Here is a 288358-nt window from a genome sequence, read left to right as displayed (position 1 = left end):
TTGCATCTCTATGCTGATAAGGGATTTCAATTTCTAATGAGCTAATTTTCAATGCTTCCCAGGTCACAAGTATGGAAAGCCAGGGAGATCAAGGATACAAAGAAGCTGCTATAGTCTACAAGTAATTTGAGGGCCAACACCATTTTCAAATCTTATTTTCTGTCCTCATATAAAATACCTGAAGAGGAAAAGTAAGAGAAAATCTTGGAGAACAGAACAGTACCCTGTTCACAGACAGTCACAACTATTCAGCATTTCCCAGTCCAGCTCCCTAAAGTCATGTCAGGCTAAGCACACAAAACAATGAAGATCACTAGTCCCACGATATAGGTGATGGTGAGAAAAAGACCATAAACTATAGGAAACGTGGATATATTTAGGTTGATAAAAATACACCCAGCAAGTTGTGTGTATCTGTGATAGTTGTGTGTATCTATGGAGTACATATGTAAATAATTTTAACTACAAAAAGGGACATAGAACCTCAAAAAGGTTATGAAGCTCAAGCTGAACTTCTTAATTATGCAACACCTGAAACATTTGCCTGTATTACAATTTTTGCACATACCAGTCTGCTCCATGCAAACATCTCAGTTTGATAAAATCAGTCTTCTTCAAACATTGAGAAGCTAAATAAGTAAATTTCCTTTTCAGTTAACATATGTACCTCATGCTGCAACTTAAATTCTCCTACTATATATACTATATCCTACTATAGATATATTTCATACACTGCAATCTAATCAAACAAATATATGGTTGTTGACAGGAATCAGGCTTCCTATTTACCATGTCAGAGGGAGATAACTTTTAACAGACAAATAACATTCTAGAAGAGGAATGTGGAAACTGAGTTTGGCTTCAATATTTGCTGAAAATAAATGTTTGGGGTTTTTTAAATACTCAGCTTTTTCTATGGCAAGAAATACCTTCCTCTCTAAAAGCTGTATGATGTTTCTTTTTTCTCCACAACAAACAGCAGTCACTGAGTAACTTTCAACACTCTGTTAATCAGATTTATAGAGCTGCACCTGACTCCTAGCTGACAACCTCTGCTGTCTAGAAAAATCTCTGTTTGCAATCTGGGTGTCCAACATCCAGCAGGACACTTAAGGTATCTAAGTGCCACAAACTAGTTGAACAGGGTGAAGTGAAATAATTTAGAAAGGCACCTGTCTCTTCTAACAAACTGAAAAATGAAGCTCCTAAGCAACACTGCTTTGTACTTTGGATGATCTGCTAGACCAGCAGGATAAGGATGAGACATAGCAACAGTTTTACACTTTTTAATGAGTACCAGTGAAGTGCTAAACCACAGATTCATAATGACTACACCATGAGCCTGCAAGAGAACATGGGTTGACTACAGTCCATCTGTAAGATTAAGTTTTTGGCATTTCTTCCTTTGACTCCTATTCAGAAAGATAAAATAATAAAATTCAACTCTAGCTATGTCATTTCTTGAGAGCTAGAAATGCACACAATAAACAGAATATAAATTCATCCTTACCTGCATGTCCAAAATCAGTCCAGTTATCTGATTTTGTTGATTGTCTATAATCTAGAATACAAAATTGAGCAGTTTAGAAGGCTTGAATCGCATCAGATTTTTGTCTAAAAATCAACCTACAGATGTGTAGACATAGACTCTAAATAGCATCTTTAAAAAAAAAACAAATGACAAGACAGTTCAACTCTGACAGAACACAAAATTAATGCAAAATCAATATTCTGAACAGAGAAGCAGGCCTTGAAAAGTCATCTGAATTAGCAACAAATATGTAATTCTTTAGTGAGATAATTATTTCTAAATAAAAATTAAAAGAGAAGTGCAGGACGTAAGGGTAAAGATGCCACCACCAGATAATTTGAAGACTAACCTTACTGGCTTTCTCATTCTTCTCCTTGAGACTTTCATTCTCACTTTGAAGCTGTTTTGTGTCCAACATAGGAAGCCGAATACCATCTTCCAGACATTTTTCTACTTTCTGTTGTAAACTGCCATTCAATATGAAAGAAAGAAGAAAGATTAAGTGGGCTAATAGAAACCAAAGGGTTGTGTGTTCTAGGAAAGAATTAGAAACTAGCACAATCTTCCCAACCAGAACTGTAAAACTGTACCTAGCAGAATCCAGCCTTACGTAATTCATGCACCAACAGTGCATGTATGATGCAAAAATTCTAAACTATTCAAGTTTCCATGACACTGACAAGGCCAGATTCATGCAGATGAATGGAGGTTTTATGTGCCAAACTCTGTGCTGAGTCTCCCAACAGGCACAGCTCCAGCAGTACCATGTAGGAAGAGAGGTCAGAGAGGAGCAAAGCAAAGCTTTGCAGTTGCTCTGTGCTACATGAGGAGGCAAACCATAGATCAGAGGCATCTGTGAAGCTTCACAGCTTTGGGAGCTTTTAAAACAGATTGTCCCACTGGGGCACATACAACTCCAAGTGGAGTCCAGAATCAGACACTGTGCCCAGTGCTGGTGCCCCATCCATCACACCCTCTGTGACTTGTAATGGGGAGCCCAAGGCCATTCCTGCCAGGAATGCTCCCACACAAGGGCATGGCCTTCAGACCCTCCATTGCTCAACTCAACCCATATGTCTAGCTATAGCCTCTGTCTGTTCATCTTCTCTCAGAAAGGAAATGCACTTTATTAGTGCTAATCTTGCTGTCTAATTTAGAAACCAGAGGTCACCCCAACTATTTGTAGGCTTTCAAAAAGACAGAATGATCCCCCTCTAGATCAGGAGATCACGAAGGCCTTCCACTGGTAAGATGGAAACAATGTGTCAACAATTTGGCTGGCAAGGTGTTCCATCTCTCATCATGGAGACCTTTCAGACTCCTGTGGCATGCACCTTTGTCCAATGGAGGGACAACAAACTGCAGGAACACCCACAGATACTTAAAAGCGATTCTCCCCTGCTTCTCTCTTCCTTTGAATAAAAAAAAAAAAAAAATTTGTTTAAGTAGGTCCCCTGATCTAAAATAGAACAGAGTAACAAAGTCTCCATGTCTCACCTGGATATTCTTGGATACCTATCCCATTTTTTTTTTCATACTTAGGCAAGTTCAATGACAACATATTAGCTACAGCTAAATTTTCTTGTAAATACCTACACCCTTGATGAAAAGGTAAGAAATAGCTGGAATTTCTTGAAATCTTTGACCCTTCCCTGATATACCCGTCAGCCAATATCCAGTTTTTCCACAGCTCATGACAGGATCAGTTATTACATAGCCCTACTGACAGCTTCTATACAATGTCCCTTTGACACACCATTTAGATCCATCCTCTATCTGCCAACAGGCTACGACGTCATTGCTGGAATGTCCTACACCCTTAAGGACAGATAGCAAAGAATGCCCTAGGCTCACTTTTCTCCGTGGTATTAATTACAACTTGCCACAAAGCAAGTTGTAAAACTCTTACCATAGAAAGTCATTAGCATCTTAATAGATTAAGACTGCAAACAGCATTATGTCCTGCCATCAGGTGGGGAAGCACACCCATTGCAGGGCACAGCCTGATCAGCTGCTCATACCTCTGCACTGTTGTGACCAGCTCTTTTTCTTTTTTCTTCTGAGACGCCAGCTGTAATTCTCTCTCTCTGCACTGTGACCGGGCCTCTCCAAGCTTCTTTTCCAAATCAGCCATGGTTTCTTGAAGTTGCTTGTTCTTCTCTTCTAGAATTTGCAGCTAACACAAGGTTACATTAGTCAGACACTGCCACACCAGCGGAAGGCCTTGTGTCAGAACACAGCCTTGCAGTGACCTGCTGCATGGTTTCACACCACTGTCGCTTATCTGACTGTGAGAAAAATCCTAATACCTACAGTGCTTTCTAAAATATTGAAGTACTTCTCTTCATAAATGTAAGGGTGAAAAAAAGAGATTTTGAAATAGGAAAATATTTGAGAATAGATATTAGGGAGCTTACTTTTATCTTTTAAATGTAAAAGAAACCCGCCTTTACCTTACCTGTTTAGTCTGCCCTTCTATATCATCCAGTGTTGGAAGGTCAGCCAGGTATTTTTCTAATGTTTCAATTCTTCTTTGTTTTTCTTTGTTTTGCTCAGACTCTTTCTGGCATTTCTTTTTCAGGCTATTAATATATCGGTCTCTAGTTTTAAGCTAGAAGAAAGAAAGAGTACATGCTTTATGATAACAGTAAAAAATAAGTTTGGAAGCAGAGGCTGTTGGCTCTCCAAGAATTGTACTCTCAGCGTTGGCTAAGAGCAGGAAACAAAACCAAAAACTATTAATCTCAACAGCTTCAAGGCCCACATGTGTCCTCAAACCACAGCTGCTTCGCCTCTGCCCAGAACAATCCCTGTGCCTTATGAACAGAAAACACAAAGTTCAACACTTAAAATACTGTTAATTCTTTCACCCACTGAGATGTTCATATGCAACAAATAATCAGGATACATTTTAGTTCCTCTGGACTAGGAAAGCAACTTAAAACATGAGGACCAAGAACTTAACCTACCAAAAATGGAAGCCAACACCCTGATTTTGATGCAGTCTGACAATCACATCAGAGGATACCAGATCAGAATAGCTGCTTTCTTAAATACCTTTTCTGTAGGCAACTTTATTTTCCATAAGCCTGGAAAAGACTTTTTATATTATGTTACATTTGTTTCTATTCCTGGTACTTCTTTTGCTTTATTACCTAGATCAAAAAAGTGAAAAGAAAGGCAGGAAAAAGGAGTATTTTCCACTGTCCCTCCCTGCCCTCTCTTCCCTTGAGAGTTTTTTGTTCAGTGCACAGATGGATGGGTGTTAAGGGGCAAATCAGGACTGTGCAGTGAACCAGGGTCCTACCTACAGACCATGCTGCTAACACAAGCACTGCTGCACAGGTCCTCACCACTGCCACTGCTTGCCAGTTCCTACACAGTGAGCAATCCAGGCAGGAAAGGCTCACAAATGAGGAAGCAGCAGTATCCAATTTCTGCTCTTCCTGCCTCAGTGAAAAGCATACTGAGGGTTCAAAGGAAATAGTAAGGCAGCATTTTGAGATGAATTATGCATTCTTCTTTGTCTTCCCACCTGACACTTCACTGTATCACATTAATTGTATCCCTTGAACCTGATTTAATATAAATTAAGCCCAGTAATTAAAGAAGATGAGGTAACAGTGGCAATGTATCTCTAAAACATTAATTAGCAACCCCTTGGTCAATGGCACATTCCTGCTTGCAATAAAGGAAGGCTGTGAGTAGATTCAGAACTATCCCTGGGAATTCCTTACGCCTGCAAAGAAACCCTTTCTCAAAACAGTTCCAAGAACACAGCTATCTTTGTCTCAGTCTAAAGTCCACTCTGCTCATTCTAAAAAAGCTACAAGAGAATCACTCCTGCTAAATAGGCACAGGCTGGTAAGTGCATCTCAAAGCTTGAGGGCCACATTTACAAACCACACTAAAAATAAGGATTTAATTTTCACAATCTATGTTTTTAAATTATAGTTTATTTACATAATAAACACTACAAACTACAAGAATGAACACTTTTTTTTTTTTCAAAGCTTAACCAATACCTGATTAAAACTGTTACCATGATTACCATTTTACCTAGTATCACTTTGTAGGATATATTCTCTGCAAGTCCAGATTTATCCATTACTAACACCTGAAATCATTAATCTTCTTTTTCTATCACAGATAGATTAGTGATCTTTTGAAAATAATTCAGACACCCATATACCAAGTTGCTTTATAGAAAGCACATGCTGCTGCAACAGTGACAAAAAGAATTCTGGAACAGGGAAGACACTTACTTTCTCCTCCATCTTCTTTTTCTCCTCACTAGATTTGTTTGAAAGTTGTTTCACAATTTCACTGAGTTGCAATTCCTTATTCTCAGCTGCTGCAATCTTTCGCTCAAGCTCCTCGAGGTGGGATGCTGATCTTTCTGAAATGTGAGGTTGCAGTGGTGTGCTCTCATACAGTGGTTGCTTGTGAAAAGAAATAAAATAATCAACAAATGAACACACACACCACTATACACTTGAACTGCAGAGCACAAAACAGTCCTGCATTTTTTTTAGCTGTCAGGAAGGGTGGGGTTTGATTTTTCAAACACTGAAATACATGACAACAGCATGAGTTTCAGGAATCTGAAGAAAAAGACAAAGAAACTCATAATAAATTCACAAGAACATAGTGTGGCTACTTTCCCCCTCAGATTTATGGAAGATATGTGATCCCAAAATAAATCCCTATAAATGCAGATTAAAAAGCATTTTCAAAGCAAATCACTACCACTGCTTTATCATGCCATCTCCTGGGAAGAAAAACACTTTAAAATTGCTATGAATTTACTGAAGAGAAACTTCAATCTCAAGGTGCTCCTAAAGCAGAACAGCAGTACTAGTCAAAGCTCAGGGCTATCCTGGGTGCAGGAACAAGCCTGAGACTAGAGCTACAGTCAGAAGACAGGTCTCCTATCTTCTTCTCTGTATATCAAAACATCCATTTCCACTGCTCAGAGACAGAAAAGCACAAAATGGAAGTTGGCTGCATGTGGGATCAAAAAGGAGATGCATCCCATTAGGCTTTCAATTTTTAAATTCTTTTAATAAAATAAATTGGTTATCTTTAAAAATACTGTCTGTACAATTTCTTTATCTAGTGACATTCCTTCAGAGAAATTAAGCAAAGCATTAAAAGATTAAAACCTTCATTAAACTAGATTTTCTTTTATAAATTTGTCTTATAGAAGGCAAGCAGAAAATCAAATACAAATTAAGCAGAAACCCAAATACATTATAAACTTTCAAACTTCTTTAAATTATGAAAGACAAATATACTTGCTTTATTTGAAGCATAACATACTAAGATATGTGCACTAAAATTAAAGTTTCTGCAATATTGTTTCCTTTGTTTGCTTGTCTGGGCTTTTTGTTTGCATCTTCTCTTCCTCCCTCCCAACACCCCCCCCCCTCAAAAAAAAAAAAAAAATTCTTAACCTACAAATTAGGTAAAGATTAAATTAGATTAAAACCTTAAATTTCAAAGCATTTTGTAAAAGAAGATCTGGAAGCAACAAAAGCCTAGACATCCTAAATGTTTCAAGAAGTCTCTGTATACCTAACTCCAACTGAGGCTCCACTTGAATTCTTCTGCTGTCACACAAACCACAGTCTCACCTAATGTACAGCTGTGTTATTCCAAGTACACAAATAATGTCATGCTGAAGTACCCTAGCTGAGATCCTAGTGCAGTGTTTGTGACAGAAAAAGATAACATAATAAAAGAGGGAGAGAAAAGCTATTTCTCTGCATATCTGCCTTTAACAATCCTTTGCTGCATTGCCTTTTATATATGCTAAGGCCTGGAGATAAAATTTGTATGCTATAAGCAGCCACAGTCCTCACAGTGATCTGCACTTCTTGGTGAACTTTTGCTACCTCATCCTTGTGCTACTTGATACCTGTACTAGGAAGATGAAACGTAGGACAAGTATTCTCAAAATACTACCAGACATTTCCTTTCAGACTAAGTGCTCCCTAGGAGTACTAGCCCATATCCTTTTCAGGTTCTTGTCAAAAGGTATTCCACCAGTTTTCTGCTTGCCTTCTCATATTTCCTCCATCAATTCTCTCTTCTACTCAGGAGGGCAGTACCTCCTCCTCTTCACCAAACCTCTCATTAGTTATTTTCAGATACTCTCCTATCAAACTATTTTTTCTTCTATCTCCCTGTAGGTCTACCATACATGCATGCTGTTAAACTCTTGCTCTTGTAATGTCACAATTCTTCATTGCTCTCTTATTTTTATCAGACTTCAAGTATGTACAGGACTTTAACAAAACTAAGATTTCTGCAAATATAAGGTAAACTACAACACTTAGAGAAGGTTTTCTCTACACAATTTGCAGCTATGCACTTACACAACCATCAATAATCACAAAAGCTCTACACTTTGGCCTGCAGAAAAATGTGAACACGCTTTTAGGTGCCAGGTACCAGGGCAGTGGAAAGCTTTGCTTAAAGAAAAGGGTTAGGTTTTAACTTACAGGTAAAATCCTACCTGTAAGTTAGTCAGGTATGGTTCTTCGCAGTGCACAAGATGGCTCAGTCTTGCATGTTGAGCTCGTATTTCATTCTCCCTTATCTTCTGATGTAAATTGTTAATTTGCTGATTCTGCCTGTAATACACAAATTTAAATTCAGGGAAAAAAAAAGGGAATGGAACAGAGATTAGAAAAACAGAGATCTTAAGACTTCTACTGAAGAACACATGAACAATGGTATTCAACTATCCAGGATCTACACTAGCTGTGGGCTTTCTTCCCACTGCAACCAGACTGCAACTGCAGAAATATGATTTGAAATCTCTTATCAATTTTGTGTGGGTTGAAGGAGGCTTCTGTTGCCATCTGCTGCTAGGGTTGAAAGTATAAGCAGGGAAGAGCTTACAGAAAGCAGAACAAAACCAAGCAAAAATGGCACTTCCATTTCACTTGGACTTCTCCTGCTTGGCCTCTCTCTTTACCAGAGCTGACTTCTGGTAAAAGTTGAAGAGAATTACAAATCAAGGGGAACAGAAAGAACTTAAATAGAAAATGCCATTATATAAGATAGTCAGCACAGCTTCCCTACGAGGTCTTGCTTTTTGCTTTCCTTAAGACTTTCTCAACCAACTGCATTACATAAATGTACCTTCCCCTAGGGTAAAGCACTGCACTGTGCTCTAAAACAAGTACCAGACACTAACTGCTTGGCCAGTGCACAGCAGGAACAGTATCAGCATTGTATCATATTTAATTATAACACAAATCATATCACTGCTTAAATGACTGCATTTGAACTAGGTAGGACTGCAGGTAGGCAAACACCTGCCATGTCCCTCCCCAGACCAGGTCACAGCCCTACAAGGTATGCAGCAACTCTCTATGGAGCAATAGGCACCTCAAAACCTGACTCCAGAGTGGAGTTCTCAGCAGCCACCAGAAAGACACAGAGACCTTCTCAACAATCTTAAAACCAATTTTGTGCTCTCTGTTGATTTTCACTTTTCCTTCTTTTTTATTCTAAGATATATTTGCATGCAAGCATGAATTTTTTTTCTCAGAGTTTTACCTCAGCATGGAGCATGACTGGCTGTTCTGAAAACAATGATGCTGAACCCAGATGACTAAACCAAATATTAAGAAGAGATAAACAGCAAATACAGATTAACTTCAATGGAAAAGAGCTGCCTGTGCACACACTGGAAAAGAAAATCCTGAAAAGTATATAGAAAACATTAAAATCTGTTACTTTTTTTTAAATTTGGAAGGGCTGTGTTTAGGAAGAGCATCTTGGAAACATTAGCAGATGTTCACAAAATATGCATTATGTAATCTATAAACTAATATGAGATATGTATTAGTTGAAAAGATGCCAACTGCAAATTTTATTAGAATGTCAAAACCCAGTCGAAGGGACCATTTTAGCTACTCACATTCTTCTAGCTAGTCATCAGCCAACTGTACCCCTATTATTTGGTTTACAAGAGTAAGATCATATTTTTAAAATATCGAATATAGTAGAAGCTAGATGTGTTAAAGAAGACATGATGAAAACATTGGCTTTTTCTGTTTCTCTATTTTTATATCTATAAAGAACAGCAATGAATGGAAAACCAGTATATGTAATTTACAATTTGTTGGTACCTTAGAACAATTTATTCAACATGAATGAATAAAGAGAGAGCAAGTGAATGTTATTGATGTGACTTCATAGAAAGTCTTAAAATATTTTGTATCAGCAGAGGTGATTTTGAGGCTTCCCTGTCCCCTCTACTACCTAGATTGAACAAGCTTGTACAAATACAAAAGGAATATGTGACATCAGAAGACTGTGTACAATTCTGGTTGTCATCTGTAAGATGGCACTACAAACAAAAAGCTTCCAACTTATTTTGGAAGATTAGGTAGAGGAATATACTCTTAACTTGTAAAAACCTTATATATATACACAATAATGTGTATAATTATATGAGAAAATATGAAGTCTTGATAACTTCTGTGCATGCCTGGTCACAGAGAACAAAATTATTTAGTATGAGTTATCCAAACCTATGAACTGAAGCAAATTTTCAATTTTTATCATCTTATTAGTTCCTAGAAAGATCTATTAAAATTTCATTGTTTTAGAATTATTTATGTGTTTTAAAATTATTTATCCACTTGTCACATACTCCTTGAAAGCACTATATGACTTTCTGTTTATGGCTGATTGTAATGTAGCAGTGCCTTCCTTCCCAGGCAGGATTTTAAGAGTCTGAACACTACAGCCTAGAGGATATGCTTTAAAATATTTTTGAGCTACCAGTGTAGTTTGGACTACATTACCATATTTATTTTCATAATCCCTTCCCTACCCTACCAAATCCTTATTGCACAAAAGGTGAGACAAGTTAATCCAAGATGAGACAGAACATAGAGTTTAACTAGCTTGCTTCTTTTCACTCTACAAAGCATGAAACTCTCCATCATCATACAACCTTGCCAACAAAACACACTCTAGGAATGTTTTAAGGATGTGCAGACCCCACAGCTTCCTCACATAACTAACTACCTCTATGAAAACAACATTAGACTCATGGCACCCAGAAACAAACATTTTGTTGCATAACCAGAGACTCTGAGTTTTATTTAAAGGGAATTTAAAAAGGTCAGTTGCTCTCAAAAACACAGGTTGCCTATTACAGTGGGAACACTGTCCCCAGAAGCCTCCCTATTAGCAATCTAGCAGCCCAGCACTTCAAAAAAACAAAACCAAATATAATCAGCATTTAGCATTTAGATGCCTCCAAGTTTCTGTAAGCTCCTCAACCTTTAGTGCTTCCAGAAGCCATCTGGGAACAAGTGGGCACAGGCTGTGGCCTGAGCTCTGGGCATGGGGGAATCTGACAGGAATCCAGCCTTCAGACTTCCGCGCACAGAAACCAGACCCCACCTCACACCTCAGTGAAAATACTGTACCTAGGCACCATGGAAACTGCTTTCCTTCACAATGTCCTTCTTTTTTTCCCCATAAGTGAGCATTACAATTTTATGCTGACAGCAAAGGAAGAGTTACTGGTGTACTGTGTCAGTGTCATGGCACTTTTCACATGGTTTCATTTAGCCCCTTTGTCCTAATGCAAAAATCACTATTTTACTTGATGTGTCTGTCTTGACACATCCCTTTCTCCTTACACTCAGACTAAGGTAGAAGAGAACAGGAGGCAAGACGCTGATCCAAAGTTGTCAACCAACCAAAGGGACTCAGAGCTAAGAATTTTGTTTAAAATGGAAGTAAATAAAAGTTTAAAAATGATAATAAATCAGAAAAGGCAGTAATAAAAACCATCCTTTTGGAAGGGACATTTTAGTGTTCCTTTCTTAAACTGATCTTCTAGAAGGAAATGCCATTAAAAGATGCATAAACTGTAAATATTCTATCCAATCAATTAATACAAACATGAGACTAATAACATTGTTTTCACAAACACTTCTGACACAAATCTTTCCAGCTGTCTCTCAAGGTGTAATATTATTTCCAGAAACTAGGGGTGGCAATGCAGAAACAAACAGACAAAAAGAGAATCTAAACTCCTCTCAAGGTAGGAAAAGACTGCCTGGAACACAGAAGACTGTCGCAGTTACCCACAGAGGAGTTCTATACTGAGAACTTCTTGTCTTTCTCTTCAAGTTTAATGATTTAAAGTTGTGTTGTTGTTGGTTTTTTTTCCTTCAGAAGCTATCTGGTTACTCCACAGAAGTGACAGGTTATCCAACATACAAGACTCAAGTGGTGGCTATGTGCTGCTCTGTGGTCTCCTGAACCAGCTTTTATATCCCAGTTCCTATGTGTTAGCTATCTAGATACATTATTTAGAGATAAACTTATCATTTTCACAAAGTAATGACTTTGGCTTATTTCCAGATCTTATAAATATTTATTTTGCTTCCTTTTCTTCCATTACCTTCAACATTCTTTATTTTTGTAAATAAAATTTCAAGGCTTCAGTCATGTTTCACTGTTTCAAATCAGTGATATTTTGTTAGGAAGGAAAAGTTAAAAATCTGTCATGGCAGATTGTACCATTCCCTTGCCTTTCCCAAAATTACCAACTACCACCCCTACATGAACTCGTAACACTAGAGATTAGGCTATCAAAGATGCTGATTCTGTAACTATTTTCTTGCCATTTGAGTAGTATTCTTTACTTGTCTTTCTGCCTGCCACAGATACTTCCCCCATCCTGTGACTCTACTTACAAAGCTGTCTAGAATTCAGAGGAAAAATTCTACTGCTACTTGACTCTAACTTCATCTACTGATTAAGCAAAAAGAAAGTTGGAACCATAACCATGAAGTATTAATGGAAAGAGAGGGAGGTCTCTATTTTGATTCAATTGCAGATCTGTCCTTTAGCTCAAACAATCCCCTTTGAAAATTCAAGTCAGCACAGAGGATGTGATAGTACAGAACAGCGCTTAGCTCAATGTGCACAAGCCTGGACTGTCTTCAGAGACCAGCATGAACAAACTGCTTGATATACAAGCTGCCTCTCCTTAAGTCTCAAAAATATTTGTATGACATAACTGACATTCACGTAATTTTCTCACATTCACACAGGACAAGTGCGGACATATGCTTATACAGATACTCACATATGCATTTATCTGGAAATAAACTGTATTTCTCAAATCTGGGACCAGCTCACCCATTTTCCATAAGCCCGTTGTACCCCTTACTTAACTCTAACACAAAAGAGCCTTTAGAAACCCACATGTACCAGAGAAGCACTTCGTCCCCCCAACTCCTAAGTTACTCCTCTTAACTTTAATTCTTAAATTATCATAAATCTAAGTTCCACACTCAAAGTCAAAGTAAGATCAGTATCTTCAAACAATTCAGGGATTTTAGAACAGAGCTTCCTCCACCAAAGAGGGGACACTAGTAACTTCTTAAGAAACCAAATGACAATTGATGCTTACCGTCAAAAGTCACAAGTTAACAAGAATTTGTTGCTTTAGGTGAAAATGTCTGAGCAGATTTCTTCAGAATCAGGATACAAGGTAAAATACAACACGGATCCCTCTGAATTACAGGTATTAAATTTATTCCATACTGCAGCTGGAGGCATGCTGCTTTGTTTTGTTGTTTAAGAAGTTGGATGCAAATTTTTATATCCCTTTGTTTTAGAGGCATGATCTCTTGGGACCAGAAGTCCAAATGTGCAGAGTACTGATAGGGAAAGCGATCCTTAGTACACAAAGTCCTAAAAACAATGTGAATACGTTTTCCGGAATTCGGAAGATAATGCCAAAGAACACCAACATCAGCAAAGCTTATGAGAAAAGATCTCAAATTTCCTATGCAATAAAGTCTCCCTTTTTTGTGAAATTGTTGTAAGTGAACCTTTCTTTCCGTCAAAGCAGAACTTATTTGAAGGGAAGAGGGGAACACTACCTTTGGGAGTCAAGACATGATTCCTGATCTGTATGGATTGGTTTTTCGTGGTATTTTTGAATGACTTTTCTGAATTGCATGAAGTTTGAAATGGGGGTGAGGAACGAGAGGGACACATTCACAATGTCACTTTGGAGAGAGAGGACTGCACTCTCCCTCCTATGGTGGGAGCTCTTCAACTTCTGTAGTCTTCTACCAGGATAAACAGAGAAACTCTTGCACCTCTCCTGTAGTTCTCTGACAAATACTAGAACTTCCTACAAATATTTAAATTCTCAGAGTATGAAATGGTTTAGCACCAGTTCCACAGAGAAGTATCTGGGACTGCAGCTGACCAAAACTCCCCAGTGCTATACTGCAAAAAGCAAACACCACACAACCACAGCCAGTGAGAGACAAGTGCTCAGCCTGAGGGAGGCCTCAATGGCCAGTCTGGACACTTCAGGGAAGATGTGCTCACCAGCTGGACCCATCTCAAAGAATAACAAAAACTACATGACTGCTAAAAAATGTTACCTAGGAGGAAAGACTAAGTCATATCAGGAAAAAATTTCTAACATTTGAACTAATTAATCACCAAACTACCCAACCCAGAAAGGCTATAGAACACCCAGTATTGCACACAGCAAAAGTTCAAGCATCTAGTGACAGCATTACTGCTTGCCTTCCCTAGGGCCTGGCAGTTGGGTTAAACAGGTCCTTTCTAGCCCTACATCTTCCCATTATTGCCAAGATTTAGGTTATTAGATGAAAGCTAATTTCATCAATGTAACTAGCATTCACAGCTGGAAGAGTGACCTTTAAAAACAGCTAAAATAATTATTCTGTAAAAAAACCTTTCAGAACATTTACCAGCTCAAGACATACAGAAGTCTCATCCACAAATTACCTGGGTGATCAGTGATATTGGAAAAAGATAAAGGCATCCTTTTCACACTTTTATTCGGAAACAAAGTGTATTTTACACAGCAAAGCAGTCTGAGGAGCTTCCTTGCAGCTCCACTCCATGCACAGGGCTCCCTGTTATACACAGATGCACTCGCCACATGGGTGGTATAAATCTTCAGGTTCCTCAACAATAGCATCAAATAATCATTCACATGGATATGCTAATGCTGCAGATCTTAACAAGTCAGCCGAAATTAAAAGGGTTACAGCTTAATACTAGCATTAAAACAAGCACTATCAGAGCATATACAGCTTCATATCATCTACTGAAGTCAGGACAATTTGATACAAGGTGAAGAAAATCTACTCCTCTTGTCTCAGTGAAAGCATCTAATCCTAATTCAGATATGGATTCAAAAGTTAATGATTTAGCAAGTGCTTTAAGAATGTACATGTTGTTACACTATGAGGGGTAACAGTTATTCACTAAAATTATACTTCCAAATCTACCTTTCCTTAAAAAGCTGTTCAAATGCTCTTATGCTGTCTGCAAGAGAACACTGCATGCACAAGTGTTATTCTCAGAAGCTTGCATCATATGTCCAGATATTTGGCATTTATTCACGTACCTGCCACATGCAGCTACAGAAACTCTGCCAGGACACACTAGAGACATATACAGTGGCAAGTCAGCCTCAAGAGACATTCATCAAACACTGCAATTTCAGTGGTGTTAATGTACTGAACAGAGGAGCAATGTGAAGAATTAAAATGTGACGCTGTGATTTTCTAAACCAATGCAAACACTGCAGGCTCCCTCTGGTGCTAAACATAATGCAGTGTTACATACTAAACTGCCAGAGAAATAAGGCAATGATATAATCCAATTATTTAGTACAGCAGGTGACAGACATTACAGTAATAAGTGTTGCAGCAGGAAATTTTTCTTACAGACTAAATTCTTAAGTCCTCATTCATGGCCTCTGCAACAGTTCTTATGTGGAAAAAACATGAGACACACCTTAAAGAAGTGCCACAGTGTTCTGGTACACACACACACACACACAGAGCAGGCTTGTTTTCTTGCACCATGTTTTCACTTCCTGGATGAGGGGAAATCTCCCCCTCACTTTCTTAAGAGTAGACTTAAAAAGCATTTCTGTTCTACTTATTAAATTAGCAGAGACTCCTAGAGTAGTTTTAAAAAGCAAGCCAAAACCACTTTTAAACCTATTCATTTATGCTGTGTAATACTTAAATAAATGCTGAACACAAAATACATCAATTTAATTTATCTATTACTAAATTTGCTGTTCAACACAGCATACAGATCAAAATCAAGGTACTTGTTCTATTCTCAGGCTCAAGTGGTTCTTTGGGATTTTAAAAACTTAAAAATGCTTGCATTTCTAGTGACACACCAAAGTATCCAAATTCACATTGTTAAGCATTACTCCTTGAATTGTTTTTGTAACTATTGGAAACTTACTTACTACTATTCCTATCTGGCAGATTTCCAATGCAAAAGAAGGAATTTAATAATCCAATCTGAAAGGGCTGATTTTTTTTTTTTTTTTTTGCCTTTTTATCTTTGTGTGGAAAGAAGGAAAGCAGGCAACATGTTTCACTTTCCTACTGATCTTCCTCCCGTTTTTAACAAGGTAAAAGTACAACAGCCTAAAGATACTACCCTGTAAAGAGCATCCATTTCTTACTTAACAGATTTAAGCACAGCTATGAAGAATATAGGGTGTGATGTTAATCTCCTCCACTTCCTCAAAAAGTGGGACAACAGTACAATTCCCATCAAAAGAGTGTTTAACCTTAAATAAAAAGGTTAATGACCCTGTGGGTGAAAGGGGGGCTGGTGACACAGGCAAGAGGGAGGTGTTCCTGTGTACTCTTTCCATCCAGCTGTTCCTTGTACTTGGCAGCAGCAAACAGCTGGGGCACCATGCCAGCTGCTGTCCCACTCCCCTGGCTACCAGGCAGCAGGAGGCTAACACACCTCTCCTGAGCTTCTGTCCCCTCACCTACCATTGTAAATTCAGCATATGGTTTAAGGAGACTATAGCTTTTAAAACTCCATGAAAACCACATCTACAAAGGGCCCTCTCAGCAACCTCCTACCTAACCTCATTCAAGAAATTACTTTCTTCTCTCTTACCCCAAATCAAAAAATTCAGTGATTTAACTACCACCATGTTGAATTAACTACACTTTAGCAAACTTTATGTTTTTAATTCTAGGTCACTGTTCCCAAAGAAATTCAAACTCTGCAAAGAAATTTAAATTAAGCTCAAGAAAACTAAGACCTGGAATATGTAGGTTTACTCCCAAACACCATTCTGGAGCTCAGTGCAAGAAGGCCCTGTGTTCCCATGTGCTAAATATAGGAATACCACATTTTCACTTAGCGCTGCTTTATGCCTTGAAGAAAGGTAGTTTTCATACTTAAGGTTTATTAACACCCCATCTAATGAGAAATGTAACACTAGAACTTTTTAATGGAGTTCTATTTCAAGGTTTTTGCATAGTAGATACATACCATTTTATTCATGAATGAAACCAAAGTATTTTTATTTATTACAGAAAGCACTACCTCTTAAAAAAATTAAAATACCTGTTGTTAAAGCTTTGTAAATATGCAACATCAATTTATACTAATCCTGAAAATACAAATCCACTGATGTTTCTATTTCATTTCCAGGCAAATATTTTGCTCAAATGGAAATTCAATATTCAAAGATGAGCTTGTTCTGTGATGCATTGTTACACCGCATTATTACAAATTACAATATTTAACATCAAGTATCTGCTTGAATATGTAACATCACTAAGTGCTCTGTTCCATTTCAATAGATTCCAAACTGTATTTTGCCTTTTTGGCTGAATGAAAATAAATTACCTAAACAGACTTCGGGTGAGAAATCCTGAAAAAACTGGATTCATTATCAGAAAGTCACACTAAAGAAATTACTTGTATGAAAAAAGAACCAGCACACTGTCACTGGGTATCAAGAAATAGCTTTTCTTCCTCCACATGGACAGTATCAGTTAACATTAGCAGGCAGCCAGGTTGCAAACAGTCACTTCAGAAACTTCTCCCGTGACTGTAACCACACTTTCAGTGTGAGAAGAGCAACACCAACTGCATTTTTAGCTGCCAATGTGCAACAAGCCTTCATGTAGAGTGCACAGGATGATGAACCCAGCAAAAGGAACTGAAGACCACCCCAGCCATCATGAGCTCACATACATGCACTCACAAACACTGCTGACAGCCTGGGCCCCAGGAGGTGGGCTGCAGGTTTGCTACTGCAGCATTACTACTGACACAGAAAGCCTGAAAAAAACCCACTGTAATTTAGATGGCCTTTAAGCAGCTGATCAAAAGGCTCTGACAGAGGAGATGCAAACAACAGCTAAAGATGTTTCCATTTTAACTTCTTGTTCCCCTGGGAGATCACCACCTCTGCAGGCAGAGAGGGATGGTGAGTTCAGTTCAGTTCTGAACTGTCCCACCTTTGCTGCAGCAGCCAGGTAAACACACACTAACATCCTACACCCATCCAACTGGGGAACCCAATGCCAACTTCCATTGCTGAAAAGCCACCACAGGTACTGGCCAGAGTGCTAAGGGGCAGAAACACCTTCAATCACTGCAATTCCTCATTATATTGCAATAGAGGAATGAACAGATCTTGCAAAAGCACAATCCTCCCAGTACTAGAAACTGTGAGTTTGGGCAGTGAGTTGCTATTAAAGCCCATTCAGATTGACAGGAATTTTAATATGAGGTTATATATTTATTGACATAAAGATTCTGGATTTTATTTTTTTTTTTTTATCAGAACAATTTGTATGAAGATTTGAATAGGCTTTTACTGCTGAATACTACTACAAAGGCCAGTTTATCAAAGCTTTATCAACTGGCTTCAAATATACTGAATTTCTATACTTGTGGTGGAAAAAAAAATCAGCACAATGCAGCTGTGTGAATTTTCATCTTGGAAGTCACTTCCAAGACCTTACAAACAGAAAGATGTCCTATACAAACCTGTTGCCTGGTAAGAAGCTAAGAGGGGAACCTGACAGCAGAAGTGGCTGTTTTACTCACTGTTCCTTTTCCACTCCAGAGGCATTAAACCTCCTAAATACATTTCCAACTTTGTGTAAGACCTTAAGCCAGCTGCCAATCTCTCCTAGCAGGATTAGCTCCTACATACTTGTGCATAAATAGCGGCTGGACTGAAACCTAACAACTTAACTAAGCAAGTAGCTCTCTTGAAAGCCAAACTGTAGCTTTTACTTCATCTTATCTAATTAATGCAGCAGGAGCTGGGTACTTACCTATCAATCACAAACTCTTTCTGTCTTAGCAGCCCTTCTTTAATTTTCATTAGAGATTCCCAGTTGCTGGAGTCCTGATAGCTGGTAGCTGGGTAACTTGAATGAGATGTTCCAGGTGAAACCTGCATAAAGTAATTGTAGGATTAGGCTCCAAAATAGTGAAAATAAATAATTTCCTACATATTACGGCATTTACAAAATGGCTTGCTCTTACAGAAACCTAAGGACTGTTTTTCAGTTTAATTCAGATTTGCTTTGTATAAAACAACTGGATTTATAAACAAATTTCTGGAAACAAACTTCAGCCCAGTCTCACTGATTTTATCATTTCTCTACTAAAAAAATTCACAGCTCTGAAAGCAGTTTGGAACGAAAAGTTCATTTAGAATTAACTACATCATCAAGAGGAAGACCACAGAGTGTTCATATCCTGCTGCGATCCTTGTGGCACTTCAAGTAACAGGGCTGGGTAACTTCAGACCCACTGCTAACAGCAGGTAACAGTTGCCACTGCCCATCCAACTCCCACCTGTAACATTGTTTTACAGAGAAAGAGAAATTTCCCTTGACATGTGTGCACTTAAAATACAGAACAAGGGAATGCAATTCTGACTAAATTTTAAGAGAATAAAACTCTCACAAGTAACAGGTTTCAGGCCTTCTCTTAATTTTCACTAAAGCCAGGCTTCATGGCTCACAACAAACTGAGGGTAACTGCTGAACTAAATATCAACCAACAACATCATGGTTTGGAAGAAAAGTAAAAAAACTGGGACATTTAATCAAGAAAGCATTTATTACAAATTTATTACAAATATTTGTGTCAGGAACTCATGTAAGGGAAGGTTTAACTAAAGCTTCTGAGATCAAACTGAGGGATCCCAGCATCAGCTGCCATGAAGTAACATTTAATCTTTCACCAGGTTTTTTAATCACTGAAGAAAGAAAACTTTTTATTATCTGAGAGGAATCCTGGACAATGCTGTCTTTCTATGTTTTTGGAAAAGAGCATAAGGAAAAAAAGTGAAAACATAGCTATTATAAAAAAAACCACTTTAGGCTATTTTTTCCTTTATAGCTCCACAATGTTTTAAATTTCATCTGAAATTACAACAAACTGTATTAACAGCAAGACAGATGATCAACAAATAAAGTAAGTTAAAAAACTGCCAAGCACTCCACACTTCTGGTCGAAGTTTTACTGTGAATTATAACACTGAATGGAAAGAAATCACCACTTAAACCCCAATACCACGAGGTACTAAAGTCAGAAGCCAATTCCTCCCAACTATAATCACTTCTGTAACTTTAAAAAGTATTTCTCCCATTCAGTCTAGTTCAGTTCAATCCACAGCTTGCCCACTGATGTGTTCCTGTACATTTATTCTCTTTTAATTTATAACCTAAAATGAGACAAGATGACAAGAATTACCATTTCTAAAAATCTTTCAAGACTGAAAGACCCCCACCTCACACCCCATCCCCCAGGTCCAATTTATTTGCTTCAGGGAATATTTATTTTGCTTAACAAACTGGATAGCTTCAACAGTAAGATCAGTTATGAATGATAAAAAAAACAAAGACCAACCACAAAAACCATCAACAGTTCTACACGTTAAATACTGGATGCCAATTAAAAACAAATCTAAACTGATGATAAGATTTTTTTTTTTTTTTGGGCACTGATCTAATAAACTCAGGAAAGATACCTAGTCAGGATTCTTCCTGTAAGTAACACATATGTAGTGTCTTTACGGCTTACGAAATCTGAAGTTTATTTTGCCTGGATAGCTCCATCCAGACCACATCACTTCAAAGTTGTCTTTGGTGCTTATAGAATACCTTGGGATGCTCACATACTGTTCTGTATTAGTTATACATAAGACTGGCTGAGTTGACAGTCACCAGCACAAACCTATTCCAGTGAAAGTCTCTCTTAGTGACCCATGTCACATCATGCAGTACAAAGCAACAACATCAGGAACTATCACTGGACTTCATGTCATGAATTGTTTTCCTTTGCTTTTCCCACTATAGTGCCGATGAATGCTTTCCTACCTCCACCTCAACACCACCACACTACAGTCAAAAGAGAAGAAAAAAACAAGTCCTTATTGTAGCTGGGATTTGATCTTTACATTTCAGAGCCAGAATGTTTTTCTCTACTCAAGAGAAAACACAGAAGCATTTGACATGATGAATAAGAATATGGCTTTACAAAGCCAAATCAATTTACTGAGCTTGATTAATTTTGTCTTTAAAACTGAACTATAAAAATGAAGAGATTAAAGACAGCAATTTAAATACAAACCTATCTTAAGAATGAAAAAAATTCTGGAAGTTACTGGTGGTTTCTTTGGGAGAATTCTTCAATACATACCCCTTATTTAAATCCAGCACCTCTGCAAGCATTAATTTACAATGAGGTTGGAAAAAACCCCTTCAAATTTGGTACAGTAAGTAATTATAAAAGTTAAACACTTTAGCTACTGAAAAGCAATGCAATGAGTTTTGCAAAGTTAAGAACAGATATTTTGTGTAAATTACATGCCAACAATAGTATGTTAGTTTGGGAATTTAAATAAATCTAAAATATAAGGCCTCCATAGATTACTCACTGAGATGCTTTAACTTTGGAATATATCCAATCCTATGGAGTATGTACATGCTGCATACACATATGCAACAACAAATATTACTTTGTATTAATATTGTATGCTTCAATTTTTCACTCTGAACAAATAAAAACAGAAACAAAAATGTTTGATTCTGATATCATGTTTCATCCAATTAAAAAAAAAGAAAAAGAATATACTAAAAATACTTCTTAGCACTTCCCAAAATAACAAGACACTTCACTCATTTATGAGCACATGGTGTTGACTACTACAAACAGTTTTCTAGCTTCTTTGAATTGTGTGGTAACACACAGGCAGTCCCCTTACATTTGAATATCTTGTCTCCTAAGGATATCAAACCAAATAGTGAGACCAGATACAGTTCCAGGAGTCATTTTTAGAAAGCCATCCACAACTTCAAGCCCTTAACTTGAATCGTCCACAACTACAAAACAAAATACCATCTGGAAAGACACAGCATTCTTTTCTATCTGTCCTACAAAATACAACTATTTTTGTCACCTGGCACCTCTTCTGAGAGTACCAGCCTTGTCCTGAGAACATGTGTTCAGTTAGAACAGTATTCTTTGCACAGTGACATCCAAAGTTCCTCACTAGCTTGTTTTGTGACAGAGGCTTGGCAAACCTTCAAGTCACTGTTAAGGCAAAGTCAGCTGCTGGGGAAAAAAAAATAAAATAAATGTTTGCTATACTAACCTAGATACTTACTGCTGGAACAGACATTGCTGACTGATAGTTTAATGCTTTTTATCAGTGGTAAAACAATTTTTCTGTGGACAGAGAATAAAACATTTAGATAACTTAGGTCAAATATGGCTGGGTTTTTACTTGTGCTAATTAAAATTATCTTCGCAAACATGTCCATAGTTTCTGCCTGAAGCAGATCAGGGTCTCAGCACACAGAGCAGCCCAGCATTCCACGTGTAACATGCTGTATCATGTCAAATGATGTCATTTACTACATCACGAAGTAAAGGTGAAGTCTGAAAATGTCAATATAATACTTAATCTCAAAAAAAACCCCAAAAACCAAACAAACCCCCAAAAACCCCAATCAATTTGAAAGAGTTTTTTCATTATAGCTGCAGCTTAATTAATTTAGTGCTGTCCATACTACAACTGCAAATTTTCACAATTTATTACTAACAACTAGCAGAGCACCAAGAATTATGCCAGGTGAGTGATTCCTTCTGGACAACTGCTTGCACTGCCCTACACTATCATAAACTCCTGTCCATTGGGATCATTCTTCTCCTGCTGCATTTAACAGGCTTCAACAGAAAAAGAATTCCTTGCATCCGCAGCTAATCCAAGGCAAAGAATCAACATAAACAAATGTTAGCAGGAGCTAAGGATTCTTTTTGACTGACAGTTGAGGAAACAAATATGGGTGACTGCTCAGACTGTGCCTCAGGGACATCACTGGATGGATAATGTGGGAGAAAGAAGAGGATGTGGTGGCAGCAAGCCCAAATGCACTTTTGTCACAGACATGCCTCCTGCCTATGGGTCACCTGTGATGGGAAAAGGTTAAAATCTGCAAAGGCAGAGCAGCAGTCACTGAGGAGCTCTGTAACTGCTCCTCATCCTGGGTAAGGAAAAATGATTCACCCATCCCTTCCTCCCCGATGCAGGTTTCTTCCAAACATCAGTTTCAGGTCAGAACAGCTCCCATAATTTAGACAATCTCAAATTCATCCTTCTGTAGGTGAAACATGACAGGGATGGTGTCTGTCATGCAGAAAAAGCTACAGAAGGCTGCAACCATGGAATACGGCCCTAATTTTAAAGAAAGATTTATACAGAAAGGCTGTGCCTCTCAGAAATGCACTATAAACACAGCTATAAAATTGAATCCTCCACACTGTAAGAGATTCTGAGCTGGGTAGAAAAAAGACTACAGAATTCATTATTTGTGCTATCTGTATCTCACCACCTACTGCTCTACTCTGCTCCATCTTTGCCTTTTAGGGAAGATAGTGCTTCTGCTCAGCAGGATATAATCACTGCAATTCTTGGCAGCAACACCTAGGCTGTATCACATTTTGCCTATGCTTTCACAAATTTCCAGCAGTCACGGGGGAAAGAACATCTAATCATGCCCTTGCACTTTTATTCTAGCCATGGTATGTGTTGTTCTTTGGGGAATTTATTTAATCTGGAAAACATCATTAAAATCAACACTGAAACACCATCAAATGGTGAGGGACTCAAAAATACAGGTGTATTGTACAGAGGTTAGCACTGCCAACAGCAAAATAAAAATCAATAAGGTTTGGAAAAAAATCCCAAACACATACTTTATATAGACATGTAGCCTGCAAAGTAGTTAATATAAGAGAGACCACAACTAGCAGGGAAAATACACTTGACAAGGGTTGACATTTTAACCTGCCTGAAAATCAGCTTAATGCAAGTCAGGATTGCCTGTATATGGGGATGTCAGGTTACAGAAAAAGGGGGTAAGGAAAAGGATAAAGCAGTAACTTTAAACAGCTCTGGCATAAACCCAGTTGCAAGAGTATGTCTGGTAGTACAATGCGAGGAATCAGAAAGTCACTGGAACAGTAAAACATGTTCAAAGAAGAGAAACTTCCATGGCTAAAAGGCTTAGAATGATTTATGATAAAGAGCTAAATATCACAAAGGCTGAAGAGACATTAAATCAGACAGCAAGTACCTTGTTTCCTAGGTTGATAGTCCATGTAAACTAAGGTTGATGGAATGAAAATTGAGATATGACAATCTGCAATAAGACTATCAGGAGAAAACAAACAAATAAAAACCAGCAAACAACAAAAAAATCTATCAAACCAACTAATGAGATGGAGAAAAGTAGCAAAAGCATACCACAAACAACTGAGAAAAGATCCGAATTTTAAGATTTTAGAATCTGCACTGGATGAAGTTTAGGAATTAAAGGGCAAGCCAGTCATTATTTGATGACACATCAGGACCTCCTTTGAGTTAGGATTAAATTATGCATTCATGTGACCGCCTACACACTGACTACACCATGCCCTGGGCAGAATAATCACAGTTAGGCACCAACCTCATCAACAAAAATTCAAGAATCAAAATTAATTTTAAAAGGCATCAGTCACCTCAAAGATATATACCCAGAGCTGAACTGCATGGATGAAGTGGTGTATGACTGTTGTATGACTTTTTAAAGCTTTTCCAACAAAAACTAAAAAGGCTAATGCTATTTACAGACACCACCACTATCATCATAAACTTTGAGAAAGTGGAAATCTTTCAAAATAGGGAAGAATAACAGCAACAACATTCACACACCTCCTAAAGACAGCACTCCCTTTAGTCATTACACTTTTACTAACACATTTGGTTCAAACTTCCTTCACAAATGAAATCCCCATTTCACGCAGGGCAACACACTTAATTCAGACTTTACTCATATAAGCCTGGGAGCAATCTGATGGTCCTGCAATTTACTGTTATTCGTATATTTACTTCTTTCCCAGCATTGTTTATACTGCAGCTGAGGCTTCTGAACTTCATCAAGGTCAGGTCTGATAATCACAACAAGGGAGGAAGACATGATCCCTTGGCACAACACCTTACAAATTAATTAAGAGCAAAGCATAGCAAGTACACGGTTGCTGGGATACGACAAGAGATGGGAGAAAACAAAAGCTAAGGTCAGGTAGCTATTCACCATGGGGAAAAAAAAATTTAAATACATAAAAAACAAGCAGAGATTTTTTACTGATGGCATAGTTACAGGGTTTTGATAGCAACCACATGGTCACTTAAATGTGGCATAAATGTACACTGCTATCAAAGGGAGGGAGCCTGTTCTCCTGCCTCTTCTTACCACTTCAAACATTCATACCTTTCAGCTCCCTCCCGACAGCCCCAGTCCTACACTCTTCCCCCCCATCCCACACACATGAAGGTTATTTGCATCCTGGTCAGGCTCTTATCAGATTCATTGCACTGAAGGCCATGTGAGATCTAGCACTGGCACACACTCTCTTAAGTGGGAAAGCAGTGTACAAGACAACACATTTTGCAGTGGCACAGCTTTGTGCTGGATTAGTATGAACACGACCACAAGCTGAATTATCTCAACTACAGGCACTGCCAAACCCTTCCAAAGTATCAGTGTATAGACTGAGTATTTTCTAAGCTTCTGAAAAAAAATCATTATGCAGTTGCTATGACATTGTTAAGTTACTGGCCAAGACCTGGAGTTTAGATAAGCAATCAGTTCAAGAAAAGGAACTTGCACATGAAGATGGCATAACAGAATAAAACCAAAAGCCTCCTGTACTTTATTTTCAAAATAATCCTCCCTGTGTTGGCTCTACAAATTATGACAGCACACATAGGACCAGCAGCACACTCCTAGCCTACAGTCAGCGACTGCACGTGTGCTCAGAATCTGCATTCAGCAGGGGATCCTGAATCAAGCAGAAATATAGCAGGAGATTTGCAAGGGAAGGGAACTGGAATTCTTGTTACTGCGTAATTGGCAAGGTTTTGTTCCTTCAAGCATCCCTGATGGTATTATGCAAAAGCCTCCAATGACAAAGAAGTCAATATATTAACTCTGAAAAGAGTTTGCATGATCCCTAGGGATGCACATTGTCAGGGCAAAGACAAGGGCAGTCTATTAGAAGAGGCTGCAGCCACTCAGCAGTCTTCCCTGACTTTCCTGACTCCCCATCTCTGTCCCCTAAGCTACTTCGTTCCCGAAGGGTGAAACCAACCCTCCGAGAGCTGCACACAGGATAATGATGCACCTTCTTCTGCTTATCTTCCCTTGAACAACCACACTTCGCTAGCTTTTATGTGTTGTTATAACATTCCTTCATCCACCATGTAACACCAATATTATTTTTGTCATAAATCCTTTCCATTTATATTCTGGCAAATGTTATGAACACAAAACACTTCTAGGTGCCACTTAATATGACGTTAAAAGCAACAGTGCCTGGAATTTTCCACTGATAACAACTGAGTCTTTCCTAAGTATAGAAGCACTTGTTTTATTAAGTGTACATTTTATCTTCCCACTGCATTGAAATTCAAATGTTCTTTACTATAAAAAAAATTTTAAACATCTGGAGATGAAAGGGAGCTTCCACAAGAACAACTCTCCCCCCCACCCCCCCACCACCGCCCCAACTTTTAGTTGATGTTTCACTGTTAAATTCATTATTTCTTTTTGTTTCTTATTCCGTCCTGGAAAGCAAAGTGACTATAGTTATTCAAAACGACCATTGTTTTATGTGCTTAATAAATACAGGACATGTTATTCACTCCAAAAACTTATGAACTGTGCAAGTAAGACAGAATTAGTTTAGAAAAAACGAATAGTTGGCAAAAAACAGTCATTAAGTACATGTAAAATCGACATCCTCAACCAAGTTCTGATTGTTTATAAAAACCTTTAAGTTAGATGTACACTGCTAATACTTACAAATACCAGTTTACTGAATGCCAGTCTTGGTTGCTCATTGATTACTTACTATGCCTGCTCATGGCTAAAGTGGATGCAAAAAGTGACCTAGAAAGCAATCAAAAAAGCATCTGTTTCTTGTCAGCCTGTACAAACTTTGCAAGGATGAGCAGAGCTGGCCATCAATCTTCCACAGAAACTAACAGGAGTCTTCCCATAACAAGAAGGTAACAAAAAGAGGAAGAGCAACTTGTGTGGATATTAGAAGAAAAAACCAACAACCCATACTTACGCAGTAATTGGAGAAGAAAACTTAGAAAAACCTTATAAGCACAGAGCAACAAATTCTATTAATGAAACATACAAACATAGTGAAAGAGAGGGAAGCCACTATGAATTTAATGTGAAGCTGCAGCATACATTTGGGGAAACTGATGCTCTGCAATTTCTTTATCAAGGGTCTTGATTTTTCAAATGGAAGTTGTGGAGATTCTGTGAAGGGTGTTGGCCCCTAACCAGAAAACTGAGCCTCTCCTTTCCTGCATTCCACTTGTTTTAGATTTCCAGGACTTTGCAAGAAACATGAGCCCTATGTGTAATACTCAGCACAATTAATTGAAGTTTAAAATAAACAAAAAAATCCCACGAAAATAAAGCAGAAACATTCAGAATATTTATATTAGAACAAATCCAAGTATTCCCACAAACACAAGAAAGTACATTTTATTTAAAAATAATAATCCAGAACTGATCTCTATGAGCACTTGCAGAAAGAATGGAGTAAAATGACTGGAACTCGTGCACTTCAAGTTTTGCACATGCAACTTCTGCACATTATAGCTGATGGGGAATGAATAATTAGATAATACACTCTTTTCCACTTCCCTTTAGGTTGATAACCAAAATTATTAGCAGTAACAGACATCCCCTCACACACACACACCTTTGTTATTTTCCAACTCTTATTACCACAAATATAGATTTAAAAAAAAAGGAAAAAAAGACAAGGATACTCTATAAACAGTGGCAAGTGGGGGATTTAGTAAAGCTGCCTTAGTGGGGTTTGGAAGACCAAACTGAGTTCTCTACTAGAACAGTCTCAAGCACAGTTAATAAGATCTGTGGCCATCAGAGCACTGTGCAATGTGATTACAGTATTCATTTACATTTATTAGTGACTACTTTGAAAAACTTCCATGGATGGGAAAATTAGAGGCATACTCATGTTTTCTGTCTCAACTCCAGGAATTCTTCCCAAACAGAACTAGCTGTTTCAGCCAGCAAACCAAGCAGAACAGCACATGGACCTACTGTGAAGATTAAATTGCTTCAAGCAGGGATTCTACCACCATCCCTGTACATGATCACACATACGATATATAATCATGTAGACATTTCAGTCACTTGCCCCAGAATTTTGAAAAATAAAAAAAAGGGAATTTTATATGTATTTTTTTTAACTCACAAGGAGACATCATGTACTTGCATGACTCTCTGAATTTTAGATGCATTTACAGAGGCTCTGCACCTCTGGCAAATCAGATCCTGGAATCTGAAAAGTCAGACATTTGAAAATCCAAGCCTGAAGCTTCTGCATCACTGATAAACAGAAGGAATGTTGTTAATTTAACACCGGACTGTGTGTGAAAGCAGCAACCACACAACCATGGAAGGTAGTCACATAACTTGTGTGTGGAGTAAGTGACGGATATTTGAACTGTTTGGCTTCAATCCAGATTGAACCTTTTCCACTTGAGCTTATGAGGGGTACTTGAAACACACTTGTCTCTAGCAAAAGCAGCAGTATGATGTAAGGGTGCATCCAAACATCCGTGTCAGTGTGTGAAGGTGTTTTCCTTCCTTACAAGATAAACTCAGGGGAGTCCCAGCACCTTCTTTATATAGGCAGAAAAGGTAGAAGTTCACACTAAAAAAATAAATACTACTTTCATCACCAGCAATTAGTACTTGTCACTTGTAGGTCTCCAAGTTTCTTAAAAAGAAACTAGACTTACTCTCCTTCTACACAGAGGAAACTAAGACAAGTACAAAGACAATAGGTCTCTTCAAAGAGCACCAAAACACAGCAGATTCTCTAGTGAGGAAGCCATTTTGTAAGCAAAATACTGGTTTTAACAGACACAAATGAGACTATCTCTGCCTAAAGAAAAACAAATATATGTTGATTGAAGGAGGCTCATTTAGAAGGTGGGAAAATTCATGTTTCAGAATGAACTACCTTTGTTTTAATTTCTAATTCACAGAGATGTCAATAATAATATTATACTAAGTCCTCACATAACCAGTTGATACAGAGGACTGTATTTCAAAACTGCAGAACCAATTAATTTTCAGTAAAGGCCACAAAAGGAGGAAAAAAGCAAATAGTTTCTTCTATAAGAATGGAGTCATAAAAGCAGGAAAAAAAAGCTCTCCTCATCACCTCAGTGGTAAGGAAGCTACAGACAAAACAATCTGTGACACTACACTTTACAAAGCTTCCATGCTCCAGTGACTGACAACAGAACTTCCAAAAGAAAGTAACTGCCTGAAACAGAATACATAATCAGAAGATATCTTCAAGACCAGGAAATTTCTTCTTGCTACTCAGAACTAGTCTGAACCAAAGAGTAAAGTCATGTTTTTATCTGGCATATTCTGCAACAGAATAAAGAAAAATATAAAGTTTTGTACCTCACATTCTCAGGTAATGAAATTCAGGATCCTAATTTTCTGGGGGGCTTTTTTGTAGAATGTTTTTTTTCCCTGTTTTAGCTATGAATTTCATGAAACAAAGGTATGAAGCAACAGACAGCTGACATTCACCATGGAAATTAGTCTTATAGTCACTCAAGAGAGGGAAGGGGAAGAAAAGCCTCAAACTTCAGAGCAATGAACAGAAGAAGTGAAGAAATGACACACACCATTCTGTAACACCAAGCAAGAGAAAGAAAGGTGTCACTGGCTCCCACTTCTCAAAGTAGGGTCATGTGAAAATTAGCCTGAAAACTCTTTAAAAGCCTGATTCATGCCATCTCTGTCACGGAGATGGCAACGAGAGATCCCTGTTGAGGCCACTGGCCTACCTGCTACCCCTCCACACTACCTGAGGGTGATCACTACAATAATTTGCACAACAGATCTTTCAACTTCTAAATGATGCCAAAACATTCATCATTTGGGCAATATTTATGCATTTCTGTAAGGACAACGTTCAGCTGAAGATAGGTAGCAGCAAAAGCTAAAGCCCAATCATTTCTCCTCAATTCTGCAGTTACACTTTCAAGTGGAGATAATCCAGCACCACCACCTGGCAACTGAAACGTGGTCTTTATCTCTCCTTCATGTGCCTTTGTCCCGCTGCTCATCTATCACTCACAACATGTCAAATAACACAACTAATCTCTGTGCTTCCCAGAACAGTTTATCTGAAAGACACTCAACACAGTTTCTTAGCTATAAGGATCTCGACACACCACCTAAAGCACATTGTTCAGCTTAATCAATTGAGGACACCAGTAAGCACTAAAATACAGCTTTCCCAGGCATTTCATAGAAATGAAGAACCTTCCCTGTAACAAAGACCATTGAATTTCCTATCCTGTCTCATGTTGCTATTTTAAAGACATCTGGCATCATTGAAGATAATTGCTACTAGTAAATTATTTGACCTTCATTAACCTAGTAAAAAGGTAAACTTCATCACTGTGAAAACCACCAAGTATTTACAAGAACACAGCTTTTTATGCTGTCAATGTTTTGTTACACAGGTCAAGTCTATGCTAATTGTATTGTTCCGCACAAAATAAGTGCTTCCTAACAGGTTTTGGGAAGAGGAAGGACACAGCCAATTTTCAGAGCAAGAGCCAGGCAAAACTTCTTTTTTCCCTTCTTTTCTAACACTGGGTCAAAGCACCAAAGACAAAAAACAGGCGTGACACACTTGTGAGATCTACTTTAATAGTTTAAGGTTTGTGCCAGTAACAGCAGCTGAAAGGAAAACATTCAAGATGACCTTAAAAAAATGTCTTTGGTCAGTAACAAATAAGATGGCTAGTACTAACAGAGCATTCACCATTCCCAAAAAGAGAAGTATTTCAGACCAAATTTTCTACTAATTTATTTTGTACTTTTTTCTTAATCACTTTGCAGTAGTATGCTTTACAAGCTGCTGCCTCAAAAAGTAATTTCATCTTGTCTGTAAAGAAGGAAAAAATGTGAAAATCAAACTAATTTAATGTCAATCCAATGGTTAGGAAAAGTAAATACGTCTTGTCCCAGAGGAAAATAGCATGATGCAAAGCCTAGATTTCTCAGCAAAGCTGTTTCCTATAACACTAACAAAGACCATAAGTCTTGTTACACAAAAGCAGGAACATCTGCAGCCTCAGAAAAGCAACTTCCTCCACATGAATCCAGAAGATAGATATTGAGACTACAGATGTGAGTGAGATTCACTGAGGTCAGATAATCATTAAAGGAAGCATCAGGTAAAATACAGAAGCAAACAGGTCGTAAGAGTATCAAATTGAAGTAAAAAACCTCAAATGCATTTAGGAAGTTATTATCTCTCAATTGATTAGGCTGTCACCCTATCTGGTGTGATTATGGAATGCTATTCACATCAGCACTGAAAATACTGATATTTCTGTACTTTTGAAGGAGGGAAGAACTCATGTTTCCCTTTAGGGTGTATTAGGCTTGCGGCACAAATGTAACAGAAGGATACATTAGTTGGGTCCTTTCTCTTTAGAGAACAGTAAGAAGGGACCTGTAAGTCACATCTGCTAATACCTGGATGGCTACAAGCAATTACCCATCACAGAATCAGGCCAGAAAACTACTGGTTACAAAAAGGAAAGATCTCATTTTAGGGTTCAGCTTCAATACCAAACTCTGCTACTCTGTCCCACATACACACAAATTAATGCACATTCGTGGGAGCATTCACTTCTTCCTTCTGTGTGTTTTTTGTTACTGTTAAACCAAATGTGCCAACACAAGACCTTCTTCTGTATGATATCAGAGGCACTTTTGCAGTGCGTGAGCAAACTGCAGCAGCAGCATGAAAAATCTCACGAACTGGAGTATTCAGACTTGCTGCTGAATTTATTTACCTGTATATTATAAACAAATGGACTTGGGTTGCAGTCCATTTCTATAAAGAGTCATGATCATCATTATCATATCAGCACACCAGACAGTGACACCTCAAACTCTTTACAGATTATACAGGTGGCCAGTGTCTACAGCTGGAATTTTGAAAACTAGCACAAGAAAGGTAAAAATAATCCAGGAAATTATTACCAATGTGAATAGAAGTTTTACAATTATTATTTCAATAAAGGAGCTCATATGCTGAAGTACAACACATCTCTTTTTAGACATTATCCCAAGTATTAACCAGATCTCTAAATAACTTCTGAGAAGAAACATGTTCTAGTGGTAGATTCCTAATCCTCCTGGAGAAAGTCCAGATCATCTCCATTTAAGGTCAAGCAGGCAACAGCTGCATATTTTTGTTCCCCAGAACAAAACACAGCAGACCAAAACCTTCAACACAGATTGCTTTTTTAAAGCTTTTCCTTTCTCATATCCACGGGTGTCTGGACCTGTTCACCCAAGACTAAACGAAAACAGTACAGTGATGTACTCATATATTGTGTCCGTACTTGTCAGACTTGACATGTCCCATAAGCAGTACTTTGGCATCTCCTCAGAGCTCCACCAAAACATCCATGAGTTACATGAGAGAATACAACTAACCTGAACTAGAAAAATGTTCTTGAGAGAATGTTCTTAAACAAGCTTGTATTTAGAGAAACAACATTAATACAAGATCTACAACACTCATGTGGTCGGAACTTGTAGATGTTATTGTTATTTGGCAAATACATTTCCCATCTTAAGATTTTTATCTGAGTTGACATTTAGAGAAGATATGTATTATGTTTCTCATGAAATACTAGCATTTTTTCAGTGCTATAATTTGCACATTCAACTATCACTCTTTAAAATGGAGACCATGCTATGACTGTGTCAGCAGCTCACAAAAAAACCCGAATTCTCTTAAGGTATCTCAACTCATTTCTAAAAAGCTCCAATTAATTAACAAAAAGAGTCAAGAATTTGGGGTAGTGTAACTAAATAACATGATAACTTTTCACCAATTGGGTAAAAAAAAATGGCACTGCAGCTGTTGCAGTGGTGGGATTGGACTTCATAACAAAATACAGGGGGTGAATTTCAATAGCACAAGTTTCATAAAAAAGCAAACAATCCAATGCTAGCACTTTTCTTGGACAATAAAAACATGAAACTTCCCTCATAAAAAAGCCAAATACAGTTTGCTTGACTGTGAGAAATTTATAACATTAATAATGCTATTATAAGTAAATTATGAAACACTTTGCACCAGTAAAGAATCATCACTCCTCACTGTGAAGATACTCAACTTTCAACTCAAATATGTGACCCTGGACTTCCTGGGTTTGATACTATAGGAAAGGAGGCATATTTTATGATACTAAAACCAAGTTGTTAACCTCAACTTTGATATAACCAATTTGCAGAAGAGCTAAACCATATTTACAAAAATAAAAGCAGGGCTCAATTTGAGACGGGGTTGTACATCATTCCCAAAGTCCTTCTGTCTCTGGTTTGAATGATTTATCACAGCAGGGCTTCCAGGGAACAAAAAACCCAAACTAAACTAAAAAATCCACCCTGTCTGGGCTCCTGCTTAAACTCAAGCACTCATCTATGCTAAACAATTATTGTCAAAACTGAATCTGTAGGTGTTCAGAGTTTGGCTGAGCTTCTGTAATTTTGCCTGCAATTTCCAAATCAGGGAAAGGCACATGCTGTCAGTTGTATCCACACAGAAAGCCTGATGCTGGATGCTCTCACTTGATAGCTTAATCCTTTTGCATCCAGTAAATCCTTCACTTCCCCAACACACAAAACTGCTCTGTGTATGCATTATGTTGTCACTTCTCAACACAGGAAAATATATGTAAGATAACCTGTAAGTAGCATCAAGCTGCTACCCCTATCCAAACAAGAGAAAGGATTCTCAAAAAATGTACTTAAATAGTTTCTAGCCACAGAAAATGGGAGGGGAAGAAAAATTGTGGAAGTGTGCTTTAAAGGAAAGATAAATACTTCAAAATATATAGTAATGATATATTTCAGAGATGAACTTACATATGTCAAATTTGGAAAAAAATAGCCTCTAATCCACACATTAGTGTTTGGAATAGACTTGAAATACAGAAAAGTTATTTCAGTTTAAGCACCATGAGAAGAAAGATTATCTTAGAAAGCATTCATCATACACTATAAACTGAATACCACGTATGTAACAGAATTATCAAAACCATATATATTGAAAGTGTAGTTTAAAAAATACCTTGGACAGAAGAAAACCATTCCAAGTCAAACACCCATAAGAAATGTGTCAGCCCTCACTATTTAGGTTTTTCTATAAAGAAGAAACATTGCTGTAGCAAAAGTAACACATCCAAAGCAGCTCCCTGAGTAAGTTCCCATTTAAAAAAAGGCAGGGTGTCAGGGAGCAGCTCCCTTTGCTACCCTACTGAAGCAGGCAGCCTCCCAGATTCCCTCATCCTGTGATTGAGCAGGTGGTCTCCCGGGCACACAGCTCCTTTCACAAAAGGAAAGGTGCTGCCCATGTACGTTACTGCTGGGAACAAGTTTGGAGCAGTCACTGCCTGTGTCAGAAGGCAAATGGGACCAATCAACTTGTGAGCTGCTGAGTGAAACCGTGAGTCCTGCCTCTGAAACTTTTGTTATTTTTTCCCCTCAGCCTACTTCAATTGTTTCCACAACTTGGTCACAGACTCAGAAAAGTTGCCAGAGATCTACAGGCACGTCCCACAGCCCGGAGCAAGCTCCTCTGTGCTTCACTAAGTCACACCAGGGGTAAGGAACCTCTCTTCTGTGTAATCTTTTAAATCTTGCAGGAAGGCACACTGTAGCTGTACTTTTCTACAAAAAACTCCTCTACTCAAATTAGCAGCTGGTTTTAACTGTTTATCAAAGCTATGGAAATGTAGGTATTATAGCTCTGAGTCAAAGATATACTGCTGTGTGGGGAGCCTTTCAGCAACAGTAAAGGCAACATAATTTCCTATATCTTTATAGGACACTGGTTGTCCTTGGGTAGATGATTTATACAGGTGGTATTGCACAAGAAGGTGAGAAGGTTTCTTCATGTTTCTCACACCTTTGTCTTTCCTTTTAAATTTAATACCTTTTGCATGTTTTTTTTTTCTTTTGTCTGTTTGTTCTTGGTTTTTAATCCAAAAATCTACAAAGAGAATAATTTTCTTAATGTTTTGTAGAGGCATTCTTTTCCCCAAAGCTGCCTATTCACAGACCAACATGGGTAAAGAAGCTCTTTCATCATTAACACTGTAGAACATTTTTCTGATCTAACATACTGAGAGAGCAAACCTTTTTTTGCTGTATGATAAGAAATTACCCTTAATTTAAAAATTTAAGTGATTTATAACACTACTAGAACTGAAATTGTACCATGTTCCTCTAAGTGCAGTTCAAGCTACTGAATCCATGTAGTGCTTTGACATCCATTAAAATTTTATTTTCTCCTGTTGTTCATTGTAACTAACACAACATGTGTCCTAGATTGTTTCTAATAACTGAGAAATAATTCAGGATTTGTAACATCATGAACTGAATTTCAAATGCAGAAAGAACCTACTTATTTCTAAGGGAAGCACAGACATATTATACAATGAAATACAATCCCAGCTATAAAATCACTGAAATAACATGCATCTCAGAGAAACATGTCACGTAGAGAACATTCAATATTTACATATATAAATATTTTAAAAATAAATACGATTCTTGAATATAGATGTCTCTAACATACTTATGCTCCTTACAATCTTGTTCCGCCCTTTCATCAATTGACACCTTGCTACTTATATCTACATATGGTTATAGAAGAGACAAACCTAATATAGACTTGTAATTTTGTGAGGTGTGTTTTCCCTGTTAGTGAACAGATACGCCTAATTCCTTTTCCTATTAGTAACTGGCAGGCATCAGGCAAAGCTACATCCAGGTGCTTGGTTTTGTGCTTGGCAGCCTTGTGCCAGTTTTGAATATTCAAGTGAGAGAAATATCTGGACATGTTGTTACTCCTAAGGCAAACAGTCTGGTACAGAGCTCTCTAGAAGCTGTTTTCAGTAGGCAGAAGCAGCACTTCAGACTGCCCAGTGCCTACAAAGAGCAAGAAAATTCTCAGACAGATTTCTTTCAAGGCTGAAATTATATATAAAATGTATTTTCAAGTGAAGAGAGGAGTTAAAGTATATTCTATCACCCAGAGAATGTTTCTATTCTATCACAAATATTGCATATGCAGACCTTTAAAAACAGAGACAGAGACTGAACATACATACACACAGACACTTAAATGCTGTAGGCAGCTCTTCACTGGAAGCTGGAATGCATCCCATAGCTACGGCAGGTTAGCTGCCTCATCATCTCAATTTTATCCGGTTAGAGTTCAGTAATTTAATGTAGATGAGACAGTGGCTCAGCTGTTAAATTAAATTTTAAAATTTCACACTTATAACATCACATGTCACAGACATCCAAACCCTGAGAAACAACCTACAGTCATGACAAAGGCATGTGCTACAGGACAGGTGATAAGTATTACAAAGCAACATGAAATTAGGCATTTAATTTACAGCAGGCAATTTTCTGCCTTTTGTTTTTGCTACTCATTTGTCAAGACAACAGTGCAACTGTTATTTAAGAGAGATTCAGATTCATGTATTACCACATTTTTATTTTTAAAAGCTGCATTTATTTCTCATCTTCTGAGTAAGTTAGTTCCTCCATACAAAAGGAAACTCACTGAAATAATTAGTTTGTAACTGGCAGCATAAAGGTGATTTTCACTGCTTTTTCAGACCATCAGCAAACAAAATGTATAGGCTACATGTACAGAACTACAACAGCAACTTTTTGTTTGCTTTAAGAATAATTTTATTTAGGAATAGAAAAGTACCCCAGCTGGAGATATAAAAGAATCCCACAGGGAAGTAAGGGTCCGTTCCCTAAAACTACAAGATACTTTAGAACTGAAGATTGCTTTTGCTTTCTGGAGATTGAAAAAAAGACAAAACAGGACCTTCCTGGCATCAAGTAACTTCTCAGAAGTTGAATTTATCTATTATATCCTTCTCAATCAATGCCATATCATTGTTTCCTGATATGTTAGACGGTTAAAAACAAAACTTTGAACAGCCCTTTCCACTTCTACCTTTTATACCTGCTAGACATATTTACATTTTTTTCTTTAATTCAAATTGCATTTAGACTATTTCCTATTAAAGGGACATTATGAACCACCATAGCTAAAACTCAACATGAAACAACTTGTTAGGTAATCAGTGAACACAGCAGAGGATGGAGTTAATTTTCTAAAATAAATTTACTATGTAAAAGGCAGATCACATCAACAGACTGGAACTGGTATACAGTTATTTTATGTCTTATTTTGATGAGGGGAACCCATGAGTATGGAAACTGAAGAACCTGCCCAAGATCCCACTGCATGATCCTGCAGCAGTTGCAGGGAATTTAACCAACTTAAAAACTAGCCCAAAGCACTGGTTCCTAGGCTACTCTAATGGACCAGCCACACATATAAGTCAGTTAGCCACAAAATATGCAGATAAAGTTCAACCCAAAATGATGTTTTTTGAACTTTATCTGCATAAAAAGGTGTGTTGAACTATTCATCAGTGTAATTTCTTGTCACTTACACTGTTCATATTCTCATAGACTGGAAATACAAGTAGAGGCTCTTACTATTGGTCTTGTGTCTTAGAACACCAAAAACATCAAAGCTACGCAGAAGGAAGATGGTAGAAACAATGAATTTGTAAGGGAGGGAAAAATATAATCTCAAGTGTTAGTCTTCCCCTATGCTCTCTGAAACACACATGACACATCAGCACAAAACAAACAAAAGGTAAAGAGAAAGATAAAATGAGTTTGTTTTTCCTGCTACCAGCACTTCTCAAACTACAAGCCGAATTGTTGCTTCTTTCCCCATCCCAAGGAAATGTTGTCTTCGTATGACTAAAAAATGATATTATATGCCACAAGTCAGTGCCTAAATCTTCAATCAATATAACTTTATAGTACTTTTTCAATCACTATGTTCATGCTGAACACAATGATGGAAAGTAGTACTCAACCTTTACATAGTACTCAACCTTTTAGTACTAACCTTACTAAGAGGTTAGTAAAACTTCTTTTTCAGTGGATAGAATAAGTGCATTACTGGGGTTTTGGGACATCTCATTGTAAAAATCTATGCAATAGACTTAAGCAAAAGGGACTTTAACAGCCCCTTAGTGCTTCACTTGGTCATGTAGAACTGCAAGAATTCAAGTAAGCCAAACTTTTTCTATTCCACTGATATCACTGCTGCATTTAGTGAACATATGACGGAAAACAGGCCGTGGCATTTCCAAGGGAGCCAAATTTATCCCGTGTGACTGCAAAGGAGTCAATGCAGTTGCACCAGGAATGACCATAGCCCACAGTTTTCACTTTGGTCACATACCCTCTCTCATTGTGAAGGGCACCTAGGAACAAAGATAAAAATAACCTAATACAAATCAGGGAAACAGTCACATGTAAGTGAGGTGGGAAGCAATATTTGTGATCAGTGACTCATTGTGAAGTATGGGGCATAGGGAATTCCCTGCATAGTAACATACAAGGTCAGCCACCAGACGTCTTCTTGCAGATTCACTCTGCCTAAGACAAGCCTTGCACATCCATTAACAGCACCGATAAAACAAAACTGCACAGCAGTGCAGCCAACTGCTCCTCTTGTGTGATGCTGTCTTGTCACACAAGTCACACTTTGTGACTTCTAAAAAATATCAAATATCATTTGCCCTTTTGTGGCACTTTTTTTTCCAAGATGTAGTGTGTGCATGCACCATTCTTCTTTATATTGGCCTAAAACACCAAGGACTGAACAGAAGAGAACAGCTACTATTTGTGACAATGACCAGTCTTTGTTTTTGTGTAGTTATTTTCCAAGCTGTCCCTTTTGACCTTGATAGCCGTATGCAGCTGTGTTAGTGAATCTGTTTCTCTTCCTGCACACTTTAGGTGGGTGACAGTGCCATGGAGGATTAACACACAAGGTATGTGTTTATTAGTTGAACTACAACACTTGTAAAGACAAACTCGTTGAAATACAGACACAGAATTGGCTTCCTCTGCTTACAAGAAAACTTACACCACAGATAGGAGCAGGAGGTTAAACAACAGATAGATTATGTTGATAGATGATGAATACATGTTTCAAAAACTGCCTAAACCATACCAGCTATTAAATCAAGAAACTCATTCTATTTCGTCCTCTCCTCATCCCTTCTCTACAATGTCTTCTAGCTGTATGATGTATAGAGATTTTAACTTATGCTACATTCCTCTTTTAAAGATTCTTTTGTATCCCCTTCTGGTTACGTATGTCCAAATATCTATTTTGGCCTTGCATCTGTGATGCCTGACCAGATAATACTGCTTTTTATGGAAGCATTTCAGAGCCCCAGGGCCTTGCCCCTTGAGTCATGCAAGGGAAACATACACAGCAACACTGCAGTGCAGGTGCCAGCATGAGTGCAGTTACACCTAATGCAGTAGGGTTGCATTAGCTTCTAATGAAACAGAATATATATTTATTCTGTATGTACACAGGGATACGATGATGTTCCAATCCTTCTGTGGGCCCCAAGGAAAAAAAAAACAAAAACAATTAGGAAAGATAAATGTTGCTGCAGCAGGTCACACACAGCCCAAAGACCAAAAAATGACACTGAAAAAATGACATAAAATTCCGTGATGAAGTCATCCACAGAAAATGCTGTTCTCTGGGCAGTATATATCACAGAAGCTGGTTACACAAACTCCCTTCTATCCATGTAAATCCGTTTGTGGTTCATCTACTGGGACTTGTCTGCAAGAAGATAAACGGTCTAATGCACTCCAGCCTGTACTGGGCTGGGAGAATGAATGTACATTCAGCTAAGAGACTAGAATTCTTGTGCATGTCTTGCTTTTGCACTTGAGACAGACTGTGACTAGCAAAGAGCTAAGCAGAATATACTTGGCAAGCATTTTAACTGCTTAAATAGATGAAAGCAGGCACAGCAAAAAGTCAAACAAAGATGAAAAACTGTAGTCAAGTACAAGAGTATGTTCTGGAGTATGTTTTTTTCGCAATAAAGTTAAGATCAACTACGGTTTAAAAAATCATAACAAAATCTGAAGTTTAGTTTGAGAAGGAGATGTCATCATATGGAATCCTCTAAGGATATTTAAGGGTATTAAAATAACCATGTGCAATCTGATTGCTTTTGAAAGTCTGTCTTAAATACCAACATGACCACTGAAAACACATGCATTCTGTTCATACAGTAACATTTGACTCTACAGCCCAACGTGGGGAGATTAAAAAAAAAAAAAAAGAGTCTGAAAGGCACTTTTGTTTCCTTTTAAGGTTTTTCTATTTTAGCCACATATAAAGACAAACTCATGGGCAAAGTATCTCTGATTCAGTCGGAATCATATGTAATTTGGGTAGCAAACATCTAAGCAATTGTTTTCCTCTATGTGGCATACATAATTATTTCATTTATTTCCAAGACAAAAAAAAAAAAAAAGTAGTGACAAGGAGAGGCCTTTTGTGAAATATATGAACACAATATAAATTTATAACATGTTTAGGGGTAAGTGCAGCTTTAGGAACAAAGTTTGACAGATCATCATTATTTTAAAAACCAAGTTTTCACATTGTGACAGCACCTACATTCAGAATCCAACTCACCGTGAGCTAAACAAGCATATACCAAAGCCAGCTTCTTGCCATGGAAGGTTTGCACAGGTAGGTTTTACATTTCAATTACTTATTTGGAGTTTTAAAGCAACCGATACCCTCTCCTTCCATCTGCCACTAAAAGGGAGGAAAAATACACTTTAAATGCAACACTCAAAAGATGAAGTTGTATAAATTCTGTTTTATTCCTCACAGCAGTCCTCTGCCTTTGCACCCACGTTTGTAATGCATTGTCTGTCCTACATGCACAAAAAAAGAATTAGTCCTTACTTTGTCTTGTCTGTTGAGAACTATGTTACTAAAATTCCCTACAGCAGTGATGCATTAGGTTTTAATTGCTCACATAAAGAATTTTTCTTGGAATGGAAATAATTAAACAATAATTTTTTCCTCTCTTCCAGCAAAAGGTACTGGTAAATCAGATTATCTGCCCTGTCAGTACCAGCCAGCAGGACTATCCAGATCTCCTAGCTGAAAGGTCTGTGACCCTACTCTTATCATCAAGCCTTCACAAGTGCTTGAACAAATAAAGCAGAGAGGTGTGTGTGGAAAGGCAATCAGCCACAGCCTTTAGAGACTGTGTGAGATAGAGAGCTTAGGATCTAAAGCAATAATCTGGGCAAAGCCCAGATACCTATAATTTCCATAGTGCGCTTACTCAACACTGCTAAGAAGCAGGTGCTCAGTAGCCTTCAGGAGAAGCATAATACAGCACAAATCTGAACTTAAAACTCCAAAATTTTAAAATCACATTTTAACCTAAAACCACTGTTTTAAAGCTCTAAAAAATCTGAAACAAACATTGTTTTTACAATCTCTATTTACACTCAAAAACACTTCTGCACTTCTAATTCTCTGCTTTCCTGCTTTCCAGCTCTGCAAACGCTGTCTAAAACAAAGAGAAGATATTAGGCACTTTGCACTGTTCCTGACCACTGCTCTTCTTTCCTGCACTCCTAAAACTGTGATTTGTGCCCTCTGCTTTCTTGTTGCCATGGAGAAGGTCCAACACATGACCCGCTCTGCACTGAGGAGAGCCTCAACTATTGAGGTCAACCCACAAGCACGCCAAAGGCTCCAAGAGCTCTTTGTGAATTTCTGCCTGATTCTAATTTGCCTCTTGCTGATCTGTATCATTGTGATGCTACTCTGAAATTCCAGCACTCCTCTGCCCTGTTCTCTAGCAAAGTCACCCCAGGGGGAAGAGAGACCTACACATGCAGCTCCCAGTGCAAGGATCCTCATGTGACAGGGGCTAGCACTTGGACTAGAGAGTGTGCCAACCAGTGCTCTGTTATCTTACTGCCCACTACATGTATTAAAAACACATTTTCTGTGCAGAACAGTGTTTAGAGCCTATAGTTACCAAGTTGTGCATGACTCGATTTGTCCGTCTGAATCAAGATACGTCTTTACTATGTGGGGTAAAGTATCAGTAAATCAGATTATCTGCTCTGATCAGTAACTGCCAGCAGCTAGCAAATTCAAAGTTTTAGTCATATAAACACCACCATCACTTTCTGGGGGGCTAAGTGTTTTTAAGTTTCTCTGAAAATCTTTAAGCCCTTGGAAGCGTTCCAAATTTGGACCATGCCCACCCAAAGAACAGCTTACAGGTACACAGCCCTCAATACATCCTGGGAAACATTTTTCTGCTCTGCTTAGTTGAAGATGCTGCATACCTGTGAATTCTGTGAATTATCATTTGAAGGCATTCAAACTGATTCTGTGTTTTTCAAAAGAATATGAGAATGAACTAAAAATCTCTTCCAACTCAAAAAGGAAAAACTAGTTAATATGTTTTTCTCCCTATTTAAGTGATCTTATACACGTGACATCTGGAAAGACTTCATTATGTTTTGCAGAAAAAAATTGCCACTACCATAACTGAAATAACAAAATTTTGTTTTCCACACTCATTTGACTGACATGACAACTGGCACAACTCAGATTCTCAGAGGTCTCAACGTTGGCCTTTAGACAACTTAATTAAGGCCTGCTCTAATTTATGTAATGATTTGCTTTGCTTAAAACTACAAAAACCTCATAACTTGCCAATGTCACATGAGGTGGCTTACACCTAATATGGCAAAGAAAAAAGTCTTGGTCACCATTACTGTTGTGACTGAAGTGCACCATAGAAATATAAGTAACATCCCCATCTTCAGCTGTAATTCCTGCTAGAAAACACGCAAGTACTTTCCTAAAATAAATGACAAATAAAAAAGTTCATTGCAAATAATTATTCACAGAGAGGAAAGCACTGCAGAAATATCTTTTCAACATGTAAACCACAGGCTATACACTTAAAAGATAACAATTCTGCTCCAGAAATTGTGAGTAACAAGATGACTTTCAACCCTACTAACCCTATTACATGCTGCTGGTAATAAGCAAAATTCCTAGAAATTCATTGCACTTTTCAGATTTAAAGATAGCTCAAGAATTAACAGACAGAAGTAAAACAGATATCCATTTTTAAAAGATATATTCTTCTATTCCATTCTATGTAAACATTCTTGCTGATGAATACAGAAAATTGAAACAAGTTTATCTTGTATTCTGCCTTTAAGACTTAATATTTCATTAGAAGTTGACAATTAACAGCTGATCAGGAAGGGAAGAAATCTTTGAAAAAACTCTCTATTCAATGGAATGCAAGCAAATCCAGTGGTGAATTTCCTACCTGGTGAGTAGGTACATTAAGACCAGACTCTGAATTAAGGTTACCCACTAGAGGAAATTAAGATAGCTACTTGTATGAGCATTAGGGCAAGCACTGGTGAGACTGGCAACACACCTTCACACTTGCAAGTTAGTATATGAGCAGTACTGATTTGAACTGTCAGTGAAAATCTCAATTTCCATTTCATGAATTCTGACTTCTCTCACAAACACATGAGATTTTAGCAAGTGTATTTCCCCTTTTAATCCTTCTTTTATTCTATTTTCAAATCTGTATTTTTGTGATGGATAGAGTTTCTAGCTTTAGTTTGCTTTGGATGTGTTTCAAGAGACTTCAACTGAAAATAGATAACAGTTTTACAGTACTGAAAACTTGCTGAAGAAAGAAATGTTAAGAGTAAAGCATCAGCACTACATTCTGAGGACATGTTTGGGTTATAGGTTTCACAGGCAATAGTATAAAGGAGTCAGAGACCATCCAACTTCCTCTTATGTACCTGAAAACCCATAACTTATTTTAAAACAATAACCAAACAAGAACAAAACCAAGTTCTCAATAAACTGGAAGCCTTACTGCTATTTTACAGCAATGCAGATGTATTGCATATACTGTATGGTTCATTTGTGTCTTAGGCTTCTGTTGATCAAGAAATCTGTTACTATCCTCGATATCACCAATTGTCAACTGAACCCAGAAGTTTAAAAAAACCCCTTTTGTACATAATACAATCTTCTATGTAGATTTATACAAGCTTTAAAAATAATATCTCCAGTATTTTTATTTAATAAAAAGACTGCTTGAAAAATATTAATGCATAAAACATATCCAATTGTTTGGAAAGAAGCATTCAATCTATTACTTATTAAAGTTATGTGAAAAGAAGCTAGTCATCACACAGCTTTCTAATTCTCTAAATCTCTATTTATTCTGTTTCAGTTTTCAAGAGTAATCTTGACTATTTTGCAATGTCCAGGTCACTTACATATATACCTGATTCCCACTCAGTATCTAGTGCTTTTAACTATTCCTAGTTAATTTTCTGCAAATGTAATCAAAAAGTGTGCCACTTTTATGAGTCATAATAAAAATTGCAAACACATACAGCACATAGCTTGGATTAAGGTTTTATTTCTCTGCTCCACTCCACCCAAGTCTAAATCTTTTTCCTAAGGTCATTTTACACACCAATAGTGAATAAAGACAGATAAACAGGCAACAATCTGGTATTACTCTTCCTCAAAAAAAAAACAAACAACCAACTTCCATGACAATTTCATACTGGGAAAGAGCTGAATCAGGAACCATAATATCCTGGTTTTAAAGATGTGTTTCCTCAGTCAGTTCCTCAGCAAAAAAATGATGTAACAATTGATTTAATAATTGAACAATTTATATTATTCTCTATGTGAAAACATGACACATTTAAAAATTGAAACGTTGCTCTGACCAAAACTAGTTAGAAGGTGTTTTATAAGGCAGCAGATACTTGCATTTCTTTAATAACTGTTCTACATCAATTTAGCAACAACTTCCCTTCCTGGCAGAACTGAACCACTCATTGGACAGACAAGAGTAAAACAGCCTTAAACAAAATTATTCACTACATGCACAAAATGTTTGTCACCCCCCCCCACCCCCCAAAAATTTTTATGCACATTTTGGTACAACTACACCAATGGCTGATGGCATAACTAGGCCAGTGGTATCGTGGGATGCATTAGGAAGAGCATTCCCAGCAGGTCAAGGGAGATGATCCTGCCCCTCTACTCCACCCTAGTGAGGCTGGAGTGTTGTGGCCATTTCTGGGCTCCTCAGTACAAGGGAGACACAGAGCTCCTCTAGCAGGTCCAGCAGAGAATGACAAAGATCAATCATTAAGGCACTGGAGTACTTCTGTTAAGAGGAAAGTCTGAGGGAGCTGGGCCTGTTCAGCCTCCAGAAGAAGTGACTGAGAGAGGGGACCTTATAAATTTCTGTCATAAAGGGGTGCTAAGAGGATGAAGCCAGGCTCTGCTGGGTGGTGCCAAGCAACAGGACAAGAGGCAATGGGCAGAAACTGATGCATAGGAAGTTCCATGTGGATGTGAGGAAGAACTTCTCTACTATACAGGTGACTGTGCACTGGAACAAGTTGCTCAGAGATGCTGTGGAGTCTCCCTCATGGGAGATGTTCAGACACCAGCTGGAGACAATCCTGTGCCATGTGCTCTAGGATGACTCTGCTTGAGCAGCAAGATGGAAGTCCCCTCCAACCTTATCCTTTCTGGGATACACACCAAACACTAATCATAAAAAATGTACACACTTTTTAAATGTATCTTGTAACATACTTTAACTATATTCTCTCTGCCAAAAATAGAGCAGAGTAATTGATAATTGAACACATTCATTTAGAGAGTGTTCGTTCCCATTTATATTTGGAAGCATATAAACACACTATAGATTACAGACCAGATACCTGTATTTGTATGGCTATTAATAAATAGTGCCTAGGAGAATACAACTGGATATTTTTTTTTTGTGAAATCCTGCAAGATCCAGAGATGTCTTATTTAACAACAAATGTAATCCTTTTTTTTTTTAGCTTTGACCTCCATGATAAAAAGCGGAGGAAAAAAGAAGAAAAAAACAAACCAAAACCCAGAACATATTTATAAGGATTCTTTTAAAAATTGATGCTACCCTCAATAAGAACCCTGGTAATTTAAATTAATTAACACAGACCCTATATTTACTGTAGTAATTTCTAATCAATTGCTTTATAAGCTTTTTTTTAAGGCAAAATTATGCCAGAAGTTACACCTTTGTATAAAATGTAAAACTATAAAACACTGCCCTCTTGTGATCTTCCCTGAAAATGTAGCTAATTATTAAAAGTAAGTTTTGGCAACTGTTGGCAGTATTGGGGTTGAGTGGGTTTATATGTTCCTTTCACTTATGCATAGATATATTTCTATAAATAAACCCCAATTTTAAAGTTATTAATGCTATCTTAAAATAAGTAATTGTGTATGTGCTATTAAAAGCACTAAGGACACATCCTCTGCCAGTTCAATCCAGATTCTTGGTAAGGCATTTGCAAGACTGCAACGGACCTTACAAAGCACACTGCCAGCTAAATATGACTGCAGTGTGTGATGCCAAACCCTGGAAGGGTAGGAAATAATTCTATTAACAGATAGACATTTTGCCCAGATAAGAAAGCTGGGGGCAGAAAGGTGTTTCAACCATAGAGGTATTTTAGAAATAAAGTGCCAGTCTATTGCTGAAAGAGACCAAGTCTCGAGACCGTTCACTCTTTTGAAAATTCAATGGGCCTGAGAAGTACCATACACACTAATAAAGTCAATGAAGAGCCAACCTGTATAAGAAAATACAAATCCTTCCTCCAACTATTAGTTTTTCAGAATTTCTTCAGTACTAGAATGAAAATTATCAATAATCTTTATTTTATTTCATTTTATTTTTAAGGTATTTGGGAAAAAAGGCTTGTAGAAGTATCCAGAATACTTTTCCAGAAAAAAAACCCGAACAACTAGCTATTGTAAGCATACATTTTTTTCTTAAGTGGACGAAACTAAAAACCAGGGAAAGAGTTGTGGACACAATGCAATTTATGTGAACCTACGTGGTTTAGTACTGAAGGAGCAACCCTAAGCCACAATTAAGAGTCTGCTGCAGGCACAAGAGGGCAGATTGATACACATTATGGATCTGGCCAACAACAGAGGTCTCAACCTGCTACTTAACTTTCTGCTCATTGTCTTGGTCCTAGTGCTTGCATTTATCCTTGTGAAGCTGATATGAACCTCTGCAAGGCTCTGCTTCCTTCTCAGATTTTGCCCTGTGGATTTTGCAACGATAATGTAGACTACCTGAATGTAAGTATGTGAAGACTGCAGAGGCTGAAATATCCAACAGTTACAGAGAACGTGTTCATACCACAAATTTATCAGAAAGCAATCCTAAGAGCTGTGTACAAGCTATGCAGCTGCAATAGAGTGAAGAAAGCACCTACGGCCTTCGTTGAGTACCTGAAGAAACCCAAGAATGCATCAGCAGCTACTGTAGTTTCTCACTGATACAGCTGACTGTTATTTAAAGACCTACAAATTATTTGCAAGTATTCAAAGAACATAATGTCTGCAGAAAGGGGACAGCAGAAATCAAATTTTTAAAATGGGATTTCTCTGGTATTTCCATATACTTTATGGGAAATGACAGCAGGAGGGCAAACCAAAATGCCAGCTTTGAGCTGACAGCACACATTAAATTACCTGTGGAAAGAAAAGCACAGCTGCTGTAAATGGAAACAAAAATATCCCTGAAAAGCAGCTTGCAGTAGCAGAGATGGGGATAAGTGAAGGTCAAATATGAAAATATTATTATTATTATTTAGACCTTTTTTGACCACCTGTGGTTCACTGTAACATCATAAAAGCAAGAAGCCTTCTGTTATCCATCATATCAAAAGAAGCAGCTGTCAAAACAACTGAAAAACAAAGGACCATTACCCAGGGTTATAACTCTGGCCAGGAAACCCTTAGCAGCAGCACACACACCAACAGTAGGCACAGCTGCACAAACCCAAGATGCACTGCAACCTCAGTAAGAGGATTTACCACTTATGCACAGGTCAAGTGAGCAGTGTGGGAGCCCTCCAGCCGTATTTGACAGACCACTTGCTACTTGCCAGTGCAATCATCAGTCCATAGCCTATCCTCACCTCTCAGCATGCATCAAAAACTTCTTACAGGACCTTCTTTTGTGGCTCTATACAGGGTGATGTACTTTTCCCACAGGGTCCTGGGAAGGACACTGACCAACAAGAGCATGCTTCTGTTAGAATGATTTTCCAGAAGGCAGAGCTAAAAACATAAGAAGTGCTGGGAAACAAGTGGACCAGAAGCAGCTTTCATACATTGCACTGGAGCCAAACAACTTTCTCTTAGCATCTCACTTTCCCAAGTGAAACACAGGAACCAACCACAGGAATCACCAAGTGTGCACCAAAAATATATATTATACAGTAAATTTATTGCCATAGATATTCATATTAACACATTTGCAAAAGAGGCAGATGTTGTTTCAAGGATGGGGGAAGCCCCAGCTCCAGCTTCCTATTGCAAACAGCACATCCCTGATTCAGCACATATATTGCTGAGTGCTAAGTGTATTATAGAGCTGATCTATTTATGTTCATAGAACTTCCATATGATCACTACTGTTATTCAGTTATCTGCAGGAGACTCATCTAAACTGGATCTATGAACAGACTTTCACAGGAAAAGGCAGTATGCCCAGCAAACCCGAAAGGAAGTCCTGCCATTAATAAGCATCCACATTCCACTCTATGCTACCTGCTCCACAGCTTACAGAGCATTAGTGTGCTGGTTTATCTGGAATAAAGTTAATTTTCTTCATGCCATAGTAGTTAGGATGGGTCTATGGATTGGTATAAGTACAAGTGTAGCTACTACAAAGGAAATTGTCTCTGCTCCAGCCAAACCAGCACAATGGCCTAGAGCAGCACAGATAGTTAAAATGAAAGCTTTTTTTCTCACTTGCTCTGAAATATGTGCAACAACCACTTGAAATGGCTTCTGCAAACTACATACCCATAGTTTTTTGAAGTTTATTGTTATAGCAATATGAATTCCAATCTGTTTGCATTTAAAGCAGAAAAATTTGCACAGCTACATCACAATAAGCAGTTCTTTATAATCTTGAAAGATTCTGCTTAAAAAAAAATCTCTAAATTTAAATACCAGATATATGTGGTAATGGTTACATAGTTTTGTATTACTTAGAAGAATTCCTGCTCATGCTTGACAAAGATGGTTCAAAGCACACCAAAAACACTGAAACAAAAAGCAAACCCACTCTAGCCCAAAGCAAAATAAGAACAGTTTTCCCAATAAAATGGTTATTCACTGACATACTGTTTGGGATTATTCAAAATTTATTGTCTATATGACCTTCTCTATATTCAGAAATTTCCAGATCTTAGGGAAACCACTGTGACACCAGTTGGCCCTGACAAAACAGTAAGATCAACTATTCCTTTTTAATAAATTGAGGAAGATGAGCCTGCTGCCAACAACGAGCATGTATTCCCAGATTAAAAATTACATACCAAGGAAGTCTGTGAGAAACTTTGCCATCAGAGTGTGGAGAAACAATCCCCAGATACAATCCCAGTAGCCTCCTCTCAGCCAGCAACGAACTGACAGAATCCTCAACAAATGCTGAAATACACTGCTGAAACTGAAACATGCATTTTCCAGAGATGACATATAAAGCTGGCAAAGTTAGCAGTTAACCAACCAACGCCAAGGCTTTTTTTGCAATCAAGAATAGTCCAAGTTTAGTTTTCCGATCATTTACTAGCACTCCAGACTGAAACCTACAAGTACCTTATAATGAATGGAATCCCATTTGCTGGGCTACCAACTCCACAGCAAAATGAACAGACCATAAAAGCTTAGTTATGGCTCACAGTAAAGGAGTTCACTCTGCTAGCTAAAAGTGATAATCTCTCACGTTAAGTTTTCTATCCCTGAAAAGTTTCATCAAAACGTGATCTAGGAAAAATGCTGATATTAATAATTTTAATTTTCTGATCTGACAGGATTGTAAAAAAACCCTACCTTTAAGTTGACATTTAAGAATAAAATCTTCTGTGGTAACGATGTCATCTCAGAAATCTTATGGCTTTTCTTTCAATTAAGGCTTTACAGCTTTGTTTACCAATGTTTAGATATGCACGCAGCTTACTTACTTCCTTTTCTGCTTTGGAACGAAAATTGTTCTAATAATTCAAAACTTCTCATTGCATTAAAACTTAATTTCCAGCAACTTTTATATACATGGTATGATCAAGCTGTTGTCTTCGTCATTATAAAAAACCACACTAAACCTGGTACATTGAAGGGAAAAGCTTCACTTAAGTAATTTCCACTTATTATCGCTGCAATATTCTGACACAATTTAGCACACCATGAAGAAATCATACATATGTTCTGTACACTGGAATAAAGAGATTCATACTTACTTACAGTAGTATTACTTACAGTGATACTTACAACACTGTACAAAATTAATACGTAGATATGCAATCTTCTGAAGCTTTCCTTATTATTATATAATCTCCAACAACTTTAAATGCATGCTTTCATTTTAAATCTAATTTTTGGACTAGCACACAGCATGTACCCACATGCCTTCAGATAATATGATATATAATAGGATCAGACCTTAAGAAATGCCACTGCTTGAAAACATAGAGCTTTTTAATTTACATTTTATGGCCTCCAAGTTCAGTAAATGGGAAATGCTGTGGTGTGTTTTATAAGCATATTTTTCTCTTAATACAGTCCTTATCACACATTTTGTTATTCAAAGATCAGCTGTATATTGAAAACAATTAAATAATTAAGTGTATAGTGAAATATAAATTCTGTTTTCATTAACGCAATATTTCTTTGTTTCAGTGTATGAACTGAACTCCATAAACTGAAGAACTGTTAAAATCTGTTCCTAAGAAATGCGTAGGAGAATGTTTATTTTTAAAAAGCATACATTCAATAACTCACATTAGCTAAGGGAATGAATTTTCAGATGCAACTCCATGATGTTACACAATAACCAAGGACCAGATTCTCCTTGCAGATTTATTTCTGAAATGTACAAACACCACACCCACAGCTGAAGGATGCACCCTCTCTAAGATGCATTCTGTTGTTCCACAGTACGTTTTCTGCAATTGACACCTTGACCAGATCCTGAAGGACAATCACAATGTAGCTGTAGGTCTTCTACCCAACACTCTGAGCTTCGCTTACAATGCACAGGAAATTTTACTTTACAACCCATGGTTTACAATTGGAATGGAAAAGCCACATGATAGACATTCTAATTTGGGGAGCAAAGTATAAGAACAACCACTGAGTTCAGTCAACTTCAGATTACTAAGGAAGCAGAAAATCTTAAGTTTGAAAGTAATTAACCTTAGAACAGTTTTTTAGCTGTTACATTATACTTTCTGTTAGTCTGTAGAGTAAACAAATAGAAAGCTTGAAAAATCAATTCTGAATTAGTGTTTTCTATGGTCAACTGTCTATATTAGTCTGTGAGGACATAAAAACTTATTTGTAGTGTGTATTATTAAGTCCAACAGCTATTCCTGAACCATCAGTCCTCAAAATCAACTCAAAAAATTGTTGCTGTCTATTCTTACTTCATTAGTGACAGGCTGGTAGAAGGGGAGGCTACAGAGTGCAGCTGTCTTAAAGATGCACAAAGCTGCTCTAGATTAACAGTTAAAAGCAAAGTTTGTTGTATTCTCTGTTCATGGCAGTAGTAGTTTTAAAGAAAAATAACAATAAACTGTTTTTTTTCAGTCCTAGAAAAAACACTACATTTCCATCTGGATATGTACATATTAAAAGCAAAAGAGCAAAAGTAATCCTCACTAAAAAGAAAAGAAAAAAAATTATATAGAGCTCTGGGTTTTGCCCTTTTTATAAATGATCAGCTTCCTCTTATGCCTTCTACCCTATCTCTTAGATATATATTCCATTTGGGATTGCAGTTATCTTGGTTTCTCAGAAATAATAAAATAGCAGTTCCCAGGTACATGTGATCTCTGAAAAAAGGCTGCACCAAAATTATGCTGAGGTTTCTTTAAAAAACAGGTGTCAAGACGGGAAGAACCATTCTTGTTTCTTCATTGCTTGTGGCATCTCTCCTCCTTACAGGTGTAACCTCTGTCAAAGACAGGAGGGCAGAGAGGGGCAGCAGATGATGGATCTAAGAGCCTAAAGGCTCACTGCTCTTGCACATGCTTTAAAACAGATCCCATTTCAAGGCCCAGCAATATGACTCCAGATCATGATGATGGAAGTGCTTGCTAAGACCATCAGGAATTTCCTCCACAAAGATGTAAAAGTTACAGGTGGGGAAAAACGAAACAAAACAAAACAAACAACAAAAAAACCAAAAACAAACAAACAAACCAAAACAAAAAACCCCCAAATAAACAACAACAAAAAAAAAAAAAAAACCACCCAAAAAAAAACCCCCACAACCCAAAACAACAGCCAGTTTTAGGCAAAATGTCAAATCTCAAAAACCTGAAAAGGTGCAGCACTGTTTGTGAATCAAAGTCAAAGATAAATAATGCTTGTGTTCCCCCTGCTGGCTCTATCCTCCAAATACAGCTCGGTAGCATGGATGAAAACTTTTGAGTAACTGTAATAACATATATATCATCTGTTTCAAACATTTAACTTTGCCTTCATACTGCATTTAATGAAGATCAGAGGGAGAAAGCACTTCTGAGACATGAAGGACAAAAGCTGGGAGCTTTTTTGATCTAAACAAAAATAAATTTCTAAAACACCCATCCTAAACAAAGTGTTTTAAAGGTACATATAAGACGATGAAGAGACCTTTGCCTAAATGAAGTAAATAAGTAAATAAAACTTGTGAGACACCATCTGGGGTACTGCATACAGGTTTGGCATCACCATTATAAAGAAGAATGTGGAACTGTTGGAGCAAGGCCAAAGGAGGCCACAAAATTGGAAAGAGGACTGGAGCACTTCCCCAACAAAAACAGGCTGAGGAAGGCAGGGCTCTTCAGCCTGGAGAAGAGAAGGCTGAGTGGAAACCTCATAGCAACCATCCATTATCTGAAGGGGCCCTACTGGAGCTCCTTCACAGAAACTGTAGTGATAGGATATGGAGTAATGGGTATAAACTGAAAAAGGGGAAATTTAAGGTGGAATATTAGGAAGAAATTCTTCACTGTGAGGGTGGTAATACACAGAAACCGGTTGCTCAGCAAAGTTGTGGATGCCCCAACCTTGGCAGTGTCCAAGGCCAGGCTGGAAAAGGCTTTGAGCAACCTGGTCTAGTGGAGGTGTCCCTGACTATGGCAGAGGGGGTTGGAACTAGACAATCTTTGAGGTCCTTTCCAACCCTTAATATTCTGTCATTCTGTACATTAAATCCAAGAAGAGAAGCACCAAGCACAGTAACCTGATCACAAATCTCACAAACTGGATAGCTGCAGCCAGCTACACATCTCAGGTGTTTGGGAAGACCTGAAGGAATGGATAGACCAAGGTCTCTGATGGTACCCTGCTGTCACTTCCCAAACCTTTAATGTGCTCCTCAATGCCACCAGAAGGTACCAAGTGCCCAGAGTCCAGCTGGCAGTACCCTGGACCCAGCCTCAGCACTGAGCCCATCTCTGTCAATTCAGTTCTGAGAGGACCCCACCAGCCTCTGCTCCCTACCTGGGGAATTTATCAGCATCAGAATCTTTGAAGTGCTTAGGGAAAGATGAGAGTTTCTGCAGCAATAAAGGTGTCTACCTGTAACAATGTCAGATTTTCAGACAAACCCTTAGAGATTGCTATTAATTTGACCATATTAATTGGCTTCAATTTTCTTCAGTTAAAAAAAAAAAACAAAAAAAAAACCCAAACAAACAAACAAAAAACTCATAAAAACTGAACACAACAAAAACTGAAAACACCAGCAAAAACCAAAACCAGATCACCATTCAGAGCAAAATTGGATGTTAAGAATCTCTAAACTTGTCATTCTTTCCATCAATATACAACAGAAGGAACAACAAAACTTGAGCACAACTCCTTGTAAATTACCTCATGTACTTCAAGCTGAAGAAAACAAGAAATCTGAACATACTGCTAGATTATCTCTGCTGAGATAATATCCTTGTCTAATCCTAAAATGCCTTTCAGAGAAATTTATAAACTGCAAATTTTTTGTCAAGTCAAGCCAAACTTACTACCCAGGTAAACATGAATGGGGAGATTTTAAATACTGCCTTCCTTCACAAACTGTATTTCCCCATTAGGGGAAGAGCTGGAAACAAAGACTGTGATTTGCAATGTTGGAAAGGGCTACCTATCTCTTAAGCACTATGTGCTTGATAATCTCTATATAAAATTATTTCAAGTATGACACATCAATCACACACTATCTTATTTAAATGAACCAGGTTGTTGGCTACTGTTAGTTGATTTTTATTAGTTAAAAAATAAGCAGTAATATCAAACTGAATTCCATTTTTAAGTGCTAGGCATAAGGAGATTTAATATTCATTCAACCCCTGCACTACACAAAAGTCATTCTTATTTTGCTGAATGCATAAATGCAGCCTCTTTGTAATCTCATGCAGATAAAAATACTTTCACATTTTCCCTACTATACAGTTACTCTTAAAACTACTAAAAAGGCTACTTGGTATATCTGTTCCTGTGCTCAGCTTCACATGAAGACATTAGTTCCATGAAGACAGGCACAATGAATCAGAGTAAAGTGTAAGCAGACAGCAGAAATAAAAGAAAACCCAAACATAATATTGAGAAACAAGCAGCAATAGCCCCAACCAAAGCTTAAAAAAACATCACCTGGTTACAAGACCTGCTCCCTCTCCTATTTCATTTAAAACTGCCTGTTATTCCTCAGGTATAACTCAGGATGCCACATGATGGCAGCAGACACCAAGCTGTGGCCTTACCTGCGTAGGCTGGTCACCTGCTACTCTAAAGTCTCCAAGCTGCTGCATGTGCCATGCAGGCACACTGCAGGGCTCCTCAGCAGGCCTGCAGTCCAGGGGGTTTGCCCGTAGCTGCTCCTTGAGCCACATCTGAGTCCTCACTGCCGGCTGTATGGGAGCTCCGCTCACAGCCTGCGGTCCCAGTGTCGCGTACCTCTGGCCGAAAGCTTCGCAGCCGCCTGCCGGAGGTTTGCTTTCAGGTAAGGCACTGTAGGTCAAGTCTAAGGCATGTCTCCTACTTGGGGAGTCTGAAACAAAGTCGTCTTTGCTGCACGTTTCAAATTTGTATTTGCAGTCCAGTAGAGAAGATCTTCTTTTCCCCACTTCTTTGTCTTCAATTTTTAGCAACTCCATGCTGTCACACAAACAACTTGGCCCATTTGTCCTTAATTGAGGTGGCACAGCTTTGTCCGGACCAGCCCTGTATTCCACTGAATGACTACTTCCATCTTGGCTGAAATTATTTGGTGAGCTGAGTTTAGACAAGGAGGACCATTTTCTTACGGGTCTTGCATCTTTCATGTCAAGAGAATTGTCCAGGGCTCCCTGATTTCTGCCTCCTCCTGACCGTACAAAGCTTGTACTCCATTTTGAGCCATCAGACTTGAAAGCTTCCCTGTGTTTGGAAAGTGAAGAGCTGGCACTAGACAGCATCACATGGGCAGTGGGAATAGAAACCAGTGATCGGCTGGGCTTAAATGATGATGTACCACTTGAAGTTGAATGATCTGTGAAGAGAAATTTATCACGTAAATAAGTGCAACACAGAGCTCATTAACATTAGTTCAGATAGGACAAAATATCAAATTCAAGGTGAAATGCAAAAAATAGAAGCAAAGAGGTTTCTTGACAAAATAGGGCCTTCTAGATCACTCTAAACCATGATAATGGAAACTAATTAAAGTGGGAGATTTTCAAGTTTATTTTGCTCAGGTGTCATGATTACAATAAGGAAAGAGCACTAAGCATTGGCAACAGCAGCTTCAGATAAAATTCTCAGCCTGTGAGCCAAAGAAACCATTGCCAGCCTTAAGGTGACAGGATGGATTCATGTCTCCCCCAACTCCACATATATTAGGGAGCTTCTATATCACAAACAGTAGAGGTGTTTAGGAGCCCCAAGACTGGTTCCTCTTCCATCACCCCTCTTCTCATTTTTTGAAGGCAGAACAATTCAATAAATGCCCTCTGTAAAACAGCACTGCTGTAGACAAGCCAGTATAATAATGGTCACTTGGACAGAGTTTTTCATCCATTCTGGATCTCATCAATTTTCAAGTATGCTTCCTGTGCTGTGTTTGGCTGGGAAGGAGTTAATTTCCTCCACATTACCTGGTATGGAGCTATGTTTTGGATTTGTTCTGGAGACTGTGTTGGTGATTTAGGGATATTTTAGTGCCTGCTAAGCAGTCCTTACACATAGTCAAGGCCTTTCCTGCTTCTCACCCCACCAGTGAGGAGGCTGGTGGTGCACAAAGAGCTGGGAGAAGACACAGCTGGAAGAGCTGATCCCATATATCCTATGGCACCATGCTCAGCAATAAAACTAAAGAGAAAGTTGGTCTGGGGGGCTGTTACAGAGGCAGCAGTCAGCTGGTGGTGACCAATTGCTTTCATTTGCAGCATTCTTATTTCTAGTTACTCTTCTCACAATGTTTTTCTTCAGGAAAAGACTCTCAGGTAAAGCAGGGATGGAAATGCACAGAAAAAAGAAATGCATCTCCTCCTGTACAGGTAACTCCTTAGCTTGAAGCTGCTGGCTTTGTAACATTCATGAAAACTAACCTTTGTACTGAACCTTACCTAGAAGCTGAATCTGACACAGCACTAAGTCAGTCCAGCAAAGGCAGCAGTCCCAGGACTTTTTACATCCAAAGAAAGTAAGAGTGTACTAGGATTCAAAAATAACTGGCCTATGTTTTAGGCTATGCAGATTTCTAGGAGTAGAAATGTTATATCTGCAAAAGGAAGGTACAATAAATCCTGGATACACGCATCAGTAAAACTTAATATAGTAAAAAATATATAATAGTATTTAATATAGTATTTTTCATTTAAAATACTGCCTTAATGTTACCCATACATGGTTTTCAAACTAAAATTAAAACCAGTAATAATTAAAAATATATTATCTCCTTCATTTATTAGATTAAATGACTTATTAATATGTGGTAGATTTTTATCTTTCTTTTAAATTTAATTAAACTAAAAATTAATTAATTTTGAGTTCAGATTTAAACTTCTTTGCTTCACTTCCAATTCTAAACTCTTCAAGCAGATTTGAACTCAGAATGCCACTCATATCCAAGTACAGATGATGGAAGTCTCCAATAATTTGTCTCAAAGAGAAACACAGCAATTTTGGCTTCAAGTTGTCCTAATTAGTCTTCCCATTAATGCTCACTGAAACATATGAGAAAATTCACACTTTTTCTTAGAGCATATTGCTCAAGTCTGTGTTGCCTGCAGGCTCAGCTGGAAAGAGAACCAGTCTGCCTTTGGAAACATCTCACAAAAGAAAAAGCAGGAAATTTGTAGGTTTCATTGAAAATAGGAGAGAATACACAAAGCATCATGAAACTTAAGAGACATTATTTCTTCTGTAGACACAGAATAAGTGCCATCTGGCCAAATCCAGCCAAAGACAACTTTATCCAAGCAGCAGGTTTTTCCCTTGCAGACAGGCGGGGGTACGCAAATGCCAGCTCAGAACTGAAAATGCTCTCTCCTTGGGATTACTTGGGGTTTACTTCTTTGATCTGGTATTTATTTGAAAATTACAGACACTCTCACACATGGCTTGTGTGTCTCCAGAGTCTTTCAAAGCTCAAAACTGCTCTCTTTAACGAAAGCCAAAAGAGACATGAGGATAAAAAAGCAGCTAGATGCTACTTGAAAGGTTTTCCTTTCAACAGAAGTAAGATTATATGACAATTTTTTCTTTTCAATTATCCTAATAACTTTTTCTGTGTCCCCACCACAAAACTCCCTGGAGTACTTTTCTAATAGGCATAGTAGTTTAATACCTGATCCAGAACTCCCAAAGCCACATAAACAAGAGAATTGATAGAATGCTATTTTAAAAACACATTATAAGACTTCTACTATATAATAACAGCAGATGGGAAAAAAAATGAAGAACATTTCATATGGCTTTCTTACCATCTTGTGTTACACTTCTGAAATATTTAATTACTGCTTATCTGGCAAAGAAAATTATGTAACAGAATCAATTTTGGTCTTATTAAAAAATTAATCACGAAGAGAGAGCACAGGAGGCATTTTTTTCTGAAAGAGGGGTAGAAAACTCTTCAATATAAAGTTAATGAACACCTCCTACTCATTTGCATTTTCCTGTGCTATGTTTTTTTTAATTACTGGAAGAAGAACCTCTGAAATAATTTCTTAGGCCAAACACACCATCCTTATGTAGCTACTTAAATTCCTTATCTGTTGCCCAAAAGTTAGTCAAAACACACGAGTCAGAAAAAAGGTTCACTGTAACCCTCAACAACTTCTTAAGCTGCAAAATTATACCAGTAGTATGAGAACTCCCATATAAGATACACCTCTGACAAATTCTTCACTATTCTAGATAAGATATTATCAAACAATAGCAGAGTAATCAACTAACACAGTTACTCAGTATTAATCAAAATCAAAATGTATTTGATACAGGTGTTTATGGGATGCATATATATCTAATGCCACTGAAAAGCAGTGAACCTTCCTTGTGTGAAGGACTTTGAAATTTGATATTTTATCCAGGGTATAATTAGAGTGCCCTGATCATGGAGAAAGACAATACTACTTAAAACAGCTGACCTTCTCTTCCTGTCCTCCCTTTCCACCCACCCCCCAAAACACTGACATAGTTTACCCCCATCCAGGAAAATAAATGGAACTATTCTTATTCTATACTAACTGAGCAGAAGATAAACAGGGGAAGTCAAGCCTCCATTATACAATTAAAGGTCTTGATTCTGGCTGTGGTTTAGTGAACTAAAGCTCTGGCATTCATTACAGGACCTCAGTTCCTCTGAACTGCTTGCTCTCTAGCTCTTAACTGCAAGGTCCCAGCAACAGGCTACAAACAATTCCAGCATCCAGCATAGGACTGAGGAAGGAGCCATGGGTCTTCCATCTACCATGCAAGCATGTGAGTACTTCCTATAATCTCCAAAACAGCTGTTTTCAACAACAGAAGTGTCTAACTCTCCTGGGAGTTGGTTGAAAAGACAAAGATATTGGGATGATGTGCCATGACAGTAGTATTGATGCTACACGTGTGCTCCTCCCTGCTTACCTACTCACAAACTGGACAGGCCTTAATGCAACAGAGATGATCAGATCAGCCATATGAGACATTTCAAAGTGTCCAGGCAGGAGGCCAGTTCTTGTAAAAAGTCCTAAGCAGACTGACTCATCATCCTCTGGAAGCAAAAGCATACCTTTCCAGGGTGCAGCAGCACTCACAGGAATGGTTTGGGCTTGGTGGGTTTGTTGGGTTTTTGAGGTTTTTTTGCATTGTCTAGAATTCTTCATCATTCTTTTTACAAGACTTTTTCATATTACTTCATGTTTACTATGTCAAAATATCAGATGACTGAAGGAAGGAATCTCTGCAAATAATTCTCTTCCAAAGAATAAATAAGAATATGCATCACAGAAAGCTGTGGCAGAAAAGGAAGCACTGCAGACAAAGCAGGGAACTGTGCAGACACTTAACAAGTTTTGTATGAGAAAGAATTCCTAAACATTATCTGTTTATAATGTTCTGTGTTTGAACAGCAAGGAACTAATATAAAAGAATAACTAACAAAAAACTTACTAGAGGAAAAACATAATACCAACTAAAGTTAATTTTGAATAAGATTAAATGCTAAAATACTTACTGCCAGTAAAACATCTATGCCTTCAAAGCAGAAACAGTCATGTGGAGCTTAGAAACAAGTTCAATTAATGTCAATTGGAAAAAAGAAGGAAGTTCACTGCCTTCCACCATCACTATCACTGTACTGCCAGTATCAATCAGAATTCTTTTACATAAGATGTGGGTTGCAAACTCCAAGTCAGTTCTACTTTGTTTCACAATAATTGTATGGGATTTTCTGTAATCTACTGTGTTGCATACCAAAGGAATGCAAGTTGTACCTAAAAACTTGCTAGTTTTAAAAGGTGAAGGAATTTTAAAGCTATGTAATTCACAAATAATTTGAACAGTACAATGCTGAATAATATTAATGTGAACTTAGAAAGTTGAAGTTGAGATGGGATTTTCAAAAACTGAAGCAATTTTGTTGCTTTTAGGACCTTTTTTCAGTTGAAATACTGGTAAAGCTGCTATCCTTGAGCAATGTTATTATAGAGAGATGGAAGAAGGAATAAATGATATTACAGCCTCACAGGCTTCCTACAATGTACAAATATCAAAAAATATTACAAGGCAATTTTAGAGAATTTTTAGTAAGTAGAACAGAAAGCCATGATGGAAAGCATAAAAGCTGCACTCGTAAGTACATCCAGGATGTCACACTTGTGCAAGGAAAGAAATGCAGAGGTAACACTGAGTTCCAACAAATGGCAAACAGCTTCTCAGACATCCTTACAAACAAAGGGAATGCTGTGTACATATGAACATACTTGAACAGAAATATACCATCTAATTTATTAAGACCTGGCCATTTGGTATCCATCTTCCTTATTCTCCTCCTCTATGGTTAATGAATTTGCTTCTCCCCCTCTTGTGACTTCTCATTCTTTTCCACGCTCTTCAGGCAAAAAACACTTTCTCCCTTGTTCCACAGAGAGGTGATAGGGTAGCAACAATCATACTCAGAGTAAGCAATGAGGACAACACTCTCAACTTGCAAATAATACAAAAAAAGGGCAGTGAAAAACAAGTATGTTCTAAAATTTATTAAAGCTTAACAAAAACTGTCACTGAGCAAGAGAAAATTATACCATCTCATTGAGCAAATGAAAAATATTTACTCAAAGAAAATAACTCGTGTTTCCCTATTTTCGCATTATTCATATCCTGTTTTCAGCTTACTATGTAAAGGGTTGCCTTGCTTCACTTAGATTTACCTGAAAACACAGTATTTTCCCTAGAAAACATTACTGACAAGGAACGTGCCTTACAGGAGCTACTACTTTGTAATAAGTTGTAGTATTTCTGGTACTGAAATACACTTTCACAGATCCGCTCTTCGATGAAATCTCATTAGGGAACAGCCAACACTCAGCAGCTTTGATTTATTTAAAGAGTGTTTTCCCATGCTTCAGAGGCCATCACTGTACCTTAAGATCAGGCTCCCACCACACCTTCTGAGATAGCAGACCTGGCAAAAACCTCATTAGCAAAGTTCTTAAGATTCTAGCAGAACACACAACTAAATAACTCAGAAGGACCACACCTTCATATGATCTCATCACTACAAATCAATCTCTGCATTCGACATCCCATTTCAAGAGCCAAGGTTCTTAATTCCATCACTTAATTTAGATGACAACAGGCAATCTGAGCATCTTCCCAAAGAATTTCACAGGGGCGATCAAAACAAAATCACTACCAAAAGGTAGCACACAGAGATGTAACATTTGCTTTTCTGATCCTACATGATCAGTTAAAAAAACACTACACAGGAGACAAACTCTGTAGAAAGTGTTAGTTTACTCCTATGTGCCACTGCAGTCAGATTTGAGGTCAAAGTTCTCAGTAGTAACTGACATTAAAATACATTTGATAGAATGACCTGTCATCCAAAACACTCCTCATTAAAGTTAATATACATTCCCCTGACTTATATAGCTGGTTTGGGTTTTGAAATGTTTTTTGTGCAAGACACTAGATAAAATGTTCCACATGCCACTTTAAAATAAACTTCTTTAAACTAGCTGTTTGGTAGTACAATTTATAAGACTCAAATAATAAAATTTTATATGTGTTTCAATACACGAAGCTTAACAAGAACTTTTGACATCAGTTTGTGTTTTGCGAAAGTTGACTTCAGGGAGACTGCACCAAGGCAGTGCAACAGTTTTTGATAGGGGAAAACAAATACAGAAATAAGGCAAGTGCATGTGAGTGGTATAGTAAACCTGTGATCTTAACACTCTGACAGCCCTTTAATTAGGTATATATATGCAGAGAGTAAAAAGAAAACCCCTAAGCCCCCAACATACCAGATACACACCAGGTATATCTGTCCTGCCCAAGGGATCTAGCATAACCGGTATTTCAGGACACAAAAGAGTACTGCCTATTAATGTTTCTGTGAAGTGCCAATTTACCCAGCAATATCCAGGCTAATAATACTCAGATGGGGAATCCACAACTCCAAAAGAGAAGCAGCTTCAAAAAAATTAGTAATTTAGTTCTACTCTTGAACCAGATCTGGGTCAACTTAGCTCACTTAACTGAAACCCAGATTCAGAAGATGATATAACAGGGGACTGTAAAGGAAAGTAGTGGTATATAGAGGTGAGATGCTGCCACTCCAAAATGAAGGGAGGCATTGGTTCTGTGCAACAAGGGCAGCTCTGACAAACAGGCACACATTTCAAAAAGCAGCAGGCAAAACTTGTTTTACAGGAAAAGATTATTCAGTAGAGAAAAATAAATTACAGCGAAGTCAACTACTGCAAGATTCTATTCTTGTTTTCCCTACTCTACTCAGTTATTCCAGATGCCAACGGTAGAGAAATGTGCAAGTACAGATTAATCAAAAGAACAAGTGACAAATACAATACCATGGGATATTTAACTGAAGCAGAAAATATTTCACAGATTTTATCTGAGCAAATAGTCTAAAGCAAACAACAGGTAAGCCCAAGAGCAAATTTTTACTCCATATCAGTCACTGAAAAGAAGTTATTCATTACTTCTATTGGTCCAAGATTGCAATGGCCATCTGCTAAATTAATCTGTAAAGAGAAAGACTAACCTAACTTACATAAAAATCTCTTTAGATGAGAAAACTGAGCATGTTAAGATAGAATTGTCTTAAAAGAATGAGCATGTTTTACCAGAATACAATAAACCTTTTGATTTATGTACTTTGCCTCTTCAATCAAGAACATCATAAACCCACAGTCAAATATAATAGTGATTTCTAGAAATACAACAGAATAAAGGATGATTTGAACAAACATTTCCAAAAAGCTAAACTTTCTCAGGAGTAAGTGACACATAAAAAAAACAATTCCATCCTCAGTGCATTCTCTTGATGTGCCTCTCTAGACTCAGCTTCAGCTTTGGTACTATTTTGCTGCCATACATGTATAGCACCTGAGAGAGAGCACTGTGCTCCAGGATGTTCACAGGCTGCCACAGAGTGGGGCAACACTCTTTAAATAAACCACATGTGAGTCCATGTGAGTTACATGCAGCTGGCCACCACAAAATAGTAAAAAATATTATGCATGCAAAGTGAATGCTCTATGCAAAAGAGCACAAACCAAGCGAAATTTGAATCCCACAGCATCTATCTTCTCCAGACATCTAAGAGCTATTTTTAAGAAACAGTTATATAACTAAGTAGAACAATTTTTAGATTAACAGGTTCTATTTTCACCCCCCCAGATAAGAGGATAAAGCAATATTCCAGAACAGCAGTCACGTAAACAGGCAACTTGATTTCACTGAAGCAAAAGCATGAGTGAAAACCTATACTGCCACAGGGAGTTTCTTTTGTAGTTAGCTGTCTCATTTTTTAGAAGTCTAGATCTTAACTTGCATTTGCCCTTTTATGAAGGCCATCTACAGCTTCCGATTGCATTTTCTAACAAGAAGCACTTAACAGTGAAGACATGAAGAAATCAAATATCCCCCTAGGACCTTCTTTAAAAGTAATGGCTAAAGGGGAAAAAATACTGTGGATGCCACAATATATCTGTTCTCTTTTTCTGTATCTGCAAGATACCCATGCCACAAATACCATCTACTTCAACAGCCATTAGATACCACTTCTTGATGGCATTATTTTTTCATCCCCAGCTAGGGATGACTCAAAAAACTAGAGTAACTTAGCCCATCAGAACAGAAATCCACCCCTGCCCTCCATAGGGGGATAATTCTAGGTATTTTTGTTCTCTGAAAGAGAACACTCAGTGCCAGGTACATACCTACCCTTTCCTATTCCAAGACAGATGCAAGTTATGCTTTCTCAGTCTCGACAGGCAACTTATTTATATTATCCCAACTCTCTAACTTGCCTCTTATACCATCCCCTACAACAACATTCCCAGATTAGCTAGGCTGATATCTTTCAGCAGCAAAACTACCTCACCTAAGAAATCAATGGCAAAGGATATGCAAGTGAAGACAAACTCACATGAGCAGAGTTAAGAAATGCTCTCTAACACAAAGGATCAGAGCAAAACCTGAGGGGTCCCAGAGAGTACTGTCAGTCCAGAAAGTTAAAACTATGTGGTTGACCAAGGTATGTACGATTGCCTCACATTTTCTTCATAACTACATGTACAAGCAGAGCCCTCAATTCAGTGTCAAGTAACTTTAGAAGGTTAAATCCCACTTTCAAGGAGACTGGCATTTCTGTTTATGTTTTTGAGCTAATTATCCACTAATGACAGTTTAATCCCTCTTTCTACTAAGACAGTCTTTCTATTGAAATAATTAAAAATAATTAAATATTAAAATATTTATATTCAGCTGGTACCTGTTCTCCTCACCACAGAGCAGTGGATCTCTTGGTTCACAGCCCACCAGGAAAAGCTCTAAACAGGACCAGCACCCTTCAGTTTTATGCCAGGCCACACAAGTGGGGGAGAACACACCTTTGTTTTTTCTCCCAATCTCACACTTCAGCTTCATTTCCTCCACTGATCTCCCTCAGCTGAGCCTTGCACAGCAGTCATCTTCCTAGCTTACCTCTGTAGTCTCACTTCGGGAACCCCAGCCCAACTCATAATCATAGAATAGAATAATTTAGGTTGAAAAAGACCTTCAAGATCATTAAGTCCAACTATTAACTCAGCACTACCAAGTCACATGCTAAAGCCATGGCCTCAAGCACCATATCTACATGTTATCTTTTCAAAACCTCCAGGGATGGTGATTCAACCACTTCCCTGGGCAGCCTGTTCTAATATCTGACAGCCCTTTAATTGGTAACTCTTTCAAGTACCACACAGACTTCTGTACAATGGGAACACATGTGCATTACTCAGATGGAAAAAGAAGTCCTCTAACGGGCAGAAGCAGGTGCTGTGAGCAGGCACAGCAGCGAGGCTGCCCTGGGTGCAGGGAGCAGGAGGACACTGCTTGCTGGCCTTCAGTGCCCCATTGCAGGCCTGTCCCTGCCTGACTCCTTCCCGCTGCTGCGGACCCGGGTCAGCCCAGGTCACTAAGCACAGCCAGCCCGCCTCGCTGCAGCACTGCTGCTGCTGGGCACCTCTTGGAAGCACCTCATGGGCCACAAGCCATTTACTTAATACACTTTGGGAATGCCTGTATCAAGCAGTAATCCCTTCCAAGGGCCAGAAATCATCCCCAGCAAGCCCAGAAGTTCAACAGTTACCTCAAGAGTAACTTAACTCACAGGGGAAGTCTCTCTCCTTCAGATGCTGATCCCCAAATGGTAAAAGAGATGGTAATATGTTAACAGTAGCAAATATTCAGCTGGAGTAGGTCTGTTGCAGACCTAGCAGTCTACTTAATTACTTACTAAGATTTGGGGAAAACCCCAATGAGAAACTGGGGAAATTTAAATAACAAAATGGGGAAATTTAAATAAGATACTGGGAAAAAAAAAAAAAAAGAAAAAGAAAAAAAGTTAGTAAAACCCTGTAAATACAGAAAGAAGTAAAATACAATGTTGCAGAAGTAGCTTAAGCACTCTATTTTCTAGCCTTCATATTCCTAGCTTTGCTACTCTACCCTTCATTTACCATACACTAATTTCACCTTCCCTTAAAGTTTCTTAGACACATCAGGGCTTTGATAACAAATTAACAGCCTACTCCACATGTAGGTCACCATCTGGAACTCGGATCAGGTCACAGAGGATTAACTTTAAATTGGATTTTAGCACAGCTCTATATCCTACAGAAGAAGTCACATTTTATACTTCAAAAATTAAATATCATTATTGTATTTTCCAAGTGAAGAAGAGGAGACAAACTCTTACAACAATTAGACTAACGTCACTCATAAACTTTTACCTGCTTCCTCCCACTGTTCTTTACACTGAGTGGTACTAGCTACCCTGTTACCTTTACAAATGTCACGAATTCAAGCAAAACAAAGTAGCAAAAAACTTAGGGGAAAGGAGTGCAAGATCTACCTGGAACTTCCAACATTTTCCTATAGCAAGATTCCTATTACTAACAGAAGCATTTTTTAAAGCAACAGTGGCAACAAGAAAATATGGAAGAGTTTCTCCATTCCATCCCACAAAACTGATTAACATATAATAAACAGATGTGGAAAATCCTTTGCTTTCATGCATCACTTGGCTTTCACTGTTTTGATTCCAGGTTTTAACATTCCATTTTTCAGGCATACCTCTGGAGCCATGGTACTACAACTATTAGTAACAGAGAGTTGTTCCAATTCTAATTTAGAATAAGACAGAATTTAGACAGAATTTACCTACAGCAGAAAACAAAGGAGAGGGATTCACAATTCTGTACTGCCCATAAAAAACTTTTCCTCCAGAATCCCCAGGCTTTGCACACCCTGAGGACTTAATTTTTAGGTGTTTTTTAGAGGACAGCTTGAGCAAAAGTAAATGTTATAAAGGTGAAATTAGGAGAATTAATTCTGAAGGTGTATTTAGAACCAAATCTCGCAGTCTTTGGAGGACTTCTGCACTGTAAAAAAACAAGCCTCCACTCCATAAGGGAACTATTACTTCCTTATATGTCCATCCACAAAGAAGCCATGAAGGATAATTTTAAAGGCTGGAGGGAAAAAAAACCCCAAACTTCATGCATGCATTAATGCTTAAGAGTGTGTTTACACTGCTAGTAGCCTGTCTGTAACATAAAGACAGTTCTATACTATTAAAATGAATCTGTATGTCACATTTTTTAGAAGTATCCTGAAAATTAAAGGCCATTTGTACTCTTTGACAAGACTGGCTGAAAGATCTGATTTTAACTATAATCAATGCTTAAATAAATTGATAGTGAATCAGAAGAGAAACACATAATGACTAGTAGAGTCTTTTATCACAGCTTTTCCTACTGAAGGGATTTAGCTTTGTAAAATTAACAGCAATTTAGAGCTTGCCCATTCTTTCACTGGCAATTAATTTCTAAAGTTGTTTTTTCCCTACTTCCTATGCCAAAAGATTTTAGTGCCCTGACATCACAACGACTTGGAAAATTTTATGATTAGCACACTAATTAAAAGAAAGCAATAAATTCAATTACATCATAAAAGTAAGAAAATATAAGTAACTAATTATGAAAAATTCTTTAACAGAATGTTTCTCATCCTGAAAGACCAGAAATTCTTTTGCCAAATTGTATGTATGTCAGGCACCATTTGGTCCACTGAATTCATCCTCCCTGGAATGAAAACACTTGCTATAAATTATATCAGCAGTCTCAGATTAAAAGACTTGATCTACTGTAGATAATAGAGCTCTAACCCAACTATAACTTGCATATTTGAGATGATTTTTGTAGTAATTTAGGATAAAACACGCTAAAGCATTCAAAACAAAAAGAAGACGCTATACACACACAGACAAAAAAGAAGTCCTTTCTTGGTGCAGTTTGGGATTTGACTGCCATAATTTTAGAAATCAATCTGGCAGCTCAATTCCTAACAGCAAAATTTACCTAGCACCTGAATAGGGATGCTGGTTCACTGCCAACATGCCTCCGAGTACCCATGGAATCTCCAGCACTACTGAAGATAGCCAATCATGCCATCACATGACAAAAACTGCAGCTATTTTAAGTGCTACTACCTGTACTGCTACCCAGTTTTAGACTTTATTTAAACAGAAGAGCGGTTCACTGTTGACAGACAACTAACAAACTTCAACACAAACAATCTGAATTATATTTTCCTTCAATGGGTTTAGTGATCACTTCTCTCTGCTCCCCAGGATAATTGAAAACAGAGGTTTCATGCCCTTTTTGTCTTCCATGATGTGATGTCCACAATTAAAAGTACACAGCAAGAGGTGGGAGAGCAGAAAATGTTTCAATTGCTGCCTTTGATAATGGAAAGAATTTAGTGTTTACAAATTTATTTCCAGTTGTTGGCTCATACATTTGGATATTTATAGTACTTATCACTGTGGCATCCAATCACATTAGCAGTGCTCTGATCCCCACAAAGAAAACAAAACAAAACTGTTTCTTCTCTGCTCTCCAGCCTATTAAGAAACACCTCAGTTAAAGTATTACTAGCACAGCACATTCCAGAAATTAGAAAGAGAACTCTTTTCAAAAGGTACACTCAGTTTCAGATCTTATTTTTTGACCAGAACAAGCAGAGACAAAAGTCTATCATAAAAGTTGGTGTGGTAGATGTGACACCTGATCTCTGGTTCTGAAATAAAGTCAGTTCCATAACCACTAGCTAAGAAAGTCTGAATTGTATACTTACAGAAAGCATTTAAATTTAAAAAAAAAATTAAAATAAAATCTAATTATGTTAATAACTGAAGTCATCTTCCACCCCAGAGAAATGCAAGACAGTAATTTTGCGCAATGCAGTATCCACAGTGTTCATCAGAGCTACCCAATAGCACCAGTAAATCCCTAACACAGCAAACTGAAATGGCATTCAGCCCACATCCCAGCCACCAGGATGAAATCTGAAACTCTGCAAAGGGTAGCAATTTTAGAAGCTACACACAGATCTTCAATCCCCACTCAAGTGGTGCAAGGTTATTGATGCACTTCAGCTTCAGAAGAGAGGTCAACACAAATGATTTTTGATAATCAAAACTACCCTGCTTCACCTTGCACAGAGTATTTTTATAATTGCACACTGCTTAATTCCCTTTTGCATCTTGGGCTAACACTTATAGGCAAATTAGACACAATTACAATGTTGAAATAATGAAGTAGCAGAAATAACTATATCAATCATGATCATAAACTCTGAATACAAGAACAGCTTCCTAACAGATCCTCCAAATATCTTTATTTACCCTGTCTTTTAGTAATGCACTTTAAGATTTTCATTTATATCTTTAGTAATTATAGGTCAAAAACATTAATGATGTTGGAAAAATAAGCATGGTAACTTATGTATATATATGCAAACAGAAACTCTTGTATAAAGTGTACTAATAGATGTGCTTATATATACACTTGTAATAAAATAAACTTACTTAACCAGCCTTACAAGTCAGTAAGCTTCAGAAGATACCAGGAAAAAAAAAAAAGAATTCATACTTCTTCAAGTCTGGTATCAGACTTCTGAAATACAGAACTCTACCAAGCATATCCTGCTCCATCAAGTTCCACACTTACTCTCAACAGCTGGAATAACACCAACCCATGTAAGCATCAGTCTAATTAATGTTCTTTAACTTTTACAGTAAATTTAGGGTATACTACTCTTATGGGAGTACCGTATTCCCAGAACCACACAAACATGAACTTTTGGCCATAAATCACATATTTTATTAATTCTACTAGACTATGCTACCTGCCAGAACTAACTAAAGTAAATATTCATATATAGTCATAATATTCCCACCTACTTTTGAATTCCTATTTCATTCCAAAACTTCAGAAGTATATAATTGACTATGAATTTTTCACATTCCTCACCTCCTTCCAAAATAACCCATTACAATTTCCATTAAAGATTAAATAAATGTTATTTTCCATTAAAAATTAAATTCCACTCATGGGTAAACACAAAACCTTCAATTTTTGTTGTTTACTCATCATGTCTACATATAGACCACTTCTTCATATTCCACAAGAAGAAGGTTTGGTTACATCACTTACTGATATCATTCTTAATACGTAGAAAAACAATGCAACTATCCCAGACCTTATTTCACAAAGGAAAATAAGGAAAAAAAAAAAAAAAAAACAGCAAGAACAGAAGGAAGAAAGTACTACTGCACCATCTCATAAAGATATTCTAAATGCTGAAATACTACCAGTATAAATCATGGACTGTTCCTTCTTTTATTTACATAACATACCATTCTTTTTAAGTGAAGATTCCAAGTGTTATAAGAATTGAGCCATTTGGAATAGCAGAAATTATAGATTTTAAAACACAAATTTGGCCAGAACAATCTTTTAGTACTTAACTTTTTTTAAACTTTTTTTTCTTTTTTTGGGGACTGAAACTGAAAGCACAGAAGAACAACAAACTGGAGCAGTTGTATACATAAAACTGAAGCATATGGGCCTCCTGTACTGAAGTCCTGTGTCATAGCCTCCTCAGTGTGAACTAGCAAGATCATCTGAATACCTGATCAAGGTGAGAAAGATGTCAAGTAAAGACCTGAACATGGAAAGCATATCTATCCTGTGGGCTGCCTGAAGTCAGATTTGTTTTCTCCCTCTTCTTCCTGAACTCCACTAGGAGAGAGGAGATGGGGGAATAATGAGTCCTGAAAAGGAATACCAAACTGGGGGACATTGATAGGAATTGAGGAGAGAGAAAGCAACCTAAGATCCCCTTCAGACATGTCCCAGGGAGAGCACGCTTCCCGTTTTACAGAAGCCATGAATCACTTCACTCAATTCCCTTCAGAAGCTGTATTAGACAACAGCTTCCAAGCAACCACCACAAAAATTTGTGTTTTCACAGAATCTGAGAATATCTTGGTCTGAAAGGGCCTCAAAGATTATCTTGTTCCAACCTCTCTGAAGTGTGTTTTCTTCACAAGATTTTTTTTTTTTATCATGAGCATGTTTTCTCCTAATCTAAATAGAGTATAATAGTAAAAAACCAAAAATTCTGCACATCTTATTTGAATTCTCATTAGTCTAAAATTTTTTCAACTGAACTTCTTTTGTCTAGAAACATTTTTCTAACATATGAGGAGAACCACAACCCCATTATGGATGCCCCAGTGAATCCAATTCCCTTTCTATGCACTCAGAACATATTTTTAGTTCAGTTTTCTAGCTGAGCTAATTAGAATTAAAACCTTGCCATCATTCTCAACAGCAAAGTATGACTGCATGCAGATGGCTGATGCAATGAGAAAGAAGTACTTTTAATCATATCACCTCTGTAAAGAAAAGCTTACAGCAGAAACACTTCTCACCCAGTTAAAAAGTGTCTATTTCTTTAGAATTTTTATGTAAGACAGAACAATAAACTATAATCCTGCCCTGAATCTCTAGGTACTCCTACAGAATAAAATGTACAAACAGGAAAACTGAAAACCTCCTGCCAGCTCATACAATAAATGCCATTGTTGAAATCAACAGTTTTATTTTTGAAAATACAAAATATTTTTAGCCTTTGACAGGGACAGACTAATTCCTGATAGAAAAGGATGTGCCACTAAGAGTTTATGATAGTTATAAAAATGAAGAAAAATGCACATAATACAGTCTTCTGATTCACAGGCCAACATCATGACTAAAATCATCCTGTAAACTTAAGAATAGCAGCCTGAACACAGGGACACACTCAATTCAAGATGTATCAAAAATATATACATGTATTTAAACTCTGGTTTATAGTCTTTAGACTTGCTAAAAACAACAGGAGACAATATGAACTGGTATACAGTTTTGGCCAGAAAAAAAAAAAAAACACCAAAAAACAGTAACAACCCACTCTCACATCTTACCCCCCTTAAAAAATACGTAAATGTCAAATAGTTATATTAGTTACATTTATTTGACACACTATTCCTGGTCGTAGCAGACAAAATAAGGGCCAACAACAGAAAAACTACGTCTTGGTATGTTCTGGCTGGACATCAGGGGAAAATTCTTCACAAGGACATCTTATAGCACTGGGACAAGGTTATTCAAAGATGTTGAGGTACCTGGGAAGGTTTTCAAGAATCAGAAAGACAAAGTCAGGGCTGACCTGGTCTATTTTTGTAATGATCCTCCTCTGAGCATAGGGCTGGAAACAGAAACCTCCTGCAGTCTTTTCCAAACCACATTTCTACAATTCAATAGTGTGAAAACATGCAGCACTAATTCTTTCCCAAGGAGGCTAAAATTCTTATTAATTTTGCATTAAAAATATCTGAACTAAACTATTTGCTTCCTATTTTCATGTGAGGTAAGCAGTGGCATTTAAATTATCAAATACCAGCTGAGTTGCAAGGAGTAAACCTACAACCAGGTAGAATTTGACACTGGCATTCAGGACTAGGTGTGTCATTTATTTAAGAGATGACTGCCATGTCATACTTGTATTATTATCTGGCAAGATGAAAGCAAATTTTTTTCCACTTCTATCCCTTTTTCAGGGCCATACTATCAAAGGCATTATGTTGTGATCTCAAAACGAGAATGACACCTCTTCTGGGACACTAAGCTCATGGAAAAAAACCCCATGAACCTCTGCAATTCATTCAATTTGTTAGCAACATCCTTACAAACTTTCTATTCAATGCCAAAAGAGTTAAAAAAAAATCCAGTCATGTTGAAGAAAAAGGCATAAATTGTAATGTAGTAACAGTTAACATCGAGGAAGATGCTAATTTATGTTTCTGTCATTCATAAATGTAACTAATTCTTTCCAAATATGTTTCATTTCATTTCACCACTTTTTCTATTACAAGGATTAAGCGCTGGAAAGAACAGCAGCACGGAGAACAGGAAACAGAAGAGGGTGCAATTCCTGAACATCACAGCAATTCTGGAAACCAACCAGGAAGACACTGACATAGAAAGGTTACTCCAGTATGTTTTCCGGTTTTCACTGTTATTACAAAAGACTTAGAAAAAGCTGCAAAGAGGACTACATTAGAGGGAATAGAACACTGCCTTTATTCCTGCCAATCGCCTTTCTGCCTTTAAGGACAGACTTCACTTTATTCCTACAAAAACACCTAAGTTGCCTTCTAGTTTTTTCTGGTCTTGCTACTTAATAGACATTTAAAAACAATACACCCATACACAGAAAATACTGTTAGGTGTATACAACCAACATTTCCTACTTGGGATGCCTCAGAAGTGTTTTTCTGCAGACAAAGCTTGAGCATTCACTACAAAGCTATTTGTTGTGTAAGTTGTATTTACTTATATAAGCGGAATAAGGCATAATCTTTTTAACCTATTGTACAGGATAACTATACTACAACATGCTCCAGGGGCACAGAAGTGACCTCTGTGTAGCTGACAACGCTTCTACAGTGCTGACTTTCATGACAGCCGCTGACACAAACACAGGCATTGTCAAAGCAAAATCTTATCTTTGAGCCCTCTAAGAGGAAGAAAAAACCCACAGAGATTTCTTTCACCATGTTTTGCATTGCGGAAAAACCCACACCAGTTTTCTTTCTAAATTTGTTGCGAAAAGAAGCATTTAAGATGGCAAAAACGAAAAAAAAAAAAAATGCACTGCTGTAATAGTAACAATAATTGCTTTTAAAACAAACCAATCACAGTTCTCAAAGGAATTTAACATATCAAAAGCAACAAACTTGCACATATTCTGCCTGAAAAAAACAGGGCAGCTGTTAACAACTACCTCTCAAGCGAGGTTATTGGAAACAAATGCCCCAAGAGCAGACAGGCAAGCATTCTTGAGGCTTTACCCCTGCCCCCTCCACTACCAGTCCTCATTATTCAAACTGCTTCATTCTTCCCCAAACCTGGGCTAATTCATCAGACTTGTAATTTGCTGCGTATTTCTCACTTCCTCTTACAGACCCCTAATTTTCATAATGTGAAGAAAGTCAGAGATTAAGGAAGTGAGATGGAGTAACCATGCTTCATGCACAAGTGGTCTCTGTACATTGTTCTTCCTCACTGCTGCTTTTATGCTGCCAAAACTGATGTAAAAACTCCATTTGACTTATCACAGGAACACAAGCAAGGCCCTGAAAAAGGTTTTCTGTAACAGTGAGCTTTTATGTTCTACTTCAAAGGGAACTTTTACAGAAATTACTTATTGTCAGTACACTGAAATCATGGCTAAAATAAAGGATGACATTAAATACATTAACTGGACTTTACACTAAGAAAAAAAGTTTAAATTGTGCATACATTATAGTAGAAACAGGTCTGCTCAATAAAAACTAAGAAAGAGCAAAGTATAAGCCCTCTGGAAACAGGTAGTCTTGTTAAACTTTTAAAAACAGAGATTTACAAACTTTTCTATGGGGGATACAAATAATCTGCTCTGTCAAGCCCCAGGCTAGAACTCCAGGCAGCAGCAATGGGTTTTTCCTGGCTACAAGAAACTTGTGGCCTACATCCCAAATGCCTACAGTCTCTCACTAAGTGCACTATTCTGTCTACAATGGAAAGGATTAAAAATTAATGTTGTGATTTCTTCAGATAAGGCTGCAAAGGCTACTTGAATATGAACATTAAATACTGACTAGCTACAGAATGTTTCCAGTGTTCACAGAAAAATAGTCTAAGGCTACAACTGTTCCTCTCTGTGGCTTTTCTGAAACTGATCTCACTCCTGCTGCCCTTTGAGAGATCCTGAGCTACAGAACTGCTGAACACAGGCCAGAAAGTCTTCTTTGACATTATAGTAGCAAGGAAAAGTGAAAAGTCCCCTCTGAAATCTCTCAGCAAAGATGCATAATGATTGGCATGCCCAGGTGTCATGATATTAACCTAAGTATTAACCTAAGTACAGGTGAGAGAATTGTACAATGCTCCTTGTTTTTCTCATCAGAATGCCACATATCCACCATGCTCAAAAAATACAGATTACAGGACATTAAAAATGTCTCCCTGATATTGCACCTGAGCATGATGCAAATGACATGCAGTAAGAGGAAGAAATTGTAGTGTTTAGCTGTGAGAGAGGTAATTTCCTTCACAGTAGCCCCTATGGTGCCTGTTTTGGTAACACAGCACTGTCTCTGCTTTTGCTGAGAAGCACTTACACAGCACCATGGCCTCTGCCACCCCAGTGAGGGGTGCACAAGAGGCTGGGAGAGGACACAGCTGGGACAGCTGACCTGAAATACCAAACACATTCCATACTATATAATGTCATGCTCAGCAATGAAACTGAGGGGCAGGTTTCTTCCAAAGTAGTTTTTGCTCAGAGACTGACTGGGCATCAGTCTTCTGGTGATGCTTTTACATAACAATGTTCACTCATTTTTTTCTTTCATTATTAAACTGTCTTTATCTCAACCTTGAAGTTTGGGAATTTTTTTTTGTTTTTTTGCCCTTCTGATCATCCCCCCAATCTCACCTTTTAAACATTCTGGTACAACTCAGTGACATAGCTCTAAAATAATTATATGAGAGAAGTTACTTTTTGCACAGTAACCAAGAGAATGCCACTAAATTCTAAGTAGAACTTATTCTCACTGAGTTATTTCCAATTAGAATAACAGAAGTAATTTTTCTCAAAAATTACTACTGATGTTAGCTGAAGGCAAAATACACCAAGTTCACTGTGTAGAACACTCCCACTAGCTGGAGAAAAGTCCTGTTGGTATTTTTTATGTGAGGAAAATGGAGCATACTGTGAGAGCTTGATCCTAAGGAGAAATTGTCACAAAAGAAGGCAAAGTATGAAGTTAAAGCAGCAACTATTTCTCTCTCAGAACATTCATGTATGAAACTGGTAAGTGCCTTTAGTTTAGTTCAAGCCAGTTTCAAATTCAGAGTACACCAGTTCACATGGAGTATGTCACTGTTGCTTGAAGCAATTTCTCCATCTTATTTTAGTGTGAAATTATTAGCATAATTTTTTCCTATTTGTTAAATCCTGGGAGTAGGCTACTAGAATCTAAAACAACCCTCATTATTATTTTTTTTTAATCCTAAAACCCCCCAAAATAAGTGGCCAAATTCTGAGCATTAATCTTTATATTCCCATCAGCTATACAGACATTTCATTCCAGCAAGCTGTGGCAATACCACTTACAAGGACTAGAGACTAATACAGGCTTAAGTGCAGTGCGCATTTCTGATTGTCAGGGTAGATAATATCCAAGTAACACAATAACTCTGACTCACAGAGGGCTGGACACCGCTTCATAACGTGAGACTTGGCAAGCAGAAAGGAAGGAAACAAGGAAAAATGCTTCAAACATGATTATTTTCTACCCTCCAAATATTCAAGCTGCTTCACCAAACATATGCCAGTCCTTGCCAGGATCCAAGGGCACAGAGATTAACCTCAGCTCAACTAAAATCAGGAACTTCTCTGAAAAGACATCATCTTCCAAAATCACAGAACACAGTAGACAGTGAGCACTGCCAGCAATCAAGATCTAGGATCCTTGTGTTATTGCACTTTTGTGATACCCAAACTGATAGCACAATCTAGAAGTTTGACCTATGCTTTGTCAATTCCATTATCTTTAGCAGCAGAAGAAAACCCCACTCAAGATACTTCATAATTAAATTTTGCCTCATGAAATTCAGTTCTGCCTTTCACTATATTGAATAGTTATCTTTCACTATATTGAATAGTTATAGTTATTAACTTTTTTTTTCTCCCTAATGATAAAAAAAAAAAAAAACAGGAAGTACTAGAATACCATGCTTGGGACCTGCTGGAAGAAAGAATACTTGAAAGAGCAAAACCAAGTTCCTTTGATTCTGGTTTTCCATGTTCCTTGGCATATAAAGAAATGCTACAATTCAATTGAAGTAATTTTTAACTCCTTATAAAGATAATATATTCCCTTAAAAATGATATATTCCCTTAAAAATGGTCTCGTAACATTCAAAACATTAAAACAAGTTCCTATTCTATCAGCTAAGCATTCCAGAGAAGTTGTTGGAGGGTTGTTAGAGAAGAGGGTTTATTAAAGTTAAACTGGCAGAAAATCAACTCCTAAAAAAGCGGTAACTCTGACTCTCTACATCCAACCTCTTTCTTCCAGGAAAGTAATATTCTATGTATTTTCACACTATTAAGTTTGCAACCAGAAATATTAAATCATGACTTGCATGTAACAATAAGGGAGAAAGAACTGGGGACTTTCCACAGCACAACAAGCTTATCTGATGAAGGAAAATGTTCTGGTCTGCAAGAATCATGGGCCCTGTATCTTACCACACTAATATCTAGTTCTTATCCCTCCTGTTCCAAAAGGCAAAACTCAGAACATTTAACAGGAAAGAGCTCTGCTAGGGTTTAGAGACCATTTAATTTCTGCCAAGTCCCTGATTCTCTAATTAGGTAACCCAAATAAAAACAGTCTCAAAAACACTTAAAATAAAAACTTAGTGTTTCTTCTGTAAGTGCTACTGAAAGAATGGTTATACACAGGTATCACAACAGTTGTTAGAAATGAAGTGCAAAAGCTCATGTCAATCCAGAACAGGACACAAACTGACAGGAAACAAGTAAAAAACCCCGAACACATTAACTGTAGCTTAAACAGATATAAAATGCCTTTTAATCTTTAAATTAAGAGCACTCTGAATTAAGTGTGTCAGATCTACCCAAACTAACATCCCCACTTTTAAGGTTTATAAATTTCTATCCTTAGCTCCCACAGGGCACATCAACATCATGCAATTTCAGTTCCATTGCCTATTTCACTTCCTAATTTTCCTGCCTTTGCACAACATAATATACAGTCAACTGAATAAATTTTAACATTAAAGGTTTCTTTCTCCTGTCCTTTTCAAAACCCATCTCCACTCCAGATCACACAGGTTTGAGCCAAACACAAAAGGTACTTGTCTGTTTTTTTAAACCCTGCATTTTCAAAGAGAATGAATGTTCCCAAAATAAGTATGAGTAAGAAGATTAATTTGAAAGAACATTTAAGACGTTACGAAAAAATCCCATTAAAAATCTATTTTAAATGCACCTGCAGTCCATTCCCTGCATGAGCGTATTTATTAGCCACTATATATCTGTACAAAAAAACTCAGGTGCAACCTTCAGAATTAAAGGAGATGTTAATTCTATTTCTCAAATTATGTTTCTTTATTTTTAGTGGGCATAACAGAAAGGAAATAGCAAGGCTATAATTCATTATCTGAGCATTGTTAAAAAGTGTACTAATCTGCCAACTTGTGAAAAAAATTCCCCTCTGAAAAATCCCCAGGAGCTTTTGCCCAAGCATCACATTGATAGCAGATGGCCAGCATCAAGTCTGCAATTACCAGTCTGGCCTGACAGTTCCACAGATGACAATGATACTCTTTTCTTGCTGTGGATGTGTGCAGGGGGCAGCTTGAGAGATGCAGAAAACTAGGTATCATAGCCAACAACGCATTCCACTAAAAATACACACATACAATCTATTTCCAAGCCTGTCATATGATTCTTCCATTAATCTTCATTTCACCATTAGGTTTCCCTCCTTTTTTCTTTACCACTTTCTTTTCTGCTACTTAGAAGTTTTTCAAATGAGATGGTGGGAAATGTGTAACATTAAGGATGCAGTAGAACTGACCATTGTAAAGCACTGCCAAAGACAAAACTCATGAACTGTTTTTGCAACCTTGCAACCTTTCCCCTCTTTATTTTACTCTCCCTGCTAGCACAGTCTCCCCCCACCCAGCCCTGAACAGATTATTCTCTTGCCGACAGAGAACAGAACATCTGATGAGGAGCTGCTGTTTCATTTCCTCTCCTTCATCCCACCCCTCAAATGGGGAAGCCCTCAAAATGGGGGAGGGGAGGGCATGGTTTTAATTCAAGTGCTGCATCTTAAAATACTATTGTGCAGCATTTGGCTGGGAGTGATTAAAGCTATATATAAATACACACCATGAGAGTGCTTTATCTCTGTGGAGAAAAAAAATACCAAAAACTTCTGCATTAGTAACCATTTACTATTTCAGTTTTACATCCAAGAATTTATATATCTGAGCAAAACCTTTATTTTCCCAAAGCCAACAACTGTTTATAAATGAAAGGAAGCAGAAAGCAAATTATGAACTAACAGATGCGACAGAAAGAGGGTGGAAAGGATTTTCTCATGTGCAGAAGAGGCCTGACAGACTTAACTGAGACATTTGGACCTCTCCTCAGGAATGTTCAGCCCTCCACAGAGCCTTCTGTCTTACACCGATTCAGCATTCCTTACTACATTTCTACTAATTCCTCCTGTTCTTCTTCATTGCAGCTACCCCTTTTGCAAAATTTATCAGGCATAGAAAGCTCCTGGAAGAAAGTATATCACAGTCCTGCTGTCATTCATTATCTGCCTTTAAAATTTTACTGGAAAATAAGCCAATGCAAGAAGGAAATCTCAAGTCTTACTACAGTTTAGTTTTCTCTCATTCCAGCTTAATTCCAGGGACAGGTTGCATAGGGAGGGTGACAATTTTATGGAAACATTGCCACTGCAGAGACTGTACCCCTCCCTGATAAGATCACCTTTGACTAATCATGATGTAATCCAAACTAAGTTCTGACAATCTTTAGACACTGTTGATTCTTCTCAAAGATTGTTAACTATGTGTCAAATGCCATACAATAAAATGTGAATTGCTTCCCACCAGAAGTGGAGATGACAAGAGACAATATGCTTCCCTCATGGCAAGATGAGCAAACTTTGCTGACGCACACTATGTGACACACACAATGTCACATAGCATTGTCCTTTTATCAACTCCCTCAAAAGTTTCTGCTTTTTCCCCACTTATTTATCAAGTGCTGTAGTACAGGACATTACTCCTCTGTATAAATCTGGCACTTCTTGCAACTGCAATTATCAAAACATGTAACACAAGCACCCTCTTTGTGGCAGAGATGCAAGTTAATGCACACAACTCATGTAGAACTAAACTAATCAACCCTCACCAAAACAATTACTTGGCTCCAGCAAGGAAAAAACTGCATGTGCTCAACAGCTTTCCAAAAGTACAATTAGCTTGAGAAAAACATCTTTAAAATGTTTTGGATTGCTTCTCCCTCAGAAACACAAAAATTAGCAGTGTCAACTCACCTTCCACACTGTCAGAACAGGAGGTACCAATCCCAGTGTCCCCGCTGTCAGAAGCTATGCTGTGTCTTCTCACAGGATTATTCTGACTGCTTGATGAAATCGTTGAGGACTGCCACAGGGATTCAGTACCAGGTAACCATCCCACTGAGGAATAATCTGAGCCTATGAAAAACAAAGCCAGAAGTCTGTCATTGGAGATACAATACAAAAGTCAGCAACAAAATACCTGTCAAGATGAAAACTGAATCTTAGGTTTCATACATAAAACTTGAGCCAGACTGTGTATGTGTCTTGGAAGTTTTTGGGGGGTTTTTTGTTAAGTAAAATCCTTTTGCTAAATGAAAGTTTCCCCAAAATTCCAACACATGTATTTTTACTATATTAAACTTTTCTTTCACTTTTTAACAAGACATTTATCATATGATTCCTATCCTAGAACTGACTCTCAATTCACAGCAGAATTTTGCATTACAAGCCTTCAAATACAAAGCAATGAATTAATTTTAGGACAGAAACCAGTGGAAGATTTGGATACTGAACTACAGTCCTTTTCTACTGTGCATAAACCACATGACCTAGTTGATAAAGCCAGCAATGAAATTGTCTAAACTATATCTAAAGTAATTCCTTATGTAGCTGCACACAAGCTGCCTTTCTGAGACATGTATCCATCTAGTGGTTTGTTTCATTTTGGTTATTTTTAAAATTTAAATAATGTTAAAATATTACATTTTAAAACACAATTCAGAGCAGCAATTAGTTCCTCTGTTCAAGGAGTTTTTAAAGTAGGTCACATATTCTCACAGCCAACCTCAAGGGAAAATTTATCAGAGTACAATCCCAGAAGACTATTACAATTTCCAATAGCCAGTATCTAAATCTGAGCATTGTTTAAAAGCAGAATACTGATCACCACATTCATACTCTGAACCAGCACAGGCACATAAAAAACCATGGAAAAAAGCATGGCTGCTCTTCATTTATACATAATCACATACATACACCCCCCTCTAGCACCTAGCTTTGTATAGCACTTTCAGCAGGAAATCATTCATGAAGAAGAATCAGCTCACATATAATGTCTCTTACACTACATGAAGTTATTTTTAGATCATTTAAACACTTTCAATAATATCCATCTGAAGTCATAAAAGCAATTTGCCTCTGCAAGGACATCTCCTATTCCCAAGCTGTACTTGTTTTCCAGTAAATAGCTCAGAAAACGATGCAAAAATTAAATATGTGGGTACATATATAACCCCACCCCTCCATCATAAATATATACATGGTTCCCATACAGCAGCCAAATCACTAGACCTAGTAGCTCGAGTGGTGACAGCTGCTTGCCAAGACACTTGAAAACTGAGGAGCACAGTAAATACACACTAAGTTCCTTATGGCATGTACTATTGAACTGTAACATGACATCTAAAACAGTATTTTTTGCAGGTAGGTTCTTGAAGGCCTTAAATATGCCTGTCCATCTCATTCGCCTCAATTTCATTCTCAGTTGAGACTACTGCCTCTTTTTCCCTTTAGCACATTTGCCTACCTTTTCTCTTCCTAATTCAAAAATAACCCAATTCTCCTTCCCCTTCATTCTACTTCAGCCATACCTTGTGCAATATATTTCCTTCTCTTCCTTAAACTGAGTTTTGCCTCACCAGAAGTCTCTTGAACTATTCCTGTGAGTATCTTTCAAGTCCAAGTGTGAGGGGGAAGAGCAGAGCCAGACTTGAACACACCTGCCCATGACTCACCAGTCCCACCCTATATGGGGGTCCCAGCCAAGATTCTAATGGAATACCACTCCAGGTGTCATCCTACATACCACCCTCTCTGTGTCATCATCTGATGTACTCAAGTGTGACAGTTTTGCATACAGCTAGTGGGGAAACTGGGACATTCCTTCTTCTCTTACCATCAAGCACATTTTTCACTAATGCTCTGGCTGCTTTGGGAATAGTAGTTTTACCACACCTCCCTCTGAACAGGGCTACTTTCAAGAAAAATTCTACTTCATCCCTCTCAAACTGCATCTAGATATTCCAGCAAGAGTAAAACTGACTTATGGAACGCCAAGCTAATTAAATCAGAGAGTGTTCTGATTTAGAAGACATTTAAAATACATTTATAGAAGAGAAATTTAGATTGATTCACCTTTATTATGCCATTTTCCACTATACAACTCTTTGGTGACATTTCAGCTTTTATGGTGTTACACAGGTGTTAAAAGAAATGCACCAGATAATTTAATACAGAGTAGTGGTAGCATTAAGACAGTATTAAGAGTCAAACCCTTCATATCACTTAGAGAAATGCTCAGCATGTGAAACTACAACCATCCACACACAAACACCCAAAAGAGAGAGCTATTTTTCACTCTGGCGGAACTTTGAGGAATAAAAGCTAAAAATAGCATTGAATGAGAGTAACTTCAGAAAGGACTTTCAGAAGCTATGTCACTCTAACCTTCAGCTGAAAGCAACATAATTAGATTAGACTACTCAGGCCCCCATCCAGCTGAGTCTTGAACACCTCCAAGGACACAGATTTCACAACCTCTCTGGTCCCTTCAGCATTTTACCACCCTCCACTCCAAGAAAATTTTCCAAACATCTCAATAGTCTCTCATGTTCCAAATATATTGTTGTAATATACCCCAAAATATGCAACAACCCAGTGCAACTAAACTCGGTTAACAAAAAGGGTTAACATACTAGAGGGGGAAGACAGTCATTCCCATCGGGATCTCTGCAGGTACTGCAAGTAGAGAAAGGAACAGGCACCACAAAATGCCCTGCTATAATCTATTCTCAGCTTTACATCTACACACAGACAGCCTGGGGACACACCAAGCCCCAGGTGTGTCATTCAAGAAATGTTTTCTCTTTGTCCCGACATTAAGCATATTCCTTTTTTTTTTTTCCTAAAAAGGATAGCCAACGACATAACCCAGGAGTCTACAGTTTTTAATGTTTCACGGCACATTCACACAATTGTGTTACCTTGCAGACCTAATGGAGATTCTATTTCAACGACGGCCATTACAAATATGCAAGTGTCTGCAGGAGAAAGTGATTTCAATCAGCTTTGAAAAGCTGTATCATAAACAGCCAAACACAAGCACCAAGACAGTAGAAACAAACCCAAATATTAAGCCTGAACAGTAAGCAACCCATAAATTAGGACCTTGTAGACCTCATTAGTCCAAGACATTATTAAAAAATGAATATATTACTTTCTTTATTTGAAACTCACCTTCTGAGCCAAGTCCTGAGGAATCCCCAATTGTTATGCACCCCCTTCTATGCTCCCCATCTCCTTTTTGGATAGCTCTCTTCAAATGCATGATTTTTCACACAGCAGACAGCCTACACTAAAAGAACCAAGTTTAAAAGGGGAAGATACACAGGAGTCCCCACACTGTTCAGCCAACACACCTGCCTCACCCTGCTGCTCTGATCTCAAACCTGCCAATCAGCAGCCAGCATCCATCTGCCCAAAGTACAGTGGGGGAAAAAAAAGCAAGCACAAATTTCTAATCCATATTTGTGCTGCTGAATTGTATATTAGCATCTGCCTATGATCATTTGTCACTGTGTTAGAAAAATCTACCTTTCATAGGATTCACTAGGAGAAAAAAAAGTAGTGTCATCCTACCAGGCTGTCATTTCCACCAACAAACATGACAAAATACACATAAGGTCACAAAAAAATCTCAAAAGAAGCCTTGTTTATATGAATGGTTGAATGCCTCCTTAAATTTGGTCAGTTAAATATACCAACATAGTCCTCTGTTTCCAGCCTAGGCATTTAAAACAGATCCCCTTACAACTAAGTATATAAAGGGCAGGAAGTAGATTATTTATTAAAAGGGAACAGTTGTTGCAATTTCACTCCACAAAAACATCTATCTTTTTCTGTGTGTTACAGAATGCTGTCATCTATTGCTGACAGAAAGACTCAGTTAATTCTGGATCATTACCATGCCTAATTTCAGTGGCATGCACAGATCCCCTATGATGTACATACACAAAATAATAACATTACTTTCTTCATACTCGGTTCCTAAAATACCTCTAACATGCTTGAATGTAAAGATTATTAAGTGACAGCTATGATACTGTTATTTTACCTAGACACTGAAAGGAAAGCAACAGGAAAAGACTTAACTGGATCTCACAGCAGATACATCCTGAACTAAGAATACTGCTTTTTCTATTCCACACTATGACTGACATGGATTGTGACCAGAAGTGAATCACCCATGACAGCCAGTGCAAATTTATACAGTCAAAGGATTCTGAAGAAGATCTCTCTCTATAGTAACATCAAAACTAACTATGCGAAGCTCATTCTGGTCATCATGGATGTGACCAGGCTGTACAATCGTATTTCACGCCAGGATAGCCCTGAAGTCTGCCTGAAGCCTTTCAAGGAAAGAGAGTCAGCATTCAGCCCAAAGACACTGCCACAGTTAATTAGTTTACCCTCACCATCTGTACCTTTACCCAAAACACTGCTAATTACGCACAAAGATCACATGACAGTATTTTAAAAGAAGTCACCCCACCTTCAACCCAGTTCTCCCCCTGACATTACTGAATTTACTCCAGTTGCATCTTCTACACACACCTCCTTTCTCAGTAAGTTCTATAAGGTGTCATAGCCTCTCTTTTGCTCTCTCTCCTGTCCCATTGGGCTGCATAACCACATATCCCTTCAAAAGGAAGAATCTACAAACAAACCCACAAATGGTCTCTCAAAGACACAGTTGCTGTATTGTGGGAAAAAACTTACTTTAGCTGGAAAACGTTTGTTTACTCATCATACCTGCAAGATCATTACTGACACAAGATTAAAGAAAATCTCACTCTGGGGTGTGCTTCATGCACAACAAGCCTTCATGGATAATCTTTTTTTTTTTTTTTTTACTGCTGGAAAGACAACACAGTAAGAAAAGGCGATGGAGGCAGGGAAACCCAAAATGCTGAAAAGCCTTTCCAAAAGTAGACACACGAGAGCAGATGTCATACTTTAACACATTTATGTAGGGCTTTTAAAAAGCTGAGCGTGAGCAATAGAATGGTGCGACAGCAGCCTCCTTCAGTCTAAGGTGAAGTGAAAATGATAAGGTGCAGGCATTCAATATGATATTCTGACAAAATAAAAAGATCCTGGCATGTCGGTGCTCCTTCCAGACACAGGCAAAAAAAAATTACTTTGGTAAGTAACTACTTCATAAATTCTTTCAAAAATAGTGTATAAAAAATGTCATCCCAACCCTAACCTCCTAGACACACACTTCCTAGGTGCACTTCATCTCCATGGTCCTTTGTGGGAACTCAAAATGTTTCTCAAACATTTTTAGAGGTTCCAGGCCGTGGTCAGACGCAGTCTGGACTCCAGCAGGCAGCTGGATTTAGCTGTGATTTCGAGTTTGAACCATGGAATGAATTACCAACTTTGAAGGTAGAACAAGCAGTCATGAAGTGCTAGATAGTATAGTAAATGTAGTCACAAAGTAGAGGGAAATATTTTTTGCTAGTGTACAGGGGGGTTTTTACTTTGTACATGGGGGTCAGAAGTTCTAAGATGGAGGAAAGTGGGCTGAACCCATCCTTCTTCTTTCTTCTTCCTTACCTCCATGTTCTTGGTGATGTTGGCACTCACAGATTGGTTTAGAATAGAAAAACACTTGGTAACGTAGGTAATAGGTATTGGGGAATAATTGTAAACATGTTATACGTAATATATCTTATAAAAGATAGCAGCAGCCCTGGGCGGGGAGAGAGGAGAAGAAGACACCGGACAGTCAGGGTGTCAGGAGTGTGTGCCTCTCTGCCTGGGCCGCTGACCAAAGGGCCGCAGCCCGAGAACTTAATCTGTTAGATAACTAGCAATAAAACATCTTGAGACCAAACAAGAAGAGACTGCGGAGTTTTCTTTTGGGAACACGGGTTGGAGGAGAAGCTCTACCACCACACGAGAACCCCAACCAAACCCGGGGTTCCCACAGTCCTTTTGCAAAACAAATTGCAAGTTTTATTTATATAAATGTCCAAAACAAGTTCCAGGTCTTCAATGCAGGCTCTTCTCTTCCAGGGTGAGCAGAATATTGGAAATAGGGGTTTCTAATGCTTTCAGGGAAGGTGGCCAGATGACAGTTTCAGGATCCTTTTTTTACAAATGCTCTGGAGGTGGTGGAAACTCACAGCTCTACCAGCTGCCATGAACTAAGATACCAGAAGGTCCCAGTCCCTCCTCTCACACAAATGCAGCTGAGAGTAGGTGGATGATGCAGTTTAATCAAAGTGCAATACGAAGCAGGTTAAAGTGGGATGAAATGACAGCCTGAACTATTTAATTTTTACATTTCAGTTTCTCAAAAGTACTTTCAGTGTCAGATAGCTGAAGTATGATTCATCCCAAGAACTCATATACTTTATTAGTGTGCTTTCTTGACAAAGCCTGCAAGCTATTTAACTAAATTCTCATAGCTTTCCAGTTACAGACAGATTAGAACAATTCTAACCATGGAGAAAAATAAAAATGTACAGATATAGAGGGAAACGGAAAGAAAAATAGGAATATGAGAGTTCAAGCAGAAGAACATTGAGAGAGACCTTTTCATCTACACTTTTTCTTATAGAGGCTGATAACACTGCCTGGTATACAAAGGCTTATGTCTGTCCTCCATATTACTAATGTGCAAAAGAATTCACCTACTAGACAGAGAGAAAAACGTAAAATATTAGAGGAAAAAAAATAAAGTAGAAGAAGGAAACCTTAAGAAGCAAATACTCAAAATACAATCCTCAAAGTACACTTGACTGGCAGTATCAAAACTGCTTTTACAAAAAAAAGGCTATGGTCATATTTTAAGGAACATAAACTTGTGCTTCAGCTTAGCTCTCTCCTGAGAGCTAAACTTTAAGTAGATTATGTCACCAATTTTGCCTCTAAAATTCCTTAATAAAGATTAAACAATTTTGATTAGCCACTTCTGGAGGGGGGGGGGGGGGGGGAAATGTACCATCTCTCATCACAGATAATTACAACTATAAAACATTTGTCTTCTACACAAAACAGTTTTTCAAACTGAACCATCACAAGGTCTGATTTTTATTACTTTAAAAACATGCATGGGACTGAACAACAATTTACAAGGTATGCCGTGAAGGAAAGTATGCAATTTAAAGGAATATTGGCAACGAAAAATAATAAGTAAGTCAATTGGACGGATGAGCTTCTGAGAACCATGCCATGGCAGTTTATAGACACAATCAGGTAGATCACTCTCTATAACCCCTTACCAGAGCCTACAGAAAGTAAGATGAGAACAGCTCTGTCTTTCCATCAAAGAGTCCAGCTGGCCAGCCTGTGCCACTGGCTAAAATGGGTCAGAGCTGGGAACACTGTCTGACATCAGAGCTAATTGGACCTACTGGTCAGCTGCTATGCAAAGGCTGCTCACCCTGCCCAGACACACACTCATCCCGCTTCCCCAGCATAAGCCCTGCCACTCCAGAGCCTACAGCAAGTGGTTCAGGAACAAACTGTCCTCACTCACAGAAAAGGTTATCTGCTAATTTGACTTTATAAGCTTGCTCAGCCAGAGGTCAGGCAAGAAGCAGTGCCAGGGAGGGAGTAGGAACATACAGGTCTGATACCAAACTGCACACTGAGGCAGATTCTAAACTGGAGCAAGATACGCATAAATCTCAGGCTGCCTTCACTGAGAAGGACAAAATCCATTCCATCCATGTTCAACTGTTAACTATAAAGGTGGCAAAACCCTTAAACTGACATAAGTATGTAATACTGGGCTTTGCTTTCCCTGACTTCAACTCTAGAAAGTATGTAAACCAAACACAAATTCATAACACACCTTAATTCACACACAGACGGCATTTAGCTGTAGCTATTTAGCATCAAACTAAATATTAAATTCCAATCTTGACAGGAAAGAAAAAGTTTGCTTTCATTTCATCACTGACAGAAGCAAGACCAAAAACTCCATCCAATTGTTGATGGCTCTCCTGTGAGTTTTCTGCTTCCAGATAGAATATTTGCATAAAACAGAACTTCAAAATACAAACTGCAGATGTTTCTTATTTCATGTTTGGCACACAGACCACAACTATTACCTCATGCCTGCTATGCTGGCTTGCCTCTTTGTTTTTGAATTCAATGCACTATTCACCCCATGGAAACACAAAATTATATTCCTAGTTTCTATTCACTTCCATATAGCAACTACAGAGGAGAAGGAGACCTTTTAAACTTGCAAAGTTTATCAGCTGAAGTATGAAGAGGGGAACATCTAGGAAAATAAACACGTGAAGTTATACTTAAAGTTAATATAAACTTTAAACAGCAAGCCCCGAGGACATGCAGTCAGTTCCCAGAGTATGGTAAAAAAACTGTGCACATGTAGTTGATCAGCTGAATCCTCCTACAAAAGAAAATTAATGCTCATAGGTTATCATTTGTTTTACCCTTTCTACCAGTTTACCTTTATTGGTATAAATACCAGGTAAGTTGTTCTCCAAGCTGTTTGTCATGCTAACATTTTTGTCCTCTCTGTCACTGTTTAAAGGCTTAACACAATATCCTCTGTGCAGGGGGAAAAGTGAAGTAATCCTAACTGCTAAAATAAGTCAAAAAATACTAAATGATTTTAAGTAGCTCCCACACTTTGCAAAGTGGAACAAATAAGAGTCTAACAGTCTTACTTTAGAAAAGTGCATAATTTCTCTCCCCTTTGTAGTCAAATATCAGTTCTAAAGATATACTTGACACTAAAATAAATGGAGAAGACAGAGACTCCCCCAAAATAAAAGTTCACTCAAATATTCTGCTCAAGTATGAAAAATGAAGGAAAAAACCTTAGCACTGTTAAATATGTCTAATGTGCATTATAAACGCAACAGGACCTACTTTAATGTGCAAGTATCAGAAAACTGAGCCTCCAGCTATGGGTTTAGTGCATGCTAACAGAAGTATGCACACAATAACACAACTAAGTAAGGGAGTTCCCACATTGTTACATTTCAGTGGAAAGGATTAAATTCTGTCTTTATGTAAAACATGAAGACATTTTCCTTACAAACATCCTGTGCCCGTATCACAGAGCACAACTTCCCCACACTTACCTTTACAGCTCCCTCTCACACCTATTCAATATAAGGAAGGACAATACCCTGGAAATTGAGAAGTAGTAGTTAAAAAAAAAAAAGCCTTCACTCAATACATCATCATCTCTATTTTGGTCACTTTCAGTCAAAACCAGCACTTCTTGTGTTTCTATCTTCACAACTCCAATCACTTTCAATATAAAGCTTTGCATTACAATAATTCTACCAACCAAACAAAAGCCTTTACTCAGTTTGGCAATTTTATATGATGAACAGAACAGAAAGGATTTAAGACTGCAACTGTTAGCTTCAGTTTTGCTAAGTAGCAAAAATGATGAAGTTTTGAGCAATGCTATTTCCAATATCTTTTTGGGCTTTTAGTTAGATCACTACATTTCATACTTTGTTTTCTTACTACCTGCAGAACCACCAGGTTTTTGATCAGTGTTAGCCACTGAACTTTTATACAAAGCACTAATTCTCAATTAGAAGAATACCTCCAGAGGCATTGAGAATTGCCAAAACATAGGCATTTGGGAGAGAATACACTATCTTACAAGAAAGACAGGCTTGAGGAAAAAAAAAAAAAGTTAATTTATTTTGAAACATTCAAAAAAGTTGCAGCTTTCCACACCATCTGGAAACTATGCTAGGAAAGGAGTAAAACAAACATTAAAAACATAAGGATACCTTATAAGGAATCTCAGATCTGTCTCCAGGATCGTCCAAGAATGTTTCTCGTCTGAATACCACACGACTGGTCTCTAACGTATCAGAAAGTTGAAAGCATCCTTTTGTTTTTTAATTGCATTTGCTAGGTCTATTTCATATAATTTAAGAAACGAAGTTAAGACCTTTACTGGACACTATTTGCACTGCCCTTCCTCAGCAAGACTGAGAGACTCTCCTATCACCTCTTCAGTCATTATCCATTATTCTGGACATGCTTAAACCTGTGAGTCCACTAATTGGTGGAAGTTACACTGTCCAATGGAATTAATGTCACTTTTTCCTGATCCTCACTTAACCTTCCTTGACCTTCCTGGTAAGTCTGGGGATTAACTATATACTTCCTGATGTCATCTGCAGCAGCAAACCAAGACTGTGCTGGGAGACTTTTCCACTGTCCACCAGCTGATTGAAGAGCTAGTCTATTTGTCTCTAAATATCCCACACCTGCCAGACAACAGGATAGATGTTTCCTGCAGTGAAACAGACAGATTCCTATCAGGTGCCTGACACCAGGCAACTGTAAATCCTTCACTCAGTATTTAACTTCAGTATTTTCCTGGTCCAGCTTCCCCAATTAGTTTGCTGTAAGGCTGAGCAAGTGCTAGAGTGGGTACATGGGAGACATATGAGTGGAGGTACACAGAAAGGTGGAAGCAACTACCCACTAGATTATTTTAGCTGCAAAATGAAATCATGCCCTGCAATCCACCTGCATACACCACATCAGGCAAAAAGAGGATTTACCTGACATATTTTCCCATATTTCAAAGACTATTACACCTTTAAAGAAAAATAATTAAAAATTCTCAAAAGTCAGCCTTCTTTTCTTTGTGTTACTGACTCCTTTTACAGATGGGCCTTTTCAATCTCAAAAAGCAGCAGAGCTCCCTGGGGAAAGAGGAACAGAAAGATGCAGTGTCATTTAGGGCACAGCCGGCTGCAGAGAAATAGGTCACTTGAGCATGGCTGTGCAATCAATAGGATGTTCGCACTCAGGCAACACAGCCAGATGCTGTGGAGCACAGTGCCCAGGGAAAGCTAGCATCTTCAGTGGCAACTCCACGGGGCTCAGCAGTTTCTGGGAATATGAGGGATGATGTGTCAGGACTAACACACTTGTGAGCATATTTACATGAGTTATTCCCTGCTGCAAGGTCTTCTCTTCTCCTCCAGCCATCCACCTTTAGGCCTCTGCAGCTGATCTGCAATAACCCACAGGCCACATTTAGTGCCTCCTCAACTTGCTCAAGACAGCAAGAAACTTCATGTAAGAGCCTAAAGCAGAACCCAGAACTTATACTTCAGTATACCTTCCCTCAGTGCTGGCAAGAATAAATTTCAGGACGCTATATTTAGTATTATTCCAGAAAACAAATATCAAAATATAAGGCTTCCTCCTGAAGAAGTTTTACGGAGTGCAGCTGCCCAGATGCTGGGGGGGCTGCAGGGCGGCCTGTGTGAGGAGTGTCTGGGGCTGCCAGGCAATGGACACAGCTGGTTCCAGACGGCTCCAAGGCAGCCACAGCAGGGTCCAGCTGAGCCCCGCTGCCATGATGGCAGTGCCTCAGGGAAAGCATTTATTCAGAAAGAGCAATAATCCCCATAAGCAATGAGTGAGGGAGACCAAGAGTGTGAGGAACAGCCCTGCAAACCCAGAGGAAAGAGCAGGAGCAGAGGAGAAGCCGCAGGAGCTCTGCTCCCGTAAGGCCCTAGAGAGACCAGAATGGAGCAGGGTAACAGCACAAAGAAGGAGTGTGAAGAGAAGTCGACATGGACTGACACCACAGCCAAGTCTGTTCTGTCTGTGACAGTGGCTGGCAAGCAATCTCTCCGTCTTCATCTCAACATGAGCTTTTCCATCCTATTTTCTCTCCTGTCTCACTGAGGATTGGAAGCAGTAAGCAACTGAGTAGTGAGCCAAGGCAAAAGCCAGTAAGAAAGCCACTTTTTGAATCACACGTCTGAACGTGTTTTAAGGCTAATCACAACCACAATCAGACTATTTCATTGTCAGTGTAGAATTCTAAGACACATTTGGCTACCCAAGAGATTACTGACAACTACAAGCAAGTCAGCACTTTTTCAGCCAAAGAACCACCAGCACAGGAAATGACAATTAGTTTAACTCTCTAACTATTAAACCACAGGCAAGCTGCATGTAAAAAACAAGCATCCAAAGAGTACAGAAGAAAAGTACTGTTCTTGTTCAATATCAAGTGTTCTATCTCTTTTCTCCTTAACTAACTTGTCTACAACAAACAAGCTTTGCTTTTAGTAATGGTAGATGATCACCTCTGGCTACAACCTCAAGTCATGCAATTTAGGAGGCCTTCAGCTATTCTTACTACCGTGCATCATATTTTGAAATACATAGGTTGTTTAACAGGTATTAAATGCCTGGCTAAAATCTTAGCATAAATATTTTTGCACTTTAAGAAACAATATTTGATTGACATAAATTCTAGACATTATTTGAAGAATCTACAGGTGCTATTTTCCTATTAGCATTTCCTTCACCACCTCCCACTAGGACAGACAGAATGGCTTAGGCTACTTTTTACTACATATTTATTCTGTAAAACTCTTTAAAACATATGCATTCTTCCCAAAATGATTAAAGTAGTAACTACTTCCTTGAATTAAAATTTTAAAAGCACAGAATTACTGCAACCACAAGACAGTTGATGTGTAACATACAGGAGAATAACTGCTAACCTCCAAGCCCAACACTATAATACACCCTTACATCCATCATTCTTCTCTTGCCAAGCAGTAAAGACATAAGTGTTCTGCACACATTAAAAGAGTGGATGCTATATCCATAAAAGTGAGTTGCCTGGAGGGAGGAAAAAATAAAGGTGTTGTTTTTGAATGGAAGTAAGTAGCTCCTGTTCACCATCACTCAAACACAGAATGTCATTTGACCCCATAGTGATCTGTGAAAGACAGCAGAGGCCATTCTAGCAGCCAGTCTTGCAGCTGGAACATTACATTTTTAAGTAAAAGCTTTATAATGCACCACACACAAACACATTTATACACTTATAACTGGTAACCAATTTGAAATCTATGCTTGGACTAACTCACCATTTATTGCTTTGCATAGCCTGTAAAGATAAACCTGCCTTTTCAAGATACTTCCAAAGCTGTACCATCCCTGGCTGCACATCTCCAATAGCAAAGCAAGAAAACTTGTTATAAAAACAAAACCACCGGACTTCTGTCTTTTCCTCCACCTCAAAGGATGAAAATGAGTGTCATTAGCCTCATTCTCCCCACCCTGGGTGAGTTAGGAAGCTGCCTGAGAAGCCCACATGCACCCCAGGAAGGCAGTGCCCTATGGGCCTTACAATGTGTTGGAACCTTATTGCTGCTGCCACTTTGCTTGTGACATCATTAAATAATCTTTCAGACCCACATGTGTCATGCTGCTGGTCAGGCTCACGTACAAAGAAAGCAGGGCAAATCACACACTGCCAGGGATCCAGGAGCAGAGGGGTCCCACAGGCTAGTATTTTTAGGGAGTGTCAATAAAATCGTTCTGATGTCCAATATTACCAACAGGCAATAATGGACAATGGAAAGAAGCTTGACTAGAGGTGGCACAGTTTACTAAAAGTAATAAATAGCGTTACTTCATTTCCAAGAGTGCTTCTTTCACTTTCCACAGGCATCTGTTAGACACACATGGCCTAACCACATCTAGATGAGCACTTTCATAGTCTTAAAAGTTATTAACCAAGTGTGCATTTCAAAGGCTTGTCTCGATAAATAAGCAAAGGGATTAAAATGCCGTATGCCCTTCACTGCAGTTACATTCCTACAGCACATGAGTAACTGCTGTCTTTACAGAGGTACAAATTATGCTGCAAGGGTTTCATATACAGTCACGTGTACAAGCAGACTGAAAGACTTAAGTCAATAATATACATTTCAAATTTAATTTTTCAGCAATTTAATTTTTCAGGACAGGCACTGAGACTGTAAGGAGCTGAAATTATTTTGCATGAGCAGCAAACTTAGTCATTAAATTCACTGATTATACAAGAAGCCTGTACCGGATTCAAACAATTTTTTTTTTTTTTCAGAGAAGGCACTCCTATTGAACCAAAAAGCAAGTACCATGTAGAAATGAGAAGAAAGAGGAAAACTGAAGGTCACAAATTAAATATGCTCCATAAGTGTCCTTGCCTGTTACATTTTAAGATAACCAGAATAAATCTGCATCTATTACTAAAAACTGGCAATTCCCCTGTGTAAATAGAATAGCTCAGTAAGCACCTAGCTTTGGAAGGGAATTGTGTGATTTTCAGTGATTTTCAAAAGTAAGACTTTTAAATACCTATATGCATAGATAACTAAAGTACAACTAACAAAATAGAAGGCTTTTCAGTATAAAAATATGGTTTACCAAGAATTATCAAGTCATTAACTCCCCTACCAATTGGACTCTGCATCAAGTACCTGGCATTGAAGTATTAAAACATACCTTAGCAGAAGAAAGGTTCCTTCAGCTTAAATAAGTGCCTAAACTCCTGCTTCCTAGGAGGACACTGCTGTTCTGCTACAAAATACTTTTCCTATGAACAGCTTCCTTACAACAAAAATAAAAACACCTAACATGGCAGTAGCATTAGCACAGGAACTTACTAGCTGTCATTCCTCTAATAGAAATACCTGTATGGAACTAATTAACTTGCACATCTTCAGACAGACTACAAGCCACACAAAACAGCTTCTCAACTGTTTCCCAGTAGCACAGATGAAGGAGGGCAGTCCTTAGCTGGAAATTATAAGGCACACATCATTCCTCAAGGTTAAACCTCTACCTACTTGCCTTCTAATTAACCACCACTTTCTGTTAGTTTATCTTATCTCAAATTAGATCTTTTTTCTACCAATTTTGCTACCTTACACTTCTACTGCTTACAGAGACATATATTTAAACACTCAGGGTTAATACAAGTTCAAAAGAAAAGAACAGATGGGGAGGAACTAGAAGCAATACACATAATTTGTTCTCAAGCCTTACAGTTCTGACAAACAAGCAAAACAAAACATTAATCCAATAATTCACTAGAATTGCTGATAAATTCAACACAATACTAAAACACTTCATTTGACCCCAAACAAAAGGAAAAACAATGTATCAAATGTCACAACCTAGTTTTCAGAAACAAGTGAAAAATTAAAACCAACAACTTTTGTAATGGTCTGAAGTTAGTGTCAGAGTATACGGTGATGATATAACCTTTTAGTATTCCTGTCCCAAACAAATAATCAAGAACTTAAACACACTAAATTCCTGCAGTTTCCATCACATTAACTGAAATCTCCACACCTACTGTTCAGAATACCTACTATCATTGCAAGCTGTAGCACAAAGCTAATGTAACTCCATTCTTCTGCAGGAAGCACTAATTTAAAAAAATGCTTCAACAAGGCAAATGTATTATACATAGAAATTAATAACTTAATCACAGTACAGAAAAAAAAAAAACAATGCCTTCTTTCACCTTATAGGGATGAACATTAGCCTACTTATAGAGATTCAGGCAGCTGCTGAGAATGTCTTAGCAGCTCTTGTATTTGCAAGAAAAACCCAGTCAGTCGTAAGCAAAACAATCTTGCCATTTAAATATGTCAGCTAACTGTGTACACATTATCCAGTCATCTTTTGCGAACTCAAAATTAAACATAAATCCAAATTTCTAGAGGAGAGAAATTACTCCAACAGCACCACTTTGCACTTGCAACGGCACAGCCAAACCGCAGACTTCCACTTGTGATCAATTGCTTCAATAAATCAAAACGTGACAAAATATTTGCAGAAGCCCTGCCAGAGTAAGACAGGTGATACAGTCGGTAGTATTTTCAATCCTAAAAAAGGCATTGCATCCTACAGAGCCGGTACTTTGCCTTACCTGCCCAAAAGCAACACTCACACGGCTTTGCAGCCGATGCACCGGTTTTGCTCTGCCAGTTTGACAGCCGTGACGGGGAAGTCAGCCCATCGCTTGCACAGAGGTGTTTCCCCTGGAACAATCTAAACTCCAGGCATTACCATTTCAACGCATCCCTGCCAGCCTGCAGGAGCTAGGCTCTAATTAATCCAGAGACAGAAAAGTGGTGATGAAAAAAGAAAAGGGAAAAAAAAAAAAAACGGACTCGACCCATTTTTTCCGGTCTAAATTTACAACGAAAAAGCACCAAGAGCAGCACGCTTCCACTCTGCTTAAGGGCGTACTAACATAAATCGGGGATGGAAGAGAAAGCTCAAAACATGGAAACGGATTATGTAGGTTAAGCTCAGCTTTTGTCATCCGCTTCAAGGTCCAGCTAAGGCAACGCGGAGCCCCCGGCTGGGGCCGATCGGGCGGCAGCGGCACCGGGCCGGCCCCGCGCCCCCTCGGGGCGCCACGTCCGCTCCGGGCGCCGGGCGCGGGGAAGGGGCCGAGCTCGGCGGGGCCAGAGCCGCTTCCTCCGGCGGGGACCCGGGCCGGGCCGCGGGAGGGGATGGGAAGCGGCGCGGGCCCCTGTGCCTCCTCCCCCGCCCTAGCCCCTTCCTTCCTTAGCGCTCCTTACCCGCCTTGTAGCCGCGCAAGCCGGGCTGGGGGTGCAGCCCGCCCCACATGGTGCCGCGCCGGGCCGGGCCGGGGATCGCCGCTCTCCGGCGGGCGGGCCGGCGGCCCGGATGGGCGGCGGAGGCGCCGCTGCCGCTGCCCGGGAGCTCAGCGGAGCGCGGCGGCGGCGGGGGCTGCTGCCCGCCCCAGAGGCGCCGCGGCCATGCTGCCGAGCGCGGTGGGACCCCGCCGCCCCTCGCCGCAGACAAAACTTGCTCTATTGCGCTGCCGCCTCCTGCCTCCCCGGCGCTGGCAGCGGGGCGGGGATAGGGGCGGGAGCGCCGCAGATGCGGCGGCTGCTGCTCGGGGACGGAGCGCTTACATAACCCGGCCCCGGGCGAGCTGCAGCTCGGGGCTGCGGCGGGGGCGAGTCCGCCCGGCCCAGCACGGCCCGGCCCAGCTCGGCCCGGCCCAGCTCATCCCGCCCCAGCTCATCCCGCCCCGCCGAGGCCCCGCCGGGCCGCGGAGGTGGTTTTGGGCTCGCGTTTGCACTTGTGTTGGCCGCCCGCTCACCCTGGGCTCGGGGCAGGGGCTGGTGGGCAGCGGTGTGTGCCTGTCCCCGGGGAAAGCGCTGCTCTGACAGCACTTAGCGTGGTGTAAAGGTAATCGGAAAAGGAAAGCGAAATGTCTGACTCTAGAGTTGCTGCGCGGGAAATACCCAAGGCCAGTATGCGCTGACCTTAGCAAGTAGAGTTCATAATAAAATCACTGTTTTCCCCTACTTATGTTTGTTTTAGCAAGAAAACGATGTGGAAATAAAGAAGAATCACGATATGCGTTTGAACGATCAGTTCCACCAAAAGATCCACAGTAACATCAAAAAGTTTAAGCCACAGGACTGTGAATAAAATGCTCCCGTCAGCAATAACTAAAACACAGTAAGAGGCGCATCCCCTCTCCACGCTGCTCCGAGTCTGCTCCAAATACTTCATAATTCTGCAATTGTAAACTACTGTAAAGTAGTTTACAGTGGTCCCCATGTAAACTACTTTCTGAACAAGGCCCTGACTCAATCAGCAATCCACATTGTCAGACAAAAACAAAGAGAAGGAGAAAGCACTTGGACAGCTTTTAACTTCAGTATAGCCATACCAAGATTACAAAATGCACACCTACCAAAAGAAGAAAAGCAATGCTTCAGACAGCATCGTAGATTATGATGGACATGATAGTTTAGGGAGGTGAGGTGAAACAGGATTGGTTCTGGTTTTGTGTGGAGACATCCACAATCAATAAATAAAATTGTATTCAAACATTTCCTGCTGACCCAATGCATTTTTAATTAGTAGCTGGTGATCACAGAACAGCTTTTATCTCTTCAGAAAATTATATATTTTGTTTCAGCACAAGACATATTTTATTTATGCCTAGCTTGGTATTCATAATGTACTCAGTAAAACTGGCCTCAGAAGTACTGGCAATGAGCATGTAGAAATGCTGCATGTTGTTATTTCATCCTCTTTCTTACCTATATAAAGCCCTTGCACACTCACTGAAGACCTGACATGATGTGCATTCCTCACCAGCTTGTTTTATCTTCAGAGTGTCAGTGGGTGTTCTGTAGGCAGAGTTGTAGAAACACAGATTTTAAATGTTACCAAATACTGAATAAAAAAACCCAAACAGTAAAACTGCAGGAGATCCTGTCAAAATCTTCATACTGTTGCTAGAAGTCCTTGAATGGTAAAAGGTCAGAAGCATTTTCAAGAAGCCACAAATACTGGTTTACAGCAGAACACCAAAGCAGGAACTAAATTTTCATTGATACCACCTCAGCGAAAGTGTTCAGCCTTCAACCCTGAAGCCAGCATCAATATCGAAGATTATTTGCGAGAGAGATGCATGGTAGGTAAATATGAATATTAGAAGAGATGATAAAGGCTAAAGTATGTTGCAAAACTTTGAAGACAAAGAAACATATAACAGCTTAGTTCAAGACCTTTTTAAAGGACTTGACTATGTGTAACATTTGTAGCATACTATTTTGTTGGATTAGTTTGAGTACTTAGCATATTTACAGGAGGATATGGTGAGCTGTAAGGAAGCTGAATTTTAAGATGGGGAAGGTATCTAGCTGCAGGTGAGAAGAAAAATAGACTCATGACTGCTAAGCTCTGGGGTTTATGGTGCTGTCCTGAAATGCAGCTGCAAGAATCCAGAGGCATATCATGCCTGCAAGGAAGCTACATGCGTGAAAAAGGTGTGGTAACTGTTCTTCTATCTTCTAATAAATGTCACTGTGGTGGTTTTATGTAATTTGTATTGCCGTCCATGGAAGCTTTACAGTTTCTTAGGAATCTCCTGTCTAGCCATGAACAATACCACAGATGAAAAAAAGATAAAAAGGCCAAGATGAGGGTGGCAGAACACAGTCAGATAGCCTGGCTGAATCCCCTCCAGCCACAGGGCTGTGTCTTCCAAGGTGTCCCCACTGGGACATCTGTGCTTTGACAGTGCTACTGCTCAGAGCAGAAAGAAAAAAACAACTGTGCTTAAGTATAAGCAGTCAGATAGCAAAACCTGACACACTTTCATTGTTGTGATTGGATTTTAAGTTATTTTTATATAAACTGAGTGTAATTAGTAAAGCTTTTTCACTACAAATTACCACAGTGTATCTGTCTGGAAACCATGCCAAACTGAAGCCACTAGTTTTACTCTATAAATAAATTTTAGCTTGTTAATGCTTTATTCTTTATCCAGCAATGTTTTACAGCTGCAGTCTGCTTCTGTGTACAGTTCTAGACCCAGAACAGTATTTGTTTCAGATTTTCAAAAATCTCTTGAAAAATTATGATGCCTGGTCTGGACCTCCCACAAAAAACCAAAACAAAACAAAACACCAAAACACCAGCTTGTGCCATTTAATGCTGCTGAAGCAATCCCCTATTTTCATGTAGATCTCAGCTTGACAATGCAGTGTTCCCTGAGGACACCCCAAGTCCATCTTCTTAACAAGTGTCTGTTGTGCTACCTGCAAGGCCCAACCATGCAGAGGGGTGGGATGTAGTGGCTCTGGTCCAGTTCCCGTGCCTTTGCTCCCCTGTCCCAAGGGAGCGTACCTACACTAAGGTGACTTGCATGAGAGTAGAAACATGGAGTCATTAAGGTTGGAAAAACCTCTGAGATGCTAAGCTTGTCACCTCTTACATCTCTTGGGTTGGGATAGGAATTAGGAGCTTGACAATCTGTGTTCCAGTGCTGCCTCAGTCAAGAGGGGTATCATGGTCCTGATACTCTAGGAAAGCAGCAGCAGAGTATGAGGGGAAATTCATGTAACCTTACACATAAATAAAACTGTAAGTGGAAACATCCTACATCCCCAGGTAATTATTGTGAAATGTGATACTCCAGACAGTGAATGGACTCAATTTCTCAGTGACCTTCTCCCCACCTCTTTTTTTCTGACACAAACTCCACCTTCTTGGCAGACTGAACAGAGGAAAATGACAATAGAAAGTAACAGCTTAAGCACTAGTGCTGGGCAATGCTGTCTCACTAAAGTCAGCTAGAGTATGTTTTATCCAATGGTCTGTGGATCCAGTTCAGAAATCACATCCCTTTTTCTCCCCCCTCATTAAAACATAATGTTTGAAGTAGAATTAAGCAGAAGCATAACCTGTGAAAGCAGCATTTTCCTTTGATTAAAGCCAAAAATAAGTTCAATGTTTCTTCTACACACTTGCTTTCACATTTAATAAAATTAAAATATTATTTAAAAACCCAAATGCAAATACCTAAACATTGTTCTAAGAGAATGCACACCATTTCCACTATCTAATTAAGACGTTAGGCATGTGTGCATTCTATCAAAAAACAACAGCGGTATTTCTGCAAGCACATCTACATTGTAAATTGCTTTGAAATTAAAATAACAAATTTTCAGTTATTGACTTGCTTCACTAAGTACAGCAATTCTTTCCCTCCACCCACAACTTTTTCAGTTGAACACTGTGTCCTAGCAAAGTCTTAGCAGCCTTTAATAATCCTTAAAACAATTCCTCCTGTTTTCCAAAAAAATAACTGTGTATGTTACAAAGCAAGATGTTAACTGTATTGAGAGTCACTATTATTAAGAACAGATTAGCTTACCTATGGAACTGCACACCTGCTGGTAGGGGCATGCTGGCCTATAAAAGACTGAAGTGTTTTGTTCAAAGTACACAGAGTGCACTGCACAGCATTAGCAATAAATTGTGTCACCTAATATCTGCAAAGTAGACATTGTGAAATAACACTATGTATACAATGTTCTTATTTTTTCCTTTTCTACAAGCAAATGAGAGTGCACATGTCTCACAGAGGAGCACCAGTTGATACCAGTTTGAATCTGCTTTGCACTGCACTTTTACTAACAGCTTACACCGTGACAGAGAGTCAAACCAAGCAGTTCACTGTTACCATACCTATAAACATAGCTGTGGTTTATTACAACATCTTGAAATTGCAGATTCTTATTAATGTTCCAGCTTTCAGAATCAGATTTTCACCTAAAACATTATTTACATGATTGCTAAAAGACCCTTTGTTGTCAGGAATTTTTCACCTTTTTTTTTTGTGTGTGTGCGTGTGTGTGTGTGTGCATATATCACATTAATTTAAAATAAATAACAGATAATTAAATCAACATTGTGTTATCAACTCAGATATTGCAGGAAGAACAAGTGCAGGAGTGGCATCCAGTGATGGCTAACCAATGGAGTGGCTAACCAGTAACTTATGAAGATAAACAGGATTTTCCAGGTATATTTTTCTCAAGGGGAATTTTTTTGAGTTCTACTTTCTGTCTTCCATTTCCTCCATCCTTCCTTTTCCCAAAGGCAATAGAAAAGAAGAGGAAATATAAATGGTTTTGGAGCAGATGAAGAGAATATGTAAAAACCAACAGGCTTTTCCCAGGCTTCCAAGTTTGGCTCCTATAAAGTTTAATTGCCTGTACCAGATCAGCCAGGGAACCTCTTCCCCTGGACTCACTAACATATCCAGCTTTCTTCCAAGACATTATCTCTCACAAAAATATTTTTTTAAATTGTTTCTTTTACTTTACTTCATGACTTTCACAGAATCTCACAAGTTGTCTTGTTCTTGAGCCCCCTTGAGTCACTCTCACTTTCTGTGAACACACTATCTGATTTTAGGAGCACCAATGCTTTTTGTATTTGTTTCTCTGTGCTAAAACTTATGCTAAAGCCCAGGAAGCCCCAGCAGTGCTGCAGTTCAGGGTTTTGATCCCACTGCCAGTGACAGTGCTCAAATTTTTATAGCCAGCATTTTTCTTCAATGCAGACTTTTTTTACTCCATGTTACACACAGACAAATGAGTGCAGAGGATGATGCATCCTACGCAATAACTTGTAGGGTTTCTTAAGCTTCTTTATATATGTTAAATACCACCTCAAATATGAAGTAACTGCCATATTAGAAGCACAAAACCAGCATTTAGCCTGACCTGTTTAAACCTACCTGCTTTCAAGTTTAATCAAAAACCAACCACTTTTATGTAGTCATTGAAACAAAGGATCAGACCATGTAGTTCAGGTTCCTGGCCTTTTTCCACCTCAGCATTCAAAGGAGTAAGTCCTGTTTTCCTTTTGCAATAAACATCCCTGCTGAATTATATAACTTTGCAGTAAATCAGAATTTTAAATTTTAAGTAACTGGTACAGGAAGGCCAAACATTCTACAGCACAACTAGCCAGCAATGCAATGTTGTTTGAATATTTGAAAATGGAAATTTCTACCAAGAGGCCGTCATTATCTGCTTATAGCCTGAAATATGTTGTTTGTTTATTCCGAGTCAGAAATACAAGCTATGAGCATTACCAGTCAGAAAATTATCTGGTCTCTTGTGTTTGAGCCAAACCCAATATTGCTGCAAAGGGATGAAATTTCAGCAAAGTTAATGGAGTTATGCCAGTGCTTAGTTTAGTTAGCTCAGTACTGTCATATGCCCATACGTAAAAGTCGGATGGAAAAATTTATTTCATGCTGTAACTATAAATACTATAACTTAATGAGGCTCCCTACCCTGTTTTTTCTCCATTGACTTTTATTCTATAAAAATCACTGACACTGATTCTAGAATAATTAATTATGTACTATATGCTACAATAATGTATCATTATTATAATATATTTTTTTTCTCTCAGTAGTGAGAATTCCATAAGTAAAATAACGAGGTATTCTATGCTGGTGGAATAAAATCCAGTTTAATTGGGCACTTCTATACCCACCCATCACCCAACCAGATGTCTCAGATGTCTCAGAAGATGTCACAGATGTCTCAGAACCAGCCTGTTTCCTGTACAACATGCAAGGACCAGCAGCCATCAGCCAAGGCACTGCTGGAAACTGCCTGGTGTGCAGGACAGGCAGTCTTAGAAAACACTCTGGTTTGGATATGCCTGGCTCTGTAAAGCATAATTTGTTTATGTTGTGTTCCCACAATAAACTAATAAACATATAGAACACGCATTTTTAGATAAATCCTTTTTAACCAGGAAGGTAGTAAATCACTAAAACACACAAATTGGGCTGTACTGACCAGCAGTGCCTATCAGATTTGTTTTATGGGACCTCAGTATATGTTATGAGTATGAATCCATCACAGTATCCTTAGACTGTTTTGCTTTTGACTTAAAATTAACACAGACAAGAGTGCTTATTAAAAGTAACTTTGCAGCTCTGGCTTGGCTGTAAGATCATTCTATTTTAACACATTACTTGAGTGACCAAATTGATCTGGGAGGAGTAAACATGTAACCTGATCTTTGGTCTCTTAGAAAACAACAAGAAATCAAGCTCCTAAGTGAGCATGTAACTTTCAATATACATGAGTAAAAGAAGCATAGAAGTATAAGTATTGCTGCTGGAATTGTTGGAGACACTCCCACTCATTTAGGAATCCCATGGTTTAAGAATTGCACATCATGTAGTGCATTGCTGTACCATTCTAATATTGTGAGTAAGAATATCTGGTTAAATCAATTAAAATGAAACTGAAGAATAACAGTTGCAATTTTCTGGTTAGTGCAGGACAGTATGATGCAAATATGCTCTATACTTTGACCATTTAATTCTTGGTCTTGCTATCTTCTGAGCATCAGAAGGTCAACCCAGAACATGAGAATGTCTCCAGGGCTTCTGAAGGAAAAGTAATTCCCATCTGTTCACAAAGTAAGAAACTTGAAACACCCAAACAAAACGCATTAATAGGAAAAGATAAATAGCTTAACTAAAAATCTGGATCTGCCTGCATCCTTCCAAAACAACATTATGCACAAGCTTCCAGTGTGAAAATTACAAAAGAAAAAAAAAAAGATACTGAAACAGGAGATGACAATCAGTCAGGAAGCCAAAATGGAGAGCGACAAAAATGCATTAAGGAAGTGCAAGAGGCAGTCATACACACGACTCCCATCTGCACGCTACCCCAGCGAATGCTCCATGAAGTCAGTTCATTCATGGAAGTCCTTGCTCAGTGACACCACTGACAATATGTTAACTGAGCCTTTCATGGTGTTGGCCCTGCTGGAACACAGACCCAGCAGTCAAAATCTTTACTTAGCACAGCCACTACAATTAACAGATAGAACAGGAAAATTAAGAAAGAAATAAGAAGATAGCTATAATTAAGTATCTTGAAATACATTAAAATACTCCTTGTCCTTCACCAAGATGGTTGCAGCAAGGATAAACTCTCAAAATTTGGATTCGAAACACGAAAAAACCCATGCATGTTGCATCATATTAAGGTAGAAATCAGGAGCTAATTTTAAAAATGATAAATTGAATCAGTATTTCCAAAACACATTTGCTGCATTTTTATGTTACTGTTTTCAGATGTTACTAGTAGGCTGGAACACCTAACCTCTGAAAGCTGACTCTAACAGACCTCTAGAGTAAACTGAAATATCTAAAGCCTAGAAGTACGTTACAAACTCAAAAGGCTCTACAACATAACCATATGTACTCAGTGCTGTATATCTTTGAGCTTATACATTCCAATCTAAGTAAACCAGTCTCCCTTGCACAGAGATAAGGAAACTGAGCTGTGTAAAACAAAAACTACCAAGCATTCCACTCAAATCTATATTTAGTATTTGCTGTGTTGTGCTTTAATTGCTGAAACTGCCTCTACAAAAGCATTAAAAATCTCCAGGAAAAATGCCATTATGAGGCACATTGAATGTTTAGAATAAAACTTCACCTTGAAAAATGTACACCTCAGTTCTGAAGCACAAAGAAGTTCTAAAATACTGATGAATTATCAACATTTTGTTTCCATCAGGTACATGCTCCGTGCATGTAAAAAATACAAATAAATAAATATACTGAAACTATCTTGGAGCTCACCATCATGAATGAAACAGAACCTTTTAGGGGTTCAAATTTGTATGAACAGAGAAGAAAATAAAATTTTGCAAGACTAGTTCCATCTTTAGAAAGAGCAGATAAGTTGTAAATACAGTAACTTCCATGGAGCTGGCAAGTGAGCCAAATTGGATAAGCAGATCCAGATACCTAATTTGAGAGGCTGTGAATTCTGTTTCCTTATCTAATGAGTCCCTTATTTTCCCTGGGTTTTTTTTTAGCATAATTTTTCATATGACTTTCAAATATAATTTGCATGAAGTATATATAGGTACTCAAACTGGACCATATGGTAAGACTCTTTGCTAAAGACTCATTTATTTAAAATACAAGTGAACAGTCACTGAAATTGATGGTTTTTGTAGAGTCCTGACCAACCATACCTCCAGCTACAAGCTACAAGGATTTCTCATAGAAATTCTTTTTGCTGTCCCAGGTAGTACTGCAATATAGGGTTTTACAGCCCCTGAAACTCAGCGACATCAAACATTTCCACAGCACAGGCCTCAGGCTGCATACTGCAGGTCCTCACTGCCCGGTGGCGATTCCATACAGAGCAGCACAATATGGACTTACAAGTTCTGTGGTTGGATTTACCAGAGAAAAAGGGTCAGAGAGAAGAGTTACTTGTTCTGTGTTGAAGAGGACAAGGGCTCAAGGCACTGCTCTGTTTGCAAAACCACTTGCAAAGGCTTGAAAAGTGATTTCATAGAACCATAGAATCACAGAATGGTTTGGGTTGGAAGGGGCCTTAAAGATCACCTAGTTCCAACCCTCCTGCCACCTTGCACTAGACTGGATTGCTCAATGCCCGGTCCAACCTGGCCTCAAACACTGCCAGGGATAGGGCATCCACCACTTCCTAACTTCTAATCTAAACCTGTCCTCTGTCTGTTTAAAGCCATCACCCTTTGTCCTATCAATTTGACTGACTGGACCTCAGTAATGACTCCAATGATTGTATGAAGGATGAATAAGCATATTAGGACTATAGAACAAATTATCCACTCAGCTGTGCAGCTTAAATCATATAGGAAGCTACCCTAGCAGAGGACAGTTTTGAAGGAATTCCGGGTAAGGTTTTCTCAAGCCTTCATCCCCCATATGGTGGGCTCTTTGCAAAATCTGTCAGAGAGAGAGCGAGAGAGAGTGTTCTCACGAAGAACAAAAAGCCAGATTTCTGAATGTGCTCTTCCCTCACCCACACTCTTATCAGCTCTATTTTTAAATACAAAGCTAGCTTCATAGAATCTCCTGAGATTTGACAGTTGGTCACACAGTCACAGATTAAACAGAAGAGGAGCAGACTTGGCTGGACTAACTGCTCGGCACAGCAAAGAGGGAGACCTGCCCCTGTGAGCATGTCACAGTGTCAGGAAATAGCATTTGCTGGACAGCAAATCAGCATGATGCAGGCCTGCCCCTGTTCAGGATACACAACACAAATCCTGCCATCATATTTCAGCTTTGATGCAGGCACTGCCAACAGCTTTAACCCTGTGCAACCACTGCAAATGAGTAGGCAACTCATTTACTGGCTTGCTTGTTCCTGCAGAATAGCTGGCAAATGCATCATTGGAGTTATTCATGACAATCCATGTGTGGGTGTGTGCTGAGGCTTTCAAAGAGATGGTGTAAAATATCTGTTCCTTCAGGCCTTCATGGTATAGAGCCTCTCCTCAAAATCTTTCATTCTTATTCTGCCTTGAAGTTGCAGACATCACTTCCAAACTTGTGGGAGTGAGTCCTGCTGTGGCCATTTCAAAGATGATGAAAACTGAGCACACAGCAGTCCACTATGGAGTTAGGGAGGGAGTCCAGAGCTCTCCAGTTTTAATGTTTTCCTGTTAGACAGTGCTAAATGTGCTTGCTAGCCATAGATCTGTTTATTCATAGCTCAGTAAAGTGACATTTTGACTAAAATTGTTTTTGTTGTAACAGTGCTGTCACTATTATTAACCAGTTTCAATTCCTTTAAAAAATAAACAGGGAGAATCCAAGCAGTTCAGATACCTCTTCACTGTGCATGGCTGTTAGAAAAAGTATCAAAGAACAGATAAAACTAAAAAATAATGCACTTTTTAGAAAATTGCTGTTTTCTTAATACAATTAAATACTATTGTTGGAACCCTTTAATACTACCCAGATGGCTAAGAGAGAAAGAATGGTTATATTAGACTGAAGATTTTTTTTAAAGACAGCTCTAGTTTTTCAAACAGTACAAGTTTCTCTGGCTGGCAGAGTATCAGCTTGCCTAGTGAAAACTGTTTTCCCTTGGAAAGAAGAGATGGGTATAGGATGTACCCAAGAAAAGACAATTCCTTTTGGCTGACCTAAGCAGAAGTATTGGCTTGGGTCTCTGAAAGCTGTTCTTTCTTACTGCTGGTAAGTTGTTCAGCAGCTCTACAGATGGACTGGTTTTTGTTTGGGTTGTTTTTTGGGGTTGTTTTTTTTGGGTCTTGGTAGTGGGGATTTGGTGTTTGGTTTTGGTTTTGTTTTTCTTGAAAGAAAAAAAAGGGGGTTTGAAATTAGCAGCAAGCTCATAACAGATTTTGGATCCTTAGCAGATGGTAATGAAGAGAGTCATGGGAGATATAGTAAAGGTGATTTTCCACATCTGCAGAATAGGAATGATGGAAATTAAGAAGACAATTCTGAAATAACATTAACTCCCAGACTAAAATTAAGGCATAGTTAGTTTTTCAGAAATAAGGAACAGGCTCCTGGTAGGAGGTCTGAATTTTCATCTTCCTCTTGAACAGCATGAAGTGCACTGTCAGTTCTCACTAAATAGCAACAGTCAAATGTAATGTTCTGGATGCTACACAGAAACACATATATGTACCATGAAGTAGTAGGAATGTGACAGTATCAGGTTTTGAAGTTTTCATGTTCTCTTCAAAAACTCTTCAGAAACTATTCCGACTTTCTTTGATGCAAAAGTTTTAGGCAGAAAAATAAGTAGCTTGGTAAGTCTTTTCTTGCCTGCTTCCATGAAGTTGGGGCAGTCAGTAGAAAAAAAGGAGAAAAGGAATAACAGAAAAAGGGTGAGAAGAAAACTCTGAAAACCTGCAGATTTGCTTCATCTTGGAGAGGGTAGGAGGAAAGTTTGGAGAGTAACATTATACTAATTCGTCTTTGGAATCATTTATAAAATTGGATATGCAGATAATTCACATACTGTAAGCAAAATTGGCCTGGAGACCACACAACCCAGCAGAGCTTCCAGAAGGACCAGCTGTTCCTGTCCTTCAGGACACATCCTTGCTCAGTGCTTTGCTTACAAGCTGAGGTCTTTTTTGTCACCATAAACAAAGAGAAATTCAAACCAAGCAGCCAACCCTGCTCACTGTGTATACACCAGGACTTCTGAGAAAGATTAAGATCAATCCCAGCTAGTCCAAAAGCAAAAGGACAGTTATTTCCTTCCTTCAATTTGCATTGTCCTTACTCTTACTTGAATATGGATCATTGTTAAATGAGAGAAAGATAAAATAGAAAGCCATGGAGAAAAACTAATAGACATATTCCCTTCTGGGCATTAATATCAACAACCAAGCTGTTGCTTTGGTTACCTTGTTTGTGATCTGTCCTTATTCCTGTTAGGAAGGCTTGCAACTCCATTTACAGAGTCCCCCTCCATTGTGAAACAGCGTTTAAGCACAACTATTCATTTCCAAGTGGCAAGATAGCAACCACATGTTAACAATTTCCTTCTCAAGACCTAGATGCTGCAAGTGAAAAATCATGCCTTGGCTTTCTGCCTGCTTCTGTCTGGCTTAATTAGCTGATCACACCAACAATCTCAGCTAAAATGATTCTCAGTAAAAGGGTAGGGGGGAGCTGCTTGAGCAGAACTGGCTGAAGCTTTACACTGAGCTACTACCCTTACAAGATCTGAGAAGAAAGGATCAAGGGCTTTGGCTCAGCACCTTCCTTATCCAGACAGAATTTGAATTTTTGGACACTGAAAGCAGGATTCTGAATAAAGCCTGATGCCTTCTAAAACTGCAATAACTGCAGCTACACAAGTTCAGATGTTAGTTTTGGGTGATTGTTTGGGTCACTGTAGCGAAAGAGATCTACTCTAAAACTCAGAGCAAATCTTTATCACAATTCCCAAAGTGCTTTGTGTTTAGAATCACTTTGTAGCAGTGAAAATTACATTGATAAGAAAATCATAAACATTTGCTCCATTGTTTTAACTTTATTTTTTTTCCAGTGACTGAGAGTCATCAGCTCAGTCATAAAAGATCATATTTTTCCCTACTGCTTTATGGCTTGGTGGTGGCACTACACAGCATGGTAGCCCCACTTGTGTAGTATAATCACCAGCACAGAACTCATATTTCTGTGCTCTTCCTGGATGACTGTACAAAATAAAGTTTTCCATGATAATCAAGTCAAAATAATGTGTCCTCATTTCCTAATGCAACCCTGAAAGTGCTGAACAGCAATAAAACAAGCACTTAATAGCATTTATGGTTTAAACACACTTAAAGATCCTAAAGCCTTTACAAAAACAAACTGCACTTCTCAACAATCTTGCTGGAACAGTGTCCATCATAAAGATTTTCCATCTACAGATTACTTTTAGTTCAAGTTTCAACTTAGTAAGTTAAGGCATACAGACTGAAAGTGCATCCAATTAGCATAGTCAGTTTAAACTGTTTGATTTTTTTTCACAATTTAAGATATGATGCATAGATCTCCAGTGAAGACATGATGGTTTATTCACATCATCCCACAGATGAAGAGAGTTCCATGTGTTTATTCAGTGCAGGGCTGGTTTACTTCAGCAGACGAGTGCATATTAGCAAACTGGAAAGGAATGCAGCAGCCCATCTCCTATAAACACCATTTGGCTATTTAAGCCTACACTGCACTAGAAATAGAATTATATCTCACAAACACCACCAAATGCCGGAGCATATAATTTATTCACTGCACGCTATATTATGTTCAAATCAGATTTTATCTGTCTCTGACTATATAAAGCTGGGGAAATAGTCTCATACACATGGAACACTTCTGCACTGAGAAATTATACTACTTTGGAATCAATTTACAGGCTATGCATTGAAGATCAATCTACAAGGCAGATTCAGATTTTGATTTGGGTCTTGCTTCTGGTTCAGTGACTACTTCAGATGTTTTCCCCAGCATTTGTTTTTCACTGAGACTTTGCTGGCTCTGCTTTCCTTTGTCCTATACCATCTTCTGTTGCCATCCCTCATATATCCTGCTTGCCTAAACACAGCCTCTGGGATGCTGTCTTCTCCAAGCTAAGAACAAGGATCTCCAGCGTCTCTTAACATTCCCACAAACACGGTTTACCCACATGAAGACCATGCAGTCAGGTCTGTAGTCTGCAAACCTTTCTACAAATGCTCCCTTCTTTTGGCTAGGTAAGGACCATAATCAATTTTAGTGCCTCAACATGTAAAGATTATTCAAATTAAAAAAAAAAAAAAAAAGGTTGCATCTGATGCAGGAAGATAATGAAGCCTTAGGACACAACCCTATCTAATCCATCTATTTCAAATTGGGAGTTTGAAACGTACTTTGGACTGTACAGTTTTGCACACAGAGGATATGCTCTGATGTTTTATGCCTCCTCCTTTAGTTAAGCTAGGTTTTCACACCGACAGCAGAGCTATTGTGTGCATGACGTTTGCTGCTGGAAATGGATGCTGTGTCTTGGCAATGAATGGAAAATCTGAGCATTAGCAATGAAAAGATATCTTCAGAGTGTTCCTTGGTCTCTTGTTAGCCATTCAACGTAGAGGAATTCAACACAGAGGAAACACGCTGGGTGAATGTCAGTGTTCCCAGCTCTGCCTGAAGAAAGAAAAATCCTGCTATAAAACAGAGTATGGGCACTGAGCACGACAGGATCCAGATTTTCAGTGCACACCAGTGAAAACCTTCCTGACAGCAGAGTTCCAGCAACCCAGCTGGATTTTATTTGGGAAACATGCAGTTTTCCATATAGATGGAAATATAAATTGGGATGCTTTTTTTCAGGTTGTATGGAAAAATCTAATTGTTCTGATTAATTTGTATTTAGATCAAGCTTTACAGTCTGCAGCAAGAAGATACAGTCAACAGGCTGGAAAGTATAGTGTTATCTGAACCAGAAGTTCCCCATATTTTTTATAACCTCCCTTGAGAATGGTGTCCATGGTCTGTGTTTGCATTCCCAGGAAACAGCACAAGCTCTTTGCACAGGTAGGGCTCTAAGGCTTTGCATTCACTTACCCTTTCACCAGGTGTCTATCACTTCCCAACTTCACCTGAGTGTGCTTTTCTGTCTATCTGGATCAGTGTCCTCTGCTGAGACAGCAAACCCTTTCCCAGCTGAAGACAATTGCCACCATGCAACCTTACAAAAAGGAATTCACAGCCTGGGTCACACCCCAAATGCTGTGTGCCTGCCTGGCTGCTGTGTGCACAGACTGGCACAACGAGGGGACTGGAGCCAGCTCCAAGCTCTGCCTGCCACAGACTCGCTCTGGATCTGATGCATGTGCAGGGCTCCACAGCTTTATTCCTTGCAGAGGCTTTGTAGGTGACGCTCTGAGGATGCACAGAACAAGCCACAGAACCTATGCAATTTAAAACTAACCTGGGTTACTCACAAAAGCATGTAGTACACTGGATTTCTAATCTAGAATTTTTATGTCTTTCAAGCCAGAGCCAAATAAAAAATAAAGAGCATAGACAAGGCACGAGATGGTTGTTGTAATCTCCCTGCCCTTAGCAATGCCATAAGGATGACGTTCTTCAGAATGATATGTTGTGTAATGATCTTTTACATATAATTCTTCACGCAATTAGACTGAAAGTTGCTGTCTAAAAGATCTGTTGAGCATTAATACCCTGTATTTTCTCATTTTATTCATATTGAAAAATAGGAAATATATCCAGCCAGTCAAGGTGAAACTCAAAGCTACTCTTTTTGCAGTACCATCTATTATAAATGTTAGTTATAGCAGCTGTATTTAATTTCATGCTGGCAACATAGATTAAAAAAGAACCCAATTTCATTTGTTTACAGTTTCTAAACAAAAGATAATTATTTGGCTACGGAAAAATTATTTAACTACTTATCTAAAACCTGCTTCCTTTAGAGTTTCGAGAATTCAGGGAAGGAGAGGGAGGAATTTACTGAAAAATTTTTGCTGTTCTTAAAGAAGACTAAATTTGAGCAGAAGCAATCAAGGATTTGACTTTCAGAAATTGTTATTTTAATTTATGTTAAGAAAGAATAAATGTTTCTGTTATTCCTTTATGTAATTATTAAAGTATAATATTACATATGGGCTTTTTGTTAGACAAAACTTTGCTGGTTGACCATGATGAGGTATAGCTTTGGCTCTTAAATGCTATATAATTGTTTCATATTTACATTTTTTCACACTTTTTTGCTAAATAAATTCTCATACTCAGTGAACAGTGTGTTTACTGCAGGGTGAAGCTTTAAAACATGCACAAAACCAATTCTGCACACAAATATTTCTGTGGGAGAGTTAAAGCTGTAGTAATTTGGCACCAGAGCAACAGCGTGTGAGGCAAGCTTTTATATTGGGCAAGCAAGAAAATGTGGCTATTTGGAAGATGTAATTTAGGATAAAATGCACAAACCAAAATCTAATCAAGGTGCTTGCTTCACGAAGTGTATTTACATGGGTGCTAGTATACTAGGAAAACCTTCAAAGGAGACACATGAACATAAAACGAGACAAATGGATTTACAAATCATGTTACAGGTCAGTGAACAAAAGATGCTGCCCTTGACACATAGCGACTGGTCTGTAAAGAGAGTTGTGTGTTTAATCTTAGCCTGTTTTCCAGTGGACAGATGGCATTATTTTGCAAAGCCACAAGGCCTTACATCAACATTGCCACATCTGTAAAGTAACGATTTCCAGGCTTGGTAGGTAACAAGTTCCAGACTTGGTGATTTTTACCCCTAGAACTCCCCTAAAGGATACATAGGAATATTAATTGGAAGGCAGCACTGCTGCCTTTTTGGATGGTGCACTCCTGTTCACTTTGCTATCCATCAAGTGCAGCATGAATGGGCAATGCCGTGCAGCTCCCCAGGATACTGCAGAGAGGAGAGAGAACCATCAGAGGAAATTACATCAGCTGAGCTGCAGAGCATGAATGATAGAGCCAGCAGGGCCCAGTGCACCCTCCTTTATGCCATCACGATGCCATTTGACAGAAACCAGCTGCTCTGGTCATGTTCTTCACACTACACTCAGCCCTGCCACCAGAACACGCAGACAAGACCCAAGTGTCTGATGCTCTTATGCTTTGTTTTGTTTTCAGTAATTTCATATACTTATGCAGATTGATGTTCCAGTAATTAAAACAAAGAATCACTATCAACAAATCTCTCAGACCTTTAACGAAATTCAAACTGATTTCCATAAGCTATGTCAGCATTGAAAATACAGTATTAAGCCTAGTAAAAAAAGACTTTTTAAAATATCTCTGCCCATTTCACAAGGAAATAATCTGAATACATCTTTAGTGGCACTCCATCTCTAGATATTCAGAAACTTCCTGTCAGAAATGAATTCTCTTGGCTTTCTTTACCAGAGGAATCACTGCATACATGCCAAATCAACAAATCACTGGGTAATTCATAATGATGGCCTATCAAGTAACTGATAGAAAGTGTTGTATGCGTAGGAGGACTAGACTAATCTTAGAGAAGACAGGGATAAATGTTCAACCCCCCATTCCTAGATTTGCATTATTATTGCCCTTATTGATGCCTAGCATCAGTGGGATAACACTTTTTTATGTTGTTTTTTTTTTTTTTTCCTAAAGAAAATAAATCAAGATCAGTTTGGATGTGGCCTTGTTCTCAGTTGAGATAGGTGGATCCCTAGGTGTTCCAACAGATAACCTGTTCCCTGAGCTGCACAGGGTCCTGGGGAGTCTGGCTAATGGCAAAGTCTCTGGCCCCAAAGCTTCCCCACAGCTGTCTCCCAGACTTATCTTCCAGGGGAAGAGTTCCCCCTGTGCTGCCTGGATGCCCACTGGAGCATGGGTGGCCTGGCAGCAGACTGAGCCAGCAGGCAGAGAGCCCCATCACGAGTAAAGTCAGCCCGAGCCAGGCTGTTTCCTCACTTGCTTCTTTGCTGAACTTGAAAGCAAAATGGGCATCTTGATGTGGGAAACCTCGATGCCAGTGCATCAAGTGTTCTCCTGCTGGAGAGGCCTGCCAGGGAGCACCCCAGCACTGCTCCTGCTGCCTGGCAGAGCCACTGTGGCATAGAAAAGTGTCCAGCCAAGAGAGGGACAAGCTCTTCCCTTGGAGCAGAGGGCTATTTGATGGGAGTCATAGTGCTCCCGGGCCAGGAAATACCTGGGAACAGTGTTCTTTCCTCCTTAGGGTACACAGCTGCACCTTGTATTCCAAATTGGCCTGTCTCAAAAAGTGGTTGTCACACTAAATTCTCCCAGAAGGAAGAGAATTTTTTTTTATTTGTAGTGAGATAACAAAACATACAAACAAAACAGATTTCACAAAAATACTTCTATGATTATTTTCTGAAGCATGCACAAAAGCTGTTGTGTTTGGCAATGAATTTAACAGTCACTTGTGTTGTTCAACTCTTTACCTTTAAATAACACTCCTAAATACTCCTGTGCTGTTTTATCTGCCTGTTCCATGATGCTTCTGCAGGAAAAATTACCTCATATATTTGCACCTCCCATATTTGCACACTGTAAAGTTCACAATTAGAAAATAAACAGGAAAAACCACTCCTTGGAATTTTGCACAGCCGAAAGCATCTCTCAAAACAAGACCACTGAACAAAACCTTCCTGTCATTTTATTTTTAACTTCCAGGGCCAGGTTTGGAGCATTTTTTCTACACAAATCAGTGAAAAGTACAGGAAGCTCAGAGAGGCAGGAGCTGCAGTTTGCTCAGCAGTGGTAAGACTCTATAGGTCCAATCTAGAGAAAGCCATGCAGGAATCCAAAGAAAGAGATGTTGTTTTACATGGACTACATGTCTATTGCACCACTAGCTTTCTGGTTTCTTTCCCCTCTTCTACATTTTACATCATTCCTCTTAGTACTGAAAAAGCAGGCTTAGGATCTAAGTTCCAAGACTCCTGTGAAAGTTTTGACGCAGACCTGCATATAAGTCTTGTGAAGCCAAATGTGATTTCTGTGATTCTGTGATTTTTATTCTTTGTTCAATTCTTACCTTTTACTGTGTTCTTCATAAGCAGTTATACAGAAGTGCAAGATTTGTTTTACACCTCAAATCATATTTCATTTTCAGCTGCTCCAGAAAAGGAACAGACCACTTGTGTTGCAAGTAGTCTCCTCCTGCTGACTTTGCTTCCCCAGCATGATTTATGGCATATTTATATCCTGAAGCAAACGGCCCTGCCTTTTCTTCTGCTTGATCTGAGGTGGTGAAAGTGCTTTGTTATCTGATTACCAAAAACACACAAACCAGCAAACCCAGGGATCTAAACTAGCTCAAAAGGAACTTAAACCAGGCTCCTGTGGAGAGCTGCTCCTCCTCCAAAGGATTTATGTCTTTCTTTACAGCTCACAAAAATACATAATGGATCAAGAAGATAACCACAACTATAAAGTTGTGTTATGGATTCTTATGTCCTATTCCAAAATCTCCTACATACAAAACTATTTACTGTAATCCCTACATAAAACATTCACTAGTTGTAGGAACACTACATTCGCTGTTGTAGGAACACTAGAAAACATTTTTATATATTAAATAATGTGAAAGTTTTCATTTTTTGTCCTATAGCTAGTATTTTATGGGTTTGTATGCTGAGTCTCTTCTTTACAATTATTCAGTGCAAGTTGTTAACAAGTGTATAATAGCTGCACAGTGGATAAAGTATTTAAAATCATGGAGCCATATTCTGCACACACTTACTCTACTGTAAATCTCAAGTAACTCTGCTGACTTCACTGCATTTAGATTTATAATGAAATTCAGAAATTGTCCTGTACTTCCACTGATTAAGCTTCAAAGTGATTTACTTACGACCTTTTCTGAGTACAAACACATTTTAGACAGTGTTACATAAGCATCTTGCTAGATACAGTATGACTTTAGTTAACAAACAATGATGGCAACAATTAGTTTAGCCTTCAATCTTCTTTAGCACTGCTGAAATTAGAAAAAGAAACTACCTTTTTTTGAAAGCTCTATAATATTTTCACTTATGATCCAATTCTCTGGCTCAAAGAAACACAAAAGGTACATCTAGAAGCAACTTACTTGGTGACATAGTAAATCCCCCACAAAAAAAAAAAAAAAAAAAAAGAAGTGATTTCATAAAATTTGACATTATTGTCTTCAGCATTCTCTCAAATACCTGAAGAATACAGCTTCTAGCACTTCTCAAGGAACTCCAGAATCTTAGTATGGTGACCTGGGGACTGTGAAATAACAGCCCAGTACAGGGCTTACTACTAGGCTTTCTCCTAGTAGTAAAAAAAGTAGGAATGAAGTAAGACAAAGCCCAAACCCTAAACCAAGATCAAGCCCTTGAGATCTACCTGAGACAATACTCAATGCTACCTCTGGAATATTGCTTTGTACTACCCCAAATGTTTTCCCTCTGGAAAGCATGCTCCATAGCCTCTGTCATGGAACACTGAATCCATCTCATAACTTCACTAGGTGATGTTAGACCCACCAAACATTCCTAATAGGATAGACAGGTCCTAAAACCTGGCATGTTTTTGCCAGGACACCTGCACAACTCATTCACAGTTGGAGCAGTTCTGATGTGGAGTTTTGAAGTATCAGTATAATTGTGTTGGTGTGGTGCATTCAACCAGAGGTTGCACAGCACAAGGTTTGCAAGACAAATATAGGGAGTGGAGACCAGAAAGATCCTTAATTCAGACATACATATTGCATTCTCTGACTCTCTTCTTTTTCTTCTGGTCAGTTATTGGTAGCAATTTTTCAATTTGCATAGAAGATATTTGAACTTGGGAAGTCCCTTTGGCTACACAGAAAAGAAATTAATCCCTGTGTTACACTTCCATTCATACTGCTGATCAAGTTGGACTCATCAGAATCACAGAATAAGCTGTGTTGGAAGGGACCCTCAAAAAACATTGAGTCCCACTCCAGCCCTGCATAGCATCATCCCAAGCCTTTTCAGTCATTTTCCATGGCAAAATAAATTCCTGCTACCAGAAGCCCATTTCCATTACATACTGTGTGTTTTTACCACTTCACCTCAGCATTTACTTTTACCACACTATTTAATTTGGTCTCAGCATTTACACACTGCAGGAAATTATTAACAGGTGAAACTTCCCTTTTGACAGATATGATCTCAAATTAAATACAGAGTTAATTATCTCAGCCTTTATAACTGTGATTAATTCCAACAAGTTAACCTTTATTTTCCATCTAAGTTCAGTACAGGGAACTGCTTTGGGTGCTTGCTTATCCCACTAAAACCCTCCCCCTGAACACTGCCTCCAAGCAATGGCTCTCCATAAGTTTGAGGAAGGGGGGACTGGTTGTCTCCACAGAAGCTTTCTTGCTCTCTAGCTCTGCAAGTCCTCCAAATCCAGGAGCTTGGGCCAAACAGAGAATAGGCTGAAGAAAGATGCCTCCTCCCTCAGCTTCACAGTTACCTCTTCAAGTCCTGACAATGTGAGCCAAAAGTTCCCTGACAAAAAAGTAAGAAGAGCTTAGGAAACAAAAATGTCAGATTGCTCCAGCCAAAACTCAAAATACTGCTTGAACATTGGTGGAAGAATTGTATCTCACGTGTGACAGGTATTCTGAATGTGAGTTAAGAAAGGCTTGGAACTTGGCCTTTGTGTGTCTCCATTCAAGAGCTGCCAAAGTTCATCTGACAGGACACCTACAATGACACAACTAATTCAAAACCACAGAATCAATTAGGTCACAAAAGACCTTTAAGATTATCAGCTACAACCATAAACCTAACGTTGCCAAGACCACCAATGGAAATGGATTCAGTTTCAACAAGTTGTTTTTCTATTTTGAAACCACTTAGAGCTACCCACTGCAGCTGAGCCTGATCACAGCAGAACTACAAGCTCAAGCAAATTAACTTAATCTATGCAAAGGAGTGCTGATGCTTTAAGCTGAGGTCTGTCTGCAGTGAGTAACTTAGTGTGCAGTAGCCAGAGTGTGAATTTGCAGCCCAAAAACTCATCTGCACAAGGCTTTTGCATAGTCATTGGGAAAGCAGAGTAAGTTACTATAATATATATTGTGTACTAAGAACACCCATAAAAAATATTGTTCAAAATAGCTAATGAACTGTACATTCACCTCTTGGCTACTGTAAATGCAGGTGAACCCAGTGGGAAGAAATGGTGATGTCTGACTCCAGTTCAGAAGGCTGAAGGATTTATTATAACTATACTATAATACATTAATATACTATTTAAAGGGGATACTAAAATTACATACCTGCATTTTCTAACTACCATATCTATCTCACAACTTGTTGAGAGTCTGTCGAGAGTCCAGACACAGGTGGAGCTGACTGGCCATCAGGCTCAAGCAATCCTCACCAGAATCCAATCAAGCAATCACCCCAGGTAAACAATTCTCCAAACACATTCCACATGGGAAAAACAAGGAGCAGAAACAGAAACTGTTTTCTCTTTCTTTCCTCTGTGCTCCTGTATGAAAAAATCCTGAGAGAGAAGAATGTGCCTGCCACGATTGGCTAAGTAGCCACTTACTTGCTCCGTGTATTAATGTGCAACCTAAATTAGAAACCCTCTGAGTTGGTGAACCCTGTGTTTCCTTTTGTGCCACAGCAAAAATAAAACCAGAAGCACTAACAGGTTAAGGTAGCAACAGGAGAGGAGGGACTTGTACTCCAGTAATCCACACAAGCACCACACTCAGTTCATCTCCCACCCAGCTTCTCCCTCTGCTCTCCCCTGCACCACAGCTCAGTGTCCTGCCCCATGGCTCAGCTTGTGCCTGTTCCCTGCTTTGGCCACTCACTTCCCTGCTTCCTCAGGGCTTACTGCAGCCCAGTGATGGCCCCAGCCTGGCCCAGCAGAGCAGCCTGTTTCCTGCATGCCTCCTGACTTTCCACTGAACTGCCCTATGATCATCACAGCTAAACAAATAAAAAGAATTTCCAGTTTACAGGGTTTAATTATCTTTGATTTAATGCTTGTCAAAAGCTTTTTCCTCCTGATGTAACTGATGTGAAATTCCAGGAAATGGTCAGTTAAACCCAAGGAGAGTCTGAGTGGACACTTGTGCTGCCTGAACACACAGATAGAACATCCAGCCAGGACAGTGCCAGAATACACTGCCATGCTACAGCATGCTGCTTGAAGGTCTCAGAATACTATTTCCTGCCATATTCTAACTCATAATATGCATTTTTCCCTGTCTCCCCAAGCCACAGCCATGGGATCTCACTGGTTCCTGGCCCTGTGGAAGAAGGGAGAGATGGGTGTTCCACACCAAGTCTCAGAACCCCATGGAGGTGTTACACACCACTTGGCCTCCAGCCAAATGCGCCTCTCCAGGTGCCAGTGCCAGGCCATGAGTCCCGATGCAGGACGTGTGGCTCTTATGGCATCTGCTCTGCTTCCAGGCTTAAAAGCAGGGAATGAAAGGAGAATAAAAGCCCTTCTCCAAAAGCAGACTCTTTCTAACACCCTGTGTCTGTATAATCTCAGTCTCTTGGCTGGGGCCTCAGGAGTACTGCCAGCAGGAATACCAACACAGGGTTTCTCTTCCTAGCCACCTCCAGCAATACTGCTCACCAGAGATGTGTTTCTTTCACATGTGTAAGATAATTTCCAAAACAAAGGATTTAAATACACATGACTAATCTCATCTGGATTTTGTCCAGAAGAACTAAACAAAAGCCTTTAAAGTAATACGATAATAATAGCAAAATCATACAATTGGATTTCAGAAATATTTATTCAAAACTGTAAGAAATAACTGCTCAAAATATTCAGGCACATACCAGAAGTTCTATCATTTGGGCACATATTTCATGGGGGTTTCTTGAGACTAACTCTTTCAATTATATTTTTTCTGTTCCATTTCTCATAAGCCTGGCTGTTTTTTCACCATTCCTTGCCCCTCTGTGGGTAATCACATTCTCTGTGCAGCTTCCTCCTCACTCTACTTGGATGTTCTCCTCTGGGGTCATGCCTTCACCTTCTCACCATCTGCCTTGCTTGGGTGTTTGCTCAGACAAACTTTTTGTGCTATGGGACCTCTGAACTGATGGCCCTCTCTGCTCCCCTCCAGCTCTGCCCCAGGAGCTTTGGAAAACTGAATTAATGAGTGTGTACAGCATCATTTTGAAAAGTGCCAAGCAGTTTATGTAAGATGGAAAGGCACACTTTTACAGCATCAAAGCTCCTGCAGGAGTAAAGACACCTCTTGGCCTGAAAACAGAGTTTTTACAAGAGTTTTTGTGCTTAACCTTTTATAATGTTCTGTTCTTTAAATTACAACAAAACTGAATTCTGTTTTTATGAAACACTGAGTGAAGAGGTTGCTATGTAAAAGGGGGTTTGAAAAGATCAGGGGTTAGAAAAAGTCAACCTCTTTCCCTGAATGTCCAGCAGAAGGACAGGGCTGTGTCCCACAAAAATCAGGCCAGTCCTATGTCCAGGAGACTTTTGTTTCCTGCCTTTATTCTTGCACATGACGTGTACTTTACAAGCAGGGTAGCTGTCCAAACACCATTTTTACTGATTTATGCTGCTATTTCATAGGAAATGGTGACTGTTGTGCAGAGTCTTTCCAGCAGATTAATGATTGGATGGAAGCAAATGGTGGTCCATAAGTAAGGTAAAGGATATTAACTCCAAACAGTCACTAAATCTTTAGGAAATGCCCTGACCTCTGTTGGTTATTGCTATAAAAACTGGGAAAAAAAATCCCAGGCATTTTTTCTCTATGACATAACCACCACTGGTATGCATAGAATATATATTAGTAGATCCTTTGGCTCTCTCTCTGTACTCTAGTCATCATAATTTGCTATTTTGGGGAAAATACATGCTAATGTGCTGGGAAGAGTGAGGGAAGGAAACCATTATTGCTTTGAAAACCACAGTCAGAAACAAAGGCTGAGTTTCTCATTTTCTAAAGTGTCTTTACTTCCCTTAGCATCACTTTTTAAAATTCTTATTGTTGTTTGGAACTTTAGGCTTAATTCCTTCCCCACGGCAGCTCCTGTTATTTTTATATTGGAGGATTCACCAGAATACAACCATAGGGTGTTTGTGTGTGATAGATGTGTGTGCAGAGGAGGAAATGAGAGCAGAAATGCATCATCAGCATTTGAAAGGGATGCTATGGCACAGACAACCAGCAAGCAGCTCTGGATGTAGTTGGTGATGGACAAAGTCAGCAAAACTACACCTCTGCTTGAAGAGGGAGTTTTAAAAGTGAGAAGCTTAAAAGGAAGGTAGCTACTTCCACTTAATTCTTAGCACTTCACTGAGGTTTTTTTGTTGTGCAATTTCTTCTCCTCCGTGCATTTCATCCAGTGTGTGCTCCTCCTACCAATCTGCTTTATGGACATTTTATTGCTTTTAAGAACCTCTCAGAAGACACTTCAGCTTATGCGAGGATTAACAAGATTTCAGTACCCTGTGTCCTTGTTCCTCACAAGACATCACTGCAAAAACTATTCCAAGGAATGCTTTCAAAAGGGACACCATACTGTTGCCCATAAATCTAAGGGCAGCAGATGGCAAAATTAAAACTATGATAACACTAAATGATACAAGTTAATTAAATAAGGCAGAGTATTTTAACAAATGCTATCCCGCCACACAAGTCAGCAGTATTTTAGATATTACTACTGTATTTCTATCAGAGTCAGCAGTAAATGCAACAGTCTTTGGATAAGGTCCTTGGCCTCCTGTCAGGCTGTTGAGAAGGAGATGGAGGCAAGACCGATGCCTGAAATGACTTGGAGAATGATGAAAGCATTGTTTTAGTCTATCCCCAATTTAGGTACTGGTGATACACATTGAAAAATACCTTCTCTTTAAAAGCTTTGGTAGCAACATTTTTGATTGAAGGCAAACACTAGGTCTGTATTATTAGAGCAACTTTTGTTACAGGATCCAGGGATAGTTGCAAGATCTAACAGATCTGCTTAAGTCATTTATAGGTGGAACTAAACTGCAACACATGTCACTCTTTCAATCCTTTTTTTGTTAATCCTCTTCTCTGCTTTCTCAAGACCATTCACAAATGCTAAGTTCACTGACAGTGAAACTTACTTTTTTACTGGTGCTGCATGGATTTAGAATCATAGAACTGTAGAATAAGCTGAGCTGGAAATTACCCATCAGAATCATCAAATCCAACTCCTGGCCCTGCACAAGACACCCCAAGAGTCATACCATGTGCCTGAGAGTGTTGTCCAAATGTTTCTTGGATTCTGCCAGGCTGGTGCTGAAACCACTTCCCTGTTCCAGTGCCCATTAGTCCATGCATTCCCAGGGGTTTGTAAACCACAGGTTGAAAGTTGGTAATCTCTCCCCCTGTGGAGACCTTGCATAAGACAAGAACACCTCCCCTGTACAATCCCTCATTTTTTCCTTAAACAATTTCTGTTCGCTGTGATCAAGCTGCCTTTGCACAAAAGATGATACACCTCAGCCACAGCACTGCCTGTTACTATCCACGTAATTCTCATTTCCCCATTGACACTGTTTTTGCCAGGTTTCTACACACTGATCAGTACTTCAACTCACCAGTCTGCAGAAGTTGTTGCCTTTACTCTTCAAACCTCTTCTCTCTGCATTCACCAGTCTTCCTCTCTCACCTTGAAAAATCCGCAGATAATTCTGCAATTTCAAAGTTCCTAAAAAACTGATTATTTCCACTTTATTTGCTTGCTTGCATTTTCTGCAAAGTTTGGGGGTTTTCCCATTCATAGTGTGTATGCCCCTTCACCATGTTCCCCACCTCTGCCTTTTCACAAGCCAGGATATCTTTTATTATTAATCACTTTAATGGCATATTCAAGACTGAACCTTTTAAGGAACACCAGATATTCCTCTGCATTTTGTTCTGGCTTTGTGTCAAAAGCTTGTGGCTTACCATCTTCTCACAATCCATTTTTGTCATAGGTATCTCTGTCATGTTCTACTAATGTCTTGATTTCCCCCCACTGCTATTGCTGCTGTGAAGCCCCAGGAGACTTGGTGGAACCTTTGTCACTGAGATAAACAAGAATCAAATGAGTTTTAGGGAAGAATCACTCATGATACTGTCAATACCAGATGGATTTTTTAGGTCCATTTTCTATTTAGTTTGAGCATAATAATGCACATGTAGATGATGTAGTAGAAGCTTTTGAAGAGAAACAATCATTCACTTTGGCTGCAGCTACCCCTGCAAGCTCTCAGCACCTGGATAGTTCAAACAGCAGGTGGTACAAAAACATTTCTCTCAAACTGCTTTCTAGACCCCTTGCAGCAGAGCTATTTGGTCTCCTGAAGCACACAGATATTATGGGTGGATTTCACATAGATGAGGCACACAACAGACACAGAATGGCTGAACTCTGAGCTCCTCTAACACTTTTGCAAGTTCTTTCAAAACAGAATCTGTACATGACAGAGCCAGGGGGCTTACCAACTCCAAACGTCATTATCTCGTAAGAAAAGAAAAAAAAAAACAAAACCAAAAACAACCACATCACATAACTAAAACTTCAGAGAGACTTTGTAAAACAAATAAAGATATTTTTGTTGTTGTTGTTCTGTATGATACTGCTCTGTATAAACTCTTAGCAGGCATGAGTTTTATGAAAGGTACAGCAAAGAATCTAAACTTACATGCACTATGATACAAAATCTATTTTGTGAATTAGAGGAGCACTGGGCAAAGAGACAAGCAGAGAATCATGTGGCAGACCAAATGCATTATTTATTATTTAGTAGGGCTTCTGTAATACAATCCCTTACATTGACTTATTTATGAAGAAAGAAAGAAATTAAATTATTGTGTGAAGAAAATAAGGTTTTATATTCAGCTACTATGACAGCAGAAATTGAAACTAACAAACATGAGCTGAAAAGATGGCACTACTCAGGAAATATTGACTGCAGCACATCAAAGCAAATGAAGGAAGTTGCATATAGTAATGGTGAAAGGTGACACCCAGCTTCTGGTTTCTCAGGCTGCCAAAGAGCTTATGCATTAAAGGCAGCAGGAATGAGAGATCCCTTTTGCATGAAACTCATCCTTCTCCTGAGCATTCATGGCAAACCATTCACACCACTGCCAGGCTTGGCACTGACCGAGATTTGGGCTGGCACCACCAGTGCTAAGCTACGATAATCCTTTAAAATAAAGCTTGCCACCAGGCAGCAGGATCTTGCACTCTTGACTCAGGGTGCAAGATCCTCTTCTCCACACTTTTCTGACCATGAGACCCTGCTGGCACTGTCAGCAGTGATGCCCATGAGCACCAAACCTAGTGGTAGTTTCTCTTTCATGAACCCTTCTAGAGACTCACAGGAGACAGGTGAGAGAAGATGAACAGTGGAATTGGAATTCTCTCTTCTTCACATCAGACTCAGAGTGTCCATATAGTGTCTGTGACTCTCCTGAAGAGCAGCTTTCTTGCTTCCCACTGTCTGGCATTGTATGCCTAATTCTGCAGCTGAAGTACCTCTCACAGTTCACTGAAATAGAGTATGATGTCCAAGGGCTGTACACTTCTCTCTACTTGGTCTCAGAAATGGATATTAGTGCCTATTACTAAGGTTAGTAAGTCTCACCATTATAAGTCTCTACATTTAGCAATTATTCACATAAACTACAGGGATTGTCTTGGACCTTCACATGTCATTTAAATTAGTGTATTTAGGGGAGTATTTTACTTTACTTAACCTTAAGCAGAATGAATCCTTAAAGTTACATGCAGCAAAACCTGAAGTATCACTGATGAGCATACAACTAGAGAATTTATTTTCTCTATTATTTATTTCACACACTAGATCATAATAACTTTTACTCTCTTTTTTTTTTTTTTTTTTTTGCATTTGCCACTTTTCAAGTTAATGGCTTATTTTCCTTTTCCAAATCTCGCTTTTCCTAGAAGTAACAACAGAAGTTTTGCTTGAATAAACTGAAACGTGAAAACAGATCAGACACATGTTAAAGAAATTAAAACTTTCTGTGTGAGTGGAAAGAAGAGGGCCACAATTGATTTATCAGTTTTAGAAGTGGTGATACATGGCATTCAGGGCTTCCAGACATTCAGACACAGAGGAAAGCTGGGAGTGCAAAGAACACTGAGGCTCTGCTCTTCTGCAGCCTGAGAAGAACGGCCCCTCTGTGGCTTGTTCTGTGTTGGCTTCATTCCCGCATTACCAGCAAAACAACTGCCTAGCAACTCAGTTCTTCCCACAACATTTCCTGTGTGCCCAGAAAAAAAAGGATAGCACCTAATATTCTCTCTGGATAATCCCTGTGCTTGAGAGCTGTGTCCATCCCCCTGTAAACATGGGGAGCTGTAACCAGCAAAACAACTGCTGTCGTGACACAGAGGGCAGGCAAAGTCAAACCAGTCCCCTGATCCTGCTGCAAGTTGTGCAGGTTATCTGCTCATCAGGCAGACAGCAAACTTGCTGCTTCCCTCCACTGCACCATCTCCCCAAACAAAGGCAGGAAGCCATGGCTGTCAGCAAAAAGGTACAGACATCCTTCCTAGTGAGAACCCTGTTTTGTGAACTGCGAGGGAGCACTCTAGCACACACTGCACAACTGTTGGGAGCGCCCATCTGAAGGCGTAAATAATTAAGCACTTTAAAAAAAAATAGTGCTGGCTTGAACATGTGAAATTGCTTTTTGCCGGTTTTTTCAGTTGCTGCCTTTAAGAAGCATTTCCAGTCATAGAGCAGACTTACTAATAGTTACATTTTCTTATCTGACATCACAGCTGCAACAGCGTCTTGCAACTCAATATTTAAGTCACTTCCCTCACAGTTTCAGCACCAGTGAAAAAGGAGCTGCCTTGAATCTTCTGCAGCTGTTTCTGAGCAACATGCTGAGGGGACTGCAGAATACACAGTTTTGCCCATATGTCCTCTGGAAGCAAAAGCTTCTTATCCCTCCAAATGTTTGAGAAGCACCGTAAATAAGCTCTAACCAGCATAAATAAGAAAGCACTCTTAACCAAACACATAGAAATTAGGGCAGCAACTTACTTGCTGTCTTCATAACTTCCTCAGGAACATTGTCTTTTCAAATGAGTGCAACAGGAAATCGTGGTGGCTACGGGAGAGCTGCACGGCTGCAGCTCAAACCACACACTGCGAAGTGCAGAGGCAGTCAGCACTGGGTTGGTAACAACAACAGGCAGCCGCCTCCCCTCCTTCTTCTACTTTGCATGTAAATCTTAAACTGACGCCGTGTGGAGAGAAGTGACTTTAACAAAGATCCACTAGAAATATGTCTGTGAAAAGGCTTTATTACTCAGAGCTCTGTGCTCAGAGTTGCAGTGCTTATCTCTGTGTAGTGCTCCGAGACCTACAGATGAAAAGCATCCTAGGACTGCTGCTGTTTAATGCTGATTTTATCTAGACAGGAGTTCATGGTCTTTCTTACAGGCAATACTGACCTTTAGTTCCTCTTTGTCACATGGGGATGAACCTGGACCTCTCTTGCCCTGCCTTTTGCTGCAGTCTAGTAGAGATGTGCATGCTCAAGGGTTGAATATGTCCAGATGCCCTTGCATTCTCTGCTGAGGCAGAAGGTTGTCCATAAGTTAATCAGGACCCTGCTTCTACCTTCTTAAACAGGGTTTCATAGTGGGGCAGACAGCTCCCCGAATCCTTGCCAGTGTCCCACAGCCTTTTAGACAGGAATGACAATCTCTATTTTTGTTTCTGAATTAGCATCTGACAGATGCAGAAAGCTGGCACTAATATCCAGCTCACAGAAATATGCATGTAATACTGGGAACTCATGGAAAAGCTCTGATAGCATCCCATACTGCAGGCATGTGGCATGTCTTTGGTAACTGGATTGCCTCACCAGAGTTTACAAGTTCAGCTCTGCATTTTTGTCACTCAGTTCAGTACCCACTGAATAGTTAGATAAGGTGGACATTGGCAGCAGAGCAACAAACTATTCATGCAAGTGGGTGAAATGTTGGCAACTAAGCTATAACTGCAAGAACAGTTGAAAAATCTTGCAGAGATGTGGTTGCAAAAGACATCAACATTACAGAAAGGAGCAGGGGTACAGGACTGCTGAAGGGCAATCTAGCCCACAGAACCTGTGTTTCTGGGCATGGGTCAAGAAATTTGCAGAATTCCTCCAGGAACTCCTTCTGACTCTGCAGGGTTGGTGAAAAGGGAAAAGTGTTTGCCTGCAAGCTGAGTCAGCTCTGTGACACAGACTCCAGGAGGTCCTGCTAACACAGCTACATGTCAGACTAAAAACCACTGGAGACACACACGTAAAAGGAAACATCTGTGCCAGCAAGTTCGCAATGCTCTCTTGCACAACACAAGTCAAAAAATGCATGGAAGGAGAAGTTTTACCTAGCTTTGGTGGAATCCATCTGGTTTCTTTGCATTTTTCCCATTAAATATAGACAGTCTTTCATTGCTGCATCTGCAGATAGTCTAAACAGCAGTGGCTGAAAAAACATGGTTTGAACTTACACAGACTCCCTGCCTGCACCAAGCACACCTGATGTGTGGGTCATTTGGCACCCTTGGTAATTTTGCCACTTTCTGAAGAAGTTGCAAATGCAAATAAAAACTAGCGATTTTCCCCCACCTCTAGTAGAATCTTATCAGCAGATAAGGGTAGCAGATGATTTGACAGGAATGGTGGATATTTACTCACTGACTGAAGAGGCTGGCCCCTGAGGAGTCAGACACCTCTGTAATTGATGCAGAATTAAAGGTCCTTTTGTCCTTGAGTTTCATCTTTCATTTCCTGTCTGTGTTCTTCTTATTGCCTTAACCCTCTCCTTCCTTTTCAAGTGACTCTTCACTTTCCAGCTTCCTCACTTCTCTCTTATTCCTAGAATCGCACAATAATTTTTGTTGGAATACTCCTTTAAATGTCATGTAGTCCAAACTCCCTGAAGTGAGCAGGTTGTTCAGAGCTCTGTCCAACCTGACTGTGACTATTTCCAGGGATGGTGCATCCACCACCTTCTGAGCAATCTGTGCCAGTGTTTCACCATAAAAAAATTGTTCCTTATATGCAATCTAAATCTGCCCTCTTCCAGTTTAAAACCATTGCCCCTTGTCCTATTGCTACAGGCCCTGTTAAAAAGTTTGACTGCATGACCTCCTCTTACTAAGTAGGTTTTAAGTAAGTAAATATACAATAATTTTTAAAAATTAAAAGACTTTATATATTTTGATTGTTTCTCATATTCTTCCCATCAGAATGGACTGTATAATGCAGTCCTTGTGATTGCTCTCTCCCCTCTCTCCTTGTGCCCCAGATTTTTCATGTATAACCATAATTTCTCTTTCTTAAGTTTAACACTGCTGACCCTCTGTGGAAGTTCATCCAGCTGTCCTATTCTCTCTCTCAGCCCATCACTCTGGCCAAGCATTACCAATTATTTTGAGCTGTACTGCAGGAATGTAGCTGACCTGCAGTGTGAGAGGGGAAAGAGGATCCAGCTGCAACATGCTAGGGACCAGCTTCCCAGAATAACCCTGCTTTTTAAATGACTGACTTTCTATTTAACACCAGAGACCTAATCCTTGCATGAAACCCTCAACAGCTAAAGGAAAAGGCACCTGAATTGTTACAAGCAGTACAGTTCACAGGGAAGAGATGCCAACACAGCTGCAGAAGAGGTACCAGCCTCAGCATGGGTTGGGGTTCTCTTAATTCCTTGTGTTGGAAATGTTGCTCTTTGCATTGAATATTTACACATTTACACTGTGTCTCTTCTTGCTCTTGATATTTAAGCATTCACTGGGCTTGGGGAAACCAATTTATTGTTTGGATATTTAATGATTCACAAGAGTAGATGGAAAACCCTAAGTCTTCTTTTCCTTCCCCCAGTCTAGACAAATCATCTAGTCCTAAAGTTATTGCCTCTCTCTAATTACTACAGAAATTACTACTTTCATTTTGCAATTAAAAGGTTAAAACTACATCTTATAGCATTATGTAGCTAATTATGCATTCATAATAGAAGTGAGTTCAAGAAAACTCATGACCAGAAAATGAACTTGAACTTACACAGGTGTTTCAGCTATTGTTAAAAGGGCAAATTATCTTGTACATTGAACCAGATTCATTGAATACAAAATGTACCTGGTCTTACCACTGAGTTCAGTAGATATTTGCTTAAAATGGAGATCTCAGTGTAGCTTAGATACATGCACTAGGTAGCAACAGACTGTACACAAAACATACACTTAACTCCTGAGGGAACTTCACTGCTGGAAAACTGGCATGGAGGAACTCCCTTTTGTGCTGTATAAAAGTACTGCAGGGGTTTTGAAGATATAAATTTTTAACTCTGATACAAAAGTCTTTGTTTTTCTGATGCAATACTCTTGAGGCTAAAACTCTGAATCATGTTTCCTTGCTAGGAGGTATGTCTCCTCATGGGATTAATGGGGATAATTCACTGCTACTTTCTCTTGAGATCCAGACAACTGTTCAGATAATTATTGTTAAGATAAATATTGATCTAGCTACCACTGATTGCATTTGGGTAATGTTAGGATATTACCTGACTGTGGATCCCTCCACTGCATTTATACAACTCCTTTCACTTGGTGAAACACCTTGTCTTCACCCAAATAAAGATTATTGCAAATACAACTGGAACAATGGAACAAATTCTTGGAGCAGATTTTTATTTGGAACAAATTCCAACAGTTCTCTGAATGATCAGATCAGCTAAACCAGATCTGGAGCTCAGGTCCAGATCAGGTTCCATTTATCTCTGGAAGTGGAGACTCTAAAGGTTCACTGGATGCAAAAATCTGTGGACTAAATAATTACTTGGAACAGTCTGTTTTGATAAACACTGCCTGAAATAAAAACAAACCACAGGATTTCAAATTAAAATCTTGGTTCTCTGGAGCTGATAGTACTATCCATAGTAAATAGGTGCTTATATAAGTTTACTTTTTGAATGGATAAGGAATTGTTTTGGAGTTCAGCCTTTTTGTTATGTGAAGCTTTTTCTTTACATTAGCTATTCTCATTAATAGACATATTCCTGAACGACATTTAAAAAATACTGTTATTGCTTTGTAATTTGTTTCTTTAATTCAAATCATGTGGCTTCACTGTGGGGGAAGAGACAAGGATAAGTTTAAAACCAAATATGGCATAAAGTCCTGCACTTTTTTAAAAAGGGAAGGATTTTCATTAGAAGTGCCCTTCTTAAGGAAAGACTCCTGAAAAATACATGAATCACAGAAATGTTTCAGGGCTGCTCCTTCCCATTCTTTCCCATTCCTATTTGTTTCCCACAGTATAATTGCTACTTCTTTGCAACCAATAATAGACAACTCTAAAAAATTAAAATTGAGTTTTGGACAGTTAAAACACAACATCTAAGCAATTCCTTGTCATCTTTTCAGAAAAAATATTAACACAGCTGGAAATAATCACTCATTCAGCAGGAATCCCCATAGTCCATTTTACAGAAAAAGAAAAAAAAAGAGAAAAAAAAAGAGAAAAAAAAGCAGAAAGGCTTGTCTCACTAGAATAGTTCAGAGCATTGTAAAGAAATTGTTAAAAAATTACAGTGACTTTTAGAAATGTGGCCACACTAACATTGTTATGCAAAAATATGTACAATACAAAGAAAATCCACTTCTTTTGTCAACCTTGGCAAGAGCACAAAATGTGGAATGTTATATTTCTGTTATTTCACTTTGCTGGTTATATATCTGTTTATTTTGACCTTTTCCAGTCTAAGCACAAGTTCAAATTCCATTGTTTTAAAACATGTCTTTATACAGAAAGGTTTCAGGAAGGGCCACACTTCTGTGGTTTTGCTCTTCACAGACTTGCTGTTAATCACATGCTTTCACTGACAACTTAAGTTTCTGTGCTTTTCTAAATTTCTTGAGACCTGTGGAGACTACATGAGAGAGAAGGAACCTTTGATCCTACCCCACTTTGTCTGTGATGAAAAAAATGGTTAATTTGGTGCTTTTCAATTGCAATTTAGACACCATTGAAACTCACAATATTCCCCAGGTTTCTTTTGAGTATGATTTCACTTGAAAGACATATTTGATTGTTATGGGCACTTTGTGAAAACTTATTGAAAATTCAGGTACCAAAGTGTCTTGGCAGCCCATACTTGTGTTTCTTTCTATAATATTTGATTCAGTAGAATAAACTCCTTTCTAGTGAGAGGCAAACACAGACCTTAAAATTGTAGAGTAATGATTCAGAGAAGACATGTATATTAATTAGCACTCTTTTATTCATATATGTGAGGGGGTTTTATGTATGGATCTTCTTAAGGACTTAACAAATGGTATTGAATTGATGGGGTAACATCAGACATGGACATCAAATTTATTTCAACATGCATATCCACTTCAACTGATGACAAAAGGTTAGGACATATTTAGGTGCTGGAATTTTTCTATGGTGCAGGAGATCCAGCAAAAATATAGGTAGGATCTATTACCATATATTTAAAAGTTTTTTTCTAGGAATGCAGAACTTAATGTGAAGTGTGAATTTAATATGAAAACCCCCCTTTTTCTCTCAACCCACTACTTTTGTCAGAACTTGGGTCTCTGAAAAGACATAGGAAAAATATTTACAGGCATAGAGAATCTCAACATTAAAAAATACATTTTGTATTTCTAAATCCAGACTTATTCTGTATTTCTCTTCTCTCTTGAAGGACTACAGGGCTTTTGCAGAATCAGGGCTTCCGATACCTTTTTATCAGTTAAAAATATCCTCCCCAAAGTCATATGCTCATAAAATATTATGATGTTTCTCTTGTTATCTTTCATCCAATTTTTCAGTCACATTCTCTTTATCATTTTTTCCCGAGATTCTTAGCATTGGACAATATTGCCTCAAAGTGAGATACTTTAATTAACAAGTCATCATACCAAGGATTTAAAGCATAGATTATTGGAATTTTGGCATCACTAGCTTACCTCCCTCATTCACTAACTCCCAGTGACAGTAATTTCTGTTTTTTAGATACACTTTGCATTTCAAGCTCATCGCATATGCTTCAAATTAAATGGAAGTTATTCCAGTGGCAAAAGGTTTTAGTTCTAATAACCAACACATAATGATGGCATAAATTGCTGTGCATGATCCTGTAGTGGCAAAGAAGAAGCAATTAACTTAAAAAGCAGTCTTACTGCAGCCTGAAGCAGCTCCTCTCTGCCAACACCCCAGCACATGGTATGCCAGCATTGTCTGCTGCAGTAGTTTTGCCTAAGTAAGAGGCTGACTTTTGAGATCATGATTTCTCTGGTATCAGTAGAAATGAATACAGGAACACCTATCCAGGCCAATTGACTCTGGGCCTGCCAGTTGATATTTTAAGGTAGAAGTAATCCAGAAAGGAAGATAGACAGGATGCTGTGACAATCACTGCTATCTCTCACTGCTCACTCTTGGCTGCAGGGTCTTTTTGCAACTGTAAGTTATTGATTGAGTGAATAAATAGAGAATCACAAGAACTGACCATTTATGTTAAAATGTTATTGCCCACCTTTTATTTATGGATAATTCACAGTGTGAAGTAAAATCAATTGCTAAGCAATGGGCCATGAAAAGAAACTAGGAAGTGCAGGATGTGGGAACAGTAAGAATGTGCATGTTGGAGTCAGTCAGACTTGGTTAATGCCTAGACTTGATGCTCTTAAAGGTCCTTTCCAACCTAAATGGTTCTGTGATTCTTTGTGCAACTGCTAGAGACAGGCACTCTGCCCGAGGGCAATAAAGTCCTCAGAGCTTAATTATAGATACAAAGGAAGACAGGAAAATTAACTACTTTTAACTACTGGACATTTATTTTTGTGGTTTTACTGGTCAGTGTTCACTGCAATGTTAAGCCCTGTAACGTGGTCCAAGGGGACCAGGAATGGAGCTTGTAATGGCTATCTCTTTAAATTGTTGTCATAGGAATTACTGTATCCAATCCACCTGAACAATGGAGGAGAAGCCTTACAAGGAAGAGTGCAAGTGCAGCAGTGACCACAACCCATGCTGACTTTTGCTCAGTGACTTCACACAACAAACCCACAACACTTCCCCCACCCTGAGTGATCACTGCAAACAAGGGAGTCCAAAGCCATGGACTAAATTAACTCAGTGGGAATTGTGGACATTTTATGGACATTTTGCAGGGGTTATCCATAAACTAAAGGAATGATACCTGTGTTTTACACCAAAGGATGGGAAGGGGCGTGGTGGCTAATGACAATGTATTAGATAGTGTGGGATCTGACCACGATGTAAATGGTATGGAATAAGGGGTGGAGAATGTTATGGTTTTGGCTGGGGTAGAGTTACTTTTCTCCATAGTACCTAGTATGAGGCTGTGTTTTGGATTTCTGCTGTAATCACTGCTGATGATAGGAGGAAAGTTTTTGTTACTTGCTGAGCTGGGCTTACACAGAATAAAGACCTTTCTGCCTTTCTCTCCACCAGTGAGTAGGCTGGGGATGGGCAAGCAGCGGGGATGAGACACAGCTGGGACAGCTGACCCCGAATGACCACAGGGTTATTCCATCCAACATGGCATCATGGCCAGCACATAAATAAAAGGTAAAGAAGAAAGAAAGGGCAGGGGACACATTCAGAGTGATGGCATTTGTCTTCCCAGGTAACCATTATGCATGACAGGGCTCTGTTTTCCTGGGGATGTCTGAACACCTTCCTGCCTATAGGAAGTGGTGAATGAATTCCTTGTTTTGCTTTCCTTGTGTGTGCACAGCTTTTCTTTTATCTATTAAACTTTATCTCAACTCACAAGCTGTGCTCATTTTTACTCCTCTGATTCTCTTTCCTATCCCCCTGGAGATTTGTAGGGTTCAGTTGGTGGTGGGGGGGTTAAACCACATCAAATATATTCACCTGATGTTTCAAACATACCCATTTGCATGTAATGAGCAGCCATTATTTCTATGTATGACCAAGGAAGACCATCAAACTGAAATGCAAGTTACTTATAAAGAGAGTCTCACATTGGTGAACTCCTTTCATCATCTGGTTTAATGGGCAAATGACAAAAAAGCCTGTACCCTGTACCCTGTAAAAGCCGCATTTATTGCTTAATGAATCCCCTGGGTCTGATGACCTTCTCTGTAAACAATTTTACTAGCACTATTGTAAGTAAAATTGTGCCATTTGGGAATTCTTATTCTACACTGACAAAAATCAGAAAAGCTGGTCCTTTTCCTTCTCTAGAGCACATGGATGGAAAGATTTATTATCAAAGTTATTTGCTTGTAGAGCAATTATTAGTGCTGACTCCTTTAGAAAATGCAGCAGCTATTTAAAATGTACCAACTCTGTGCTACTGAAAATAGTTACATCTGTATGGCACAAAATGAAAAAGGTAATTGTCTCTAGAGGCTCTGGTAGCAATGGCCCAGTTCTGCTCTCAAGGTCTGTGTTGTTACTGTGTGGTGTGAAAGGGCTCTGCAGGACATTGTCTGCTGTCCCAGGGATTTCAGAGTGGGAGCTGCTGGGATAGCCACAGCTCTCTCCTCTCATACAGATGAGAATCCTATTAAACTTGCTGGAATCAAAGACATGCTTCAAATTGGAATTTAGCTTCGGCAGTAAATTGGGCTGATGTGTGGGGCAGTGGTGTGGTTTAACCTAATCATTGTAAGCAAAATTGGTTGCAGTCACACACAGCCTGAACAGAAAAACTGAAAAAAGAGAGAGAGGAAGGAGAAAAGAAGGAAGCAGATATACCTCAAAGAAAAGTGGTCATCATAACACATATATCTGTAAGTAGAAAACACCGGAGCCAGACAAGAAAGGAACCAAAAAGCCAAATCCTCTGCAAAAATGGCAGCATTGAACTTGTGTGTCCATGTCTTCCAGCTGCTGGGCTCTGCCCAGGAGGAGCTCACGACTCCACTGCAGATGGGACGGCAGTAGTGCTTAAATATGAAGTGAGGGATTTTGCTGAAACTATTGCAACTAATTACAAGCATGAAGATAGCAGGATTTTCCGTGAACACCCTGGAAAGACCAAAGCAACATTTGTTTTATTTAATTTAAAAAGCTGTTATTTTTCTCAGTTCCGAGAAAAATAAAGTGATGGCAAGAAATGTGATGTGCAGATTGCCTGGTGTTAATTATTTTTTAATCACTGAAAATTAAATTAGGTTTTAAATAGACATTATTAATTCTTGTCTGAGTTGTCCAAAGACAGTGTAACAAGCTAACAGATATTGAATTATAATTACAAGAATATATAATTATATCAATTTTAGAGACTATAAGGATATACTGGCTGTTCAATACAGAACTTTTTCAATTTACAGCACAGCTTATTTAACCAAAACAATAAAGAAATTATGTAAAATATTATCTTTCATCCTAAATTATTATGTTTATTGCTTTTCATTTTGAACTACCTTGGAGGCCTGTTTCGCTGCACTGCTGTCATGGTTTAACCCCAACCATCAACTAAAGATTTATTTTTCTACCAGTTTTACAAATCTGATAGTCTTTGGTCATGACCATCAGGAAAAAGGCATTGTTAGGTCTCTGGATACCGATAAGTGCAGCCTTGGAAGGTTTAGGCAGCACAGCTTGTGTGGACCCATTCTGCTCCATAGCACTTCCATGGTCATAGAACTTTTTGGAGTACATGGATGTCTGGTTTAGAAAATTGATCCCATTTTAATTAAAATAATAGCTATCTTTTTAATGGCATTGTACTATTGTATTTTGAGGGAGATCAACAGCAGTCTGCATCTGGTTCTACAAAAGTCAGTGTCAGTATTAGTATCAGGTACAGAAAACAGACTGGTCAGACTCAAGTAATTCTTAAATCTCTGATTGTAGTACACAAAGATCAGAACAAATGAGATATTCAGGAGATTCAGTTTTCAGTGTTTTTTCTTCTTCAGACATTGAGAAAATGGAAAGAGAACAAGGCACTGTAACTGCTCCCAAGAACAGCACCCTCTGACAGTGCCTTTCATCAGCTGTATGCAAAAAAGATCAATCAGAATTTGAAAGCTGATCTCCTTGGTGAGCCTGGTATCAGCTGGCAGCCATCAAGGACCATGCTAGAGACCCTGTTTCATACCTGGATCTAAGGTTAAATTAACAGTAAACACTTGATGGTCTTCCATAGCATGTTTGGGATGGTTTTTTGCTTGTGAAGTGTTATTGTGATATGCCTACTGATTCCCTTCTGAGCTCCTGGAGAATGCCTCCACAGATTTCATTCTCTATAATGGTATTAAGAAGGACCCATCTAGATTTCTCTAGATTCCTACCTATACCCTCCTATATCACACAAGCCATGATTCAGTGTGCTTTGGCAACTGCTGACAAATCCAGGTAGACTCTCTGTGAAGATTTCTGTAGTATCTGGGAAATATAAGTAAGAGGACAAAAAAAAAGAGGGAAGGAGAAAGAAACCTTCTTCCCTCCCAGCACCAATCACATATCACTACTGATCACCCTTAAGACCTGGAGAGAAATCAGCAGTGAACTGGGCATTTTGTGGAATGACACTCGATCTACAACAGGGAAGAAATGCCCATTGTCTTCTGGAGAGTCAAGATGCCAGAGGCGCTCTGTGTGACAGACTAAAGCACTAATTTTCTCTGACAAATCCCTCTGCAATGACTGCAAAGCCCAGCAGAGACCAGATTAATATCTAGGATTTCTGCAAATTTGCTGGTCATTTTTGGTCTAGCACGTATTTAACAAAATACAAAGCCTTCTGAATTCCTCATTAAAGGGTACAAGGGAATTCTCAGAGGATGAATAGGAAATACAGCCTATGTAATAGATACAATATTGAAAGTAGTCCAGCATTAAATTTCATCTGAAAAAAAAAAAAAAAAAAACATTTCTACAAGCAGAAAGAAAGTAGAAAAGAAACGGTTTTTTTTTTCTTCTTTTTAAAAAATCCTCTAACTGCTGACCTTGAGCTTCATTGAAGATGTGTGAAAGACAAGAGAAGAAACTTCATTTAAACAAATATGAAGCTGATTTGCAGTCGATTTGCTGACAGCCCTGTAACACTGTCTGGCAAACAGATAGCAATCTGGATAAGAAATCTGTTCCATTAGCATGGAAAGATGGCTACAGATGGAAGTGGCTGTGTGGAGGAGCCCAGCCAGCCAGTGACAGGGCTGCTTTCCGTAGGAGGTCCAAAGTTGGAAACAAAACAATGGGGCCAAAAATTTTATTTTGCATCAAACCATGTCGTGATTTTCAGCCATCTGCACCCCACTATTCTCGTGAGAGACACCAACCTTTGACATGCCAGCTTTTGCTAAAAGAAGAGGAGTGGGTAATTGGATTCCTAATCCATTAATACTAATCTTTTCACTGAAGTGCCAGCAAGTGTGATTTGTCATCTTTGCTTCCCCTGCTGCTTTATGTGGCTCTGTGAAACTGGAGCACAGAATTGGTTGCTGCTGCTCACACTCCACTGGTGTGGTCTCCTAAGGCTCTGCATAACCTGGACTAATGACCTAAGAGATGCTGCAGAAGTCTCTGGCCAAATTCAGCATGGACTGTAGGTAAATCCATGCTCTGGTACTTTGGAGAAGTAATGCACATTTACATGGGAGCTGAATTTGGTGTACAGTTTTAAAATTCCTGCCCGAGTATTATTTATTGTAATCCACAGAAATGAGAAGTAGTTTGAGGTATTTTTTTCCTATGTAGGGATGAGAAGATTTTATAAATGAGATTGTATAATTAGACTTTGTTTCTAAGATGAAAAGATGCAAATGATGCAAAGTATATTGCAGCTTTACTCCTTTAATGCTTCAACCACATATTGGTAATTACATTATGAAGTTGCATTTTGTTCAATTTAGTGGGACAGAGCAAGAAGGAGTACATTGGAAGCATCCACAAGCCTAGATTATTCAAGGCATGTGCACATAGACAATCCGAAGCCCTCAGAATTACTCCCATTCTGCTCTTTCATTCTCTCTCACAACTCACTAACCAAGCACAGTTTGCCTTCAGTTTTCATTCTAAGCATAGGGGAAAAGTGTTGGAGGAGAGAAAAGTAGCTATAATAGTTCAGGATCTACAGGTGAAATGCACAAAACTGAGCTAAATGCTTTAAAACACCATACATTTAGAGAAGTCCCAGATGTCTCACTGAAAAATCCATGTTGAAGCAAAACTATCCAGCATTCATGTCTGAGGGTTTATGGATTTAAGAACAGACTTTTAGGAGGATGTATCACTAACAGTTGTCACATTTGGGGTGCTCACAGTCTGAGAATTCTTTTTATGTAGAGCATTACTGCACTGGCTTACCTGAAACAAGTAAAAAAGTGTGAACGGTGAAGGGAGAATATGAACAAATGGGAAAAAAAGGAGATGAGGGTTCTCAAGCCAGCACAAGAATCCATATGCCAGTGATGCAGATAAATGCTACTGTTCACATCTGTTGGGGGAAGCTGAGGCAGAAGCACTGACTAACTGGCCTTGGAACATGGTCCTGTCTGTCACAGACCAGCAGCTGTCTGCAGCGTCTCCACTGTGGTTTCCCCTGTGCTATGACCTGAGCTGTAACTGGTGACAGAACTACGAGGAATTCTCCAACCAGGACAAGAATTGAGGTCATTCAGAGAAGCCTGAGATAAGATGAGGACAGCAGCAAGGTCAGCTGGATGGAATCAGACTACAAGAAAAGCTTGGTTTCCTGGCTTGGAGCAAAAATAGTAACTTCTACAGCACCAGCCCCCACTCTCCTTTTTTGTAAGGAAACTGAAGTCCTCAAACTACAGTCTCTGCAGCAGTTTAGGGGATTAGAAACTTGAAAAGTAGGTATCCTTATCTGAAACTAGAAATGTACAACCTGCACATCCCTGAAGTTGTTTTTATGACTTTTAGAAATGACACGAGGCCCAACAGCAGACTCACTGAGCTGGAAGAGCAGAAACAGTGGCACTGGAGATACTCAGAAATGCTGCAGCCTGGGCCACCCTCAGACTGGATTCTCTGAGCATCTGCACAAAGGAAGCTGTGTCTCACTGTCATGAGTGACTGACACAGGACCTCTGAACCAGGCCTAGAGTCATGATTGAAATAAAGGATGAAAGGATGAAATACCAGCACTGTGTACCATGAGTGTAGAGGTGGCTGTGAAGTTCTGTGACTTTGGCAAAGTACATCATGGGGACTTTCCTTCTTCAAAACACATAGCAATGCTAAGAAAGGAAGAATTACTCCATCTGGTATGGAACTCCCACTTTCAGTGGGACCAGGAAGTGCTCACAAATGTGTGTGTGGACTAGAATCTCTTTCTGCCCTGACACCCAAGCTAGTTTTGAAGGTTTAAAGGGTCATTTTAGTTGTCTGTTTGTACTGTTTGTACTCCAAGTTTAAATCCCATGGCCATGATAGACCTGGTTTTACACTAGAGAGTTGCATGATGTTAGCAGGACAGCTGTGGAAATGCAGAAACCAATGTGTGCTGCAATGTCTACCTGAGAAGCTCAGAAAGTTCTCAAGATGTTAGTTTTAAGATGGCTTTGGCATGCCTGCATCAACTGCAATAACAACATATTTTGTCACAGTCCTGCTTATTCCTGCTTATTCACCTTTTGATAGTATCCTGCTTGTTTACACAGAACATGGTAAGTCTTGCTGCCCTTTACCTCAGGAATCAGTGCAATATTAGACATATTCATCAGCCAGCATTGGATAGCCCAGCACATACCTTAAACTTTGTTGCAAGTCTGGGATATTCAATTACTGAAAAGAGCTTGATTGCTTTTTATGCTTGTCTCTTATGGCCACCAGTCTCAGTTACAATTTAGCTATTTCCCCAGCTGAACAATGCTAATGATTTTGAAAGGCAGTTATGGGAAAGATAAACTTCAATTAGCAGGTAGAAACCTTAAAGTAAGCTGTGGTAAGCCTTTTTTTTTTTTTTTTTTTTTTTTAACTCTTATAGCTGTGCTGCACCCTCCTCCCCCAATTTCTAGCCAACTTCTACCAAAATTCAATTAGCTCCCACATCTTCCCAGGGCATTAGTATAGAGCTGGGGGAAAAAATACTAATCACAGAATCATTAAGGTTGAAAAAGACTTGCAAGATCATCTAGTCCAAGCTTTGACAGAACACCACCATATCAACTAAACCATAGCACTAAGTGCCACATCCAGTAGTTTCTTGAACAGGAAGGGTGAAAATACATTCTTCCATAGTGCTCCCATTCCTAACTGGGCTGCCAAACTCTAGATGGGCTTCCAGCTCTCAATGCTTGAGAGGGTACCAGAATCCGTGCTAGTTATTATATGTAATGGGTACGGTTTCATGTAATAGTCACTGAAAAAATTGTTCAAAATCCAGATTGAGGTTTTAGCCACAGAAATTCCTTTGGACAGGCACAAGACATTGCTACTCTCCAACAGGAGCAAACTGCTGACATTCCCTGTGCAGTTCTAGGCAGACCCTAATTCATAGCAGTATCAGAATAACTTGAAGATTATATGTCTGCCTCCCCATGCTTCAGAACACAGCCCAGACTCTAATTCTGGGGATGGAGGGAATTTCATTACAGATCAGAGTGAGTTTTGCCTTGGATATTGGCTAATGCCTTTTCTTTTTTCAGTCTTGTTTTCCTCATGCTGGCCACAGAGCTGAGCAGTGAGCACATGTATGACACTGATTCCTGCTTTCTCACTTAAAAAAAACCCCAGAAATTAGGATATAATTCAATGGGAGGTGAGGCAGATAAAAGCATTTGCAAAGAGAGGCCCAAAATGGATGAAAGGGCATATACAAAATTCCAGAACATTAGAGTGCAGCCTGTGCTGTACTGCAGGAAGTAACTCCAGGAAGGACTCCATGGAGAAAAAATTTCAGTGTGCTGAAGAGGGTGAATTCATAGAGTTGTTACTCCCCCTTTTCCTCCTGTCAGATAAATGACTAGCAGAGAATGTAGGAAACTGTATTTGTGTGAAGGATTCTATATCCTGGCCCATGGAGTGATCAGATAAGTAGCAGGAGCTCTAAAAAAAGCATATTCTTAGAAACTGCGTCATCTGAACAGATGCAGTGCTGGTAAAGTTCACTGGATAAACTAGGTTTTATTTTCTACAGCATGTCTTTAAATACAGTAACAAGAAGTCAGCAGGTTCATGGGTGCATACCCACTGGAATGTTTTGCTGCACATTAATAACTCCACAGCACAAGGTTCCAGCTACATCAGCCAAAACAAACATAAAACAGTTTTTGGTTTCAATCCCACACATCACCTCTGGGAATTACATTGAAACTTCCTGTTTTCCCCACTACCTGCCATGCATTTCACAGCCTACAAATGCGAGCTAGTGAAGAGCTTTCAGAGGTCATACTTGGAAGGAAACCAAAAAGTGAGAAAACAGCTTCAGACTAACACAAATGGCTGTGTTAGTCAAACCTGCCTGTGAAATATGGGTGGGAAAAGGGGCTCATGAAAAGGACACCATTCATCCAGGATTCCTTTTCAAAGTGACTGTAGCAAAGCAGCAAGGTCCTTGCGCTGAACTTCAACACAGAACTGCAGGCCAGCAGTCTCCTGGCTCTTCACAGACATCTCCACCTTACTCTGTGCCTGCAGGCACTGAGAGGAACAGCAATGTTGTCCCTGCTCGGATTTTAAAGGAAGGTGTAAACAAACATTTGTTTTACTGAACAGTGATGCTTCTCCATATGCAAATACCTTGACTGGGCTCCAGGTACTGCATGTTGCCTGTTCTTTCCTTGCCTCTGCATCAGCACAGGAGAAGGAGAGTCTGAAATTCTGGGGTGGCCTCATATCAGAGAATCACAGAACCAGAGAATCATAGAATCACAGAATCATGGAATCAGAGAATGACCTGGGTTGGAAGGGACGTAGAAGATCACCTGGTTCCAACCCCCCTTTTGTGAGCAGGAACACCTTCATCTAGCCCACCTTGCCCAGAGCTCCATTCAACCTGGCCTTGAGCACTTCCACAGATGGGGCATCCACAAGTTCTCTGAGTCACCTCTTTCAGTGCCTCACTGCCTTCATCCTAATATCTAATCTAAACCTGCCCTCTTTCAGTCTGAAGCTATTCTCCCTTGTCTTGTTACTACATGCTCTTGTAAATACTCTCTTTCCCCTTGACAATTACCATTACTGATTTCCTAAAGACTAAATTTCCACTTTATCAAAAAAATACGATAATGTTCAACAAACCTTTGGTGAGCAGTGGGCTCCACATCAATTCAGTCAGTAGTGAGGGACAGTAAAATCTCAATTCAGTATTTCTTCATGTACTAAACTTCAGTTTGGCTGGGCTTCAGAGGCTGCTACTTTGCTGTGTGACATTTAGTTTCTGATGTCTTAAACAAGTAAAACCTTGTGCACAACCTGGTGTCCACCACTATATAACCAGCCTAAAAGTTGGACAACTTTTTGAATCATAGAATCACAGAACATGGTGAATTGGAAGGGACCCACAAGGATCATTGAAGTCCAACTCCTGACCCTGCGCAGGACACCATAAGAATCACACCATGTGCCTTTTAAACACTTCTTGAACTCTGTCAAGTTTGGTGCTGTTAGCACTTCCCTGGGGAGCCTGTTCCAGTGCTCAACCACCCTCTGGGTGAAGAACCTTTTTCTAATATTTAATCTAAACCTCTTTATTTCCTTACTTCAAACAAGTGAAAACAGATTTTTAGCCATTTTTTATTAGTAGCAGTGAAAAATTTCACATGCTCACAAGCATTTCAAGGCAGCTTTGGCCCAAAAAGAAATCCTCACCATCTTTCCCTGTAGGATATAAATCTCGAGCATTTTTAAATCTGTTCCACTTTTTTGGTCCCCAATTCAGAAAAAAATTAGGGCATTCATTTATGACCTATTTTCTATTGTTAGGAACCAATCAGTTTGCAGTAGTAATAGATAATAGAGTCCAATGCCATAATAACAGGGAAGAAAACATATTGACATTCATTGCAATAAAAATGCATCCAGAAAGAAAACTTTTTTACAGCTTCAGGGAAGCAGATGGTTGTTGCACCATAACAAACACACACCAAAAAGTTTCAGGTAGAATTTTTTTTTCTGCACATCAGGTTTTTTATTTGTGGTGCAAAGTTGATTTTAAACCCAAGAACTTCTGTGGTGAGTTGACCCTGTGTGGGTGTCAGGTGTACACCAAAGCTGCTCTGTTTTGCCTATGATGGTAACTGGTGAGTGATCTGCCCCTGTCCTTATCCCACCCCGTGAGCTTTTCTTTATGTTGGTCTTGGGTATGTTCAGCATCTGATGCAGCCCATGTCCAGTCCATTGTTTGTGAACTTCTGAGTCTCCCATCTGCTTCTCTCCAGAGGAGTACTTCCAATTCATTCACTTCCTGCCACAGCAGGACTCTCTCCTGACCTAAGCAGATCCATTTTTGGGTCCTCCCCATGCTGGTCCTCCCACAACATGTCAGCCTCTGTCTCTGCCTGCTGGGGCAAGCACTTGCACTGAGACCTCCCACTATAATCTCAGGACATCTTGTTGACATCTTGCAACTATTTCCATTCTCAGAGTTTCCCATTTTCCTGCAGCATCTTCTGCTTCTGTAATGGCCTTGTTCAGCTCACTGACACACAAAACCTCGGCTATATAGGTCTTTGGTCACGTCCTTCATTGCTGCTTTAGTGCATGTCTGTCCCTGATCCTTCCAGGTCCCTTCGTTCCGTCCCTGCATACCCGCAAGCAGTTACAACAAGAAAAGAAGAAGTACAGAAATTTTAGCCTTTCTTTTCTTCCGTCTCTCCCAGCACGTCTGGGAAAATCTGTCCTTCTCTTTGGCACTCCTATAAACCACTCTGGAAGTGGTGCCTTTGTTGGGGATCCAGTTGGCTGCCCTTCCCCAGGAGGAAGGGGTGTGTGCCAAGGAGCGTGGCCAGGCAAGGCTGAAAACCTCCCTCTAAAACCTCTTTTATCACTGCTGAGGACTCCAACAAGGGAATATCCATGTGACCGGCAGCCCCGAGAGCAGGGCCATTGCAGGAGGTGGGGAATGCTCTGCCAGGGCTGTACACACACAAATCTCTCCCAGGGAAGGAGCCACCAGGCAACAGGGATTAAGTAATCCATGCCTTGCTTGCATATTTCAAAAATCCGCCATCTTTGCCTCTCTTGAGGCATAAAATAAAATGTTAGTCACAATAACATCTTATTTGATATAATGGTTTCTAAAAACCTTCCCTTTAAGGTACTGAAGGGAAAATAATGCCGAGTGTTAACACTGACATGTTTCACAAACCTGAAATCTCCATATTGTAGCCCAGGGAGCCTCTGATGTGAGTACCCTTCTCTCTGCAGCACCTTAGTTAGTAGAGGTATTTTTTCTTCACTACTAGATAAGTGAGTAGTTAACAATGTTTTACCACTGTTTTACTAATATAAACTCTTTAACAGATTTCCCTGATTTTTGGTAAAACTACCAAACAAGGGCAAACCGACTGATTCCTGGCACGTCTGTCTGGAACAAATGGCAGAGGCGGCTCTGTTGTCTGCAGACTTGCTGTGTTCCTACATGGGGAGTCTCTTTACCAGCCTGATTGAATTACAGTAGAGTGCTACCAAGGAATTTACAGTTACAAGGAGGTTTATAATAAAGAGGATAATGCAGGGGGAAAAAAAAGTAAAGTGATTTTTTTGAAGATTACCAGCAAGCTAAGTCCACAACACAGGTATTGCTGTGGTTATATATTTTGCACATGCATCTAACCTAGCATTAAGAGTTGCCAGCAGCCTAATAACAGCATGACAGGTGTTCAGAGCCCCACACTGATGCTATTCTGTAAAATCAGTGGCAGCACTAAGGGTAAAACTCTAAGGCTACATCTCCAGTAGTAAATATAAAGGTTAGACACTTTTCCATAACCTGAAGCAATGCAGCATGGCCTGGCACACATACACAAATCTACACCATTCGCTTTTGCCTCCAGACATGATGGTCATATCTGAACACACATTAGGAAAGGTCTGAGGCATCCAAGCCTTTTTGTTTCCAGCAATATTGCTTACTGGCATGGACCAAATCTGTGCCACAGAGCATTGTAATAATTAAACAAGACACATGATTGCAGACCAGTCCTGTTCTACTTTCTAGTATAGAGACATAGCCTATGGGTATCCTATGGCCTTCTAAAGCCTTTTAAAAGGCTCTCTGGGGCTCTCTCATACTTTATCAGCTTTTGTTGCTTACACCAATGGGTCCTCAGACCTTGCTTGAGAACACAGCAGTGCTCTACATCTCACTCATAAATAGATAAAGGGCTTCATTCATTTGAAAACATCGCACCATGAACAATTCTTAGAGTCTCACACATCAGCCATGTCAAACGACCAAAGGGGAAGCTATGCTAGAAAACAGAACTAATAACCATGGCTGCCTAGTCTGTGCAAGGTTTGGGAATGAGAAGGAACTGGAAGAAGTAAATGGGATCATTTTGGTGAACAGTCCCCACTGGATCCTGAGGTTAGGATGTTAACGTATCAGTAACAGCATAGACTTGTCATAATGATGAGCTCCAGCTGAGACTTTCCCCCCATTTACCATTCACCTTCCAAGGATATTACAGGTATGCCCCAAGCTGGTTTTGCTAAACCCAGCCATGCTGTTGGAAAAACACATCAAAGTTGGTGTGCATGCGCCTGGTTTGGGGCTCTTTTATCACCATTTTGCATATTCCTGTAAGCTCTAAAAAGTTATATAGAAACCAAGTAGAAAACCTGAAATATTTCTGAACTTTCAGTTTTCCATATTTCTTTAGACCAGGAATAAGTATGGATAAAATACAATTCTCTCATTCTCCTGGGGTTCTTGTTAACACGCAAATTGCTGACTGGATTCAAAGCTTGCTGAATTTAAGAAGTGCATTAGTACCAAGAAAATGGCCTCAGCTTCCTGACTATTGATGTGCTCATTTTAAAAACCTCATCATCTGTGAATCTGCAGGCTTCTTGGACTTAGTGCTTAAAACTAGAGAGAACAATAAGAGAAAAACTATGTGCCTAATTGCATTTATTAAGGATCAGTTCAGTTTTGAATCTACCTTTTGAATTCTGTTGGAAAAAGAAACATACAATTCCATTAGGATTCAATGATACCAGTGCTGATGCCACAGGCACAGCCCATATCCCCTCAGGAAGGGCAGGAGCTTCTCCACTGAAAGGCCTGATGTGCATTAGTGCAATGGTTTGTGGGTTGCTGAAAGCTTTTAAATTGCACATTTCCAGAGTAAGAGGGTATGCATGGAGAAAGAGAAATTGAAATTTAAAAAAAAAATCAGAAAATACTCCATGTGGGGCTGCCTGCAGAGACACAGTGGCATTTGGAGACACCTACAGGGATCCTATTCCAGCTGTGCCCTGTGTGGGGTCACAGGCTCAGGTCAGGCCGTGGGAATGGAAGAGAAGAGGAGCCAGATCCAAAGCAGGGTCTCTTCTATGTGTTTCTCCCTCAAATCCCATGCTCAGAGGGCAGGCTTGTTGGAGTGTGTATTTCAGATACAGTGAGCTAGAAAATTACAGTACTGGAGGTTGCACAGCTGCAAATTAGCACAAAGCTCTAAGCTGACAAAAAAGAGGAGCAAGAAGAGCAAATAGATACCAAATGAAGTGAACATTTACCTTTTTAACACTGATCTTGGACTGATGGGAAGGTGGAAGCAGGAGAGAGGGAAAAGTTATAGAGAAAAATGATCTTGAGAACACCATGATTTTTAAGAAAGAATATTCCTTTGGGCAGGCATAAGTAAGAGTGAACTTGAGCAACTAATTCCTGAAATTAGCCCCATTGAAAAGCACTTGAAGAGGGAATTCAGCTGTGGTTTGAGAGCACAAGGTCTTCCAGGAATTAATCTGATCTCCCAGCTCTGTCTGGCACCATGTCAGAGGGAGAGGAGCTGGGACATGAGCAGGCATTGAGCTGAAAGTATCACATGGACGTTTTTGCTTCTCCATTCTCTGTAAGAAAGGCTGACTTTGGAAAGCACATATTTAAAATAAATAGTTTGTGACACAATTTTAACACATCTAAAATGCACAAAAAATCAGATCCTAACTGTTTAGTAATTATTCTTTGCAGTGTGACAAATAATGTTTCAATATTTGCATGCCCAGGCATCAGTAAACATCTTGAAAAATAAGCCTAAAGCACTAAATTTACACCTAAATTAGTGGCTTGTTTTTGAGATATCCAAGGTGCCTAGGCATTATCTTGACTCCAGAGGAAACTCTTGGAAGCCAATCAGAAAGGGTGGGGGAAGAAGGGAATAAAACAGATTGCTGAAGGCAGATCCTGCTTTCTGATTATTTGGGCCCGACACAGTCACCACGCAATCGGGAGATGGTGATGGGAAACTGCACAAATGGCTTCCAGCTCTCTTTTGTATTTATTTTTTCTCATAGAGCAGAGCGTGCAGCAGTCGAGCAGCCGGCAGCAAAGCAAACATTTACTGCCTCCTTGTCTGCAAAAGGAGCGCTGACACACTCTCCTGCACCTGGGGCTGCCTCAGCACGAGCAGAGCCGTGAAGGAGGCACCCTGACATCGATTCTTTGGCAGAGCAAGGAGGTACATCAAGGAGAATGTCAATTCTTTGGCAGAGCAAAGCACTGCCACCACACTGCTTCAGAAGGATGCAGGATGTTCATCACCCCCAAAACTGCCCAGGCCCCTTGTGCACAGGAGCAGCTGATGGAGGAATGCACAGCCAGTCCTCAGGAGCTTGCTCCCGTTATGAAAAGAAGAATCCCCATCAGACTGGATGTTTTAGTGGTACGACATGACCAGAAGCAAAGTGCCATATGTCTTCTGTCTTCATTGTGATAAAAGTTGAGGGCAGCAGACATGGTTTTTTACAAGTTCCTGATGCTCAAAAAGCCTTGGGAAATTTAAGAATATTAAAATGAAGCCAAAAGGAAGAGCCAAGTGTGGTTTTCTGTCCACACTTCACTTACTCAGCATTTCTGTCACTGGGCCATTGTGGGCTGGGATCTGCTTCCCCACAGAGACAAAGGTTTAAGCACTGTGAAGAAGGTTCTGATTTTTTCTTTTTTCCACATTAACTGAAACAAAATATATTTACTTGAGGACATTTGTAAGGGCTATAGCATATGAATGGCGCCTTCCATGCCCCAGAGGAGATGAATACCTGCAGTGTCAGAAGCAAGAAAGATCTGCAGCCATTGTTCAATGAATTTGAACAATGAGGAAGAGAGTTTAAACTTATATAATCTGCTTCATCTGGGACTAGCTGACTTGACTAACTAGAAGATGAAACACATGAAATGGAATTCATATCATGTAATAAGCTTTGCTCATTTGCTGAGCTGGAAGACATTTCACATGGAAATTTAGGAAAATGCACAGAAGTAATTCTTATGATTTAAAATTTTTCCCTAGAAAAGTTGAATAGAAATACTTTAAATAAATGGTGTGCAAAAAACCATGCAAACTTCTGCCTTAAAATTTAAGTTGAAATGAACTTAAATATATAAAAATTGCTTTAGAAGATAAGGACAGTCTAGCAGTGACAAATTCTGATATCATTTTAGTGTTCAGGATTGTTAAGAGAGAAAGAGAGGAATTCCTAGCAGAAGGGAACGAAAATCATCAAAGGATTTATATGTTAACAAATAGGATTCTACCAAAGATCATCTATTTCAGAGAAAAGCACCATCTGTCACCCTCATACACAAAAAGGGAAAAAAAAAATAAAAACAGATTTTGGAGCTCCCTCTGCTGGAAGCAGTTACTTTTCTTTGGCTTCCTTCGGTGTACCTACCATGAACACTCAAAAAACCCCACCACCTTTTCATCAATAAACTGCACGTTTCACTTTATATGTGATATCAAGGAAGAAGAGATTTCTTTCCTCTTTCCACAAGAAGATCAAATACATGTAAACCAGTACTGCTCACTCCACAACTGTAAAAAAACCACAAACAGGATTTAAAGATTGACTGCACTACCAGTGGGATTTCTTTAGCTGTTTTTCCTCTTTATTGAACATAGGGATTCATACTTACAAAGCTTCTCCCACCACAACCGTGGTCCTCTATTTTCTCTCTACCAAATCATCAGGGAATCAGTAAATTACTGTTTAAAAATACAAAAGGACATTCTCAATAACATCGCTGCAGGAATAAGCCTTAAAAATATCATGCCAAACACTGTAATTATTACACATGAGTAATAACTCGTGAGTAACAATTATTATTATTACACATGAGCAATAACTCATGGCAGCCATGCTGCAGAGCTGACACATTTGGGGTAAGTTCACACCTAAAATTGTATCTGTAAATGTAATTGGGCAGTGCCCCAAATGCCTGGTTTAGCTGTGGGTGTCCTGCAAGACTAACATTTTGGGATGAGAACCTGGAGCGTGTTGGAAGTGCATAATCTCGGGCAGGGTGCCGTTTTAAACAGCCTCTTAAAATGGGATGAAGCACACAGTGGAAGAAGATTTCTTCTTTACCAATCACAAAATGCATTAAAATTAAAATTAAAAATGCATTAAAATTAAAATTAAATTAAAGACTCCCTCAATGGGGTCTTTTGTCAGTTTTTATCACCTTTGTCCTTTTTTGTTCCAGCCTTTTGTCTGCAGACAGGCAAGGCCTCTGCCTTCAGCTACCCAGTGTATCAGCTGCTGTGCTCAAAGCATCACCATTGAGCTCAGTGGCTGCCTAATCAGGCTGGTGTGCCACACACTTGCCACAGCTCATTGGCAGGCCTGGGGACGCTCAGCTTCACAGGGATTTCTAAAACAACTCAGTATGTTCATCACCTGAGATCCAGCATTTACACATATATATGTGCGTGCATTCCATGCAGAATGGAAACAAATCCATGGTGGAAGAGATAGAAGTGAAAGAGCAGTCTTGGGGATGTGCACAGGTACATGGTGTCAGGAGACAGATCCAGGGTGAAAAGCTATGTAAAAATAAGAGCCAAAAAAGCACAGAATCATAGATTGAGGTTACGAGGGCAACACTAAAGGGTGAAAAAATATGTGAAAAGAGACAAATGGGGTCACTGAAAAAGAATTAAAGGTGGGATAGCAAAGGCAGGAAGGAGGGACAAAGGAAGAATGCCACCACATCTCACAGTCCCTTTTCTGAGAACTTCCCCCTCTCCCCCAGCACCAGCCTACACAGGAAAGAACATGAGAAGTCACTTTTTTCCTTTTCTAGACAAGAAAACGAGATGTCTTATGCTTTCTAGTTTCTTGTTACTTTTCATCATTTATTCCCACAAGTACAAGTCCTCCCGTTTAATGTTGGGTTTAAATAGTCTGCTGCAAATCTGAAAAGTCTGTGTGATACATTTTGGTTATTAACATTATTCACTGCTACGTTGTAGATACTTTCCAAGATGTAATGATACCAACAGGTCTAACCTACTGCCAGCCAAGGCACTGCTGCTACAAATTAAGAGAGAGTGGCTTAAATCAATATGCTACTAAACAGACCACATTTAACTTTAATTATTAAAGTCTCATTACATTAGACTGCTGAATTTATATTACTTTAGTGACACTGGTTCTTTGACTATAAGATCATGTCTGATAACTTCATTTAACTTTATTTAGTTTATTCTGTTCAAGATGAATAACAATAGGGATGCAATCTCCAGGACAGCTGTTAAAGACTATATTTATTTCTTGGGTACAGTTACTTATAGAGGACAGACTTTCAGAAGAGTCATACCACTGCTTAAGGTTAGGGGTCAAAGTGCATTAATTCTAGGAGTTTCATCCTTTCAACCTTCTTCTCTCTTTAAGTATCAAGTGCAAAAGAAATATACAACTATTAAAAGTATCACCTTGACACTTAATCACAGGAGAAGAATGAACTCAAATAGTGAGAACAGGATACATAAAAGGCAAAAGAGTCAAAAGAGCACATTTTTCCCTTCAGTCAGTACGATTCTCCCTAGCATGCAGACTTAACAATTGCTTCATGTCTTTAGGGTACTATTTTCATGGCTGCTGAGCTGGGTCCATTCCTGGGATCCCCTTGGATACAGCTGGTGGCTGCAGCTGCCAGCAGCTGCTTGGGCAGACTGCAGCTCGGAGCACCACAGCACAGCTGCTAGAAAGCTCCATGGAACAAAAGGCTGCTGTTCCCAAACAGGTGTTTTTCCCTAACTTTCTGTCCCCATGTTCTATTTCCAACCTACAAGCACGACTCAGAGAGTTATATTTTGTTACATGGATTTTCCATTACATCTGGCATTCGGAGTTAATTTGCCCTAATCAATAAAATCTGCAGGTGGGATAGCACAGGAAACTGATCTGCCTGAGAGAGCCTGAATGCTAATTGATGAATTGACCTTTAAATCCATGGAATCATAGGATTTTTAGGGTTGAAAGGGACTTTAAAGATCATATAGTTTCAAGCATCCTGCCATGGGCAGGAACACCTTTCACTAGACCAAGCTGCTAAAAGTCCCATCCAACCTGATCTTGAATCCAGATTCCTGTATGTGCAACTGTATTCCACTTTGCTGCCCCCAAAATACTGTGGATATTCTTCAGAGAGGGCATGGCATGGGGAGGATGCCTTATTTTCAGATTCTGCTGGGAATGACAGTTGTGCAAACTCCTAACAGATCAGCTGAGGCCTACACTGGTTATTTTTGAAAAGCCAGAAGAGGTCAAACAGATATTGCCAGTTCAATGGTAGATATTGGTGGTGGTGGTGGTGGTGATGTTGTTGTTGCCATGTCCAGAGGGTAAATTCCTGGTTATCAACAGCTAAATTGGATTTATTTCTTGTCAATAATTCCCCTTCTGTTTCATAGACACCAAAAGAAAAGGATACCTACTTGCATACTAGATATTGACTGACAAAAATAAAGATTATACATAAAGAGTGTGACAATATGTGTGACAATAGGTGACAAGAATTCTTTAAGGAAGTTGGTATCACATGCTGATATATCAGCAGCTTCTGTCTGATTACAAGTCTTGGAAGACTATACTGTGTAGATCATACTTTGGAAGAAAACAATGAGAGTCCACATTGGGCAAGCTATCAGCTCATATGAAAGAGAGATGCTGTCTGCTGGCCTTTTCATTTTGGCAGATTTATTTTCTCATCAGTTCCTTAAGAAACATCCTGTTCCAAGAAGCTGGAAGAATATAGAGGAAAACCATCTATTTTTACTCCAATCATTTTTGTCATCCACGCCCCAGAGTGATGTCTGGGGCTTATTGTCTGAGTGAGCAGAAACTGCGTAATGCTGTCTAAAAATAAGCCTATGCACAATATTTAGTACCAGAAAATAAATCTCTTTAGTGCAGGAAGAACATGTTAACTGCTATTATTACTGATTCCATCAAGCTTTTAAAACTAGTTTAGCTGAGTTTAAGTTACTCTTCCTTTCCAGTCTATTTCTCACAAGTTCTCCTCTCTTCTCTCCCCAGAATATCACCAGGACATTCTGCAACCTGAGGCAAGAGAGAAACATAAAGTTTTCTCATCCCAAGATGTTATGAGCCGCAGTGAAGGAAACAGAATTCCTGTGACCTCCCCTTGCAATATCATCAATGAGAAGGTTCCTAGTGGAGTCACTTTCCCCTCAGTTCTATCATCAGACTTCAGCCATATTGGGGCAGAAAGGTTGTTTGACACTGTTAAGTGTCAAATTTACCTCCCACAAAAGTAAAAAAAATGATGGTGAACTGTCAGGGACTGTATAAGAATAATCTTTAGAAGGAATATTATTAATCAAGACCTCAGTTTATGAGGGAGTGCTCTAACCCCTGTGTTTCAGGGGATTTCATAGGTGAATTCCTGACAGAAGCTTGTAGTGCTACCTTCCAGGGATGAATCCAGATTTTTCACAGGAAATGAAGCATATGGACTAAAGAAAAGGGATGGTGCATGTTAACATCTAAACAGGACTAAGATGGGATGACTTTGGGGCACATTCCTAGACCCAGGACAAAGAAAGTGCTCCCATGTCCTATAATTTAGACATAGCTAAAAGTACCTAAATTCATGTTGCATGCACCCTAAAAATGTTTTTTTCACACTACATTTTTTATTATTTATCTAGTCAGTTTTTCCAAATTGCAGCCAGAACAAGCCAACTATATGCTTGCAGAATATCAGTTTGGAGAGCCAGCTCTTTCTTCAGCTTCTGCTTGGTCTTGTAATTGAGCCATAAATACCAAATTACCATAAATAGTGTAATTCTGACTGCCACTTCATTTTTTGCATGAATTTCAGCACACTGGTTTTGATTAATTTAAAACCCAGTGTCTGTTCTTCTGCTCTCTCCTAGCAAACAGACATTCCAGATCCAGAAACAGACAGTTAAATTTAATAAACATGTAATGCTCATCTCCTGTACAATTTAAACTGACACCGTGACCCAATTAAGGTTTTGGCATCACAAACACTCTCAGTTTAGGGAGGGTGGTGGTTCTGTGGCAGTAATAGGAACCAGATATTACTTGTATCGTTTGTGTGGTTTGGGCATCTCTAATGGAACATTTAAGAGGCTCCAACAGTGCCAGTTTGGATGAAGGAGTAAAAAAAATTAGATCAAGAGTCTATCAGCAATATCAGCCTGGGAACACTGTGAGTTTATGAAGAAACTGTTTTTATGTAGTTTACATTCCCTGATACAAGTTCAGCATGTTAAGACTAAAAATAAAGATTATATCTGGATTTTTTTTTTTTTAATGTGTGTGATGTTTAGAATAAATCCCTGAAATTTCTTAATAAATTAGATAAGATCCTTCCTATAAATAATCTTTTAAAATTAGTTAGTGATCTGAAGTTAAAATATCCATCCCTCATGAACTTCTAATAAAGCCTGTTGTGAACATAATTTTATTTTGTATATATGAGGAATATCTTTAAAGCACACTAACTCATTCACACTCTCAAAAGAAACCATGCTATCTTGAGTCCTGAACAGTGAGTATAAACAGAGTTCATTTACTCAGAACGGGAATTGTTCAGTGAATGAATAATGAACTGTTTAAAATCTGCAACTTGGGTGTCCTTGTACAAGGCACACAGCTGGCAAATACACAGCACAATGGGATACAGTAACTAAAGGTTTATCTGTACTGGAATACCTCTGTATCTGTAGACATCTGTGGTGAGTGTGTTTTCTCCCTCATCAGAGGAAGGGAATCTCTGGAGTGACCCCAGGGTACACTGCCCTCTCCCAAGACAGGCTAATCCTTGTTGAATTTCAGACCTTCAGTGCTGACACTGCCACAGCCTCTCTATAGGCACTGATGGCTGAACTCTGTGCTGGAAGCACCTGCATAAGCTTTTCTCAGGGATCTGCTGGTGGGTAGATCTGCAGAGTCCTCAGGCTTGCAGCTGGATGTGGCACAGAATCACAGAGCCACTAATGCTGAAAAGGACCCCAAGATCATAAGTCCAACCTTTGACTGAATACCACCATATCAACTAGACCATGGCACTGTCACGTAGCCATTTCTTGAACACTTCCCGTGGTAGTGACTGCCACTTCCCTGGGCAGTCCATTTCAGTGTTTAACCACCCTTTCAGTGAAGAAATTCTTCCTGATGTCCAACCTGAAGCTCCCCTGAATGTCTGGAACCTGTGCTGAAGTGTCAGATACAGGCAAGCTCCTCCTTGGAGCCTGGACCACAAAGTGCCCAAAGCAGCAGGCACAGCTGGTTCCCAGCACAGCCTGAGAGCCAGGCTCAGCCAGCAGGGTAGAGCTGCCTGCTAGGAGGAATTGCCAGCAAAGCAGTGAAGGCCCACTGATTAAGAAACTGTTGAAAACTTTTAAACTGAAGTTAAAAGCAACAAGGATTGTATTACAAATACGAGCCAGATGCTGGAGTTTCAATTTACACCTCATATTAGTGCAAGGCAAAAGCCTTGATAATTCTGTCCCCAGAACCCAGAGGTCCCAGCCCAGTCTTGCTGATGAGCTGACTGTCATCACTTCTGGGGGTGTTAGATAAGTGTGGTAGAGATCAAACTGGCTGAATTCTGTGGAGTTTTAATCACCCACCAAACGAGCACTTGAAAGGCAGGGAAGCATCAGGGTTCAGTGACAGCCTCCTTAGTCAAAACATTCACCAGCCACTGGAAAAAAAGCTGGGGAGTGGTAGCTACTTCACCAGAAACCAGGAGCAAAGAAATACAGATATAAACAGGTACAAAAAGTATGTTATTATTGTCTTAATTGGAAGAAGGAAGTTGGCAAAGACATATGGTACAAAGAAGTTGACAATATCCCTCTAAAGACCTTGGATTATAGTACTGGTCAAAGCTGTTTGAGTATAATTCAGAAACGTTTGTGGGCTGCTATTGGTAAAAAAGAATAATGTTTTTTTTTCCCCAGAGAGAGGAAAAGTCTCCCACTATAGTATTCAAGGAGAAAGAGTTTTCAAGAGCATTCAGCTCAAACCTGGATTGCTACTAATTACGCTCATGTTAATCAGCTTAACGCTCATGCTAATGCATAAGCATGTTATTGAGAAAAGGATGAGAGGAATCAAAGCCATCCTTGCCTTGGACACTGCTGACAAGCAGCTTTAAATTGTGCAGCTGCCAGTGATAATACATTGTGCTGAGTGTGTATTTATTGTCTCTCCAGTTCGTTTTTCTGTAAGAAATAATTAAGGATAGAAGCAGTCCATTTGCTAATTGCATTAGCAAAGAGGTCTGGAGAACACCTGATCAGCTCATTCTACAACTATATGGGTTTTCAGTCCGAGATTTTGACAGTAAAATAATTTCCAGTAACATTCTTCCTAGGTCAGGACAGTTTCTTGCCTGGAGCTGAGGAAGGTGTAATGCCCAAATGTCCAGGTCTCCATGCCAGGGAGAACTGCTGAGGTGTATTAGGTTTTTTGGCCTGATTATAGAACCATAGAATGGTTTGGATTGGGAGATACCTTAAACGTCATCTAGTTCCAAACCCCTGCCATGGGCAGGGATTATCTTCTACTAGTTCAGGTGCCTTAAAGCTTCATGAGGCTGAGACTTGGTCACTTCCATGGAAGGGGCACCCACAACTTCTCTGGGCAATCTGTGCTCATGACCCTCACAGTGAAGAAGTTCTTCCCAATATCTGATCTAAATTTACCCTCTTTCACTTTGAAGGCATTCTCCTTTGTCCTGTCACTACTGTCTTTGTATCAAGTTCCTCTCCAGCTCTCTTGCAGCCCCTTTGGGTACTTGGAAGGTGCTCTAAGTTCTGCGCAGAGCCCTCTCTTCTCTAGGCTGAACAATCTGAATTCTCTCAGCCTGACAGCTGCTTCAGTCCTCTCATCATCTTTGTGGCCTCCTCTGGACCTGCTCCAAACAGAGCCAGAACCTTCATAAGCTGGGGTCCCAGAGCAGGATGCAGCACTGCAGGTGGGGTCTTGCCAGAGTGGAAGAGAGGAGGAGAGAAGGGAGAATCACCTCTCTCCACCTGCTGGCCACTGTTTTGATGCAGCACATGAAGAAAGCACTCCATAGCTGACTCCATGCTCACTGTTCCTTCAGTGCACTCATTATATTGGAACTAATTCTAAAAATAAGAAAACTCAGTGTGACCCAGGCCAGGGCACCCTGTTTAGATATCATATGTCTTAGCTTGGAAAAGAGTATTTAAGGTCAAAGTTTCTCTCTTCATCATGGCTTACTGTCAAGAGCAATGGTTTCAGGTAACAAGGGCAGTGCTGACATGCAATATATTAAGAAAGAGTTTAGCATATCCTTTGATAAGTTGAGATTCTTACAATTATACTATGATTATTTCGATGACTTGAGATTCTTACAATTATACTATGATTATTTCTTCTGACAAACAGTGGCATTCAGAGATCTTTTAAATTACATTTTTAGCTTGTCAGGAGAGTATTCCTACCCAAGGAAACATGATATTGTTTTGCTGTTGTGGTTCTGGGACCAGAGGAGAAGCAGTGCGGACAACCACCGTGTTCAGTGACAGACAAGTATTTTTCACAACAGTCAGCTCCAAGGACGTTTCCCTCAACAGAAATATAATTGAAATTTTGGAGCTCCCTCTGCTGGTTCTATGGCAACTTTCAGGTAATCACTTTCCCTTCTCTCTGATTGTTCGTTATCATTTAAATAATTCACTTCAGGTATTGTATTTAAAAAAAAAAAAAAAAAAGTTGGCACGTGTCTGTGGTAGCTGATGTTATATTGGAGAAAAATATTACATTCCTCTAACAAAGAGAGAAAAGGTATCTTTTTTATGTCTAGTTTCAAAACTTGCAAATGCACAGTCTAATGCATGCACGTATTTAGTGTAAGCATATATCCCTATCACGATTTTTCCACAGATTCTTAATATGTGTGCATTCACGTTATGTGCCTGCTTTTATATATGTCATATAACCAGGAAGCCAGCACTCATGAAAATGCTGCACAAAACAGCACTAACTCATCCTTTATACACCTTATTTAACTGCTATATGGTTGAGAATTTCCCGTATTTTATGCAAAAAGAAAATTCTTACTCTCACGTATGCAAATGGCACTAAAGTGTTTCAGCTGAGAGTCTGCTGTTCTAAGACGGCTCACTGTGCCACACAACACCATCACATGGGTATTTCATGTGCACCTGTTTAAAAATCAGCCATATAACAGAGAGAACAGAGACATCAAGAACGGTGCTTGTCCAAGGTATTGCTCAGGTTTCATTGTCTTCATTACCTTTAAAGAGAGCTCAGGGTCCTTAACTTTAAAAGGTAAAATTTCATTATATCCAAGTATTTTCTGAATGGTGTCTGAAAATAGATTGCACAACTTTTCTTCCTGTTTTCTTGTAGCTGAAACACACTGGTTTCACAGTTAAGCTGCCATAAATTCAAACCAATCTGAGCTCTGCACATCAGCTGTATCCTATAAAAAAAATGTTCACTGTGGAGTATACAGCTCTCAGTAAGACTGATAAAATACTAATGGGAGAGCAATAATGTAATTACAGGAACGTCTGATTAAATCAAGATAGCACTTAACAGAATAAGGTAATTCCAAATGTAATGATTATATTAGATTATATCATCATGTCAGTGACACCACTGAGAGGTGATTAGAGATGGAACTTTAACTTTCAACTTTTTAGCAATTTAATTTACATTTCTTAAATTGCTGATATAGAAAAAAAACCTTTTTATTTTCTCTATGTTCATTGAGAGAACATAGAATACTTTCAATTCCAGTTTTCTTGAAGAAAAGGATTCTTTCAAAAGATTAGAAAGGTACTTAGTTCTGAATATTGACAGCTGGATAATGGACTCATGAGTACATGCTGCTGAGCTGAATATTGTGAAGGTCATTAGAGAATTATCCCACTGAGGTTACTGGAAATATTCCTTCTTATCCTGGCAAAAACTGGAATAACCCACTAGTGACTTTAAAGTTTTCAATCTTCCCAACATTTTATGGTATATTTAAAATAATTTTGGCTGGGGTCTTTGTTATTTATTTAAACTGGGAAAAGATCTTTCAGTGACGCTGTTAATCACTAGCTACAGAGTATAGCAGAGACATCAGACAAATATTCAGGAACTATAAGCCAGACACTACAAAAAGTATTTTTACCAAAAAAGTTAATTTGCCATACGGAAATTCAGGGGAAAGTTTAGGGGAAATTTATTCTAATTCTGACTACAAAAGTTTCTGAGGTCAGTCTGTGATCCAAAAGAACCTCTTAAAAATCATGGCTGTAAATCACACAGACCTTTGCATTGAAAGACATTTTTAAACCTCCACATCACTATGAAAGTGTGAATGGAGTAAAGCTGCTGTGCTGGTAGTGTTGAGTGGGAGTGAAGCTGGATGATTCCTTCAAGTAGAGCTGTGCTTCCAGACCACTGAGATGGACTAGAAGCAGAGCTGCAGGTGCAGCTGCTCAAGTTGCTGACTGCCTCTCTCGCACTGAAGCTACGGAAGTGTTCCTTTTCTTCCTTGTCATGTTTTGTTCTGACAAATGAACAGTGGGTTGTGGTGAGTAGGTGCCTTGAATGGAGAAAAAAAAAAACCTTCCAGAGGAAGACAAGTAAAGACACATTTCTGGAAACATGTGGTGCACTCACCTAGGATTTGGCAATGAGGATAAGCAACATAAGGGTGCTGCTGAACACAGAAGATGACTACATCAGGGAACTTGCAGCTCCCACTCTTCTTCACCCGTGCTTTCAGTTGCCAGAGAAAAGAGAGCTAGAATCACGTTGACAGCAGTTAACAGGATGATTTGCAACTTGGTACCTCCTATTGAGGAGGTGCCAACACCTTGTGAATGATCATGGTCATGCAGGTATTGTTTGTATGAGCTTTTCTGTTGGGGACTGTGATGACATATATTTCTTTCCTTGACTTTTTACATGTGATAATTGTCTCATTACTATTGAGCTCAAGTTAGGAAATCTTACTGATTGAAAAGTCACTGCTGCAAAGGACATCTCTTTGTAAATGGCACTGCAACAATGCATCTTATTTGTACAATAACATCTGCATTTTTAAGCAATATGCCCTTGTTATATATATGTTGTTGTGATGTAGTTATGCAAGGATACATCCAGAAATATTATATGCACAATTGTAATTACACATATTGGCTCAGAATAGTCAAACTTGACAAACCCCACATTTTTACTCTTTTAGAAAATAGCTGTGCTCCTTATTAAGTATAGGACAATGTTATTCCTTGGAACTATTAATATTCTTCTGTCTGACAGGAAGAAAAGTATTGATAAGCAAATGCACACCAGATACCTAAGGGAGATGACATAATTATTATTCATTATTAATGAATTCACATGAAATACAGAGCACTTTAATACTCTACCTCATCTTCCCATCAATAAATACATTCTCTCTAGAATGGGATATTATATATCCTCACTTGGGACATCTCTTCACATGGAATCCACTAATAATAAGTTTCAGTTCAGTTTGACTTTGCCTTGTGTTTGGCTTTAGTTCATTTGTTTTTGTAATCCTGGTGCACATCACATTATGATATTTAACTCATTAACCTATGTATCCAACAAGAATCACAACATTCAGACCAGTTAAAAATAACATGAACAACAAGCAAACTCAGCCACATAAGGTTTTCTTTAGCTATTTAGAATGAAAAGCAGCACATGAAGGGGATAAGACTGGCTGGAGGTCAGCACAAGAACACCTTAGCACAGGAGCTCACATGGCACACACTCCCTTTTCAGTTAAATTTCTGCCATGTTTTTTGTGGCATGTTTAGAATTTTCATACTGCCAGAAAGAACTGAAGGCTGTTTTTGCAAGATGTTTACATGGCAAGTGATTCCTATTTGGGTTGTTTTACAAGTTTAAAGAACTAGGTGTCTGCCCCAGAAATCCCTTAAATAGGATGGGCAATACCTCCCAGGGGAGCTTTGGGGGGAGCTGCACAGACATTGCATGACCAGGTGTGTATATTCACCTTCCATGAACACAGCTTAATAAAATACTAGTGTATTCAATAATAATTGATTTGATAGACCACAGACTCGGAGAGGGAAGTGATAAAACAGATAATGGCTCAGTGCATGGCCAGGAAGACAGGCTGACAGGAAGTGACTCATCTGCCCCTTGACTGCACAAATAACTCAAAAAGAAAATTCATCTGTAGGTTAGCCCATCAGACTGTCACTGCCATAGTGTTTTAAATCTCTGATCTTTGGGCTATTGTAGCACTCAAAAACACTAAAACTCTGCATTACTTATGGAGGAAGCTGGATTATAAAGGTAAAGGAAAGAAGTTAGCAATTTTCCCTGACAAAGCACTGATAAATGGGTTCTGTAGCAATGGTAACAGTGAGGGAGAGAGTGAATCAACAGCAGGTATCACTTTCTTATTACTGTGAGCTCCTCATTTATCTTGGACTGCTATGAATCAGAAGCAGTACCACAACAGTAGTATTTCAACTGGTCTGGTAAAGAACAATCTCAGCAGTATCTGCTTTCCCAAATTTATTCTTTGGTTACTTGGTTACTTACCCCTCACACTTGGGTGAGTAGGATCTGTTTGCAGGCAGTTTGGGAAGACAACAGTATTTTTCCTCCAATAGTATAGAAAAGATGGGCCTTTCTGTAGGCTCAGTGGAATGTCCCTGATGTCCCCGTGCCTCCTTTTTTTTTGCTTCTACATGGGAAATCTCAAAAACAAAAATTCAGTAAAGAATCAGTGTTCCATTTCATAAGGTAGTACACTGACTACTTCTAATCAGGGGAGTCTGAAAAGTTTCTTTTTTACTGATATACTATCTAGCATATTATCCTGCAAAAATTAATCACCGGTTAGTCACTACCAAAAAAAGACAAAATCACTCTACCTAAATTCTACAGTCTATGTTTGGATTTAGCTGCATATCTAAGTGCCAGACAGCAACCCAACCATGCTCTTCCCAGAAAGTCTGGAATGTCTCCAGGGCATTATCAAACTTATCCCAATGTGCTCAAACATCTTATTTTGAGGGTTGGAAGCTTGGCTAGTAAAGACAGTATCTATATTCTGGCTTTGCACGGGCCAGCCAGTAATATCCATCAAACCAAAAATCTAGGAAAGAGGACTTCTGTCTGTAAAAGAGACCATCATACAAGTGGCTGATGCAAAAAATGCAAGTAGGAAGACCATCACAAATGTTCATGGGTCCAGAATTCTTGACCCTTCTTTCAGTGCAGACAAAGCACCCATAGGCTATGTCTCATTTTCATGGGCAGTAGGTCATGGGTGCACATCACTTCACGCCGGCACAGGTGTGAGAAGGAATGTGATAGAGTGGCTCTGTGCTTTGGGAGGGAGGTGGATGAATTCACTTGCTTTGGTCAATGGCACATTTTCAGCAGAGGAACTACCACACAATCAGTCTGGACAGCAATATTTCTGTCATTTTGCTGAACTCTGAACAGTAATCCAATACTATCCTTAGTGTTCTCATCATTTCACTGTACACTCTGATGTACTTGGGCCTCACACTCCCTCAATTCTCTGAAATTCATCTGTATTTTAACTCCCTTGGTTTCAAAGGAGCTACTTCTAACCAAATCAAGAAAGAATCGGATCTTTCTGCTAACAAGTCTCTCAAGGGATTTACTGTGCAGTAAGCAACCACTCTGTTCTCTGTTTACTTTGCAGGTAATAACAAGAATATTCTGCAGAGAATTCAAACACAGAAGAAACATACCAGGCAAGTCACTAGAAGAAAATTTAGGCTTACCTTTCTCCGTAAACATGTAATGCATTAGTAGATTAATTTCCCATTAGGCAAATGTATGACACTAGATACAGCATATATCACATATAACCACATATCAGATGCAGTAAAACTCTAATAATAATTAAAATATCCAAGTAAACATTATCTGACTCAGAATCCAGCTACACTAGGGAAGCTCTTCACTGTGCTGCTAGGTTTGAAGTGTAGTTTATCTGCCAGGGCTTAATGGCTGCATTAAAGTTACCCTGGTTACTAACCATTCCCATTCAATCACCTGAAATTCATTGTCTCTGCAGTGGGGAACTGTGTGCTTATTACAGAGTTGGGTTTTTGATAAAATGACCCAGAACACAGACACAGATATTTGAACCAGTGTATTTAAAACCAAAAGTAAAAAACAGAAACAAAAAGCTCTCAATTTGTGTTTTCAACATCAGTTTTGTGACAAGGAGCACAGAAATCAGAGATGAAGCAAAGTTGTCATGATACTCATAATACAGAAACATTTACCATAGCATGATGACAGGTCACAATATTGATAACTATGGTGAGACAAATAGCACATACATATGAACAAAATATAATGACACAGCTTGAGCACCATAATTTTTCTAAGTGGCACAGTCACTTGGAAGGACAAGCTGAATAACATGTAGTTCTAATCATTACATGAAATAAAGGATAAAGTCAATTAAGACTGCTCTTCTGCAAGATCACTCACTTTGGACACATGAACATAGCTATACAAGTCTTTAGGGTTCACCAGTTCAACCAAAACAGTGAACTGAGATAAACAGTCTTGGAAAGAGTTTAGAAAACTAAAAGCCAAATCAGGCCTGCAGCACACATAGTTCTTGCTTATGTTAAGTATATGGCCCTTAAAGAATGTTTACAGGTCTGGGATGATTCTATGAAATGCTTTGAAAACTATGGATACAAGTGATAGGAGCGTGAAGATTCAGAAGAACTGCATGTTAAATAATTGTGAGGATATAAATTTTACATGCTTGGATTTTTCCTAACCTCTTTATCCCAATCAAAATCTAATGTAGCATCATCCAGCTCTGCTATGGAGAAGAGAGATGTCTTTGTGAGCACTCTGGCTGTACTAGAATTTCCTAATGTAAAACTCTTCCTTTTGCTAGGATTGCCCACCTGCACCTGCAGCGATGGGCTGTGGTTTTCCTTGCTGGTGCCATTCTTAACAGCAGGTGAGGTTTCCGATTTTGCCTCAGGACGTGATACAAAGGAGAAAGTGGACAGCTTAGCTAATGTGCTGGAGCGCACCTTCCCTGTGCTTGCACCACCCAGTTTCTCCTCTGCCTCCCTTTTCTTCTCAGTGGGTGAAGGTGACACAGCACCAAAACTGACATCAGAGTGTATTGTTGTGCTTTCTCTGATTTCCTTCCCTAAGGCCCGACTCTTCTGCTCTTCCTGCCCTTCTTTATCAATTGATCCTTTTTCCAAACTACATTTTTCTAAGTGAGTCAATGTCTTCTTCCTTTTCCCAGGTGGGCAGCATTCTTCTGGAAGCTGCTCTCCCTGGAGCTGCTCTCCTGTCTTAAAACTAGTTTCACTCAGAAAATGAGAAAATTCTTCATTTGTCTTCTCTGAAGAATGATCGAGCTTGGTCCTTGGTCTGAAAGAAAATTTAGCTAGTTTAGCAGCTGGGGGACTTTCACTTTCTTGCTCATTGGAAGTCACTACCTTTGTTTCCTTCACTACTTGATCTTTACTTCTTTTTCTTACAGAAACTGCTGTACTTTTTGCTTCTACTGATATGCTGTTCTCTTCTAGCACAGAATCTGCATCACTTGAGAGATCTAGCAGGCCAGAGGCAGGTAATACTGAAGGAAGGGCCTTTGCCTTGGGGTCCTGTGTACTTGTAAAGAATCCATATGACTTCTCCCTGTGCAGCCTCTTCCAGCTTCTCGAAGCATGTTGTCTAATAACGGAATCCTGCACACTAGCACTTGGTGCTGGGTCTGCAAAATTATCTTCTGAAGAAGAACAGTTGTGTTCTTCAGTCCTTTTCCTCCTTAACTTGGAAACTTTGTCATTTTCTTTCAGAGGAGCATGCAGATCCACAGCTACTGGTGCTTCTCTTACTCCATTTTGCTTCCTTGATATTGAAGCAGATCTTTCTTCAGAACTTGAAGTTTCTGAAGCCAAATGATTTGGAGATATCTTGGGAACATGAGACTTCTTCTGAGAATTTTCTTCAGCATCAATGCTGCTCTCTTCCATGCTGTCAAACCATGCTAGGCTGCTTGTATTTTTCTTATTACCACATGCTGGGTTGCACAAGGATTCTGAATGAATATTCCCTTCACAGCTGCCTTCAAGCAAAGGTGTCTGTGGCCCTGAGTTACCCGCTTCTTGATATGAAGGTTCTGACTGAGACCTTTGCTTTGACTGCCCAAATGCATCCTCATCTGAGCACTTTGTGGTAGTACTGGAATTTGTTTCTTCAGGCTGCTGCTGGCATGAATTTTCCTTTTGCAATCTATACATTGAAAAAAAGAACAATAGCAAATTAATTTTATTCCTATGTCTTTTTTGATTGCATTAGTGGTACATAATATGCATGACTGGTGGAAAGCTACAAAAATGTAGGTCACAAAAGTATATTATTAAGTTTCACATACATCTCTGAAAACCGGTGTTGCAGTCTGTGATCTTTCAACACCTTTGACAGTAAGTGACAGAATTTAGTGTCCCCAATAGAAGGCAGGCAGATGGACAGAGAAAGCAACCACCTAAACTGCATTTTCTTGGGAACCCAAAAAACCCAAAAAAAAAAAAAAAAAAAAAAGAAACAAATAGCTTTGCACTGCTTACAATCATTGCTAGAGTCCCTTACAGCTTTTACACATTCTGTAAGTCTATCTTCTAGAACAAGAACCTAATTAAATCTTATCCTGAGCCAGGTAAAGTTTCAAATGAATTATTGGAATTGAAAACCTGAGTATTACTTAGAACAGTGGGTGTTTTTGGGTTTTTCTCATAATCACTATAATACTCAACATGTTAAAAATAGATAGATAGAATAAAAGCATCACAAATCACTTATAAAACTTAATTATCACTGTCTGTGGCTATCAGTATTATCAGGACTCTCCAAAACAACAGAGGTGCTTGAGTGAGGGATCCCTCCAATCTCAGAATAGCTGATGTTCCATCTATTGTGCCTAAACACATATTTTCCAAGGCAGACAGCATTCTGGTTTTTGCTGAACAGTTTCTCTGCTCTGGGAGAGATATAATACTATATAGACATGTTTAGCATAATTACTATAATTGTTTACTAATATCTATATTCTTAATTTTTTAATGGAAGGTGGCAGAAATTATATGACTCATCAAGAAGGGATGAGATATATGATACATGCTTGTTTTATTGGTATATAGTTTAGGGGGAATGCATGGAACAAGTCTTACAATACAGAATGGGTTGTTTTAAAGAGGATATTAATTTAGCATTTCCTTAGCTGTTCAAGAGAGGGAAGAGAAAATCAGCTTAATTTGCAGCAGAGGTCATTTGGTGGGATATTGGGAAAACCCTTATTGGCATTGGGTGGAGCAATCATGGAAGAGACTGCAGAATGGCAAGAGAAAATTCTCATCATTAGAAGGCTTCAGAGGAGATACTGTGTGCTCCTGCCAGGAAGGTCAAATGCAGACTTGATCCTCTCTTTGTATTTGATCTCCCATCCCATTCTGCATTTCTATGACCCGTATGAATTACCTCTGTCTTAAAACTAGCTTTTTTCTGTTGAAGATATCTCATTTTCATCTGTTTCTGTTGACTCTGTGGTTATTTAACACATCATTGCTATAAGTTACAAAATAAGTCTCAAAAATATTCAAAGGAAAAGTGAATTCTCCCAGCTGTTTCCATTAATTTCAACAAAATTAATATTTTATCTTCCTTTAACAGAAAGCAAAACCAAATTTCTTTAAAGCCTAATCTCATTTCAGGAAGAAAATGTGGGTTGTTTGGGTTTTTGGGGTTTTTTTTGTTTGTTTGTTTGGGTTTTTGGGGTTTTGTTTGTTTGTTTGTTTAATTTTATTTCCTTCCAATTTTAGGGTTTTTCTCTCAGGTTAAAAGTTTTCATTAGAAGTTTTCTATTAATAACAACAAATAGATTTCCCAAAGATTATTGCAGTGAGCTGAAAACTAGAGATGTGACAGTGCAAATTCCAGCATGTAAAAAAGAAAAATCACTCAAAAGAACAGAACTTTGATTCAGGCTGACGTTTTCCATTAAAGGAAAGGGAAGGATCCTGACAAGCCAAATACAAAAGGTGGCTTAAAAAATTATGAAGCAGATCTGCTGTATTTTACCAAACAAGTAGCATAAAGTTATATAGAATTATTTGCTCAGCTACAGAATCTAGTATTTTGACTCTAAGAAGCACTTTTGAAACTTATCTGAGCATAATATTGAGATATGAGTTTGGAACTCATTAAAATATTTATAAATTCTATAACCCAGAGGCAAAAGTGATTTTGCAATGACCTCAGAGTGCTGCTTTAAAAACATCTCCCTGATTATCTATGTCCTCTAAAGGAGTCCCTTGCAAATACAATTGTGAAACAAATTCTGTTTCCCTTCTGAATTAGTTTGTTACTTTGTGTATTACAACCTGTCAAGTCTTTGTAGCTCTTTGTGCAGAAGATCTTTCAGCTCCAGCCGCTCTAATATGATTTCACACTGTGTTCGGTACTGCTCCATTGGATTTTCTGGAAATGAAGTGTGTAAGGCATTGATGCCTCCAAGAAGTGCACCCCCCTATGGCACCAAGGAGATAAAAAAAAAAAAAAAATAGGAAACGACCTTTTTTATTAAGCACTAAATTTAAACAACAGAGACTATGTTATCTGAAATTCTCCCTTAGATATTTTAAAGCTTAAGGTAGCAACTATTTGCTAACTGTATCCACATAAATAATCCTATTAGATCTGCTCACATGGACAAAATAGTTCATAAACATAAAACAATTACATTATAAAGCCTGCAGTTTACTCATACCTGTTTATTTTTATTGACACATGGAATGGGAAGTCCACCTAAAGCTTGAGAACATCATGACTGAAAATGAAAATTAAGATTGAAGATATTTTCCAAATACATCGTAAAAATTGTGCCCATGTGAGGAATTTTTTTAACAGAAGAAGTTCTGTCTTTGAGAAGTTTTCATTACCTTTCCCTAATTTCTTAAAAGACCTGGATATTAAGACTTACCAGCAGAGGGTAAATTATTGAGCAGAAATATTTCTAAATAGCATTTTAAGAGTAACTTAGTATTTGTGAATAATTCCAGTGAATTGTAAGTGATTTTCAACTGGGAAAATTTTTGCTGTACCTTGTAAAAATGAAGTTAGTTTTTATTCAGAACAGAGCATCTGCACAGTGATTTTTTCCACAACAAATAATCTAGAATAGTTCTGCACTTAATTGCTCTTTGGAAAAAACCTCACACCACAAACCCTCTACTTTGTCACAGATTAGTTAGCATTTACCATTCCTGTCTAATCCATAAAGCTCATACGACTAATGAACAAGACGTGTATCAAGGGCCATGGGCACAATAGCAAAAGTCAACGAAGTCTCTAGATTCAGAAATTGCTACATATGGCATCCTATGGATTACACATATTCAATTGTGGTAATTCCAGTCCTTCAATTTTGCAATGTTAAAATATTATATTTTAAAAATTACACTGAAAATCATCACTCTGTGGCTAATTAAAATTCTCTAAAACTACATGCTAAAATTAAGGTTGTCCATGCAACCTTTAATGCATCCCATTGAAGTTACCAATTGGGGATTTTTTGCCCATCACTTCAGAAACATGATAGATTTGTTCCACACAGAAGCACCAGTCTCTTGGCATGGAAAAGGCTCCAGCAGAACCCCTCCACTGTATTTGCTTCAGGACGGTCCATAGGGAATGAGGCAGGGACTGAGTCTCTTGGTTAGAACAACAAAAAGCAGATGAGAATCTATCTCTGATGGAATCAAAGGACCAGATTCCATCTCCGATGGTATGTTCCAGTTCTCGTGATACAGAAAGAGCCAGTCAAGAAAAGAAAGAAAACAAATCTCTATATGGGATCCTGATGTGGTATGTGCACAAGAGGAAATTGTAGGTAACAGAAAACATGCTCACTTAAAGTGCTACTACTCTGAAACTGGGGCCCCAACCATCTCTCAGGGGTATGATCTAGTTGGCAATTTCTTCTGGACTGTACATAATTCAGCTCCAGATCAGAGGAGTAGCACCATCCCATCATTTCACAAGGACTCTGTGAAGATAGGTGAATCGATATTTCTAAAATATTCAAGGTCACTGGAGATTAATTCCAAAGAAAAACACTTTAGGAAATTGAGAATATTACCTTTACGACAGCAGGTAATAAACAAAATATTGAGCAAAACACTGACAGAAGATAGTTGCTTTCAGACTGAGTACTGTCATCATGTGAGCTAAGGACCCAGTGGAAAAAAAGAGGATTATGTGGTTGCATATCCTGAGATATACAGCCATGGGCTGCAGTAATGTCTTGCCCTCACTGGCATTTCAGTCCTTCACTTGGCCATCACAAGGAGCTTCTTTTAAATACTATGTGTGCATGTGAAATTCCAAGTGAATTTAAGACATCTGTGAAGTTTCATTCCTGTGCTGGAGCTCATGTCTCTGAGATGCCTGCTCCACTGATATTCTGAGATATCATTTTGAGTAGAGGAAGGAAACCAAATGGCAAAACCACAGCAAACTGAGGGCAGAGGATCTAAAACTGAGTATTTAGCAGAAAGTTAGTGGAAAGGAAAGATGTAAAATGTCTAGGGATGGAAAGACAAACTATAAAAAGGAGCAAAAGGAGAGGGGTTGGAAAGAGAATAAACCAAGGATGGAAGCATAACCAAGAGAAGGAGGGAGGCAATGCTAGCAAGAGAAAATGAGGCAAAGAAAAGATCAAGCCGGGGGATTTGGAATATGCTTACAAAAACAAAGTAGGAAAGATAAATATAAAGGTGAATTAGAGGGCAAAACAAAACAAAAAAACTTCAATGAAGTTGGCTGATGATGAAAATGTGATAGTCTTCCTACCCAAGAGAGCTCACAAGAAATACCCAGCCACAGAAGAACTGTGAATTTCAATTTTATACTGGCAAGAACATGACTTATTGTAGAATTTGCAAAGAGTGTGTCAAAGACGGAGTTTGCTGAGCTAAAAGGTGGCAGCCAGTCCTTCCAGAATGATACTGACATTTCCTCATTTACAACTTCATTCTAGAGACTGACAATTAGGCAGCAAACACAGAATGTATCTGTACAAAATGTTGTGGGATGTTTTTTCTAGAGAAGGAATCTGTTTCTGAAAATAAACTTTTGTATGCCACTTTTATCTGTTTTTTAATAAACAAATAAACCACTTCCTGAAAACACAAACTACTTCAGTTATTATTCATACTTATCAGAAGAAAAGTAAAATCTGACCTTAAATAGCAAATCTCAAATTTGCATTTTCCTAGCAGAAATGAACATGTTTGCCTACTTGCTCATAAGAAGCTAAGAGTGAAGCAAAGATGGTAATACCACCTACTCCCAGATAATCTTTTGCAGTCATAATTCAGGCAAATTTCTCACCGACTCTTATTAGACAAAAACTTGTTACACAATGTAGTGGGTTCACCCTGGCCAGGTCAACCTGCAGCCCTTGAGGGCAGGACTGTATAAAAATGAATCAGTGACCAACAGTTAAAACAATTCTTTTACATTTACTTGTGCTGAGCCGGTAGAGAGACACACAGAGGATACATTCATTATTATTATATACATATGTTTCACTTTTTGATCTGTTACCAAAAAAAAAAAATCTGTATTTCAGAGTTCTTATATTCAAAACTATATTAATTTAAAACCACTGTCCCATAAATTTTCCATCTAGTTAATTACAGGTTTAATCACATCTAATGAAGACTAACGTGGTATCTTCTGCAGTTTCAACAGCTTCATATTTTAACTTTGATGCAGTGCTGTCATTGAAAAGCTGAGCTCTTCAAAATAGTGCAAGATGAAGTGCAGCAGACAGTGAAATAATTTTCCTACTTAATAAGGTCAGGCCCTGTAGTATTTTTGAGATAAATTCCATTTGCAATGTTGTGCAATAGATTATCTGTGGCACAAACTGCAATTAGTCTCTCAACCCTCACTGAAAGGACAGGGGAGATCACAAGTGCCTACCTGCCATATGTGACTTTGTGTATCTATCCTGAAGAGCTTTGTCTCCAAAAAAAGGAGCGTATCTACTTCCACAAAGGTCTTTCAGGCCCACTGAACTAATAGGTGCTCTGTAAAACTGTTTTAATTTGAAAATATTCAAATCAACCAATACAGGAACATCGGAAATGCCATTTTGGATCAGATCAGTCAGCTGAGTAGTAGAGTACACCATCTCTGACACAGCCAAACCCAAGCATTTCAGATGTGCTAAAAAACCCCATGCATAAAACTTTGGATAATCTACTTATGGTAATTTTTTTCCTACTCCAAAGCCTGAAGATTTATTTATGTTAAAAGTATTCTGTCTGAAGTAATGGTGTTTGTATTATTTTCCACATTTCTACTAAAAACCCCTTCTATCAGATTCACAGTTCTTTTACTAATTCTAAATGTGCTGCTTTTTCAACATCCTAACAATAATATTACAGTAAACCAAAATCTAACTCTTAGCATTTTTTCAATGCCTTTTTGCATAGAAACATTACATAAAACCATGTGGTAACTGGAATGAATGATTTTCAGACCAAACAAAGTTTTGGAATTTTTTTAAGTTTTCTAAGAATAAAATTTGTCTTCTATATGTTCTGAGTTTTACTATTACTACCAACATAGTTTAAAATTATTTAATGGCAAAACAAATTGTAGGTCTAGGAAACTGAATGTGCTCCAAAGAATCATTTGGTTCTCTCCTACCTAATTAATGAGTGACTATACATATCATGGAAGAAAAACATGCTAGAGGCTATTAAACACAGTGATATACACAAAATTTCTGCCTCAAAATGACTTTAAAATGTAGACTACCAAAAGCCAGCAGTATGCCAAAACTTCACTTAGACAGCATAGTCTATAAAAACAGTAGCAGGCCTTTATCCTACGCCAGATCTCTAACTATAATCTCTGTTTAAGGATTTCAACAATCAATATGGACTAAAAAAGACTTGTCAAGGTCTCTGCCTACTTTGCACGAATCCATTAAATCCTTTCCAATGAGAAGAAGGGAGCTGGCACATGTCTACATGTAAAACTGAATCCCTTGAATGTGGTACTGCAGCAATGGCAGTGTCTGCAGGAAACCTTACCTGCATAGAAGATTCCATCACTGACACTACAGTTACAGCATCTTCCAAAGTCACAGTATCCCTAAACATCAACCGGGCATGAGCTATCAAAAAATAAATGGGTTCAAGTGTTACTGAAGTAAAAAAACATTTTTTTTTTTTTACTAGAAGGAACAAGATATTTCTTCAAATTTCTTCAGCCCTCAAACACTCATGCACAGGCATAACTTAAAAATAAATACAATGATTTTGATTTCAATGTCAATTTCACCAGAAACAGGAAGGATTAGTTTTTCTCATGAACAATGGGGTGTAATTTTCAAATTGCAGTTACAGTGACAGAATAAAGATGCTTAAAATTCAGCAATTAAAAAATGTAAAGTGCTGGATATGACAACAAAGAGTGTGATATTAAATATCCTTAGCTACATAGGCACATGTCATCACCATAGAGTAAAAAATAAGATCTAATTTTCATCACAGGTCAGAAAAAATGTATTCCTCTACCTGGTCTGTATCAGAGAGTTGGTATTATTTAAAATGTTTTTCTCTCCAATAGCTTCATTTTCTTCTTCCTTCTCTTTCGTCAGTCAGCAAAATAAAAGTGATTTTTGTAAATAGATATAATGCAAATAATTTACCACATGAAGCCTTTTTCCTAATTGGCCGTGGAAGCACACACAGTTCTTAGTCAGGAATAGAAAGACAGGTTAGTTAATATCAACTAAATAATACTTTGAAGGAACAAAATCCTACTAAAAGCCCCAATCTCATGAACTGTTAAGAAGGGAAGAAAAACTAAATGGGAAAATTACATGTGAATCTTGAAAAGTTAGGACTGTCTTTCACTTAAATGGAGAATATCTTTCCCTCAAAATAGAGAACAAAACACAAATATCTAAAATAGGAGGCGCTACACTGCCATTTATGCTTGCTATACAGAATACAGTACCCTCTTTTAAATTTATTCTGAAAATATTTAATATGTCATTTTATAAAAGGTTACTACAGTCTTACTGCTTCCCTTGGGTTTCATGTTACTACAGAGACTTACTGCTTACTTTGGGTTCTTTCTTATAATTGAAATATTACTTGAACTCAGAGTTGGAAATTTTTGAGTTGCATGGCAAAAGATGGGCTTGACTACTAATACTTCAGGAAACAAAAAATAGGTGATCTTTTATGTGATATTAATTTTAGGATTATTAATACTTGAGAAAAAATACACTTATTTTGTTATATTAATTTCAGAGTAGAAGCAAATATTTGACTCAAATGGAGCCACGTAATTCCTGAGATTGCCTCTTATAAAGACACATAATTTCTGAGACTTTTCTCTTGAATGTGACTTCTTCCAAAGGTTTTAGTATTTATTATATACATAAGAATGTCAAAATTAAAACTGGTTTTGATAGTCTAAGAATAACATCCTTTCTCACACTCAAAATCTCCAACCCCAAGGCTCTTTAGATGAGAAAGATAAAACAAGATCATACAAGCATCACCTATCCCTACCTCCACGGAAAAGCTGCTACTCTGCTTACTGGCTATAATTATACTGTTCTCTTCATTTCATAAAGGTTAATTGTTAGCCTAAAAATAAAAATGCCAAGGCCTTACCTTCTGCAAGGCGTATCAGGCTCTCTAGCAGGCGGATGGTGGTGCGAGCAGCGTTCCTGCAGTCACTCTGACGCTGCATCTGATAGTAGCGAACAAGGATCAGGTTGCTTTCATCAGACAATTTTGGCTGTATGCTTTTTATAAGGCAGAAGTAGGTCTTCATCCTTTCCATGCTCCAGAGCTTTTCCGATTTGCTTGGGCAGCCTGCGTTACAACACCCTTGTCAGTAATTCTGTAACAACAGGCATCAATCTCCTTCCTAAGAACTCCTGCTAAATAGACAAGTGACTATGAAAGACGCATCACTGTACTTTTGGGGCACACCGGTTGTCTGTTCACTAGTCCTCAAGGACATGGTCAAATTCCAGTCGAGAGTTTTACACACCATCTGATCCCTCCCATATCAAAATCCACAGTAAAGCCTCCATTATTTCTATAGAACTGCTGTCAGCCTCACTGCCCACCAGATGGCACAGGCAGTGCCAAGTGCTCAGGAGCTCTTTAGAATGAAAGATGCTACATGAGTGTATGCACCTCCTCTGCCTGTTTCACCTACTCTGTTGGAGCCAAGAGCTACCTGCCACATTCTGAACATTTTTTGTAAGAAAATATTTTGGAAAGTTAAGGAAGCTAGCTAAAGGAGCCTCCTCTAACCACTTCTTCTGTAAAGGGGATTTAAGTCATGTTCCATGACGTGGATGGGGAAGGGGATGGTCAAAATCAAATCACACTGCCTTTCCTCATTCCAGAGCACAAAGCTCCACATGGGGAATGCTATTGCTCATTCTTTGAGCCCTGCTGCACATGCATCTCTGATCTGTTCTGACTGAATTAAGTTTCTGATTAAAAGCAAGTACAATTACAAGGCATATAGGATCTGAAGATCAAACACCGTAAAGGTGCGAGATGGAAACAATCCACTTACTGAGCAGCCTGGGCTGAAATCTCTTATAAATGATCCCAGAGTAAAAGTAGAGGGTTCTCAGCTCGCACCTTTTAATTAATTAGTAATCTGTGTTACTCTTACTTAAAGAGAAAACCACCAGGACAAAAATGTAGACACTGATTAATTCGAAAGATTCAAGAATAGCAAACTAAAAAATGGTGGAAAATAAAATAAAATAATTTTTAAAAACAGCAAAAAAACCCCAAACAAACAAGCAACAAAACTAGAAATGAACCAACAAAAAAAAGCCAAACCAAACCAAAAAGAAAAACAAAAAAACCACCAACCCAAAAAATCCCCAACCCAACAAAACACCTTATGATTTAAAAAGACTACTCTTACCTTTATTTTGCAAGATGAAGGATGAAATTATATGGTCCCATTCCTCATTCTTTGTATCTAACAATACTAAGACCAGGTCAAATCTGCTCAACAGGGGACTGCCAAGAGCTATGTTGACAGAGACAGATTCATTGGGATCATAATGGCCTTTAGGGTTTGTTGCTGCTAGGATGGTTGTCCTCGTGCTAAGCTTGCACACCAAGCTAGAGAAAGGTATGGTGAACATTGTGGTTGAATTAAATTAGATAGGGAAAAGGATTTCAAAGTGCTTAAAAACTTCTGTGGTTTTATCCTATAAAAACCACATCTTATCTTGAAAGATCATGAGAGCTAAATAACGTACACAATTATTGTATTAATATTTATTATATGTACATCATTTTCCAGTCAGAGAACAGCAACTAGACAGACACTGATCTGGATACCAAAAGGCACCAACCAACATCGCCACAAATAATCTCTGTACATAGCTAGATCCTTAAATAGTGAAAACCGACACTACTTTTCAGAAATAAATATTACATTGCAGGACTGTACAATATGCAAACACTTCTGAATGCTGGAAAGCAACACTTTAGCTTAACTCATCTTCTAAGAGAGGAAAATAAAATGTGACATGAATGTAAGTTTTATTCCTGTGTATAAAAAAGAATATGAACCCAAGTTAACAGTGATGGCAACCATACCAACTGAAACAGCCATTTTCCACTCTTCCTAGCATGTGCTTGTGGATATAAGGAGAGATTATTTTTACTCTAGGAGTCCAAATGTACTCCTTTTGGGTAAGGCAGCAGCAGAAGCATTCTAATTTTGGTTTGTCACTGAGCTATTTCTAGTCAGCTCCTGAGTAACTGCTGCCTCATGTCCAAAGTTCTCCTGTAACTGAGAGGAAGGACCACAGATCTTCCACTAGCCTAGGAAAAAAATTTATTCTCCCATGCACCAAAATAAGACCTAAATTAACAAGGTGCTTAACTTATGTGTGCTAAGTTGCTATTGAAAAAATCCTTATTATGTGTAGTCCTTAAACAACTGAGCATCTATGTGCAAGTTAGCAAACTGTTTGGGTCTATCAAATCCAATCAACTGCATCAAGGAACTAAGCTGAAATATGTCCCTGTCTTACTAAGGAGACGGGACCATATTGATCCACGTATTTGTGCCCAGTTGGCAAAGGCTGGTAATTACCCAGGTGAGAACAACATGACCCTGAGTTTAGCTCAGTTGGTAAGAGCATGATGCTAAAAACACCTAAGTCATCGGTTTAATCCCCACACAGGCCTTCACTTAAGAATTAGATTTGATGATCCTTGTGGGTTCCTTTCAACTCAGAATCTTCTGTGATTATTTGTCTGCTGTCTGATGAAGAGGATGGAGATGCTCAGAATAAGGGAAGGACATGGTCAGGTAGATAAGCCAAGATGCAACTAGAGCAAGAGCTGAGTGGAAGGTGGTAAGAAGGAATGTGGAAAGGGTGATGCCTTTTGAGTAGCAGAGATGTCAGAAATACCAGCCAGAAAATAATTTGGGCCTGAATAAGAACTGCATATAACTGATAAATTGAAATATGAGCTCAAAGATCTAAGTGGTGGGAAGGGGTAGTATGGGGAATAGCAGATTTGAACACACACTACTTTGAAAAAAGAAAGGGAAGGACTTAAAGTAAACAGAAGTTTATATTTATGCCACACCCAACATATAAAATTCAGCAGCCTGCAAATCTCTTGGAAAATACAGCAGCCTTGAAATCTCCTGATGTGCTTTGGTTACCAAGGTTACTGGATTTTACTGGACAAGAGGACATAGCCTCAAGCTGTGCCAGGAAAGGTTCAGGCTGAACATCAGGAAGAATTTATTCACTGAAAAAGTGGCTGCCCAGGGAGGTAGTGGAGTCACCATCCCTGAAGATGTTCAAGAATTGACTGGACATGGTACTTAGTGCCATGGTTCAGTTGATAAGGTGGTGATCAGGCATAGGCTGGACTTGATGATCTTTGAAATCTTTTCCAAACTTAATGACTCTGTGATTTTGTGGTTTTGGAAAAATGAAGCCCCACTTTCTGAGTTGCAACAAAAAAAGTCACAAAGCTTCTCATTTCACATAAGATTATTACAACCACTTGTAGCAAAAGGCAAGAAAAAGAATGCCAAGTCTTTGCAGAAAAGTGCCCCATCCTGTAGCAGTAGATTGAAAACCCAGCAGCGAAGAGGGTATGTATTTAGTCTGATTGCTTGTAGCCTCTGGTCTAGTGCACTGTCCTATGAAATGCTTACTTGTCTAGTTTAGGAATATTGTTGACAACAAAACTATTGCATACAATGAAGAAAACAAATATATTTAATCAGCATCCCTCCAACAAATAAGTACAAGAGAAAAAAATCTCGTGTTGGTTTCTTACATGTGCTAATATGCCACTTACCCTGCCTTTGCAACACTGATGGTTTGTTGCTCCATTGCCTCGTGGATACTGGTTCTGTCATGTTCTTTGATACTATTGAACTCGTCTATGCAACAGAGGCCTCCATCTGCAAGCACCAGTGCTCCAGCTTCCAAATTCCACTCCCCAAATTCCTTCACAGCAGTCACTGTCAAACCTGAAGAATCAAATACTTCAGTCAGTCTCTTCCTTAAAATGCAAGAGTAAACTTGAGTGAAAGAAAGGGACCCAGCACAGTGGCTTGAGCCATAGACAGAGGATAAACCAGCAGGAAAGGTCTATCATGTACTTCTACCACATAACTTAACTCACTTTACAGCTACCAGCTGTAAATCCCACTAGTGCTGAGGTAGGTTAGCTTGGAGCTGTGGAGCGGATTCTGTTACGCTTCCCATGTTTGGATTGTGACTTGTTTTAGAACTTTGTTAAATGAACAAAAAAGATTAGGGTATGAATACTAGATCTGGTAGATCATACTGAAATTTGAGGCAAAGGCAATAATTGTAAAATTATGGAATGCACCCATTCAGGTCTTCCTCCACATCAACTATTAAAATGGACAGAAATTTTGGAGCTTCAAATCAAAGCTTGGAAAAAAAAATAAACTAATAAAATTAAAATTTCTTTATGAGTTTTTGGTTTCCTCTAAGCATTAGGCAAAAATGAAAATCCAAAGATGGCCAAGAATGAAATGAGGGAAGAAATAAAAAGTTTTCCAGTAAATATACACATGATACAACACTTGGTGGATAGCCAGACAAAACCCCCACATTACTGTGGAAATGTCCACTCATTAGCTAGTATGTGCAGCTCCCTCCAATCTTTCTATTCCCTATTTCCCTGCTTCTTCTCTATCTTTAGCCCTTCTTTTCCATTCCAGTGCTCAGCTCAAAATATCCTAGTAGTTGACAAGCTGCAACCAGCCTAAAATCTCCTGCAATTCTACGGCAAAAACTGCACAAGAATCCCCCCTGCCTCACCATTTGGCTCATCATCAAGACCTTCTCATCACTGTGCAGCCCACCATAGTACTTATTTGTTTGCAAATGACCAGCAAAAAGTTACTGGAATTAAATGCTTCCTGATAAAATAATATGTACTTCAACTTGTAGTAAGAATTCTGCTCCACCATGTCCAATCTTTCTTGGTTTTCCTGGACTGTGTGCCGAACAACGTGGGCAATCAATCACACGGCAGAATACAGAAACACAGAGTACTAGGCAGTACTAGAGCCTGGCTGCTCTATTTATTTCTGAATATTCTGCTGCTCTATTTATTTCTGAATATTCTGTGCTGGGGGTACACACCTTGCACCCCTGGAGCCACGGGCACTTTCTGCTCTCCCCGGGGCCGTGAGGGACGTCACTGGCACTGCAGTGCTGCATCACTCTGCTCGGCGCTGTGCCCTGTGCATGGCAGCCATGGGATGGCCTCTGCTGCAGGCTCCTGCCACCACACAAGATGTCTTCTCCAGCTGCACACAGGGCCTCTCGCTGGCAGTGCTGCTGCCCGGGCAAAATGTCCTGTCTCGTAGTGCTTCAGGGTACCCCAGCCTTCTGCCAGCAGAGGAAGGGGATGGCTTCCTGACAGCACGGCCGTGTGACAGGCACGCTTGGTTCAGCAGCAGCACTCGGGGCCGTGCAGACAGCCCATCCTGCCCGGGGCACCCAGCACCCCGCCAGCAAAGCCCACTGTGCCCAGGGCTCCCCAGCCAGCAAGGAGCTGTATCCCGGTACGGACATCCCGGGCCATTGGCCAAAGGCCACTGCCGTGGGCTGCAGGCTCACGAGCCTGGCACCACTGCCCGGCCCCACTGCCCTGAGCTGGGGGTGCTCCTGGCACCCGAGAGCCCACCAGCACCCAGCACAACCAGCACAGAAGCAGGAAGATAAAAACCCACCAAACAAAGCACAACAAAAACCCAAAGTGCTGAAATGATCCCAAACTGAGAGCGTCCCTCCACACACGGTGGAGCACCACAGGCAAGATGGTTTAGGCTGTAAGTGAATCACTGCTTTCATTCTTCTTAGGGGATGGTGAAAGCTTAATGCACGTTCCTACTTGATTAGACTCATTTTGTGCATTCTGACAGGAAAAGTGCTTGTTCTGGGAGGTGTTGGGAACAATTTCATCATGAATGCTGGACTGAGAGTAGTTTTTCCCTCTTCCCAAGCAGCCAGTGTTGCAGTTGCTGTTTATACAATACTGCACAATCTTAGCATATAAAAAAAAAATTAGGATTATTTAAAAAACTTCTGAATCTTCCCTTTTATAAATAAGGTTAAATAAAACTTTAAAATGAGCTGTAGTTGCAAGCAGTTTTTTGTCTTACTGAGATATAGTGATTCTTCAACTTTTTGCCTAAAGTGAATGGACAAAAGGTTATATTTTTGTCACTGTTCTACCCATGGTTCTAATTTAGTATGCTATTTTGCCCTACTATTCTTCCAGCCTCAATTTCCAGCTTAGGGCACTTTCCAAGCTGGATGTGGTCTTACATTGTTTACAACTTGCAGAAGATGGAACATTCTGAAATGAAATTAATTTCTTCTTCAGCTCATATGGTTCACAACTTTAAATATAATACACTTACACAAGATGCATTTTCTATAGATGAATCTAAACCTTATCAATTTTAATAAAAGTCATTGTGGTAGGCAGGGTAAACACAGTCCCTTGAGCTATATGCCAGCAATTGAAATGAAGTCGCATCTTAGGACTTAATTTTCTCTTTTAAATAAAATCATTACAAGGCAACAGCTTTTGAAATAAGGTAGAGTCCCTTTTGGTCGTGAGTGGAGATCTGACAAGTTGTGTGGTAAGATCGTTCCTCCTGATTTTCCCCTTGCCTGGATTTTAAAGCACACAGAAGAAAAGAGAAAAAAAAAAAAACAGAAAAAAAAAAAAAAAAAAGCAGAAGTAGAAGAAGAAAAGAGATAAGCTCAGTCCTTTTCCGGGAAACAGAGCAGCAGACGTTCCGCGCCTCCCTCAGCCGCACCCGGCTCATCTCCCGCCCCGCCCCGCCCCGCCCCGGCCCGTTGGCGGTTGCCGGCGGCCGTTGCCGGCGCGCGCCGGGCGGGGGCGCTGCGGCGGGGGCGGCGCGGGGCGGGCGCGCGCGGAGGCCGCTCTGGCCGGCGCTCGGTGCCCGCCGTGCCCGCGGAGGGAGGGCCCTCGCCCGGCGAGCGGCCAATCCGGGCGGGCGCTGGCGGCGAGCAGGAGCAGAATGGGCTGTAGTTGAGCGAAATAGGGAAAGCGGCGAACAGTGTGGAGCGTTCCCGGTGTAAATAAAAGGGGGAGGCGAAAAAAAAAAAAAAGTTTGTGGAAGTCGCCGCCCTGCAGCCTCGCTCGGGCAGCGGCGCGGGGGCTTGTGCGGTGCGGGAGCCCGGCACGGAGGACTTTAGTGCGCGGCGTTAAGACGCTCTGCCTATTGTTTGTGTTTTTTTCCAAAATATGGCAAAGGTTCAGGTGAACAATGTAGTGGTGTTGGATAATCCTTCTCCTTTCTACAATCCTTTCCAGTTCGAAATCACATTCGAGTGCATAGAGGACCTGTCTGAAGGTGAGTAGAATTTTTCTCCCCGATACGGATTTTGCAACCCCGGGCTCTGAGCTCGGGGCATTTAAGGCTTAAACTTTGCACAGGCCTGCGCCTACAATTTATCAGTCTCTCCAGCTCCGCCGCATCGCCGTGCCGAACCGGGGGGACGTGCCGGCCGGGCGAGGGGATGTGCCGCTCCCGCCGAGCCCGGCGCCGGGGAAAGTTGGCGGTGTCCGCCCGCCCTGGGCGCCGAGCCGGGCCCGCCGCCTCTCCCCGCCATCGGCGAGGCGGCGAGCTGCCTCAAGTTGCGAGGAACTTGTTAGAGTGGAGGTAGCCATGTTGCCAGCTTTGTGTGTGCGTGGGGGGAGCGAGCGGGAGACAGGAGGGTTGAACCGGGCTCGGCGGCCGCGCATCCCCGCGGGCACACGGGATGCTGCCTGTTTAGCCCCGGCGGTACTCGAAACGCGGAAAACGCTCCGGGGGATGCGTTTCGATGGCCTCGTGCTCCATTTTAATACCAAAAAAAAAAAAAAAAAAAAAAAAAAAAAAAAAAAAAAATTAAATCACGGTGGAAGGTAGGGGCGGGCTGACTGGCTGGCCCCGCATGCCAGCAGCAGGCAGCCGCGGACCGCGTAGGTGCGCGGGGTCGGGGGTACGGCTCGGAGGGGAGCGCTGGCTGCGGGAGCCCCCGCCGGGGAGGAGGGGGCCGCCCGCCTGCCACTATTTTTGGAAGTCACTCGAAAGTTGCCGGCAGCCGCCAGCGGGTGGGGGCCGGCCCCGACCTTGCAGCCTCACGGGGACCCCCGTCCGGAGCCGCGGCCGCCGTCGCGCTCCCGCCTTCCCCCGAGCCGGGCGGGCCGCGAGCCGCCCTCGCCCCGGCCGCGCTCCGCAGCGCCGCCCCCCGGGCGGCCGCGGGACGCGCCCGAGAGGCCGCGCGTCGCCCCGCGGGCGGGAGTTTCGAACGGCTCGGGGCGAGGGAGGCAATGCGGGGCGCCGCCGCCCCAGAGCAGGAGGAGGCCGCCCGGCCGGGCTGCCTGCGAGCCGGAGAGGACGCTGCCCGGCCGGCGCTCGGCGGAGCCCGGCGCCGCCTGCTCGCCGGAGAGCCCCGCGGGCGGAGGGGCGAGGGCACGGCTGAGGAGAGGGGAGTTGCTGTCCTGGCTAAGGTGCCCTGGCAGGCTCGCTGTCGCTGCGGTTTAACTCGCCTCTCCCCGCCTGCCTCTGCAGCAGCGCGTACTCGCGCGTGCCGGCGGGACGGTGACAGCGCGGGAAAGGAGGGACGCCGCCGTGGCGGGAACTTCGGAGGAAGTCTCGCCTGAGCCAGGGTTTCCTCCGGGCCTCCGCAGCCTGTCTCCTGCCTTCGTGCAACTCAGCTGTGCTCCGTGCCCCGCCACGTTGCTGCCTGGCTATCTCCGATCGGCCTGCCCCATCAGAGGTGCAGCATCGGAGCCCCTCCGTGGCAGCCGCAGTGGCAGTGCCCGTCACAGGGGCTCTGCAATATGTTAGGCTTTTCCTGTATGTGATGTGCTCCTCACACTCAGGATTAAGTTAATTTGGACAGTTGTGATAAGAAGAATTATAGGTGGTCCAATGCGAAATTCTCAGTTCTTTTCCCCCACCAACATGGAAGTTAGACACTAGGATAAATTAGGGATGAGCGCTGCTATCTTCCACATTTAAAAATAAGATTAAACACAGACATTGTTTACTTGCTGAAAAGTCATTGCCTTAACTTTCCTATGCTAATACGTCTGTTTACTCTGCTGTTTTCCTCTGCAACACTGATCCTAAAATTAAATCCATTAACTCCAGCCCTCTCTTTCTCAAAGTTGTTGTTCTGTGTCAACATACTTAAATAACATTTAAACTTTATTTTAAAAGGTCTAGTTTTAGTACTAAATACTATGAGTTGTTTAGAGGAAGTTTCACACTGTTCGAGAATAATGGCACAGGATTGTGGGCTAGTCTTAAGCAGTTTAGCCTAGAAGTCCTCACTTCTTCTAAGTAGTAATTTGTTGTCAGATGCAGAAAAGAAAGTTCCTTAATTATATTGGATGAGTACCCTGCAATACTAGCAACAGCTTCATGCTTAAAAGGTATATAAAACTGATAAAGTACCTGGGAAAATATGTTGTACAGAGGAGTAAAATCCCTTCCCAAGCTGCTCTGTTTATTATGATAGTTAAACCTGCACTAATAGTAAATAAGATAAGCAAGAAGAATTCACTAATGAGAAAAGAGAGTTGCGAACTTAAAGCAGGCAAATTCTGTTCCAAGTGCTAATTTTTTTTTTCTATGCTTAAATTCCATTCCTGCATCCAGAAACCATGAGGCAGACCTTTGGATTTTGCCGAGTGTGCTAATCGAATTAATGTAATAGCTCACAGGTTTGTGCTTTTGCAAAGGCAATCAAGGCATTGTTCACAAGGGGGAAAAAAAGAAAAACACCGTGTAAGTTTTTAAGATACAGTAATTAAGAAGTGTTACAGTTTTTTGTCATGGTGGTCATTTTTTTCCTCTTGTTTTAATAACCCCAAAATCTGTCTTCCAAGATTAGTTTTGTATGTGTGAAATAATAACTGGTTTTTGAATCAAAAAGGGAAGGTGAAAAGCTGACCCAGGAAGAGCCAATTTGGGCTAATTTGCAGTTTCAACTTTAAAACATCTGTGGGGAAGAGGCCGAGTTAGAAAAAATTAATGTCATGCTATCAAATTTTATGTAGTTCCCACGTAACACAAGTGACATATGAAGGATTGGGAGCATAGAGTTAGTGTGTCTGGAGCTTACCCAGTGGGTTTCTTACTCAATTAACTACTTTCCATTATCTATGTAATTTATTTAAGCTGTGAGGTGTGTGTGTGGAGGGTGGGAATTTTGGTTTTGGGAGTCAGTATTCAAGGATGTGATGATTTATAGGCATTATCCCTCTGCTGCTGCCATTCTGACAGACTTTGAGAAGATGCTCAACACAGCACCCAATCAGTAAAAAGGCCCTGTTCTCTGTATAAATTAGGAAAATTAACCTTAGTGTTAGAATAAAGGGATTCCTGTGATACAACTGACTAGAAAAAGTGGGATGATCTGGTTCATGAGGACAGGGTCATGCATCACTAAATTTTTCTGATGAAGACAGGTCCTTGTTATTTTAGGCTTGTTGCCAAAGAAGTAGTTCTAGCTATGCAAAGCTGTAGATGGGTGAGAGTGGAAGGCCCCCTAACTGTAATGATAAATAATGTTTGGTTTTTTTTCTTTTTTATGTAGATTTGGAATGGAAAATAATTTATGTGGGTTCAGCTGAAAGTGAAGAGTATGATCAGGTGTTAGACTCTGTTTTAGTTGGACCTGTTCCTGCAGGAAGACACATGTTTGTATTTCAGGTAAGTTTGATTTAGCTCTTTCTAAAAGTTGTGCTAATTTATTTAGGGATAACTGTATCAAACTAAGAGGCACTTGAAAAATATTGGTAAAAAAAATTGCAGTGAGCTCCTCAGTTGTGATATGCCTTCCTTTAAACTCTGTTCTTGAGCTTGTACTTCTTGCCCCTTATACTTCTTGGTTATATTTTTTATTTGTGGTATCAATAATAGCTGATAAAAGCACAGTTCCCATAGCTACTGATAATTTTAACCAGTCTGGTTCATAATCAGCAGTGCCAGTTGCCTGGTTTACACCAGCACTATAAGGCTCACCTCTTCTGCTGGAGGTGGCAGTTTCAGACAATCAGGAGCACTAGGTTAATGTAGACAATGCCTTCAGAGGATCAGAGCAACAAACTAATTGTAAAATTAGTTTGTCTCAGACAGAATAATCAAGAAGCTTGTTTCTGTTTGGCAGAACCATGGTCAACTGTGATGTTTGGCTAAGCATGCTAAATCATAACAAAGTACAGTGATTTCTAAAATAAAATAAAATAAAGATAGAAATTTGGTGGTAAATGGGAGGTATTTAGGACACTAGTGTGTAGATTAAGACTGTGCAAAAAAGTCTGGAACATGTGACAGTCCTGTAAAATACTGCTGTTAAAGCCAAAAGTTAATAAGGAATAACAAAGGAAAAGAAAATGGGGAAAGAGCAACACTAAGATGACTTACTGGCCTAGACTAGTTTCTGTTTAACTCAGTAAGAAGCAGGGGGGAAACCTGAAGTGGACTTGCCCGAATTCTAACAGAAGCTTTCTTGTTTGGGATAACTTCTTTTGTGGTGGTGGGGTGTTTTTGTTTGTTTGTTTGTTTTTTATTCAAAACTATAATTTTTATTTAAAACATTTTCTAGCATTTATTTTTGTAAACGGGCAGCAAAATCCATTGGATAAAAAAAATCAGATAGAAACTGAGTATGTTTTATTATATAAGAATTCTGCTATTTTCCCAAATGCTATAAATTCACTTAACTAATGACAAAGGCATGCTGAAGTAAGAGCATTAAAGAACCCCAAAGTTCTGATGAAGCTGATTCCCTTATTTGTCATGGTTACTGTAACTGGTTTGAAATAATATCAACATTTGTGAGGCAATCCTGTTTAATCCTATAAGTTCCAGAAAAGGTAGTTTATTTGGCATTTTGGGGGTGTTTGTTTATTTGGGCCTTTTTGTTTTGGTTTTTTCCTTAAAGAACAGGCTTAAGGAATAGGATTAGACTGGAGGTTGCTGCATTTATCAGTGTTGAAATGTTCTGTTTGGTTTTGGAGCCAGGCTTAATTTTTCTATGCTATGAATAAAGCAGATGTGTAACAAATGCATCATTTATTAACAGTTTTTCCATTATCAAGCCATTGTAGCTTATGGCATTAATTGGTCAGAAATAGGTGATTCTCTATTGCTCTCAGAGGGGTTACGTTGTGTTTGTATAGTGGAAAATTAGCTGGCATTTACATTCCTAATTTGAAGATGTACTGTTCTCAGTTAAAGGCCCAAAGATTCTTTATTGATGGTGATGGGAAGGAGCAAGAAGCAGGTGCCTTAAAAAAGGCATGTTTTTGCCGTATGATTAGACAGGTCTCTAAATTTACTGGTCTTGCAGGTTCTGTAGAATGGACTCAGAAATTGTATCTTGGTTATAAAGGACACTACAGCTAAATCAGGAAGTGATGTATAGAGATTTTGTTTAGATTGGAGTAGGTCCTGTAAGAGATCCCATCTGTTAAATATACTTTTTATTTCTTATGAAGTATGATTGGGTCTGAGTATACTACGCTCCAAAGGCTCTGGATTTCAGGTGAGGGTAGGATTTAGCAAATATGTACGTACACAGGAGACCACCAAAACGCAAAGTGCTGCAAGAAGCCTTTGCTGATGACTGAAGCAATTTTATTCACCAAGCTGAAGCAGCCTGGGATACAGAGAAAACAAGCAAGTGAAGGCAGGAATGGGGCAAAGCACAGAAATGCAGGAGGCATGTGACACAAAGAAAAGAGATTGTGTTCATGGGGAATAGCATAAGGAAAGGACCTTTGCAGAGGAGTATAAAATTTTCAGATAATCTGTTGTAGATTTTTCTAGATAGGAAAATGGCTGAAATAGCAACTAAAATGGAGTACCACACAGATTACCAAGGATTATAAAAATACCTTAGATAAAAAATAGATGTGAATCAGGTTGGAAATTCAGCCTTACAGAAAGATGGACAATTATTGTGCTTTTCAGACTTACAAAAGCAGCTCTTTGTTTTAAAACCCCAAAACATTACCTTTAAAAGGGTTTCAATAGTAAAGGCCCACAGTTTGGCCTGTTTGTTTCTAAATCCCAAGACATACGTAGTAAAACCTGATTTCTTCTTGATTCTCTTGGGAATTTGTAATAAAATCACAGAAACTTATTTTTGAGCATACAAGTGCATAAATAATTTACTATCCTTAAGTGCGCATATAACCTTTGCTACCTACTCTGCAGCAATAGCTATGAGAATAAATATCATGTGGAAAAGCAAGATAATTCAAGGCAACATAAGGACTGATTTAATAAAATTCTTAAGTAATTTTTAGCAGAAGAATGGCAGATTAAGACAGTGATTTTTATGCAAAAATTAATCTACTGCCTCTGCCCACCAAAATATCTCTTTGCATATAATCTGCTTATTTGTCATTTGGTCATACCAAGCTCTTATTTTTTTCTACCATCTGTGTATCATTATTGGTTCCCGAGTAATTAAGAGGTTGACAAAACCAAGAAGTTGAAAATTTGAGAAAACTGTTTTAAACAATCTTCAGTATCTTTTTCATGCAGCAAAACAATGTTTGAGAGATAAGTAGGATTAGAACAGAGTATTTCCTTGGGTTCAGAACTGTGTCATAGGATATCACAAGACAGAAAATGACAGTGGGAACCTGGAAGACCAAGATCCTGCATTAGAATGTGAATTGAGTTTAATGGGAAGTTAAATAGAATATGGTTCTTCTGTTGCCCATTATTGTGGAATTTAAAGTGATCAGGTAGTTCTGGCCACTGTTAGAACAAGAACTACTGAATTAATGATTTAATCTGTATTGGCAGTTCTTGTGATTTCCTTTAGCTTCTCCATTTTTTTGTTTCTTGGCCATCTTTTCCATTCCCCTGTGCTAGCTGTAAAGCTATTCAGTCTTATTTCCTTCAGGGCTGGAGGAAGATGAATTCTACCTGATTTCCTGGTTTCTTCTCCTCCCTTGGGTGTATTTCTACCTGAGAGGGCTGACTCATCTAATTCTTGTGTGAAGTGCCTACAATTTCTCACAAAAAGCTAGACTAGTTTTAAGGCTTAGAATTGAAGTGGCAAGGAGTAGATTCCAATGCTGCATGAGCAGCACCTCCCAAATTTCACCATGCTGAATCATATAAATACTACAGAAAAGTAGGAATGAGAGGACAACAGGAATTCATTCATCCTGTCTTTAGGTGAGGTTTGTTACACCCAAACCATCTGAACACACATTATTAATACGAGCTTGTTCTCACAACATGGGTGTTCACTGTTGACTTCAGATCTTCATATGGAATTGTAAATAGGAAGCTGTTTTAGTATGCCTGGATTGCTGTTATTTTAAATCCTGCAGCAGAATCAGGCATTGCATTTTATCAATAGATGTGGTAGTTAGGAGGCATTTTAAGGGACTGATGCGAGCCACATCTTATGAGGCAAATTTTATTGATAAGTAACTGCAGAGCCATGGTAAGTAAGGAATTGAGGAAGATTATATCAGTTGCATATTAATTAGGTTTGCATACTGGTAGAAAATGTCAGGTGTCTTGGAGAGATGATGCAGTTAACTGCATTCATTTTAATGAACCATAGGTATTAGGAATGAAGCCAGAGAAAGGACTTCATTCTTTCCCTAGGAATCTGTAGAACAGCTCAAGGCTTACCATAGCTCATCCCTTTTCTTGCTGAAATATAATTTGCAGTCTGTAGTTTTAAGGATGTAGTCTTGTTAAGAGCACACATACAGACCAATTCAACCTTGAGGGTGTATGAGAAAATAATCTTGCCCTGCTGAATTACCAAGATGGGCTGGAGAACTGTGGCACTGTAGAACTGGAATGATGTTGGTACCCGTGTCTGAACAATGGTTCAGCTGACCATATATTTAAAAGGAGTTTTGGATCAAACCTGGCCAGTTGCCCATGAGAAATGTCAGCAAACAATTTTACTGTATTCCAATTCTGTTGTTAGAGGATAGTGTTCTAAATCTAGGGTTGATGTTGTGAAAGCAGTATATTTTCTGGTTAACTTGGAACAATTTTAAATATAGTCATTACTTAGCTGCTGAAACACACTACTTGAGATTCCCCTGCTAGGTAGGCATGTGCTATCGATTTTAATTTATCTTTCCCTTTCATATTTAGGCTGATGCACCTAACCCAGGGCTTATTCCAGATGCAGATGCAGTAGGTGTAACAGTTGTGCTAATTACGTGCACTTACCGAGGTCAAGAATTTATTAGAGTCGGCTACTATGTAAACAATGAATATACTGAAACAGAACTGAGAGAGAATCCACCCGTAAAGCCAGATTTTTCTAAGGTAAGGCATGTTTTGTTTTAGTCGTGTATCAGAGGTGTGCTTATAGAAAGAGGTTTTTAAGAAACAAACCGAAACCCCAAGTGATTTGATAAAGTGCATGGAATAAGGCATCAAATAACAGAAAATACTTGGGGGGACAGACTATAAATGCCATGTACTCGTCATAAATTTAGGTAATACTGAGAAACCATCAAAAAATTTCCACTATCCTGAAGACTTGTCTGTACTTTCACACTGACTGTGAAGTAAACCATTGGATTTATTCTCACCTGCACCACTGTTTACAAAATGGCTGTGTTCTACAGAAAAACAGAATAATATTTTTTCTAGGCCCATCAACCTGGAACTAAATTGTAGATATTAATTTACTGCAGTTGTTACTCAGCTGCTCTAGTGTCAGACCTACAGTTTGTGCAAAACTTTAACAAACAGAGGAATAAATTAAGTGTAAAAGGAGAGAGCATGGGTAGCCTGGTTAGATGATTATCTGATAAATGTCTAATTTGGCAAAAGAAGTATACAGATAAAGTTATAAAAACACATATCCTTCATGGTAGTAATTAAACCAGGACTAGAATTAAAAGATGAAATAGTGTGTTTTTCTGTGCTTAACTTTATTTTCAGTGATCAGATACTAAAAAAAAAAAAAAAAACAAACTGTAAATGACAGTAAAGTTTGAGGATTCTTAAACTTTGGGTATGTTCCTTTCTTCTTTATTTCTTTCATTTAAAATATAACTTATTTGTTATGTTCGTTGTCAATGCCGAAATGGCAACTCCCATTAAGCACTTGAATTTAGAATGCCTTGAACTACTTATCTTCATTCTCTGTTTATATAAAAAGCTAGCTTTGCTGCTATGGAAGAGAACAGCAAAAGCAATCATAGGGTTGTATAGAGTTCTTTATGTGACTTGGGAACAAAATGAAAATGCACAAATAGAAGGTTATTAATGTGATTGATTAATTATTGGGTAATAAGCTGTACTAGGTTCTAATAAAGAAATGGTCTTTTTAGTTTGCATAAGGTGTCAGGAAATACTTAATGAGAATACACTTTCTTGGAAAATAAAATCAAACCTTTCATGTGATCAGTCTTAAATATTGTAGTGAGTGTCCACTGTCTCTAAGTTGCCATCCTCCAGGTAAGTAGATATATAAGCTTTTACCCCTTTTCAAAATGAGAAAAATCAGTTGTTGTTTTTTGTTTTGGGCGGGTTTTTTTTTTTTTTTTTTTCTGCATACATAAACAAATGCAACATGTTTTCAAAAGAAAATGAAGGCCAGCCATGAGAATAAGACAGATGACTAATAATATCCACTGCCACAGTGTTAGTAACTTCCAAATATAAATGTTTTTATTTTAAAACTACAGTTGATAAATGCTCTTAGTGCAAGCAGTCTAATGTTTGGTAGTTTAAGAATAAGGTTGTACTTTTAAATGAAGATGAGAAGTTGATGGAATTGATAGGTATTGCAAATACCATAAAGTTTATGCAAAATTTGATGAAGTACTGTGGTTTGCAAAATCCTTGTGGGATAGAAGTTACTTGCTTTACTAAAAGGTAGATAAAATAAACACTTGCACTTTACTTGTGGATCTCTTTCACAGCCTTGACCTTGCGGAACAGTTAAAATACTCTTGAGAAAGTGTATTTTGCTTGAGAGAGAGTATTTTGAGTGAGTAAAGGTTATTTTGCTGAGGAGAATTTTAGGGAAAATTAGTAAGTGGTGTACTGTAAGTGCATTTCTGATCCATAAGTAGCTATAGATGCACAGTGAATTCCCTTTTTAAATAAATTGTTTTATGCAAACAAGGCTATAGGGACTAAAAAGAAAAAAATATGTATATGGATGTACACATTACAATCCATGTATTTTCTTCTTTCCCAGCTTCAAAGGAATATTTTGGCATCTAATCCCAGAGTCACAAGATTCCACATTAATTGGGAGGACAACACTGAAAAACTGGAAGATGCAGAGAGCAGTAATCCAAATCTACAGTCCTTGCTTTCCACAGATGCATTACCTTCAGCATCAAAGGGGTGGTCAACATCAGAAAATTCACTAAATGTCATGTTAGAATCTCATATGGACTGCATGTGACTAACCACCGTCCTTTTGGTACTGTATATGTGTTAAACTGTAAAAACAACCAGAACTATTTCCCTCAAATTCCATAAGTACATAGTTGAAGCAATGTGAAGAACTTGTTTTAAAACATGCTGTAGAGAAAGTTTATAAAAAAAACCAAAAAAAACCCCAACAAACAGTATTTGAGCAGATTGTGAAATATAAATACAACTATTTTTAAGTAATTGCCTTTCTTTTCTAATGTGTTATTCTATGTGGTCTAAACCAAACCTGATTAAAGTATATGTATTCTCTCCCTTCCCCCTTTACTTTGTAAGCACTATTAAAAGCTAAAAAAAAGTTTAAAAGTTAAAACATTCAGGCAAAATGAAGGAATAATGACATGTCCTCATCTCTGTTATCCAGATTGCCAAATATAAAGTGCCCTTTAATAGCATCTTAAGAACAGAGCTATCATTAGATGAAGAGCAAAGAATGAAAATATCTCTTAATAACAAAGTCCAAAAATGTCCTTTTGCTCTGAAAGCAGACAGCACAGTATAATTTTAGGTGCAAGCTTCTTTTCCTTTCAAGGCACATACTTGTTACTTAAAGCTTGGCAATTTGAGATTTACCATCTGCTATCTTGGATTTTAGGATTTTTTTTTTTAATCTCTTGCTGCTGCTGTTTAGTCAAACTGTGGTTTTGTTCGGGATAGTGTTTGATGTAGATTGGGGTGGGTACCTCAGGACAGAACACTTTTTCAGCCACCCTAATAGCATACACAAGTGGTTGGAAGGATACAAGCAATTACTGGAAGTTTCTAAGCCTCAAAAGCAATAGTGTGAATATCCCATATATGCTCTTCTGCAAGATTATTATGGATCAATACTGGTTAGTATGTTTCTTTTCAGGCATGCTTTATTGTAGTCTTTTTCAGTAGTAATAAGGAGTTTGGGTGTTTTCTTTCATGTTTTTTAACACCTGGAATTTTAAACTTCTCTGTTTTCTCTCTGGCCTTTAAAGCAATCCTGTTTACTGGTATAAACCCTGTTGTGGCAGGCATGACACACTCAAGAATACATTACTTGCCCTGAAGCCCTTGCAGTGAGACATCCCTATTACCTGAGGCATCCTTGAAGATAAAAGGAACTAAGCAGTAACCTGTCAAGACTTAAGCCATTATGACACTTACGAATTTAGTTATTCCATCCAATCCTCATTAGCCTTATTTATATTTACTGTGCCTATATGTGCATTTAAATGCAATCTGTTTTGCCAGATTACAGGAATATACTTCTATTTACTAGTCACTGCCCAAATTATGAACCCTTGTGTGTTCTGGGCCCTTCAAAAAAAGGTAATTCATGATGATTGACGGTGTAGCTCTGAATAAATACAGAATGCTTTCTCTTCTCTTTCTGCATTCTCTAATGGGGATGAAGATGTCCCAGACAGTGCTTCTGTCTTTCCACATCATTAGTGAAATTGTCTTCATTTCATATGTGTGGTTTTGAAACTGGAAAGGAATGACCCAATCTGAATGTTTTTCTTGTATGGAAACTCAGCAGTACTCATCTAGGGTAAATGAATGAATTAATGAACTCCATTAATCTTTGGAGGCCAAGTTCTAAGATGTGCTCTTAACAGTCTCTCTCTAATTGTTAAAAGCGATAACCAGAAATCTAAAAATATTAACACTCATTGGTAGGACATAACACAAAGAACTGGTTCCCTGAACTAGCAGTTGCTTCACTTAAGGGTTGAAATTCTGTGAACCTTATCTTTAATTTTCAGTTATACTGCAACTTTTAAGTCTGCAGTGACATTCTGAGATTTTTCATGCACTTTATGTTCTATTTATAAGTCTGTTTAGGATCTCTCGTAAATGTAAGCATGTAAATAACTTAGTTATCTGCTGAAGGATTGACAGGCTTGTGAAGTCTCAAACTCTTGCCTTTTTTAAATATTCAAATGCAAACATGATCCAAGTACAAGCTGTAACCAGAATCCATCCCACTGGTAGTATGAAGGCTTTTTAGATGCATATGCCACAAAGTTGATGGAAGCAAACCATTATTGCTGCTACTGCAAAATCAACTACAAAATTTAGTCAGCAAGAGGATGTCACTCAGCAAACCAGTTAATTTAGAGGAATGAAAAGTGAAGCTCTGTTGTCAGTCTAAGAAGTCATCTGTGCATGAGAACTTGGGTGCAATAAACTTCAGGCTTGACTGTGGCAGGATGCTGCAATAGAGTCTGGCACCACCTTACCTGATAAACTCATCGCATGGATAGACGTGACCCACCACTAGCAGGAAAAATAATACTGTGCTTGGAGATAACTGATGACAAACAACCCTACCTCATGATCTTTGCAAGATAAATGTCATTTCTATGGTTTTTGAGAGGCTTTGTGTCTTTGCAACTTTGTCCAGATCTTAGCAGTCCATACACCCTGCCTTCTAAGTACTGCATTTCCTGACAAAATCACGTTCCAGAGATACAGAATTTGAGGAACTAACTTCCAGTCCCCCAGAGACTTCAGGCAATATCACAGCACAAACTTAGTGGTATTAAAAGATACAATGTATGTAAGGCATCTGTAAAGACCCTGATCTTTGAACGTTTTAGAACAGCAGGTCTGTGCACATGACACAGTCAACCAGTATCACAGCACTGCAATTTCAAGGTTGAAGATGTACTCACTTTGCCACAAACCGTTACTTGCTGAGGCCACCAAGATGCAAAGGAATGCTACAGATTCTGCTGACAGGACTGGTGATATATCTGTGTTTTCATCTCGGGCAGACCACTAGAAGACTGTCATTAATTATTTGTGTACAAAGAAGTAATCATATCAGACAAGGTAACATGGATAAAGAATGTGTGTGGTTTTCATGTCTAGCTTAAAAAAAAATCAGCTTTTAGTTACTGATTTATTCAGGCATTACCTCCAGTCTGAATTATTATGACACTTCAATTTGAAGGAGGCAAAATGGTTCCAGTTCCATCAAAATGGAGACTAGTGAAATTTAAACTTTGCAGTGGTTTTACACAAAGGTCCACTGAAAAAGCCAACCCTTACTACCAATTTTCAACAATGAAGCGACTCGGAACTTTACTACAATAACCACAGTAACACTGGTGATCTGACAGTCAGTTATTTTTTTGGAGTGCCTCAGCTGCTGGTTTTCTGGAAGTCAGCTCTGACTGAAAGGTAGCCACTTGTAGCTAGATTGATTGTCCACTGACATCTGAAAATGCTGATAGGAAGGAAAATGGGAAAAAACTCGAATGTGCTATGCACATATAGTCCTAGGAAATCCTCATTTACCAGAGACAGAAAAGGGCAAAGTTAACTAAATCTGGCTTCTGTCTAGACTGCTGCAGATCTGTCACATACCTAACTACCCTACTGCTTATCCATCTGCAAGAGTACAGATGATCTAATTTATTTTGAGAGAGACAGAAGTTCGGTCAGGAGATGATTGGTAAATTGTTGCTGTGGTTGCTGGCTGGGGGGCTCTGCTAAGTGCCAGCCAGGAAGATGTAGCAAAACTGACAATTATGTGTAAGGGCTGGCAGTGTGTGTGGAACTCTTCTTCCTAGGCGTTTCCATTTCTGTTTCCAGCTACAGTTCTGCTTCTTAACAGGTACTTGGGCTTGTAGTGTGTGATATGAGAGCAGTGCTGGAGAAGATGGATGGAAGGCTTTTTCCTTGATTTTTGGTTTAGGCAAAAATGATATAAGGAAGCACCACCTGGAGGCACTAGGAAACCTTTCTTAAAGGCAAACCCAAGGCTTCTACATGGAATTTAGGGGGTCATTTCAGGAGGAGATGGAGGGAGAATACATTTAAACATTTCCAGCTTTAGGTAATGCAGTTTTGGAAGCGTGGCTGGATACCCACTGTCTACGGCCTGAGGGGTATGACAGCAGACAAGAGAAGGTCAGAGGAAAGAGATGTTTGTGCTACACCAGATGCAAGAGACCACAGCAACATGTTTCTCAGCAGCGTTAAGAATTGGCTGAACTGAACTGGCAGAAACTTCCACGGAGTTCTTTGGTCTCCCTGCAAAACTCCCTCTGCCCCATGAGATAAGGAGGCCAACCTTTCAAAATAAAGGTGTCCTCCAGTTTGTCCTTTCTCACTAGGAGGGTGGGGCAGACCTACACTTACACAAGTTGGAAAGAAGGACAGGCTTCACAGTATGGTAAAGGAAATGCTGAAGATATCTGTTATTCACCCAAAAATCAACTTCTTGAAATGCCTGCCATTTCAACAGCAGGATGAAAAAGTCTGATCAAGGCTGGCCTGGAGGTGTTAGAAGTATGTAAGACCTGAAACCTTCAACCAACATGACAAGATACTGTTCCTGCAGTATTTCCCATCCAAACTAACTACGAGCCATCATATATGAAGACGTTTTTTCAAAAATTTTGAAGACGGGTATCTCTTGGGCTAAATAATCTCTATCATGCAGGTAGTCAAGTTAAACTCTCTCAGGACAAAATAATTTTGGAACAGCATTACTGAGAAGAAATTAAGGGAACTAAAGAAGAGATGGGACATTGTTACAGAAGGGATGTGTATGACAATATTTGATCACAGCTTCAAATTTCATTCTTCAACAAGTTTAGTAGACTTCCTATAGAGCTAAGGCCTTTCCAACTTGAGACCCAGATGTTGAAGGAGCAGCCATTGAAGCCATGCTCACAAAAATATTTTCAGGTTACATACTGATAGAAAATACTTCAAGTTCATGTACAATTGTAAGTTCATGTACAATTCAGGAAAACAATCCCATGGTAGAAGTGATGATCCGAGAACAGAGACGACCTAAAGGCTGCATCTGTATTAATAATTTTATCAGGGACAGGATATGAATCCATGGTGGAAAATGGTTTCCTGGCACTACTTTGGCTTATGTCAACTAGGAAAGGCACAGGGACAGTTCAGAGATCTACACAGAGGGAAATATATCTCCAGTTTCAGAGTCTTGCATACCTCAGGATACCGACACCATGTACTCTATTTATAACCACAACTGGATGGCTCATGTCAGTGGCTTTGGATTGGTTTCTAATGGATCAGAAGAGAGACAGCTGTTAGCACCTGAAGCCTGCCTAGCAGAGGAAAGCTTACCATGAATAAAGAAAAGGGGTGGTTCCCCTTGAGTCAGTTGCCTTCTATGAAAAGAAAGGAAATCAGTAGCAAACTGATATGGACAGTGTTAGACATGGCAAAATACCAGCAAAAACGAAGTACTTGCAAGGCTCTGCAGAGGCTCTAGAGGAGAGGCCATAAGGGTGCATGTCACACAGCTCAGAAAGGCATATTATACAGAACTGGAGAGCTGGAGAAACAGCTGATAGTCTCCTAGATTTTTAGCCAAGCTGTTCTAAATACAGTTCACAGAATTCTTTAAGCAATCAATCTGTGCAGGGATGCAACACCAAACAAAATTTTCAAAAATGTGAACAGTCAAATATGCACTAGCAAGCAGCAGAATGACTCTGGCCTGGATGTCCACGAGCTCCATACCTGCCAGCAGCTGGCACGCGTTGGTTCCTGTTGCACACCATTCCATCACTGCAAATCTCAAGCTCCAGAGGTAAATGAAATATTTTTCTTACTAGTGATTATCTTATCCAAATATACATAAGCAGCGCTGTGCCTCTGGGGACTGCAAAACAGTTTATTTAACTCAGTAGTAAGGTGAGAACTCCCAGAGAGATCTTGTTAAGCCTCCCTAAGTCTATCTATAAGGAAAACTGTGTATCAATTTCTAAAAATAAAAGGTAGCTGAATGACTCCCTGTGACTCTCAGATGAGAGACAAGTCAGGGAGAATGAACTGGGCCTGTAAAAAAAACCTGTGTAAACAGAACGAAACAGTGGGACAGACAGTTCCCCCATCTTTCATTTACAGATTACAAAGTCCTACAGTGGTCAAATAAATTTTTGCCATGGAGTTATTGTGTGGGGGCTGATCTGCCTGCCAACTGTCTTTAAAGAGATGTGGGAGGAACAAACACTGGTTCCTCATGTAAATCCTAAACTTGTAGAGATTTGCAGTAAAAAATTTCTGCTAAGTGTTTGCAAGAAGGGCAACTTAATTAAAAAAGTAAACTCAGAAACATATTCACTGAGTGGAGATAAAGTTCTGTTTTTTTCAAAACAGAGAATAAATTATCTGTCACTTCTAAGGACTGTTTGCATCAAGCAGGCAACTTGAGGCTCTGGGTGAGATAGAAAGATGAAGGTCTTCCAAACCTTCAGCAAGAAAGCAGGGTTTTCTCCTGAATCAGGTAAAACAGCACAGACATTGTTTAGAAAGTGCAGGGCAAGGCAGGAGCCTGATTGAAAAAGCAGAGGCCCAACAGCAAATTAAGGTGCAGGAGTTAGGTTGCTGTTTTCTGAAATTCTGCATGCCAATTCCAGTCACGTCTGTATGGGTTAATGGATTGCAGCAGGCACATGATACTGCAGGGGCACAGAGTACCACAGTGGATCTCAGAGCATGTGATACCTAAGGTATACCAGGAAAGAAAGAGAATTTTGGTACAAGGAAAATGTTAATGACCTAATACGCTGTCCCAGTACAAATAAATACTTGTACAGAAAACCAAGTAAAACTGGTATGACACAGTTTGGGATACAGGATTCTAATTCAGTGCTTGTTAAATAGCTTGTGCCCTAAAACAGTACCAGATGGGTAAAGGGCACAAGTTGCCAGTGTACACAGAATCTTACTAAAGGCTGGTTAGATACTGGTGGTTTTCTCTAAAAGAGGGACCCAGCTTTTAGGAGTTATTCAGGGTTTACCCAATCTCAGGTGTGTCTTTTGGCCTATGTGGACTGTAATCCCAGAGTCAGCAATTAAATGCAATTCAGACTGCTTTTTATAAGTACTTTTTTTATAAGTGCTTTTTATACAGTAAGGAACTAGCTGAAAGTGAAACGTAGAGATTTAATATTCGTACACTGGAGGGAAGAATGCGCATTAGGGCTGTCCTCTCATGGGAAAGCAGAAACTGGTAATTCAAAGTGTTCAATTATGACAAGGAAAGAAAAGCAGTTTAATAGGTCTCCAAACTAATTTGAAGCTTCTGTACAGAGATCAAGTTGACAAAAGTCAATGGTAGGTACAGCTAGCTACAAGCAGATTCATAAGACACTCCTTGCACGGGAAAGGCAAAGAAAATAGTAATTCGAACAACAACCAAACTCCTCCTCTAGAAATTAATACCTTGGTCCAGCAGTTCTAGCCATGGAAAGGTTTCCTGAAATTAAACTAGGTTAATAAGATTCCTTGCTAGGCACTCAAGTTTCACTTGTGGTAACGGTCCTGAAGAATTCTAAAGTAGAAATTTGGTGCTGCTGTCAGATTTTGGAAAAAGGGATTGAGAGAGAAGATTTTTAAAAATAAGGAATACCTAAGAGAAATATGGATAATCTAAAGGCCCAAGACAATCCTTTAATGAGATGAAACTTTACCTCCACACATCATTAGTGCACATATACCACAGTAAGCATAGAAACTGCAATTTTTTTTTCAGGGAAATGTCTTTGAGCCTAGCCATCATGGCTGAGCTGGAAATCTGATCATATGGAAGGTGAAGCATGGGAGGGAGATGTGGTGAAGAAGTCAACAACAATATCAGACTGAGAGCAATGGACACAGGAAATCACTAATTAATAAAAATGGGCAAAACCTGACTAAAATACATGGCAAAATTTCAATCCAGGTCGCAACAAGTCCTCTAGCAAATCTGAAATTATCCAGACTGTTCTCAATTCTTAACATAGAACAAAAAGTGGAGAAAAGATTATGCTAAGCAAAAATTTTCTCTCTGGCTTCTCTCCAGACCTATTTGTTAACAGTTTAAATGGAAAGTCAGAGGCACATGTGTTTCATAACAAGTTCCCTACACACAGGAGTGTACATGTTCAACATCACGTTCCACCTCCATGGCTACAGAAGACTCAGTATATACATAACTGTGGAAGATTTATCCCCTGGTTCTCCCATGTACAAATAATGCTGTTTCCCAGACATACAGTGATAAGCAGCACTCTCTTGAGAAATATTCAAGCTACACATGCTAGCTGAGACACTGGAATTTGACCCTAATTATTTTGTGATTTTGAACATACAAGTAGTATATTCATTTGTTCAAATAAAGTCATTGGCAGAGGTAATCTGACCCTGTACATTGTCCCAGAAGAGTTTGCAAAGATGCCTGGCATTGAGAGCCAGCTGGGACATACCTAAATTTTACAAAAGGAAGAAAGACGAAAAAAAGAAAAAAGAAGAAAAGAACTAACTTGCACTCTGAAACCATTCTAAAACCATCTTCATGATTAAGAAATAATTCCTCAACACAGGAGTAAATTTTCAGAAAGCAAACAGAAATCAAACTGGCACCCAGACAGAACACATAAAAGAACAAAAAAGAGGAGATTATCTGTTCAGAAGAAACCAAATGATGCTAGCTCATTACACAGCGTCAGCTCTGGAAAGATGTCATATTTGTCATAGCTGGGAAATGCTAAAAATACAGGTCCAGTTCACTCTCTGCTAGCAAAGCACTGAGAGGTGTCTCTGGATGAGACTAGAAGCTCATCACAGTCTTTCATGGATCTAGACAAAGGGGCAGGACTGCAGAGAGTCAGATCCAGCCTCACATGCTTCTGCTTCAACTGTGCTCATAACAACCTGAGCACATATGTTCACATATGTAGAAGGCTTCTATACAAACATACTTGAGTGAAGAGATAACCTGTTACAGCTGAAGAAGCACATACCTGCACTTGTAGATCCAATTCCTGCTGTAAGCACAGAGCGTGGCATAATCTTTACTGCATACTTGAGGAACTGAGATTTCCCTGTACCTGGGTCTCCAACCAACAGAAGATGTGATTCACCTTGGGGGAAAACAGTAGTGTAGGAGTAGATAGTTCATATACAAACAAACATTGACACAAAATGCTCAGATTAAATAATATGTGTCATATTCACCTAAAATTTAGCACTATATATACATTAAAACATGCAATTCTGCAGAATTTATTTGGTGTGATAAATACATTGTTTAAAGTCATCTAGACACAAATATTTAAAATTAAGTATTTGTGAAGTGTTAGCAGGTATTTGACACACTTCCTGTAATATAAGTTCTTATATTTTAGAATGCTCATTTCTCAGACTCAGCTCAGTCTTGAATATGAAACAGGATACCAGGTTTTAGTTACCATTCCATTATTCAGTTATTTAAATTATTGCAAAATGGACTAATAAAATCAGCAGGCTGTTTTGCTTAATTAAGTCTTTGCCAACAGTTACACAACTTTGTATTTTCATAACAATTAAATTACAGAAGTAAATAATTCAGCTGCTACAATCTCGGAAAAGTGCTCTAAAATTTTTTCACTGTTTTCTACAAAATCCAACTTCAATTCACATATAAAGTCTATGATTTTATTTAGCTGTTGGAGCATTAAGAAAATCCTGTTATTTGTATACAGAGACATACTTTTATTTAAAATTATTACGACCGACACAAATTATGACCTGTGTACCACCTGACACATGGCATATTTGCCATCTAATAACAACAGAAGGCAAATCAGCAGGCGGGTAACTTGGAGTTTCAAGACTAAGTGAGATGTGGTGACAATCACAGATGGAAAAATCTGGCATTAAGAAGTAAAATTAATCCTTCAATTTTTCCTTTTAATGTACTATAGCGATCCATGTTAAGGAAACATTAAGATTTCATCCTTTGATGCCAAATACTTCTGGGAATATTCTACTAGAAATAAATTCAAAATGTCACTTATACAATAAAAAGTGAGATGTTTCAGATAAAACAGTTGCCTTTAATATTCTACCTAATGGAAACCTGAAAGTCTGCTTCTATTGGGTTTTATTTGGGAAAAATTAAAATAAAAAGAGGAAGTCTAGACACCCACTTTTACTTGTCTGAGATTTTGGAAGAATAGTCAAAATCGATTAAAACTTGTTCTCACTCAAGAAAATGGGATGATTATGTTTCCAAGCTCTTACTGGTTTGATTTTGAAAGGGTCGGAGGGAGATGTGGTGAGGTCAGGGATGGGAGTGACTGTTACAGAGGATGTGATACTTTTAGAAGCAATACAAACCTCTGGTTCGAGTTCCAGCAGCATCAGTCCGCTGCACACCACCAGCAAGCACCATGGCTACAGCCAGCTTCACCAGGTACAATCCAAAAACTTGAGGGCATAAGCTAGCCAAAATTTCATTCCTCCCTAAAACAGGAGCAAAAATGGCATTCAGCAGAGTTAAAACTTGGTTTCCCATGGACTCCCCATGTACACTGACAAATAATTTGGGGAAGAAGGGTAGAGTAGGCAGATGATACTAATTTTTTTTTTCTTTAAATGGGACCTAGAGCAGTTGCTTGATCCAAACTTCCTTCACAATACAGAAGTTAAGTACGTCACAATCATAAGCAGCAAAGCCAATCCTACTGCAATTTAAGGAATGAAATGCCATAATGCAAATTATTTTATTCCACATTTAGAAGTGTAGAAGCTATGAAACCTAGAAATTTACAGATTTCAAAATATCCACTTGAAAAATGGTGTTGTACATTTAAGGAAACTTCTAACACTTATTTTGCCTTAAACCTGTGCACACATAGTGTGCTCATTTTCTCACTGTTACCTTCCTTCTCCTTTGATCCTTCAGTGTCACTCTCCTCCTCCCTACTATAGTCTCTTTCCAGCAGCAGAATATTTCAATTTGCTCTGAAAATGCTGATGGTGTGGAAGATATGTAACAGGATTAATTCTGTCCTTTGAGATTCTGACACTACGAGCACATAAGGGGGGGGTCTCAAGTTATATGCCATGTGTTACTTCCATTGCTAGGGAATAAAAAGAGAGTGACCCATTTTGAGAGCTTAACTTCATGTTTTAAATTTAGTTGCAAGTACATGGTATTGGCAAAAGATAGGGACCTAATGGATGACTCAAGGTGTAGGTGATTCATTTGGAGGTCTTCTAAAGGAATTAACACATCTTTGTCCATCCAAAAGTGGAATTTTAAGAATGTTGTTCAGCCATGCACAGCTCAAGATTTAACTCCACAGTTAGGAGTTAGCATCATTAAGTGACTGACATAAAATGCAGTAGTAGCTATCATTATCTCTTGAAAAACAGTACAGGTACATATACATTCTGTGGCCTCAGACTCCTTAGTCAGATTTGATCTCTGCCCTCAATTTCAACTCAAATTCAAACAAACTGAAACAGATACCTTGGGAAGTCAACGTCCTTCTAATTTCCACCTCAATTTTCTCATAGCCACTTTAAATTTATTTATTCAGAATGGGTAATATTAGATAAAATCACATTACTCCCTGCAGGCTTCCAAAATTTGTCCTGAGAATGAAAGATTAAAAGGGACCTTCAAAGAAGATCCCGAGTAACTTTCTGAACAGTTCCAATGAGTGATAAGAAATATTCTTGTTCCAAATAGCAGAAGGAATAAATGTTATCGTTCCAAACAGCAGGAAGCTAGCAATTAAATTGCTTTCCAGGAAATGCAGTTCTGAAGAATCTCTAACACTGACATGATCTACACTTTATTATTGTGGGCAGGCTCATTTGAGGGAGGTTCCCACCTGCTTTTCCTCCTGTTTGTCTTTAAAGAAGAAAGACTAAGTCTTTTACAGGGTTTTACAAAACAGACTGTCAGCCTAATAAAGTTCAGTGATGGAGACCCTAAAGAGTCCATTGAGCTTCTGCAGAGTTGAGGAGAAGGCACTCAGATCATGGAAAGGGACAGAGTTCCAAACAGAACTACTGGTAATTCCAAGTTAGCTGACTGTGGACTATGGTAAGTTTAGGACCCACCATACTAAACACTGAATGTTCTGGAAGCCATCATGAATTGGAAGGCTCCCCTGCATCTAACTCAAGAACTAGGCATCCAAGAGTTATGTTAAAGATGGGATGTGCTAATCCCTATGGTAAAAATTCAGAGCTTAATTCAGAGCTTAAGATGCAGAGAAAGTGTGTCAGCTCTCTTCTCATCCCAGAGGCAACAGCTGTGCTGACTAAAGGCAGATTTAGTCCACACTATTTCTTCTGAGAAGTATGTTTCTTCTTTCTTGATTACAAAACAGATTTCTTTTTTTCCCTCCTATACTTACATCTCCCTTTACATTTCTTGTTAATAAATGTTCCAAAAATGATGTGACCTGAAAGCTCAGAGGATGAAGATCAATGCAGTAAGTTTGGTACTTCCGCCCCCACCCCAGTAATATTAAAGTAAGAATTTTGTATTCCTGTAGTGAAAAAAATATATTCTTGATGAATGGGTAGTGAGATAGGATAATGGAGGGGAAATGTGTTCAGTCACTGTATTTTCACTCCTGGTTTCATCTCTATCCAATATAAAGTGCCCTACTTAAAACCTTTCAACTACTAACCTGCTAAGGGATCATTCTTATGCCTTTTCCAGAAGTCTTCAAATTCTTTGCGAACTTCTTCATCAATTACAACTCCTGCTAGCTGCTCATTGTTCACTTTTACATAGTTGGCTTTTAAAACAAGCTCCAAGTCACAGCGTGCACCCTCATGGAAAGGTTTCCACCTCTGCATTACCACTCCATACACTGTGATGTCATCTCCTAGAGGTAACAACAAAAATTAGTAAAATAACATCTGATTTGAGACATGCAGACACTTCAGCTAGCTGTAATGCACAATTAACGTGATCTAGATCCTGTGTTATAGTTAACAAGGTTAAAAAAAAATCTAACAACAAAAAGCAAAACCTCCTGCAGTTACTACTCTAAGTCTAAAACAAAGATAAGGTAGACTGCTAAAGACTGTGGTAAGAAGTTATGTCTTTCCACATCTGTTTAAGGGAAGTGAATTCTTAAAGATATACCTCTACTTGTTTCCTCTTTTAGAAGAGAGGAATTCCTGGTAAACTGTAGCTCTTTGAATTACATTGATTATACAAAAAAAATTAGTCAAGACTTATTTGGTTTCTGGTAACTTTTGTGATGAACTGCAGAATCACTTGTTAACATTCTGAGTAGAGCTTCCTCTGAGAAAGTACAACCACAAGTTAATTTCTTGTGGAAATGTGCCTATCTGAGAATTTTCAGTCCACTCAACATTCATCTTCCTGCCAATGTGCTTCTTTTTTGAACACCAAGTAGCTTTTTCTACCTGCAGTACTCTTCAGATAGGAAGTCAGTTTTCCTGATTCTCCAAACCTATGGAGGGGCACCTCACACTGTGTGACCCAAGCTCCGGGGGAGGTTTGGTGTTCTACCTAACAAGGTTTAGTGTACTTTCTCTACGTCACAACATAATATTTATTGAAACTGATCTGTCAAACAGTTGAGATGTAACCCAACATGGGGTGCATGACATTTTCTAGAGTGGTCATCAGCTGCCATGCTAACGTTCAGCCTGAAACAGCAATGTGACAAATTAACACACCTCATTCGAGGAGCCCCCAGCACTGACAGCCACCTGACAGAGATTCATCTCCAATGGAAAACTAAAAACGCTTCTGGGTACAAACACAGGTAATTTATGCTGTATCCTCACCAGACTTGCAACTGTCCACCAAGTCATCTTCCAGAACAACTACCATGCAACGAGGGATGCTTCCAACAGACAGCCTCTGAACCTAGGGGATGGGAAAGAAAAGCACTTATTAAGAACTGCACCTTTCAAAAGCCTTTAATTTACAGCTGCTCTGGCCTACAGTCCTTTCCTGGAACTGAGGCCAGTTCTTGCTTTTTATCACAAAACTTACAGTAAGGATACCAGTGCTGCCCTGATCTTAACAATGAAAGTTTAATGCTGATAGTAATGGAAATGGGATTGAGGATTAAATTAGCAGAAGGTGCTCAGTGCTGGGAGATCTTGTGTGATTTCAATATCTTGCTGAAGAAAGCTGACTAAAAGAGGTCATTTGAAAGACCTGATCTTTTTTTTATTATTATTATAATTTGAGGTATTACTAGATACTTCTTAGATATGTAATGTTGACTTTGGGTACTGAAGCACGTGCATGGGTTAGATAACCCTTCACTGAAGTAGATACAGAGTGAATAGTCTCTGTATTTTTCAGGTATTTAACCATGACTTGACAGTTTGAGATTAAGTTTACACCTAAGTGTCAAGGATTAAATAAAAAGAGGAAACCCCAAATATATATTGACAAATGTGCCAGTAACTCCTGTAATTCTTTTTCTTTTCTCCAGGGCAAAGTCTGTGCAATCTTGTCACAGTCCATTTCCAACCAGCAATCTTTCCATTTACACTTAAGAGCTTGCAATAGTTTTGAGTATCCACTGCACAAGAACAACAACTTTTCATTCTGCAGCCCAGGTCATACATGCTAGATTTCTAAATGTATTCACTCTCTGGTGCCTAGGAAGGTTAATTCACCCTTGTGTATTATTTAAATGGCCACAGGCAGTTCACATCACTGTCGGTACCGACGGCACATGCACAGAGATATTTGCAGAGCTCAGTAGGAAACACAAGGGAAATTCACTCCTAGTTTAACTTTACTGTTTTTAACAAGCCCGTGTTGCTGAAAATCCTCCCTCCAGTGACACCTTTATGTCACACAGTATAACAAAATCTAAGTTATTGAGATTTTCCATATGTCAGAAGCAATCATTACATATTAATGCAATATAGAACTTATTTCCCAGAAAGTTTATTCCCTTGTTTTGGTATTCTGAAATTTTAAGACCTTAATTTCTAACGTTACACATTTCTCCTCTACCTTGTCTGTACGTCCACCCAGGGATAGCATTAGAAAACAAATGAAAATTCTGTATGCAGGTTCTGTAAGGATCACATACACAATAATTGTTGAGTTCAATATTGGCTGAAGGGAAGAACATTTGGAGACACCACATATTGACCACACTGCACAGCTACAGCTGGCCCTGGCCAACACTGGGCTAGCTTTACTCCTCAGAACCAGTGTTGAACATCAGCATCATGCACAGAAAGTGCCTAGAGAAAAAATGCACACTTGGTGTTACAGAGATTCAATGTGGAATGGAATTTAATCTATGGAAATTTCACCTATTCACTAACTGCTGGTGTTTTGTACAATATTGAATGGGATTACCCAGTAACAGAAGTATGGTCTACATGTTGGCTTTAATTTTTAACTCTGACAGGAAATCTCTGACCAATGGGTTACCTGGCTTCTTTCAGTTGTCTCAGGCATTTGTTTTAAACAGTAGACATCTATACTTTAATACCTTCCCCTTTTGTCTATGTTTTTTTTCCTTACCTGTTCTTGAATTTTGATTTCTTGATAGTCCCTGCAGCAGGTAGGAGAAGAGGTTGTTCCAGAGAGACACGTGAACTTGGTTGAGTTGCAGCCTTCCTCATTGAGACAGGCTGCTGGACGACAGAATGTGTAGTACTGCTCAAAGTCAGCCTTGACAGCAAACACGTGCTTGCACTTGTTGCAGATGTAACTCCGCTCAAACTCCAAAACCTTTACTGAACTGGTACGTATGACAGTCCCAGTAACAGACAAAAAGTGTCCCACATCCTTGGATTTAGGAATGTGCTCTCGAGTCAGCTCTGGGCAAACAGGCAAACCTGTTACACAGAAATATGTGCAGCATAAGGCTATGCTTATCAAACAAGGACTTACAATGCAGTTAAACAGAAAACATGCGTATAAACAGTAGCCATTGTTATTAGTGTTTCATAAACATGATTCAACTATTCATCTGTTGTACCATAAATCTGATTCACTGTCCTCAGATGGTGAAAATCATCAGACACTGAGCACGAGCTGAAAATGCTGCCAGTTTACTCTCCCACTCTTGCCAAGGGGTGAATAGTCATGAACAGTTTACATTCATGGAAACAGATCCTGATGTTCTCATATCTGTACTAATTCAGATGTTCTTTTTGCAGTTGCCATTTATTCTACAATTGGTTTATCTGAATGACAAACTTTTAGTTATGCTACTTAATTGTAGTCCAATGTCATTCCCACAGTTAAACAGGTGTAGCTCCTAATCTTGGGTGAATTCTCAAGTCTAGTCAAACTCATGGTTGGAGAGCATTTGACCTTAAATCCACACTGCATACCAGTAAACCTCAAGCACAAGGAAGATAGCATAAAAAGAATATAAAGGGGTTATGAACACAGCCAAAGCAAAATCCCTTGTATATTCAAATGCATAATGACAGGACACTTTCCACTTGCTCTCCCTTAATTCCACCCCAGCAGCCAGTTCAGTCGTGTGCTGATCAGGCTCCAGAGTTCACCCATCACTTGGCACCAGGGTGGTTGAAATCCTCAGTAAGATTATTCTCAACAACCTATAAAGTTCTTATAAAAGTAAATGGTCTTAAAACTCTCACCTGAGAAAAATATTGCCTACTCAGAAATTAGTAATAAGCTACAAGATATGAATAATTACAAACTTAATTTCTTATCTTTACTTCCAAAATATTTTGGAGTATTTTCTACAGAGAGGTAAAACTACAAATCTCCTAGGAAACAATGCTTCTAAGGGGACCAAAACTATTTCTGCATTTAGGTCAAATCTTCTCAGTGATTTTGGCTAAAAAAAAGAAAAAAAAAGTCATATTTATTTTGGTGTTTTCAAACCCATATTCCTTATTTCAGACATGCAGAAACATTCTGGTTTGATACTTTTAAGAAACACTTGACCTTCTGCTTTTGTTCAAAGAAAATATTTTTAACTATTGAAGTAATTTTAAAAGGTAAGAGAATAAAGAAGAAAAAGTAGAATTAAATAATCAGGAAAAGGAAGTATTTTGTAAAACTGCAAACAATGTTTTCTGTCTGACTCTAATAAGGCTATTTAAATGTTCTACTGAGCCTGTTGAATTTTTCATTCTACCACAGATTTGCATTTCTAGTCAGTTCAGGGGAAAAAAATCCGTTATTTCTCCACCTGTTTTGTTTGGTTATTTTGCTTAGTTCAGAATTGCTGCCCCTGAAAAAGCTTTGCAAAATGCATCATATCTTACACTAGAGAGAGCTGCAGCACTGTTGTCAGGATATATGATGATCATCTCTGTGAATTTTGAAGAGACAAGGAATCTAAATGTGACAAAAAGAGCCTTCATTCTGATCATACTAGACTGCTTGACAAACTCTTTAATCAAGTATGTTCCTTTTTGAATCAACTCTACCGTATTAGTTACAAAAATGCTATTAAAAATATCAGAAGCAGCTTGGACTTCAGTGACAAACACAGTGGTGCTCAGGCTAATGATAAATAAGGAAAAATAATTTAATGGATTTGTAGAAAATGTAGAAGCTATACAATCAAATTTCTACAATGCTAAAATTCAGATAAAGAACTTTTACTTTCTTCAGTAAACTCAGGGTAATCATCCATTATTAATTACTGCACATCCACACATATTCTTCCATCCTTTTTTGAATCCCTAGATGCCCTATCCATATTGGTAGAAGATGTTGAGATTGTTTCTTACATCTGATGTATGCAAAATCACTTTTCTCACTTAATTCCAAGCCTGACACACAGATATCATCACCCACACTTGTGATAGTTGCCTGCTGCTCCCACCAGAAATAGTGCACCACCTTCCCATTCCCTCCTTATCTGACATGGGAATGGCAGGTGGCACTCCAAGATGAGAATCCTGAAGGTTATCAGAACTCAGCACCCACTTAAAAGGTAACAGCATCATTAGAAACTTCGGGTGTAAAAAGGCCACAGAAAAACTAGGTTATTTCTTTTGTTTCTTCTGCAGTGAGCCTTTCAGTGGTACAGAACATTAACCTAATTCTGTGGACAGATGTTATTTTGATCAAGCTGGACCTCTCAAAGATAAGTCCTCCTGTTCTTCACCAATTTCTCTCCAGCTTATGGATGGAATTACCTGTGAGTCTGCCGACTGAATTCTTCTACCATTGATCAGTCAGGTCTGCTTTTATCAGGTATTAAAACTATTGAATCAAGGGGGCTAATTTTGCTGGAGGTTGATAAGGGAATATTTAGACAAAACATCTCTGTGGGAGGAATTATCAGCTCCAGCAAGAAGCTGATAAAAGGAAAAGGAATGTCTTAAAGACACCCACTACTCATGCAGCGATCATCTCTCCTTGCTGTATTCCTTCTAATACTTCCTGGCAGCTTTTCAAATAATCATACTTGGAGTCTTTTCTCATGCTGAAGCCCTGAACGATGTAAATGCATCTCAGAACACTAGGAGGAAAGTTTTACCTTATTCCTGCTTTCATAGGTACAGGAAGGTGCCTGAGGTCAAATTTCAGTACAGCACAAGAGGCCATCCTTTCACCTCACATACTCAGCAGCTGTGTACAAACTCCTCAGGACCTGAACACCACACGCTAAATACATTTCTGATGTATGCATTGTCATGACAACGTTTTTATGAAAACTCACTGGAATTAAACACAGGCCTATTTAACAACTGTGATTTAACCAAATTCAAGCTGCCAAAAAACTGAATGATCATAAGGCAATTCATAAGGCAATCCACAACAGGGGAGGGAAACACAGGCTGCCAGCTCTTGGCTTTGCAGACTATTGCTCCAAATTGTCATGATCAGAAATGACCAGAAGGGATGCCACTGCAGACCCAGTTTCCCACAACAGGCAAACAAGACATTTCAACTTCAGAACCTGCACTCCACATTTACCAAACCTCAAAGCTACTAAAAATTTCCCAATAATAAGGAATAATGACATATCATGTGGCAGTGAAAAAATTACTGAATCCTCCATTATTGATCACGCCTTCCAAAAGTTCATGCCGATTTCATGACAAGCAACTTTATAATAGTTAAGCATAAAATTCATCAGTTTTGGATAAAATTGTTACAACTCAAAATTTAGAATTTGCCTCTTCTGCAAGATGGCTGGACTCAGTAAAGACTGAGTGGCAACTGGTACAGAAGTCAGCCTACAGTAAAACTTAGGAACTATGTAGTTTTCCCTAAAACTTTTTTCCCAGGACTTTTTTTCCCTTTTTTCTTTTTCTTCTCTCTACACCTTCTGTCGAAAAGAAATAATATCAGACCAGCTGCTGTTAAGAGGACTCTTTGCCCTGGAAAGTTTTTAGTGTAAGCCCTGACCCAGCAAGAGACACCAACCATTAAACAAAGGCCACTGGGGATGGCCACAGCTATTTTTAGGAGTTGGTCTATGCACATCCACGTGTTTGCACGTGTCCTCTGCTGCTTAACAAACACTAGCGATTCCCTCTGCTTCAAACACTGTAACGACAAGAATTAAGCTTGCTCATTCCATGGCGCCCCAATAGTTTATTACATAGTAAGGAGATTTCGGCAGCTTCCCTGAAGAGCCAAGAAATGCTGTCAGTCCTGGCTGGGAGGTGCAGCTCGCTGCAGCCCCCGCCCCATCACTCACCCGAGACCCTGGCGTGGAGGTTCTGCTTGAGGCCGAGCTGCGCCGCGTCCGCGCCGTCCTGCAGCGCTGCCAGCGCAGCCCGCCGCAGCGCGCTGTCGAAAACCGGGAGCACCTCGCTGGGGAAGGCGTTGAAATAATCCCCGATCTCCATGTTGGTCTCAAAGAGCGTCAAGGCGTCGACGACGACCGAGTAGTGCGCCTGGTCGTCCGCCTCCCTCAGGATGCTCAGGATTTCCTCCCTGTGGTGCTCCAGCACGTAGGACTCGAACACCTGCCCGATGAGGCTCACCTGGTCGGCGCTCAGCACCATGGTGTCCGTCCCTGCGCGGGAACACCGACGGTCGCACCGAATGTCACACCGACGGTCGCACCGAATGTCACACCGACGGTCACACAGACGGTCACACAGCGGCGCCTCCCGGCACGGCCGCACAACGGGCGCGAAACTTCCTCTGTCCCCGGGAAAAGCCCATGGCGGAGCCAGGCGGAGCGCGGCTCCGGACCTCGTCAGGGCGGCACCTCCGCCCCGCCGCTATCCGGCACCAGGACCGCGCCGGGCACTGGGCTGGGCCGAGCCCCCCCGGGGCCCCTCAGGGACGGCTCCCGCCAACCCGGCCCGCCCCGCCCCCGCCGGGCGGTGCCGCCCTCCCGCCGCGGTGGGCGGGGAGCGGCCGGGGCGCTCCTCCGGTAGCGCGAGAAGCGGACGCGGGGCTGTCGCTTCCCTCGCCGTGCCGGCGGTGAGGGCAGGCGGCTGCCGCAGCGCCTCGCCCGAGCCTCCCGTTCCGGGAGGCAAGTTTTGAAGGCGGCCCGAGCGCGTCCCGTCCCGCTCAGCGCCAGCACCCACCCGCCAGGCGAGGCGGGCGGCGCCCCGCTCCCGCCCCGCTCCCGCTCGGTACCTGCAGCCCGGCCCGCCGCTCTCCGCCGCGCCGAGGCAGCGGCCGCTGCTCCCTCGCCCGGCGGGAGGAGCGGCTCCGTCCCCGCCCCTGCGCTCCGCTGCACGCCCGGCCCTGAGCGCGCCCAGAGCGGGGCGGGGCGGCGGAGAGCGGCCGGGGCCGGCGGGATGCCGGGCCGCTTCCCGCGGGAGAACCGGCCCGCCGCGGGGCGGGAGAGGGGCGGCGAGCCCGGCACGGGGTCACTCAGCTGCTCGGCTCTCGGGAACCAAAGATCCGCCTGCCGGCTCTCCGCGCCGCTCTGCTCCCGTGGAGAGAGACGCTGCTCCTGCACAGCGTGGAGCATTGCGGGCGGGAAAAAGGGAGCTGTGGGCAAGGCAGCCCCGAGGCAGCTGAAGCTGCTTCCTACAGACTCCCGCTCCACCCCCGTGGGTTACACCTCGAAGTCCAAATTTGGCTTCTCTAGAGAAGCTGCCCGACAAACCAGCCACTTCATGAGGGCGTAACAGAGTCTGAGGAGTTCGGGGATTTTACTCTGAATGTAACCAAAAAACAGGGTTTGCTGCAGGCTCTAAAGCTTTTGCTTATGCCTAGAATTTACAGTACGGTATTTTGAATAGTATCTTATCTGTCTTTCTTTTCCCCTGCGTATAACAACACAGTGGCACCCTCTACAATGATTTACAATATTCTGGTTTTTAGCTAATGCTGTATCAAAATCATGTTCCAGGCTGTTACGATCTGGTTTAAACCCAGAAGAGCAGAGAAAACTAAATCTCTATATACCAAATGGAAAGAACTTTGAAGGCCCAATATATATTCAAAAGATACGACTAAAACCAAGCGAGGTTAAAATGATGGTGTAAAAAATTTTACATATTTTATTTAATAGTAAAAGAGGCAAAGAGGAAAAAGAAAATAAACAGAAGTGTGCATGGGGGATGGGGAGGACAGGGAGAGAGTGACAGAGATTAGGTAGAGACATACTGCCCTTCTTAGGGTCCCAACGATTGTCTTCTGTTTTACTTGGGCATTTTCTTGGTACCTCTGAAAAGGTATTTGAATCTTTTTCATACATCCATTCGAGTCTTGTAATATCACAGAGCACAGCTTGATGTCCCTATAACTTCAAAGTGTTGAGTGATCTTAAAACTTTTCTCCATTGAGCTTCTCACTCCCAGGACCTCCCATTGTTAGCCTGTATTAATGATGAATTCTTGATAGGCAATCAAAACAAAAATCACTGCCCATGTAAGATGTTAACCAAAAATTGTACTACAATAACACAAATAGTTCTATAATAAAACCGTATCAAAAGAAATATATACAGTTTGTATTTTAATACAAAATTTTACAATTGGTGGAAGGGTACATCAACACTTGTTAAAAAAATAATATCCTTTAGATCCCTTACGATCAAGTTATGATGTATGGCTTTAATATGTAAAGTAACTACTTTAGTGCCTTAATAAAACAAAACTAATTTTAATGTCTAGCATACTGGTTTTTTTTTTTTCCTCCCAGTCCTATTTACATGTGATTATAATGAATGAGAAAGCTGCAGTGGTTAATTCACCTCTTGACTATATTATCTTACTAGCTGTGAGTTCATCTGAAGAGTTTGGCCAGCAAAGAAGGGAATAGTCTTGGAATGTTTGGAGAAAAACTTGGTATGGGACTTCACAAGTGCTTTAAATCACAAATCAGATTTCTCTGAATTGCTACTCCACATGCTATGGGAAGAGGATTTCTGCATAGAACTCCTGTCTGGTGAATCAGTGGATGGAACTTCAGTTATCTCTCCTGCATTGTTTACAAACACAAACTTCAGGGTACTTGTAGATGTTGCCTAAATCTTGACATGAAGGAAATAACTTTTCCAGCAAAAGACAGCTTTATGGGGATTATGAGGTAGTGTTTTAACCCCTAGATATGTCTCTAGAAGAAAAACACATGTTGTTTTATAAAATGGTTCTGTTCTAACCAATACAATAGATACAGCTGCAAAGGCACTGCTGAGATCTGCACTTAAAATATAAATTTATCACTATGAAAATTCAAAGCAAACCCTTTCTCTGGCATATGCTTTTAGTGTCAGTGTCAACTTTAATCAGTTTATAGTAATGGTTTTGCAAGGTACAATACCAGGCTGCTATTTTCCAATAATGAGTCACAGTTATTGCTGCACATTTGTTAGTGCAGTTACCTGGCTTCTGGTATGGCAGAGCTGTTCATCTCTGCGAATTCCTGGAGGTGACCATGTGTCCTTCCTCAGACTGTGTTGGTAGCCTAAACAACCAGTGCATCAGTATGAAAAACAGTGCAGCTTCCTGCAACTGGGGCAGCTGATTTTTCAGCTAGAGCAAGTAGCAGATGTTGGTATATAAAGACTGTGATCAGGTAGTGGTTCCTACAAGTTTGAATTATTTATCAGCTTACTATTATCTAATAGTAACTAGTAACTCTTATGTGCTTAGCTGAGTAATGAAGAAATGTTTGCTCAACAAAAAGTTATCAAAAAATGTATTATAGGCCCTGTCGTGGTTTGACACGGAAAAATAATTGTTCCGGAAGGAAGAGGTCAATTTGGATATTGACCAATTGAAGGTGGACACGCCTCTGAGGACACAGAGGGTTTAAAAGCAGAATTCCCAGGAGAACTCGCTCTCTTTGGTTCCGGTCAGCCGCAGTGCAGCCTCTCCCCTGCCCGGCCGTGGCTGGGTGGGGAGGGGAAGGCCCATGGACTGACTGAGGTGGTCCCAAGGGTGGAGGGACTGGAACCGGGCTGGCCCCTGCAGATGGAAGGGTGGAGAAATCTGGGATGTCTCCGTTCCCCCCCCAGAGTTTCTCTCCTGAGAGGGAGAGAGAAAGAGACATCAGCAGTTTTGTCAGCAATTCCACCGTGGGGAAGGGGGAGCTGGGGGAGCTGCAAGGTGCCCAGTGCATGGGAGCTGCTGGAGTCTGGGCATCGAGCCATCCTGGGAGTTTGGACTTTTAACCCTTCCTTGAGAAATGAAAGCTTTGTGAATTTTTCTTTCTCCTCCTCGGTTTGAAAGAGAGGAAGAGGGACACCTTGGACCCTGTGATGTTAGAAGGAGGAATTCTAGATGGGAGGGGGACAAGGAGTGGCTTTTGTCTGGACTTTTTCCGTGCTGGCCACAAATGGAAACAATCTTCTCCTTCAAGAGAGACTGTATTTTAGGAGGATGCCAGTGAGCCAAGAGACCTGCTTCAGCTGGGAAAAGACAGAAGTGGAGTGAACAGAGGAAAAGTTAGGGGGTTTGTGGTGGTGCCCCCTGTCCTCAGAGAAGGAGATCTCTGTTCTTGGACCCTCGGCCCAGGGGAAAAAATGGGAAAATGGGGGGGACTGTGGTCCCAAAAAATGAAAAACTGAACTGTTGTTTTCTCCCCTCTTGGCAGGGCATCCTTGAAAGGAAAAATCCTAAAAGCAGTCTGTCCATCCATGCATTGGTGGTGAGAGCACTGTGCATGGAAAGGAGAAGGGTCACCATGGCAAACTTTTCTCCGGGCGGTGCCATGTGTGACATGGAAACACAGGATGTGAAGCTGTGTTTCTTGGGGGGTCTGTGGCACAGGAGAGACTCTGTTCCCTCGATGGGCTGAGTATTGATTATCTGGAGGGTGGAAACCTGATTGGGGTCCAGATTGTGTCTCACTGTGGTTTGTTGGAGTTGGGTGGTGGGAGGAGGAATGTTTTGCAAGGTTTTCATTTTGATCTTTGTGTGTTTTTTTTTTTTTTCCTCCCTTTTTCCTTTTTTTCCTTTTGTAGGAGTAGCTTAATAAAGTTTTTTTCCCTGTTATTAAGCTTGGGCCTGCTTTGCTCTGTTCTGGATTCCACTTCACAGCATTCAATGGAGAGGTTACATTGTCATGGGGGCACTGGCATTGTGCCAGTGTCAAACCATGACAGGCCCTTTCAAAAAGCTGTGAGATTGCCTCTTCTGAAATGATGGTGTAAAATGGGGCAGGAAAAAGTCATTGTTTCAAACTAGTGGATAGAGACAGTGCTGGCAGTTACCAGCCTAATAAACTCTCTTGTCCTGGGCTTGGAACACTTGCCTGGTTTGGCTCTGCTTTCCACTTGGAATAATGGCTTTCTTACATAAACCAGTATTACTATTTTTGCTTTCAGGTCCCTCCTGATAGTCCTGTGTGGTAGTGAAGACAAAGACTTAAAACTGCTCTTTTTTTTTTTCAGTTTTACAGAATACAGTGTGTGCCCTCAGTCTGGGTTTGTTCCAGGGGAGTACAGAACTGCCCATTAATATGGTGGTCAGGGTGGGGTACAGTGTGCAATTTGGACTCTGCCAGCAAGGCTGCACAAGAGCTGAGAAGGGCTCACAGATCCCACAGGTTAGGGAAAGGTTTAGACCAGGCAGCATGAATATGGTAGGATGTTCATGTGGCTGTAAAACTTGGGCTCCAGACTATGCCCTAAAGTGTGTCTATTGACAGCCGAGGCTGAGGCTGCCTATGAACTCATGTTTTAGCTTCTTCCAGAGTACCAGGTACTGCAAAGATCAGGAACACAGTGGCATTGCCATCACACAAGTTCCTTAATCCCAAATGCCAGATACTGACTTCTTTTACAAATACATTTTACAGAGTTCTCAATGCCATTTGGTAGAAAATATAATTTTTCCTAATTTCTTCTGATTGTTTTTAGGCATTTTATTTTTGGTTGGTTTTGGGACTTTTTTCTGGCTTTTTTTTTTTTGGTTTGAGAAGACTGATAAAGCAGTGGTACAACTGCTGACTGTGGCAGACATAGTTACTGAGAGCTTCTTGACATTCAGATGCCTACTAGTAAAACTAGGCACACCTTTCATTGAATAGTTGAATGTAGGGATCATTATCTTTGTACTCCTGTTCAGTTATTCAATCCATATATGAAAATGCACAAATGAAGTTGAGGATGGGAGAAGGCATCTGATCCCTTGCAAAGCATGCAAGAAAAAATACACAACACTCACTTCAGAACATTGTAACAAAATGATCTAGTGAATTTTATTTTGGGTAACAGCCAAGAAATCTGACATTTTGCCCAATATGGCTTTCTTCTAAAATTAAAAAGTTGCATATACCTACAGTTGAGTCAACCAGCTACAGAAAATCTGATGTATACATTTTTAATCCATGGCAGCATCACCAGAATACAGCTTTCAGTGGTGTTTTCAAGGTGAATTATATGATAAAAGTTTTTAAATGTGCATTTAGAAGATTTTTATATAGTTTATATGAAAACATACAAATTTTTCTTTTATACATATAGTACATATAAAATTCATTGTAATTAGCAAGTATCTTCATCTGGGTCTTTACCTTTGTGCATACAGCAAAAAAAAGGATGCAGTTAGGGCTTTAGATGAGATATTAAAGTTCAAGACCTTTTTTATATGCTAACTAGAACCTTATTCAAATAACTCAAACATATTTTTTCCTGCTTTTAAAAGATAAGAGATTCAGCTTAAAAATACATTCATAAAACAAAGACAATATTCTCCCTGAGACTACCAGTGTGAGATAATTTGTGGTAATCTTTGAATGAAAAAATATAAAAAAGACAATAAGCTCTGGTTTTCTCTATGCTGCAACAAATTTCTTGAGCAACACTGACATCATAAAAGGTATAGATTGGGGAATCATGCTCACTAGCTGAAAAACAGTTTCATATATTAGTTTAAGAAGAAGAAAAATATTTAATATAGACAAGGGATGGAAACTAAGTTTTAATGAAAGACCTGTATCTTAGTATGTATTAATGGGAAAAAGTAGTGTAGTTGGTATTTGTTTATTTGTGGCTTCTTTTTTTTTTTTCATTTCAGACATTAATTTTATCCAAAGAAATACTGTATGTTCAAAATGTAGGTTCTTGATTTACACAGAGGTACCTAAAACAGTTTTCTAAATATTTCAAGCATTTGTTTTTGTTAATATACATAAAAGAAATATAGGACCTGTGGGAACAGTTTCTGCTTAAATTAAATGATAAAATATTTGATTATAACTAGATGGTGAAGTCTTATAAGCAATAGGTGAGGAGTCAACCCACCTCCCCAGTGAACAGCTCCTGGTTTGTGGCTTTTTTAATCTTCTGTCAGAATCCATTAGCTCTGAAGGCCAGCAGCTACACTAGCTTTTTTTAGCATTTTTGATTTTAAATGTTAGCCAGAGAAGGCTTTTAAACTGCTACAAAGTAACAGAACTGGGATGCATTAAACATATCCCACCCAAATTGGATAGAGTGAGAGAGATATATTTTTCCTTGTACAGAGTTCAAGTTGTATTTATAGTAACCATGCAATTATGTTATCTGGGGGGAAAAGCCTTACCTGAAATCAAAGAAAACACATTTATAGGAAAAAGGGGGGAAAAGCATTATGTTTGTTCTACCAAAATTTATTATGTAGTAATTACAAAGTTTAAAGATTCTTCCATTTTAAATAAAAATAATAGTTATAATTACACATATTGTATAGTACCATGTCAGATGATTCCAACAAATATAACATGAAATACAGTGCAGTTTCAAATCAGAAAGACAAATACTTTCTCATTCACAGTGTTTGACAAATTACAGGAAAGCTTGTTCACATGAGGGTTTACTTAGGGTCATGCTCTTATAAACAGTCCACATCACGCTGTGCCACAAAAACAAATCATCTCTCAGAATGTAAAGTATCGGGCAAACCACTCCTGGCGTTGGGGGTCTGGTGAAGCCACTGGTGAGGCATCAGTCTGAGGAGGGCTAAATTCACAAAAAGAAAAAAAAGAAACAATTATCCTACAACTACATGAAAAGTACAATTTTAGGAGAAGAAAAAAAAAGATCACAGAATATTCAGTAAGGAACACAGTATGTTTTTCCATGGATTAATTATCAGTGTGTTTTAGGATGTGATTTAATGTCTCCCTATAGAATCTGTGATCATCCACTCCATTGGAGAGCATCAGCAGCACAAGTCAGTTCAGAAGCCACATCACAGGCTGGGCAAATAATATTCTGGAAAACATAATTTTAAATCTCATAAAGAGCTGTAGTTTTCAGGAAGAATAAAAAGTTTTCTTGGAAAAGCATGACTGTAGAAGGTCCTCTTTTAGCATCCTTTTCCTGTGGTAAAATTAATTTTGAAAAATATGATGCGAACATCATATTTGTAGACATGTGCTCACAAAAACTGGCTGGCAACTGAACAGAAATACACACTTTTGTAATAATACCCATGAGAAATATCACTTGCAATTGTTCATGCACACACTTAAAATATGCCAAGATACTAGAAAAAACAAACTGCTCTGCTGTAAAACAGCATTTGGCTCCTCTTTGAAAACTTAACATTCTCATAAAATCAACAGGAAAGAATAATTTAAATTTAATTACACAAATACCTTTATCAATAAAAATTGATAATAAAATAATTTTTTATAGGTTAATACACAGCACAAAGCAATTTGGAGTGAAAACTCCAGCATCACAGTCCATGGGGTCATGCACATGCATACCTGAGCATATTCATGCACATAACATGCACAGGAAAAAATAGCAACAGTACTTTTTTTTTTTTTTAAGGTTTTCTTGAAAAATATTGTTTTCCCTTATCTATTTAAGATTCTATTATTTGTTTCCCTTTATAATTAACAGTTGCCAGGTATATGATCTTTTGCATTAAACCAAAGAAGAGAGCAAACAACCAGCTGTGGAACCAGTAACTACACTTCGCTTCAAGTTGGCAACTTAGAGGTAAGAGATCAGCACCTACTAGATACAAAGTACAGCACTTCAGTGCATTTAATATGTGGGCATATCAAGATAAAATATTAAAATCCTGCCTCTAAAATGCCATTTTAAAGTTATTCAATTCAGTAGATTATTTTGTGACAGAATTACTTGAGACTTTAATGCTGGTTTTGATTACTGGAAGCCCAGCATTAAGCACCCAAGCCTGTACATTTCCTGTTGCTGTAGTAAGGTTACTCCTATGATACAATTTCATACAGGTGAGGAAAGAGGAAACACAAAACATTCACCTAGCACGGAAAGTAATTTTCTTACATAAAAATATATCATATATTACTAAATAAAAAAACCTTCGTGCTAGTATCAATCCCTAAATGAAAATCAGTAAATAACACAAACATCTAAAACAATTGTTCATTTATGTAAACAATTGGAAGCACATGAATTCTGTTAAGGTACTTATAAAGGTTTTCAAAGTTCAAGGCTTAGGATAAAGTGAGAGACTATGTCACATTTCAACAAGGTCTACAATAAAAAGGAGTACTATAAAGAGGTTATAATTATAATGTAAAAATTAAAAACGCTCTAAGAGTACTTGTACCTCTGAGCAAGTGGGATTCAGCTCAATAAGAATGCAAAATTTTCCAAAGTTAAGCAAAAAAAAAAAAAAAGAAAAAAAAAGATTGGTGAGGCAGTGCTCACCTCAAAAACGTCTTGGGCTCTTTGGGTGGCATTGGCTGCGGTAGTGGTTTGCTGCTGCTGAACTCAATATCGTGGATGGGTGAGTTAGGAATGGGGTCCAGGCGGTTTGGATGTCCATTGCCCACCACTCCGCTAGATTCCAGAGCACTTAGATTGGGGACACTCACAAACCTGTTTGTTGATTTATCGTTCTTCTTCTTTTGCTGCATTAAAAATAACAAATGTAAGGAAGGCTTCTTGCACCGGGACAGATGAGGACATTGGCTACTTTAGAAGTTTTATTGATGGCTGGTTTGGAGGTTTTTTTGAAGGAGAGGAATTGGGACAAATTGGGCTCTTTTTCTGATTGTAGTTTTCTCTTTGCTTTGACCTGAACACCCCAAATTATCACAGAAAAATCGAATTTCTAATCAAAATTATTAAGTTATTATGATTTAGTGTATCACATGAGTATATGATCTTTCAATATAACATTTGGGTTATATTGAAACATTGGTTCTATGTAAAAATGTATTGGTTCTCTTTAAACATTGGAGATTGACAATCTTGTGGAAAATTTCCTTTCAGCCTGTTTAACCTTTCATGTTTACTTAAATCTTTTTTTCATATCCGTGAAACAGCTCTGCTATTAAATGCAATTAATTGATGAAATTTAAATGATAAAAAATAATGGGTCTCTCCAACACATTTCACTCCATCACTGAGGCACATTCTGGTAACTGGACCATGAAATCTAGAAAAGCATCTACACTCCTTTCGCAACATTTACACCCTTTCAGTCAGCAAAGCATTATAGCAATACAGCTGAAGAGAAAAATATTACTGTACAAAAGTCCAGTTTCTTGCACAAAGAAAAGGCCTGGCTTTGATGCTAATACACTTCTAGACACCAGATGGCACAACAGAACATGGTTATTTTTTTTTACAATACTCTCTGTACCTCGCTTGATAGTATTTCAAGAGAAGACTCAAAATATTTCAAGCGAGGACTCAAAATATTTAGGCAATCTATTTTTATATCACTCTTCTACATTCTAGAACACATCATACAAGGGAGTTAGTAATTCTCTCTGTTTTTATAGATATTTTAATGCAGAAGGATGTTTCAAATAATTCTATTGCTTTTCTTTTAAATGTCTGTCTGACAGGACATATTTTCTAACTTCTACCACATTTTTCATGTCCACAATAAAATACTAAAATTCAAAGTGCCTTATTTCCAAAAACAGGAGGTTTTGACATACCCACAGCAATAAAAAAATCCCTTGCTCAAAAATACAATTAATTATATATTACTTAAATATATAATAAATCTTTTTTTTCAATTACTTATATGCAGCCCTAAAAAGCAGCTAGAAGAAAAACCCCTTAAGGGCTTATTAACTATACACATATGAACTAAATAAAGAGAAAGACAAGTAGACTCTCGTGTTGTTTCTATGTCATACTTTCTAGCAGAATTCCACCTGAAACAGGAGAGATGTTCTATGTGAGGGTGGGCACGAGTTCAGCTGGAGACAGAGTCCTATTGTTTGTTTGCACTTTCTTTTCTTAGGCTCTCTGCTAGCTTTGATTTCAGTGCCTGACCTCTCCAGTGTTAGCAAATGCAAATGATACTAATTGCAGACATATGCTTGTGGGTGTTTGTCAATACACAATTAAAATACCCTGACAATTTAACAGAAAGCTCTAATAGAAAAAAGTGGGTTTTTAAGCATCACAGTAAATGATCATCAGCTACAAAGGATTAAACTATGCTTGTCCCATACATGTCTGCTGTAGTAGCTGAAGAAACAAGAAATAAGAAGAAATAGTTTGGTGAAAGTAACCAACTGTATGTAAAATACACTTGCAGGACAATATCTGTAATTAAAACAATGTGTTAAACAAACTGTAGTTAAATCTGTGCACTCTACAGGTGGCTCACTTCTGGAAAATGTATGTTATCCACATAGAAAAATACCACAATTTATATAATATTTTCTATGAAACAATCTGTGCTTCTGAAGCAGTCAAATCTGGAGAGAAAACTGTGTGTATTGTTTCCATGAAATTCATGCAAAGTATTAAGAAACTTTAGATGTAAGAATGTAATACTATACTAAACAGATACATTGCAGAAATTAGAGAAGCTCTAATACATACTGTGATGGCTGCAATTTTGCATTAATATGCAAAGCCTGTAGTAACTCATAACTTCTGTCTTTTTTTTTTTTACAAAAAAAGAAAAAAGAATGAGATTTTCAGTTTCCTTGTAATTCATTCTCCAATAACACAGTATGTGCTTTGACAAAATAAAATAACAAAGTCCACAATCATGAAATGAAAGATCAGAATGTTCTGGCATACAAGACACTTCTAAAGTCTAAACATTTTAAGTGATAGAAGCATATTATAAAAATACATGAATTATCACTGTGGAAATCTGATGCTGAAGTACTTTTCCCAAACACTTCAGATTTCACACAAAACATAACATTATATACTAAATGGCTACATTTTACATCTTTATAAATAGGTGGTTCAGACAGACTTCCAACATTTTCAAACAATCACTGAAATTGTATCTGGAAGTCCTAGTATTGTGTCTAATGGGGCCAAACTAATTTCTTTTATGCAGTTAGCATAAAAATTAGGCATCCAGATAAGCTCAGGAGAGCTGCTGGGCTTGTGAAAATCATAGGAGAATACTGACATTTTGCAGTAGAGTTTGTGCAGAAGTGTGAAAGATGCTGATCTGATGTGAAACTGCAGTAAGGCTGGCTAAAAAACATAGCCTGATCACAAATAATTGAGCCATTCTTCCTTTTAAATAACTTGAGCCTGAACCTTGATCATTGAAGCTCTTGAGCATCTGAGCTGCTCAGGTTGTGTTCCTTGGGTTTTAGCCTCTGTTTCCAACTTCTTCTGTCTCTACAGCTGGCACAAATCCCTTCCCCTTCCATGCAAGTGAAATAACCTATGCGTTATCACAAGGAGGAAGGAAATGTCAGAGGGCTCACTCCTGAAGTGGTGCAAAGGAATAGTCTATTCACATTCCTCAAGAAGGAGTGCTGCTGGCTTTTGAGGTCACAGAAAAGCTACTATGCCTCTGTGTACAGTAGCCTTCCCTGGCTGCTGTTCAGCGGGATGGAGAGAACTGGCAAAGGTTGCTGCTGAAGGGCTTTCACTTTCACAGATGGTGACAGTAACTGAGAAGGCTAGAGACTGACTTCAGTCTCTTGCAGCCTCCACTGTCCACAGTGGTTTGCCATTCCACTTCTCCAGTCTTACTCTATGTCTTTCCCCCATCAGACTCATTCCATACCTTTCTCACAGGCTTCGCTTTTTACCCTTATTCCCTTCCTTTTACTGTCCCCTCTCCCTGTGTTTCTAATGCTCTTCCATTAGTCCTAAGTGTCCTTGTGATTTCAATAATAACCAAGAAAAATTACAAAATTAAAGCCAGTTAGGGGTGTCACTGCTCTCTGTTGCATGATACAGTTCTGCCCTCTATTGCCTGTCACTTTTTCATTTTAAATTTGCTATTTTGTGATAAGGACCTGTGTTTTATGTCACACATGTTAAGCACACCAGGGCAACAGCATCAGTGGATCTTTCATCAACACAAAAGAAACAAACCTACACAAAAATAAGTAGACAAATGGAGAACTATGTTCCTTGTTTTGAACATGTCTGATAAGTGATTTATGTAGAGATGCAGGCACACACACATAGACAAGTATCTTTTCTTTTTACTGTATCTTTAGATTTCCTTTTCTGTACTTTAGCAATGAAGTCCATGGAACATACCTTCACCAATGGATTAATAACACCAACATTAGGGCTTGCATTACACATTTTGTTGTAGTTAGTCTCCCTGTTTACTAGTTCCAGCTGATAGAACTTTTTGTCCTCCTATAAAGAATAACAAATAGAAACTCCTTTTTATGCATTTTCAATCAGTTAGTGGTCAAGTCTGCCTGTTCTCAAAAAAATGTATGTTTACATTTTAGAATAAACTGATCATTCTAAAAATAGCATTTCATGTTTATATATTATTATATGGAATGATCTAAATAATTTCTGTTTATGCAGTTCCATGGTCCTGAGAGTGAGCACAGCCTAATGGATTATGTATTGTAGAAGACTCAATATAGTTAAATTCTGATATTTACTCAATTCTGATTTCCCCATTTCTTCTTGCTTCTTAATTGGCATCTAATCAGACTAACCCCAGTCAAGGTGTTCTGCTCTGAATTTGGGAAGTTGAGTGGGTCCGGAACTTGGTCTCAGAAACCTCACAGAAGAAATTATTTCTTATATGGCTTACATGGCTGCCTTGTCCCAGGATTGGAGGCAGGAGACATCTGATAAAGGATGAACCAAAATACTTCTTGTAGTAATGTATTATGCTTGATTTTAGGAAACGCTCTGTATCAAATTAGTATGACTATTATGAGTCATTGAAAACAGAGGAGTAATGTGTCAAATAATATGAATAACATGCTAGCAGGATTGGTTCTTTAAATACCTGTCAAACACTTTGACTCAGATTAACTTTTGTATTTGTCAAGATATTACACCAAGAGAGCATAGAAGTCTTACAATCAATTTCTTTATGAGTTGGTCCCGCTCTGCAATTAGGTCTTTCAGTTCTGAGATAAGCTGCAAGTCTTCTGGTCTTGATTCTCTGTTTTTATATTTTTCTTCCATTTCTTCTAAACTTTATAGAAAAGAAGAATATCCCCTTTAGCCCGATCCAGTGTAAAATAATGAGTGAATAGTCACATTTTTGCTAAGTACAAAAGAGAGTTCAGGGAGTAAAAGCAGAGGATAACTTTCTTACCACCTTGAAGGAAATTAATTTCTATGTTCTCCTTTGACTTTAAATAGTTAAGAAACAAAAGAAACAAAAGAAACAAAAGAAACAAAAAACCCCCAATAACTGGAACTTTTTCTCCAGCAACTAATAATCTAGGTAACATTCCAAAAACTTAACATCCTTCCTGTGCATGCACTACTGCATTTTTGAAAAGGGCCACTTGTAAGTCAGGCTAAAAATAACGCATTCAAAACCACAGCATCTTCCTCAGTTCATGTGGAACATACTGGAACAGAAGATACCCAAGAATATTGAAGACTACTAGGTAACTAACTCCTCTCCACAAAAGCTACTTAGTACCATTAGAGATGAAATACAGGAATGAGCTGCAAAACAAAAGCAGTAACATTTGGATATTAGGACTTCTAATGTAACAACTGATAAACGTTTGAAAAAAAAATCTAAGAGGAAATTTGAAATGCCTTGTGGGAAAGCATTAAAGGAGAGAAGTGAAATAAGCCAACTGAGAGAGGAATTGTACAAATAATTGCATAAATATTCCCTTTTACTTAAAGAACAAGTTTTGAAGACATGACAGTTTCAAATTATTTTGTCTCCTTTAAACTAATAACATGCTCATGATGCTAAATACAATTTCAAAGGAAAGTACTAACATATGTCTCTCGCATATTCAGCCCTCATGCAGATTAGTCAACCAAGTATCAGAACAGATTCAGGAAATTGAATGAACTTAGTGAAAAAGAAAGAAAAGAAGTCCCAATCAAACTCTGAGAAAAATCTATGAATTAAATTGAATCTAAATCAGGTCAAGCCTAATTCCACAAGAATTAAACAAACTGTAGACACCTGGAAGCAGACCTAATTTTTCACTTCAGATAAATATTTTCTCTTCAAAAGCAACTATGAGATTTTAGTTTGATTTGCAACTGAGAAAACAGTTACTATTAAATTATATTGATACTTTTATAACTTTCAAAAAACCTGTACATATTCTGAGGAGATTATATAATGTAATTACATAAAACAATATGAATGAGAACAACATGATTGTTTTTACTTGCAGAGAAGGCATTTGACTCAGCAGAACAGAAATAGCCTCAGCTGACTTAATTTTTATGCACACTTTTTATGCTGGGTTAAGCTATTGTACACAGATCCCCAGAGTATAGTAGATAGTTACACACAGCTGTCATTTTATTTTCAGGTATTTCAGAGAACTGGAGTTTTTTTCTGTTTCAAATAGATAATTTGTAATTCAAAGACTTTAATTGTAGAGCCTAATTAAGGACACCCACTCTCAATTATTCCAAGACATATTCTCCATTTCAAAAACATTAATGAGGCCATGGTTTAGAAGAGGCTGAACCTGGGAAGAGTTACTTGAGAAACTGCTGCATAAAACTTCTCTGGGTTGTTGGGGGCAGGGGGTGTTTTTGGGTTTTGTTCTTGCTTTGGTTTTGGGGCTTTTTTTTTGGTTGGTTTTATTTGTTTGGTTTGGTTTCGGTTTTTTAAATTTGTTTGCTTTTCTACATAGTTTCCTCTTTGGACAGCTTCTTGCTTCAGTGTAAATAGAGAAATAACACACTGAAAGCCAGGTCAGGGCACCCTGGATTTTAGGCCAGTGGCTGCTTCCTCAAAGCTCTAAATTGAGCAAGAGCGAGGAGTAGAAAACCAGCTAAATTCAGAAAATTCCTTGACACGGAGAAACAACTTAATGCAGAAAACATTCAGGGTAAACAGTTCCAAAACAGTTCTGGTGGCTGCTCATAGGCCTGTTTCTCATGCAAGATAAATACAGTAAAGAGTAAGTAGCTTACACCTAATTTACTGAATGGCAGGGTACCATATTTATCAGGGCATAAGAGCATGCATATAGACAATTACAAGGGGGTGAAAACTAGACTTTTATAACCATTTTATTTGAAGACAATTTCTGAGGGCTCATTATACAGAAAAAGCTAGATGCATTTTGACTTTACTGTCCATTTGTAACTAATACTTTTTTGGAAAAGCTTCCTATCAAAAACTTAGAACCAATTTCTTCTCACTACCATAAATTTCCCATGCTGCAAATACAAATCCCTTAGAGACAACTTTGTGGCAGGAAGCCTTCAATGTGCTAAAACCTGAGCCAGAAACTGTGACCAAATGGGTAAGAGACAGAGAATGAAGGATGTGGAAGGCAGGAAAACTGGTTTGTGACACACTATTACATCACTTCTGCCAGCATTAGGTAGTCTAATCCCTGGTGGCATTTTGATTTAGACAAACTTTTAAGCCTTCTGTTATTGTATCCTCATACAATCCATTTCAGACACTAATTTTCCTTATGCTACCAAACCTGGAAATGTTTGCATCAATCATGCTACAATCTCACTTCTTAGTAGTAGTAAATACTGTATTGTTTATAAACTTGTTGAAAAAATTCTTGTGTTCTCAAAAAAGTTCTATTACAGTTTGAGAAATCAATTACTTGAAATAATGTTCTCTCCAGTTTTCTAGGAACTGCACAGATTTAATCTTTCCTACCTGAATTTTTTTGGTCTCAAACCCTTACCAACTTACCTCACTACATTCCCCTAAAAATTATAAAACTGTGTTGCTTAAAGAATGCAAGATTAGCCCCCATATTTTATTGAGGTATTTGTACCTTGGCATCTCTGTAGTATCTTCAGGAATTTACGGACACCAGAATAAACTATTCACTCAAGCGCAGCTACATACAATTCTTTTAATGCAACAAAACTTACGAAATTTGTAAAGCTGAATTAATTTCCTTGAGCAGCTCTTGGGTCTTATTAAAATCTGCCAGCATGCTTTGTTTCTCTCTGATGTGATCTGCTGTCAAGACATCCAGCTCTTTCTCATGTTTCTTGCTTAAATCTTGCTCATGCATCCTGTTTAATTTAGTTTTTGTTAAAAAAAGAGTTATTCTAAAATCAGACTTTTTTGTTCATCATGATTTTCTGCCATGGTTCTAATGGCTCTTACATAACATCAGACAACACAGAAGGAATTACTGATTCATCAAAGCCTACTACTTACTGTTCTCCAATCTTCTAGCTTATTTCATGGAAAATGCATCTCCTTTAATGCTTTTTTAAAATAAACAAACATAATGAATTTGAAAAAAACCACCAAAAATCAATACTTGAGTGAACTGCTACTAAAATATGCCAAAATGTGTCACTGAAATGTCACTTAACTGCACATCATAGTCACTAATTTTACCAGTAAAGGGCATAGCTTTACTAAAGAAGACTAAATGATATGAAACATGACTTGATTAAGAGGATAAATTTAAAATCGCCAATGGTTATTTTTTTAAAGTAAAATGGTAAGTGAAACAATACAGGTTTGAATTTAGAGTAGAAAAATTCATACCTGATTTGTTGGTTGGATTCACTGTGTATTCTAAGAATTTCTTTCCCTTTAAACTCTAATTCCTTCGTCAATGCACTTATATTTTCATGAAGGTGCAGAATCTCTTTGTCAAGTTCAGCTATATGATGGTCTCGGTGTCTCAGTTCATCTTGTAGATCTGATATTCTGCACAAAAATTCTTTTTCCTATGATGTAAGTAAAAGCAGCAAAAAATATTTTAGATAGACTTGCTTCTCAGCAGTAATGCCTACAATACTTGCTTTTGGAAGAAAACAGCTGAGCAGAATTTTCCATCCAATAGACAATTTTTTCAGTTTTTGATGCTGACACAAACTATAATCAAAGCAAAGAGCTTTTTTATTGTGTACAAGTACAAAGAAAGAAGAAATCAAATGCATGTAAAAAATTATTTCCACTTGCAAGAAGAGTTAAAACCCATGATTGTTACTGCCTGTTAAAATTGTCACATTTTCCTTTTGCCCACACACACAAGGAAAAGAAAAAAACAGGTATCAATAAGATTCAGGGGCTGGGCTTTTCACTTTCTCTGCCTCAACAGCATACAATCCAGAGAAACATTTTTCTCCCTTACAGCCCCATTCAATGGGAGAAAATTGCTCAAGATGTACGCCCTGTACAAACAAAAACTGATTCTGAAGTCTCCTATCTTACAAATATATACATATGTCATAAATATCTTACAGCAGAATATGTGTTAAATAGTTTATGTTGTATTTATATTGTGTCAAATAAATCAAGTCTTTTTTTGCATAAGAAATTCCAATGAAGTTAATATCTGGGAAACCCAGCTGGAGCCCATTCCAATGGCTTTGATAATGAGCCTCCTTGATTTAGAAATGTCTGTAATGAAAACATTTTTTCAGAATTTTCTATTTCCATCTATCCCACTTCTTACAGTTTCACAGTATTTAATGACCATATAGGTCACACAGAGAAAATCAGCAGATATTATAAAGTAATTTCATGTATAATTTTGTTTTGTGCCTTCATGCCTCCAGGAAATACAAATATATCTTAGTGCACAGATTTCATAGGACATCTTTAAGAGCAAACAATTAAAAATAACTATGTATCTCCCTATATAAAAACTATGTTGAAGTTACAATAAAAAGCAGAGAAAAAATTTACATCTACATATATAAATATATTTCAAAAAGTAGCAATATAATCATCCTGATCAGATCACTCTCCATCTCATTCAATCCTGATCCTGTGAACTGATGAGCAGTCTAACACAGGAAACCTCAGTAACTGCTTATCCCTCAGTAAAACCAAAGTTTGCATTTAGCAGATCATTATACTGAGGCAAAAAGTACACCCCGTTTGGTTGGATCAAACACCGGCTCTTGTAATTTAAATTTTTCTTCTGACGTCTCATTTAGGTGTCTGACTCTGGGCTTAAACAACTCATGACTGAAACTATATCCTCCTAAATCCTGCACTAAAGCACCTTGTTTTTGCCTCTGGCACCCACACTGTTAAACCAGGAAGGAATTGCTAAAAAAGGGCTCACCTTTGACTGTCTCTGTTTCTGTGTAAAGGCTATGTATAATAAACCCTGTTTCCTCTGTTACTACATTTCTAAATCGACTCCTCCTCCTTGGTGCTGGAGTATCAGTAAATCAATCTTGAAAAGCCTATTATATAGGCAAATAAAGAGGTAATTTTCCGGTCCTCTTATTTCTGGGAGTCTGGCTTTCAATAGAACTTAAACTCTGAATTTTTAGCTACTAGCAGAAAAACTGATTGTGTATAAAATGAAAAATGAAAGATAAAAGGTGAATTAATCACTTTGCTACTGAAAGCAAAGGTAGTTCGTACTGGCTTTGGGGGCTTGGTTTTGGTGGTTTTTTTGTGTACTTTTTTTCTTCAGTTTGAAGCAATCATTTCATTATAAGCAACCACTTCTTTTGCCATATCTCTTAGGCTTCAAAGAGAAGCAGCTTTTGCCTTCCTGCTGGCAGCTGAGAATGAATACGATTTTGCAAAAATGGGCACTTGCCTCCCATGGCAAGCCAAGGTGCTCCGAGGTGGCTGTGCAGTTCTGAGAGGAAACTACCTGTGAGCCTTTTCTAGGCTTTGAACAAGGTTTGTAGAAGGCAGAAAAAGCTAAGGAAGGAAGTTCATGAAACTGGTAGGAACACATTAGCTGGATGGTTGGTGCTGGATGATTGGATGTTGGTGCTGGATGATTTTGAAGGATTACATGTTTATTGTTTGTTGACAACTGTTCTTGCCTTCAGCAAAGGGAAAAATGAATATTCATAATGCTATTTTACAGCCAGATCCCAGCCATGCCTCCTACCTGTCGCCTGCCGAGTTCTATGCTTCTTTCAAGCTCCATTTTGGCAGCTACTAGTTCTTGTTGATGGTTGTGCCTCAGCTGGTCAATTGCTGCTGCGTGTTGGTGGTTGAGCTCTGAGCGCAAGGAAGCTGGTTACCATGAACAAAGAAAAAAGTTTAATTTGGACGTGTTGCTGTTAATTAACAGCAACAGTCCAGATCCATCTAGTATTGCTGCTGATCTGAAATACACTTTACATCAGCTAAGTAAAAAAAAAATCAGCTAAGTAACTGTTCTGAATTTTATTCCTGTTGCTTTCTGAAAACAACAGTTCTCCATCAGGAACTTTGGTTGCTTAATCCTTCCAAAAGATCCTTAAGGGTGAGGTCAACACTGAGTGATTCAGAGAGACACTACAGTTTTATAATATACACACAAACCCACACATGCACGTATATTTGCATGAGTAAAAATAATGGTTTTCTATTTTCAAATTTGAAAATAGTATACCTAACATAGCTTTTCCTTCATCCTCCAGCTCAAATCGTAGAGTCTGAAGTTCCTGCTCCATCTCCAATTTAAAGCCTTCCATGGCTTGTTTATGTGTTTCTTTAAGTGCATGAAGCTCCTCCGAGTGCTTCTGTTGTAAACGTTCTTCTAATTCCTATGAAATCAAAATTGGCAAAATTTGTTGTACACCAACTTAAAGAATTTATAAAACATTACACAATAAAAAACTGGAAACAAAAAGCAGGAATTGACATACTCTAGGAAAAAACCACTCTAGTATTACTCATATTTGCTTATCCTCCTAAAATATTTTTTTCTTTTCAGTAGCTGATGCTTAGTTACCAAGATTATCTGTGCACAAAACCCATTTGGCTCACAGCGGGAAAAGCAAAAAAAAAAAAAAAAAAAAAAAATCAATCCATGGATATATCTACAAAAGCAAGCAATGTAGTAGAGTGCAGATTCATAGATGGGTTTAGTCTGCACATATTTAAGGACTTCTGCTCCCTAAGGACACCCATGTTTGCTCCCTATGGAACTGCATGAAGCATAATGTTCCTTCTTCTGATCTTCAGAGCACATAGTGTGAAAACTGATTGCAAAGGCACACTCTAGAGCTGATCTTAAAAAACCTTAAGATACCCCCCATCACGTACCATGTACTACCAAAATTCCAATTCTAAAGTTGTTTTAAAAAAGTATCTTGTGTGGGGTATGAAGATTATCTTGCAAGTCACAGAACATAGCTAACACAATTTTTAACATAAGAAAAATATAAAATACATTTCAAAGGAGTCTATTGACAGAAAATACATGCAAACTTAATTATAATGTAAAATTCCTACTCAAAATCAAAACAAGAATACAATATTAAGGGTAACAATGTCATTTTACCATAAAGAAATGCATGTGTTCATAATAATTTTACATATATATACACACAGCTATATATGTGTATATAAAGCAAGACATGAAACAATGCCAGTATTAGAAAATATTTTCATTATGTCTTGTTCAGGTGTAACTGGGTAATAGTACAACAATACAACAGCTGAAAAGGAAACAAAGTAGTTATGCAGATTCTTTACTAATTCCAACTGTGTACGCAAAATGCTAAAATGGTAATATTCTCTACAGAAGTTGGAATAACCATATGAACATGCCTTTTGTTCTTGCTCTTTTGTTTCTTCCATGTTTTGAAAGGCAAGGATATGGGCTTCCTGAAGTGACTTATGCCTTTGCTGATGCTCTTCTTCTAATTCCTGGATCTCCTGAGTCAGTCTCTGTCGCTCCTGACTGAACTGGGCTTGTAGCTGTTGCAAAGAGCTCTGTGACTGGGAAAGCTGCATCTCCAGATTCTGCTTCAGTAAGGAGATCTAACCCACAACAGAATAGCAAATATTAATTAGTCATTAATACCAACATCAGCAGTAAAGATGACATTCAGAAGCAGAAAACATTTGAAATTTTAGAGCAAGAGTGTTAGCTAAAAGACAGACAAGCAATGTCATCCATCTACTGAATTTGTTGTTAATGTTATATGTATATAATCAGACATATAATGACATTTTAGTGGTTTTGTAAGGATTATCATATTGGTTAGTTCATACTGCGGCACTACCTGTAAAACAATTTTTAATGGCCAAATTATCAAAGGTTTTATTTAGGTATTGCATAAAAGATCAATAAAAATGACACTATCAAGGTCCGAAATCCAATACTTGATTGTTTAACGATTCCTCAGGGGAACATGCATTCTGCAAGGATAATCTTGCACTTGGAATAGGGGAGGACAGCCTGGGACATCTACATTGGTTTTTATATATTTTTGTATTGTATGGTCCTACCTTACTCGTGGTTTTCTCATTTAGGAAGAAACAGTACCACTCAACATAAAAAAAAAAAAGTAACACTTGATGGATTTCCCATCATACACTTTTCTGTTAGCTCAGTAAGACTATGAGAATATTTAGATCTTGGAAACAGATCATGCTTGGAAACAAGCATAAAAATCTGAGTCAAAAATAACTTAATTTCTTAGAAATACCTAATTTTACAAATGATGCTTTTCATCCAACAAGTATTATAGTATACTCTATTCCTTTCTTAGTCCCATTTCCTTTTTATAATAATATTATACTTTGTTCTCCACATCAGATAGCATCTTTTCAGACTGAAAGTACTAAATCTGTATTCCCTTTATAGCCATGAGATACCCTCCAGTTCTAGAAACAAGATTTAACCAAAAGAGAATTTTGCTACAGTGATTCAAAGGAAGGAAAATAAAATTGCCAAGTGACAAAGAATTTGAGTCAGTAAGGATACTTTTCAAGCCTCAGAGCATTGCATAATACAGAATTATAAATGCAAGTCTGATAGTGTCATTTGATTCAGCATATCTTAAAATTAATTATGTCAAATTCGTAACGACATTGCACATCACATTACTGAGTTACAGAACATTAAATCCACCACTTAGCAAAAAATTAATAGCAGCATACCAAGTACAACTTCTAGCATGAATATTGCTGCCGAACACGTAGGTTAAATTTTTTTTTTCAGAAGGACACAGCTTAAGCAGACTTGAAAGAAAAAAGCTACAGAAACAAAAATTAGAAGTAAAACAAAAGAAAACAAAAATCAAAATAATTTAAATTAAATAAGCATAGCTTTTATTTCAGATTCACAGGGTCTTTGTGTCTGGGAATATACACTCTACCTTGTATAAATAGTATTGTACTTCAGATACCTTTGAAAAAGATTAGCTACTATTAAAGAAGAGTAGGAGGGAAGGCCTACACTATGTTTTGCAAAACCTTTACTAACTACATTAAATACAAATTTCATCTAAAAATTGTATAGTGTCAGACCAAAAGTTTGGCTGATCTTTGATTTTGCCTGCAGAAAGGGCCAATCAGGATTACCCTAGAAAAAAAGGCCAAGCATAAATGTAGGGAGCTTGACTCTGTAGTTTACCTGGCACTAGCAATCTTTCTTAAACCAGATGTGGTATTTCGGAGCAGAATTATAGAAGAAATAATAACAACCATTATCTGAGCATATATAAGCTTTCAGTATGCAAAATATCTTGTATCAAGTTCCATGCAGACATGCCAATTTAACATGATGTTCTTCAGTACTTGTAATGGAAAGGAGTCAAAAAAGTTCACTTTTTATTTGCTGTCTTCTACTCATGTTTTTATAGCTCTCCATCATTTCCCTCCTTACAAACTTGGCCATACTGAACTCCTATGGCTTAAGGAGCTTCTCCTTGTATGAGAGTTATTTCATATATATGATCACATTTTTCCTACTTTTACCCCTTTTCTACTACTTCTTTTTTAAGATGAGGAGTCAAAAGCAGCACAAGTTATTGAACATGAGAGTAAACTCTGTTTTTATGTAGCGATCTATATGGTTTTACAGTTATGTTCTCTGTTTCTCTCCTATATTCTGAAAGTTTTATTTGCTTTTGCGACTCCTATGGAGCACTGAGGTAATGTTTTCATAGAATTATATAGCATAGTCCCCAAACCTATTTTCTAGTTGTAACAGGTCAAGGTAAGGCTCATCGTTTTACAGAAAAAGTTACAATTTTTCTTTCCTTGTGTATCATTTTGCATTTATCTACACTAGCTTTAATCTGATATTTTATTGCCAAGTCCCTTGGCCCTTTACAGCTATTCTATTTTGAATAAGCTTTTATAAGCTGCAAAGTTTCCAACCTTACTTATTTATCAACAACCTTTAAAAGAAAATGTTTTGAGCACCAGTGTAACTCTACTGATAGTCTATCTTCACTGTGGGTTATTAAATTTACTGAATATCTATATATAATATATACTGTAATTTTTCTCTCCGTCCCTAGAAACTCACACCACTGAAGTGGTGAGTTTGCACCATGCACCTGCCAGCATGGCCAGCTCTAAATTTTCATAAATGTATCATCTTCTTGGATTGGAATGTGGCTGTCCTCCTTCTCCAGAGAAAAAAAAAAAACAAAACTATTTTACCTAAACTTTCCTTTGGTCTACTCACATCCCCATCTACTCTTATCCATCCCACATTCACAGGACCCTTCTCTCCTTCCCACCTTTCTGTAACCTCATACCTATCTGGTCCTTATCTTCATCTGTAAGCCCATTCTTACTTGGTCCCTTCAACTATGTTTTTGTCCCTCAGGTTTCTCACCACTGTCCTGTCCTGTTCACCCTGGCCACCAGGAGGTACAATTCCAGGAGAAGTCCTGCCTGGTCCTGCAGAACCTCAGGTAATTTAATGATCACACTCTAACAAGCCTTTCATGATAACAGTCAAATGGAGTCAACCACGGTAACTTAGGCAAATTTTGATTAAAATAACATGAAAAAATGTATTTTTGGCTTGAGTTTAAATCTATCTATCTATCACTTAAGTTCCTGCTCCAAATTCTGACAATTATCAGTATATAATTTATAAATATTTTGAGCATGGACCAAGGGCAAAATGATTTTGTTTTTATTTCTGTCTTGGAAATGCGGTAAACATTTTAACTGAGATGACCAAGAGAAGTCTGACATCTAGGCAGGAAGCCATCTTCAAAGAGAACAGGAATAAGCAAGAGCCATTCATCCTACCACCAGATTAAAGTGACTGCAAAACCACAGCCTGAAATGAGTCAATGTCTGGAGACGTCTATTTGCATCAACAGACTACACAGAAAATAAAGGACAATGAGGATCAAATGATTCTAGCAAGCAAGTCAGATTAGTCTACCCTTCTAATAATTTGTTTTGATGTTGAAAAGTACAAAAAAAGTTTAAAATATCAGTCTTTTTAGAGGGGTATGTGATTTTAAGTATTATTTTGATTATTTTGTGCATAGACTGATATCCTTAAAAGCACATTTTGAGAACATTAGTGCCTCTTTTTGTATGTCTTTGGACTACCCCTATCTGTACACCTCTGTACCAGGGATTCAAAAGAAAACAGCTCTAAACTATTCTCTGAACTTCAGTACTTTTATCCCAGGTTTTCAGCACATTAAAAACATCAGTGAGAATTAAAAAAAAAAATAATAGAAAGAACAGTTTGGCTACAAATATGAGTTACACTGCAAAACTGCAAATTATAATAGAGCATCAATCCCATGCTTTGTAAAAAGCTCTGCAATCCACATCTGCACTGCCCACAAGCTTGCTTGCGTTAACGATGACATAAGGACGCTGCCCACGTTATGACCATGGACACAGTGTTCGATGCAGCAATGAGCACACAGTCACACAGATGAGGGGATGCACGACACAAGCTTTGATAGCAGCACATGTTCTCGTCTCAAGTATTACCATGTCTCCCATTTCATGGGCTTAAGCTGTAAAGCAGTACTGCAGGATATGCAGGTTGATTAGTGCGAGCATGCCCTGTTCACAAGCTGTAAGTGCAAGTCACTTACATTGCTGATAGATTTATGCAAAGCTTCACCGAGACAGTGCCGCTATGAAGGAAAGATCACAGGAATAAAGGGAAACATTCAGAAATCAACTAAGTAAAAGAAAAAGGGATAAGGAAGGAAGGGTAAACATAGAATATTAATTAAAATTGATCAGAGAAAAATAAGTTGAAAGCCATCTGGAAAAAATATGAATATGTTGCTTTGACTTAGTCTATAAGCTACTGAACACGGAACGATGTGGTGCACCATGTTATGTTTTTGACATACAGTACAGCACTATCTCTTTAACATAATGTTACTATATAGACATATATTACACAACTGAACACGTTTGAAGTTAGCCACTTGTTTTCTCTTCTCCTTTATGGCAAAAAAGTTTTGGGAGAAATCATTAAGTACATGAACAGATGTTATGTAAGGCCACAATCGACAATCAGCTGTGTCTCAAATATCACAAGCATATTAAGTACATCATATTAAAGATAAATTTTCACTGTTAAAGGGCAGAAAATTAGTTTAGTCATTAATGAAGACATTTCTATTAAAATACTACTTTTATCTTTCTTAAAATTCAGAACCAAATGCACAGATAAAAGACTATTCCTGAAAGTCTCCAGCAATAAAATGACTTAATGTACTTATACTAGTGGTGTTTACTAATGAAAAGCAAAAAAATCCCAACATATTCTTCCCATATGCCAAGAAAATGCTCTTTTAAATATTACTGATCATACAAATATATGTAATTCATATGTATATGAAAATGCCTGTGTGTTTATATATATGAATCATGTAGATAAGGACAAACACATGCACAGAACAGAGTCATCAGAAATTAAGTGAGAGCAATTTTAAATCCAGCATGACCACTTTCCCCTTTTGTCACAGGTTGGTGAAGAAGATGGCTTTCTCCAGGAGACAGCAGGTATTTTGGCACCAGTACTGAAAGCCTGTAGGTGGGAACTCTTAGATAAAACTTTGCCAAAATAAAAAAAGAAATTATTATTCAGCCTCAAAAATCTGAAAAAAGGCACAAAATAAAAATACATTACTGTGAAATATCCAAAATGAACTTATTAAAATTGTGAGAGTTATCAACATTAATCTGTGCAAGAGTGGAACACTAGGAGGCATCATACTCCAATAGACAAGGCAAGAGACCAGCATCTAACAGCTCTGATACCAACACCGCACTTCGACACTGCTGCTCTGAACAAATCCACCCAATTTTTCTGTGTTTCCTTTCCCATCTGTTTGGTTTGTTTAGGGGGGAAGCTGTTTTCAGCAGAAATGATCTAATAAATAAATGTTCACTTTCTAGAACATTTGGGACTTCATATTGGGGACTTATCTATTCAGCATGTGGTACAACTCAGAAATACTTTAATTTTACACCCGAAGCAGAAAAGTTCTCATTGTGCAACAGCAAACAGAAGTTCCAAGTAAAAACAGAATAATATAGGCAAGTTAATTGGAATGGTGGCTCAGCAAAAGTGCAGCAATTTTATCAGATGCACTCTACATTCAAAAGTATGCAGAACACATTCAGAATGCAGTACTCCAAAATAGCACTGGTTTAACTGTTATTAAGAAATTTCATAAAAATCCCAGACATTGTTTTGAGTACTTCCATAGCAAGGTCCATCCATGTTTTGGATAAAGAAACTATTAAGAATCAAAAAGAATGCAGGCATAATTATTACTGTCTGTATATCTATGATGGGGAAAAAAATGATGATTAAAAAGCAAGGAAACAGGTGGGTTTAACGATCACTCTATTTCTACAAATTAAAATTCAAGTTTTCATTTGTGATGTTACTGTGGTATAAGAAACCTTTGATCAATTCTCTTTGAAACCTATAGGTTGTACAGGTGAATTAATTTACTTCTTGAAAGTACAGAACCTTCTGAAAACACACCTCTACTTGGTATTTATGTATTAGCTAACCTTATTTCACTTGATTTTGCTGTCTCATTTTTCAGTAGAAGTATTATCTTCTCCACCCTCAGCACATGCAATGCTAAGCTTCAGATGCAACCAAGAAAGCTTCATCATGACCCAGAGAAGAGCAGAGATGCTACAGAGAATAGAATCTGCATCTTTATGTGCAGCATCTTTAGAACCAACTAATCACTGCAGGCTGCTCAGCAGTACTGAAAGACTTTGCAAGCAATACATGGAACAAGACTGAAATTCTCAGCTCTCTTTCAACATCTCTCCTAGAAGAGCTGAGTTTTCAGTTTAGTTGGGCAAATGTGCGTTGCAGGAAAGAACAGATTTAGTGATTTGAAGCTATTCAAGCTTTGTGTTTGCTTGTTGCAATGAATGGTTGTTTATGTTCCCATCACAGCTGTCACAGGGGCCATTCTTGGTGACAAAATGGTGTCATTTTCCTCAAGCAGGACATTTACTGCACCAGTGATATTTTTACATTTTCATTCAGTTACCTTGCTTCCTGCAGGACATTAAATTGGATGCATGGAAGTTCTTGTTTTATGGTTTCTCTGAACTAAAAATTACTTTCAACTAGATTAGAGAGGCTTGACACTTAATTTCAGCATCAGTCTTCATATCACCCAAAGATCAGTTATGCAACACTTTTCCTTCAGTGACATTTCAATGTCATATTGTGTCACAATCTGACTTGGCTATATGGTTTACTGAATTTTCAAAACACTGCTGGCAAACAGGAATTCTTGTGTAAAACCTGCGACCTTGTCTGGGAAAGCTCCTACTTTATCTGTTTTATCAAAGCAGATCTAGATTGCTACACAGTCTTTGTTTCATTTTAAGAATGACGTCCCAGAGATGATACTTACCTTTCTGAAGAACAAATCCTATGTACACCTATCAGACATTAATAAAGGAAATGAGTTTCTGAAGTGCCTAGCACAAAAGCCAAAGGGACCTTTGGCATAAGCCCATTTTATCCAGCTAACAATGGCAACAACAACCCTAACACTCTCCCTCGAGATAGGTCTTTGAAGAGAAGGACTGTTTTGTCAGCAGATGTGCAATCTCTGGCTGTGCAGTGCTTACGTGGCAGATGACTCCGCAGGGATTTGGAAAGCAGCTGTTTGCTACTACAACGTTTTGTACTTGGCTCGAGGCTTGTGACATGCTAGGAACTGGAGAGATACATCAAAGTTCACCCTCTCTGACTGGTAAGAAAAAGTAACGTTTAGAGTCTTTTCCCTATCTCAAAACGCAAGTTTTCTGATGAGGAAAGAGAAGTATATATAAGGCATTCTGAAATCTTTAATAGTCTCTGGAATCTGATTGATCCTGATTTCCTCCTGGTTTTGGAGCCACCCCAAAGGGAAGGTACTATCTCCAGGATGCCAGAGGGTGGGAAACTTATCCTGTTGCTTTAAAAATATGGAGTTTTTCTCTTTTCCAGTTCTAGGAATCTATCACACTTCTAGGCAAAATCACAGAATGGCATGGGTTGGTATTTTGCCGATTTGTATCTGTTTGGATTTTAGAATACACTCTTTTAATCCAACAAACTGCACGTTCAACAGTTAGGGGAAAAACAAGTACATTTGAATGTCCTGAAAATTTTTAAAGGTTTTGGAAAGTGACTAGAGCTTCATTCATTTATTTGTCATAATGCTGTCAGGATTTGAAAGATTATAGACACACCTTAACTAATTTTTCCTGGAGCACAGAAGTATCACTGCCCTTAATATTGAATTTCAATCATCTGCTGAATCTCAAACAAATTTTGCCCCTAATCAGTTCTCTCTCATTGCTTCCAGGGTCCACTGTTTTCATTGGTTTTGAACCAAAAGCAAAGCAAAAGCTACTTGAACAAGTACAGAGCAAAGAGGCTAAGGGAAGTGTTTTAAAACTAGGTACTTGCCAAAGTCTTTATCTTACATTTAAGGGAAAAACTTTTCTAAATATAGGATTAAAATTTTGTTTTGGGGAAGTTTAGGGTCAGGTAGATAGGTTTCTTTTTATATGAAAATATCAGCTTCAAACATTAGCCTAGATATATATAGTTTTAACTGAATTAAACACAACACCACGGGAGAAAAAAAATTAAGAAGGAACCAAAAGGGAGATGAAAAACTCCACCAAGACATTTATTATAAAACAGAGAACAAACACACACTTGTTAGTATTCCTACTGTGTCCTACTGAAAATACTTTGAAAACACTGATTTGTTCTGTTTCTTTTATTTGCCTGTTTTGTTGAGTAGCTCTTAATTGGAAATGGTCTTTAATGAATTTCCTCCATTATATTCAGAATCTTTTAAACAAAGAGTAAAATAATGATGAAGGTATGGTCTGGGCTGAATGGGTTCACCAAAACCAAAGGCTCGTAACAAACAGCTGAATGCTAGGCATTTGTTTTCATGTCCAAGCTTCAGACAACACTCCAATGACCAGTGCAGACAGAACAAATGCACCAACTCACCATCAGGATCACATCTCTGCAGAGAACTGGGAGCCCAGAACAAGAGAAGTAGAAGTAGTATTGAGAAGTAGAAGGTCATGAAACCAGGGGGAAGCACCCTCAGTAGTTGGCCCTTTGAGGGCTGCAGTGAGTCCGGACTATGAGATTATCCACATGCTCATGTGAAGCAGTTTCTGACCTGTTTAAAGCATAGTTTTCCCACTTGGAATACAGGAGCACCAATTCTTCTAAAGCAGTGGTGAGTGGTAGGATACAAACAAACAATGGATCTAGGCAGAAACGCCCAAATCTCCCCTAATCCTCTGTGAGGCCTGCAAGAGTTACAGCACAGTCCCATTTAGACCACTGTTCTGAGAGCTGTATTAACTTGTCAAAGTTTTCCACAGTCAAAGAAAGCATGCTCCTTGGGAAAAACAGGTATCTACAGATTGAAGAGCCATAGTAATAAAACATTACCCTGAACTGCATACCAGGGTGCCCTCTGTTTCTCCCTCCTTGGTATGACTTTCCTTTTTATTCTTTTGGATTTCCACATTTTAGATTTTTGAGTGCTTATTAAACCTTGCCCAACATCTCTTACCATCCACTAGATGTCATGGTAGCCTTACTAGTATTACTGAATACAAGACTCACCAAAGCAAATTAGGAGGGAGTTACTTGAAATTTACCTCCACTCTGTTTCTGACAGACAAGCCTTTAGACAGGGTGTTCAGGACCATATCAAGTGACAGGGAGCTGAGTAAAATGATTCTGTGCTGAAAGTTTATCTCCCTTCTTTCTGGAAACTGCTACAAGGTATATGCAGGTTATTTCTTGTAGAAATTTCCAGCACCCATTTGACAGCTAATCTTCTAATGCAAGGATTACCCAGGCTGTGGAACAGGCCAGTAATCCTTGTGCTGGGGAAAGAAAGCAGTGTTTCCTAATTTTGGTAATGTGGATGCACATCAGCTCTGCAATAAGCACCTCCACACAGGCAAGTAAAGATGGAGCAGTAACCGGTTCTGGATAAAGCCTGATCAAAAGCCATTTATAGATGTGCACAGGAGCCCAGGGACTTTTCTCAGCATTCCATCAACAGCAAAACAATCTGGATTTTTAGACTTTAGTAGCTTAAGACTGAGCTTGTCTTTGAATAGTAACTACATCAGAAGGCAATATTTACATTTTGATACAAGTCAAAGTTTCTCCTTTTTTAAAAATGAGCACGTCATCACAGGAAAAAACTCTGAAGAGGAAATCTCAACATATTTTTCAGAAAAAGAGTCTTTGCAGTAGGAAAAACAAACAACTACTGAAATGTATATAGTATACTTTTGACCATTCTTGCTGTACTATTTCTGGTATTTCCATTAATAGAAGACATATCTTTGGTGTGAAAAGTCGACAAAGTTAGGAAAGAAGAATGTCACATGAGCTTGACCATGTATGAGGCTACTTAAGAATGGGAAAGCTACATATGGGAAAAAATAATGACAAAAGCATTTACTTTACTGAAACTTCCTTACTTTTCAGTAAGGAAGATGGGAAAACCAGTATTTGCTCAAACAGAGAAAAGCCTATCTACAATGAGAATCCTTTATTCAGTTTACTAAATAAAGTATATTCACAAGAATATATCACAAGAAGAAACAGATAAGACGAATACAAATCTTAACCTGCATGTTTCAGTGTCCAGAACTGAAGGTTGCACAAGACAGACAAAGAGAAAATATGCTTATTCTTTAAAAAAAAAAAAAAAAAAAAAAAAAAAAAAAAAAAAAAAAAAAGATACCAGCTATTTTGCTATTTTGGCCCCGGCTGAAGCTTTCTTGGCAGTAAAATGTTTTTAAGAAAAGCGTTAAAACCCTATTATAGAGCTAAGAGGAATGGAAAAGAGCAAGCATATCTGAATTCACTGCATATTTCATTATGGAACTCTTTAATGGATTGACATAGAAGTACTAGATGCAATTTACAGGGGAAAAAAGGGAAAAGCACTTTATTTTTTGTCTTCTAGAATAATTTCTCATATCAGAGATAAAAACTACACATTTGGTCTCTAAACAGTAGTCTAGTTAAACTACCAACCACATTTAAGTGTTGATTGTGCTTTGCAACCAGCAAGAATGTGTTTAAGCATTTAATCAGCTGAATAGCATTTTATCTCAAGAAAATTATTTTATTCATAACAAAGCTGTATTGTTAGAGTAACAATAATCCTATGTGCATGCTGTGAGGTACCACTTAGCATTACTGGTATGAAAGCAGAACTATTACCTAGCTTTATGCAAGAGCTAGATCCCACCTCTCAAATGTGCAACAAATAAAAGTGGCAGAAATTTGTAGATCAGAATAACATGATTTTAAAAACTCAAATCAGCTTAGTACACTTTATGAGCATAATTTTTTTGACTGAAATTGTTTGGTTTGGGTTTTTTTTAATTAACATTTTTATTTGTGTCTGCTCATTCAGCTTTCCAGCACCAGTCAGTCAGCAGCATCCCCAGGTGGGCATACTCTATGTTGTATTTTTCTACAGTTTAGGTGGCTATATTTAAACCTGTTTTTTCAGCCCTTCAGCCCTGTATGATTATATAACCGTTCTTACATTTCAAGATAGGCAATACACTTCCTTGTAGCTTGTTTTTAAATCAAATCAGAGATGTATCAATACATATTAGAAAATTGCACCTGTACTAATGAGCATTTAATTTCTGAATTCAACCTTTATGAACAGAAATTATACAACTAAGTGGTGAACCTCTAGACACTTTCTAACCATAAAGAACACATATTGGCCACATTTTTTGTCAAATCAGGATTTACAAACTATTTAGCAGAGACCCTGGTCTTATGTTGTTTTGATAAATCATTGTATTATACTACTGATATAGAGTATACCACTATTTCAGGTGTAAAAATCTGAACTGCAGAAAGAGAAGCTGGATTCCCTCTCTTCTTAATTTTATACAGGCTTCACGCCTTTCAAATGGGTTTTAAATACATCTTCCCACAAATTAAAACCAGGGTGTAACAAATCCACAATTTCACAGCCCTACTGCAATATCTCAGGCCATTCTAGTTCAGGGTAGAATTTCTAAGGTGTTCCAGGACCTGCTCATTTCAGTACCTTAGCAGTTCTGGAAGAGAAGACAGAGGAGCATCCTTATGGAGTTTGTGGGTGACACCAAGCTGGGAAGAATAAAAGGTGGAGGGCAACACAGCGGAAAGGATACCATACATTGAAAGAAATGGGCTGCCATCCAGAGGGACCTATCTAGATTATAAGTACAGGTCAAGAGGAACCACACAAAATTCAGCAAAGAGAAATGCAAGGTCCTTGGCACAGGAAGGACCAAACCCATATACTGGCCCATACCGGTCCACATATCTGCTTTGCACAACCTTGTTGACAGTAGGCTAAACATGAACAGCAGTGTGGTGTGGCAGCACTGAGTGCCAGCAGCACACTGGGCTGTAGCAGCACCAGTAGTCTGAGGGAAGGGATCAGTGCCTTCAACTTGGCCCTTACTGCACATCACCTGGAACACCTGGAAGGCATATCTGTCTCCTCCTACAGCTCATTCTGCTTTGGTACAAAACACATGTTGAAAATCTTGCTAATATTCAGCAGAGAACTACCACCAAGAAGGCTGGGACTGGAACAGATATCCTTCTGAGGTAACTCTGTTTGCTCAGGCTAAAGAACAAATGTCTTTGTGGGACTTAACACTTTTCCAGTACCTAGGAGGTGGTTATAGAAAAAGTGGACCCAGTCTTGTTATGAAGGTGTACAGCAGAACAATGAGAGATTACAATCAAATACTAACAGAGAGGGTTCTGTCTAAATATAAAGCAAGAGTTCACTATGAGGATAATTAAGCAGTAAATGACATTACTCAGGGACAGTGGAATCTTCATCCTTAAAGGTTATTCAAGAGCTGACTGGACAGAGCCCCAAGCAACCTGGTTCTAATTCAATGCTGAGGCTTCTTCCAGCCTAAGCAAGTCTGTAATTCTGTGATCCAAGTCACTACAACTCTCAGAGACTACCTTTTGTGTACTGCATTCAGGAGGAAATTATTACAAATCCATTTCTCCAAGAGTTAAGTTATCCATCTTTTACACTATGGTCTGGAATTCTCTATCTTCCAGCTGTAATGGATAAAATACAGACTCTTATTAACTCCCTACTACCAACACTATCTTTTCAATCTCTATTAAATACCTATCCAATTCAAACAGTGGTATGGAAAAGCTGGATTGAAAAAAAAATAGTCCTCACATGCTATTAATCTCTTTGCATACAGTTCTGATATAGTAAAAGATATGAAGAAAAAAGAAAAACAACCATTTTGCATATGGAGACCTTTTCCTGTGTCTGAAAATTCTCTAGCATATTCTCATTACTACAGTTAACTTTCTGATTCCAAAATTTCTTGCACAGGCAGGAAAAAAAAAATGTTACTTTCTAACATGGTAATTTGCCATTCTGAAACTGTAGGTTAGATTTAATGTGGTATTTTTGAAAGACATTGATAAAAGTATGTTAAAACTATGGAAAGTTCAATATGCCCTTTTCAAGACAAAATCCTATTTACAGGAAGAAGTAAAGAAAATAAATGAAACTTGGGTAATGTGAAACTTAAAATCAAATTAGTCTAATTCTTATTATGTTCCTGTTGCAAAAAGTAATGGACCAAGAACTTTGAAAACCTCCAGCTTTTATGAGCCTAAACCACAAGACTTGACAAGATTAAATTCGCCCACAGCAAAATATATTGTGACATGCTCCTGTGAGAAGCTGTATAATCAAATGCGTGTTCAGTTATTAGACTTCCCAAATTAAACAGCAAATTAAAAGCCATCCCACAATAAAACCCTGGAATCACAGTCATTTAATGAGTTCCAAAATCTATTACTCTTACTTTAAAGTATGTTTGCTCATTATCAGCTGTTTCTTCAAATTGGAGTCAATATAACCAATTCTACAGCATTTATGGTTTGAAAAAAGTACAAAGTAAGTATTTTTTTGAATTATCTAACATAATTGAGATTATAAATATGAGCTACATTAAAAAAACCTCAGTATTTACACAAAATTATCCCAAAATAATGTCCAAAATCACTTAAGACAGAGCTGTAATAAATGTGTCATAGAAACTAAGACACATTTTGACTTCTCAGAAACTTGTACAGTTTTATGCTTGTACACATACAGGATTATTACTTTTGTAAAGATAGGGGATACCTTTAAGTCCAAACAATTAACATTGGTAGATATTTAACAGCACAACAGGTGAGCAGACAAAATCAAAACAATCTTGTAGTGAAGAAGTGAGACTGTCAATATTCTCTCCCTCCTCCCCTCAAAACTGAAAAGTTTTATTCACACTTAATTTAAAGAACAACATTCATATAACTAAAGTTATATCCACATATTATTAAAATATTTTATCATGATTAGGTTAAAAAGCCCTATGTTAACAAATTTTATCTCAAAACCCAATATCACAATTGATTTAATTTACTTAGTTGGTAATAAGCCACCAACAATTCAATTGTAAAGACTTTCCAATTCTCAAAGACAACATAGTTACCTGGTCTAAAAGATCTTCCACCTTTTTTTGCCATCCATCCCTTGCTGCATTTTTTTCACGTTCTTTCAGCTGCAACAACTGAGTCATGGCTGCCTTCTTGTCCTCTTCATGCTGCAGCCTCAGCTCTTCACGAAGCTTATTACATTCCTGTCTAAAAACAAAGGACAAATAACTAAAATACAGTGGGACCTTGTGCAAGAAGTAGGAAAGAATTACAATCTCAGTAATAATTGGAAAATCTTAAATAACAGAATCCTTTGCTTTACATTTAATTTGATAGTACATTTGCATACAATATATAGTTCATTTGTTACTAAATAATTATAATTAAAAAAAAACTTGCCGAAGATTTTCAGTCCATTTTATTTCCAAGTCACGTGCCATTCTGTCAACTTTGAACTTTTCTTCCTCTCTCATGGCAGCAATCATTGCCTCATGCTGTTGTCTCTCCTGATCTAGTTCCCCCTGCAAGTACAAACTTTACAATAGAGACTGATCAGCAGCAAAAGTGTATTTCAAACATTGAGTGTATTTATAATAAAAATATCAATTACAATTGGCTCAATTGGCTCATAAATTTTAACTAAAACTTCTTCAGTGTAAAATTCCTAGTTATGCACAATTAATACTTATACATGTCCTGATATTTCTTATTTGTGAAACAGAAGTTTCACAATATTCCTATAAAAAGCAATTTTCCAGTAAGTCATTCTGCAATCTTCTCAAATACAATTAATGGTGAATCACAAAATAATTTATGTTGCAAAGAACCTCAAAAGGTCACTAAGTCCCACTCACTGAAGGATGTACTTCACAATTAGAGCAGGTGGCTTCAGTCCTTTGTAAAGAATGCTTTGAATTTTATTTTTAATTTTTTTAAGCATCATATATCCAGTATTTGAATTTCAAAGTGTGAGCTATCTCTATGTGATATAAAGTTCAAAGTTCATTTCTGTTTCTCAATGGGACAAGCCTGCTAGAAACAAGGTTTCACAGTCTGAACACAGAAAACACTACCTTTAAAATTCCCATCAATTTCTGCTGAAATTTTATCATACTAGAATAGTATTAGGCACCACCTAGAAATATTACTTACATGAATGTTGTTCAGCAGTGCTTGCTTCATTCATGAAGCAAACATAGACCCCTAAATTGAATTATTAATTTTTAAAATGAGACCTTTCTTCAGCATTTTGATGAATTTTAAAATCTATTAAGATAAATTTTATTGCTAGTAGTCTACTAAATATGAATATTTAAATATTTTAATAGGTGAAGAGAGCAATACTAGTTCATAAGTACATTTAGAGACATTAAAAAATGCAGAGGGGAAGTTGTAAACTATAATACTGTGCACCTCTAATGACTGTAGCTGAAAGAAATAAAAAAACCCATACCAATAACCTGTTTTGGGCTAGTTTTGTTAAGAAAATATGAAAATACGTTTAGTGAAAAAAAAATTATTGTATTTGCTGCTTTATGTCAAATACGTCTGTGATCTTGTAAATGTACATCCTTTACTGAGGAACCAAAAAAGAAATGTTTACCCAGTATTGCAGTCAATAAGGTATCGACAGACTAACTGATAGTTCTACTTCCATCTAAGCCAATTAAAATGACAATATATTTGTGCCTAGGCAAATTAACTGCTGAATGGTATAAAGTTGTCACATTTTCTAGGTGACAGTCTGATATCCTTAAAGATATCCTAGCATATATCTAAAAATTATTCTAAAGTTTTACTGAAATTCCAAATTCAAGCCTGAAATGAAGACTGTGTCCATTATCCAAAGAAACCATGGCATATATGTATTCAAATAACTAATCAAAAAGATTTCTGTGAATTCCAGATCTAGTAAGCTCTAGACCTTGTATTGCATCATGACATGAACTGTCTGGAATTGCAAGTGTTAACTCATATCCATTCATGAAATTCTGTTAAAGCCCTGAACATATTTTGGAAGATACAATTTACATTAATCACACAAAGATATGCCTGTAGCACTACCTGTTAAATACTAAGAATGTTCTTAAAATAGAAAAGACCCCCCCGCTGAAACAACCAACCAATAAAATAAAAGAACCAAGCCCCAGAATAACCTATCCTAGTCTCCATTTTTTAAGTTTTCTGTTCAAAATAGAAATATCTCCTTTAATGAAGCCATATGAGGCTTCATTATGGGTACCCCATAATGCTTCTAGCCACTTTAAAAACAAGACCAAAATCACCCTAACTGTGCTTTGCACAATTTATTCTCCAACAGCATTGTTACCTCGACACTATACAGTGAATCTGTGGTCTCTCGTAGTCTTGCTCTAGTTAATTCTAGTTCTTTCTGGAGTATTTCCTGAGCTTCTTGAAGACTGGAGATGTGTCCTTCTGCAGTCCCGAGGCCTTGCTCACTTTTTCGCACTAGGTCTTGCAGACGACACACCTGTGACATTACAAAAAACCCTGTGATTTCCATAATTATTGCTAATGGCAGCCAAGTCATCCTGGTATTTTTCAGTGTTTCCTAATTCTGACCTAGACAATTTTTTAGTTGCAATGCATATTCTCCTTTAATATCACTTAATGCTTACGTATTTAAAAATAAATTCCTGTAATATTACAGGAGCAAAGACTCAATTAAAGGATTTTTAAAGTTAAAAAAAAAAAATGCAATGTATTTGATGCACATTGCAAGGAAAGGGGCTACATAAAAGATCTGAAAATGCCTCTTAGTTTACTGTGAGAAAGCATGTTTTCAGCAAATTAATGAGAAATATTTCAAAATACATTAACTCTAATCTAATATATAAATTAAGTTGTGCTAGGGTTTAAGTTTCTGTTTTCAGATTGCTACCTGTCCAGCCTGTTTAAAACTCAACCTAGCAACTGTACATATAATGTAATAATCTCCTTAACTGCTATGTGACAATACTCTTTTTTTCTGCCTGTTTGTAGCTCATCTTCCCACCTGTAAAATGATGATACTACACTCCTTTGCTTCAAATAAAAATATGAGATTGAACACTGTTCACCAGCTACAGGAAAAAAAAAGCTTTTTAAGTATGTAGGTTGGAAAAATGGAAAAAAATGGGAGGTAGGGAGAAACAAAGAACAGCAGTTAATTGGAAATGCGTTTTTTGCCAAAGCAATAGTCTGTGCTGCTGCCTTTGTAGGGTGAGACCAATTCATTCACAATGGGACAAGTGTCACAAGAAAATACTAGCTTTTCATTTACAGGCATGGACAGGTAAGAATTATAACCACTCTTCCTGTTTGTTAGAGTAATTACACAAAAATAATTTTATAATACACACAGAGACATCACCCCTCTCTCAGAACTCTCTCCCTCTGTCGACAATTTTTGAAGTGTTCAAAAAGAGGAACTCCTCCTTTCCTCTCAGAAAGGATTCCAAAATTTCTTTGGCATGAGAGATCTCGGTGAAAAACTCAGGTAAACTTGAGCACTTCTCTCTCTGCTCCTTTGAGTTATATTCAAGCAATTAGTAATTCCCTACAGAGCACTACTACCTGAAGGAGAATCCCTACAAGAAAAACTGTCTCCAGACTGTACTGATATACTGGTAGTGCACTTCTGTCTGTGTATCTGATAGTAGCAAATCACTTGCATCATATGAATGGCAGTCCTGTAGATCTAAAGGACATGGCAGCAGGCAGGAATACCACTCATAGGGCTTAAGATATATTCTGTTGTTGCCAAAGCAGTGATGGAGGCTGTTTAAAATGATCTTTAATAACATCATCAGAAATACTTTGCATGGAGACAGCAAGTCTTTGGATGACTGTGCCAAGTCATACAAACAGATCAACATTCTAAGAGGCCTAGTCTACAGTGAAAAGAAACACATCTACAGAGTGAACAGCCAGTCTCATCCTCAGACACGTGTGAAAAAAACAATATTTTGACTTAACCCAAACTCCCAAAAAAGTCTCTGGCAAGTATTTAAATTACACTGCTCTTAAAAAGCTTAGTACTAGAAGCAAGCCTAATGAGGCTAGAATTTTCCTTCATCCTTTAGCTAAGATAATTGCCACCAGAAAGTCTGTCAAAAAGAAAAGAAGATGGCATGGGCTCAAAAGCAGCTTTCTCAGCAAGGAAGCTAGAACTAGCATCCACACAAAGTAATGAATACAAGCCCACTGATAAATTACTTCTGTAATTTAAAGCAAACAAGAAAAAAAAAAGGGAAGCAATAGTAGCAATGTAAGAGCCAAGCTAATGATGTGTCTGACACATCACAGGGAAGCTTTTTCTAGGTCATTGAGAAACTGTTGTTAGCTGTCAATAGAGATCTAAGGCCAAGCTGTGGCTGCAATTGAAGCACTTCTTTTATGTGCTCAAGATCAGCATAGTAATGAAATAAAATATATCGCCTCTGTACTACATTCAGTGGATTTACAAACCAACCCAAACTTATTTCCTGTATGTTTTCTCTCATTCTTTCACTATGCAAAATATATGGTATTACATTTATCCTAGCAAAGGATTGTATATAAATTTGAATATTGGACAGCAGCTGGACCTAGTTCCCTACTTTAGTCTTCTGTTCCTTAGCTTTGCCTCTGTTTGGTTCTCAGCATGCTGCTGAATTAATTTTCCAAGCCTGAATTTTATAGCAGTTGGATAACAGAAACTCATTCTTTAAACATTTGAAGTTATTTCCTTCAAGGAAGGAGAAAGTTCATGGCTCATGAAGCCAAGAGAAATGGATAAAGAATAGCTAAATTTAAGCCAACAGCACTCGATGACGATAGAATGACAATAGTGCTCTACTCAGATATAATCCAGAAACAATGAAAGTTAGCATATAACAGAGAAGTTAAAGCTAAAAATAAATATCTAAATTTCCTGTAGTTTTGAACTGAAGAATAAAGCTGTGTATGATATTATTAATATACATAACAAATTTATCATATTTTCATCAATTTGAATGCAGGTAAGCACCCTGTTAAAAGAGAAAGAGCAGTTCCAGATTAAATTTACACCTTTTCTAGGCTCTGAAACAAAGACACTGGCAACCCTAAGGAGGAAGAACCCTCCTGTTTAAACAGCTACTCACAACTGACTGATCAGCAGAGCTGCTGAACTCTAAAGGCAGGCGGTCCAGCTACTCTGGTGGATATCCATCTATCTGGTAGGTCCTACTCTGAAAGTATATGTTAATACATATTTTCAGAATATAGACCTTAATATATTAAAGTCAAATACATTATAATGTTATTAATATATTAACATATCCATATGTTATTAATACATTAATATACAATATATTAACAAGTAAAATCTATACTTTATTAAGTTTATCTATACTTTTGGGCAAATTTCCCCATCTAGTATATTAAAAACATTAAGTTTTTTTTCTTAAGCTAGTTTAGCATTTGTGCAATTTGCAAGTCACCAGAATGAGACACCTGCTCTCTCCAAATGTTGTACAGTATGGAAAGCAGTAATGAAAAAATGTTGCTGCAAAATCATACTTAAATTCATGTTTAAGTCTTTCACACTGAAATCATGCATAGGGTTTGCTGAACAATAAAGCTCACGAAATATGTTCTTGAAACAAGGCAAAAGTTCCAGTGAAAAATGGTTTGATGTTTTTGATATCAGTAGAATGTACTTTAGTTTCAAAATACCGTATTATGAAAAGGTGATGATTTCCAACTAAAAAAATTAAAACTGTCTTGAGATATGATACATTTTACATTGATTGCATATATCACGACAGAGCGAGTAATTTGGGTCTTACTGAAAGTATTTCATATCATCTTTTGATGAAAATACATGAAGATGATTTGCAAGTCAGGAAACTGATCAGAATTTATACGCTAACCACAACCAAATATGGGTTTACATGCAGTTAAATTTCCCTCTCTCCTGACATGTTTTGTGTAGAGGTCTGCATACCTAATCAGAAGATAAAAAGAATTAAAAATAAAGAGCTCTTTACATCAACTGTTTACATCTCTCTTGCTTTAGTTATTTTGTAAAGGACAATAAAATCATTACTCAGAAGCAGTCAACTAACTTGCCATGTTTTAAGTATACTCCACTCCAAACAGAAGTAAGGCATTAAACACTTAACAGCATAGTCCTAGACCTATCCTGGAGTCTAAGATCACTACTGATGAGATGTAGTGGCTGAAACAAGCGAGTTAGTCCTTGCCTCCTGATTGGCAGAAGTCAGCTTTGATGTCAGCTCTTCCTTCATGTTTTCCAGCTGCTGTCGGAGCTGATTCTTATCATCCTCCAAATGCAGTTTCTCCTTCTCAAACTGCTGCTCCAACTCCTTCAGAACAGGAAGGACAGAAGATTTATTAATACTTGCCATAGTCATTGCAAAGTATAGATCTACCACACTGAAATTATTCTAACTGGCATAAATACTTGTGATCTCAATCCTTTCCTCAAACTGTTAAAGCATGAATACTTACTTCCTTTTAAAACAGAAGTCCTAATTTTTCAGTTTATTTTATAATTTAACATCCTTGATTATTCACAAAATAAAGACAAACAGGATTTTCCTCTCAATTACTTCTCAATTATCAAAAGCTTTACAACTATATCTACTTTCACAGTTTTTCAGTCTAAGTTGAAAGAAGAATTTTTAATTTGCTATAAAATTACACTGATAAATCTGCATGGCATCCAGCCTTTACTCATCTATTTCCTACAAATAATTCCCACAGGAAAGAGTAAATCTTAAAATCCAGATTGAGCTCTGTGAAGGTTTTCAGAACGTTACAATAAATGAAAAAAAAAGTCCCACACCATATATCTATTATATTTATGTAGAACCAAAAAATATCAAAATATCAACAATTAGTTTTCAAGTTTAACTATATGGAAAGAAATCAAGTAACACCCCTGTTCTCATTCAACCTTTATGGTGCAATAGCCAAATTCTCAAAATAACTGCTGGATTAATTATATTTCTCTTACGTAAACCTATGTTATTTTTATGTGTATATATGCACACATAAATGTCAGAAACTTTTATATTTTTTAGGAAAATTATAAATTCATACTTCAGCCTTTTTAATATTCAGCATACAATTTCAGAAGAACAATTTATTTCACAAAATACTTAAAAGGAAACGTTAAAATTGAAAATTTTATTACATTTCAGTGAAATATACTATATAGCTCATAATACTGCAAAGTTTTAGTGAAGAAAATTAAGGTTGCCAAGCAAGGTGTTCCACAGTCACACCATAAAAGGCTTCAAGGTTTTCTATGGAGCTAGAGGCTCTTTTATTAACTCCTTCCTAAGGGCTCAGCTGAAATGCAAGGCTTAGCATCGACTCAGCGCCTCTGTGCAAACCTAGGCTCAGGTTTCTGAAAAATCAGTTATTATCTCAGAAACAGCCATGAAAATACATTGACCAGAGCCAGCCTGAAACAAAAAGTAGAGTATTGGTAAAATCTGGGGAAATAGAAAGAAAGAACTAAAGTATTAAAGAGGAAAAACAGTCAGTAAAAGATATAAAAGTCTAAGAAATCCAAAGTTTCCTGATGCAAGACAGCAATGTAAAGTCAACCCAGCCAACTCCAAGGAGCAACAGAGGCCAAGCCTTCCTCATCCAAACCCAAAGATGCCTCAAGTGTTTTGTGGGGGGTGGAAAGCACATTAAGCAGCTTGTTAGTTCTAGCACTGCTTTAGGGTATGTGGCAGGCAATAAATGATTCCTGCATATGCTGCTTACATGATCTCTTCATCACGGCAGAAGTTGGTCAGAGTGACAGAACAGAGGGTTACACTGTCACGAACACATTACTAAACAAAGTAAAACTCAACAATTCCTGCCTTCTTCACTGGGTCCACATGAGTCAATACATGGGATAAATGCTCCCTGCTCAGTGAAAATTGATCAATTTGTCTTGTTCATGCTGAAATCTGCTGTCTGCAAAATCCCACTGGCGCTATTTAGACACTATTCTGATAACAGAGCAATTATTTCTCTGATGATACTTGTCAGTACAGCTGTGCAGTACTGCAAAATTATTAGCAACTCTATTTTCATAATTCTCCTGATGCCATTTTTATAGCTCATTTTATAGATGGAAGTACTGAAGCAAAAAGAAATATTTGAGCTATTTTTTGAATCCTACTCTAATTCTGCTGAATTCTCTTCTGTTCCCCAGATGCATCTCCCAGTCTTCCAATCCCAATGAATCCTTATGTCCTCTATCCCAAGGCTCCTGGTACCATGCTTCTTCCTCATACAAAATTCAACTCTGCTCGGCATTTAAGAGTGACTATTTTCTTCCTTGGATTACTTGATCACCACAGCATGTGCTCAGTGAGACAGGTTTGACAGAGGAGACAGTGAAATCTGATTAGATTTAACATCAATGAAATCGGATTGAGATCTTAATCCTAACATTTCTTCATAGCTAGTTTTTCCTTGTTAAAGTCATTTTATATTTCTCACACTTACAGAGGTGTTCCCTATTTAAACTAGTTTAATGATTTAAGAAAAACAGTTTGTGATCTCCTTTTTTTTTATTCTTCACCATTATTTTAATAACAAAACCAAAGAAAAAGAACCCCACATCTTACTGAAGTAAAAGGAAAAATATACACAGAAACACTAAGAGACATTATATTAATAACAGGCATGTTTAAAGTTTTAAAGAAAGTAAACCTGAAAGATCAGAGACATATATGTTCTCTGAGAAGACAGGTCAATTACTGGGTGACAAAAAATAACTTGGATTTATTAAAAATTGAACTAAGAAGCAATATGCTAGTAGAAAAATTTACAAGAACAAACCAAATCTGTCTGAGATGAACATCACTAACTACAACCACGGTTCTTGGTATGTTTCCTGTGAATACAACAAAAGAAATATAACAAAGCCTTGAATTAAACACTTAATCCTGTATTTCCTGTGTAAGGCAAAATTTGTGTATAACACATTTACAATCAGATTAGGAAATAAAAATTTAAAATGGGCCTCTTATCCTGAGAAGGGAAATGCCAGATTTGTGAAACAAAAAAAGCCTTTCAGTTTCAGAATTCCAGTCAAAGGTTAACGTATAGGTTCCTGGAGAGCAAGTTGCTGTACTGTACATAATTTTATGATGCAGGCTTAGAACAGCTGTTGTCATCTTCTGAGTACATATATAGCCAAATCCTAATAAAATATCTTTTTGTACTTCTGGACTGTCAATGAAAACTGTAAATAAATGTTATAATACTATAATCTGTTATCTCCTACAGAATTACTGATCTAGATATTCCAACCCTTCTGAATATAGGTCATAAATCCCAGGAAAACAAAACTATTATACTTGAAAATACATTTGCATAAATGGAGAATTTATCTTTTGGATACAGACAAATGACAGTACAAGTGCTTTTTTTTTCCTCAAGATATTTGTTATTTTTCTAAAGGGTAAGCAGTTTCTTCAGAGGCCTGCAGGTAATTCCAAATTCAATTTGCCACAAAACAAAACCATGCAGTACAAGATGCAAACTGTAACAGTTGTTTTTTGTTTGATTACTAAGAAAATAACATACCATCTGTAGTTTCTTCTTATCCTTATTAGCATTACTATGTGCAGCCTCAATTGCAGTATGGTGTTTCCATGCCAATTCTTCTAAGGTCTTGGAATGAGCCTCCTTTAACTGTGCAGCCTCCCCTTCCAATCTTGCTTGTAATTTTACCAGCTCCTTCTCATAATATTCACGTTGTGTTTCCCTTGCTTCATTTACTTTCTATAAAGTACAGGAAAATAAATCTATTCCATGGTAAGAAAATATGAATAGTAGGAATAAAAAAATCCAAAAACATTACGGATGACATAAATCTGCAAAAAATTAACCTCCACATAAAACAAATTGAGCAAACACTAAGCACTGACTACATGATTCAGTAACCAAAAAGGTAATTTTAAAAGATCCATGCAAAACAATGCATGCTTATTAAAAATATATATTTTTCCTCTACTTAATCTGGGAAAACAACAATCAGGCACCAAGCCTATAGAGAATTTCTTCTTAGTATTTTCAAACATGCTCAATGCATTTTCAGCAAATGTGTTTTCGAACAGTTCTTTAATCATTTCACATTTGTCCTTCCTCAGACAATTTAGATAGTAGGCATATACACACAAGGTCATAAATCAAATGCAATTGTTAGAAGATTTTCCAAAGCAGTCTGAACACTTCATCTGATTTCCCTCTAATCTTACTTTATAATCTACATTAGTCATTCTTTGTTGCTACATGAGATATGCTTGAAACATTCTAGTCCTAGTCTGGTTTTATCAAACAAAAATTAAAGCATAGTATTTTTTTTTTTTTTTTCTGAGAATCCTAGTGGTTTTGGTTTTATTCAGCTAAAGCAAATAAGCTGTTTAACCTTCTCCAATGCCAGAATTTGCTGCCTTTGTCGCTCATCCAGACTCTGTGTTTTGCTTTGTAATAAATTTCTTTCCTCTTCCAGCTGGGACAATTTTTCCTTTAATCTAGACTTTTCTGATTCCAAGTCTCTGATTGTAACTTCTTGAGTCATTTGAGTAGCTTGAAGCATTCCAATGTGACCTAAAAACAAAACAGCTCTTTAAAACCTCATAGCATTGGTTTCATGCAATTGAAGTGCACATTTATATTCCAGTGATAGTACAAATCTAGTGGAAGCTTGCATATGGATCTCCCTTGTCTTCACTGCAATACTCATCTTCCTCTCCTCTTCTCACTTGTTTAGTTTTATTGCAAAATGCCCAACAACAGTAGAACACTTGGTGCTGGGGCTTCTTTAGTTTCAATTTTCCTCATTTAAAGTTGCATGTTGACTCCCAAAGGAGTAGGCAAGTAGGCAATTCTAAGAACACTGAAGAACTGATCCCACCTAAACCTGCATATTTCTATCCTAGAATAAGATAGACAGCAGGAAGCAGAACACTAATGTCTAAAGATAAATATGTCATTGTTTTATCAAACCCAAAATTTAGGTGGCATACTAGATACATAGTTTTATCTGCTGTAAAACTTTGGGAATTACACTTCATTTTGCTAAAGGGATCTGACTAAAAGATATAACAAAACTATATAGTAAAGTATGATCTAAAACCTTCAAGGTTGGAGGCTTCCTCTTAATTTCTTTATACCTATTTTTGAAAAAAAAAACAAGCAAAGGAAGTACAATTTCAAACTACACAATATAATCATCAATCCTTCATGTAACCAGCTGACAAAGGTTTACGACTTCAGAAATTTCTGTTCTTCTTGATGTATATTATTGTAGGTGACTGACTAAAGCAGTGACATTTCTGTTATTTTGGCAGAGGCTTTGAAGTGAATAGAAGACTTTTTAGAAAAAGAGGATGCTTCTAGTTTGACCCAACTGAAATAAGAGAGGTATTGTTTACTCTGAGTAATTTTCTCCTGTTTTTATAGTCTCAGTTTCTAGGAAAGACTGTTGTTTCCCTTCTCATTTTATTATAACTTTCAAAAATCACAGATTGAATGACAGTTCCATTTTATAATAAAGAATTTTATAACAAAGCTTTTAAATTTAAGTCACTAAGGAATAGCTATGAAAGTGAAGTATATACTGTTTCTCATATAACAAAATGACTGAGTGTCATGATTCATTTCCATTTGTTGTAAAAAGCTAGATGTGACAAAAAGGAAACTGTTGCCTGTGGACAGATGCGAAGGGAAGAGCTATGAGATACATAATGAAATCTGGAAATTTAAAATGCCTCAAAATTACTATTAATTTCATTAAAAATGCATACCTCTAACTGTATTAAGCCCTGGAGAATTCTAAAAGTTATTTCAACATTTTTGTTTGTAAAACTGAAAACTGAAGGGGAATACTTAGTACAATGGATGTGCTTAGGTTCCATAACATTTTTTTTAAATCCTCATTTCAAAACTTCATCCATTTAAGAAAAGTATTTTCAAACCCCAAATTTTATAATCTAGCAATAAATAATAATAGAATTTTCAGTTCGTCATACAAGTACATAATACATATTTCATTGTAAGCACACTGATCTAGAAAAAGATCAGGCACTGATCTAGAGCTTTTGTCCTAGCAATACCAACACAGAAGACAGATTTCCCCTTCCTCATGCTCAACAGTAAAGATATGAAATGCAGCACTTTGTTTACAAGTTGGGAATCTCAGGATAAAAGGAAGAAGAGTATTTTAAATGCCCCAAAGAAACTCAATGGAGTATTCTAAAATTGCAATACGATAAGTAAACTTTCTTTACAGTAATTAAGTATGAGAATTCAGTTACTTTGAGGGAGGATTTTTGACAATGTGAGTTGAAAATCAAGCATTTCCAAACAGGCTGGCAACCAACTACCCCACATGGCAATGGCTTGGTGGCACCACTGCAAACAGGGATCTTGGTGCTTGTTACACAGCGATGCACTGCAAAACAAAGAGGTACTGCTGACAGCACCACTGAGCTTGGCAACAGCACAGACACATTGGGACTTCTGGTAAAGCTGGCTGGCCTCAATCACAGGCTAGCTAACTCCATGACATAACTAATACAGAAAAATAGCCTGGGTATTTATTTGGATGGCCTGGTGAAACCCTCCCATGCTTCTACCTAAGGAATGAAGAAACAACAGCTTTACAGTGTATGAAAACAGGGCTCTCATACAGTCATGAATTTTTCTATGACTGCCTCACACAACACCTTTTGGAGGGTCAGATGCCCATTGTACATACTCTCAGCAGTAAGCCTATTCCTTTTAGCTGTTTGATCTAATAGGATCTTGCAGTCTTGGGCTCCTGCTGGTCACTATATTTTTCCAACATACGGCCTAGACTACTCCTGGTCTTCTGCTAATTTGTGTGGAAAACAATCAGGAATTGCTGTAATTGGTCTAATTGAACAGGGCCGAAGATAAGCCAGGGGCCCCTTTATAAGCCTTAGAACCCTACCTATTGTTTAGCTGTCCAAGTTCAAGTACTGGGGCCCATGCCTACTACTGAGCACACTAGGGAGACAATGCCAATGTGGGAAAAGAAACCTGCATGTGTACAGTCAGGTCGTAAACTATTTTTTGTGCCTTTCCACATGACAGCAACTACAAAGGAGCAAGGAAAGCAGCTACAGAAAAAGCTTTAAAGGATTTATTATTCAGTAAGCTGCAAATCTTCTGACAGTAGGTATAAAGGAAAGTACCACAGCATCAGCAAAAAGAAAACACAACTGAAAAAAGGTGGAAGAACAGGAAGCATGTCTCAGTTACTATGTGGAGAACAGATACAGAGCAGAATTGTTCTAAGTGCAGTTCCAAGGCCTGGAAGATATGTACATGCCAAAGTACAGCATTTGGACAAATGAGTACACAAAAAAAGGAAATTGAAGTACAATGCATATGATAGCAAAAAAGTTTAAAAATCCCCAAACCTTGTTGGAAAATTCGATGGAAAGCATTAAACAGTCTTTAGGCACTCTAAACCTGCATGTGATTGACAGAAAAAGGAAAGGCTAAAACAAAAGGATGAAGTTTGTTTCCAGATTAAGTTACTGACATACATACTGGCTTTGAGAACAAGATCAGTGGCCTGCTGCTGTAAGCGCTCTCTAGCAGCTGCAAGCTCGCTTTCCACTTCTTTGTGTTTGCTTAACAATGACATCTCCTCCTCCTTCACATCATCTAGCTGTTTTTGAAGAACCTAGAGGAAACACATAAAACCTGTTACCATCATATACAATCATGTCAATTTAAATGAACATTAGGTTAAAAGATACAGAAGAGACCTTCCAGTAAACAAGTTTTATTCACACAAAAGCTGAAATAGTGCACTATTATTGCCATATACATTGTGTATTATATGTAATGATTCAAAAATACTTTTTGAAGAACAAGATAGTGGGTACATGGCATAACAGTAATGCATAAGAAAAATGTGATAATATTCAAAAAAGTATATAGAAAAACAAACTATAAAATGGTCCACGAAGTTTGGGGGTCAACTTTAGAATCCTGGTTTCTGGTATCTGAGAGCTTTTCACATTAAAGAATGCATTATGTGTTCACAGCAGTTTTGTGTCCTTCATTGCAACTCTGAGTGTTTACTACTGACTCAAATTAAGCTAATTAAGCTATGCATGGAGATAGATAAAATGAGAGCTGGGCAATTACTTATATCAAACATTCCTGGGTGTCACTGTTGGGACCAGCACTTTTTAGCATGTTTCTCAGCAACATGGGCAGTAGTACCGGGTATTGGGTGCACCCTCAGCAAGCTCGCTGATGACATCAAGCTGTGTGGTGCAGTCAACTTGCTAGAGTCTCTCTCCTCTGTTCAGCTGAGGAGAAAGGTGATAGAGCAGCTTTGGGGAGCACCTGGCACACAGCCAGGGTCAACCCAACACACTAAATAAAAACTGTGTTGGAGTTTAACCCAGTAAGCAGCTAAGTACAATACTGCCACTTGCTCACTACTGACAAAGTGGGGCAGGGAAGGGAATTGGAAGGGTGAAAGTTCAAAAACTCATGGTTTGAGATGAAGACTGTTTGCCAGATAAAACAAAAGCCACACACAGAAAAGCAAAGTAAAAGAAGGAATTCATTCACCACTCCCCATGGGCAGGCAGACGTTCAGCCGTCCCCAGGAAAGCAGGGCTCCATCTGGCATGACAGTGACTTGGGAAGGCAAACACCATCATGCCTTCCTCATTCCCCCAGGTTTATATGCTGAGCATTATGTCATATAATATGGAATACCCCTGTGTTCAGTTGGGGTCAGCTGTCCTGGTTGTGCTCCATTCCAGCTCCAGAAGGGTGAGGGAAAATCCAGAAAGACTTTGACTGTGTAAGCACAGCTCAGCAATATCAAACCATTCCTGAATTACCAACACTGTTTCCAACATGTTTGGATTTGTTTCCAACAAATCCAAAACCTGGCACCCCACAAGCTCCTATAGAGAAAATTAACTCTACCTGAGCCAAACCCAGTAACATACTGAAGTAGTGTGCAGTATTCCAGTTGCCAGTTGTGAAAATATTGGTAATTAAACAATTAAGCGTAAAGTAGAAGTAAATGAAAAAAATTGAAGAAGATGACAATTTTCTATCACTCATACATACTTAAGTTTACACACTCCAATAACAGCCACATGGAAACACTGCTTTTATAGGAAAGAAAAATTCAGTCTTGGAAACAACGTATCATCAGTCTCACCTGAACGTTGTTTTCTGCAGTACCAAGAGCCACCTGAAGTTTTTGGCATTTTTCCCGTAGACTAGCAGCTTCATCCTGGACCATTTGCAATTCAGTTTTAAGCTTCCCCAGATTCTTCCGTAACATGCTTTCCTGGTTCTGAAATTCTTTTCTTAGCTCCACTTCTTTCTCTTTGCAGGCATGTAGACTTTCTGCAGTAAAAAGCTGAGATCTTTTCAAAGAGTCAAGTTCATGTTCATAGAAGGACTGTGCTTTGCTGAGTTTGCCTTCATAGTCCTCAATGAGCTTTTTTCTTTCCAGTCTTAACTCTTCAACTTTATTGTTCAAGTCTTCCAGCTCCAGTCTATGCAATTCCTCCATTTTCTCTTGCCCCTTACTTAAAGTAGCATTCTGACTCTGATGAGTCTTCAGAAGTTCTTGAATTTCAAGCCTGTGGGCAGCTTTTAATTCTTCCAGAGCTGTACGCTTGTCCTTCTCATACTGTACTTGCAACTGCATAAAACTTCGCAGTCTTTCCTCAAATTTCTTCCTGATCTCTTCTACTTCCCTTGACATGGTCACTACACGTTGGACATGCTGAGCTTCTGCACAAAGCTGCATATCTTCAACTCTATCCTTATATGCTTCAAATTCTGTCAAGGCCTGATGTTTCATCTTTTTGTGATCTTCCAGTGACTCTTCCAAAACCTGGATCTTTCTCTTGAGATCCATTTCTTCTGCCATTTTACTTTTATATTGCAAGATCTTCTCTCTGGTCTCTGCAAGAATTTGTTGGATTTCTTCTTCATGAGCATCCTTAAGGGCTTGGATAGCTGCTTCATGTTCATCATTTTTAGTGTTCAAAGCATATATTACCTGCAAACATGAAATAATATTATATTACGAGGAAAGGCATTCTGGTTATCTGTTAAATCCCAAGAGAAACATACTTAGCTTCTCTGAAAGTTACTCCACCAATCTGGCTTGTTTTCATCACACAAATAAGACACCAAATGTTATTAAGGATGTAACTGCATAAATGCGGTATTAGTCACAATATTCTTATACATCTTACAGAGTAGTTTTTCTGTTCTCCTTAAACCCCTAATTTTCCTAATGAAATCTTTGTCTTTAGATCCGTGAGGGGGGGGGGGCAGGGGGGGGGGTGCAGGGGGGGAAGCACATTTAAAAATCCATTTTAAAAAAATTCTGGATTTATTTAAAATAGTTCAAAGCACAAACTAAAAAAAAAAAAAATTGAAGAAGTCTTCTGTTGGAAAAAAACACATAGAGTATATATCACAACAAGAAATTAAACTGGAACAAACAACACATCTCAAGTCCCTCCTTTCCAAGCGCTACATGGTCTTAAATATTTCATTTCAGAATCATCTAAAATGCAAACACTAGTGATTTTGGATTGTAATCTTCACTTTTGACAGCTTATCTAGTAAACATTCTGTGTATCCTAAGGTCTAAGGTCCCCTCACTACACAAATTCACCAACTTCCCAGCTAGTAAGTCAGCTGAACAAAAAAGTTCAGGGCAGGGCAGCCAGTAATCTGGGGAGCCCAGGGAGCTAAGCAGTTAAAGAAGGCTGTGAAAGCAGCAAAACCACCAGCATTCAATGAAAGTTTTAAGATAACCAGATATATCCTAAGGGATGTTTCAACTGCACCGCAACATAGTAGATCATCATCTCGGTTTTTAACTAGGAAGTACAGATAAGTATGTGTGTCTGTATCTGTATATATCAGTGAATAAACTATCCATGCAATGGGAGGGGCTGGGGGGGGGGGGGGTTGAAATGCAATCTTTTGCTTCAAGAACTCCAGCAATTCTCCCCATATTCCTAGATATACAGGCAGCAGAGCTATAAAATACATCTGAACAACAACAACAACAAAAAGTTCTGATCAGTGTAACTTGTGTATCTTAACAAGTAACAAGAAGCAACAAAAATGAACAACACAGAAGCACCAGGGGGTTTTCTTTTTTAACTGAGGATAGAACCTACACCAGTCCTCCATCAGCACAGAACCAGGCAACAGAGGAAGTTGCACTGACTTGCCCTTAAAGCTGGGAAATACGAAGAAGGCCCAGAATTGCTACCCTGACACCAAGCAAAAGCCTCTATGCTCCAGTGTCTAGAGTCAAGTGGTCATATGAGCTACAAAGCTCAAAAGAGTTCTCATAAGTAAAAGAGCAGATTCAAGAATTTGGACATGGTGTTCTTTTTTTTGTTTGTTTGAAGAAAAGTCCAGACATTTATTCTAAATGTTATGCCTTTTACTCTAAATTTATGCTAAATTTTATGCCTGAAATAACATATACCATTCTGTTACCTGAGCCACAAAATCCCAAAAAGGATAGGCTTTAGATTACAATTGAAAAAATAAAGTACTGAAGCAGCATTGGATGTCAAAAACTACAACCGCTCAGCCTCACTGATTTTATATAGCAAAGAATTAACTTAATAGTATCACAAAAAATACTTTTAACTTCTTCTAATTCTATTTTTTAACATATGTACATGCTATTTAATGAAAGAGAAAAAAACCATAGGTTTTCCATAGGTTTGGCAACTTGTTTTTAGTACTACTTATGTATCTGCAGGTATCAAGGACACTTTTGATTTTTTTCCTCCTCAAATAAAAAAATAAAATAAAATTTCCTATTTTGAAGGAATTTCATGGTACAGAGACTCACAAAACTCTACCAAAACATTGCAAAAATGAAAACTAAACCACATGCAATCTCATTAGCAAAATCACAACTATCACTGAAATGCCCTTCACCTAAGATTTCAACCTTCTGTATTCTATATTCTTATTGTCTTTGGTGATGCAAACAGTAACTTCTGATCACAAAGCTTTTACCTCCCTCATGGTACCAACAAAAAACAGTCTCAGCTATTGCATCCCAAAGGCTTGTTTCCCTGTTAGTTTGATAGTGTCAAGTGTTCAATTTCTTTGCTCATATCAAAAATGACTAGAAAACAGAGGGTTTGGGGTTTTTCTAAATGTCATATGCACTTTTTTGCATTAATAGACCTTACATTTGGTTAGAGATTTTGGACAATGCAGTTTTAAAGGGTACTATAAAAAATAAATCTCACACTTAAGAGTAGATAATTATAATAAGCAATTGTAGAACACTAGGTCAAACCCACACTCAAAAAGAGCCCTTGACTCTTGTCCTTGTGCATAGAAGTGCCATAGTGTTTTTCACTTCAGGCAGTGTTCCAGTCTCAACTTATGCCGCACTATGATCTGCAGAAAGTATAAATCATAAAGCATTTTCAAGGGTACTATGATTTAGCAGTGGAAACCTCACTGAAAACTCCAAGTGAAAAATAAATCCATGTGCAATGCCACATTCGGAAGATGTGGATTCTTAAAATTCTCATTATTACTTGCTCCTTACTAAAAGCACTGAACAGCAACAAATTCAATTCAAATTCAAGCACAACTCGTTCCCTAAATGAAGGGCATTCATATCTTATGGGAAATGTAAAAATAAAATATATGCAACTGAATGCTTCATCATAACATATGCCTTAGAGCAGCATGAATTCCACCTCCATCAAACTACTATAAACCTCAGTATTTTTAAAGAAATGGAATAGCTGCATCAGATTTAATCTCTGAGAATTTGACCCACTGTATTAATAGAGGAACACAGGAAAAAAGGTCTGTACTAACTCAAGCAAAAGCAACTTAACAACACTTCAATGAAATGCAAGCAGAAATTGAAGTACCTTGGAGCAAGTGAATACATTTAAAGTTCTAGCTAAAATAAATAGTTCCTTCTCAAGTAAGTTTCTGAAAATTGAAAAGCAGTAAGGTTGCAAACATTGGAGGTAGGTAGATAAAACAAGTTTTGCACTCTCTGTTTTTAAATGAGGGCATTAACCCCTGCTGAGCATGCTTGTAAATGCTTTTAAAAATTATTTAAAAATCCCTGCAGCTGTTTTAGTACAACTGCATAATACTAAGAACCATAAACTGCTAATTTCAGTAATTCATATTTTTCCAGCTCATCTCTAACTGCACATAGCAATTCTTATCTCACAACACGGGAAAAAAAGTCATGCTTTACTGTATTTTCAGTCAGCATATAATTTCAGAGGGACAGACAGAACCATACTCTCTATAAGGAAATCCTCTATAAGGATACCGAGATTGCCAGCTAATACTTTTTACACAAAACAGTAACATAATTATTAATGACAACCTACTGAAATACTGTGTGCATTGGTCTGAAGAAGTACAACAGAATAACAGCAATAACCTTGATTATGCCACTAATTATTGGATTGTTTATTTTTGTTCTACATCATAAGGTGAAGCAAGTCAGTCCCTGTGCTAGCGTTGGTGTTTTGAACTACACGGAACACAAACAACAATTCCTGTTCTGCACTGTTTGTGGCTAAAAGATGAAAGTTTGGCTGAGAAATATGTTTTACCCAAACCAGATGTTATGATTTGGAAAGCTGACCAACTCTTGCATGGTTAGCTGTACTTCAGTCATCTGTTCCTTAAAGCAACCTAGTCAGGATAGAATGCTTTTCTAATTAAAAATGTGCAATTCACCTTAATACTAGAATTGAATTAAAATGATTTTGCAGCCCAGAAAACCATAGTCTATGATTCTAAAAAAACACTCCAAAAAATGTGCATGGTTCATCTTCTCTAATTTTACATCAAAACAAGAGCTGATACCTATGAGAAGAAAACATCACTACAAGTTACACAAATATCAATCTCATGACTTTTGTAAACCTCGATTTCAGACTTAATGCGTAGGACCCTGGGTCAGAGCACTGTGCTCAGCCTTGTTCAGGTGAACTGTTGTGTTCCCAGTGCTCCCAGGATGTGGCTGCCTGAATAGCAGTCTGAAAGACCGGAGCCTCCAGAGGCATCCCCAGATTCTGTCAATGCTGCCTGTCTCTGGAATAAACCACACAAGGAATGCTTGTGCATAACCTGCAAATGATTCATAAAATGTGGACCAATGAGCCTGACCTACCCTTGCTCTCTATGGGTAGGTAAGAATTACTGCACAAAGGAAATAGTAACATATACTGAGAAACAGTAAAAAGTGCAGCAAAGAGAAAAGTTCAGTCTATAAAAATCAGTAAGAAACCTTAAAAAATTGCAAGAATTATCATTAATTAATTTTATGTAGAAATATTTCCTCTATGATAGTCTAAAACAATAATATATTTTTTGGTACAACAGGTATTGCATTAATTTTTTCCCCTTTTCTTCCTGTTCACCAAATAATATCAAAAAAAAGAGACTTATTTATATTTCAGCATTTAAAATTTACATATTATGATAAATTTAAGACAGAAATACCCAACTTAATAGCCAGGAAAAGTTTGTGTTACAGGACAAATTTCTTTTCCTTAGTACATTATAAGAATACAATGATACAGGAAAGTACTTCAAAGCTACTTAAAACTGCCTTTCATAAAAGCTGACCACAATCACAGAGTACAATCTTACAAACGTGTTACTATATACAAAAGTAGACAGACAGTTATAACATGTTTACAAAAAAAACCATCAAAACCTAAAAACCTATGTATGCCCATCTTCCTTTTTTTCTTTTTAATTCAGATTTAAAAAACATGCATTTATCTAGAAAGATCTTTTGCTTCCTTATGGAAAAATCTCACAAATAGATAATGCTTGTCAATCAAGATCTTTGTATTGCTGATAACAAACACAGAAACAAGCCTAGACCTTTAGGCCAGGATTTCTTAGACATCACAGAAAAGGTGGAAGGAAGACACTTGTTCTTCAGCTACATGATTCACTGCATATCTTTCTAAATACCTGGGCCAGTGCATTAGGAGCACAGTACAATGAGCAGGGAAGGGACAAATATGGTCTGCAGCTCTAAAAGGAATGCCCCTTGCCAATAGCATCTTCCCCCAAAAGCTGGTCTAACTATACCAGTCTTCCTTTGACATAAAATGCACAGAGGGCAAGAATTTGATCTTTTTTTCCTAAAAATGCACTTTCACATGAAATTGTTTATTAAAATATCATTTATGCTATTCAACAGTCTTCATGTGTTAGCTCAATTTATACTTAAGTAAAATTCAGTATTTTATTCCTTTAGAAACTCTGGAAAAAAATACTGGATTATTTTTACTACAGCAACTAGGTTTCCCAAGCAATCTCTAATGACTTTTTTTTTACAATTAATTATTTAATGACACTATGAAGCTGAACATAATTTCTAAGTATTGAGCATTAACAGATATCCACTAATACCCAGGGCTCTACCTTTGGATAAAAAGAAATTTTTCATCTTCACACTTGATAAACACTTATACTTAATTTTCTGTAAAAGAGGTAAGTCCAAGGCCATGCACTGTTCACCAACATCTACACTAAGAATAAAACATGGGGAAAAATATTTTTTTATTTTCAGGTTTCCTGATGTTTAATACTATATACGCTAACACCTCACAAGGGCCTATACACCTAGAGCAGCTTTCATCATGTTCCTAAATATCTGCTTCTCAAGTACCAGTAATCTGATATGCTGATAATCCATTTATACTTTCAGAACTGCCAAGTACAGATCTGCATCACATTAAACATGACTTACAGTCCTTCCTGTGTTTTGTTTATTTGTGTATGGCCCACACTGAAATATTAACTCTTTTGAATTGTCTGAAAATCCTACTGGTTTAAAGTATCTGCTTGCATTTACAGCTCAGCATGTTTATAAATTATTACAGTACCTGTACCTTAAAATTTAATTATCAGAAAGGCATGCCACAGTCCAATTAATCGTGGGGGAGGAAATATCCCACTCAAAGAAGAGGCGCAGAGCATGCCATGGCACAGGAACAGAGTGGTCAGCGTGGCTGAATGGGTCATGTATTCACTGTGGCCTTTCTCCTAGAGTTCTACCAGACAGCAAATGGAAGGTTTTCTGGGAGCTCATCAGGAGCTTTATGGTACCACAGCCTATCTTGGAAATACTTGGTCCAAATCCAGGAACAGGGATAGCCTTTATCAATCAGGTAACACAAATCAAAATCACAGCAGCAGGTAAAGCTACAGCCACAGAGCGCTCTGTAGTCAGATTCAGCAAGAGGAACACATTACCTGAACCTCTTTTGATAGCCCAAGACTCCACACAGCAATGTGAGAATGGAATTCACAAGCTCAAAAGCCAGGCAGTCAAGGGTGGTTTAAACATAAAGCCTCAGGGCCAGGACACAACAATATGTGATCCTACAAGTGATTTTAGCAATCAGTAGCAAACCAAGAAGGAGCTCACCCATGACAAGAGGTCAAGTGGGCAATCAGGCCCTGTTGCTCCTTCTCCTCTAGCAGCTGCGTGATTCCAAGACCAGGTTCACCAGTGAAATACAACCATAGGGGGACAAAAAGGGATTTGACAGAGGCATCAGCACATATGTGAGAGTGACAGAAAGAGATATGTGGGGGCAACCCCATTCCACTATGCAGAGTAAATATAATACTAGATACAGGGACAAATGGCATCCTGATATGGTTAGCAGAAAAATCCTTTTTTTCCTTACATGGGTGAGCTGCAGAACAGGGAAAAGTGGGGTATTTTCCTCCCCACAACAAATAATGAAACAAAGGGATTTAATAACTGTACTCCATTTTCTGAGGAAGAAAAACAGAAGATATCTCTTACAAATATGTATCAAAATAAAAAAATAGCAGGGAAAAGGAAGAAAAATACAGTTCACTTTAAAAAGGCATTTAAAAGAATCATGACATGGCTAAAGTGTGACAGACAGATACAATGCTGCACCACCAAATCAGGAGGAATTTCTCACTGAGAGGGTTGTCAAGCATGGGAATGGACTGCTCATGGAAATGGTGGAGTAACCATTTCCAAAAGTGTTCAAGAAACAGCTGTACATGGCTCTTAGTGCTATGGTCTAGTGATATAATGGTGTCACTTTTGGATTCAATCTTAGACACCTTTCCCCACATTAATGACTTTATGCCCCTATGAAACGTGATACAACCTTCAGAACATCTTCAGCTGATGCAAAAATTCAGGTGCAAAATAAGCATTGTGATGTCAAACAAACAAGAATTAGCAATTAAATGGGAAGAGCTATATCAAGATAATGTCACAGGACAATGAGAGGTGGGCTGGGTATGCACTAGACGATTCTAGTCAGTGGTCAAGGTGGCCATTGAAGAATGCTGCAGATGGGCAGGCAAGTGGCCAGATTGAATTCAACTAATTTTCAGGAGTAGAACACTTCAGAATTATATGTACAAGTCAGAACTGAAATAATTTTTCCAGGAGGAAAGACGCAGACTTGAAGACCTTGACAGAAAGACAAGAAGCAGCTGGATAGAAGTGAAGTGCAACTCTTTAGTATAAACCAAATTAGGGGAGACATCCTAATTTGTGCTTTGTATGACCTGGCACTTAATCTCCCACTTGGCCGCTATGTGACATCTATTTCTGAGAGAAATGCTCAGTTCTACACTGACATTGCTGTCTCTAATGGTGTTACATAAGTTTACAGGGTTCAGCAATCCAGTTCTGTACATTTATGTTGCACTGTTCTCAAACAAAGCAATTTCTAAGCAATATACTTATTACCTGTGTGACTGAGACATTTCATTGTGCTAGCTGCACATAAGTTTGCTTTCTGTGCCAAAGTGTAAAACCAGCTTGCAGAATAAATCAAAATAGAGTTTAATGTAAGTTTCAATCTCATGATGACATCAAAAATATTTTCATGATGATAGGTTTCAATACAACACAAGAAAGACTTAGGAAAGAGGGAAAATTGTTTAGAAACAGCTTCAAAAGTTAGTCAGAATGGGAACAAATTCTAGCAGAAAACAGTTTAAATGTTTTCTAGTGGCTCCTTGAAAATCAATCCTTATTTTTAAACTCGACCAATTCTTGTAAATCAAGTTGAATGGTACTAAAATTCAAACTTGCTTAACTGCTAAGGAGAGCTCTATCTCCATTTTGATAACAAATGTTATTAAAATACAACAGTTATTTACAATGCCTCTAAGATTTCTTCAGCACTGTAACTTAAAAATTATTTGTTCATCCCAAATTATCAGCATTGTTTCAGAACTACATTACAGACAAAACAGAGATGCCGTATTTCCATCCGTTTTAATCACCTACAAGCCATAGTAAGTTCATCCTTTCTTTTTTCAGTTTCTGTATTTAGCATCATCAGATTACATCTTAATGGTCAGTCAAGCATAGTTAATGAAGCAGGAATTTTTTTTCCAGACAATATCATTCAGGAATTTTCTCTGTGAATTTTTCAAAGGAAAATATACTTTCTAATTCATCAATTATTCCTTTTCTCAAAAAAAAGCAAAAAGTCATATTACTCCTCGAAAAAGCATCCACAGAAGAAAAACAGCCTTGTGGTGCAAAATATGAGAGATGGCACTGAGGAAGTGGGTTGTCTTCAGTAGGATCAAATGCCCTAAAGGATGACATTTACTGACACTGAAGCAATGAGAGCCCAAAAGGATGAACAGAAGTTGAAATTTTCTGCAAAGTATATTTCAATAACAAATCCATCACACTTAGAGAATCTCAGTTTGGAGTGGAAAAAAACCAATCATATAAAAGGGGTAAGATTAGTCAGCTGATTCCATTTATTGTCAGAAAGCAAAGCTTAAGGTTTTCTATTTTGTTCTAAAATAAATATTTTTTTAAAGGCCACTATAAGTAATGTCTAACCCAGTAATAAGCAATTATATTGATAAAAATTAAAATTTAAGTCTCCCTTTTTTGTTAAACTGGGCTAAATTATCCTTCATACAATCACATCATCTGTACTTTCACCTACTGTATTTTCATCTGAAAAAAAAATTTAAGTCATGTAGTTATCTGTACTACATAGAAAAAGTCATAACACCCAAAATAATCCAAATTCTAAAAAATTACTGTCCCGTTTCCTTCTACATCTATTTTCTTGCTTTATCATTCAAGTTAACTTCCATTATAGTTCAATACTGAAAACTTGCTCTTAAATCTTAATCTATTTCACCTTCAAACCTAACCCCCTATTAACTTGCACCATCTGAAGTGTCATGTTTTTAAGCATTTATTTTTCACTGGATTTTTATAATGAAAACTTGTCTGGTCATTGCCTGGTTTTAGATTTTTCAATGCATGGCTTAGAAACATATAGCTTTTTAAAAACTAAGGGTATGCAAGCTGAGTTGTTCTGCTTTTTAGGAAAACAAAAGTTTTGTAGAAGTACCCACTAATATTGAAAACTGTCTTTAAATATTTAGAATGAAAGGGATTTGTTTTTTCTTTTATTTGGCAAGGAGGGAAAAGGAAAGCAGGGATGAAAAGAGACCAAACAACAACTGCAGAAATGTAAAGTAAAATGAAGCCTCTCCATTTCAAAATCTGCTCTAGAGGATATCCAAAGCAATATTTCCGAGTGCCGTCACCTGAAAATGTCACAAGTACTTTTGGATAATTGTAAATGAAGTTGACACTAAAGAAAGATGATCTCTTTTCCTCTTAGTTCACCTGTAAACCTGAAAGCAAGGCATAGTCAGCATTATCACTCATACACGCTATTCATTCTTACTGAAGAGTCCTCAAGTGTTGAGCTCATGAAATCATTAGCAAAAGGGTTTCTTTGTATTCAGTTTTCCCAAAAAAACCAGCAGTATTGTATGACAAGCCAGAGGAAAGCTCTTCCCAGTTTCCTCTTCCTCACCAAAACAAAGTTCATTCTTGCACTCTCTCTGCCTGCAAGTCTTGTCCTCTCAATGCCTGATCTATTTTGGGTTTAATTTCCTCAAGAATTTCTGTAGACTCTATGCAATTTCAATATCTAGTGGTTCCTCACAGCAGATGAGACCATGCAGATAAGAATACACCACTCAGCCTCTATTGGCTCAAAGAAGAAAGCTTCACCAGTGTTTTGAAAAACAGACTGAAAAACTAATCTACTGCTTGCTCATAACTGATTTTCTACTTTCCAGACTTGTTTAAGGAAGAAAAGGCATGGAGCCTTCCAAGCAAGTATATAGTTACACAGGAAAGAAATATTAGTGAAAAACATACACTGCAAGACTCCCAACACAGTATTTTTATCTATAACACCTTTCCCCTTTCCAAAAGGCATTAACTACAAATCACCTCTGGAAGTTTTAATGCTAAGTTTCTGCAATAAATAAAGGAAAATCCAACCAGAATAATGGAATTTTTAATAACTGCAGAAGAATTTGAGCTACTTTCCCAGAAAGAAACTATCTTGAAGCAATTGCTCTTCCTTCCTCTGGAAAAAAATATCTACATTTTAACCAACAAAATAAAATCCATGTTCATGCTAAGATTTATCACTGATTCCACTGTTTTTAAAAAATAATTTAGGTTATAGAAGCAAAATCAAAGTAAGCAGAAGGTAGCACAGTCACCAGTTGAGAGTCCAAGTTTATTTTCAAAGCCAAACCCAAGATGAATCTAGGACAAGTTTGTAGTGGCCTACTGGGATACTTTCCAGTAACCTACAGGTACCAATCATGCAATGGAAAAAATTCTAATTCCTAGCTACATCTCAATAGCTACACAATAATGACTATTAGTTTTGACATCTGACACTCACAGCTTACAGGTTCAACACAGCAGCTATTACAGAAACACAGCATATACAGACTTACAGAAAGGCTGAGGTCAGAGGAGCCATGGAGGTTACCTAGTCTAACCTAGACCCTGAGGAAAGCAGGGTCAGCTAGAACAGACTATGCTGGGCCTTGCTCAGGTGTGTTTTGAATGTCTCCAAAGAAGATGACGACCCAACATATGTGGGCAGCCTGTGCAAGAATTTGACCATCCTCACAGTAAAAAAAAAAAAAAAAAAAAAAAAAAAAGGCCTTTTCTTATGTTTTTGTTTGTGCCTATTGCCTTATGTTTTCATGAGGCACCACTAAGAATATGCCTGCTCAGTCTCTTTACTCCTCACCATCTGGTGTACACACACATTCGTAGGATCCCCCCGAGCCTTCCCTTCTCAGGCTAAACAGTCACAGCTCGCAGCCTCTCCCAGTATGACAGATGGTCCAGCCCCTTCAACATACTGGCCTTTTGCTGGCCTTGCTCCAGAACACCCATGACTCTCATATAGGGGAGCCTTTGAACCAGACCCAGCACTCCAGGTGTGTTTCACCAGCACAGAGCAGAGGGGAGAGATCCCCTCCCTTGAACTGCTGTGACACCCATTCCAGCACAGTCCCGCGTGCCATTGACCTTCTCTGCCGAAGGCACACTGCTGGCCCACGCTCAACTCGTGCCTGTCAGGACCCCGGGGCCTTTACTGCCCAGCTCTTTCCAGCCAGTCAATTCCATCCACGTCCCCACTGCTGCCCCAGATAGGCCTTTGCATGAGGTTCCTGTCAGTGCATTCCTCCAGCCTGTCCAGCTCCGAACAGCAGCACACCCATCCGTTTTATCTGTTTTACCAACCCCTTGTCCCACTTTTCTATTAGCTACAAACGTGCTGAGTGTGCACTCTGTCTCATCATCCAGCTCCTAACAAAGATGTTAAACAGAATGGCCTCTAGGGCCCACCAGCCCTCATCTAGGTTCACACAATTGACCACTAAGTCCAGAGGTTCAGATAGCTTTTCGTCTACTTAAATGTCTACCTGTCTAGCACACATATAAACAAGACTCAAAGGCACATGACAAAGAACAGTGGAGATGTAACCGATTTGAAATTTCCTTAAAAAGTCATAACAAAAAAAAAAAAAAAAAGACCAAATACATTTTTTCTCATAGTATCGTGTCTATCTACTTAAACTTTGTGCAGTTCCCTCCACCACAAGTTTTCTAAATCATTCAATAAAAAAGAGGAAAAAAACATTTGTACATGTAAGTAGGAAAATTGTAGTATCTCCATCAGAGACCTATAAGAAAATTGATGCTCTCATAAAAACATTTAACTATACTGTTTTGTCCTAAAGCACCTCTTTTTTTCTATTCATCACATTAACAATGCAAGTAGAATCCTGAACACTCAGTTCAACAGCTATACTTTTTATTATGGCTATCCAGTTGAATCCAAACTTCCTAAGTGAGATAATCTTTTGGAGAGCTACCCTAGCAAATGTTCTTGTCTCATGCAATTTCAATTAAGGTTTCTACTACTGTTTCTGTTTGGCAGCTGGAATACAAGGAGCTTATTTTAAGAGTACTTATATTGTGAACTATTTGCCAGATTTGCCTCTTTTACAATACTTACTTTATTCCACTAAAATGGGAAACATTAATGCCTGTTCTTCAAGCAATTCATCATACAGAATTCCATAGGTAAGACTGTTCAGAATTTTTCACTTCAAAGAAAAATTCCCCACACCTGATGGGTCAGTCAAATAAGAATCTTCATTGAGACCTCAGGTTTTGGCTGTGATTAGCTAGCCTAAGAAGAAAATCTGTGATAGCTAACATGACAAAGATGATTAAAGGAAAACCAAGAAGTCTTCTTTCTTCAATCTCTATTACTTCCTCTTTTTAAAATCAACAAATGAGAAAACAGTGGCAATCTTAAATCAAGGCATACATATGAATCAAACAAGTAGGTTTGTGAGAATGGAAAAAAAAAATCACTGAGCACTTGTGTGCAACTTCACATTAAATAATTACCTCAAGGCCTCTGGTGGGTACAGGTCTGTATCACGCAGCTGTCAGTATAAATATATTCAGTGTCTCACACAAACATGCTTAGTTCTGACTACTGCTGCAAAAATCTTCCACTTTTTACACAATAAGGGAAACAAAAAATAAGCTAAGTTGGTGGCATATTGCAAAATATACAATTAGTTAAGACAAAAAATTAAGTATTACAAACTCATACACAAAGAACTCATATACAACTCACATACAAAGAACAAACTGAGATATCATTCCAAGGCCCATTTTAAGACTATTCTACGTACAACACAGCTGTCAATACACCAGCTGTAATTCAATACAAAAAATTATAACCCATAACTTAACTTGAAAGAGAAAGCATGGAACAGTTTGTTTTTCAGATTTAGACACTTAACAGCTACCAGCAAATTTGCTTAAGTTTTCCAATACTTTTTTCAGAGTTGAATTTCAAATTAGCTAGCAAATATCATTTAAGCTTTGGTTTGTTGGTGGGTTTTTAACATCACTTTTACACATTAAGCACAAGTATCTTCAGCTACTGATCCACTACTGCTTCCATTACAGAGTCTGGAAAGGTTCTAATAAAGATAAAAGTTTTTGATATTTAGCTCTGTTCTGTTTCCAGCAGATCCTCTCCCTAGTTTTAATCTATACTTTAAGAGAATTTCTACTGCTTGCTACATATAGTTTAAGGGTTAAAGAGACTGCATACAATACAGCTTCCAAAACAAAATATCTTCCATGAAAGTGTAAGGTTTTTTTAATGGTAAGTTAATAAAAAATGAACAAACTTGATGCACAAAAACAGAGCTATGTACATTTCAGAAATGTCTCATTTTAGAGATAAAAGGTTAAACAGGTCCTTGTACCTCTCAGTTTTCCAGAGTTTTCATTAAGTTCTCAGTACACTGCCTATATTTTGGGCAGTCTTCCATCACAGAACCAGACATAAAATACACCAGAACTCAGTGCAACATCCAACTAATTTATTGTGTGTCCCAATTCATTATTCATTCAACTGGAAACAACTATTGCCTCCTGTTACAGGCTCACTTGGGATGTACTTGCAACCACAAATCAATACCCTTGTGCTGGGATAGGTGTGGCAGTACCAACATCAAATCAAAACCCCTTTTCTGTTCTGGCAACCTCTATCAGTCAGGTAATGCCATAAAAAACCATCACAAATCTGTAGCATAGTAGCTTCAGGCAATTTCCCAAGACATTTAAATCTTGAGAAACATAGTAAAGAAAAAAAATAAAAATAAAAAAGATTTAGTGACAGATGTAAAAATTCCTCAATTTCTCTCCCTGTGAGAGAGAATCCCATTTACCCTCTAATCACCTATCTAGACTTATAGTTGACATATCTGCTATATGACTAGACCTTAAATTGCTTCAAGGAAAGCAGGATAGGCCTAGGGGCTATTCTCAAGTTGTGTTTGTCTGAGAGCTGCATTTCCTTTCAGATTTATTTTTTGAATACTTACATATCTGATTTTAGCCTTTCAGGTACACAGATCTCTAGAGATCCTCATTCTACAAAATTATTCCATATACAAACAAATGAATTTTCTCTCAGCAGAGTAATATTAAGTTCAGAGCTTCCCAAAACAAGAAGTAGTAGCATCTAAATGGAGGAAAAGGGTGAAAATAGTACTCATCTTACAAACCTGATCACTGTTTTTTATTAATCACCGAAGTAAGAGGTTTTAGTAGTATGTTGTTCCAAGAGGTAATTTCCTCTTATTTTGAGGACTTGTGAACCTAAAATACATTGAGCAACATCCAGAAATAAAAGACATACCATTAGTGAATTTTATGACAAGACAATTGCATTTTCAGTTTCTTAAGACCCTTTAAAGCTAAAAAATACAGTTATTTCAGAATAGAATAAAACCAAGTAATGAATCCATTTTTGTTGCATATTCCGTAAGTCAGCTTTCAAATATCAAACATAAACCCCTCTTTCAGGGTCCTGACAAAATTAAGAAAATGCTGATACTAATTCAAATATTCTCAAACATTTCTTAATTTAGTAATTGAAAGAACTTAGAAAAATACCAGTGCCTATTTTTAATTTTCACTTAAGTACTTTTTTTTTTTTTAGTCTGCCAGGTTTATGAGAAGACACTACAAAACAGCATGGCACACACTTTCAGAGAAATAATTCACTGCACTTACCTCCATAGTGCTCAGCAGAATCAATGTTATAGCTTGCCACACCGACTACATAAAACATTTGGGAAATTGTAGTTATATAAGCTGGGTCTCTAACGAGATCTTGCCAGTAGGGAAATGTACTTGTCTGCATAAACCAAGTCAGACTTGGTTGCTGTTGACACCAGTGCCAGTGAGGATAAGACGTGGAGGCAGCCCCACACTGGGTACCATGGAGAGCCGTGGCTGCCACCCACCCCCGTAGCCAAAGGGCAACACGGGCCATGAGAAAAATTCAACACAGCCCCAACGCAGCCCACAGGCAAAGAGCCTGTCAAAGATCCTCTTCCCAAGGGGAGAGCCTCCCAAGAAATGCACATACAGTATACATATGTGTTCTTTGCACATATAGATTGTGTTATTTGATAAAATTAGTTCTTGTAGGTAAACTTAAGACTACTCTCAATTCTTTGACAAAACAGCTGGGATTTTATACTTCCAAGATCAGGGAATTCTGTTCATTTCTTTCTAAAGCTTTAAAAAAGTCTCCCTTTTCTTATAAGAATTCCTCTTCTATACATGAGAAGAGATGAGGCTCAAGATTAATAGTGAATGTAGAGTTGAACATAACTTGTGAGTTAGGACTTTAACTAAGGGACCAACTTTATCAAAATTTCATATAGGCCCATGGAGGAGCTAGAGTTTATGATCTGTATGTAGTACAAAACCCCATCCCAAAACATTTTACAATTTCCATTAGAGGAAAATAGTTACAAACAGCTTTGTCAAAAAAACCCAAAACAAAACAAAAAAACTCCAGCAACAAACAACACACCTCACCCTCCAACAATCTGTTATTTGAAATCTAGTTTATTCTAGAGTGTCAACTCATAGCGATGGAAAAGGACGCAAACCAACAGAGGCTAAACTTGCTTCAGGCTCTTCACTTGTTCAGAACACAGCTCCTAAAGCAGTGTCTGCCCAAAGTGATAAGAATTATGGTCTCAGGCATTAGATATTTGGAGGCAAGACAGAATATATGTAATACACCAAATTGTCATATATACCTTTTCAATCCACAGTGTGGACCATTCACATGTGGTGAAACAGAGCACAGAAATAAAGGAAGACAAGAATCACAGGAATAGAAAGAATGGCCACAGAACACTTCCAGGTCAGCTCAAAGAATATGTAAACTGAGCTTTGTGTCAAAAACCTCAGCATAAAGCAAATGGACATATATTTTTAAAAGAAGAAAAATGGGGGTTGGGGAAAGAACTGGTTGAATTTTATGACCTATAACTCTAATAATGTTAGACAATATATGGAAAGCTAGTGAACAACACAGACAAAATAATGGATCCAAAATTTCAAATAAATTTCTACCATTCTGTGTCACAACAAAGTACTTTCTTCAGTAAATAAGCTATGTTGACAACATAGGTTAAGGCTGAGAAGAAAGACATACATAGATTTTCAAGGTGTTTTGCCTTTTTTTAGGTATAAACATACAATTGATTACTTATTATTACTACATTTTAAGTGTAAAACCTACACTTACAATTACACAAAGCAGTAAAATAAAAAAAACAAGTCCTTTTCCTTAATCCTGATTAAAGAAATAATTTCCCATTATCTTCATTTGTCAAGTTTTAAAAGGACAAAGGCAGTCACAGAAGATTACTGCAATACATTTTAGTACAACCTATCCAAACACATCAGCATCCATAATGCAAAATACTAGATCTGAGAAGGCAGTGTCAGATACCCTTTACTAAAAGTTATTACTTTCAGTCACATTGTGAGCAAAAACACTGTTCAAATAAAAATCTTTGGATTATAGTACACCTGTTTTGTGAACACATTACAATTCAGGTTTTTAGAAATTAAATTTTAGGACACTGGCTGAAAATATTACTTTAATCACATAAAAATTAAAATAGAAAACTAGTACTTCTCATATTCACCTCATACTACTTCTTGTAGCTAAAAGGCTGTCTTTCATTTAATGGCAACATCTTGAAGAAGGACTTCATGAACTTTTTAACATTAGCTATTTTTAAAAGCTGTCATTTTCATCTGAGTCAAGTGACAACCTCAGCAAAAGGTTCTCCCTCCTCCTAGCCTTCTAGATTCAGTCAGAAGAGCCTGGCTGAGGAAACAGAACCAGGTAATGTGCATTAAGTAGGACAAGATGGTGAATAGCTTTAGACTGTTTTGTTTCTTCTGGTTATTTTTGGAATGCAATGCCTTTGGTTACTGGTATGACATCAGTCATAAGAAAAATACAGATGCCTGGCTTACTACTGCCAAACTTGTATCAGCCAAGAGACATATACATCTGATTTCATAATGTTATATTGAGATTTGCTGGGTTTATTTAGCAGCAAGCCTGCAAACAGTTAGAAAAAGTTAGTGACAAAATATTTTAAGGTAACGCCCTCCTCCTTTGTACAGCTCAAAGTAGAATGAAGCTTCAATGGACATTTGGAAGGGTGAAGTAGTATCACTAAAAAAATTACTGTTTTTATTAAAGCCAAAGCCTGAGTTCAGAGAATGAGATATTGAAATAATTTAAGTGCTTAGAAACTACTCAAGGCTAGAAGTTGCTGTACCAAAACAATTACTTGCAACAAATAACACTTCTATGCATGTATTACGTACAATACACCTCTAATTGTACTTCTAGACATTAAAAAATAAAGTATGCATAACCAAGTGATAGCATGACAATACAGTAATATACAGATAATATGTAAAGCAATGCTGCTGCCAAATACACTTTTACTGTGCTTGAAGAAAGCACAAAACCACAATGTTTAATATTAAATTGCAATCTGACTTCTCCTAAAGAAGTGCTGTCTGTCAATTTGAAACAAATTCTTTGCACATTCGTGATATTTCAAATACCAACAACAACACCAAAAAAGCAACACCAAAAAACCCACCAGATTTCTTCTGATACATTTTGGTAAGACTTGTCAAATCAAAACTCCTTAAAGGATTGAGTACTTCAGAGTGCTGTGCCCATACTAATTTATGCTCAAGTGTATGAAATAATTAATCTATAAATACCTTGTACAGTTACAGAGTTCAACTACTGATTTCCTTTTTCAAATATACATAAAAGGCTCTTCAGTTTACAGCTTTTACATCTGAAGGAAAGCATTTTAGTACTGCATTCTTAACTCTGAACTGGCACTTCCATCTAAAAAGAAAATTGCAAAAGCCTTCTTTCATAAAGCAGTACTTAGCTGAAACAGTAAAAACAATAAAGCCCTAAATAAATATATATTCAAAATATTTTTTAATTTTTAAATAATGTTTAGATTGTCTTATATGAAAGCAGCTAAAGGTTGGTAGATTTTAAACTTCATGGGTGTTGCAATATCAGGTTTCGTTTATGTCCGGAATTCTCTTCCTTCTTTAGTTTTTGAATGTTGACATGTTGTTAACACTGACATTAGTAGTAAAATCCACATCTTTTCAGTTTTTCTTTGAATATCCTTAAAGTGTTGATGTGTAGGATTTAAAAGCTGAAGTACAGACCAGAGCAATAACATCTCACAGTCTTCCAGCTCCTTGTAACTTTATATTGTCTAATTCTGGCAGTGAACAATAAACAAGAGGATGCCTACAGAATCTTAAGGATCTTTTCCAACCTAATGACTCTTAAGATCATCAAGTCCAACTGTAAACCTAACACTTCCAAGTTCACCACTAAACTATATCCCCAGCTGCCATGTCATTTATCCTCCTCCTCAGTTTATTTCTCTCTTCATTTTTATTATTCTTTTGGATGTTTGTAAAATGAGGAAAAAAACACAACCAAACAAAAATAATCTCCAAGAAGCTGATACATCCACAAGTGTATTAAGGAGGCATTTTAGACTAGTAACATATGTGAATGTGTGATCAGACAGTTCTTCAACATCACACTTTCAACTGCACACATCTACAGGAAACTTTAGAACGTGAAGTTATCGGTGGCCTCAGAAGAACTCCGATTTACCAGTCAACCATTAAAACTATGTGGGTGGAGAGCACAGGAATTAATTTGAGCATATTTCTTTTTATATTAAAAATATTTCATTCTTGTCCTCTTTCTTTCTTCTTGATGTCTTGTGATGAAAGACTGTAAAGTCATTGACCCAATTCACACATCACAACACTGAGCTCTAAAACATACCCACATCAGGCCAACAGAGAACCCCTGCAGTCCTACAGGTTTGCAATGATAATGAAGGGAAGAACCACTTGAGAGCTATGTGACCATTATTAATCACCAAATTCCATAATTTTTGTCCTACAAAACATGGATAGTAAGAAATTTAGACCTCTTCAGGTCTAAATTATAAGCCACAGCTGCGTTAAAGCAATTCATAGTGCATCAACTAGAAAGTATTTAGACAAAGACAGTAACTGATGATTTTATTGAAGTTCTGAAGAAGATATTGAGAGCCTGAAAGCTCTACTTACTTCTTCTGAACTATATAAGATGTTATTAAAGACATGACATTCTTACCCAGTTCTATCTTTCTCCTTATACTATCATGGATACAGAAAACTTCTCCTCTGTGAATATCCCTTGCTAAGATCATAATTACTGCAGAATAGTTGGAATACCACATGGAAAGAGTCTGACAGGAAAGATGGAGACTACACTAGCATGATTAAAAAAAAAATCTTAAGATAGTTAGACACTATCACTATATTTCTGGAGCAAGTTTCTCATTTCTTCTTCAGAGACTACCTGAGAAGTCTGTCCCTTCTCAGAGGACTTACTTCAGCTATCTTTGGAATAATTAACACAAAACAAAGTTAAATATTTCCAGAGAAATGTAAATTAATTGAATACTTAATATTATATTTTTAGCTCTTTTAGTACTTACTAGTATTTTTAATGTAGTAACATAATATTTATTCACACATTACCAGTTAGAATAATATGTAAAACACTGACATTAAAATACATACTTAAATCACGCCTGCCTCAAAATTTCAGTTCTTTTCATGCAATCCTAGAAATCCACTGGCCTACTGCCAGTGTTAACACACATTGGAGAGATGACATAAGGCTGCTTAAAAAGCTAAATCCCAAGTTTTTACAAAACTGTTAATGGTATCAACTACAACACGATGACAGCTAACATCAACACAGGGATTTTTAGATTCTCATGTCTTCCCTGGTTTTAAAGTCTCTTTTTTTTTCTTTTTAAGTTTTCTTATAATTTTATGCATAATGAAACTTCTGCAAGAGGTTTACTTGTTGTTTCCTGAGGCAGAATACTTCTAAATAAAAACTGACCAAGTTTCACTGGAAACATTTTTTAAAGAATCATTTATATAAGTTAAACCTTATAGCTCTTTCTTCCACAGAACTGCATTTTGTGATAGCTGAGGGAGACCTTTAACCATTCCAGAAAAAGAGTACATACAACAAAAAACATAAGCATCTGAATTAAGAATCATCAAATTTGCTCTTCAGTCTTTGAAATATATTTAGTATCTACATCCCCTAGAAACTGACTAGATTAACAACAACATAAATGCCTATTGTCTAAGTACTTCTCTCTAACACAGGAAGACAGAAGGAAAATCAAAGATTTTGTTTCCCAAATATAGGCAAGAACTTGTTGGAAGAATTGAGAACAGAAGTCAGGTCTCAGGAGTCTTGGATTCCAGTTTCTTGTTTACTCAAGGATGATGTGCCTTGGTTAGGTTGTTACCGTCATCTTTGAACTGATTTTTCTGGAATCTTTCCAAAACTGAGCCATCAAGTTCTAAGCACGTACCAAGGAAAAATATTAGCGTTTTACACAGTTTCTTTTTATTAAATGGACAAAAATGCTAACTGTAGGGGAGAGATCATCTTCATGGCACTTACAGACTCTTCTTTCAGAATCACACAATAGTTTGGGTTGGAAAGGACTGTAAGGGTCAGCCAATTCCAACTCCCTGCCACAGGCAGGGACACCTTCCACAACACCACTTTGTTCAAAATCCTATCCAGCCTGGCTTTGAACATTTCCAGGGATGGGGCATCCACAGCTTCTCTAGGCAACCTGTTCTAGTGCCTCATCACCCTCTCATTAAAGAACTTCTTCCTCATATCTAATCTAAATCTATCCTCTTTCCTTTAAAGCAAATCACCCCTGTCTTATCACTACAGTGCCTTATCAAAAGTCCCTGTCCAGCTCTCTTGCAGGTTCCCTTTAGGTACTGGAAGGCTGCTCTGAGGTCTCCCCAATGCCTTCTCTTCTCCAGGCTTAACAAGCCCAGCCCTCCCAGCCTGTCTTCATAGAAGAGGTGCTCCAACCCTCTGATCATCTTTCTGGCCTCTTCTGGACTCGCTCCACAGCCTTCTGACCATCTTCTGAGCCCTTCTCTGGACTTCCTCCAGCAGGTCCACATCCTTTTTGTGCTGGGGACCCCATAACTGGACACAGCACCCAGGCAGGATCTCAGGAGAGTAAAGCAGATGGGGGAGAATCAGCTCCCTCCACCTGTTGGTCACATTCCCTTAACACAGCTCTGGATACTGGGTTGGTTTTCTGGGCTGCAAGAGCACATAGCCAAGTTATATTTTCTCATCAGTACTACCAGGTGCTTCTTTCTCATCAGAGTTGCTCCAGTTAATGCAAAATTTCTGCAACAAATATCATACAACCGAAGCAATACTGAAGAGTCTCTTTTTATAGTTACAGCAGAAATCATGCAGCAATTCTGTAGGAGTCGAAGATTTATTTTGATGTCACAAAATGTGCACAACAAACTTTACCAACACACTTAGGATATGGATTTCTCAATCACATGCAAGATACAATCTACATCACAAAGAGAGAAAGAATAAAGAGCCAAAAACACCCCAAAAAACCAAAAGAAACCCAAACAAACAAGACCTCAACAAATCCAAAATGAGGAACAAGCCACCTGAACACTTGTGGGAATCATGAAAACTAATGCCATTCTCTCCTACTGATGTAAGCATGGCAGCACCTTGCTTTTTGTTTCTAATCCAGTTGTCTTATGCAAACTAATTAAATATATATGTATATTTCCATCTGCAGCAGTCATAATTTAACACTGCATTACCACTCCTGCATACAGTAGTATAAACACATATATGCAATCTCATAATCGCAGTTTATTTCTTGTTGGCTTTAATCTTTGTGTCAGATGCTACTTTATCCCAAACTGGTACACAGATCTTCCGGAATGCCTGAAAATAAGGAGCTTATATTGAAGAGGAAGACCTAAAATTGCTTCAGTTACAGTCTACTGCAGTCTTTGAACATGACATGAAGTATCATCTTGGGTTTTTCAGACCTGCATTTCTAACCACTTATTTTATCTTCCCCTGCAAATTAAGCATATTAAAGTTAAATCAAGTAAGTCTTTCTCTCCCACCCAAAAGTAAAAATATAGTTAAGTATTTAAGAAGTGTTTTGCTTGGTGAAATGGATTCATACCTTATTTTGCCTCACTTTGAATTACTGATTAAATCTGGTTATTAAACAAATTTCACCTTTTACTTTGTATTCCTGTATTGTTTTGACTAGAACATCAGATTCCCTTTAAGTAATGCAAAAACATAACTGAGGAATCCTAATTTTGGAATTTTACATTTAATTCATGAGTGACTCTCATCCTCTGTGGGGAAAGCATTTTCTTCTGCTCCTACTCACAGCTCATAATAAAAACTGTACAAGGATAGGCAAAAATAAACTATGGGGTCACATTTATTTTGTCAGAAGACAGAAGCTGTCTGGTTAACTTCACTGTGTGTAGTCCTTGGATAATGAGTATTTGTATTTTCTTTTACTACAGGTTTGTTTTAACCTGGTAAAAACTAGGTTAGGTTCACCCAGCCACAGAAATGCCTTCTGCTGTAAATTCACAGGAGGAATTATTATATCTTCAAGATATTCTTAGAGAAGAGTTAGAACATAAATTAAATAAATGGGTAAAACAGTTGAAAGACGTGTGAGAAGTACCTTATATATAAGACAGTAAACAACTTGAGAAGCACAATTAAGAAGTGGTACTCCTAATAAAGTCCTAGATTACTGAAGAGGAATGTTATGCACATATGCAGCTAAGCATTTGACAAAACTAGAACAGCAGAATTTGGTCAAAAGACCTAATCAGAAATATCCTAAAATCTTTTTTGCAACACCTTACTTCAAGGATTCTTCTGCAAAGTGAAGTTAATTCTTCTCTGACATTTAAGTCTCACTTAGGGAAATTAAGTTTATTATGTTTATATTTTTCCCCTGTAGCTTGAGTCCTTTCCCAAGGACTAATTTTAGATCATACTTCACCCAGAAGTTTCTATAATTCTTTTAAGCCTCCCTTCCTGAAAGGTCAAGTAGGTGAACAGAAATATAGGACCTGAGCCTTCTAGCTACAAAACTGTCAAAATGTGCACCTCTACCTTAATGAAATACATTTCATACAATACCTTTAATCTTAATCCTAATCTTAAATCTTAATTTTATTGTTGCAATAGGTAGAAGTGAAGTATTTATATACACCTTAGTTTACATTTAAAAGCACTATTATTCACTCGAGACCTTCACTCTATAGAAAAATCAGCTGATTTCCCAAGCTTTCTCCCTAAAACTTGTAAACAGAACATAACATACAAACTAAAACACTGCCCGAATCTGCAAGTCACTGGGACTTGCACATACAAGACTCCAGCCCTGCAAAAGCCTAACTCACTTGTAAACTCCTAGCATAAACACATAGCTTGAAATTATTTGAAATACACGGCAGAAAACAACTCACAGATTTTATTTACACTAATATGAAGTCTCTGTCGGGGCAGACTTGCATACTATATATAGAATCTTAGATTAACTCTATTGTAGATGACAAAAAAAAATTTAAGTATTTGCTTTCACTCTCTTTGCATTTTCCAACACAGGAGTTCAAAATATTTCAGCACCATGCATTTAAATCCATAATTAACTCACATCCACCTCAAGATATCTGACACATAGTAAGTGAGAGTGCACGGGGCACATGCCCAGTGATGTGGAATTCACGGGTCATACACAAATGACTTCACATCAGAAGTGGAATGCTGTTTCTGAAATAAACTCCTGGGTAATTTCCTAGAGAAAGTAAGGAAAATATACCAAAGGCACACACACAGATATAAATTCTTATTTGAACGTATTACTTCACATATGCACCTAGGCCTTAGAGTAAGCCAAAAACACACTTAGGGTCTCCAGGTGCTTTTTACATGTTTTAAGGAACACAAAGCTGTAACAATATCTTTAATGTTTTACTTCATTATTTGTATGCACATGGAGCAAAGCCAAGGAGATCCTTCAGCTTATTTTAGTTCAACTTTTCTCTTTATGGATTGGACTTTGAATTCAAGGACAAGAATTCAGTTTTCAGCTATCCCAGTAAGGTGCACAGTGTGCCACGATAAATAATATTAATTGGTCAATGGTGCATCAACTGTACATAAATGTGAACTGTCTCCATTGTGAGCCTGCCAGCAGTCTTCATTCTCTTCACTCTTAGTTCGAACGAAATGTCACCTTCATCCATTTTAGCATACATGTTAAGAATTCTGGCAGTTCCCACAGTGCTTTAAAATTATCTTTAAGCGTTTTAGCTATTAAATTCCTGACAAAAAATACTTCTTCTGCTTTCTCTTTAATAAAGAGAATCTGCCTCTCATTTCCTAAATAATGTCATTTGCCTACAGTTTGAGCATCACACAAGGGAGATTACAGCACCAAAGCATTGTTTTAAGTTATTCTAATTAAATCACATCTGAAGCATTGGGCCTACATGCCTTAGCAATAGCCTTTAAGAACACCTCCTAGCGTCTTAATTTTATTGTTGCAATAGGTACAAGTAAGGTATTTTATATACACCTTAGTTTACATTTAAAAGCACTATTATTCACTCGAGACCTTCACTCTATAGAAAGACCAGCTGATTTCCCAAGCTTTCTCCCTAAAACTTGTAAACAGAACACAACATACAAACTAAAACACTGCTAGAATCTGCAGATCTGGCCTCTCACAAAGATACAATCTATTCTCTAGGCTGGGGATGACATAATGAAAACCGTTCAATCAGCAACAGCAGACCAGAAATTTTCTCACACTTCACCCTCACTATCTAAGGCATTTAAGCTATTACCAGACACACCTTAAATAACAGCACTTCGGAAACGGGAAGGCAAGCATCACTTGAATTTCTCCATTCAAAGAGACTCGGAGAAGGGCTTGTAACAGCGCTAGAAGAGAGCCTACAGTTTCCCCAGAATAAATAACCAGTGCCAGCCTAGCAGTCAGGGATCCGCTCCCGCACACCGGGATACCTGGCTGTGCCGGGCGGGATTCGGGCACCACGAAGGGGGCCGGTACTGCGGCAGTTCCCGTGCGCGGCTCCTGTCCAGCCCGCGGCTCTCCCCGCGGGACCACGGCGCGCTCCTGCCCGCGGCGCCCGGGGGATGCTCCCGGGGACCGAGGGCGCTCCAGGCTCGGCCTCCGGGGTACAAATCCGGCCGCAACCCACCCGGATTTGCCATCAGCCCCGACAGCCTGCCCCTCTCCAGGCCCATCGCTGTCCGCATGAGGGCAGGGAGCGAAAGGAAACAGAGCGGAGGAGGAAGACACCCGAGGCGGCGAAGGACCCGGCGCGCCTCCCTCACCTTCGTCAGCTGGGCGATCTTCTTGCTCATTTTGAAGTGCAGGTCCGCGCTGTGCTCGGCGCTCAGCCCCGCCTGTGCCGAGCCCGAGCCCAGTTTCCCCGCGCCGGGCGAGGAGCCACCGCCGTAGCCGTGCTGCGGCTGCTGCCAGCCCATGCCCGGGGTCGCCATCTTCACCGCGCGGCTCCCGCCGCCGCTCGGGCTCGGGCTCCGCCGCCGCACCGAGCCCCGAGCCCGGCGCCCCGGCCGCGACTCGCCGCCCGAGGCGGCTCCTCCCGCCCCGGGCGCTTCCCACGGCCGCTGCCCCCGCCGGGCTGCGGCGTCGAAGCCCTCGGGACGCTGCGAGAAGGGGCGCCCGCCTTCCCTCTCGCCTCCCGGTCGCGCCCGTCCGTCCCCAGGCGGGGGAGGCCGCTCGGGTGGGCCGCGGGTGCCGGGGCCGCCCCCGCGCTGTTGACGCCGCGCGGCGCCGCGTCACTCGCCGGCCCCGCCCGCGCCGGGCTCGCTCCCCCTTCCCGCCCCCCGTCCCGGGAGCCGGGAGCTGGCAGCCGGGAGCCGGGAGCCGGCCCTCCTGCGGGAGGGGCGGAGACAGCCCCGTGGCCGCGGGGGCGCGGCGGGGAGGAGCGGGGTTCGGGCAGCGCTGCCCCTCCGCGGCAGACCCGGGCCGCGTCCGCCCAGCGCCCGGGGCTGCTCCTCGTGGGGAGCCCGGAGCAGGTGGGGGGCATGCCCAGGGAGCGCACTACG

General features: G+C 38.6%; 5 protein-coding genes and 1 long non-coding RNA gene across 21 annotated transcripts in view; 3 read left to right on the top strand and 3 right to left on the bottom strand.

Annotated features, from left to right (window-relative positions):
- The window catches only part of CEP85L (centrosomal protein 85L), a 134808-nt gene extending 8555 nt beyond the window's left edge, over positions 1 to 126253 (bottom strand). Inside the window, exons 1-10 of one of the 5 annotated variants that reach the window (XM_021540854.2) lie at positions 126127 to 126253; positions 79998 to 80159; positions 54952 to 55718; positions 18712 to 18833; positions 8052 to 8169; positions 5797 to 5973; positions 3990 to 4142; positions 3553 to 3707; positions 1881 to 1998; positions 1511 to 1561 (exon numbers count right to left, since the gene is read on the bottom strand). In XM_021540854.2, coding sequence (XP_021396529.2) covers positions 1511 to 1561; positions 1881 to 1998; positions 3553 to 3707; positions 3990 to 4142; positions 5797 to 5973; positions 8052 to 8169; positions 18712 to 18833; positions 54952 to 55718; positions 79998 to 80159; positions 126127 to 126139 — 1836 coding nt within the window. In that variant the 5' untranslated portion in view covers positions 126140 to 126253. Of the gene's footprint in view, positions 1 to 1510; positions 1562 to 1880; positions 1999 to 3552; positions 3708 to 3989; positions 4143 to 5796; positions 5974 to 8051; positions 8170 to 18711; positions 18834 to 54951; positions 55719 to 79997; positions 80160 to 95796; positions 95856 to 96457; positions 96565 to 122658; positions 122706 to 126126 lie in introns of those variants that run through there. The other 4 variants (XM_021540855.2, XM_021540852.2, XM_077782260.1 and 1 more) reach the window with 4 other exon arrangements.
- On the top strand, positions 34467 to 49908 carry PLN (phospholamban). Of its 6 annotated transcripts, none has more exons than XM_021540856.3 (4): positions 34467 to 34722; positions 38980 to 39014; positions 41110 to 41186; positions 41583 to 41877. In XM_021540856.3, the coding sequence occupies exon 4, from the start codon at positions 41703 to 41705 to the stop codon at positions 41859 to 41861; it is 159 nt and encodes a 52-aa protein (XP_021396531.1). In that variant the 5' UTR covers positions 34467 to 34722; positions 38980 to 39014; positions 41110 to 41186; positions 41583 to 41702; the 3' UTR covers positions 41862 to 41877. The 6 variants fall into 6 exon arrangements, 2 of the variants coding, with proteins under 2 accessions (XP_021396531.1, XP_031360246.1); XR_002466371.3 differs by lacking the exon at positions 41583 to 41877 and adding an exon at positions 46866 to 49908 and having other exon boundaries at positions 34478 to 34722; XR_013339726.1 differs by lacking the exons at positions 38980 to 39014; positions 41583 to 41877 and adding an exon at positions 46866 to 49908.
- On the top strand, positions 97035 to 97753 carry LOC116183417 (uncharacterized). Its single transcript, XR_004148047.2, has 2 exons — positions 97035 to 97097; positions 97233 to 97753. It is a non-coding gene; the product is annotated as an uncharacterized LOC116183417 (long non-coding RNA).
- A 36445-nt stretch (positions 126254 to 162698) lies between the features above and the next one.
- On the bottom strand, positions 162699 to 211069 carry MCM9 (minichromosome maintenance 9 homologous recombination repair factor). Its single transcript, XM_021540858.2, has 13 exons — positions 211005 to 211069; positions 210109 to 210429; positions 205983 to 206299; positions 204266 to 204347; positions 203128 to 203328; positions 200813 to 200938; positions 199456 to 199575; positions 177025 to 177199; positions 174605 to 174807; positions 173317 to 173520; positions 171718 to 171800; positions 166990 to 167135; positions 162699 to 164845 (listed from the first exon to the last, which is right to left on the bottom strand). The coding sequence occupies exons 2-13, from the start codon at positions 210416 to 210418 to the stop codon at positions 163339 to 163341; spliced, it is 3474 nt and encodes a 1157-aa protein (XP_021396533.2). The 5' UTR covers positions 210419 to 210429; positions 211005 to 211069; the 3' UTR covers positions 162699 to 163338.
- Positions 180175 to 190954, top strand: ASF1A (anti-silencing function 1A histone chaperone). Its single transcript, XM_021540857.3, has 4 exons — positions 180175 to 180601; positions 183840 to 183955; positions 188393 to 188569; positions 190461 to 190954. The coding sequence occupies exons 1-4, from the start codon at positions 180493 to 180495 to the stop codon at positions 190671 to 190673; spliced, it is 615 nt and encodes a 204-aa protein (XP_021396532.1). The 5' UTR covers positions 180175 to 180492; the 3' UTR covers positions 190674 to 190954.
- A 4932-nt stretch (positions 211070 to 216001) lies between the features above and the next one.
- Positions 216002 to 287860, bottom strand: FAM184A (family with sequence similarity 184 member A). 7 transcript variants are annotated; one of them, XM_077782253.1, is made up of 19 exons: positions 287621 to 287860; positions 261106 to 261960; positions 259458 to 259593; positions 256303 to 256484; positions 255459 to 255656; positions 252098 to 252220; positions 248197 to 248358; positions 246263 to 246388; positions 245924 to 246070; positions 235915 to 235956; positions 231647 to 231859; positions 230484 to 230637; positions 229995 to 230122; positions 227669 to 227853; positions 227035 to 227181; positions 224047 to 224164; positions 223252 to 223356; positions 219460 to 219662; positions 216002 to 217767 (listed from the first exon to the last, which is right to left on the bottom strand). In XM_077782253.1, the coding sequence occupies exons 1-19, from the start codon at positions 287786 to 287788 to the stop codon at positions 217686 to 217688; spliced, it is 3474 nt and encodes a 1157-aa protein (XP_077638379.1). In that variant the 5' UTR covers positions 287789 to 287860; the 3' UTR covers positions 216002 to 217685. The 7 variants fall into 7 exon arrangements, with proteins under 7 accessions (XP_077638379.1, XP_077638381.1, XP_077638380.1 ...); XM_077782255.1 differs by lacking the exon at positions 227035 to 227181; XM_077782254.1 differs by lacking the exon at positions 235915 to 235956.
- Between the last annotated feature and the right edge of the window lie 498 nt (positions 287861 to 288358).

This window comes from Lonchura striata, chromosome 3, assembly GCF_046129695.1.
Source record: "Lonchura striata isolate bLonStr1 chromosome 3, bLonStr1.mat, whole genome shotgun sequence".
Classification (NCBI taxonomy): Eukaryota; Metazoa; Chordata; class Aves; order Passeriformes; family Estrildidae; genus Lonchura; species Lonchura striata.
This window is presented reverse-complemented; position numbering and strand designations above follow the sequence as displayed.

What these genes read in the sequence shown, in the direction of transcription:
- PLN (XM_031504386.2), top strand. Translation starts at nt 41,703, where the DNA reads ATGGAGAAGGTCCAACACATGACCCGCTCTGCACTGAGGAGAGCCTCA.
- ASF1A (XM_021540857.3), top strand. Translation starts at nt 180,493, where the DNA reads ATGGCAAAGGTTCAGGTGAACAATGTAGTGGTGTTGGATAATCCTTCT. An exon ending in CATAGAGGACCTGTCTGAAG is followed by an intron (nt 180,602 to 183,839) that starts GTGAGTAGAATT and finishes TTTTTTATGTAG; the next exon opens with ATTTGGAATGGAAAATAATT. An exon ending in TAAAGCCAGATTTTTCTAAG is followed by an intron (nt 188,570 to 190,460) that starts GTAAGGCATGTT and finishes CTTCTTTCCCAG; the next exon opens with CTTCAAAGGAATATTTTGGC.
- MCM9 (XM_021540858.2), bottom strand. Translation starts at nt 210,418, where the DNA reads ATGGTGCTGAGCGCCGACCAGGTGAGCCTCATCGGGCAGGTGTTCGAG. An exon ending in TAAGAATGATCCCTTAGCAG is followed by an intron (nt 200,939 to 203,127) that starts GTTAGTAGTTGA and finishes CTCCTGTTTTAG; the next exon opens with GGAGGAATGAAATTTTGGCT. An exon ending in AATTGGATCTACAAGTGCAG is followed by an intron (nt 177,200 to 199,455) that starts GTATGTGCTTCT and finishes TTGATTCTTCAG; the next exon opens with GTTTGACAGTGACTGCTGTG.
- FAM184A (XM_077782253.1), bottom strand. Translation starts at nt 287,788, where the DNA reads ATGGCGACCCCGGGCATGGGCTGGCAGCAGCCGCAGCACGGCTACGGC. An exon ending in TGACTTCTGCCAATCAGGAG is followed by an intron (nt 248,359 to 252,097) that starts GCAAGGACTAAC and finishes GTAATGTCACAG; the next exon opens with GTGTGTCGTCTGCAAGACCT. An exon ending in TGCATAAATCTATCAGCAAT is followed by an intron (nt 231,860 to 235,914) that starts GTAAGTGACTTG and finishes GTTGTGGGTTAG; the next exon opens with ATCTCCTTACTGAAGCAGAA.